At 44.6% G+C, this 288358-nt stretch overlaps 1 protein-coding gene across 1 annotated transcript; it reads left to right on the top strand.

Annotated features, from left to right (window-relative positions):
* Nucleotides 1-117841: 117841 nt before the first annotated feature.
* LOC115479202 (alpha-1,4-N-acetylglucosaminyltransferase-like) lies at nt 117842-255546 on the top strand. The gene is made up of 3 exons (XM_030217021.1): nt 117842-117875; nt 216806-217217; nt 253613-255546. Exons 2-3 carry the CDS (start codon nt 216825-216827, stop codon nt 254204-254206), a joined length of 987 nt encoding a protein of 328 aa, XP_030072881.1. The 5' UTR covers nt 117842-117875; nt 216806-216824; the 3' UTR covers nt 254207-255546.
* The last annotated feature ends 32812 nt before the right edge of the window (nt 255547-288358 follow it).

The raw sequence follows: 288358 nt of genomic DNA, 5'->3' as shown, positions 1-288358 counted from the left end.
ATGTCAGATGTTCCTCTAGTGGGGGGGTGAGTTGCCAGGGAGACTGCTGAGTGAACTGAAGACGAAAGAAGGGAAGTCTGGGAAAGAAAAACGTATGGTGTGTCTGTGTAAAGTAAGAGGAATAAAAGTATATTTTATGAGTCTAAAGTGAAATGTGACATTGAAAAAGGGTACTTTGATATTGAAAGTGAGTGAAGGTGAGCCTTGGTACTGATTTGAGCTTAAAAGTGAGTACGTAAATAAACAGACTGCCTTTCTCATGGTTGTATTGCTGAATACATGTGGGGAAAACTGGTGTGATTCAGGTGAGTGAGAGCTGTACTAATAGAAAGCTGTGAGAAATTTTAAACCAAATTTAGTTTGGTTTGGAGTGAAACAGAGGTATGTCCCTGCATGCAGTGAATGGAATGGTTAGGTTCTAAGGGAATTTAAGGTCATGGAAGGTGGAATGAGAGTCTGTATGCAAAGGTACTGAGAGGACACATGGCTGCCTACCCTGGTAAGAGTGGGAGGGACTGTGCTTAGTGTCTCTGTGGAAGGTGTGTTTTGTTCTCATGTTCTGATTTCAGAACAAGGTTTGTCAGGTGGCAGATTAAGCCCTGCTTTTGTATGAGAGTGCTGTATTCTCCAGATTGATCTGATAGCTCTGCAGGGAAATGTTATGTTTTTATGTGAAGTCTGTGAGATGGAATGTTGTATTACTATTTGAATATGGAATGGGTTACTGTGTGAGATCCCTGAATGGAGTGTAAAAGCTTCTGGTCGCCTTATAGAATAGGGAATTAACAGTGAGAAATAGGTTTTGAAGTGAGTACTCCTTTAACTTATTTTATTTCAATTAGAGAGTGTGGCCACAGTATTGAGAACTGATTAATTGTCACCAGAGTGGAGTCCGTTACTGAACAAGCCAAGGGACTTTTAAGGTTTTGCATCTGGTTATTTTCCTTATAAGTGAGGTTTAGGGAGAAGAGATTGAAATTATCCTTGTCAGGATGTCCGGCTGAGCTCCAACGCAAGAAAGACCTCACCTAAATAAATTCAACCTTTGCTAAGTGACATTGCAAAGGGTGTTGAAGGACATATATATTTTTTGGTTTACAACATTTTAAGGGAAAACTAAAGAACAGAAGAACATCTAATATAAAAAAAAAAATCCATGTTTTCCTGATTTGCCTAAGTGTTCTGGGTTCAAGTGAGATCCTTACACAAACATCCATAATACCCATAAAGACTCAAATTCTGATATCAATAGCAAGGAAAGAGTATTAAAACAAATATCTGATTTTGATAAAAAGACAATTGAAGTATTTATCTGAAAAGGACCTTTTCTGCCTTTTTAGGTGATTTTGTTGAAAGAAACAGAAAACGTTAAGGGTATACTGGCAGTTCTACATTTGAATGTTGAATATGTTATTGCAGTTCTATTAAGCCACACACTAATGGTGAATTTGAGTTTATTTGAATGAAAATTTGCTTGCATTTGTATTCAATAAAGAAAAAGATAATTTGCATATCTGAAAGTTTGGTCCTTCCATTTCAGGAACAAATCCTAAATTTAGATTCTTTTCCTCCTTTATTCTTTGAGAGTAAAGGACAAGGTTAGTTTATTTGTTCCACTCCCTTGGCTGTGAGTGTGTGTTCCCTGGATATTCGCCACGACTACAACAATCAGGTATCTGGGAGCACATCACTACAGTCCAGCCGAGAGGGGTGATATCAGATTTTGGCGTAGTCGGCTAGGATTTTTCCTGATTTGGGGGTACCTGTTGGATAATGTTTGGGGTTTATTGAAGTGAACTTTAGTCCTGCAGGTCTGGTACAAGCGGCGGAAGATTTGGAAGAATTCTGCCATTGGTAAAGTTGAAAAAAAAATATTTTTTTTGCAGTGGTTGTGTATTATTTTGGGTAAGTGTTCTGGGCTTTTGTTCTCCTGGACATCTCTGTTTCTGAGGCAACCCCAGTCTTCATAGAAGAAAGAAGATGGAGGGTGAAGGAAGTCATGCTGTTCCCCAAATTTTGACACATACAGTGGTTATCCCGCAAAATCGAACAGTACCGGATTTCTATGGGTTCCCACGAGGTCCTGAAGATTTAAAAGTTGAAGACTGGATAGACAAAATGAAGTCTACGTTGAGGGTTTTACGCGTCCCTGTAGAAGACCAAGTGGAAGTGATCAGGGATCATTTACGAGGAATTGCCCTGGATTCGGTCAAATACTCTCTCCCAGGAGATTGTTCAGTGGAAGACATCTATGACTTGTTGAGACAAGTATACGGAGACAAAATGGCATTGGGTCTCAGGATTCAGGAGTTTTATAACTATAGGCAAGGGGAGAAAGAGACCATTCGTGTTTTCGCCTATAAACTGCAAGAGAAATTGGAGGCAATTAAGAAGAGAGACCGTAGAAGAGTGGGTAATTCTGAGGAAATGTTGAAAGAACAATTATTATTAGTTTATGTGATGAAGTGCTTAAGAGAGAAGTGTACAAGAGGAATGAAGATAATCCCGTCGGTTCATTTTCAGAGTTGATGCAGTCTGCAATCCGGTGGGCGGGCAAAGAAAGAGGACTTGTACCTTGGGAGTCCTCTCCCAAAAGAATTTTACAGAGAACCAGAGAGGAGACAGGGGATTGTCCCCGGTCTGAGGAATCTGTTACAGTAGCAATGATGCAACAGATGACGAACATGTTTTCTAGAATGTGTGAAAGACAAGAAGAAGAGTGGAGTCGTCAAAGGAGAGAGAGAGATAATATGAGATATTCTGGCTCTAGAGGTGGAGGTTCAGGAAACAATCAAAATTGGAGGCCTTCCCGAACCAATTCAGGGGAATTAATTTGCTTCAGGTGCCAAGAACCAGGGCACATGGCACGTAATTGCTTAAGTGAGAGGATAAATCGGACATATCCTGTGGTAGACAGGGCCAATGCAGAAGGTCCAAGTACCAGTGGAGCTTGTATGAAGAGTGGGAATGATAGAGGTGAAATGTCTGGACTTCAGAAGAAAAGTGATCCCAAATCTATTGTTCGCATACAGAAACACATTTGTAGCGAAGAGAAGAAAGAAGAGAAACTATTTGGAGAAAGTGCTATAGGATCCAGTCCATTGTTAAAAGTGAAAATTGATGGTATTGAAACACTGTGCACTGTGGATACAGGTTCTAGCGTGTCTACAATTTTGGCTAGCTTTTTCTATAAAAATTTCGCCAATACCGAGTGTTTGCAAGATGCAAGTCAACTGACTTTAGTGGCAGTAAATGGCACAGACCTTCCTGTCTTGGGATATATCGATGCAGATGTGCAGTGCCTGGGACAGCTAGTGCCTGAGAGATGTATTTTTGTGGTCAAAGATAACTTCTGTGATGGACAGGTGGAGAGTAACGCCATTCAAGGAATAGTTGGAATGAATGCAACATCTGGAGGGCCTGTTCAAAGATCTTTCCTGTTTCACTTTGGAACCAGTGAGAATTGCAAATATATTATCAAAAATTTCACAGAAGCAGATCCCGGAAACCCGAGGGTCTGAGGGGTTGGTGAAGCTACAAGGGAATGTGGGTCAGATAATTCCGGCCATGTCTGAAAGAATTCTGGTGGGGAAAATGCCAGCAAGTAAGGAAAACGTCAGGTGTACTACTGATTTCAGCATCTAGAAAAATCAACTTACCAGACAAAGTGATGGTCGCTAACACATTGGTTAAACCCAATCGGGGTACTGTGTGGATGAGAATGATTAACATGGGAGTGAAAGATATTATGATCCTGGGAAGAACACAGATTGCAGAAGTGCATAAACCGGAATTGATTATCTCTGAAATAGACTCTGAACCATCTGAGCTAATGGCGGGCAACTGGGAAAGAAAAATACCAGATGTAAAGGTGGAATGGGATAAACTACTACCATCACAAGCTGAAAAATTAAAAGAACTTTTGAATAAACATTGAACTGTATTTTCCAGCAGTGATTCAGACATTGGCTTCTCAAATGTGGTGTCACATAGAATCAATACCGGGAATGCTACTCCAATCAAGCAACCATTCAGGAGAGTTTCTCCCCATATATTTGAACAATTCAAATCACATGTATTTGATCTTGTGCATCAAGGAATTCTACAGCAAAGTCACAGTCCATGGGCATCCCCTGCGGTGGTGATTAAAAAGAAGGATGGAAGTCTCCGTTTCTGTGGTGATTATCGGAAATTAAACTCTGTCACCATAAGAGATGCGTATCCATTACCACTGATAGATGAATCGTTAGATGCATTGGGAGCTTCCCAATGGTTTTCTTCACTGGATATGACATCTGGATATTTCCAAATGGGGATGTGTCCAAATGACAGGGAAAAGACTGCGGTAACTACACCTTTTGGGCTGTTTGAGTGGACCCATATGCTGTTTTAGTTTTTGGTTTACAACATTTTAAGGGAAAACTAAAGAACAGAACAACATCAAATATTTAAAAAATCCATGTTTTCCTGACTTGCCTAAGTGTTCTGGGTTCAAGTGAGATCCTTGCACAAACATCCTTAATACCCATAAAGACTCAAATTCTGACATCAATAGCAAGGAAAGAGTATTAAAACAAATATCTGATTTTGATAAAAAGACAATTGAAATATTTATCTGAAAAGGTCCTTTTCTGCCTTTTTAGGTGATTTTGTTGAAAGAAACAGAAAAAGTTAAGGGTATACTGGTAGTTCTACATTTGAATATTGAATATGTTATTGCAGTTCTATTAAGCCACACACTAATGGTGAATTTGAGTTTATTTGAATGAAAATTTGCTTGCATTTGTATTCAATAAAGAAAAAGATAATTTGCATATCTGAAAGTTTGGTCCTTCCATTTCAGGAACAAATCCTAAATTTAGATTCTTTTCCTCTTTTATTCTTTGAGAGTAAAGGACGAGGTTAGTTTATTTGTTCCACTCCTTCGGCTGTGAGTGTGTGTTCCCTGGATATTCGCCATGACTACAACAATCAGGTATCTGGGAGCACATCACTACAGTCCAGCTGAGAGGGGTGGTATCACTACACATAAACTAAACAGAATCAGGCAAGGAACTAGAACAGGAATCAAACTAGGCTGAAGTGCAACAAGCATCAACATACCAGGGCCTTAGGCGATGCAAAGGCAAAGCAGAAAGGTTTCAAAATGGCTAATAAGCCCAGCAGCAGCTGAGTCTCAAGCTGCAGCAATCACCAGGCAACTAAGGGTACTGTGCAGGTTCAACAAAACAAGCAGGTCTGGCAGTCTGGAAGATCCAGACCGGACTGGGCTGAAATCTGGAATGGGTGACAGCACACAGACAATCTAATGCAGCCAGCACACAGAGACAGAACTAACTCACAAAGAACAGACAGAAGCCAGCTCAGAAGCTGACCACAGGAAATAAGGTGAGTCTGAGAGGGGTCACGGCCACAGACGTGACACATACTTTCACAATTTAGGCATGCACATTTACACCAGCTCTGTGGGAGGTGTAAGTGTTCTCATCTAAAATACACTCACACATTTGACGTGTTATACTAGTATTCTATTAAGAAAATTAGGCCCAGGGGGAGCACTGGTGAGCCTCGAGAATCATGGCAGCCTAAGTCCTCGTCTCTCTCCCTCACAACAACAGAATCCTGAGTTTACCTCCATTTAAGTTCAATTTTCTATCCTTTCTTTTTGGATTCCTGTAAACTACTTTGTGACACATGGCGGGTTGTCACTCTAAAATTGATCCAAGTGCCATACCTCTCCCAGCATCGAAAAGACAAAAACAGGACCCTCGTTCACCAATCAAAAAGGCATCGGTTAACGACTCAGAAATATTGTTGCACACTATTATGGGCGAACTGCTGTCTGTAAAAGGTCTCTTACAAGATACTCAAAATTTGCTCTCTGATATTAAAGAGGAAATCTCAGAGATTAAATCTCATCTCGCCACAACTGACAATCGCACGGCGGTTCTGGAACTTAAAACAGAAGTGCATAATAACTTACTTTTAAACCTGCAAAAAACCCCAAAAGAAATCAATGCTCTAAAATTGATCTGGAAGATTTGGGTAACAGATATAGAAGAAATAATATCCACATAATCGGTCTGACAGAGGGAACGGAAGGCTTAAACCCTTGTGAATTTTTGTCATAATTCCTACCGAAACTGCTTGATCTTAACCCAGACCAACAAATCGAAATTGAACGAGTGCACAGAACACCTTCCTTTAAACCAGTGAATCAGAAATTCCCAAGACCTATGGTAATCAACCTTTTACGTTACTTAGTAGCTCTATCCATACTTCAAAAAGCTAAATTGAAATCTCCTCTAGTCTATGACTACTACTACTACTACTACTACTACTATTTAGCATTTCTATAGCGCTACAAGGCATACGCAGCGCTGCACAAACATAGAAGAAAGACAGTCCCTGCTCAAAGAGCTTACAATCTAATAGACAAAGAAAATAAATAAAGTAAGCAAATCAAATCAATTAATGTGAACGGGAAGGAAGAGAGGAGGGTAGGTGGAGGCGAGTGGTTACAAGTGGTTACGAGTCAAAATCAATGTTAAAGAGGTGGGCTTTCAGGCTACATTTAAAGGTGGCCAAGGATGGGGCAAGACGTAGGGGCTCAGGAAGTTTATTCCAGGCGTAGGGTGCAGCGAGACAGAAGGCGCGAAGTCTGGAGTTGGCAGTAGTGGAGAAGGGAACAGATAAGAAGAATTTATCCATGGAGTGGAGTGCACGGGAAGGGGTGTAGGGAAGGACGAGTGTGGAGAGATACTGGGGAGCAGCAGAGTGAGTACATTTATAGGTTAGTAGAAGAAGTTTGAACAGGATGCGAAAACGGATAGGGAGCCAGTGAAGGGTCTTGAGGAGAGGGGTAGTATGAGTAAAGCGACCCTGGCGGAAGATGAGACTGGCAGCAGAGTTTTGAACTGACTGGTGAGGGGAGAGGTGACTAAGTGGGAGGCCAGCAAGAAGCAGATTGCAGTAGTCTAAACGAGAGGTGACAAGGGTGTGGATGAGGGTTTTGGTAGAGTGCTCGGAAAGAAAGGGGCGGATTTTACGGATGTTGTAAAGAAAGAAACGACAGGTCTTGGCAATCTGCTGGATATGAGCAGAGAAGGAGAGAGAAGAGTCAAAGATGACCCCAAGGTTTCAAGCTGAGGAGACAGGGAGAATGAGAGAGCCATCAACAGAAATAGAAAATGGGGGAAGCGGGGAGGTGGGTTTGGGGGGGAAAATGAGAAGCTCGGTTTTGGTCATATTTAATTTCAGGTGGCGCTGAGACATCCAGACAGCAATGTCAGACAAGCACGCTGAAACTTTGGTTTGGATGCAAGGTGAGATATCAGGGGTAGAAAGGTAGATTTGGGAGTCCTCAGCATAGAGATGGTAGGAAAAGCCATGGGATGAGATTAATGAACCAAGGGAAGAAGTGTAGATAGAAAAGAGGAGGGGACCAACAACAGAACCCTGAGGTACGCCGACAGGCAGAGGGATAGAAGTAGAAGAGGATCCACCAGAGTGAACACTAAAGGTGCGGAGGGAGAGGTAGGAAGAGAACCAGGAAAGGACAGAGCCCTGGAATCCAAGTGAGGACAGGGTATCGAGAAGTATGCTGTGATCGACAGTGTCAAAAGCAGCGGAAAGATCAAGAAGAATGAGGATGGAATATTGACCTGTGGATTTAGCCAGTAATAGGTCATTGGAGACTTTAGTAAGCGCAGTTTCGGTTGAGTGGAGAGGGCGAAAACCAGATTGTAGTGGGTCAAGAATAGCATGTGAGGAGAGAAAATCAAGGCAGTGGCGGTGAACAGCACGCTCAAGTAATTTAGAGAGAAAAGGAAGGAGGGAGATGGGTCGGTAATTAGAGGGACAAGTAGGGTCGAGTGAAGTCTTCTTAAGGAGAGGTGTGACCACAGCATGTTTAAAGGCAGCAGGGACAGTCGCAGTGGAAAGTGAGAGGTTGAGAATGTGACAGATAAAAGGAATAAGAGCAGGAGATATGGCGTTAAGAAGGTGGGTGGGAATGGATCAGAGGAACAGGTGGTACATTTTGAGGAAGAAAGGAGAAGTGTAGTTTCCTCAATAGTAACTTCAGGAAAGGAGGAAAGGGAATGAGGGGAAGGAGAGAGAGGGGAACGGACTAGTGGAGGGAGAGGTGGTGAGGTAAAGAAAGCAAGGTTTATCTTTTGAACCTTGTTGTGAAAGAATTCAGCAAGGGTCTGAGGAGATAATGAAGGGGGAGTTGGGGGAGGGGGCACCTTGAGGAGAGAGTTCAATGTGGTGAAGAGAAGTCAAGGATTAGAGCCAAGAGAGTTGGTCAGTTGGATATAATAATCCTGTTTGGCACGTAAAAGAGCAGATTGGAAGGAGGTCAGCATAAACTTAAAGTGTAAGAAATCAGCAAGGGCCCGAGATTTCCGCCAGAGGCGTTCGGCAGAGCGGGTACAGGAACGTAGGTAGCGGATATTAGAAGTTAGCCAAGGTTGGGGTTTTGTACGCCTTACAGGGCGGGTCATCAAAGGTGCAAATGTGTCTAAGGCAGAGGATAGAGTATTGTTGTAAGAAGAAACAGCCTCATTGACAGACGTGGATGGTGCCACAGTAGAGAGGAGGTTTGAAACATGGAAGGATAGAGATGAAGGGTCAATATCGTGAAGATTCCTAGATAAATTAGATAAGATAGGACGGGACTGGGAGGGAGGAGATTTAAGTGTGAAAGTTATAAGATGGTGATCAGAGGAGGGAAGATCAGAGGCAAGGAAACTAGAGGGTGAACAGTTGGAGGAGAAGATGAGATCAAGACAGTGACCATTTTGATGAGTGGGGGAGGTGGAGCATAGTTGGAGATTAAAGGAGGACGTTAAAGCGAATAACTTGGAAATATAAGAGTTGGAAGGATCATTAGCAGGAATATTAAAGTCATCAGGGATGAGAGAGGGGGAGGAAGGATCATGGAAGAAGGCAAGCCAGGCGTCAAAGTCACTGAGAAAGGATGAAAGGGACTTATCAGGGGGACGATAAATGACCGCTATTCGAAGAGGCAGAGGAGAGAAAAGGCGGATAGAGTGGACTTCAAAGGAGGAAAAACAGTGAGATTGAGGTGGAAGAAGGGGTTGAAATCTGGAGGAGGGAGAGAGAAGTAGTCCAACACCGCCCCCACGGCCAGCAGGGCGAGGAGTATGTGAAAATAGATAACCGCCATGGCACAGGGCTGCAACTGAAGCAGAGTCATCAGGGCAGAGCCAGGTTTCTGTTATGGCGAGCAGATGGAGGTGACGCGAGATAAAGAGGTCCTGGATATAGGCGAGTTTGTTACAGATAGAGCGGGCATTCCATAGGGCGCAAGAGAAGGGCAGAGAAGAGGAGGGGAGTAGAGAAATAGAGATGAGGTTAGAGAGGTCGCGGTGAGATCTGTAGAGTTGGGATAATAGTTGGAGAGGGGGGCCAGGATTGGGATTGATGTCACCGGCTGAGAGTAAGAGAAGGAGTAAAAGAGAGCGGAGGAGAGTAGGAGATGTGTGGCCACAAAGGCGTTGAAGGCGAGAGGTATTTAGGTGGAATGGGGAAGGCAAAATGGATGGAAGAAAGAGGCGGAGATTAAAAGCCAAGAGGGAGGAAGAGGGTAGGAGAGAAGGTGAGGTGATGAAGTCGATGGATGGGCAGTGAGTTCCTGTAGCGAGGTAGGGGGTGAGGGAAAAGATTAGGAAGGGACAGGGCTAGGAAGAGAATGTGAATAGGGGCCATAAATGACTGAGGTACTTTAGCAACTGGGAAGAAGATTAGATGTAAAGAGAAAAATGCCCTGCGCACAGTTAGGCGCGCGGCACCTAGAGCAGAGGCCCTGAGTGGATCGGAGTGGACCTGGGTGTCACCCCGGAGAAGGCTGTAAGGATATGCAGATGAGCTGCAAGTCCTCCACAGCACCTGAAAGGCAGCCGGTGTTAGAGCTGGGCACCTCTCAGCTGAGGAAAGGCTTACCAGGGGTTAGGCCGAAGCCAGCATTCCTCCCCCTGAGGGTCGCCTGATCCTAGCCAAAAAGCACCTGGAAACTCTGTGCACTTGGAGCGAAGGCCCTGGGAAGATCGGGGTGGAACTGGAGTCACCCTGGATACAGCTGTGAGGAAATGCAGAAGGGCTGCAAGTCCTCCACAGCACCTGGTGGGAGCGCTGGGCACCTAGAGCGGAGGGCCCTGAGTGGATCGGAGTGGACCTGGGTGTCACCCCGGAGAAGGCTGTAAGGATATGCAGATGAGTTGCAAGTCCTCCACAGCACCTGAAAGGCAGCCGGTGGTAGAGCTGGGCACCCTTTTGAGCTTCCCTCCTTACCCTTTTGGTGCTGTTAGGAGCACTTCTGCATTGTCTTGTGTCTTACCTGTATGCCTTGTTCTTGTCTGGGTGCTTGTGGGCACTCTTGTTTTGAACCTTAACCCTGTTTCTGTCAAGCTTGTTCTGTATCTTATTCCCTGTCTGAGAATCCCGAATCCTCAGTAGTCCCGAACCCTGTGTTAGTCAAGCTTGTTTAGTATCCTGTGTCCGATGTGAGAATCCTGTTGGTCTAGTCTGCCTGCAAGCTAGGTCCAGTAAGTCCTGCCGGCCGCCTGCACCTGGGGGCTCAACCCCTGGGGAATGGTGGTCAAGCGCAGGTGAAGACCGGTTGCTCTGTCCTGCTTATTCCCTGCTTGCCTACTGCTGTAGTTCCAGTCCTGTGGTTCCAGTTCGGTTGTTCCAGCTTTGCCTGTCTACAGCTTCTCCTGCCTTGCTTGTTACCCAGTCCTGGTTGAGGGTCTTGCCTACTGCTGCCGCTTGTCAGCAGCGGTCCAAGGGCTCACGTGGTGCCAGTGTCCGAGAGCCTGAGACCGTGACATTTCCCCATAAACTCAAACCTGGACTGAGAGAAGAAGGGTCTTTGGGGAGGAGGTACTGTCATGACTGCAGCCAAGTCTCATGCCCCAACTCACCTCCTATCCTCAGGGGGCATTAGGGTCAGGCTCCGCAGCTTTCCCCAGGACCCCGAACTGTCTCCCCAATGTGGCAGGCTGCGCATGCTGCTGCTCCAGGGCACTTCGCCAGTTATGTGGGCTTCTACTCTGGTGACAGCCATCATTGGCTCTCCTAGACACGCATGTGCACTGAGGGCCAAAGATTTAAAGGGTCAGAAGTGGGAAAATCACCTGGCTGCCCGATGATAACATCACCTACTGGGGCCCTTATAGGGGTTCTTGGGTAGAGGGTTAAAGCCAGGTCCTATTTATAAGTGTGCAGTGGGAGTTCATGAGTTGGTTGTGGATTGCATGCATGATGGGGTTCCTGGGGGGACTGGGCTCCAGAGACCTGTAGACTTCTAATAGTGTATACTGTATATTCATTATCTCATCAGTGTGTGCTCTGCCCGCTGCTTTGAAGTTTGTCTCATGGAATGTGGAGGGTATAACTACCCGGTGAAATGAACTAATACTTGCTACCATATACCGGTTGGGGGCAGATGTGGCCTGCCTGCAGGAGACCTGACTCACCGATGCTGAACATGTAAAACTTTGGTGTTGATGGGTTGGTGAGGTCTTTATGTCTTTTATGGGGTGGCCTGGTGGTGTGGCGGTGTTGATTCACAAATCCTTGGTGTGCTCAGCCTCTGTGTTGACTAGTGATATTCAGCGACGCTATTTACTGCTTTGTTTGCAGCTCCAGGGTCAGGAGGTCACTGGGTTGCTGGGGATTTTAACTTGGTGGCTGATCCCGTAGTTGACTGCTCAACACTGTTGAGTGGCCCTTTGGGGAGGAGGCGAAAGGGGCTGGCTACTTTTTGTTGAGCATTGGATTTGAAGGACCCTTGGCAGCTGCTTCATTCTGATACCCGAGATTACACTCATCTGTCTTGTGCCCATGACTCTTTCTCCCGAATTGACTATATCCTCCTGTCAGCCCCCTATTTTTGTTCAGTGCTTACAGTGGATATTTGGGTCACGTGCCAGTTATGTTGGAAATGGAGGTGGAACGCTTTTATTAGGGTGCGAGAGCTTGGAAATTTCCATTATATTTTTTGCATGATCGGGAGTTCCAATCTTATCTTCAGACTCGCTGGGAGGAATTTTGTCAAAACAATGCTCAACATAAGGATAATTCAGTTTTGTTTTGGGAAACAGCTAAGGAAGGCGCTGTTGCGAGGGGATCTTATAGTCTTCACCAGCACTTGATATAGACGTATTTCCATATCATCACCCTTAAGAGTGCCTTGGGGTGCACCCAGAGAGCTTATGTGCGCACTCCCACAGCAGCCCATAAGAAGACCCTACTTAGCCACTCAGACCTCGCCTAACTCCCTGTCATATTCCCAAACACAGATGCTGTTACTCGGGGGCAAGTATTGCTTTTATCTCTTTGGCAACATACCTCAGACACTTTTGACCAGGCTACTCAAGATTTAGAGGGGCAGGTGTCTGGTGCTTGCATCGACACGGGTGGATGGTATGCGTGCTTCCCAGGTGAAAGATATTGCTAGCACCTTTGTGGATTATTTTCTTAATATATATAAAGCAGATGTGAAGTTTTCCCCTGAACAGTTCAAGGAGTATTTAGCACATTCTGGATTGCCGTGTTTCTCAGCGGCTGTGCTGGTTCACCTTAATTTTCTCTAAAGAACTCCAGGTTGCGATTGTGCATCTGCGAAATGGGACTGCCCTGGGTGGCAATGATTTTTCTTCTGAGTTTTATAACATGATGGAAGTAGGTCTCATTGCCCTGTTATTGTCACATTTTCATACAGTGGTGGTCTCCAGAGAGCTACTGCACCATGCAAATACAATGTTGATCACACTGCTTTTGAAGACGGGTAAGCCTCCGGATGACCCGGGCTCGTATCATCCTATTTCATTAATCAATGTGGATGTTAAGTTGTTGTCACACATCCCGATGGATCAACTTTCAGGATTTTTGACCACAGTGGTTGCAGATGATCAGACTGAATTTGTGGCAGGCCATCAGTCCGTGTATAATATCCGTAAAGTGTTAGCGTTGGCTCATTGCCTCCATCATCAGATTCATGCTTTTTGTCAGCCTAGATGAGACTAAATCATTTGACTGGGTTAGTTGGCCTTTTCTTTTTCACAAGCTGGAGTATGTTGGGATCTCTGGCTAGTATCTGCAGGCAGTACAAGCTCTGTACAAATCCTTGTGCTTCCTTGTTGATCAATGGAGTTCGGATACCAACTTTTTCTATTGAGCAGGACATGAGAAAGAGTTGTCCCCAGAACCTATACTTTGTACTGTGCATGCTAGTACAGAGGTGGGGGGTTAGTCTTTGAGATCACCATTTTGAAGACCCTGGCTTTTGTCAATTATTTATTACCCATTCTTACTGATCCTCAGCAGTCATTAGTGGTGATCAAACTGATGGAAGAATATGGCTTTTTATCTGGTTTCAAATTGAACCTTGACAAGTCCTTTACATCAGTGGAATAGCCAGACAGCCAATTTTGGGTGGGCCTGAACCCAAAGTGGTTGGGCACAAAATTTTCTCTCTGCCCCGCCCCTTCCTCCACTTCTCCCCCAGCACCTCCCAACTCAAAATAGAAACAGAAACACTTTAGCTCATGAGGAAAGTGACATCCGCTATTCACATTTCTCAAGCTATCATATTTCAGTTAAGATTAAAAATAAAATGCCTTTTCTACCTTTGTTGTCTGGTCATTTTCTTTTTCTATCATGTTGATCCAGTTTCTCTTTTGAACTTTCCAATCTTTCTGCTATTTCTCCTTCAAGCAGCTGCTGTCCATTTGTCTTTTTCTCCTCTCTTGTTCCATTCCCTCACTTCACTTGCCTCTGACATATTGACCTTTCCATTTTAGCTCTTTCCTCTCTTTTTTTTCTTTTCTTTTCTCTGTCCACCCAAATTTTATCCTAACCCCTTTTCCTTTGTTTTACTTTTCAGATACCTGTCAGATTTCCATTTCCTTTTCACACACTAGTTCTCCTATTCCCCATCTCTCTACTTCCCCAGCCATCCATTCCATCTTCAATCTATTCCCCATTACCATATTTCTTTCCCCTGTAATCACCATCCTCCTCGTGTTTATTTCCTTGCCACCCCCTTGGACTCTCCCACATGGTTCCACCTTTCCCAGTGTCTCTCTCCCTCCAACCTTCTAGCTCAGCATCTGCTCCCTCTCTTCTCCCCACCCTTCACCCCCTCCCAGCATCTTCCTGTCACTTCTCTCTTTCGTCTTGCCCCCCTCTCCTGTGATCCAGTGTGGCCAGGATTTCCCCCACTCCTTCCCTCATGCCCAGCACACCCTCTCTGTGACCTGTCCCTCCCCATGGCAAGGATCTCTTCCATTCCTTCCCTCATACCCAGCACCCCCTCTCTGTGACCTCCCCTCCCTGTGGCCAGAATTCTACCCCCTCCCCACGAGCATGCCCTCTCTCTGTCCAGTCTCTCCCTGTGTGTAGATTAGAATCCTCTCTCATTCCTTTCTTCATGTCTAACATTCCTTCTCTATAAGCTTTTTCTCCCCCCCCCCCCCCCAATCTAGCATCTCCTCTTTCTTTCTCTCCACCCTCCGATGTCTTTATTCCCCAACTCTGGTGCCCTTACATGATCTAGGTCATATTTTCTGCCTGCCAAGCCATCCCCCTCCCTCCTCCCCCCTCTCTCCCTTCAGCTCTCTTAATCTTATGATCTTCCTGTTCACTCACTGCAGCAGCTCCTTTCCCCTGCAACCCTGCTGGACCCGACCTTCATTGGTGCTTGCCTCCGGATCACCCGAAGATTCGTGGGGAGATGTCATCCATTCCTCAGACTGCAGCGCGGGACCAGCCACATGCTGTGTCGGAAACAGGACGTTTGTGTCTTAAGGGGCGGGACTCGGAGTCGGAACGCTGCGCAGAGCTGTTAGCGGGCATGTGGCTGGTCCCGTGCTGCAGTTTGAGGAATGGATGACATCTCCCCAGCTGGATCTTCGGATGCTGCTGATTCGTTGCCTGCTGTGCTGACGTGACGTGTGCAGCTGGGAGGATAACTTCGCTGCTGAAGCTGCAACAGGAGGAGGGACTGATAGTGGCTGGTTTTGTTTTCTACTGGGTGGGCCTGAGATGAAAATGGATGGGCCCAGGCCCACCCATGGCTACGCCCCTGCTTTACATTGCCAGCACTTCCCTCTGTTCGATTGGGTTGGCAGGGCCACTTTACACTACAGTGGGCAGAGGGCAATATCAAATATTTGAGAGTACATATTCTAGTGGATTTGTTGCAATTCTATTCTCTTAGTTTGGGTTCCCTGTTGGCAGACACTAGGACCAAGCTCCAGGCGTGGCAGGCCTATCCTTTGTCCCTCTTGGCGAGAATTAGTTTATTTAACATGTTTCTTGTGCCTTGTTGTACCTTTTTCAAATGTTACCTTTGTACTTGAGAACTAAGGAAGAGGGACTGTTGAATTCTGCCGTACAACGTTATCTTTGGAGGGGAAAGCATCCCAGGTTGCCTCTCCGGAATGCTCTCCTGCCTTGGGAGCGGGGTAGTCTGGGTCTTCTCAGTCTGCAATATATAACCATCAGTTGCGAAATGCAGCACATTAATGACTGATTCCAGAAGACTGAGTATTTCACCTGTATCTTGTTGGAGACTTTGCAGCTGGGGACTGTTCATAGTAGCTTCTGTCTCCATGCACTGACCAACCAGCTCCCTCGTTTACCCAGGGATTATGTGCACTGTCGCCCTCTTCGGACTACCTGGCGTTGGCTCTGTAAATTTCTTGGTGACAACCCACAGATCACTCTGCTGCTGCCTTTGTGCCATAATCTGCCCACCCCCCCAAACCAAGCTCCTCCCCCCCCCTTTGTGTTATAATCCAATGTTTCCACCCAGCATGGATTCACCATTTTTTGATTGATGGGAGTTGAAAGGGATACAATTTTTTTACATCAGGTATTGCAAGAAGAGACACTTTACAAAATGAGTATCATTTGTCTGGCAGGGATGTTTTCCCTTATTTACAGCTCCAGGACTATGTGGTGACTCTGGATAAGTCTTATCTGATGGAAGCTATCTACGAATCTCTGAACTCAAACTTAAAGATACTGCTACTCCCCTAGACTTTGGAAAATTGAAGTGTTCCTCTGTATGAGGGGTGTCTGCTGGATGGGATCTGAGGGATGTGGGCCTCTACGGACCATGTTCTCTTTTGGGAAATATGCTATAAAATCAACATGAGGATCTATTATTCTCCTCAGAGAGCATACAAATGAAAATTTGTCCTGTAGCATCTTGTCCCCAGTGTAGGCATGTGGAAGCCTCTTTGGGCCATATGTTGTGGAGATGCCTAGGGATCAAGGTTTTGTGTCAGGGCGTCCTTGAGACTTTTCATTCCCTGTGGGCTTTTCAAGTACCAGCAGAGTTGAGCATCTTTTTCGGTGTAGCACTGGAGGTAGCCCCTCATTGGATGGGTGCCCTTTGCTTTCTTAAATGGTCCATGCTGATGGTATCACAAGTGATCATGATTCATCGACTAGTAACTGATCTGCCCATGCAGTAATACTGGATAACAGCCATGATTCGTGTTCTTACTATGGAATGCCAGCAAATCACGACTTGGGCATTCTCAGCTGGTTGACAGTTTCAGGTATCATAACATAAGAATAGCCATACTGGGTCAGACCAATGGTCCATCTAGCCCAGTATCCTGCTTCCAATAGTGGCCAATCCAGATCACAAGTACTTGGCAGATATACAATTAGTAGCAACATTCCATGATACCAGTACTGGGGCAAGCAGTGGCTTCCCCCATGTCCATCTCAATAACAGACTATGGACTTTTCCTCCAGGAGCTTGTCCAAACCTTTTTTAAACCCAGATAAGCTAACCGCTGTTACCACATCCTCCAGCATTGAGTTCCAGAACTTAACTATTCTTTGAGTGAAAAAATATTTCTTGCTATTTGTTTTAAGAGTATTTCCATGCAATTTCATGGAGTGTCCCCTGATCTTTGTACTTTTTGAAAGAGTGAAAAATTGATTCACTTTTACCCATTCTACACCACTCAAGATTTTATAGACCTCAATCACATCCACCCTCAGCCATCTCTTTTCCAAGCTGAAGAGCACTAACCTCTTTAACCTTCCTCATATGGAGAAGTTCCATCCTCTCTATCATTTTGGTCACTCTTCTTTGAACCTTTTCTAATTCCACTATATCTTTTTTGAGATACGATGACCAGAATTGAATACAATACTCAAGGTGAGTCGCACTATGAAGGGGGAAGGGAAATGAGACTTGATATACCGCCTTTCTGAGGTTTTTTTGCAACTACATTCAAAGCAGTTTACATATATTCAGGTACTTATATTGTACCAGGGGCAATGGAGGGTTAAGTGACTTGCCCAGAGTCACAAGGAGCTGCAGTGGGAATCAAACTAAGTTCCCCAGGATCAAAGTCCACTGCACTAACCACTAGGCTACTCCTGAAAAGATACAGAGGCATTATAATATTCTTGGTCTTATTTTGCATCCCCTTCCTAATAATTCCTAGCATCCTGTTTGCTTTTTTGACCGCCGCCACCACACACTGGGCAGAAGATTTCAGAATACTGTCTACAATGACACCTAGATCTTTTTCTTGGGTGCTGACTCTTAAGGCTGACCTTAGCATCAGGTAATTATGATTCAGATTATTCTTCCCAATGTGCATTGTTCAGGGTCCAAGGCAGGCAGAACCTTCGGGGACCCAAGGCTGCATACCTGAAATAAATTGAGTCTGAAAAGTAGTAGTAAATCAAATTAAGCTGGCTTTATTTAATCTTACAGAAGAGAATAAGAGAAAGGGTAAAAAGTCTAAAGAAGGAAATATAATCTTCAGTTCTTAAGGGAGCATCGCACATCACAAGCATTCACAACCAGGAAGCCAGGCAGTAATGCTTAATTTCTGTTACTGCGCAGTTACATGTAGACTAAATTTTTGTTTCCGCATACATGCATCCTTTACAAACTGTTTCCTCAAAACTTGTCTAAGCCAGTCTGTATCAGTGCCTTTACATTTCTTTTCTTAAGCTTAAAGCTTGTGATTCTACTGTCACAGGAAACACTAAACCACAAACCAGCCCTGCCGCTGGTTTATGTGCCCACTCCCTTTTCTTAAACATCCTCAATGTCTTCCCCCTTGATAATTGTTTACAATTATCACAAAGGTTCAATGGAGTGTTGTCTTAGCTCTCCAGTTGTTGGCTATCTTAGGTTGCAAACATTCCAGGACACTTCAGCAGGATGGAAATCCTGAGCCTGTCTTACCCGTCATGGCCATATGACCTCATGAGTGCTAATGGGCGGTCTCAGTGTCCTGTAAAGTGAGTAGCTTCTCACGGAGGTTCATCACAGTCACATTCGTCTGGGTGTTACCAGAAACAAGTCTGGCTAATCTTGGTGGCACAATCTCTACAGAAAGGAATAGGCAGGGTAAGAGACAACAGACAAGCTGGAGCACAACTATGAATGCTATAGCAAATGACAACAAACCTTAAGTCCTGTGCTGAGGTTACCAAACCAAAATGTAAACATATTCCACCAATTACTGACTTGGATCCCACCCTGGAAATCTTCAACCTTGAGCTTGGTGAGACCCATAATTTTAGAAATTGCATTTCTTACTATATGAGAGTGGTTAACTACTATGAAACAACATTCAGAACTATTTAAAACAATACACAGTCCTTCTTGTGAGGCAAAAATGTAATCTAAACCCATTCTGTTGTACCTGCTATCATTTGTAAACTCATCTGTTTGTTTCTGCACAGCTTTAAAAGCAGTATTAATCTCTATAGACATAACATGTAGTAAAGACTGTAATCTTCTGATAGACATTCCTAACTCAGCAGTGACGGCAGGGGTCTAAAAAATGGGGATAAAGGATGTCCAATGTAGATGGGGTATTAAAAAAATAAATAAATAAAATGCTGGGTGTCCCCTGTAAAGGAACCATCCTGGGTCTGCTAGGGCTGCCCCGGGGTCTGCTGGCACTTTGGGGGTTTTTACATGCAAATGGTGTGAAATGGTGCCCGTTTACGGTTAAAAAAAAATTAGAACAAGGATTGGATTCAGGAAAATGTGACCTGGATGGTGGCACAATTTTTATTGAAGTGTAATGTAATTTACCTTGTATTTTGTATGGAAATCCATTTTCTCCATACACTTTAATGGGAAAATCTGATTTCAAAATGGAGTTTGTGAAAAGTTTACAAACTGTAATAGTTGGTTAACCTTCCACAAGTTAGCGTCTGATTGGTGCTGCTAGGTCAGATGGCCTAGTTGCAGTCCTGTTGCTAGGGGGAGGCAGAGCTGGATACAACTAGAGGAACTGAAGACACAGGAGAGGACAGACCTGTGTGTGGAAGATGCTGTGCCTGTGTGTATGTATGTAAGAGTTGATTTATACAGGAGAGAGAGCTTAAATAAAGAGTTGTCTGATACAAGGAGAGGAACTGAAGAAGCTGAAGGAGCCAGACCTGTGTGTGAGTTGCTCTGCCACTGTGTGTGTGTGTAAAATTGATATGTATAGAGAGAGAACTTAAGTAAAGGGGTGCTTGATGAAAGCAGATGAACTAAAGACACAGGAGGAGACAGATCAGTGAAAAAGGTTCTGCCTGTGTAATAGGGAACCAGAGCTTAACCAGAGCAGCTGGTGATTTAGAGACAGTGGAATTTTGTGGAGCAGACCTGGTGATGACAGGCCTGTGTGGAGAGTGCTCTACCCGTCTGTGTGTAACTAAGTGTGTTCAGGAGAGGCAGCCTGAATGAAACATAATTTGGTTGAATCAGAGTATCTGGTGATAGAGAGAGAGAGAGTAATCTGGTGGGACAGAAGCATTCTGAGTGTGTGCACATGTGTTGACCTGTCAAGGGGTTATACAAAAAAAAAAAGGAAAAAAGCTTGCCTGATTTTAAAACCAGCTACAAAATGTTTGTTGGTGACTAGTGAATGTGACTGGTAACTGTGATTGTGTAAAAGCTGGAGTGCTTTATTTATTTGTCAAGGAGCAAAGCTGTAACCACGGTACACTGGTTTGCAGTGAAGATGTGCTAACTTGAGTTTAGAGGGAATTGTTTTCCTTTACTGGGCCACTATTGAAAAAGGCACTAGTGTGGGGAAATTGTGTAATGTGAGAGTGAGATTGAATTCCCTTTCTGTACTGTTTTGTAAAAGGTGTGACTGGTTATAAAGGGTGATCAACCAGTATAAACAGAAGTGTTCCTCATTAGGCAGGGAAAAGTAACAAGGCAGGTCCTGCAGTAGGGAACATTAATTATCTGTTGATTTAATCTAGATAGGTTGGCTACAGTTTTTGGAAATAACAAAAATCCTTACAAAATTCCCCCAAGATAGGGAGACAGGGTTTCAATTTCTTTTGGTTAACTAGAGTACAGGTACATTGGCTGTTGGGCAACGCAGAAGGATCAACGCAGGAGCAACACGTGCACCAACTACCACGAAAGACCAAAGTTACCATCCTACAAGAAAAGTCTACAGAGCAGCTAAGTGTTCCAGCCACCATCTCTTTCAGTAATTTAAGGGACTATGTATAAATATGGGTACTTACCTGATTGCTGAGAGTAGTCCATAAACCGTCTGAGTCACTTTAAGTAGAAATTTGGATTCTGACACAAAGAATCAATTCCCTTACTTAAGTGTATGAAAACTGGTGAAGGTTTGGGTAAAGAGAGGAAAAATTGATTAATGTACTTATCTGATGTGTTAAGTTGTGGTTTGAATAGAAATTGATCGCTTCACAGCGTATGTTTTCCTGAAATTATACAATCAATACAGCAGGATGTAAATGCTGGGACTTGGCCATTTTCAATTGAGCAGTGCTTTGCAGTTGGGTGACCTTCCCCTGACGAAGCCCCATCTGGCGAAACGGGACCATTGGGGAGGCCCTTAGTTCAAGCTGCAATAAGCTAAGTAGCTTTGCTCTCCGTTATGGCTATTTTTTGTATTATATTTATACACTAACAGTGTGCGTGAACACCTAGGGAGAAGGTTGGTAGGGACCTATGATTGAAAGGCGGTGACTAAATAAGTAATCTTATTAGTTAAGATTAAGATTAAGCTGTCACCAGTCTGAGGTCCTCTCCTTCTTCCATTATTAATTCATTTTCTTGCAATTGTACAAATTGTTCTGCTATTTTTGTTGGAATCTTGTCAAATTGAGCAGAGCTCTTTTCCCAATGGTTTGTGTTACTTTTGCATTTGTATCCCACATTTTCCCACCTATTTGCAGGCTCAATGTGGCTTACAATTTTCTGTCATAACTTATGTCATTTCAGAATACATATACAATTGGTAATATATGTAGAACATGAATTCTAAATGAACAGTCAAGTAAAAAAGGGAAAATATACAATTGGTATCACATATTGAACATGGATTGCATATTAAAATTAAACAATACAATATAGGGAGAACATAATCTGAATGTTAATTAAATGATGGTGAATTACAGTTCCAATTTTACCCCCCCCCCCAGCACCGCTGACCCCCCCCCCCCCCCACACTATTTTTAACCCCCTTTTGGAATTTTTGACACCCCCCCGGCGCCAACTCTTTCGACCCTCTCTTCCCACCGCCGCCAACCCTCCGCCACTGCCATCAGGTACCTTTGCTGGCGGGAGGGGTTCCCCAACCCCCTCCAGCCGAAGTCCTCTTCTCAGGTGCGGCCGCATTGCTGATCCAAAAGGGCAGGCTTCTGTTTCTGTGAGTCTGTGGCGGCAGCAGGGGAGGGTTTGCGGCGGGAGGGGGAGTCGAGGGGGTTGGCGGGGGGGCCAGGGCCAAATCTACGGGGGCCCATGCCGCCGTGGCCCCACATAGCTATGCCCCTGGTTATGAAGGGACATTCCTCCCGCTCGCTTGAAAAAGTAATAATCAAAGGCTGAGCCATAATGGCTGGCAGAATATAGCCAGGGGTAAATGAAATTGCTGTGCGGGAAAAAACATGCAGCTTTGAGGGAACAGTTTACAGAGGTGCAACAAGTGGACTCAGTGATGGTGGGCTGGAGACCATTATATACAGCTAGACCTTCAGGTGTCCAGGTAGTGTACTACCTGGACAAGGTACCAGGAGTACCAGTTCTTAATGTGGCTCTTTTGGTCCTAGACCAAACAGACTTGAGCGATCGAAGGCAAAAGATGCTAGAAAATACTCGTAAAGATAATCTTCATTTATAGTCTCTTGGCAAGGGTACAGAGAGGCAGGTATATGATTGAACTTCCGAGACCCATTTGGGTAGGTGTTATTACAAATTTCAGGCACTATAGTACCTTTGGATACCCACCAAGATCCATTGGATAATTTAGTGTAATTACAAGGAAGAACACGAGCAGGGACATCAGTTACTGACGTGGGGTGTGGTGTACATATTAGACAGGAAATAGCTTGTAAAGATTTAGCAATTTCCAGGACAGTCTAAGACCACTGGTTAGGTGAATGAAAGGCAGGAATAGGTGCAGGCAGGATAAAAAGGGGTGCAGAACTTAAAAACAGGTGAAGGATGAAAATCAACATAGTTCAATCAAACTACAGGAATAGCAATATGAAACCAAGGCAATAAAGTTCAGTAAAAGCAATCAAGAGTTCAATCTCTGGAATTAAAGACTGTACCAGGGCAAATCGATTGGAGGCCGGTCTCCAGACGGCCCTCTGGATATGTCTAGGATGTACCTTCCCAAAATTATGGGTTTTGAGTCTTGTCATTCAAAAGTTATGTACTTCAAATCAATTAAGGGGTCAAGCAAATGTCCTTCAGATGAACAAAAGAATCGTCTCCTTCTAGTTGGACGGCTGTGGGGGTAACAGTCTTCACAGTGTATAGTCCAACATACACTGGGTCCTTCCAAGTCTTATGGGTGAAGTTCTTCCGGTAGCCCTTGTTTCCGGGTAAAATGCTGGAGGGTGGAGCTTCTACCAATGGAGATGATTTTGTTTGTAAGGCAGAAACATGGGTGATAACGTTTTGCATGACAGTGACAAAAGTTCTTTAAGAGGTGGAAGATTGCCAAATGGCATTCCAATGATTTAGTTTTATTTTTCTTATTACATTTCAGGGATTTCAATAGGTTATTCATATGGCTGGCTTGGAAGCTTCCCTCATCTGGCCAGGACAAGAAAGCAACTCCTGCAGCCTATTTAACTCATTTCCAGTTTGTATCTATAATCTCCTTTTTACTAAGGGGAAAGACTTTACACACCTCCTGAACGGGGCATAAAGTGGACATCATGTCTACCCTGCAGTAATAGACAATCAGTCAACTAAAGGCAATATGTGTCTTTTGTGAGTGCACTCCCTGGGAAATTCTAAAAGGAATTGCCGCTGAGGGAGATATTAGGACTAACGGACATGCATTAGTCCATCTCCCAGGGTCATCAAGGAAGAGATACCAGCCTTCCACCAGGTCTCTGAGATGTCTATTATATCTACCTCTTCATTTATTGCTATATACTCAAACTATCCCATCTTACTTTTTAGGCTTCTAGCATTTGTATATAGTTACATCAAATTATGTTTTTTCCTAGAATCTACAAGCTGCTTTGAAGTTGATGGGGATAATTTCCATCATTTACTCTGCTCTCCCATTAAACACTCCTGGCTTTCTTTCACCATTATTGAAACCTCTCTATTGGGATTCCCTAAATGTCCTGTTTCAATAGTATCCTTCAAGGATACTCCAAGCAAACCGTGTGCTCCTGAGTAACTGTTTGCTCCCCCCCCCCCCCCCCCCCCCAATTTTAACTTTAGGCAAACTTGGAGCATTTTTGGCTCACCCTCACTCCATCTGTACAAAGTCAAGTTTTTACTGATAACAATTTTGTTTTAAGGAGGACACCTCCTGATGAGTGACAGTTTATTTTCTTTTGATCTGTCCTAGGGGGGACTTGGGGGGGGTTTGGGTGGTGTATATTGGTTTAGCTTAACACTCTAGTGTTTTGTCTAAGCACTCAATAATACTGTGTTCTTGTTAGAGATGTTTGCTGTTATTTGAACATTTGTCTTCTATGTGGAGTTTGCAGTTGGTCTGCACTCAATAAAAATTATTTAAATATAAAATTACTCCCTAAATATGAATACAGCTGTAAAAAGGGGCTCTATGTTCAAATTTCAAGTTTATTTAATATTTACTATCCCGCCCTACAGGAAGGCTTTCAGGGAACAGCTAATCTAATCAATTCCTTTAAAGTTCTTTTTTATAGAACTGATGTACTGCCAGGCAAGAAGTTTGAAATGGGCCCACAATCTTCAGTGTTTACAGACAATACACAACACTTAAGTTAGACTGATTTTTTCTTTACATAAATATGACAGGATTTCTACACTTTATGTGGACCTTCATTGGCTTCCTATGCAGGGCAGGATTCTGTTTAAATTTTCTTGTATATTATTTCATGTTCTTCAAGGTAATTGTCCTGAATATTTGTTGTTCCATTGCAAATTTTCAAGGTCTTTTAGAAGTAGAAGAACTTTAAACTGTTCTCCTTTTGCATTACCTTCAGTTAGAGTGGTTAAGAGGTCTAGGATTTGCAATATGCTTTTTGCCTATTGAGCACCTAAAATATGGCAATTAAATTATGTACATTTTAGAAAGATGCTCAAAACTGTCCTTTTTCAGGAATGTCTTACAGGTTTGTCTCTTACATTCTTTTTTATTTTATCAGGACTGTTGTTCTAATCTAATTGTGAACCGCTTCAAAATGATAAGGTAGCAGTATAAAAAATTATAACCTGTAACCTGTGTGTGGTTGCCACCGTGTGACAGTGTTGTCATCATGAGGCAGACAAGTGGCAGCCATATCATGCCTTGTAATATCAATGCCATGAAGCGCTAAAGCTATACACATTTTCTCTATGACAACCTGTCTTCCTTCTCCCAGCATGCACTCTCCATGCTTGCATACTGTGGGAAAAAGAGGGGAGAACAGTGTGTGAAGCTTTTCAATTAATATGTCTCATATCTTTGGGAAAGGTGAAAGATGTTTATAGAGGACAGAGGAAGGAGGATAAATATAATGATGGAGAGACTGAAGGCTGAAGAGAGAGGTTGAATTCATGAGTCAGTATGGGGCCTCTAGCATCTACTCACAGTCCTTTTGTGTCTTGATACTTCATGAATTACATTATCATTTTTGTTGTTCCTTTGAAATACATCACAACCTATATAAAATCAATATAAAATAAAGAGTAAATAAGATTGCAATTGATACTTATTCATATGAATCTCTTTTCACAGGTACACCCATGACTTTGTGGCCTGTAACCAGTTATGAAGCTACAAATACTATTCTGATAGCATCCTCAGTCTAGATGGATTTATTGGGTAACTCTCCCCCACACATGAATCATTTAAGTCAGTAAGTCTTTCTCACACCTTATGAGAAGGGGTTGTGTCTTTATGGAGCTGATGTTATGTGCTGTGTTGTGTTATCATGGCATCCATGGCAGGAAGTGAATCTGTAGCCAGGACTTGCCCTCTAGGGGATGAAATATCTTCTCAAACCGAGGATGTGTCTCCAGGGGCTTTTGCCCAGGAAGGAAGAGTTAGGGCAGCCATTGTAGTTGGAGATTTGATCATTAGGCATGAAGATAGCTGGGTGGCTGGTGGACGTGAGGATCGCGTGGTCACTTGCCTGCCTGATGCGAAGGTGACGGACTTCATGTGGGACCTAGATAAGATTTTAGACAGTGCTGGGGAGGAGTCTGTTGTCTTGGTACATGTGGGTACCAATGACATAGGAAAATGTGGGAGGGAGGTTCTGGAAGTCAAATTAGGCTCTTAGGTAGAACATTCAAATCGAAAACCTCCAGGGTAGCATTTTCAGAAGTGCTCCCCATTCCTCTTGCAGGACCCAAGAGACAGGCAGAGCTCCAGAGTCTCAATGCGTGGATGAGACAATGGAAGGCAGGAGGGTTTTAGATTTGTTAGGAACTGGGCAACATTCTGGGGAAGGGAGAGGTGGCTGTTCTGGAAAGATGGGCTGTACCTTAACCAGGATAGAACCTGGCTGCTGGCATCAATATTTAAAAAGGAGATAGAGCAGTTTTTAAACTAGAAACTGGGAGAAGGCTGACAATCACTCAAAAGTGCATAGTTTAGAATAAGGTATCTTTAAAAGATATCACCAAAACAGGGAAGATAGGGCATCCCAATAGCAAAGTTGCAATAGAGACCATAGTAGACCAGGGGTCTTTAAATAAAGAGTAAACAGATTTTCAAGATTGCATGTTATCACTGTCAACTGCTCAACAAGTTGTAAACAAGAACAACAAACATTGTTTGAAATGTCTGTATGCACATTCCAGAAGCCTAAGAGATAAAATGGGAGAATTAGGCTACATTGCATTAAATGAAAAGATAGATATAATAGGTATCTCTGAGACCTATTGAAAGAAAGATAACCAAAGGGATACTGTCATACCAGGGTACAGATTATAGCGCAGTGATAGGGTGGATCGAATTTGTAGGGGGATAGCAGTCACCAAACGATCTTGGCGGCCTTGTGGACTAGTGCCCATCTCCCACCGGGATCGCAGAGATCATAAGATACTCCCCACAACATTGGACAGCTCTGGAAATGAGCGCTGGAATGATCGGAACAATCAAAACCAGGCGGGCCAACGATCCACTAAGAGGACAACCACCAGCCGAGCCAAGCCGAGATACCCGCAATCACCAAACGGTCTGAGCGGCCTCGGGTCCTTGTACCCATCGCCCACCGGGATTGCAGAGGTCACAGAATACTCCTCACAGCAGCGGGAAGAAAAAGACGGGAGATGCACAGGCGCAAGGAGAGAAGTGGAGACCAGCGCCACAACTGCCGCGAACAGAGAGGAACAATTTCACCTACCTGAGGGAATCAACCGAGACGCCTGAAAGAGACTCGACCGCCAGCCTCCCTCCGACACAACGAGGGTCGCCAAGGCCTCCCCACATCTTTTAGCCGGCGCAGCATTAGACAACTGCACCGACTCCTAGACCCAGCGGACACGCTGCCCAGTTTCGCCGGACAACGTTGGAGCTCGGAAGTGGAAACGCTGACGGGCCTCCCACGGTGACCAGGGAAAAGAGCAGCACAGGTTGAGGGCCACACATCTGGACCCAGAGAGAAGACACTGGACGAAGAAAGGAACAAAGCATAAGCACTGACACGTGAGCAATGCCAAATTTGTATAACTTGACTTGTACACTGATGAAAATCCTCCTTTAAATGCTTTGGCTGCTCTGATGCTCTGAAGGCATCAAATATAGCATGTTGAGAGACTTCCTTTAAATGATCTAGATGTCATAATTGTTGTAAACGCTATAAAAACTTCCTTTATTAGCTTAAATGCATTATATGCTTCAAAGTTGAAAGAATTCATTTGAATATATTGCTCTAGCCAACAATCTATGTAACTGAGTATGATAATATCCTAAATCAATGTATTACTGCTTTATTTACTGTCCTAATCCTCCAATGCCTCTTAAAATAACACTCTAACCATTATTCTACTTAATTAATTAGGATAACACCTTAAAGCATCAGTATCATGGAAATATTTGATAATCGAACCCTCTAATGCTCTGAATGCTGAACATTACCCACACACGCCGCCTCTACAATCTACATAAACTAACACTGATATGAACCCCAACAAAATACTACTAACTATCTTTGGTCTCTCCCTAATTTACTACGCACCCACATTCCCTAGAATGGTCAACAATATTCCTACAATACACAAAGCACGCGCACAACCCACACACAATATGCTTACCCAAAGGCACGAAAAACCTACCACCCACGAACACTACCAATAGAAAGGAAAGGACCTAAAAAATTCACAAACCAAGAAGATAGACAACTGATAGAAATCATCATTACCTCGAACCCAACTGAACCCCACCAACTAATACAAATAGGATACATGAATGCCAGATCGGCAGTTAATAAAACAACGATAATAACTGACTGGATCACAACCGACCATCTCGATTTACTACTTATTAGCGAAACTTGGATCCATGACTCCAAAGATCCTATAATCTTAGAACTCTGTCCTCCAGGATACAAAATCACCCACTGGACTAGAAATGGAAAAAGAGGAGGAGGCATAGCTATCATTTACAAGTCTCAATTCACAATCACAATAGCAGAATCCATTCTTCCCCATCTCGAAATAGCATCAGTCAGAATCAACCACCCAACCCTACACGACAACCTAAACCTAATCCTATTTTACAGACCCCCAAGCAATTGGCAAGACTCCCAAACGCACTTTATGGACTTCATATCGAACACTTACATTTCCACCCAGAACCTTCTCATAGCAGGAGATATCAACCTTCACCTTGAAGATATTAACCTAAGCAACGTATGCGAATGTAAAGACTTCCTCCAACTATTGGAACTCCACTGGCCAAACATGCAACCCACCCACTAAAAAGGACATACACTAGACATCATTACCCACAAATTATTATTATTATTATTATTATTACATTTGTATCCCACATTATCCCACCTTTTTGCAGGCTCAATGTGGCTTACAATTCATCATGGATGCTGGAATTAGAGAAGAATGTACATTTGGTTTTACAGCAAGTTTTGGGTACATGATGGTGAAATACATAATATTGGGAATAGAAAAGAGTATACATTTGTTTTAGCAGAAGTTTTGGTTACATGATGGTGTTAGAGCCAAAGGCATTAGGTACAAGAAGGTGTGAAAGCAAAAGACATTAAAGAACATTCCTGGATGTCTTGAAGAAAGTAGAGTTACGCATGTTGTTCTTTATGATATATTTTGCTGAAGAGATAAGTTTTCAGGAGTTTGCGGAAAGTGGTCACTTCGTAGACCAATTTCAGGTTACGTGGCAGCGAGTTCCAGAGCTGTGTGCTTGTATAGGAAAAGGTTGATGAATGCTTTGATTTGTATGTCAAGCCTTTGCATTTGGGAGGATGAAGATTGAGGAATGTGCGGGAGGATTTTTTTGCATTTCTGGGTGGTAGTTCTATTAGATCCGACATGTAGGCTGGGGTATCACCATGGATGATTTTATGGACCAAGGTACAGAGTTTGAACGTGATGCGTTCTTTGAGTGGGAGCCAGTGTAGTTTTTCGCGGAGGGGTGTTGCGCTTTTGTATTTTGGTTTGCCGAATATAAGTCTGGCTGCCGTGTTCTGGGCTGTCTGGAGTTTTTTGAGTATTTGTTCTTTACAACCGGTGTAGAGTGAATTACAATAGTCCAGATGACTAAGTACCAGTGATTGTACCAGGTATCGGAAGACATTCCTTGGGAAAAATGGTCTGACTCATTTTAGTTTCCACATTGAGTGGAACATCTTTTTAGTTATGTTTTTTGCATGGTTCTCAAGTGTTAGGTGTCGGTCAATGGTGACTCCAAGGATTTTTAGGGTGTCTGAGACTGGTAGACTTAGATTAGGTGTGTTGATGGTGGTGAATTCCTTCTTGTTGTATTGCGAGGTGAGTACTAGACATTGGTTTTTTTCGGCATTTAGTTTCAGTCGAAATGCATCTGCCCAAGAGTTCATGATATGTAGGCTTTGGTTGATTTCATCGGAAATTTCTCTTAGATCGTGTTTGAATGGGATAAAGATTGTTACATCATCAGCATATATGTATTGGTTTAGATTCTGATTCGATAATAGCTTATCACAAAAACTCAGGAAGAACAAATCCACAAACCAAGCTAAACCTTAAACTCACTATATTAAACTTGGGTTCAAACTGATAATAGCTTAGCCAAGGGTGTCGTCATTAGGTTGAATATGGTCGGTGAGAGGGGGGATCCCTATGGAACTCCGCATTCAGGTGTCCATGTGGCTGATGTTGTCAAGTTTGATGTCACTTGATATGAGTGGGTGGTTAGGAAACCCTTGAACCATCTGAGAATGTTACCTCCGATTCCGAAGTATTCTAGGATGTGTAATAAAATTCCATGGTCGACCATGTCGAATGCGCTTGACATGTCGAATTGTAGCAGTAGTATGTTGTTGCCGTTTGCTATCAATTGTTTGAGTTTGGACATGAGCGTGACTAGTACAGTTTCCGTGCTGTGATTAGATCGAAATCCTGACTGGGAATCATGCAGTACCGAGAACTTGTTTAGATACTCTGTGAGTTGTTTGGTCACCATGCCTTCTGTTATTTTGGTGAATAGGGGAATGGATGCTACTGGTTTATAGTTCGTTAGTATTTTTCTTTGCATCCTTGGGTATGGGGGTGAGTAGAATATTACCTTTCTCCTTTGGGAAGAGTCCATTTTGTAGCATGAAATTCATATGGTTAGTTAGGTCCATTATAAATTGTTGGGGGGCCGACTTCAGGAGGTTGTTTGGGCATATATCTAATTTACAGCGAGATTTGGCGAGTCTTTTAAGTGTCTGTGAGATAAGATCTTCTGGTAGTATGGTGAATTCAGTCCAGATCCTGTCTTTTGGGTGGATTCCGGGTTCTGGGTCTAGGCATTCTAGGAGTGTAGTATATTCGATTGGGCTGGCTGGTATTTTGAGTCGTAGTTTTATGATTTTCTTGTTGAAGTATCTCGCCAAGTCGTCGGCTCCTGGAGTGTCTTTGCTTTTGTTGGTGACTGGGGTTGTATCTAGTAGTTTGTTCACGAGTTGGAAGAGTTTGTGTGTGTCTTTGTAATTTGGCCCGACTTCAGTTTTGTAGTATTGTCTTTTGGTTTGTCTTATGGCATATTTGTATTTCCTTCGGAGTAGTTTCCATGCGTTTAGAGAGGGGTCATCTTTTTTTTTTGTTCCACGTACGTTCCAGTTTCCTAACTTGTGTTTTGAGTTTTTTCAGTTCTTCATTGAACCATGGTATTGAGTTTTTCCTGTGCGAGGTTCTGGTTTGAATTGGGGCAATGTTGTCTAGTATCAGTTTGCATCTATTATCCCAATTAGAGAGGAATTGGATTGTGTCTGTCTTTGTTGTCCATCCGTCTGTGTAGATCTGTTGCCAAAATTCAGTTGGGTCTAGTAGTAGTAGTAGATTTTTCCTCTTGTGGTGTAAGTTTTTAGTAATTGTTTGTTAGGTAGGTCTTTCCTTCTCCATTGGAGGGTAATGTTTGCTATGTAATGGTCTGACCATGATACAGATGACCAATTAGTATTAGTTAACATAAAGTTTGCGTTGTGATCAAATTTGTGTGTTATAATGTCTAGTGTGTGTCCTTTTTTGTGTGTCGGTTGCGTATTTGGTTCTTGTAGGTCCCAGAGCTGTAGGAATTCTTTGCAGTCTTGGGTGCTTGTTGCACTGAGATCTTCCAGGTGTAAGTTGATATCTCCTAATACGATAAGGTTAGAGGAAGAGATACAGGTGTTCGAGATAAAGTCCATGAGGTGGGTTTGGCTATCTCGCCAGTTTCCTGGAGGTCTGTAGAGTATAACTGCGTTAAGGTGTTCCTGTAAGTTTGGGTGACTTATTCTTATGGAAGCAATTTCAAGTTGTGGCAGTATGGATTCCGCTGTGTTTGTGATGTTGAATTCAGATTTGTATATTATGGCTATTCCTCCTCCTCTTTTTCCGTTTCTTGTCCAGTGTGTAATTCTGTATCCTCGTGGACATAGTTCTAAGATTATAGGGTCTTGAAGGTTATGGACCCAGGTTTCAGTGATAAATAGGAGGTCGAGATTGTCTGCAGTAATCCAGTCTGTTATGGTTTCTGTTTTGGTTACTACTGATCTAGCGTTTACGTATCCCATTTGGATTGAATGGTAGGGTTCGATTCGGGGCGTTGATGTCTTAATTTGTATTAGCTGTCTGCTTTTCTGATGTCTAGTTTTGTTATGTCCTTTCTTCCCTTTCTGGTGGTTGTTTCCGTATGTATTTGTTTTTCCTTTTAGTTGTTTGTTATTCTTTTGTTCTGGTGAGTTATACGTAGATTGTATATGGGGTGCTTATGTTGTGGGCAGGTTGGTGTGTGTGTTTGGAATGGTCCATACGTAATGTATTAGGGGGAGTAAGTAAATTATCATGATTAGTATGTTGGTGTTCATTTTGGCTGTTATTCTGGGTCCGTAGTATGTATTTCAATTTATGTAGCAGGTGATAATTCAATTTATGTAACAGGCGATAGTTCAATTTGTGTGGTGGGTGATAGTTTGTATCTCTTTATGTTGTTATTGAATGTTTGGTGGGTCGTTTATAGAACATTTAAAAGGTCTGATTTCAAGAATGTTAGGACGTTGGCAGATGGAGAGGTTTTGGCGTGTGTTTCATGGTAGCGGAACAGTCAATACGTTTATATTGGCATTACATGTTTAAATGGAGTAAAACATTTGTAAAGCAATACACTCGGCAACAATTGTAAGCAGGCACTAAAAGCAATGCACTTAGAAGCAATTATAAGCGGGCATTAAAAGCAATGCACTTAGGATCAGTTATAAGCAAGCACCAGAAGCATTCTTATTACAGTGATTTTAGCAAGCATGGCAGCCATGTATTTAGAGTGTCTATGCATGCAATTTGTCATAGGAGTTCTTGCTATAACGTTGTAGCAGATAAACAAGCAAAAGAGTTAAACTGTGCAGGCATGCAATTATCACCGGAGTTCCTTGCTACAGTGTTGGCAGCAGACAGACAAGCAAAGAGTTAACCTTTGTGGGCTTTCTCGTCCTGCCTGGTGTTGTGTTGGTTGATCGTAAGTCGGGTCAGTCCAGGGTTTCGATGAGGTCGCTGCTGTTCCACTCGTGTATGGCCTGACGCTCCACCGGCTCCCTGCCCCGATCAACGGCACTTTCGGAGATTATGTCCGGAGGGGGTTCTCTGCGTTCTCGGATGGCTTGGGGAACCGGCACATACATGTACATGTTCTCCACCTCGTCACTCGGTCTGGGCCGCGCTCAACTCTCCCCTCTGCCAGTTCTAGTTTTCAGGTCGGCAATCCGGTCGGTAGCGACAGAGATCTGCTCGATAGGGTGACCCAGCGCCTCGGCTTCGCTCCGCTTGGCTCCTGGTCTCTCTCCGCTTCTCTCCTTGCAGTGGTCGCGTGGCAGGAAGGAGCCTAGGCATTGTTTTAGGGCCGTGTCTCGGCTATCGCCGCTCAATTTCACGCCTTCTGTTGGATTGTCGGCTGGGTCCCGATCCAGCCTCGGCTGTTTCTCGAATTGCCTCTTGTTATCAGTGTCCTGGTTGGAAAGAGTTGGATGGGTAGGCGTCTGTACAAAGGTTGATTACCCGGGCTCAGCTAGATGGTCAGATGGCTGGATGGTGACCTTGTGGGAGAGGCCTTGTACGCAGCCTCAGTTCGTGGATTCCAGCGCGTCTCAGTTGCGGTCTCGGTTCCTGGCCTTCTCCCCCGGTGATCTTCGTTCCCCGCTCCCTGGTGAATGTAATCCTTCGAGAGGAGGTCTTCCACCTCCTCTTATGTGGCAGGCCACTGAGATCGTGACCTCCTGGCGGCTTAGGCTCTCGGTATCGGCTCTCTTCCCAGCGATTCTCACTTGGTGCTCGGTCTCGGCCCTCCTCCTCCCCGGTGACCTTCGCTCAACGCTCTCCGGGTGTGTGATTCTTTCATGGGGAGGTATTCCACCTCCTCGTATGCAGTGGGTCGCTCAGATCACGATCTTCGACAGATCCCAGCAATCTTCAGCAGAGCTCTCCACTCAGCGTCCGATCAGGTCGCCATCTTGAACCAAATATCACACTAATAGACACAAAATGGATAGCCAGACCATGGTCCAACCACTATAGTGCAAACATTTCCCTCCACTGGAAAACAAAAAAGACACAACAAAAACAACAAACATATACTATGAGAGGCAAAATAGACCCACTAACATTCTGGCAACAATTCTATGCTGACAAATGGACAATACCTATAGATTCACCCCAATTTCTCCAAGATTGGGATAACAGATGCAGAACAACACTAGACAATATAGCACCACTTCAAACCAGAACCTCACATAGAAAAAACTCAATACCATAGTTTAACGAAGAACTGAAAGAACTAAAAACACAGGTCAGAAGACTAGAAAGAGCATGGAGCAAGAAGAAAAAAAGACAAAAACACACACAAAGACTGGAAACAACTACAAAGAAAATACAAATACACTATCAGACACACCAAAAGGACCTATTACAAAACCAAAATAGGACCAAATTACAAGGATACACACAAACTCTTCTTACTCGTAAACAATCTTCTAAACACTACCAAGGTCACCTCCAACAACTCAGATACCCCATCAGCAACCAACCTTGCAAATTACTTCAATAAAAAAATCATAAAGCTCCGACTCATGATACCCACCAACACAACGGATTACACAAATCTCCTGGAATGTCTAGACCCAAAACCCGGAGAATGCCCAGCAGACCGATCATGGACCAACTTTGACAAGCTCTCAGTAAATGAAATCTCACATTGGCTCGGAAAATACGCCAAATCACAATGCAAATTAGACATCTGCCCTAATAGTCTAATAAGATCCGCACCTAAACAATTCAAAACAGACCTCACGAACCACATAAACTAAAGGCTTCAAAATGGATAAAGGAAACATCCTACTCACTCCACTACCGAAAGATGCTAAAAAAAAGCACAATGGACCTAACCAACTATCGACCAGTAGCACCTATTCCACTCATGACCAAATTCATGGAAGGCGCAGTGACGAAACAACTCACTGAATACCTATACAAACACTCAATTCTGCACGAGTCTCAATCGGGATTCCGGTCGAATCACAGCACCGAAACTGTACTAGTGTCCGCAATGAACTCATTCAAACAGGCAATTGCGACTGGTAACAACATCCTCCTCCTGCAAATCGACATGTCCAGTGCCTTTGACATGGTTAATCATGATATACTAACACACATGCTAGAATACTTCGGAGTAGGAGGCACGGTTCTCTAATGGTTCAAAGGATTCCTGACCACAAGATCATACCAAGTAACAACGAATGCGGAAAGATCACCCCCATGGATACCAGAGTGTGGAGTCCCCCAGGGATCCCCTCTCTCACCAACACTATTCAACCTAATGATGATACCTCTAGCCAAACTACTAGCCAATCAAAACCTCAACCCCCACATTTATGCAGATGATGTCACAATCTACATCCCATTCAAACATGATCTAAATGAAATCACCAACGAGATCAACCAAAGCCTACAAATAATGCACACTTGGGCAGATGCATTCCAACTGAAGCTTAATGCAGAAAAAACACAATGTCTTGTTTTCACCTCACAACATAACACAAGAAACTTCTCCACTATAATCACACCATACTGCTTCCTTCCCGCCTCACAAAACTTGAAAATTCTTGGAGTCATCATTGATCGAAACCTCACTCTTGATACCCACGTGAAAAACACGACAAAAAAGATGTTCTACACCATGTGGAAACTCAAAAGAGTAAAACCTTACTTCCCGAGATACGTCTTCCGTACCCTGGTACAGTCAATGGTAATAAGTCATCTGGACTACTGCAATGCACTATATGCCGGGTGCAAAGAACAAACAATCAAAAAACTCCAAACTGCGCAAAATACAGCCGCCAGACTCATATTTGGAAAAACTAAATATGAAAGTGCAAAACCCTTAAGAGAGAAACTTCACTGGCTCCCACTTAGGGAACGCATTGCGTTCAAGATCTTCACGATTGTACACAAAATCATTCACGCAGACACCTCAATCTACATGCTAAGCCTCGTGGACTTACCTCCCAGGAACGCCACAAGATCATCCCGCAAATTTCTCAACCTGCACTACCCCAGTTGCAAAGGACTTAAATACAAGCTGATGCATGCAACTACCTTCTTGCACATGAGCACGCAGTAATGGAATGCACTACCTACAGACTTGAAAGCAATCAGCGAGACAACTGTCTTTCGAAAATCTCTGAAGACATTCTTCTTCAACAAGGCCTACAATGAGAACCAATAGCCTCACTAAGAGGGGCATAATCGAACGGAATCGCCTATCTCCATGGGCGTTTATCTCCGAGAACGGGTCCGTGAAGGGGCGGGCCGAACCGCATTTTCGAAAAAATGGACGTTTTTGAGCTGGGCGTTTTTAGTTTCCATTATCGCTAAAAAAAACAAACACCCAGCTCAAAAACATCCATTTTTTCGAAAATACGGTTCAGCCCGCCCCTTCACGGACCCGTTACCGACGTCAGACAGGGGCGGGCCCAGGAGGAGAGAGACGCGCGACCGAAGCTGTGCGAAGACAGGCATCAGCTTTTCTTCTTGCCCGTGCAGCGCCTTCGGACAGAGGAGAGAGGTGCTGCACGGGCCCGGTAACAGGGAGGGGGGCCCGGTGGAGGGGGGGAATGGCGGCGATGACCCCAAGAGGGGGCGGGGCACAGGGCGGAGGATGTTGGGAGGCGGAGCTGAGGGGAGACAGAGTAGTGAGGAAGGGAGGGGGGCCGGGGCTGTGCGAAAACAGGGTTGAAAGATCTTGCAAAGAGTGGCATGAAGTTCTGGGGACCATTTCTTCCTCCTGCCCCTGGATTTATTGCCATGAAAATAAAACCTGAAAATCAATTTTTTCAGGGAGAGCTGAATTCTTCAATAATGTCTTGGCATTCAACTCGTGCCCCAGCCCACCTTCTAAGTTTATGTTCTCTGTTGCTGATCGAGAGACAGATGATGAAGCCTTTATTTTTTCTCCTTCTAAGCAACGTGTGTTTTGTTTGCAGTCTGAGGACGGGGATGCATGCCTAGAAAAAAAATATTTTTGAACTCCTTGGGGCTTGTAGAGGCTTCTGTTTATGGATTGTGCCTTTCAGTTTCCTTTTGACCAATCACAGCGCTATTAGCTCTGCTAATGCGCTGGGATTGGCTCACAGTTTGTTTGTTTTTTCACTTTACTATTTTTCCTGGCACAGAGCTGTCCTAACGAGAGGTCCAGACTCTCGTTAGATTTCCTGCCTTTTTCCTGCGTAAAGGCATTCGGAAAAGGTTAGTGCATCTCGTTTCAATGGGGTTTTCACACTAATTGCTCATCTCCATTCCGTTTTCGTTAGCTGCTGGCTTCCTCGGTAAAAGCACTTTGATGCATGCAACGGATCAAATTTTCCTCGTCGGAGGGTCATTAAAGGCTCATTAAGCTTTAGTGCATCTGCCTCCTAGTCCTCAGTGGAATGCATGATCTGGTGCAGGAGGTAATGATGCTGGGGCCACTTGATAATAGTGATCATAACATGATCAGATTTGATGTAATCTCTGGAGTAAGTATACACAGGATATCCAATACATTAGCATTTACCTTTCATAAAGAAGACTAAAATGAGAATGGTAAAAAAAAAAAAAAACTTAGAGAAGCAGCTGCAAAAATGTACATCAGGCATGGATGCTATTCAAAAATATCATCCTGAAAGCCCAGACCAGATATATTCCATGTATTAAAAAAGGAAGAAGGAAGGCCAGATGACAGCCAGCATGGTTAAAAAGTGAGATGAAGGAAGCTATTAGAGATAAAAGAAAATCCTTCAGAAAATGGAAGAAGGATCTGATTGAAAATAATATGAAAAAGCATAAGGAATGCCAAGTCAAATGCAAAGCGCTAATAAGGAAGGCAAAGAGAGACTTTGAAAAAAAGATTGCGTTGGAGGCAAAAACACATCGTAAAATTTTTTTAGGTATATTAAAAGCAAGAAGCCAGCAAAAGAATCGGTTGGACCGCTAGATGACCGAGGAGCAGGGCCAGTCTTAGCAAGTGCGGGGCCCTGTGCAGACCAATTTGGTGGGGCCCCATCCTAGCCCGCCATAGCCCCGCCCCCGCTCCACCCCATTGATGATTAAATTTTTAGAACATTTTTTATTTATGAAATTTCAAATAAAGACAAATGAAGCTAAATTTGTACAGAAAAACTGATTGAAATAATAAGTACAATGCTATCATGAAACCCCCACTCCCCAGAAATTATTCAGTTCAAGTCCACTACAATTAGTAGTTCCAATTCTCATAACCCTGGGGGGTCAGAGGTGCAGACACACAATCTCTCCATTGCAAAACACTATACACAAACTTGTGCAAAAACACACTCATAACCTTACCAAACCATAACAGCACTAATTCCAAGGACAGGACGAGCTACAACCTTATGCGTGGAAAGGCAGAACTGTAATTACACCAGGCTCTAAAACACCATTACACTACCGCGTGAAAAAAACAAAACAAAAAGGGCTGCAAATACTACACGCTAGCAGGATAGTGCACCTTGATCACACATGAAAAACACATGACACAACAGATATGAAGGCAAAATACTGAACTGGAGTTACCTCAAGAAATCACTCAGCATGCAGCAATACTAGAAAAATTGAAACTTACATGCAAAATATCACGGATGCACATTTCCAAAAGCTGACATATTCCAATTAATAAATTCTGAATAAAATACTTTTTCTACCTTTGTTGTCTGATCATTTAGTTTTTCTATTCGCTTTGGTCCCAGTGTCTTCTGTTATGCAGTGTCTTCTTTCCATTTGATATTTTTTCTCTCACCATGTCCACCATCCTCCAGTGTCCTGTCTACCATTCTCCCTTCCCCTCCATCCATGTGCATCTTCTTCCTTTGTCTTTCCTTCCCTCCATTCCATATCCAGCAATTCTCCTCTCTCCCCTGCCCTCCCCTCCTCTCCTTGGACCCTGCCCTCCCATCCATGTCCAGCAATTTTCCTCTCTCCCTGGGCCCTGCCCTCCCATCCCATCCATGTCCATCGATGCTCCTCTTCCCTTCCCTCCTCCATCTATCCAAATCCAGCAATTTTCCTCCCTCCCCTCCATGTCCAGCAATTAATCCTCTCTCCCTGGGCTCTGCCCTCCCATCCATGTCCATCGATGCTCCTCTCTCCCCTTCCTTCCCGCTCCCATGTCCACCTGCCCCCCTCCATGCCTTCACCCATTTTCTCTCATGTATCCCCTGTGCCTTCACACATTCTCTATTTCTCTCTCATGTGCCCTCTGTGCCTTCACCCAATCTGTCTCTCTCATGTGTCCCCTTGCCATGCCTTCATCCATTCTCTCTCTTATGTGGCCCCCCTGTGTCTTCACCCATTCTCTCTCATGTAAACTCCCCACCCCCCAGTGCCTTCACCCATTCTTTTTAATATGCCGTGCCTTGTCTTGCCTCCCCTCCCACAGTTCTCTCTTAATGGCATCCCCCACCCACCCACTTGGTCTGGCATCTCTCCCTTTCCTCCCAGACTGCCAGCAACTCTCTATCCCTTCCCCTCTTCTCTTTTTTTAAAGTTACATTTGTACCCCATGCTTTCCCACTCATGGCAGGCTCAGATCTTCAAGTATTTAAATTTACCTTGGTTGCAGGCAGCGTCAGTGAAACGCTGTCTGGCGCCCCACCAGCCTTCCCTTCGCTCGTTCGTTCTCTCAGTGCCCCGCCTTCTTCTGACGTCATTTCCTTGGGGGCGGGACACTGAGAGGGAACAAATAAGCGAAGGGAAGGCTGGTGGGATGTCAGACAGCGTTTTCACTGATGCTGCCTGCAACCAAGGTAAATTTAAATACCGCCGGGAATCTGGAGCGAAGGAGGCTGACCGAGGAACGCCGTGCGGGGCCCCCTTAAGCGCGAGGCCCTATGCGGCCGCCTCGGTCGCCTCGGCCTAAGACCGGCCCTGCTGAGGAGTAAAAGGGGCACTCAGGAAAGTCAAAGCCATAGTGGAGAGATTAAATGAATTCTTTGCTTCAGTCTTCACTGAGGAAGATTTGGGAGAGATACCGGTGCCAGAAATGGTATTCAAAGCTGACAAGTCAGGGAAACTGAATTAAATCTCTATAAACCTAGAGGATATAATGGGGCAATTTGACAAACTGAAGAGTAGCAAATCTCCTGGACTGGATGGTATTCATCCCAGAGTACTGATAGAATTGAAAAATGAACTTGCAGAACTACTGTTAGTAATATGCAATTTATCTTTAAAATCAAGCATGGTATCAGAAGATTGGAGGGTGGCCAATGTAACGCTGATTTTTCAAAAAGGTTCCAGAGGAGATCCGGGATATTATAAGAAATTAAAAAATAGTCCCTGCTTCACACATCTTACAGTCTATTCAAAAGAAGTGAACAGAATAAATAAGATATTAGGAAGTTTCAACTTTATATAGAGTACTAACTGTGTAAAAGCATGCATTTTTGTATCAATACACATACTTTTTCACACTTTTCTGGTAGGCATGCACATGGGTAGAGTTTGGGCAGAGCTTGGGTGGTATACACAAGTATGTGCATAGATTATAAAATGCTATAATTTACGTACAAACTTGCAAAATATAGGCACAGATATTTATTCCAGTTCTAGGGCTAGTGTAAATATTTGTCTGTAATGTAGGCAGGACTTAGGCAATTTACTTTAGCATTTTATAAAAATAAATAAGTGCTTACTTTCCCTTACAAAATAGTACTATGCAGGCTCCTCTGTAGGCACCTACTCATGGCACCCTGTTATCATATTACTCTCCATGTGACTAGTACTGTCTGAGATCCATGCAGACAGAGCTGTCAGGGTGCCTAAGCTTTAACAAGGAGATTTTAAGCCACACCCCAGCTCCACCCCACTCTGCCCAGCCATGCCCCCCAGACCCACGTACTCCACCTCCTGGCTCTAGTCTCTGACAAACCTCAGCCACAGCACCAAGCTACCACCACCTTGGGCAGTAGGTGAAGTCTTAATAAAATGTCATCTCCTGCTACTGCAGGACCAGTCTTGCAATAAGAGCTGTGAAATTTTGCAGTTCATGTTGTGAGACTGGTCCCATGGCAGCAAGAGATGACTTCTTATTAACACATCTCCTGCTGCCGATGGAAGGGAAGGCTGCTCAGCGGGAGTGTGGGAGACTTGGCAGGTGTGTGCAGTGTCAGGGAGCAGAAACAGTCCGCTGTTAAAGCACAGGTGCTTTTTTAGCTGTAAGCTAAATTTAAGTATCTAAAAAGTAGAAAGGTACAGGGGGAAAGTCAGATTGAAAGAATGAAGTTAAGCAAACAGCACTAATTTCCATCAACAGGTGTTTAACTTAAATGTCTAATATTAAGCACATCTATTGACAGCCTAATTTTAGTAACCTCAGGTATAAGCACCTACATTTAAGGTTAGATGCTTATTTTCAGCTCTCAAGTTCAACTTAGGACTCTAAATTTTAGCACTCTATTGGGCTCATTTTCAAAAGAGAAGGGCGTCCAAAAAGCAACACAAAAGGCACATGGGCATCCCTGTGAAAGAAGGTCGTCCAAATCCAATAATAATAACAATAATAACAGACTGGATCATGTCAGAAAACCTCGATTTACTTTTCATAAATGAAACCTGGATCCATGATCAAAAGGACCCTATAATCCTAGACCTATGCCCTCCAGGTTACAAAATCACTCACTGGACCAGAAAGGAAAAGAGAGGCGGAGGCATAGCACTAATCAATAGATCTCACTTCACCACCGAAACCATTGCCAAGTCCATAACATCCCAACTTGAAATTGCCTCAATCAGAATCCACCACAAAACCCTGCTTGATCACCTAAACTGTGTCTTGTTTTATAGACCACCAGGTAATTAGAATGAAAGCCAGCCAGACTTCATGGACTTCATATCAAATACTTGTGTAACCAACTCCAATATACTATTATTAGGAGACATTAACCTTCACCTAGAAGACCCAAACTCCACCAACGCACGAGAATGCAAGGAATTCCTCCATTTATGGGACCTTAAATGGCCACACATGCAAGGAACCCATGTCAAAAGGCACACACTCGACCTCATCTTATACAAACTGGCCACAGACCAGAACCTAACAATAACAGAAATCAAATAGACAGAAACACCATGGTCAGAGCACTACATGCTAAATCTATCCCTACAATGGCAGAAAAAGGGTTCATACCGTATACAAGAACACACAACCTACAGCACAAGAGGCCAAATAGACTCGGAAACATTCTGCCAACAGGTGTACAATAATGAATGGACAGCACAAACAGACTTTCCTGCTTATAATCGAAAGAGAAAAACACGTATATTGCGACCCAAATCGGGAGATGGGCGTCTTTCTCCCGTGGGCGTCCAAATCGGTATAATCGAAAGCAGATTTTGGGCGTTTCCAACTGCAATCCATCGCGGAAATGGGTAAAGTTGATGGGGGCGTGTCGGAGGTGTGGTGAAGGCAGAACTGGGGCATGGTTATCGGCCGAGGAGAGATGGGCGTCTTTAGCTGATAATCAAAAAAAAGGCGTTTTTACAGCGATTTTGGGTCACTTTTTTTGGACCCTTTTTTTTCACGAATAAGTCCCAAAAAAGTGCCCCAACTGCCCAGATGACCACTGGAGGGAATCGGGGATGACCTCCCTGGACTCCCCCAGTGGTCACTAACCTTCTCCCACCAAAAAAAAAAACACTTTAAAAACTTTTTTTCCAGCCTCTATGCCAGCCTCAAATGCCGTACCCACCACCATGACAGCAGAATGTGTTCTATCCTGTGACAGCCTTTCCCTGGTTCTGATGTGGCTCTCGGGTGAGTGTGACACCTTTTCTGTTATGTGGGTGTAGGGTATTGGGCTCCGTGATTCCACTAGCTTGTGGCAAATGCTCACGATGTTGGTAGTTGGTAGGCTCTACTCCCATGGTGCTTTTCCCCCTGCCTACTGGGTCAGAGTGTGCCCTGTTTTGTTTCCGGTAGTCCATGAGGTAGTGGCCATTTTTGTAAGCCAGTTTTAGATCCCTTTCACATGGTAGCCATGTTACAGAACTTAGTTCTTACCTTGAATGTGGCTGAAAGAGGGCATTGTACAGCATTCTGCCAGGGAGACTCGTTGTCAGTGGGGCACAATCTCTGATCTGCAGTTAACTGTGTGTAAGCGTGCTTATTCCAATAAAGGACGTTTTCGTAGAGATTAGTCTTCAGGTGTCAACTGGTGTGCCAAGGTTATATAGCAGCAACCAGTCCTAGAGGCCTGCGTGTATGCAGGTCCCTGGAGCACTTTTAGTGGGTACCGCAGTGCACTTCAGCCAGGTGGACCCAGGCCCATCCCTCCCTACCTGTAACACTTGTGCTGGTAAATGGGAGGTCTCCAAAATCCACTGTACCCACATGTAGGTGCCCCTTCACCCCTAAGAACTATGGTAGTGTTGTACATTTGTGGGTAGTGGGTTTTGGGGGAGGGGGGTTGGGTGCTCAGCACCCATGGTATGGGAGCTATGCATGTGGGAACTTTTTCTGAAGTCCACCGCACTGACCTCTGGGGTGCCCAGTTGGTGTCCTGGCATATCAGGAGGGCCAGTGTACTATGAATCCTGGCCCCTCCCATGACCAAATGGCTCGGATTAGGACGCCTATCTCCATGGGTGTCTATGTCCAAAAACGGGTACGTAAAGAGGCGGGACAGACCGTATTTTCAAAAAAATGGACGTTTTTGAGCTGGGCGTTTTTAGTTTCCATTATCGCTAAAAAAAACAAACACCCAGCTGAAAAACGTCCATTTTTTCGAAAATACGGTCTGTCCTGCCTCTTTACGTACCCGTTTTTGGACATAGATGCCCATGGAGATAGGCGTTCGCGTTTGATTATGCCCCTCCACATATACTACCTCTCATTCTGGGACAAAAGATGCAGAAGCATATTAGACAAAATAGCACCCTTACTAACAAGTACCTCATGCAGGCACAGCTCGATACCATGGTACAACAAAGAACTGAAAAAATTAAAAACACAATCAAGGAAACTCGAACGAGCATGGAAAAAAACAAAAGACGCACACACACTCAACGCATGGAAACAAATACAAAGAAAATACATATACGCAATAAGACAAGCCAAAAGGTCATACTACAAAACCCAAATTGGGCCAGACTACAAAGACACAAAGAAATTATACCAACTCATGAACAAACTACTAGACATCACCTTGGTCACCACAACCAACACAGACATCCCATCTGCAGACAAACTTGCTAAATACTTCAATGAAAAAATTGTAAACCTACGCAACACGCTACCTCAGAACATCACCGATATCGAAAACTTCATCGATGGTCTAGATCCAACCCTTGGTGAATACCCAGCAGACTGAATCTGGTCTAACTTCTTTCTCCTCAGTGCTGAAACGGTCACCAAGGCGATTAATAGGTTCTCCAATACTCACTGTAAATTGGATACCTGCCCCAGCTACCTAATAAAATCCACTCCCCACTGCTTCATAGCAGACCTCACATCGCACTTAAACTACATGCTTCAATAAGGTATCTTCCCTAAGGAAAATGGCAACATCCTACTCACCCCAATACCAAAAGATACCAAGAAAAAAAACAAACGATATCACTAACTACCGCCCAGTAGCATCTATCCCACTGGTAGTCAAACTGATGGAAAGCATGGTAACCAAACAACTCAATGATTATATAAACAAATTCTCCATACTACATGAATCACAATCAGGATTTCGCCCCATCCATAGCACTGAAATAGTACTAATTACTCTCTTAGCCAAATTTAAACAGGAAATAGCAACAGGTAAAAGCATACTTCTCCAATTCGACATGTCTAGTGCGTTCGACATGATAAACCATAAAATACTACTAAGACTCCTAGATTACTTTGGGATTGGCGGAAGAGTACTCAGTTGGATCAAGGGTTTCCTAACCAATAGAACATATCAAGTGAAATCAAACTCAAACATATCATCACCATGGAAGTCAGACTGTGGAGTTCTTCAAGGATCACCACTATCACCAATCCTTCTCAACCTAATGATGACCCCACTAGCCAAGTCCTTATCCAACCAAGGCCTTAACCCTTTCACTTGCAGATGATGTCACAATATACATCCCTTACAAACATTATCTAACAGAAATCACCAATGAAATCAAACTCAGCTTGAACATCATGAACTCATGGGCGAATGCATTTCAACTAAAACTCAACACAGAAAAAACACACTGTCTTATCCTCTCATCCCAATACAACACGAACAAACCCACTAACATAAACATCCCAGATTACACCCTCCCTATCTCAGACAGCCTGAAAATTCTCAGCGTTACAATCGACAGTAACCTCACGCTAGAGAGCCAAGTGAAATCTACGACAAAGAAAATGTTCCACTCAATGTGGAAACTCAAGAGTATCATTAACCACTGTGGCTGTCCTCACTGACTGAAGGTGTTCTTTGAACAATTTTGGTGGGGTTTTACACTATTCGCCTTGGATGCCATAATATGCTCTATTCATCTTTACTGCATATCTAATGGGTGTGGTTTGAACCACATCATTGTTCGTGGGTGTCTGAACATAATCTTGAACATAATCTATCTGTTGGTTACTGCATGATTATCACCGCTATAAGTTCTCTACAACCCAGTACTTTATTCAAACAAGCCTTTTCATATATTTTATAAATATATATTTTTATATATCTTTTCATTAAAAATCACTGTTGGGTAAGGCTGATTTTTAGGTCTCTTTGAGCTTGGCAGGAAATATATGTCTCACATCGCTATTACTGAAATATAGAACTAATTTAATGCTGTACGTTTGTTTTATCCATCTAATGCTCTTTCTCTGCATTTTTAGACGTTTTTCTTTGAAGTCTGTCAGAAGTGCGTCCAAATCTCAAGGGGGCGTATCAGAGGCACGTTCAGTGTGGGACTTGGGCATTCCTGAGACTTAGACATTTTTCAGCCATAATGGAAGAAAAGAAAAATGTCCAGGACTAAGACTAAGACGTTTTGAGCTAGACCTGTTTTTATAATGAATAAGACACAAAACGTTGCCCTAAATAACCAGATGACCACTAGAGGGAATCAGAGATGACCTCCCCTTATTCCCCCAACGGTCACTAACCTCCTCCCATTCCCTAAAAATGTGATGAAAAACATTACTTGCCAGTCTCTGTGCCAGCCTCAGGTGTTATACTCAGGTCCATTAGAACAGCATGCAGGTCCCTGGAGTAGTCTAGTAGTGGGTGCTGTACACTGCAGACAGGTGCACCCAGGCTTCTACCTCCCGCTACCTGTTACACTTGTGGAGGAAACTGTGAGCCCTCCAAAACTCACCAGAAACCCACTGTACCCACATATAGGTGCCCCCTTCTCCCATAAGGGCTATGGTAGTGGTGTACAGTTGGGGGTAGTAGGTTTTGGGGGCCTCATCAGACAAGGTAAGGAAGTAATGGTCAGATGTGTACCTGGGAGCATTTTATGAAGTCCACTGCAGTGCCCCCTAGGATGCCCTATTGCTTTCCTGGGATGTCAGGGGGACCAATGTAGTAAAAATGCTGGCTCCTCCTACATCCCAATGGCTTGAATTTGTGCATTTTTCACTGGGTCTTTTTTTTTTTTTTTTCAAAAATGGACCATAAAATAAAATGTCCAAATCACAAAACTTCTATTTTTGAAAACAAAAGATAGACACTTTTCTTTTTTGAAAATGACCTTCTTTGCTATTCAGATTTTTTTTTTCTTAATCTGTTTATTGACGTAAATTCAGTAAATACAGACATAATACTGCAACAGGAATACAATACAGATATAACAAACAGCTTCCAACCTTTCTTCTGCCGTCAATGAGTTTTTCTTTTATCCCCAATCAACCCGTCCCCTCCCCCCCACCCCTTTTCTTTTTTTTCCAACTTTATTTATTGTTTCATACTTTAACATTAACCGCCCAGGCATCTCTGCCCCGAGTGTCTAATTTAACATTAAAAACCTTTTGCTCACATACCTTTTTAAAACTTATAACACAACACAACCTGTGTCTCCCTCTCCTTTCATTCCCCTATCCCCCCTCTTCCTCCCCCACCCTCCTGTGGCGGCCATAGTACCTCCCTTTTCTGCTCATATGATTCCCATATTTTCTGAAACAATTGAATATGACCCTTCCTCAGGGCTGTCAATTTAGACATTTGATATATATGATCTACTTTGTGCCCCACCCGTTGCATAGATGGTATCTCTAACTGTTTCCAGGCCCGGGCCAGCGCCAATTTGGCTGCCACAAAAACTTGGATAGCTAATTTATGCTCCTGTATCCGGCACTCTTTAGGTCGCACATGCAGTAAGCAGTACTCTGCTTGGCGGGGGTATCTCCCCTTACCTATCCTATTGACCACCTCCAACACCCGAGCCCAGAAAGATTGCACCTTTGGGCACTCCCACCATATATGCATGAATGTTCCTCGTTCACCACACCCTCTCCAACAGTCTGCTGAGACCCCGGTATAGATCTTATGTAGCATCTCTGGTGTGTAATACCACCAATACAGAATTTTATATCCATTTTCAACCAATGGCTAGGTGACTGATGGCTTCAATAGGAACCTATAACTGTTCACCCACCACTCAGTCGTAAAGTTTTTCTGGAGTGCATTTTCCCATCTGCCAATATATAAGCCCTGCGGGGTGTTTAGCAACAGCAATGCCCTATATATTCTTGTTATACTCCCCTTGCCACCACCCTCTCTCAGTGCTCTTTCCAATCCCGTTTCAGCCAGTTCCAGCTCCTCCCTTGCCCTCCGCTGGATAAAGTTCCTCAAACAGTGATAGTAGACAAGGTCCCTATCTTCAAGATCATATTCCTCCTGCAGTTCCTCAAATCCCTTTACCTTCCCATCATCCCACAGCTGTCCTAACATATATAGTCCCTTATAAGCCCAGTTCTGATAGGTTTTTTCCCCTTCACCCAGTGGAAATCTCGGGGCACCACATATGGCCATCTGCAAAAAATATTGTCTCTCCGGGAAGACCTTTTTGCTTATTTGAAGCCAGGTGTATAGCAAATCGTTTATCCCTACCGGGAGTTTCCTTGCTGTGGCCAATGCAACCTCCCTCGGTCCCCACAGTATATTGCCCAAAAAGTGAGTGCCCATCCACGCCCTCTCCCAGTGCAGTCACTTCTTCGAGCCTCGGGACGTCCATTCGGCCAGCACCCTTAATTGGGCCGCCTGATAGTATAGATAAAAATTAGGGACTCCCATTCCTCCCTCAGCTGGTGTTTGGTGCATTATCCCCCTACGCACCCTCGGTGGCCTCTTCCTCCATATGTATGCAAACATTTTCCGATTTAGTTGCTGAAAAAATGCCCATGGAATCAGCACCGACAGAACAAAAAATAAATACAGCAGTTTTGGCAATAACATCATTTTTATCGCGTTAATTCTCCCCGTCCAGGACACATTTAAACCCTCCCATTGATCTAATTCCTCAAAGAGCTCTTTAACCTTCTTAGGATAATTAGCTTTAAATAAATTCTCCACCCTAGGGGTAACTTGCACACCTAGGTATCTTATAGATTTCGATGCCCAAACAAACGGGTATGCTTCCTGTATCTCTCTGACCTCTTGAGGGGGCACCGTAAGATTAAGTATCTCCGATTTTGATGTATTGATTTTAAAGCCTGACATGTGCCCATATTGGAGCATCACCTCCATGACCTGTCGCAGGGACTGATTTGGGTGGGCCAACGTCATCAGGATATCGTCGGCAAAGAGTATAATCTTATGGTCTCGTTTCCCTCTAATCACTCCCCGAACGCCCTCATGCTCTCTGATCTACTTAGCTAACAGTTCTATAGACAGTGCAAACAGCAGGGGGGAGAGAGTACAGCCCTGCCTCGTGCCCCTGTGAAGTTCCAATGGTCTGGACTGTGTGTCATTTATTTTTAAGGTTGCTAGGGGATTAATATACAGCAAGTGAAGCCACATTAAAAATCTAGCCCCGATTCCTATCTGCCTCAAAATTAGGAACAGAAAGGTCCAGTTTACTCGGTCAAACACTTTTTCTGCATCCACCGAAAACAAGAGTACGGGGTTAGCCTCATCTCTGGCTTGTTGGATCACATGGAGCAGGCTCCTGATGTTATCACACCCTTGACAGCCCTCTATGAACCCCGCCTGATCTTCATGTATTAACCTCGGCATCACCCCCCGCAGTCTGCACGCTAGTATTTTAGTGAAGATCTTATAATTGGTGTTTAGTAGTGATATCGGCTATAGGAGCCGCACTGCAGCTGATCCTTACCTGGCTTCAATATCAGAACTACCTCCACTAGTCTCCACGAATACGGCATTTCCCTCACTTCAACAAAGGAGGAGATCACCTTCAGCAATATAGGTGCTAGCCATTTTCCAAACAGTTTATAGAACCTTGCTGGGAATCCATCCGGGCCCAGGGGTTTATTATTGGGGAGGTTGGCAATTGCTCGTTCTACATCTTCCAATGTTATCTCCGCTGATAATTTCTCCATATCCTCCCCTGTTACCCCAGACAGATCTATTCCCTTCAGATAGCTCTCCATTTCCTCCGGGGTTGTGGCCTGCTCCCCCTGGTATAGTTGATTATAGAATTCCCAAAAGGCTTCTTGTATTTTGTCTGTTTTGGTAATTTGCTCCCCCACGTTATTCTTTATGGCAGTTATATAGTTATGCTGTGCTCGTTTTTTAAGCTTATGCGCCAAACTCCTGCTAGCTTTAATACCAAATTCAAAGTGCTCTTGTTGTGCATGCTGCAGCTGAATCGCTATCTCTGTCATCTGCATCTCATTAAGTTGCCCCCTAACCTGGTGTATTTCCTCCTCGTTTTTGCTGTCGGATGGATCCGCTTTATGTTCTCTTTCCAACTCTGCCAGTTGGTTCCTAAGTGTGGCTTCCCTATCTTTCTTTATCCTATTTAGATGGGCCTGGAGTGCAATAAGCTGTCCCCTCACCACCACTTTTAAGCCCTCCCACAGGCTAGCTGACTGAACCTCGTCCGTGTCATTAATTTTGATGTATTCTTCTATGCATTTTTCAATCTCTTTTACATTCTGGGGTTCTAATAGTATAGCTTCATTAATTCGCCAACATCGTCGCCCTTTATTTTCCCCCTCTATGGACATCTCCATAACCACCATAGAATGATCCGTCCATGGACAAGGTTCAATCTTTACCGCATTCACCCTGCCCCGTATAGCTCCATCCCCCAGCCAGTAATCAATTCTCGAGTAAGATTTGTATTTAGGTGAGAAGTGTGTAAAGTCCTTCTCAGTCTCATGTATCTCCCTCCATATGTCCACTAGCCCCCATCGTGCCATCCAACCCCTCATCGTATTTCTATTCCTCTGGGCATATCCCACATTGCCTCCTGAGTTATCCACACGGGGATCCAATGTGAGATTAAAATCTCCCCCTATCAGTAGGTGGCCCTTTGCTTTATTTTGTATAACCTTTTCCAATCTCTCTATGAACATCTTCTGCCCTTCGTTGGGCGCATATACACACATCAGAGTATATTGTACATTATATAGTGATGCCAACAGCATCATATATCTACCCTCAGGGTCTCTTACAGAGTCATGTATAATCCAGGGACGCGCATCTGACAACGCTATAAGCACCCCCTTTTTTTTCTTATCATCTCTACTGGAAACACAATGCACTGTGTGAAAGTGCTTATGTCATATCAGATGTCTTCGCTTCAAATGCGTCTCCTGGATAAACATTACATTTACCTTTAAGCGTACCATTTCTCTAAACATCTGGTTACGTTTTTGGGGCGAATTAAGACCTCGCATATTAAAGGTCACACATTTAAGAGCCATCATAACATCTTATATTACACCCGCTTACCAAGCCACCACTCGGTGTAGAGGACTTTCTTCTCCCCCCCCCCCCCCCCTTCCTTTCCCTACTAACCTCCCCCCTTCCCCTGCTATTCAGATTTTGGACGTTTTTTTGCAAAATGTCCAAAGTCGGACTTTAGATATCATATCGAAAATGCCCTTCTAAGTACTCTAAAGAATGTGGTGATTCATCTGCTGGAAGGTGTGGGGATTAGGGAGCATGCAACACCATTATACAAACAGTTCATACATAAGAACATAAGAGTAGCCATACTGGGCAGACCAATGATCCATCTAGCCCAGTATTCTGTTTTCCAAACAGTGGCCAAGCCAGGTCACAAATACCTAGCAGAAACTCAAATCATGGCAACACTCCATACTACAAATCCCAGGGCAAGCAGTTGCTTCTCATGTCTGTCTCAGTAGCAGACTATGGACTTTTCCTCCAGAAATTTGTCCAAACCTTTTTTAAACCCAGATACACTAACCACTGTTACCACATCCTCCGGCAAAGAGTTCCAGAGCTTATCTATTCGTTGAGTGAAAAAATATTTCCTCCTATTTGTTTTAAAATTATTTCCATATAACTTCTTCGAGTATCCCCTAGTCTTTGTACTTTTGGATTGAGTAAAAAATTGATTTACTTCTACTACACCACTTAGGATTTTGTAGACCTCAATCATATCTCCCCTCATCCATTTCTTTTCCAAGCTCTTTAGCCTTTCCTCATATGAGAGGAGTTCCATCCCCTTTATCATTTTGGTCGCTCCCCGTCCCCATGTGCTCTGTCTCTGTTCCTGTCCCCATGATCTTTGTCCCCGTCTCTGTGAGTTCTGTCCCTGTCCCTGACCTGTTCCCTTGAACACTGTCCCCATTCCAGTCTCCATCGCCGCAAGCTCTGACTCCATCTGCTAATAGGAACTTTGTAAGTCACGTGCTCCAAATATGAGCCCCATAGTTTTGTATATTTCAAACTACAAATGTTCTTTTGCCTTACAATAGAACTGCCTTAAAATGCATGTGTACGTTTGTATTGATACTTTTGAGAGGGGGCAATAACTAAAGCAAAACTATTGAGGTTGATTACTGTCAGATGGGAGGTGGTTTCTTTATGAATATTAGTAGTCACAGTGTTCCTTTTAGCAGACACAAGTTTCACCTGAAATCACCTCTAATGCTGCAAAGAGTACAGCTGGTAATCAAAGTAATGTATACATTGTTCTGTGTACCAAATAGGGAACAAGCTTTAGGGAACAAGTCAGGCTTATATAGGAGATGTAGTGTCACACTTCATGCTGAAACATATAGGAAGTTGCAGTAGAGACAGCAGGACGCAGCAGAAGGAAAGACTTGGAGTCAGCCTGTGACTGTGAATCGCTGCAGGAAAATGTAAGTCTTTCCCAGGATGGGTGCTACCATTCTCTCTTGAGTCTAGGAACTTGCAGTCATTTCCTTCATACTGCATCAACATGGATTGGGTACTATTTAACTTCAGTCATTTTACTGTATGTTTTCTTTATCTGTTGTGGTCTTTTGGGATTCGCACGACATACTAGTTGCTGCCACACTGTCAGCCTCCCCAGTTGGTACTCAGCATCTGCCACTGCATGTGATCCTTCGATCTGAGCGGTAAGCAATCAGGGGGGAAAAAAAGGGATTCAGAAAATTTTTTAATAAAAACAATAGATCAGGGAAAACACCGGGAGCTTCCATGGGGCCAGTCACACTTGCATGGGGGTCATCACATGACTCACTGATGTACACTTCAATCAAAATTCAAATTGGGTCAAGCTTGGTGGTGGAAAGTCATCTAAATATTTTGCCAGCACAAATAGAGAACCAAGACTGTCTATGAGAGGCCTTCTAGCAATCTGTTACCTTAGATAAAGACCGCCACCTATAAACCTGCTCTCTTGGGGAGGGACTGGGATACATGGAAAACTGGGAACATATTGTAGTAAATATTCACCTCTAAATATTATGCCTGGATATTCAATACCAGGCCATACCAAGGCACTGACTTTCAATATTCAGGTTTGTGCAGCCGGCTATCCCTTATCTTGTTAAGTGTGATATTCAGCAGTTAACTACCTTAGTGAAACTGAACAAAGATAGGAATGTGTTTTATATGATCTGATTTGTCCGGTTAACTTAGGGCTATGTTTACTAAAGCTTAGCACATGCTAAGTGCAGTGCAGCTCATTTTATTCCTACAGGCCATACAGGGCTTAAGACACTAAGCTTTAGCAAGCATGGCCTGAATATCGGCACTTAACTGCATAAGTGCCGACTCCATCCCTGAGCCACCCACAAAATCACTGACTATGGCTTTAGCAATTAGTGCTGATATTCAGTGGCACTGACCAGTTAAGTACCGCTGAATATCAGCAGATAGCCCTGCACAAGTTAAATCACTTTGAATATTGACCCCTTTTTTTTTCAGAAAAGGGACAATATTCAAAATCTGTTTGTCTGGGTAAATATGAATTTACCAGAGTAAAAGGGCTACCTGAAAACCTCCCACCCTTATCCTCACTGAAAGTATACATACTGTATATATATTTTTTAGCCAGGTGAATGGGAAGCATTCCCAAGGATGCATTTTGAGTGGAATTGGGAAAAGTAGTCAAATTTAGCCTACACAAATATCAAGGGCAAAGTCCTCTGGCCAGGTGTACCAATAGACAGTTTTTAAAGGGAAACAGCATAGGAACTTTCCTTTCAAAAATGTGTAGAAAGTCCGCAGGTGCTAGCTACCCATGGACTTTGCACCTCTGTGAGATGTTCTGCAAATTACCTCCTACACGCCTTTGAGTATGTTTGGGTGGTATTTTTATTTATTTATTTATTTTACAGTGCTTATATCCCACAATTTCCCACCTCTGGCAGGCTCAATGTGGCTTACAACATTGGAACAACAAAATAGACAGGGTACATTAAATGGAAAGGGGTAAGCAGGGCAGAGAGGTAAGGGTATATGAATGGGTCAGTCCATAATAGCAGTGTCAGTCCATACTGGCGGCGTCCTGAGATTAATGAGGGTGGACAGGATCTTTGGGGTAGGCTTGATCAAATAAGCTGGTCTTAAGCAACTTCCTAAAAGTGAGATGATCCTGAGCCATTTTCATTGATTTCGGTAGAGGATTCCACAAGCGAGTACTGACGTAGGTAAAGGTGGAAGCATACATGGTCTTATACTTCAGCCTAGAACACACAGGGTAATGGAGGGTTAAGTATGAATGGGCAATCCTGAGAGTTTCTTGGTGGTAGGTGGACAAGGGCGTTCATGTATGCTGGGGCTGCGCCATGAAGAATCTTGTGGACTTGGGCACAGATTTTAAAAGTTATACGCTCTCGTACAGGAAGCCAATGTAAATTCTCATGAAGTGGACTGGAACTGGTGAACTTTGACACTCCATAGATGAGTCGTGCTGCTGTGTTTCTGACGGTTTGTAGTTTCTTTAAGAGTACACCAGTGCACCCTGTATAGATGCCATTGCAGTAATCTAGCCGGCTCAGGACGAAGGATCAGACTAGATCACAAAAAATTCCTCTTGGGAAATATGGTTTCACTCGCTTTAGCTTCCAGAGAGAGAGGAGAATGCCTTCTTGGTGGTTGAGAGGGTATGATCCAGCAGCGTTAGGTTCCGGTCTACTATAACACCTAGTATACGAAGGTTTTCAGAGATGGGCAAGGTAAAGCCTGGCACGGATAAGTTGGTGGGTTTGTACTTATTAAAGGGAGAGGCAAGAATGAGGCAGTGAGTTTTTTCAGTGTTAAGTTTTAACTTGAATGCGTTGGCCCACGCAAACATGGTATTGATTCCAGGGCTGATGTCATCAGCAATTTCTGCAACGCTCGTACGAAATGGGATATAGATGGTGACATCGTCTGCATAGATAAATGGGTGAAGGCCAAGTTTTGAAAGGGCAGTAGCCAGGGGAATTAGCATTACATTGAATAGGGTTGGAGAGAGCAGTGAGCCTAGGGGTACTCTACAAATCTGATGCCACGGAGAGGATAACTGTGAGCCAGACTTCACCTGGTAGGTCCTGGTGGTTAGGAAGCTGGCCAGCCAGGCTAAGACATTCCCACCGACACCAAAGTGATCGAGAAGTCTCAGCAGGATTGCATGGTCTACCATGTCAATAGCACTTGATAAGTCAAATTTTGTTTTACCGAATATGAGTCTAGCTGCAGTGTTCTGAGCTGTCTGAAGTTTTTTGATTATTTGCTCTTTGCAGCCAGCATAGAGTGCATTGCACTAATCTAGATGACTGAGTACCATTGACTGTACCAGGTTGCAGAAGACGGTTCTTGAGAAGAAAGGTCTTACTCTTTTTAGTTTCCACATTGAATGGAACATCTTCTTGGTTGTGTTTTTCGCGTGACTCTCAAGTGTTAGGTGTTGATCGATGGTAACTCCAAGAATTTTTAGGGTATCCGAAATTGGAAGATTCAGTTTTGGTGTGTCAATGGTGGTGAATTTATTCGTGTTGTATTGCGAGGTGAGTATTAGGCATTGGGTTTTTTCTGCATTGAGTTTCAACTTGAATGCGTCCGCCCATGTGTGCATGATGTCTAGGCTTTGGTTGATGTCATTGGAAATTTCCTTTAGATCTTGTTTAAATGGAATGTAGATCATTACATCGTCTGCATATATGTATGGGTTAAGGTTTTGGTTTGATAGTAGTTTCACCAAAGGTATCATCATTAAGTTGAATAGAGTCGGTGAGAGGGGGGATCCTTGTGGTACTCCACATTGTATTGACAACAGCAAATAGGGCTTGAATTCTTTGGACTCAAATGTAGACATCTGTAGGGCAATAAGAAAATAAAAAGTGGTAAATGGAAAAAGGCTTGCATTTATTTAATTATTGCACTTGTATCCCACATTTTCCCACCTATTTGCAGGCTCAATGTGGCCTACAGAGACCTGTTATAGCAACGCCATATCAGGTTAGAGAAAACAATTGGTGTTACAAAGAGGTAAAGAAATAGAGGAGGATTTGGACAAGTCGTTATTGAAAAATACATTCTGCGCCATTTTGGTTAGGTGTTGTGTTTTGTTGTTAGTTAAGGGTTCTCATAGTAGGCTTTATTAAAGAGGTAGGTCTTCAGGGATTTGCTGAAGTCAGTCAATTCTTTGATTGTTCTTAGGTGATTTGGAAGAGAGTTCCACTTCTGCGTGCTTATATAAGAAAAGCTGGACGCGTGTGTTAGTTTGTATTTTAGTCCTTTGCAGCTAGGGAAGTGTAGGTTAAGAAAGGTGCGGGAAGATCTCTTAGCATTTCTGGGTGGCAGGTCTACGAGGTCTAGCATGTAGGTCGGGGCCTCTCTGTAAATGATTTTATGAACAATTGTGCAGATTTTGAATGTGACACAACAAAGCGACTAAAAATATCTTAATTTTTAATGCATATAATATAAAATAGTCCATATATAATTGTGACATAAGACACTCAGCTATTGCATAAAAGACTTGACACAGCACTGCGTTTTGGCCCAGAAAGGCCTGCCTAAGGAGTCTACAAAAGAAGAAATTTTGATAAACCACGTGATCAAACTGAAAATAATCAAATCAAAATAAGATAATACATATAATACATCAGTGTGTGTACATGTATATCTTAAAATCTCTATAAAACATTAACATACAAAATATAAAATATAAAAGCAAAACAAAAATAGGGTGACATTCAAATGATATAGAAGGGCATTTTCGAAAGGTCGTCAAAGTCTGAATTTGGACATCCTCACGAAGTCGTCCAAAATTAGGAAAGTATAATCGAAAAATAGTATGGACGTCCTTAGACATTCCAAAATCGCAGCACGAAATGTCCAAATCAGGGACATCCAAAGTATGGTAAAAAAGGACGTGCTTTTCTCAGAACTGTAGAAGGACATCCATCTTACAGAACCGCTGTCCTTCGGCAGTTCTCCAAGAAACACGTCCTTTTACTATACTTTGCACTATGAATGCTGCTTAATATTTCACGTACCTGGATGTTCCGCAATTACATTCATTGTACTTGTGGAACATCCAGGTACTAGAAATATAAGCAGCATTCATATTTGATTGTATACAAGAAGAGGTTCACACACTTGATAATGATCCATATAAGGAAGGCTCCACACGTATGAACACGTATTCATCCATATAAGGCCCCGCACGTGTGATGATAGTCCATGCACGTTGGTCATCCACATGCGGACCCATCATATATGGGCCAGGACGTCCACGTGCTGACCCGTCCATATGTGGGACGGTCATCCATATATGGAACAGTGCATGTAAGGATGTCCATCACGCATGGACGTCCATATAAGGCGATGCACATTTTCCAACAGTTATTCAGTGAGATGGTGCTCCGACCAGAACCAAATTTCAGCATCGCTGAGAGCCTGCTTCTGGTGCAGCTGTGTCTGTGGCACCGTCGCACTTTGTTTATGCACCACCACCACCTGCTCCCCAGGACTGTCTCTATTCAAGCCTGGACTCAAATAAGAGACAGGTTGGAAAGGTAACTGTTTGTTTCCCTCCCCCCCCACTAGTCCTGGTGTATAATATTGTTATAGGGTCCCAGGCCTGACTTTGGTTCAGGATCCAAAATGAGATAAAAACTTACAGGCTTGTGTCTCTGACTTGAACTCTAGTTTTGAAACACTGCAGAACAAACAGAGAATCAGAAGGGTGGGGGTCTAACTGACAGGGTAACATTGTTTAGCAATCTGGTGGTAACAGTTGCTTTTGAAAACTAGTTCAAAATGGCTCCTCAGGAAGATGTAGCAATATGGTGAGTCAGTTACTGGTGAACAACGGCCAGGTGCAAGGGAATTGCAAAAGTTTGTGGTTAAAGCTAAGATTGGGAGCTACTCATTAGCATAGCCAATCAGTGTTGACCATGACATTAACTAGATCCAATCAGATGTGCTTACTGTCATATTACCTGTATCCTGAATGAACCTATAAAAGTTAGTGTACTTCCTGCTTCAAGCTAGAGAGGGGCGGCCACTGCTCTCTCTCTCTAGGGGAAACCAATGTAGCACAATAGAATTGGCAAATTACCTAATTGCTTTCCCATGTATACCTCCGATTGGTAAAAGAAATCATAAAAGACTAAGACCCAGATAGCACCTGTTTGCAGCTGGGATACTGTATTCCTACAACCACATGTATATTCTTTGGTATCTCAGAAGTAATGGTGATTTCATGTGGAAATATACTGGAATAAGCTTTGGTAAGTAATAATGAACTTCTAATCTCTATATCTAAACTATCCCTCCTTCTCCTTTATTATCTGCTATCTACACCCTGATTTGGTTGCGAACAGATACACTATTCTATCCAGTGATGGAGTCAGATGTAATGGTAAACAGCCTTCTCAATGTTCTGTCTGGGATGGGACAGCTAGACTGTCCTATCGGGCAGAACAATAGGTTTGGGGGAACTCTGAACCCCTAAAATAATTCATTGGTGACGCCCTCACGCTGGTTTGAACACATCTGCTGAATTTTTGTCAAAGAGGGGTTCATATCTTCGTTGACTAAAATTCAGTCTCTTTTTCTCCTCTAACTCATTTTTTTTTCTCTACTTCTCTCTGCATGCAGCCTCTATTTCACATTCCCTTTCCAAAACTTATCTCATTCCCCTTCTTGGGCTTATTAACGTCTCACTGCAACTGTCCGTATGTTCTCATTATTTTACTTTTCTCTTAGTTCTGGATCACACCCACCTGCTGGTTCCTACTCCTCTCGCAAGATAACAGTGTCCTCTTAAAGTTAAACTGTTACTAAAATTGCATTTTGCTGCTTTATAGAGAATTGAGTATTGTGTTTCATTAATAACATTCCTGTTGGTAAAAGTGAAAACAGCCACCACACATCTTTCCTGGTAACTAAATCTAGTATACTGTCCCTTTGGCTTTATATATATCATTTTCTGCTAGTAAGTACCTTGATGAAGACACTCTAATGTGCTGGAACTGGTGCCTAGCAAATCTTTAATCTTCTAACCTTCCTCTATAATCACTCCTAAACTTCCATCCTTTTCTGAGGTTGGTAACCACTTGTTGTTCAGGCATATTTTCAAGGGCAGGTCTTCATGTCAGCAAGTCTTGCTGAACTCCCCGAAATTTAAGCTTTTCCAGCTATCATTCTAAGCCTTCCTTCTCCATAAAAGGAAGCATTTCTGGTATACAAAGCCTGCCCCGGCTTCTCCCCGTACCAACTTCTGGCAATTGTACTGCATAACCATGTTTTGGTGGTCCTCTGCCAACTTCTAACTCCTGACTGGCTAACTATGCCAAAACTGCTGTTCATTTTTATGCTAAATATCTTTCTGTTTTGTCCTCTTGTTTGCTTGTCTCTGCTGCCCTCTTGTGGCTTATCTTTACTAAACACCAATTTGTTTTGTTTTTTTTATTTTTCAACTGCGCATTTCTGAACTCTCCTCTCACAGTACCCCCTCCTCCTGCTCAAGACTCTAAGTTTCTTTGTTTTCACGTTATAACTTTGCTTTTAATGTTTTGCAAAGCTGCCTCCGGCTTTCACCTGTCTTACAAGCCCTGGGGACTTTCCCTCCACTACTGACTTGTTCAAACTGACAGCTGTTTTGGGGGCTTCCCGAGCTCTGAACTGCTTTGCTATTTTAATTTATCTCTCTCTCTTTCTTTACTTATGTGTCAGTGATTTAACTTCTTTTGCTCTGCCACCTTGAGAGTTTTCAGCTGACCTTGAGCTGGCAATGCAAAATTAAAATTTTACCGTTCATTTCTATGCTCTGTACCTTTTCTATTTCAATATTTTCATCTTTGATAAGTTAGCTCAATTGGATTCACTGATACCTGTGTGACGGTTTACATCCACACACGGGTCTTATACCATGTGTGGGTGACAGTGACTAAATACTTAGGGATTTGATTTTAGGCCCTTTATAGGGTTTACCGCTAATGAGGTATTTTGTTTGACGTGTCAATTTGATTCTGGACCTTGCTAAATTAGGCTTCACCTCCTCTGTTTTAAGAGTTTATGGCCTCTTTAACCAAATTGTCATATTGTAGTTTTAATTACTAGGGTTGGCCCCTGGGTTAGTTCAGTGGGACCTATGTTCGTGCTGCATTACAGGAGACATCCTGGCAGACACTTTCATAAACCACATGTGATTGGGGCTCTTATACAGTTGAAGGTCCACATGGATATTATAACCATTGCGGAACCCATTGGCTTGTCGGTCCCCTATTAAGATATCCATTCCGCTGGATTTCTTAGTACTTTGATCGGTATATGCGACCCCGATTGCAGGCTCACCAGTGGGAAGAGCGTAAGAAACTCCTGGGAGTCAGTGGGAAGAGTGTAAAACTCCTGACTCGTGAGGCATATCCTGGGGAGTGGTATCTGTTTTATTTACTCTTGATGTAGTTGGTAAATCAACTAAATCAAGTTGGAAGAGCAGATACTCCTGACTTTATTTTTAGAGAGATACCCAACTTTTAGAGACAAACCCTTAAGTGTAGTAGCTTTTTTATTTTGCGGTTGAAGCATTCACGCTGCTGCTCTGGTGCGTGTAAGCTCCAGCCATCTGGCCGTATCTTTCCTTGACTTTCTGCGCTGGAATTAGTCACTTCAAGAAACGTAAGTATATCTTTATTTCTTTGCATGTTTTATTGTTAGAGTTGTGTAGTCTTATCTCCATGCTAAAGCATTTTAGAAGTATTTTAAGTTTAGTCATTGTTTAACTGTTACACCACTTGTAAACACTATAGTGGCACTGCTGTTTTAGAAACGGGTTCTAGATCAGTCTAGAACTTGGTTCTAGATTCAGCTTTGACTTGCTTTAGATTAAGTTATAGGTTAAATTCCCACACGCCCAACCCATTTCACTGCCCAGAACTAGTCCCCTTTACGTTGAGCACTATGTCCACTCCCACTCCCTTGGACAAAGTTTTAAACTTCTTTCCCTCAAAAGGAAAAAAGAACTCATATGATTGTTTTGATATTTATGCAGTAGACTTTATGCCTATGACTGATTTGGGTAACGTTTAGGTATATTAATAAATTTTAAATGAACCGCTCCCTGTATGTGACAGGTTGCTTGAACTGAGAGAGGCATGCCCTGCCCTCTTCAGGGTTAGCTCTGAATTGCATACCACTGCCCTATAAGCATTTCCTCCATAAGCCACCACAGTCATAAAAAGTTAGAATACATTTTGAAGGGATAAATTCTGCTTTTCTGCTCCCTAGTCATGCTACAAGTTGCTATAGGTTTTAATTACCTCTAATTTAAATGTTTTATTTTACTAAATTTAAGATTAAATTTTGTCCTACGTGCACAGCAACAGCTCTGCATTTGTGGGACAATTAGTTTGTGTGTGTGTGTGTGTGTGTGTGTGTTATTCCAGATATTTACTATGAAATCATTCCCTTATTTTTATACTACTGCTTTAAACTCCTCGAGACTTCTTATCAGTTGCAAAGATAATGCGTCTAACAGAGCAAATAGTTTTTCTGGACTAACTGTGTTATTTCATTCAAGTAATGCATTACTACGTACTGATATGTTTGTTTACCGTTTTGAACTAAAAAGGTTCTGTGTCTTTATCCTATTTAGATGGCATTTAGATGGCATTAGCAGCAGTATTTGATTTGTGACCTAGTTTAAAATAGCTAGCTCTGATATTCACTTCCTGGTTCTTTATAAAGAGGGACCATAAAACTTTTTTTCTCTGACTATAAGGAAGTGGAGGAGTGGCCTAGTGGTTAGGGTGGTGGACCTTGGTCCTGAGGAACTGAGTTTGATTCCCACTTCAGGCACAGTCAGCTCCTTGTGACTCTGGGCAAGTCACTTAACCCTCCATTGTCCCATGTAAGCCACATTGAGCCTGCCATGAGTGGGAAAGTGCGGGATACAATTGCAATAAAAATAAAAGCTGCAAAGAAAATCTCCTTCATGCTGGCCACAGAGGGGGATTTTCTAAGCTTCTTCTGGGTCCTATAGTTTCATTTTGTACTATAGAGGGGGAAACATTTTATCAGATTTTTAAACAATGAGTGAGTTAAACCTTAAGGACTTAAAAGGTTAACTTCCTACATGTGCTGCCTTTCTTTGCTAAGATTTAGCTGTTTTTGTTTTCCACTTCACGTCTTGACCTTAGCTGCTGCTTGCATATTTCCTTCCTCGCTTTATTGAGATTTATAGTTTTTAAAGCTCTGTTTTATTGGTATGGCTTCATACAGTGAGTTCAATACCTTTTTCTGTTCTGGGACAATTCTGGTTGGCTATCTTCCTCATTTCTTTCTATGATGCACTTTGAAATCTATATCTATTTCTGACTTAAAATTTTTGTTACTTTGGGCTACACAAAAGATTTTACAACCCTTTTAAACATTTAAATCTTATTCAGGGACTGTTTCAGCTATATTTTAGATAGGGAGTGATCATAGATTTTTAACATTTATATCGCAAATTTCTCACACCCGTTTCACTGACAGAAAGAGCCAGTGACAGCCTTGCCGTTTCTTGTTTTTTAAATTAATTTCAGCTAAATTGAGCAAATTGTGGAGGAGTGGCCTAGTGGTTAGAGTGGTGGACTTTGATCCTGAGGAACAGAGTTCAATTTCCACTTCAGGCACAGGCAGCTCCTTGTGACTCTGGGCAAGTCACTTAACCCTCCATTGTCCCATGTAAGCCACATTGAGCCTGCCATGAGTGGGAAAGCGTGGGGTACAAATGTAACAAAAAAAAATACATGACTCAAACCATAGAGTACATAGACACTCTTAGATTTCAATTTTATACATACTTAATTAATGCTTGTTTGACATTTCCTGTTATCTTTGCTGGTAAATTTAATTTTCTGGTTAAGTTGAAAAAAATCCCTTTAATTCTGCTTGTATGTGTGCAGCTTTTTTTTAATCTACAGGAAACAGATGTTTCTAAATTTTTCCCCTAACTAAAATTTGGCTATTAATATAAAATGAGTGGCTTTTTATCTGTGACGCAGTCTAATTTTACTTCCGGTTTCTACGTTTTTTTTTTGCAAATGCTAAAACTGTGCTGTTTATAATCACTAAATATACTGTATTGAGTGATTGATTTATTAGGTTTTATGCTATCCCTCTGGGGCTTTTAAGTAAAGAATGACACCTCTTATTTAAGATGAGTTTGAAACCTCGTATGTTATTCATTGTTGAAATTAAAGATTTATTACCCCTAATATATTTACTTCTGAAACTATAAAGCTGAGACCAGGAACTATAGCTGTTCTTGGAGATAAGCTTTTTAAAAAGATCAACTTTTTCAAATTATTTATAAACCTATCACACAATAAATTCTAACTTCCCCTTTTCTGTCTGTACTTCTAAAGCACATAATCAAGCATTATCTTTTTCTTTCTTTCCTAATCATTTCTATACATTACAATAAGGTTGGTTGATTTATTTATTTCTATAGCCACTAATTAAACTTACAAAAAGTTCTAATATGAATTTAAACTTACAGTTTTTGTTTTTGATCTGCAGTACTGTGTTACAGGCATTCTGACAGTGGCATAAGCCTCAGATCAAACACAGGAAACTACATTACTTCATTGTTTCCTCAGGAGTGATTGACGAAAATTAACCTTTGTAGTTTCTTTCCCTGAAGCTAACTTCTATTGTATCTTAAGTTCAATAGACTTCACATGATATAGGAATCTATTACATGCTTCAGATTTTTGATAACTATATAGATGGGCTTTTGGATTGTTGTTCTTTTTAATTGCTTACTTGTTTTGTGCAAGAATCTTACTTTTTGTCCTATAACTGCTTGATTCATGTTTCATTATGTTCCTGGTTACCCTTGCCCTGCTTTCTACCCCACCCCTTCACACTCCCCTTACCCATCCCCCTTACACACCCCCTTCCATGGCCCAATCCTTGCCTTCTAACACACCCCTTCCACACCTCCTGACATGCCCCTCGACACACACCCTGCCACAACCCCCTCTGAAACTCCACCCCTGACACTCCCCTTTACCCTCCCCCTTCTGAAACCCCCTCCCTTTTCTGACACCACTCCCCCTTCCCTTACCCCTCTCCTTGATGTCCCTCCACCCCCTGAACCACCCATTTCTGATTTTTCTTCTACCTTGGTTTCCTCAGTGACTCTAGCAGAACTTAAACAGTGGAAGCTTGTCCCATTAATCCTGCTGGTATCTGGACACACTCTAATGGTCAATTGTGTGCCTCGCAGTACATTTTATCCCTTTTACTACATGCTTTGCATTATTCTTTACATTTAAATGCTAATACTATATATGATCAGCTTTCTTCTAAACTGTGGGCTTCTCAGCTATTACAGCAATGTAAAACTGTGGTTCAGAATTGTTATAAATGTTTTCTTTACACTCCTAAGCGGGGACCCGCTATTCCTCCTGGCCACTTGCCCATTGTGCAAGGACCTGGCCAGCACTGGCATGTGGACTTCACAGATATGCAAACACCTGTAAGAGGTAAACGGTACTTGCTTGTCTGTGCCAATGCTTTCTTAAAATGGATAGAAGCATTCCCATGCACAGGAGAAACTGCACAAGTGATGGCAATTTCTCTCTGCAATGAAATTATTCCCAGATTTGCTATTCCAGGCAAAATTACTACTGATAATGGAACATATACAAATCCCAATTCTTTAGACAAAACAGTCAGGTAGCTGCATTAACTGTACCTACAAATAACATACTTTTCCAGATGCAGTAACCTTCCTGGATTTATAACTCAACAGAACAGATGGTAACAATAGTAATCATAATATGTACTGCATATGCAATATTCTAAATTTTTCTGTTCACTATTTTTTGGGTAAATGAAATTTGCTCCCTTTCTGATTCTGTTTAGCAGTCATTATGTGACCCCTCAGTTTACCTCCCTATGAAAGTCATTTGGAACCTGAAAAACCACCTGCAACATATCTTTATAATATGTTCACTAACAAGAGAATTTCTTTGTCTACTGCTGTTGCAGATTAGTTTGATGGTCCTACACATACTGAGCTTGGAAATGTTCCGCCAGTACGCTGAATCCTAGACAACGATATCAAGAGTGAAGATGTGCTTTAAATTCCAGAATCCTATCCTAAGAATAGGCTACCAGAGTAAACCCATATCCTGGTTCTAACTGTATTCTGTTTTCTACTCTGTCTGTGGTAGCATTACTTGTCCACCAGTTCAATCCATTTTGTAAGTCCTGCAGGCCGCTAGAATCTAAGGGCTCAACCTTTAGGGAAAGGTAGTCAACGCAGCTGAAGTCTACTATTTCAATGCCTCGATTCCACTCTAGTACCCTTGCTACAAGTGACTTTTGGCAAGAGAAAGCCCGGGGACGTCAACTCCTCCAATGAGAATTTACGGTCCCAATGCTATCCTTTATTTAGGCCCTCTTTGACTGCTCTTGAATATTCCATTGTTTTGAATATTTTTGCAGATTCATCTTTTCCTGAACCTGCATGCCATTTCCCATGTGTTACCATCTGTACACTCTACTGCGACTGTGTGCCTACACTGCCTTCCTAATACCAAAGAGTGACACTGTCTTCTGGAGATACATCAATCACATGGACCTTTCTACATAATAATTATAATAATTATTAACTTTAATTTCTCTGCACATTAATTTTGCACTTTTACTGTGACCTTTTCTTTTGTATCCTGTGCTCTCTCAGGACCATTTAAAATTAGAAATAACATTTCTGTCTTGCTTCATTCAGATTATGCAAGCCAGAAGTGGGGATATTCTGCAAACCCCAATTCCTTGAACATAAAAGACTTAGCCCATAGAACTTATACTCTTTTTAAAGTTGAAGCTATGACCTCCACTACAGCCAAGTTTGAGAACCATACATCTTGGGTTCACCTGAAAGATATTACAGTCTTCAGTAAAGTCCAGGATTTAGAATCACAACTGGAGACATCTGAGAACGAGAACCTCCAGCATAATACAGCCAAGCAAATCAGGAGATAATTAATTTGAGATTCACAATTGCTATTTATGGACATTATGGACTCATATTTTGTTTTATTTTTAGTTTAGCATTAATTCTGTTTACATTGGAAAGGTTCTATTCTATTTTATTTTCCTATTACTCCATTTTTAGCTAATTCATGTTGCTAATGACACAGTTTCCATTGTAAATGGACGTTCATAACCGAATCTTTATTGTTTTTAGATTTAATTTTCAGTGTGCTTTCATTTTAGTCTTAATTTTGCTTATACAAGGGTAACACCAAACCCTAATACTGACCAAGATATTACAATGTATGTGTAAACCCCTGTTTAGGTATCATTCAGCCATATAATTATTTAGCTATTGTATAACCAATCTTAGCATATTCAACAATAGAATGACCTTTCCTAGTATAATTGTCCTAGGTTCCCTTCCTGTGGAGTTCATAATTATAAAGATATATGGGAATTACCCATAGAGACTGTTGCTACCATTTTGCTGTATGATGCAAACCCTAATGGTTACTTCAGTCTATTTTTCAATTACACCATTGACAATTCTAAACACAAAGATCCCCCTTCCTGGTGCCTCTCATATTTGCTATCCGCTTCTTAGTGCTCATGATTGGATGGCCATGACGGGTAAAGTAAGGCCCAGGAATTCCAATCTGCTTAGGGATCCTGGATACCTGCAACATAAGACAGCCTACAATCAGAGAACTAATCATATGTTTGTTGAGCTCATGAAAACAAAGAGTTGGCTCAAGATTTTGATGTGATAGCGAACACCTAAGTGCAGGACTAGTTCGCTGGCAAGGAGCACTGACCTTGACCACATTTTGTGAAGGTCTTGGTTACACAGACCTTCAAGTGGGGATATGTATAATATTGTTATAGGGTCCCAGGCCTAACTTTGGTTCAGGATCCAAAATGAGATAAAAACTTACAGGCCTGTGTCTCTGACTTGAACTCCAGTTCTGAAACACTGCAGAACAAACAGAGAATCAGAAGGGTGGGGGTCTAACTGACAGGGTGACATTGTTTAGCAATCTGGTGGTAACAGTTGCTTTTGAAAACTAGTACAAAATGGCTCCTCAGGAAGATGTAGCAATATGGTGAGTCAGTTACTGGTGAACAACGGCCAGGTGCAAGGGAATTGCAAATGTTTGTGGTTAAAGCTAAGATTGGGAGCTACTCATTAGCATAGCCAATCAGTGTTGACCATGACATTAACTAGATCCAATCAGATGTGCTTACTGTCATATTACCTGTATCCTGAATGAACCTATAAAAGTTAGTGTACTTCCTGCTTCAAGCTAGAGAGGGGCAGCCACTGCTCGCTCTCTCCAGGGGAAACCAATGTAGCACAATAAATTTGGCAAATTACCTAATTGCTTTCCCATGTATACCTTCGATTGGTAAAAGAAATCATAAAAGACTAAGACCCAGATAGCACCTGTTTGCAGCTGGGCTACTGTATTCCTACAACCACTTGTATATTCTTTGGTGTCTCAGAAGTAAAGGTGATTTCATGTTGAAATATCCTGTAATAAGCTTTGGTAAGTTATAATAAACTTCTAATCTCTATATCTAAACTATCCCTCCTTCTCCTTTATTATCTGCTATCTACACCCTGATTTGGTTGGGAACAGATACACTATTCTATCCAGTGATGGAGTCAGATGTAATGGTAAACAGCCTTCTCAATGTTCTGTTTGGGAATGGACAGCTAGACTGTCCTATCAGGCAGAACAATAGGTTTGGGGGAACTCTTTGGTGTCTCAGAAGTAAAGGTGATTTCATGTTGAAATATCCTGTAATAAGCTTTGGTAAGTTATAATAAACTTCTAATCTCTATATCTAAACTATCCCTCCTTCTCCTTTATTATCTGCTATCTACACCCTGATTTGGTTGCGAACAGATACACTATTCTATCCAGTGATGGAGTCAGATGTAATGGTAAACAGCCTTCTCAATGTTCTGTTTGGGAATGGACAGCTAGACTGTCCTATCAGGCAGAACAATAGGTTTGGGGGAACTCTGAACCCCTAAAATAATTCAGGTCCCCCTCTTGTAGCTACACATATTAGATCTCCCTCAGCAATGTAAGCACTAACTGTAGTCTGCATTCAAGGGTAATCAGTGACTGTGGAGTACCTCAAGGATCACCACTCTCACCGCTCCTTTTCAACCTAATGATGATCCTACTAGCCAAATCCTTATCCAACCAAGGTCTTAACCTTTACATATACGCAGACAATGTCACATTATACATCCCTTACAGACATGACCTTACAGAAATCATACTCAGCTTGAACATCATGAACTCATGGGCGAACGCATTCCAACTAAAATTAAACACTGAAAAAACACACTGTCTAATCCTCTCATACCAGTATAACATGAACATACCCTCCAACATAACCACCCCAAATTACACCCTCCCTATCTCAGATAGCCTGAAAATACTCAGAGTTACAATCGATCAAAATCTCACACTTGAAAGCCAAGCGAAAGCTACAACAAAGAAAATGTTCCAATCTATGTGGAAACTCAAAAGAGTGAAACCATTCTTCCCGAGGGAAATATTTTGCAAATTGGTACAATCAATGGTACTAAGCCACCTAGACTACTGCAATGGAATTTATGCGGGATACAAGGAACAAATCATAAAGAAACTCCAAACTGCCCAAAACACAGCAGCCAGACTCATATATGGAAAAACAAGATTCGAAAGTGCAAAACCCCTATGAGAAAAACTACACTGGCTCCCAATCAAAGAACATATTGCGTACAAAATTTGCACCCTCGTTCACAAAATCATCAACGCTGAAGCCCCAGGTTACATGTCAGACCTCATAGACCTCCCAATCAGAAACACATCAAGATCAACATGAACATACCTAAACCTCCACTACCCAAGCTGCAAGGGACTCAACAAATCAACCTATGCATCCGGCTTCTCCTATATAAGCACACAATTATGGAACGCACTACCAAACGCCGTGAAAACAACATATGACCACCTAAACTTCCGGAAATTACTAAAAACTTACCTTTTCAATAAGGCATACCCGAACAACCCAACTTAAAAGCCTCAACTCTGCATCACAACAAAACCATAATTCGTTTGGACGTAAACTACCTCTTCCTCCTTATGATTCCTAAATCTGACTGTGACGCACGAACTTTACTCTACCACAACTTCACCTTGTATTTGTTCATACCGATATTGGCGACCGTCTCTACAGTACTATGTAAGCCACATTGAGCCTGCAAATAGGTGGGAAAATGTGGGATACAAGTGTTACAAATAAATAAAAATAAATATCTGCATATGCACATTCAATGAACTAGAAAGGAAAACCACAACTGGGGCATTCGGCACCAACTCGCACACCCACTCTCCTTCTGCAAACCAATAAGACCTATAAGCCACTTCTTTTGAGCGAATTTGGAATTTATTAAGGCCACAGCCAGGCACTTTAAACATTTTATTTCACAAAATGCCACACAGTGTCCCGCCCTCACGGAAACAGGAAATGCATCATTGCAGAAGGCAGGACACTGTGTGAGGGAAGGGAGAAGCTGGAGGCGAGCCCGCAGTGCTTTCTTCTTTACTGCCGTCGCTGCCACTGAAAATAAAAAGGTTAAACGTGCCGGGGGGGGGGGGGGGGGGAAGGAATGGAGAGGAGGGCTGTCGGGGAGCTGAGGGAGGGCAGGGAAAATCGCTGGACATGGAGGGTAGGGCAGGGGGAGAGAAGAGATCGCTGGACATGGAGAGGGGAGGACAGGGGGAGAGAAGAGATCGCTGGGCAGGGGGAGAGAAGAGATCGCTGGACATGGAGAGGAGTGGAGGGCAGGAGGAGAGAAGAGATCGCTGGATGATGAGAGGAGGGGAGGGCAGGGGGAGGGAAGAGATCTCTGGACATGGAGAGGAAAGGAGGGCAGGGGAGAGAGGAGAATTGCTGGACATGGATGGATGAATGGGGGCAGGGGAGAGAGGAATTTTGCTGGATATGAGTGGATGGAGGAGAGGGCAGGGGAGGGGAGAATGGAAAGTTGCTGGACTACTGCAACTTACTCCTCACCGGCCTCCCACTTAGCCACCTATCCCCCCTTTAATCTGTTCAGAACTCTGCTGCACGTCTTATATTCCGCCAGAACCGTTATACTCATATCACCCTTCTCCTCAGGTCACTTCACTGGCTTCCAATCAGATACCGCATTCAGTTCAAGCTTCTCCTTCTTACCTACAAATGCACTCAGTCTGCTGCCCCTCACTACCTTTCTACCCTCATCTCCCCTTATGTTCCTGCCCGAAACCTCCGTTCACAGGACAAATCCCTCCTCTCATTACCCTTCTCCACCACCGCCAACGCCAGGCTCTGCTCATTCTGCCTCGCCTCACCCTATGCTTGGAACAACCTTCCCAAGCCCTTACGCCAAGCCCCCTCCCTGCCCATCTTCAAGTCTCTGCTTAAAGCCCCCTCCCTGCCCATCTTCAAGTCTCTGCTTAAAGCCCACCTCTTCAATGCTGCGTTCGGCACCTAACTCTTTCAGGAAATCCAGACTGCCCCAATCTGACTGCCCCTATCAGACTGACTGCTCACGTGTCCTTTAGATTGTAAGCTCTTTGAGCAGGGACTGTCCTTCTATGTTAAATTGTACAGCGCTGCGTAACCCTAGTAGCGCTTTAGAAATGTTAAGTAGTAGTAGTAGTGAGTGGGGGCGGGGAGAGAAGAATTTTGCTGGATATGGGTGGATGGAGGAGATTGCAGGAGAGAATTGAGAGTTGCTGGACATGGATGGATGAATTGGGGCAGGGCAGTGAGGAATTTTGTTGGATATGGGTGGATGGAGGAGAGAAACTCCTACTAATAATCAATATTGGAGCTATAGGCAGTCAAATCTATCAACAATCATATAATCATAGACTCCTACATGAAAATAAGTAGCGTCAAATATGAATTTAATATATAGGGGAAAAGCCTCAATCCCGGCGTGGGCTCCTTGTGTTGTGAAACAACATAAGGGAGCGCCGCCCGATCATCACTGGCTCAAAACCCCTATTGAAGTAACCCACTTTTATTATCCAATTTTAAAGAAATCTCAATTTAATGGGTACTTAGCTTGCTGCTGAAAAAATTCTAAGCAGTCAAACGGAATACAGTCATCTGAACCCAGTCCACGGCCCGACTCAGCCCAAGTTTCGCTTTCTTCTTCAGGGTCCGCGGGTCAATCAACTGTATTTCAATCGGCAATCTTGAAGAGAGCGAAAAGCCGATTGAAATACAGTTGATTGACCCGCGGACCCTGAAAAAGAAAGCGAAACTTGGGCTGAGTCGGGCCGTGGACTGGGTTCAGATGACTGTATTCCGTTTGACTGCTTAGAATTTTTTCAGCAGCAAGCTAAGTACCCATTAAATTGAGATTTCTTTAAAATTGGATAATAAAAGTGGGTTACTTCAATAGGGGTTTTTGAGCCAGTGATGATCGGGCGGCGCTCCCTTACGTTGTTTCACAACACAAGGAGCCCACGCCGGGATTGAGGCTTTTCCCCTATATATTAAATTCATATTTGACGCTACTTATTTTCATGTAGGAGTCTATGATTATATGATTGTGGATGGAGGAGAGGGCAGGGGAGAATGGAGAGTTGCTGAACATGAATGGATGGAGGGAGGGAAGTCAGGAAGGAGATGCACATGGATGGAGGGGAGGGAAGAGAGGAGAAATGCTGGACATGGATGGAGGGGAGGGAAGACAGATGAAGTAGAGGCATGGATGGATGGAGGGGTGGGGAGTGATGAGAAATGCTAGATATGGGTGGAGGGGAAACTGCTGAATTTAAGGGCTGGATCGGAACACTTTGAGGGCCGGTACTGAAACTCGAGGAAGGATAGGGACAGGGCTACAGATGGTAGACAGGATGCATAAGGACACAGGAGGATGGTGGACATGGTGAGTGAAAAAATATCAAATGGAAAGAAGACACTGCTTAAAACAGAAGACACTGGGACCAAAGCAAATAGAAAAACCATATGCTCAGAGAACAACGGTAGAAAAAAGTATTTTATTCAGAATGTATTAATTGGAATGTCAGCTTTTGGAAATTTGCATCTGTGATATTTTGCATGTAAGTTTCAATTTTTCTAGTATTGCTGCATGCCGAGTCTAACTTCTTGAAGTAACTTTCCAGTTCAGTATTTTGTCTTCATATTTTTTTATTTCTAGTTCTTTGTGTCATATCTGTTGTCATGTGTTTTTCATGTGTGATCAAGGTGCAGTATTCTGCTAGTGTGTAGTATTTGCAGCCCTTTTTGTTTTTTTTTTCATTAGGTAGTGTACTGGTGTTTTAGAGCCCGGTGTAATTACAGTGCTGCCTTTCCACGCATAAGGTTGTAGTTCGTCATGCCCTTGGAATTAGTTCTGTTATGGTTTGGTAAGGTTTGCACAAGTTTGTGTATAGTGTTTTGCACTGGAGAGATTATGTGTTGGCCTTACTGAGATGGCACCAAAACATCAGAAAGGGTATAGAGCCTAAATCATGACACACTACCTCTTGAAGGATCTACATACAATAGAGTTTATGCATTTCTAAGGTCTACACTGGCATGGTATTTATTTATTTATTTATTTATTGCATTTGTATCCCACATTTTTCCACCTTTTTGCAGGCTCAATGTGGCTTACAATACATCATAAATGGTGAAGATATAATGGAAAGATAGACATTTAGTTTACAGAAGAATCATGGTAACATGATAATGGTATAAAAGGATAGTAGTATAACAAGCAGATATCATAAGGCAGTTCTGAATATCTGTGGAAGAGTTATGTATGTTTACATTTATTGATCTTTGTGGTATGCTTTTTTAAAGAGATGGGTCTTCAGTAGTTTTCGGAAGTTGGTTAGTTCATAAGTCGTTCTTTGGTTGCATGGCAGTGCGTTCCATAGCTGTGTACTCAAGTAGGTGAAATTCTACGCATGCATTAATTTGTATTTTAGGCCTTTGCAGTTTGGGAAGTGCAGGATGATCTTTTAGCATTCCTGGGTGGTAAGTCTATCTAGTCTGACATGTAGGATGGTGCTTCTCCGTGAATAATTTTGTAAACTAGGAAGCAAACTTTGAACGTGATGCGTTCTTTAAGTGGGAGCCAGTGTAGCTTTTCTCATAAGGGTTTAGCACTTTCATATTTTGTTTTGCCGAATATGAGTCTGGCTGCGGTGTTCTGGGCTGTCTGAAGTTTTTTGATTATTTGCTCTTTGCAACCGGCGTAGAGTGTGTTGCAGTAGTCCAGATGGCTAAGCACCATTGACTGTACCAGGTTGCGGAAAACAGTCCTTGGAAAGAAAGGTCTTATTCTTTTTAATTTCCACATTGAGTGGAACATCTTCTTGGTTGTGTTTTTTGCATGGCTCTCAAGTGTTAGGTGTCGATCGATGGTAACTTCAAGAACTTTTAGGGTATCCGAAATTGGAAGGTTCAGATTTGGTGTGTTAATGGTGGTAAATTTGTTCGTGTTATATTGAGAGGTGAGTACTAGGCATTGGGTTTTTTCTGCATTAAGTTTCAGCTTAAATGCGTCCGCCCATGAATGCATGATATGGAGGCTTTGGTTAATGTCATTTGAAATTTCCTTTAAATCTTGTTTGAATGGGATGTAGATTGTTACATCGTCTGCGTATATGTATGGGTTGAGGTTTTGGTTTGATAGTAGTTTGGCCAAGGGTGTCAACATTAAGTTGAATAGAGTTGGTGAGAGGGGGGATCCCTGTGGGACTCCGCATTCAGGTGTCCATGTGGCTGAAGTAGTCGAGTTAGATGTCACTTGGTATGATCGTGTGGTTAGGAAACCCTTAAACCAATTGAGAACGTTACCTCCAATTCCGAAGTACTCGAGGATGTGTAGTAGTATTCCATGATCAACCATGTCGAAAGCGCTTGACATGTCAAATTGTAGGAGTAGTATGTTTTTTCCAGTTGCAATCGTTTGTTTGAATTTAGTCATGAGTGTAACTAATACTGTTTCAGTGCTATGGGTTAGACCTAAATCCTGACTGGGAGTCGTGGAGTATTGAGAATTTATTTAGATAGTTTATGAGTTGTTTGGTCACCATTCCTTCCGTTAGTTTGGTTAATAAGGGAATAGATGCTACTGGTCTGTAGTTGGTTAGTTCGTTGGCGTTTTTCTTTGCGTCTTTGGGTATGGGGGTGAGTAGAATGTTTCCTTTCTCCTTTGGGAAAATTCCGTTTTGTAACATGTAATTCAGGTATTTCGTTATGTCTGTTATAAATTGTTGGGGAGCAGATGTCATAAGGTTGTTTGGACATATGTCTAGTTTGCAATGAGATTTGGCAAATCTTTTGAGCGTTTGAGAGATGATATCCTCTGATAGTGTCTCGAAGTTGGTCCAGGTTCTGCTGGACATATGCTAGAGTCTGGGTCTAGGCAGTCAAGGAGTTCAGCATAGTCGATGTTATTGGCAGTGGGAGCCGTAGTTGTACGATTTTCTCATTGAAGTATTTCACGAGATTGTTTGCTCCTGGTGCAACTTTACTGTTGGTTGTGATTGGTGTAATATCTATTAGTTTATTCACGAGTTGGAAGAGTTTATGTGTGTCCTTGTAGTTTGGTCCAATTACAGATTTGTAATATAGTCGTTTAGTTTGTCTTATGGTATATTTGTATTTCCTTTGGAGTTGTTTCCAGGCGTTAAGTGTGGGGTCGTCTTTCTTTTTATTCCATGCACTTTCTAACCTTCTAACTTGTGTTTTAAGTTTTTTCAGTTCTTCATTGAACCATGGTGTTGAATTCTTTCTGTTTCTTTTGTCTGTCCTTTCTGAGCTAACTCTCTCTCTCTCTATGCTGGCAGCTTTCAGCAGCATGACTCTAATTGTTTCACTTTAGTACAGCTGTGTGTGTGGACTGAGTTAGCTCTACCTCTCTTTGGGTGTACTGGCTTCAAGTGCTTCACGGTGCTGCATTGGTGTGGGCTGGGCCTCTCTGGGTTTCAGGGTGCTGTCTGCCTGGGTCTAGGGAGTGTGACATCATCAGAGAGGGCCTTGGTAAGGAAGTGGTGTTCTTCCCTTCAGGGTCTTTGCAACGTTTGCTTTTGCTACTTGCTTTAGGTCCAGGTTAGTGTTAGTGCAGTGTGCATTTGTGACTGTGTGTTTAGCTTTCCTGCTTTTCCCTTGTGGTTCCCCTGCTTTTCCCTCTTGGTGCTTTGGAAGCATTGCTGTGTGTAGGGCTTTGGAAGCTCTGTTCCTGATAGAAGTACTTCAAGGTTTGGTGTTGTTAGGAACACTGCAGATTTTGCTGTTAGAAGTACTTCTGGTGTTTGTGCTATTAGGAGCATTGCAGTCTTTGCTGTTTGTGTTTGGTGCTTTGGAAGCACTTTTGGCTTACGTGTTAGCTTCCCTGTTTTTCCCTTGTGGCTCCCCTGTCTTCCCTTTTAGTGCTAGGAGCTCTTCTGGTTGTTTGGTGCGTGGGGGCACCTTAGTTAGTTTAGAGTTGTAGAGCTGCTGTAACTTGGTGTTTTGGAAGCACCTTTATTAGCTTATGTGTTTAGTTTTCCTGCCTTTCCCTTGTAACTCCCCTGCTTTTCCTTTTGGTGCTGTGAGAAGCACTCCTGTTAGGTCAGTGCCTAGGGGCACTCCCGTTAGTATAGGGCTTAGGAAGGCCTTTTGTTAGTTTACTGTTAGGAACACTCCTGTTGGTTTAGGGCTTGGGAGCACTTAGGTCAGTTTAGGATTTAGGAGTACTTCTGTTTCCAGTCCTGGTCCCTGTGTTATCCGGTATCTGGTAAGTCCTGCCAGCCACTCGAACCCAAGGGCTCAACCCTTGGGGGGCAGTGGCTAAGTGCAGGTGAAGCTGTTCGGACCAGTCCAATGTGTTCCAGTCCGGTGTGTGCCAGTCCAGTGTTCCAGTCCTGTGTCCTCCAGTCTGGGGGATTCCAGTCCGTGTGTTCTGGCTCGCTGAGCGGTGCCTGCAGTCCTGCTGGTTTTGCCTGTTGCTGTCGCTCCTCGTCAGCAGCCCAAGGGCTCATGTTTGCTCCAGAGCCCGGCCCCACGGGCTCTGAACCTGAGAACCTGACAGGAGGAAAGAAGGAAGGAAAGGAGAAAGAGCTGGATTTTTTGGGAATAACCATAATATATATGTTTGAGATATCTCATACATATTCATTATGGTTATTCCCAAAAAAGCGAATTCTTTCTCCCTTCCTTCATTCCTCCATATTAGCATATTCATATATGCCCCCCCCCCAAATTAAACAGTCAAACTACGCCCATGGGTGTGTTGGTATTTTTAGCGCACCTACACTTAGTGCGCAAGCCCATGTAGGCGCCTATAGAGATGTTGTAGGCATGTACATGCTTAATGCGCATTAAAAATGTTAACGTGCCTATAACGCTGCTTAGTAAACATGTGCACAGCTCTATATTCCACAAGGTCTGTCTCTGCCTGAGGAGTTGGAAGCTCACAGATACGACTTTTTCTGCCATTATTTCTGATTATCCCTACCTTAGAGCTGTGGTTTTGGGCAAGTCTCCCCCCAATCCTAGTCTGTCACTGCATTTATATTATACCAAAAAAAAAAAAAGAACCCCTCCCCCCCTGTTTTTATCTGCTCAGCTAAGCTTGTCATCTGATAACTGTGTTTCCTAACTAACTGCTTATTGGCTATTTCTAATTGATATCTGTAATGTAAGTACTAGATTTTAAAACTGCTTATTGGCTATTTGTATTTGATATCTGATTATCTGAGAACTAGATTTAAAAACTGCTTTAAATCTGTATTAGATCTTTTTTTTTTATGTTTCCATAATGTGTGGAGCCCCCCTCTCCTACCTGGTTTTGTTGTAAGCAATTTGTAAAGCATAGGTGTGGATAAGCTTCTACTAGTGAGAGTGGAAGATTCCACAAGGTCTATCTCTGCCTGAGGAGTTGGAAGCTCACAGATAAGACTTTTTCTGCCATTATTTCTGATTATCCCTACCTTAGAGATGTGGTTTTGGGCATTTCTGGTGCATTTCAAAACAGCTCTAGAGATAGGTTACAGAAAACACATTCCACAGGTCTTAAGCTTAAGCCTGACCACCCTGCCCCTCAACCCACCCACCCCAAGACTGACACTTCCTAAATAGCTTTCCTAATTACACTACTTATCACAAATTAACTCCACCCTAATTACAGCGGTCTCTGAAAAGTAAACCCTTCATTATCACAGTAATTCCCAGTCTTCTGCTCAGCATCACGGGCTTACTGCTCTAGATAAAAAAAGACTCTGTTAACATATCCATTGGTTGCTATTCTCATTATATATCGCATAGGATACCATTTTACCTTCTCTTCCTTAAACTTGTCCATCAAGCTTCTCTCACTGTTGGCAATACCATATTGGCAGGATAAAAAAAAATCATTATTAATCAGCTATACCCATAGATCTACCCTCTTTCCTTTCCTGCCTAGCTCTGATAGAGGATAGGGAAGGGAGAAGGGCCGCGATTGACTGGCAAAAGTACATATGAGAATGGAGTGGATATAGCACCGTTCACGGAAGAAAGTGTGTATGAACAACTTGAAAATCTAAAGGTGGACAAAGCTGTGGGACCGGACGGGATCCACCCCAGGATATTGAGGGAGCTCAGAGAGGTTCTGGCGAGTCCTCTTAAGGATTTGTTTAATACATCCTTGGAGACAGAGGTTCCGTGGGATTGGAGAACGGCGGATGTGGTCCCTCTTCACAAAAGTGGTGATAGGGAAGAAGCTGGAAACTACAGGCCGGTTATTGGAAAAGTAATGGAAGCGATGCTGAAAGAAAGGATAGTGAATTTCCTGGAAGTCAATAAGTTGCAAGATCCAAGACAACATGGTTTTGCCAAAGGTAAATCGTGCCAAACCAATCTCATTGAATTCTTTAACTGGGTGACCGGAGAATTGAATCAGGGACGTGCTATAGACGTAATCTACTTAGATTTCAGCAAAGCTTTTGACACGGTTCCCCACAGGAGGCTCTTGAATAAGCTTGACAGGCTGAAGATAGGACCTGACGTGGTGAACTGGATTTGGAACTGGTTGACAGACAGACACCAGAGGGTGGTGGTTAATGGAATTCGCTCGGATGAGGGAAACATGAGTAGTGGAGTGCCTCAGGAATCAGTGCTGGGGCCGATTCTGTTCAATATATTTGTGAGTGACATTGCCGAAGGGTTAGAAGGTAAAGTTTGCCTTTTTGCAGATGATACTAAGATTTGTAACAGAGTGGATACCCAGGAGGGAGTGGAAAACATGAAAAAGGATCTGCGGAAGCTAGAAGAATGGTCTAACGTTTGACAATTAAAATTCAATGCGAAGAAATGCAACGTGATGCATTTAGGGAGTAGAAATCCACAGGAGACATATGTGTTAGGCAGTGAGAGTCTGATATGTACAGACGGGGAGAGGGATTTTGGGGTGATAGTATCCGAGGATCTGAAGGTGACGAAACAGTGTGACAAGGCGGTGGCCGTAGCTAGAAGGTTGCTAGGCTGTATAGAGAGAGGTGTGACCAGCAAGAGAAAGGAAGTTTTAATGCCCCTGTATAAGTCGTTGGTGAGGCCCCAGGTTCCAATCTAATTCATGTGTAATATGGGATAAAATGCCATAAATAAGTAAATAAATATAAACTTTTAACGTTCAGCACCTGATTCTCAAAGTGGACATATTCCAAACATTATAATGAAAATAAAAAAACATTTTCTACTTTTGTTGTCTGGTGACTTTGTTTCTCTGATCATGCTGGCCCAGTATCTGATTCTGCTGCTCTCTATCTGTTCCCTTGACTCCGTTTCCAGGGCTTCCTTTCCATTTTTTTGTTACATTTGTACCCCGTGCTTTCCCACTCATGGCAGGCTCAATGCGGCAGGTGATGGAGGGTTAAGTGACTTGCCTAGAGTCACAAGGAGTTGCCTGTGCTGGGAATCGAACCCAGTTCCACAGTTCCCCAGGACCAAAGTCCACCACCCTAACCACTAGGCCACTCCTCCATTTATTTCTTTTCTTTCCTCCTTTCTTCTTCATTTCTGGTCCTCCGCAGACTTGACTGTACAGTGGATCCAGCTTCTGCCTATTTTCTCCATCCATGTGCAGTTTCTCTTCTCACTTCCTTTTCCCTCATCTAATCTCCTTCCTCTATGTTCCCTCCATGTCCAGCATTTCTTCTCTCTCCCTTCCCTTCCCTCCATCCATGTCCAGAATTTCTCTTGCCCTCCCCTCCATCCATGTCCTGAAACTCTCCTCTCTCCCCTGCCCCTCTCTATTCATCCATACCCAGCAATTCTCTTCTCTCCCCTGCCCCTCTCTACCCATCCATGCCCAGCAATTCTCTCCCCTGCCCCCCTCTACCCATGCATGCCCAGCAATTCTCTCCCCTGCCCCCTCTACCCATCCATGCCCAATAATTCTCTCCCCTGCCCCCTCTACCCAGGCCGTGCCTAGGGTCTCTGGTGCCCCCCTGCAGATTATCAGTTGGCGCCCCCCCCCCCCCCCCCCCCCGTGTAGCACAAGATGGCAAGGCTTACAAGACTTTCTTGTGAAATACTTGATCGCAAATATTTTTTTATGATTTTTAACCATGAAAATGATCGCTCACCACTTGCCACACTGACAGGAATTGTCAGCAATATTCTTAGAAAACAAATTGCTATACATTGCAAAATAAGATAGCAGATGTAAATCCTCAAAGTGGACATATTCCAAACACTAAAATGAAAATAAAATTATTTTTTTCTACCTTTGTTGTCTGGTGACTTTGCTTTTCTATCCATATTGGTCCGAGTCTCTGATTCTGCTGCTCTCTATCTGTTCTCTTAACTCCGTTTCCAGGGCTTCCTTTCCATTTATTTCTTTACTTTCCTCCTTTCTTCTTCATTTCTTGCCCTACATCCATAAGTAAAAGCTGTGTCCTCCTCTGTGGAATTGACTGGAGGAGGTATAACGTGGATCCAGCTTTTGCCTATTTTCTCCATCCATGTGCAGTTTTTCTCCTCTCTTCCCTTTCCCTCATTTCCATCCATGTGCATCTTCTTCTTTTTTTCTTTCCTCACCTCCATCCATGTCCAGCACTTCTCCTCTCTCATCCCCTCAATCCATGTTCAGCATTTCTCCTCTCTTGTCCCTCCCCTGTATCCATATAAAGCAATAATTCTCTCTCGCCTCTCCTCCATCCAAGACCAGCATTCTCCTCTCTCCCCGCCAACTCCTCCATCCATCCATGTCCAGAGAATCTCTATCCCCTGCCTTCCCCTCTCATCCATGTCCAGCGATTCTCCTCTCTCCCCTGCCCTCCCCTCTCATCCATGTCCAGCGATTCTCCTCTCTCCCCTGCCCTCACCTCACATCCATGTCCAACGATTCTCCTCTCTCCCCTGCCCTTCATGTCCAGCGAATCTCTCTTCACTGACCTCCCCTCCATGTCCAGTATGTCTCCTCTGCCCCCTGCCCTCCCCTCTCATCCATGTCCAGCAATTCTCTCTTCCCTGCCCTCCTCTCCCCTCCCCTCCATGTCCAGCATGGAGAGGAGAGGGGAGGGCAGGGGAGGGAGGTGACATGCTGGACATGGAGGGGAGGGCAGGGGAAGGGAGAGAGAATTGCTGGACATGGAAGGGAGGGCAGGGGAGAGAGGAGAATCGCGACTTCGGGTAAAAGATTTTGGAGCGCGAGAGCAGGAACAGAAGGGAGTGGGCAAGTGAGCCAGACCTCAGGAAAAAGGTGCCGGTACGCTGTACCGGCTCGTACTGGTGCGTACCGGCACAAAAAAAGCACTGTATGTATGCCTCATTGATAAGTCTCTGACTCTAAAGTTTAGCAATTTCATTAAAGCAAAATGTATTTTCACATATCACAGACTCTTCCTATCAAAAGGAGAATGTTTTATATAAAAACAAACACAAAAAAAGCACTGACTCTAAAGACTAGCAATTTCATTAAAGCAAAATGTATTTTCACATATCACAAACTCTTCCTATCCAAGCAGAATGTTTATGTTTATTTATTTATTTATTTATTGCATTTGTATCCCACATTTTCCCACCTCTTTGCAGGCTCAATGTGGCTTACAATACATCATGAATGGTGGAGATATATAAGAAATAAACATTTAGTAATTACACACAAAACATTTAGTAATTACACACAAAAAAGCAATCAGATTTTCACTTACCAGTTCTTCAACACAGCTAAACGTCCTCTTTGAACCTACTGTTTGAACCATCAGCCAATGAAATGACTTTTAGCTGTAGATATCTCAGGTTACCTGATAATTATGCACACATCATTGCAGTCATGCCCTCCTCTCAGTGTACATGCTCAGAAAAAAAAACTTTGAACCACTTACAGATTTTAACAAACAATTACACTATTTATTTTTTATTTCTCCCCAGTCTCACTTGCATACCTCCCTCCAAAGCTGTTCTCTTTAATTTGAATGTTGTTCAAGCTCACCCTGAATGAGGAGTTCTTCCCACACCAAAGACATATATAGCACTGGTTGTACTCTTTGAAGCAGCTTTAGCAGAGCGTGTCTGCCTCAGTTAGCACTGCTGGGCTGCCTTCACTTCCTGATGCGGAGAGAGAAGGGCAGGGGGGAGAGGAGAATCACAACTTCAGATTTTGCAAGTGAGCGGACCTGGGAGGTGCCCTCCAGAGGTCGGCGCCCCCCTGCGGTGCTTACCCCGCTTACTGTGTTGGCACGGCCCTGCCTCTACCCATCCACGCCCAGCAATTCTCTCCCCTGCCCCCTTCTACCCATGCATGCCCAGCAATTCTCTCCCCTGCCCCCTCTACCCATCCATGTCCAGCAATTCTCTCTTGTATTTGAAATATGGAGGGTGTATCCTGGGGTGTTAATGTTTGTGGGTTTCTATGCGTTGTATTGGGATGAAATGATGAGACAGTGTATTTTTTCTGTGTTGAGTTTTAGTTGGAATGTGTTTGCCCATGAGTGCATGATGTTTAAACTGAGCTTGATTTTATTGGTGATTTCTGCTAAATCATGTTTTTAGGGGATGTATAGTGTGACGTCATCAGTGTAAATGAATGGATTAAGGCCATTTGTAGATAAGGCTTTGGCTAGTGGGACCATCATGAGGTTGAAAAGGATCGGTGATAGTGGGGATCCTTGTGGTACTCCGCAGTCTGGTTTCCAGGGTTATGATATGTTGGTGCTTGATTTCACTTGGTATGTTCTGGTGGTTAGAAAGCCCTTAATCCAGTTGAGAGTGTTACCACCAATTCCGAAATAGTCTAGGAGTCTTAGCAAGATATTATGGTTAACCATGTCGAATGCGCTGGACATGTCAAATTGAAGGAGGAGAATTCTTTTGCCTGTAGCTATCTCCTGTTTGAATTTGGATAGGAGAGTGAGTAGTACTGTTTCAGTGCTATGTTGTGGTCGGAATCCTGATTGTGACTCATGTAGTAAAGTGAATTTGTTTATGTAGTCGTTGATTTGTTTGGTTACCAGTCCTTCCATGAGTTTGACTACTATTGGGATGGATGCTACTGGGCGGTAGTTGGTGATGTCGTTTGTTTTTTTCTTGGTGTCTTTTGGTATTGGGGTGAGTAGAATGTTGCCTTTTTCTTTAGGGAAAATACCCCAATGAAGCATGAAATTTAGATGGGATGTGAGATCTGTTATGAAGCGGTGGGGTGCATTAGGTATCTGGGGCAGATGTCCAATTGACAATGGCTTTTGGAGTATTTTTTGATCGCCTGAGTAACTATGTCGGCACTGAGGACAGCGAAGTTTGTCCATAATCGGTCCACCGGGTATTCGCCAGGGGTGGGATCCAGCCCATTTATGAAGTTTTCTATGTCCATGTTGTCCAGAGGTAGGGTTTTGCGTAGATTAATAATTTTTTTGTTGAAATATTTAGCAAGATTGTCTACAGATGGGATGTCGGTGTTGGTTGTGGTGACCGGTGTTGTGTCTAGTAATTTATTCACGAGATATTATAGTTTCTTCATGTTGTTGTAGTCTGGCCCGATTTTGTTTTTGTAATATGACCTTTTGGTCTGTCTTATTGCATATTTGTATTTCCTTTGTATCTTTTTCCATGCTTTGAGTGTGTATTCGTCTTTTATTTTTTCCATTCATGTTCTAGCCATGCTTTAAGCCATGGAGGGGCATAATCGAACGGGGCGCCCAAGTTTTCATGAGGGCGTCCTCGCAGGACGGCCCCGCGAAGGGGCGGGGAAACCCGTATTATCGAAACAAGATGGGTGTCCATCTTTTGTTTCGATAATACGGTCGGGGACGCCCAAATTTCAACATTTAGGTCGACCTTAGAGATGGTCGACCTAAATGTTGAGATGGTCGACCTTAGAGATGGTCGTCCCCGGTTTTCAGCCATAATGGAAACCGAGGACGCCCATCTCAAAAATGACCAAATCCGAGCCCTTTGGTCATGGGAGGAGCCAGAATTCATAGTGCACTGGTCCCCCTCACATGCCAGGACACCAACCGGGCACCCTAGGGGGCACTGCAGTGGACTTCAGAAATTGCTCCCAGGTGCATAGCTCCCTTACCTTGGGTGCTGAGCCCCCCAAAACCCATTCCCCACAACTGTACACCACTACCATAGCCCTTTGGGGTGAAGGGGGGCACCTACATGTGGGTACAGTGGGTTTCAGGTGGGTTTTGGAGGGCTCACATTTACCACCACAAGTGTAACAGGTGAGGGGGGGATGGGCCTGGATCCGCCTGTCTGAATTGCACTGCACCCATTAAAGCTGCTCCAGGGACCTGCATACTGCTGTCATGGAGCTGGATATGACATTTTAGGCTGGCAAAAAAATTTTTAAGTTTTTTTTTTAGGGTGGGAGGGGGTTGGTGACCACTGGGGGAGTAAGGGGAGGTAATCCATGATTCCCTCCGATGGTTATTGGGTCAGTTCGGGCTAGAGAGTTGCACGGGGACATAAATCTTACCCATCCCCCCCGTCCCCGCTGGAATCTTACCCATCCCCGTAAAAGTTTAACCCATCCCAACCCGTCCCCACCCGTCCCCGCAAGAATTTAATGGTACATAAAAGAAAATTCCAGTCAGCTCCCTCAGTCTCTCTGTGGATTTGAGCCACAGCACTGTAGGCAAGGAAGGAACGGAAGTTGGAACACTCTGGTGCGCACATGTAAGACTTGTCTCCGATTTACTTGCACTGTGTGCTGAGAGGTCGCCACATGCACGTGCCAGTAGGTCAGGTGACATCTGATTCTTGTACCTGTGTCAGAGCTGAGGTCTGTGCACCAGCCTGGTAGCAAAGAGGATTAATAGTAACATAGTAAGTGACAGCAAATAGACCTGAACGGTCCATCCACTCTGCCAATAGTCACACTCATGATCAATTCATCATTAAATCAACGAGTGTGATATTATGTACTTGATTATGGTCTTTCTTTCGTGTTTCTGGAACAAAGACCACAGAAGTCTATCTGGCCCTATCCTTATGTTCCAACTACTGGAGTTGCTGTTGAAGCTCACTCCAGTCTATTCGTCTTCTCATTTGTGGGACACAGACCGTAAAAGTCTGTCCAGCACTATCCTCATGTTCCAGCCACTGAAGTTACTGTCTAAGCCCTTTCCAGCCCATCCTAAACCAGATTGCCATGTATGAGCCACAGACCATACAAGCCTGCAGGTATCAGCCCTAGTTCATCACAGCCAGAGCCGCCATCTAAGCGTCACTTGACACATCCACACACATGCAGCCATTTAAGGTTAGGTTTTATATAACTTCCATTTTCTAATTAGAGATCCTCTGTGTTGATCCCACGCCTTTTTGAATTCCGTCATCATCTGTGACTCTACCACCTCCTTAATGGAAGACTTTCCACATTTGTGCTGTTAAAGCAAGGAAGAAGAAGAGGAGGAGAAGACAGCACTCAAAGAAATTGGTATTCGGTAGATGAGAGGCTGGTGCAGGTGCAGCTTACACTTCTACGAGAAGACCGCAGAACTGCTTCCATCCCCACGGGAACCCCGCAGGAACTGCCTCGGTCCCCATGGGAACCCCGCAGAGCTGCTTCCATCCCCACGGGAACCCCACAGGAACTGCCTCCGTCCCCGCGGGAATCCCACGGATTCCGCAGGATTCCTGCGAACCCCGTTCCCGTGCAGCTCTCTAATTCGGGCACAATTTTGAGGCTTGGTCGCAAGAAAAAATGGACCAAGGAAAGTTGGCCAAGTGCTCGTCAGGGACGTCCTTCATTTTTCCATTATCGGCCGAGGACGCCCATCTCTTAATCACGCCCCAGTCCCGCCTTCGCTACGGTGCCGACACGCCCCCATGAACTTTGGTCGTCCCTGCGACAGAAAGCAGTTGAGGATGCACAAAATCGGCTTTCGATTATGCAGATTTGGGCGACCCTGAGAGAAGGACGCCCATCTCCCGATTTGTATCGGAAGATGGGCGCCCTTGTCTTTCGAAAATAAGCCTGATTGCGTATTGATTTCCTGACGCAGCTTTATGGGAAGATGTACTAAGATATCAAATATGTACTGCTTATCTGAAGATTGAATACCATCTTTGTCTATTGTTTGCTATGCAGAGAGGGAAAAGCAAGGTGCAGTGCCCCGTAGGGTGCACGGAGCCAAAAATAACAGGGCGCCGTGCCCCGACGGGCATGCACTCCGGGTCAGCCGGGAGCGAGCGAGGCGGAGGAAGGGGCAGGACCCTGACGCCCATGGCTCCCCGCTGGCCATAGGAGGGGCTACCCCAAAAAGGGGTTAAAAGCCCCGGAAGAGGGCAGGAACGGCCTCTTCGGTGGCCAGGGCAGCGGATGGAGCGATCCATTACCTGGACGGCGACCACGTGCGTCCCCACCGCCGAATTCCAGTCCCGGAGCTTTAGGAGGTTAGTACGGGCTAGGGGCGCGAGCGAGGCGGTGTTGCATGCGCCGGGCCACGCCGTATTGCCGCATTGTAATGTCCCGCCCCCCCCCCCCCCCCCCCCCGAGAAAGAGTCATTTGAGCCCAATCCGCGGCTCTCTGGAGCCGAAAAGTAAAGGGTACAGCGCAGGACTTACTTTTAAAGTTTCTGTGTGCAATCCGTAATCTATGCAGGCCGCATGTTATGCTTCCTCGTGCAGGCAGGCGCGCTCAGAGGGAGGCGGGCACTCCAGATAAATGTATATGTTTATGCTTTAGCTCCCTTCCTTCCCTTTTCTCCATTTTCCCAGCTTTAGCGCGTGGCTTTGCGGTTTAAGTTTCCTGCATGTCTGGCTCACGTGTATTTCGTCTGTTTTACGAGACCACGCGGCCTGCGATAAAAAAAAAACAAAAAAACAACTTTGTATGGATATGTAGACCTAGAGACAGGACCTCCTAGCTTGCAATGGCCGAGATAGTAATATCACGAATGGCCAGCAGAGGGCAGCGTGGTACCTTAAACAGACATACAATATCTCCTAGCCAGGAGCCTCTAAAAGCGGAGACCAGGTAAATGGTGCTGCAAGTAAATTGTGCTGCACACAGCAAGGCAGGACTCAGACATTACTAATAGAGAGCAGAGGAGTAGCCTGGTTGTAAATGCAGCAGGCTGTGATACGGGGGATGTGGGTTCAATTCCCCCTACTGCTGCTTAAAAAAAAAACCAAAAAACCACAGGTCCAGCAGTAAAAAATGAATACATAAATAAATAAAGCCAAGTTTTCGTCTAGATCAGTACAGCGCATCCTTGACGGACTTGCGCTAACTGGTGAACTTATACAGCACAGGTAAAGTAACAATTACCATAAGGGGTGAGATTCAAAAAAAAAAAAAATTTTTTTTTATGTATGACGGATCCTAACAGTTATCTTTTAAGTCCCATAGATCCTCGTCTATCGACATAGCACCATCCCCACCATCGCGCAGTATGGAGACGACAGCGGAGGCAGAAGTCGCTACCGACTGCCCCACCTGGGAGAGGGGAGAGGAAGAGGAACTCAGCACACCTCAAGAGCAAGAAGGAGAGACAGCTGCATACGAGAACGACCCAAGCGAAACGGCAGGGAAGAAGGCCACGACAAGCGGGGCGAGCAAAGGAAAGAGCCAAAGAAGGCAAGCAGGCACAAGAGCCGAGGGGCAGCCCGCCCCCACAGAAGCGGCATCAACTTTGCGGAAGAAAAGAAGCAAGAAGACGACCGCAGCGGGTCCCCCGCAGCAATTGAGTGGTACGGCCAGCAGTCTGGAAACCTTCCATTCCCAGCAGATACCGGGCTTCGCAAGCGCTTGGCTCCACCCGACGACTGGCTCGGGATGGACGCCACCATATGCAGCAATACAGGGCGCAACACCACAGAGCGCGGACAGCGCGGGGACAGTGGCAGGACACGGCCAGCAACCAGGCACGCCAGCGTGGCCCTATGGCATGGGCTGGGGATACCAGCAGCATCCTCCCTACTTCGGGCCCTGGCCGGGATTTGGCCCCCCCCATGCCATACATTGCAATCGCCAATAGATGCAAGTCATGCAGCACCTGCGCCGGCCCCGAGCACCCCAAGACCCAGTTGCGGGTGCTCCACACCAAATCCCCCCAGGCTGGAACCTAATCACACGGACAGAGCACCGCTGCTGGAACCCGCAGGTACGTCCAGCGGAGTGCAGGGACCTGAGAAGGTAAATGCTAATACGAATGTGGGGGAGGGAATGGGTAGGACCGAGGAGAGCAGTGCGGAGAGCGCGGGAGATAAGGGCACACACACTGAGCGAGAAGGAAACAGCGGGGGGCAAAAGACAACAATCAAAGAGACAGGGCCCCTACCAGGCAAGAAGAAAACAAAGAAACAGAAAAAGAAAGGAAAGAAAAAATGCAGGCACAGCAGCTCAGACAGTGAGAGCAGCTCAGATTCCTCGTCCTCATCCTCCTCCTCCTCTTCGGAGGAGGACGATGAAACACGGAGCGCCGAAGGAGCGGCAGCAGTCAATAAGGACGACCGCCCCACTCCACTAGTCGCTCTGCCTCACATATGGAGATTAGTACCTAAATCCACCAGGAAAAAGATAAAGAATAGGAAATACTTTGACATATTTCAAGTACTTGAAGGAAAGAAACGGCACAAGAAGAGAAAGAAGGACGCTAAGGATAACACACACACACAGGATAAAGGCACACAGAAATCAATAGTTAACTGGCTGTGGGCCTTCCTCAGGGTAATAGATGTAGCAGGACACGCCGATCCCACCCAGTACAGCCCAATGCTAGCATACGCCCACAACATAGTGCAGGCATACAAAGATTATGAGGGACACAGATGGTTAAAATATGATGAAGACTACAGAGATAGGATGGACGATTGCCCCACCGTGGGGTGGGGGTGGATGAACGTAGATCTGTGGTTACACAGCATGGCAAACAGGGGGCCAGTAGCCAGCGCGCAAGGCAGACCCTTTCGGGCATGGGGACCAAGCAGCGCGGGGAGAGCCTTGGGGAATCAAGACGGGGCCTGTTGGCGATTCAACCGGGCAGCATGCACTCAGCCTAACTGCAGATACAGGCACGTCTGCACAGCGTGTGGAGCCCCTCACCCCACCATCAAATGCATCAAAAAACCACCAGATAGAACAGCTACACAACCATAACTTAGTACACAGGGCCATGGCATCCTCCCCGGTCAACCTACCTGCTATGCGGCCATGGTTGGCCCGATACACAAAAAAGGATGCAGGTTTAATTGAAGACGGCTTTGCACACGGTTTTAGAATTCCCTATCAGGGCGCACCGGCAAGACGAGCGGTTAGGAACTCCCCATCGGTGGTGCGGCTTTACCATGAGGCGAAGACGCGCATCGATAAGGAGGTGAGCTTAGGGAGGGTGGTGGGCCCCTTCCAATGCATGCCTTTCGAACGCTTCATAGTATCCCCACTGGCAATTATCCCAAAAAAGGAACCACAGCACTGTAGGCAAGGAAGGAACGGAAGTTGGAACACTCTGGTGCGCACATGTAAGACTTGTCTCCGATTTACTTGCACTGTGTGCTGAGGTCGCTACATGCACGTGCCAGTAGGTCAGGTGACATCTGATTCTTGTGCCTGTGTCAGAGCTGAGGTCTGTGCACCAGCCTGGTAGCAAAGAGGATTAATAGTAACATAGTAAGTGACAGCAAATAGACCTGAACGGTCCATCCACTCTGCCAATAGTCACACTCATGATCAATTCATCATTAAATCAACGAGTGTGATATTATGTACTTGATTATGGTCTTTCTTTCGTGTTTCTGGAACAAAGACCACAGAAGTCTATCTGGCCCTATCCTTATGTTCCAACTACTGGAGTTGCTGTTGAAGCTCACTCCAGTCTATTCGTCTTCTCATTTGTGGGACACAGACCGTAAAAGTCTGTCCAGCACTATCCTCATGTTCCAGCCACTGAAGTTACTGTCTAAGCCCTTTCCAGCCCATCCTAAACCAGATTGCCATGTATGAGCCACAGACCATACAAGCCTGCAGGTATCAGCCCTAGTTCATCACAGCCAGAGCCGCCATCTAAGCGTCACTTGACACATCCACACACATGCAGCCATTTAAGGTTAGGTTTTATATAACTTCCATTTTCTAATTAGAGATCCTCTGTGTTGATCCCACGCCTTTTTGAATTCCGTCATCATCTGTGACTCTACCACCTCCTTAATGGAAGACTTTCCACATTTGTGCTGTTAAAGCAAGGAAGAAGAAGAGGAGGAGAAGACAGCACTCAAAGAAATTGGTATTCGGTAGATGAGAGGCTGGTGCAGGTGCAGCTTACACTTCTACGAGAAGACCGCAGAACTGCTTCCATCCCCACGGGAACCCCGCAGGAACTGCCTCGGTCCCCATGGGAACCCCGCAGAGCTGCTTCCATCCCCACGGGAACCCCACAGGAACTGCCTCCGTCCCCGCGGGAATCCCACGGGTTCCGCAGGATTCCTGCGAACCCCGTTCCCGTGCAGCTCTCTAGTTCGGGCACAATTTTGAGGCTTGGTTGCAAGAAAAAATGGACCAAGGAAAGTTGGCCAAGTGCTCGTCAGGGACGACCCTGAGAGAAGGACGCCCATCTCCCGATTTGTATCGGAAGATGGGCGCCCTTGTCTTTCGAAAATAAGCCTGATTGCGTATTGATTTCCTGACGCAGCTTTATGGGAAGATGTACTAAGATATCAAACATGTACTGCTTATCTGAAGATTGAATACCATCTTTGTCTATTGTTTGCTATGCAGAGAGGGAATGAGTGAGGTTTACAGCCATGGACAGCTTGAACAACCTTGGGAGGCAACATTGTATCTGTGCCAATTAGAACCAGTTCCATGCTGGACACAGGAGAAACATCTGGACCACTGACAATTATGAACTGATTTCAGACCCTTGATCAGGGCATAGAGGATCCAGAGTCACAGCTAGTCGGAAAACCTGTTCCTGTTTTGTTTGTCAGACAGGGAGAGGCACAGTTGCAAGAAGGAATTAGTGGATTTGCAGCTGTCTGACACCAGACTTGTGACACATCAGGATAACTAAGCTCCCGGCCACTCTGTAAAGACTGTCTGAGCAGTAACAGAGAAGACACAAGAAGGGATTATATGTACTGCTGGCACAAGAAGAAGACATTTATGGTTTTGCCTCTGACACCCATACTCCAGAAAAGTTGGACACTCTTGATTGAGAAGAGAGCGAGGTTATTACATTCCTGAACAACTTGCTTAGGCAGTCTTAGCTCACTGATCTGAAACCAGCTAGTGCCAAGGGAAGAGAGATCCACCTAACCTGAGAAAGGGGATACTCAGAAACCCACTAGGTGAGTAAGGATCACTCACATGGTTTGGGAATGTAGATAATGATCTTTGCCAGGAAATAGGATACGTTGGCTAACTGATGTGGGGTATATAATTACATCTGCTGGTATTTTGTTATATTACTTCTAGGAATTATCTGATTGATAATTCAGTCAGAAATTAGTGAACTGTGACAGTTCATATCTATATTTTGATATTGTTGCCAAACAGAAGTTTTGTTTGTATGTTAGCTTTATTTTGTGATAATCCTATTTATTTACAATAAAACAGATTTATTTTATATCTATTTCAGAGTTTGTATTAGTTTGGATGTTACCTGACACCTGCAAGGAATTTTCTTTTATAACACACCCCAGACATTCTTTGTGTGTTAATTGCTCCTTAGGGGAATTACACTCTGCATTTGTGGTACTACAGTTTCTTTTTTTCCAGTAGTTTCTTTTATGCACATATATAATAACAGAAAAATAGAAAGAAATTCTTGCCCCTTTCTATTTCTGGTGCTGAACATTGCAACTTTTGTCACTACCTTCCCTTCCTGCTCTGCTCTCTATTGTTGCTTGACCTGCTCTCTTGGTTCAGTGCCACTGTCCTGCAGTATTGTTGCAAGCTCTCTGGTGTGATCAGCTGCTCATCTTGTTTCCTCTGGCGTGTTTTGTTCCTTATGGAAAGAGTGCTTATAATTGTTTTGCTTAATGTTTGAATTCCTGGTTGAGGAGGTGGCTAGGAGCCTACAAAACTGAGTTCAACTAGGATAACTAATCTTTTTCACCTCTCCTACTTAAGGGGCCCTTTTGCTAAGCAGCAATAGGACTAACGCACAGGTAGCGTGAGCCAAATAGGCACTATCACTGGGGTAGTGTGGGCACCCGGTGGTAATTCCGAATTTGGCATGCACTGTTTCTCACTGTAGAAAATCAGTTTCTGTTTTCTGCTTCAGGTGGTGTTCTTGGCGGTAATCAGCAGTGCGGTCACATTGCTGTGAGCTGCCTGATTACCGCATGAGTAGCGCGTGAGCCCTTACCGCTAAGTAAATAGGTGGTGGTAAGAGCTCAGGCAGTAAATAGCCACACACTACTTAAAATTTTAGCACATGGCTGTTTACTGCCCCATTTAAAAAAATGGCCAAGCACGTGCCAATTTCACATACACCACTAGCACAGGCCACTTTTTACCGCAGCTTAGTAAACGGGCCCCTAAATGACTAATGCAAAAAATTCCTACTTGGAGTTGTGCATTTGTTAGTCCACATTTGGAACCATTTATTTTTTTAATTACATTTGTACCCTGTACTTTCCCACTCATGGCAGGCTCAATGCAGCTTACATATTGTATACAGGTACTTATTTGTACCTGGGGCAATAGAGGGTTAAGTGACTTGCCCAGAGTCACAAGGCGCTGCCTGTGCCTGAAGTGGGAATTTAACTCAGTTCCTCAGGACTAAAGTCCACCACTCTAACCACTAGGCCACTCCTCAACCCTCAATAAGAGGTCCTTTTACTAAGCTGCGATAGAAAGTGACCTTAGTGAGCCTTTACACAGGTCTATCCCATACACTAAGGCCATTTTTATCACAGCCAGAAAATGTCCAATTTTTCATTTTCCCAATAAACGGCCATGCGCTAATGTTGCCATTAGCATGCGGCCATTAACAAAAAATAGCACGTGAGCCCTTACGGCCACTCATTTTATGGCCGCTGTCGGAGTCAGAGTGCTGGGCTTGATGGACCTTTGGTCTTTTCCCAGCGTCGCAGTGCTTATGTACTTATGAGCTATGGGCTCATGCTCTAATTCCATGTGGTACTGTGGCTGAAGTAACTGATTCATACTGTCATGCCCACTCTCTACTCTCCAGACACCCTCTACCCAACAAGAAAAATTCAGGAAGCTTTTTTAGCACATGGTTTGCGCACACACATTGGGATTTTACCATAGGACGCATCTGCGCATCCTGTGGTAAGCCCTATTAAAAGGACCCTAAATGTACTTCAACTGCCATTGTTGTGAAAGGGATCTCTCACGAAGGTGAGGATAGCACCAAAGGTCCTAAACAAAAGAAAAAAGAGTGACACTGATATTTTAAAAATAGTGAAGACTGTGCACAGATGGAGACATGGGTCTATTTAAATAAAACATCTATAATGGTGATCCCCACCAATAACGTATCTACAGTTCAGTAAATGAAAAATCAAAACACAAACGGTAGCAGTTACTCAATCCACAAGATATAGTTTTAAAGTCCTGCACACCTCTGGTAGTCTTCCTTCTCCTCTTTGGGGTCCCAGGCTGGGCAATTTATTTTCTTGGCTTCTCTCAATGTAAGTTCTGAAACAAAGTTGCAAAATTCCACAACTTCAAATAATCTGGTACCTCAATCAGGCACCACCAGTATATGTGCACCAGATAATAATTCAAAATCCTAAACCATGCTTAACCTCCAAAATATAAAAGTGTACCACATATCTCCTCAGTAGGGATAAAGCTGAGAGAATATTTGCTCTCTCTCCCAAGAAGGCAAAGAGTAAAATAATTTAGAGAAATATGAGGGAGGAGATGAGGGGTGCATCACAACACAGCACAGATCTGTGAAAATGGGATACAAGTCCCACTCTCAGACCTTGGATTTTCTTCTTCCTTCCAGGCATCTTGAACCCTAAGCACTTCTCCTAGGGCTCCTGGGCTCCTCTGGTATTGGACACTACAGGTTGTTATCCCCAGTCCCAATTTCCTTGGATCTTAAGCTTCCTCTCTTGTTTAAGCTTGTAGCTTGATTAATCCTAGCCAGTTTAGGTGATTGCATCAGTCCCAGCTGGAGATCTAGGTGGCCAGCAAAAAAGGAATTCAGGCTGTGTCTGAGCCTCTTTTCAGCTCTTATGGCCTCTCCCAATTCCCCGGATTCCTTTGGAGAAAAGAAGATGCCTAGTCCTTATATGCAATGCTATTAATTCTCCCTTCCAAAATCATAGGAGATATCGACTGATTAGTGAAAGGCAGACTGGTCCCTTCTCTACTACTACTACTATTTAGCATTTCTATAGCGCTACAAGGCATACCCAGCGCTGCACAAACATAGAAGAAAGACAGTCCCTGCTCAAAGAGCTTACAATCTAATAGACAAAAAATAAATAAAGTAAGCAAATCAAATCAATTAATGTGAACGGGAAGGAAGAGAGGAGGGTAGGTGGAGGCGAGTGGTTACAAGTGGTTACGAGTCAAAATCAATGTTAAAGAGGTGGGCTTTCAGTCTACATTTAAAGGTGGCCAAGGATGGGGCAAGACGTAGGGGCTCAGGAAGTTTATTCCAGGCGTAGGGTGCAGCGAGACAGAAGGCGCGAAGTCTGGAGTTGGCAGTAGTGGAGAAGGGAACAGATAAGAAGGATTTATCCATGGAGCGGAGTGCACGGGAAGGGGTGTAGGGATGGACGAGTGTGGAGAGATACTGGGGAGCAGCAGAGTGAATACATTTATAGGTTAGTAGAAGAAGTTTGAACAGGATGCGAAAACGGATAGGGAGCCAGTGAAGGGTCTTGAGGAGAGGGGTAGTATGAGTAAAGCGACCCTGGCGGAAGATGAGACGGGCAGCAGAGTTTTGAACCGACTGGAGAGGGGAGAGGTGACTAAGTGGGAGGCCAGCAAGAAGCAGATTGCAGTAGTCTAAACGAGAGGTGACAAGGGTGTGGATGAGGGTTTTGGTAGAGTGCTCGGAAAGAAAGGGGCGGATTTTACGGATGTTGTAAAGAAAGAAACGACAGGTCTTGGCAATCTGCTGGATATGAGTAGAGAAGAAGAGAGAAGAGTCAAAGATGACCCCAAGGTTTCGAGCTGAGGAGACAGGGAGAATGAGAGAGCCATCAACAGAAATAGAAAATGGGGGGAGCGGGGAGGTGGGTTTGGGGGGGAAAATGAGAAGCTCGGTTTTGGTCATATTTAATTTCAGGTGGCGTTGAGACATCCAGGCAGCAATGTCAGACAAGCACGCTGAAACTTTGGTTTGGATGCAAGGTGAGATATCAGGGGTAGAAAGGTAGATTTGGGAGTCATCAGCATAGAGATGGTAGGAAAAGCCATGGGATGAGATTAATGAACCAAGGGAAGAAGTGTAGATAGAAAAGAGGAGGGGACCAAGAACAGAACCCTGAGGTATGCCGACAGGCAGAGGGATAGAAGTAGAAGAGGATCCACCAGAGTGAACACTAAAGGTGCGGAGGGAGAGGTAGGAAGAGAACCAGGAAAGGACAGAGCCCTGGAATCCAAGTGAGGACAGGGTATTGAGAAGTATGCTGTGATCGACAGTGTCAAAAGCAGCGGAAAGATCAAGAAGAATGAGGATGGAATATTGACCTCTGGATTTAGCCAGTAATAGGTCATTGGAGACTTTAGTAAGCGCAGTTTCGGTTGAGTGGAGAGGGCGAAAACCAGATTGTAATGGGTCAAGAATAGCATGTGAGGAGAGAAAATCAAGGCAGCGGCGGTGAACAGCACGCTCAAGTAATTTGGAGAGAAAAGGAAGGAGGGAGATGGGTCGGTAATTAGAGGGACAAGTAGGGTCAAGTGAAGGCTTCTTAAGGAGAGGTGTGACCACAGCATGTTTAAAGGCAGCAGGGACAGTCGCAGTGGAAAGTGAGAGGTTGAGAATGTGACAGATAAAAGGAATAAGAGTAGGAGAGATGGCATTAAGAAGGTGGGTGGGAATGGGATCAGAGGAACAGGTGGTACATTTTGAGGAAGAAAGGAGAAGTGTAGTTTCCTCAATAGTAACTTCAGGAAAGGAGGAAAGGGAATGAGGGGAAGGAGAGAGAGGGGAACGGACTAGTGGAGGGAGAGCTGGTGAGGTAGAGAAAGCAAGGTTTATCTTTTGAACCTTGTTGTGAAAGAATTCAGCAAGGGTCTGAGGAGATAATGATTAGGAGCAGGAACTCCAGAATGTTCCCCCATGTAGATACAGTGGATATGTGTGATCCTGATGCCAGTGTACCCTTTAGTAATCAGGGGGTATCTCCTATGATTTTTCATAGGTCTGTGCTATGCTGAGGTGTTAAGTTAAAAAGTGGTTTGCAAAAGACCTTATATCAAAGACACTGATTGTAACTATGCTTTGATTTATATTTAGAGAAATGTTTTTTATGCTACCTCATGCTGACGTTACCAGGGAGGTTCCCGGCATGAAGCTTTTGCTGTTCCCTTCTCTGTTCTCTGATGTCAATGCCTCTATGCAATATTGTTTACATATTACCCAAGTGACCCACTATTCTGATTCTAGCAAAGATGCTGTCAGTTTACATCCTCTGCTATTAGTGTCTTTATATGTAGATGTAAGTTTTCTTCCTTGGCCTCCTTTGCTTGTTTCTTGTTGCCTTGGGCCTTCATTGAACTATTGCTAGTATGAATCCTTTCTGTGGTGTATTTAGTCTTCTTCCTTCCACAATACATAGATAAACTTATTGCTGTATCTCCTAGCCCCCATTTATCAAGTGCTCACCAGAATAACATTTTCTAAGAGCACAGGTTTTCTGTACCCAAGGAAAGTTTGAGTACTGATGGCATGTAAAATACTGACCTGCTAGTTGAACCTCAATGGGAAAAATGTTGTAGATAATCTCCTCCCCACCCCCCCAATACCCTAACTTTTCATCCTTATTACCTTGGAATCTTCCTGTCAATGTTGGTGCCACTAAACCCCTCTCCCAGTGCCTTGAGTTCTTCACAACACTGTTTCTTTATTAATTTCACATTACAATCCTATTGTCCAATAAGTTGTGCCTGGGACTATTCAATAGTGGCTCATTTGTGGCAGCTGGAGAACATTACTGATGAAAGTTTAGGCTTCATGTCAATCTTCCTTTCCAAGAAGTAACCCTAAGCCTTTTTATGAGATCTTTCTGGCAATATATAATAGAAAGTACATTTTTGCTTTCAAATTCTCCCAGTCAAACCTGTCTATAGAGTCACTCCCTATGAGTCTATTTGAGGTTCATAAAGTAGTATCTATGAACCCTCACATGGACTCATTTTCCTATACAGCTCTGACCCAAATCTAACATTTTTGGTGCTTCTTTACCCTACACTCAGAGGATTTGGGGGTTCTTTCAGCCTATGTTTGTGCTGATTTGCCCCTGTCTTTGCACATTGGAGTCTCCATACAAATGCTGGTGTTCCTTTATCCCTCTCCTGATGCCTTGGCATATCTTGGCCAATGTTAGTGCTACTTTACCCCTCTTCAGTGTTTTGGGGTCTGTAAATGTTGGTGCTACTTTGCATCTGTCCTGGCACCTGAGTCTTTGCCCATCTAACAAGGGTTTGGAGTCTTCAAGCCATTAGTATCCTTTACCCCTCTAGTGTCATGGGATCTTAATGTCACTTTTGATACCTTGAAATCCTGTTTTTTGTGTGGCAGATACCTTCCAGCAAGTTTGGGTGCAGTATTGCTTATCCCATGGACTTTAATTGACCCAAATGATCCAAATCATCTTGATAATTCAGAACCTGAAAATGAACTAAACAAGTAGCATAGTAGCATAGTAAATGACAGCAGATAAAGACCTGAATGAGTTTGATTTGTCCCTGCCTTTTCCAGGGCACAGACCATAAAAATCTGCCCAGCACTGTTCCTGTACTAAAAGTTCTGAAACTAACGTCACATCCCCTTAAAATTTACATATCTATTCAGCCACAACCGTAGAAGTCTGCCCAGCATTGGTTTTACTCTCTAATTACCAGCGTCACCACCCAATCTCCGCTAAGATTCCATAGTTCCATTCCTGCTAAACAGAATTCCTTTTTTGTTTATCCCACACATGTTTGAATTCCATTACCGTTTTCCTCTCCACCACCTCCCGCGGGAGGGCATTCCACATATCTACCACCCTTTCCATGAAAAAATACTTTCTGACATTACTCCTGAGTCTGCCCCCCTTCAACCTCAATTCATGTACTCTAGTTCTACCACCTTTCCGTCTCCGGAAAAGGTTTGTTTGCGGATTAATACCTTTTAAATATTTGAACGTCTGTATCATGTCACCCCTATTTCTCCTTTCCTCCAAGGTATACATGTTCAGGTCGGCAAGTCTCTCCTCGTACGGTTTGCAACGCAACTCCCATACCACTTTTGTAGCTTTTCTTTGCACCGCTTCCAGTCTTTTTACATCTTTAGCAAGATACGGCCTCCAATACTGAACATAATACTCCAAGTGGGGCCTCACCAATGACTTGCGGAGGGGCATCAACACCTCTTTTCTTCTGTTGGTTATACCCCTCTCTATGAAGTCTAGCATCCTTCTGGCCACAGTCTTGTCACATTGTTAAGTAATTAAACCAACATGAACCAAACCAAACATTTTTGCTGTGCACAGTCCTAGAAGCCTTCAGTTTGAAGGGACCCATGAAGTAGCCCAAACTATATTACCAACAGCACCTATACACAGATAATGTAAAAGTAGACTTTATCTTTTGTGCACATACTTTTTACATATGTATACCCCTTCCCAATTTTATAATGGTCATTTCAACATACAAAATATATTTTACAAGCAGAAAATGTTTTCTATAATTACCTTCACAATTGATAATATTCCTAGGGTCTCAAAATAAGTTTTACTAACCTATAAAATAGTGAAATAGCAACATTTCTAGTGATTGAAACTAAAATTGTTTTGAAAAACATGAGCAGTTATGTGGTGGGTGACGGCAACATCAACCACAAAATTTCCTTTTATATAGATATATTCATGGTGTATGTACAAAGATTTTGGCCATTTTTTTAATAGCCAAAGTTATATGTGCAGAAGAAAGGAGTGATTTAGAGTGGACCAAGGGCAGGCTAAAAACTAAAAGACCCTTTTAATAAGCTGTGTACGTGCACCAATTTTGAACTACCGCCCGGCTACCACGAGGCCCGGATTGTAATTTCAATTTTTATGCACATCCACTAGGCATGGCGGAAAATTTCCAGCGTGCGGCGCTAATCGGGCGGTATTCAGCATTGTGCACACATAGGCCTTTACCACCTGGTTAATGCATGAGACTTTACTGCTAGGTCAATGAGTGGCGGTAAGGTCTCAGGCCCAAAATGGACGCATGCCAATTTTTATTTTGCTACACGTCCATTTTCGCCCCCCAAAAGGCCTTTTTTGCAGGCGCGCTGAAAAATGGACCTGTGTGCGTCTACAGTGCAGGCCATTTTTCAGTGCACCTTAATAAAAGGACCCCTAAGGAACTCAATATTCAGCCCACAATACCGCTTGTAAGGCACTCATAGCTGCGGGCTGAAGTAACCCCAGATATTCAATGCTGGGCCATGTGTGGCTTCTGGCATTCAATATCCAGGTTTTTCTTGAAATCCTGAAGTAAAACGGGCACTGGTCAATATTCAAAACAGTGCCAAATTAACACAGTGGATAAAGTTAGGATAGCTGTTTTGAATGTTGTTGAATGTCAGCGGCTGTCCAGTTCAGTCGGGTTAAACTGGGCAGGAGCCTCTCCTGCCTGGTTAAACTCTTTTAAATATTGACCCCTATATGTTTAGCAACAAAATTCAGAAACTGAACATATAAGTGATGATTAGTAAGTAGCAGGTATAAAGGGCAATTTTAAAACTAGCTGCATAAGTGGATGCAACCTGTATGCATGTAAATAATGGCAGATGTCAAAGAGAAGGTGCATGTATATTTCCCCTCTACAATTGCTGTTTACATGTGTATTTAGCAGTGGCAGGTACATGTGGGAAAAACGTGGGGTATAAATGTACGAAATAAATAAATAAATAAATAAATATATGTACATGTCGAGCGCATTCGACATGGTAAATCACAACATACTACTAAGAATACTAGGCCACTTCGGGATTGAAGGAAACGTACTTAACTGGATCAAAGGCTTTCTAACCACCAGAACTTATCAAGTAAAATCAAAGTCAAACATATCACCACTGTGGAAAGCAGTCTGCGGAGTACCTCAAGGATCACTATTATCACCAATACTCTTCAACATGATGATGATTCCACTGGCACAGTCCTTATCCAACTGAGGCCTTAACCCATTCATTTACGCAGATGATGTTACAATATACATCCCCTTCAGACATGATCTGACAGAAATAACCAACAAAATCAACGATAGTCTGAGCATCCTGGACTCCTGGGCAAATTCATTCCAACTGAAACTGAACACCAAAAAAACATATTGCCTCATCCTCTCCTCTCCATATAACAAATACAAAACCCACAACCATACATACTCCAGGACATACCCTCCCTACATCGAACAGTTTGAAAATATTCGGTGTCACACTCGATCGCAACCTTACCCTCGAGAGCCAAGAAAACTCTGTACCAAAGAAAATGTTCTATTCAATGTGGAAGCTCAAACGATTAAAACCTTTCTTCCCAAGAGCAACTTTTCGATACCTAATACAATCAATGGTCCTAAGCCATGCAGATTATTGCAACGGAATCTACACAGGCTGCAAAGAACAACTCATAAAAAAAACTCCAGACTGCCCAAAATACAGCAGCCAGGCTGATATTCAGCAAAACACGCTTCGAAAGTGCCAAACCCCTCCGAGAAAAGTTGCATTGGCTCCCAATCAAAGAACGGATCATCTTCAAAATCTGCACCTTAGTCCACGAAATCATGTACAGCGTAGTCCCAGGATACATGACAGACCTTATAGACTTACCAATAAGAAACAAAGTCAGATTGTCAAGATCCTACCTAAACCTACACTACCCAAATTGCAAAGGACTGAAATACAAAACAACTTACGTAGCTGGCTTCTCCTACACAAGCGCACAACTATGGAATGGGCTCCCAAAAGCTGTGAAAACAATCCACGACCACTTGAACTTCAGGAAATCACTAAAACCTACCTCTTCAAAAAGTCCTACCCCAACGACCCCAAGCAACCCTCTTCATCTACCAACACAGCTTGACTATGATCGAACAGGACATCACGCAATCTTCATCCATTCCGACCCTCCACTTATACCTCATATGATCACTATACAACTTTGTATTTGTTATCCACCGACTGGGCAAACTCCTTTGACGGTACTATGTAAGCCACATTGAGCCTGCAAATAGGTGGGAAAATGTGGGGTACAAATGCAACAAATAAAATATATATATATATATATATATATATATATATATATATATATATATATATATATATATATATATATATTTGTGCCTGAGTAAATGTACCTGTGGATATGCCTGGATTTATATGTATATAAGTAAATTCTAAAGTTCACCTAATTCTGCTCTAATGATTGCCCATTTAAACACATTTAAAAGTATGCATAGGATCGCTACCTATACATACTTCTATATGTACATCCAGTGGTGTGCTGGTAAATTTTTAACAACAGGCTCTCTCCCCAGTCCACCTCTGCACCCCTCCCCCCCCCCCCCCCCCCCGTCTCTGCACCCCCTTCTTCTCTGTGCCCTTGTTTCTGCTTCCCCCGTCTCTGTGCCCCCCAAATTGCAGAGCTGGCTATGCCTGGGGAGAGAGCCTGGGGGGGTGGGCAATAAATTACTCTCTCCAAGAAAAAAAAATTAAATGCTCCCGGGTTCCAATCTAATTCATGTTTAATGTGGGATAAAATGCCATAAATAAGTAAATAAATAGATAGAAACTCTGAACGTTGAGCACCTGATTCTCATAACATAATGTCTGTTTTAGAAGCCCTTTACCAGGAGAAAAAGAAATGTCTGCACCAATATAACAGGGTTAGGGTGTCCCTATAACCAGTCCCTCCAAATGACACACCAATTACGATATATAACAAAACTAGCCGTTGAGCCCGTAAAAACGGGCTAGTATAGGAAAGAGGGGGTTGAAAGCCCCTTCCCATCGCCGCTGCAAGCCCCCCCCCCCCGCCGCCGAGCTCGCCCCTTCCCGAATCGCCGCCACCCCTCCACCCGGCCGGGCCCTCGCTCCACTATTGAAACATAGAGGGAACACAGCACACAGCTGTGCTCTGCTGAGCTGCCGTCGGCCTTCCTTCTTCTCTGCCTGAGTCCCGCCCTCATGTGATGTAACGTCGTCGAGGGCGGGACACAGGCAGAGAAGAAGAAGGAAGGACGGCAGCTCAGCAGAGCACAGCTGTGTGCTGCGTTCCCTCGCTGTTTCAATAGCGGAGCGAGGGCCCGGCCGGGTGGAGGGTGGGTGGCGGCGGCGACTCCGGGTGGGGGGAGCGTTAGCGACGGCGATTTCATCTCTCGCAAATGCGCAGTAGAGACCCTCTCTGTTCCGCCCCATCATCACGTATTGACGCGGGGGCAGGGCAGAGAGGGTCTCTACTGCGCATTTGCGAGTGAGTACGACACTCGCCATTTATATATGTTTGATACTACTCTACCTATGAAAAGTTATTCCCTTATTACACTTCCTCTGTGTATGCACAAGCCGGCATGTTTGAAAATTCAACTTTTTTTTTAACAGTATCCGGTCCACGGTCCACACCCCCACCTCACCTCACCTCACCTAGGCTATTCGAGACCTTCTCCATGCTCCCCCAGTGAAAAGTTATTCCGTTATTATGCTTCCTCTGTACACATCCATATGTACAAGCCGGCATGTTTGAAAATACTTTTTGAGTATCCTCCCTACGGTCCCCACCCCACCTACTCCAGGCCTCCTCCCTAGTCCCCCAAGCCGCAGGGTCCCAGCACATACCTAAAGGCAGCCATTCTGGTGGTCTAATGGATTCTTCAAGGCCCGGGCAAGAAAGATCCCCAGTCTTTCCTGCCCACTGCTGGTGCTGACCCTCCGCTGCCGCATCGTCTTTAAAATGGCTGCCAAGACTTACAAGGGTGGCCTTGTGAGAATCCAGGTCTCGCGAAGCCGCCCCTGGAAGTCTCGGCAGCCATTTTTAAAGAGTGATGCGGCAGTGGAGGATCAGCGCTGGGAGCGGGCAGGAAAAACTGGGGATCTTTCCTGCCCAGGCCCCAAAGAATACATTAGACCACCAGGGTGGCTGCCTTAAAGGCTTTAGGTATGTGCTGGGACCCTGGCTCGGGGGGGGGGGGGGGGGGGGGGGGAGGAGAGGCGATGCAAACCGGCTTGCCCTGCCTCAACAACCGGCTTGCAAGATGTCAGAAAAATTAACAACCGTCTTGCGAACAGATCTAGCACATTATTTCAGAAATGGCTCTTTCCACATCCAAACCCAGTTTGGCAGATGAAAAGCCTTTCTACAATAACATCTATAACTTCTAAAAGTATAACTGTAAAGGGCCGGTCTTAGGCAGAGGCGACAGGGGCAGTCGCACAGGGCCTTGCGCTCCCAGCCCTTTGGTGGCCGTAGCATCTCCCTCCCGCACCCTGCTTCAGCCATTGTGCTGTCTCCTGTTCTCAATATATCCGCCTTGGTCAGCTCTCTCCTACTCCCTTTCGGCTCCTTGTAGCGCTGCCTTCTTCAATTCAGGCTGCTGGCAGTGTCAGTGAGGTAACCACACTGCTTTTGGCGGCTCGGAAGCTTTCTCTCTGCTGCAATTTCCTGTTCCACATAGGCGGGATGCTCAGAGGGAGAGCTTCCAGGGCTGCCAAAGACAATGTGCCTATCTCACTGATGCTGCCGGCGGCCCGGAAAATTGAAGAATGCAGTGGTGCTGCGAGCTGGAACTAAGGGAGCGGGTAGAAGAGAGCTGAAGGCAGTTAGATTGAGATGGCTGCTGAAGCCCATCAGGTTGGTCTCCCTTTCCCTCTTTTCCATGCACCCCTCATCCCCTTACCCAAACAAAGCAAACAAATCTATGAGCTGCTCTATCCATGTTGTCGTTCTTTATTGTTGGTAGCATTTTTATTGGACCTCACTTATTTTCAAAGATGCCAGCTTGTGTAGTAGACAGATGTATTGGTTTCTTCTAATTAGTTCAGCGCTGCGTGTGTCTAGTAGTGCTTTAGAAATGATAAGTAGTAGTAGTAGTAAATTGTAATCATTGTGTCATTTGGAGGGACTGGTTATAGGGACTCACTCAGTGTTGTGCTGGTAAATATTTAACAATAGGCTCTCTCCCCGGTCCACCTCTGCGCCCCCCCATCCACCTCTGCGCTCCCCCCCAAATTGAAGAGCTGGCTATAGCCAAGAAGAGAGCCTGAGAGGGGGGAGGGCAATGCATTACTCTCTCCAGGAAAAAAAAATTAAATGCTCCCAGGTTCCAATCTTTCATGTTTAATGTGGGATAAAAGCCCTTTACCAGGAAAAAAAAAAGAAATCTCTGCAGTATACCCAAAATGACACAAACCAAATTAGCATACAGACCAGGAATTAGGAGAACAGACAGTCTTACCAACTCTGAAAAACAATGTGTTATCAAAATCTCAGAAACTAACAAACAGATCCCTATTCAGACACATGCAGAACAGATAGCCCCTCTTCAAATTCTTCAAAAAATAACCTGAAATCCTAAGAAGTTAGACTCTGCATGCAGCACAATACCAGAAAAAAAAACCCCCAGAAAGAAACACATTGCTATACATTGCAAAATATGATAGCAGATGTAAATTCTCAAAGTGGACATATTCCAAACACTATAATGAAAATAAAATGATTTTTTCTACCTTTGTTGTCTGGTGACTTTGTTTTTCTGATCATGCTAGCCCAGTATCTGATTCTGCTGCTGTTTATCTGTCCTCTTAATTCCATTTCCAGGGCTTCCTTTCCATTTATTTCTTTACTTTCCTCCTTTCTTCTTCATTTATTGCCCTACATCCATAAGTAAAAGCTGGGTCCTCCGCAGTCTTGACTGTCCAGTGGATCCAACTTCTGCCTATTTTCTCCATCCATGTGCAGTTTTTCTCCTCTCTTCCTTTTCCCTAATCTCATCTCCTTCCTCTCTCTTCCCTTCCCTCCATCCATGTCCAGCATTTCTTCTCTCTCCCTTCCCTCTCCTCCATCCATGTCCAGCATTTCCCTCTCCCCCTCCATCCATGTCCAGCATTTCTCCTCTCTCCCCTCCATTCATGTTCATCTCACTTCCTCTCTCTTCCCTTCCCTCCATCTATGTCCAGCATTTCTTCTCTCTCCCTTCCCCTCCATCCATGTGCTTCTCCTTCCTGTCTTCCCTCCATCCATGTCCAGAATTTCTCCTCTCTCCCCTCCATCCATGTCCTGAAACTCTCCTCTCTCCCCTGCCCTTCCCTTCCCTCCATCCATCCATATCCAGCAACCCTCCTCTCTCCCCTGCCCTCCCCTCCATATATCCATGTCCAGCAACTCTCCTCTCCCCTGCCCTCCATCCATCTATCCATCCATATCCAGCAATTCTCCTCTCTCCCCTGCCCCCTTCCATCCATCCATATCCAGCAATTCTCCTCTCTCCCCTGGCCCCCTCCATCCATCCATACCCAGCAATTCTCTCCTCCCCTCCATGTCCAGCAATTTCTCCTCTCTCTCTGGGCCCTGCCCTCCCCTCCCCTCCATGTCCAGCGATTTCTCCTTTCTCCCCTGCCCTCCCCTTCATGTCCAGCGATTCTCCTTTGCCCCTATTATCCGCTCCCATCCATGTCCAGCGATTCTCCTCTCTCCTCTGCTTTCCTGCTCCCATGTCCACCTGCCCGCCATCTTCTCCCCCCAACATATCCCTTTTTGTTCCTGCCACCCTGTGGGGTTTAAATCTTTTATTTACCTCCGTCGCAGCGACAGCAGTGAAAGCCCTGCCCGTCTCTGGCCTTCCCTTCGTTCCCTCTCAGTGTCCCGCCCTCGTGGAAAGAGGAAATGACATCAGAAGAAGGCGGGACACTGAGAAGGAACGAAGGGAAGGCTAGAGATGGGCAGGGCTTTCACTGCGGCCGCTGCAACAAAGGTAAATAAAAGGTTTAAAACCCCCAGGGCGGTGCAGGCACAGGCAAATGAGGGCTGTGGAAGGTGAGGCAAGCGGCGGTAAGCATGGCTTGTGGCGCCCTCCTGCCATACTTACCTCGCTTGCCGCCAGGTTGCGCCAGTCCTGGAGAGCCAGTTTGCCGTGCCAGAACAATCGGCTCGCACACCACAGGACTCACTCTATTCTGATGTTTTCACCTAGTAAAGGGCCACCAAAACAGACATTATGAGTATCAGGTGCTTAACAATTAGCCTTACTATTTACAAGTACAGTTTTAAAAAATTAGTAATTAGGTTGAGACCTGGGAGCATTTAACATCTTTTTTTTCTCCTGTGCTTACATCAAAAGAAAAAGATGGCATGTGAGAACTTGCTGTTTTTGCTTTGTGGAATTCAGTGGTATATTATAAAAATGCTCTTGCCTTTTTTATTACTGCTATTTCACAGAGAGATATTGAATAATGAGGGAAGGGTTTCCTTAATGCAGGACTGTCCAAAGTCAGTCTAAATGTGCCAACATTGTCCAGTTCATCACACTATTTGCCGCAAGTTCATACAACGTTAATTATGTTCAGTGGAAAATACATCTGTTGGCTCAGTCTGCTTGCTATGTGAATATTCAATCACTGTTTCATTATTGCTACCAAGTATTACATATTAAGGGGATTTGTTTTAATTCATTTATCCAGTCTTTTACATGCACATGGTTTTGCTTTTAAAACTCAAAGGGTTCATAGCATTGTGCTTATTTGAAATAGTTTTTCTGTACAAGTTTATCTATGCAAGTTTTGTTTGATTTATCTTTATTTGAAATAAAAAAAAATTAAAACACATCTTGTCAACAAGGGGCGGAGCTAGGTGGGAGCCGGGCTAGGTGGGGACAGGGGACCCCACTGAACTGGTCTGCACAGGGTCCCACAATTGCTAAGACTGGCCCTGTAACTGTATACTTAATGCTATACATAGATATTTAAAGCAGTACTTATATGCATATATGTACTGAAAATATGTATTAGTTTAAACTGCTAATAAACATTTAGCAGATATAAAGGGAGGAAGTTATCAATGTGGGCTGCTGTTAAGTCTGGTTATTTTACCACAAGCTGGGGTTTTTTTTTTCTTACATTTGTACCCTGTGCTTTCCCACTCATAGCAAGTTCAATGCGGCTTACATATTATATACAGGTACTTATTTGTACCTGGGGCAATGGAGGATTAAGTGACTTGCCCAGAGTCACAAGGAGCTGCCTGTGCCTGCAGTGGGAATTGAACCCAGTTCCCCAGGACCAAAGTCCACCACTCTAACCACTAGGCCACTCCTCCACTACACACAGTGTCCCATTTTACGCAATGAAACTCTGTGGTAAAATAATCCGACTTAACAGCAGCTCACATTGATAATTTCTCCCATAGTTGCTGTGAATATTAACTTGCTGAAGTCTCAGCAGTATTCATCATTGTTATCTCATCTATTAACTTGTGTTCCATTGGGATCTGATGACTCATTCATTACCACTTTTGAAAATTTGGTAGATAGTGATATGGAAAAAGATTGAATCTAAAACACATAAATATTTTGTGATCCTGTCTTACCATGAAAGATAGTAAGATTGTTATAAAACCCTCCAATTGGGTTAGGAGGGAAAAGTATAGAGGTGATCAATCACTAAAAATATGATTCTGAATGTTCTTACTTTTATGATTCAAAGTAAAATATTAGGATTGAGGTAAAAGTTTGACTATCAAAGAATATTGATTTTCTATATGAAAAAGACCCTAAGATACCTATATTCTATACCATAGGCGGTTGGTGGCCCAACTGTTTGGGGAGGCTAAAGGGGGCGGGGTTAGGGGGTGGGGCCAGGGGTGGAGCTTAAATCCATAATTGTCTGATAACACACAGAAAAAATAAATAAAAATAAAAGTCACAATTAATACCTTTTATTAAATTTAGATATTAGATATGTATCATATGTCAAAGAATAAAGTGGTTGCTCAAAGCATATACTAACCACAATCGCTCAACTACAAAACACTATGCACAACTTTGTGCAAAAACACACTCAGAACCATACTGTACCATAAATATTACACTAGGCAGAACCTAATACACCAATATACCACCCATACGGAAAATGCAGACCGTCAACAATATGAAACAAGGATCATAATATCACAATTCTCATGTAGATCCACAAAACATCCTAATTCATGTTTAATGTGGGATAAAATGCCATACATAAGTAAATAAATATATACATTTAATGTTGAGCACCTGATTCTAAAAATGGACATATTCCAAACACTATAATGAAAATAAAATGATCTTTTCTACCTTTGTTGTCTGGTGACTTTGTTTTTCTGATCATGCTGGCCCAGTATCCGATTCTGCTGCTATCTGTCCTCTTAACTCCGTTTCCAGGGCTTCCTTTCCATTTATTTCTTTACTTTCTGCCTTTCTTCTTCATTTCTTGCCCTCGCTCCCCTGCCCCCCCCCCTCCAGCCATCCATACCCACCCATTGATTCTCTCCTCTCCCCTGTCCCCCCTCCAACCATCCACACCCACCCACCCATTGATTCTCTCCTCTCCTCTCTGTTCCCGGGCAGATTTTCTAACAGGAGCTGCTCATCCAATCAGAGAGCTCTATATTGAATGCAGATTAACATACAGACATTCTAATGGGAATTTTTAGTCAAAAGCACTAGCTAAACCCTTCGTTTTTGGATCAAAGTTCACATATTTGATCAGAGCCATGCCCTAACATTAAGGCTGTAAACATTTCCAACAATCTTTACCCATAAATATGCAAATGAGAACCTCCCCAAAATGGACTAATTTGCATATGGCTTGAGCAAATTTGAGTACATAGCATACCAATCCCACTTCCTAGCACCTAAATTCTGCAATTAGATTTAATGCAACTACTTTTAAAACTTATTTTAGCACTTTTAAAATTTCAGGGGTCAGTGCAAGTCTCTTTGGTATGAAGTGCTCATGTGCAGGAATTCATCCTAGTTAAATATCTTCCTGGCAACCCAGGACACCTCCAGCCAACCCCCCTCCTCTCCCAGCAGTAAGGTAATCAAATTACAACTGGTTACACAAGGCTAGAGAAGTCTTTCACTGCAGCTGCTGTTCGCAGGAGAACTACTACTACTACTATTTAGCATTTCTATAGAAACAGCTGATCCATCCTGCTGTGGCTGGGGAGGCATAGCTTCCCCAAGCCTCTTATACTGAGCACCTATGTTCTATACATTGCCAAAACTTCATAGTAACGTAACTTCTTTGCGGAGTATATTTTCATCCTAGAGCAGTATTCTTCAATGCAAAGCCCGCGATTTAATAGTGACCAAGTCTTTCTATTTTTTTTTTTGTTACAAAATGCACCAAATGTTCGGTATCTCTCTCTTGCTCACCTTCCGTATTCCAGCATTGCTTATTCTGGCCCTCCCTCCCTGAGTTTGGCATCGCTCCCCCCTGCCTGCCTCCCTCCTGCCCACCCAATGGTCTTACAAACTTGATCTTATTTCTGGCAGTGATTCAGCCAGGCACTCTCCAGCCAGCCCCAAGGGCTTTCCCTCTGTGTGTCCTTCCCATGTGGCAACAGGATGTTGCTGCAGAGGGAAGGCCCTTGGGGTTGACCAGAAAGAGTCTGGCTGAATTGCTGCTGTGAAAAGGATCAAGTTTGTAAGACTGTTAGGTGAGAGGGAGATAGACAGACAGGCAGGAATGCCAGGAAGGAAATGGAGGGTGGGGAAAGAGAAAGATCAGATCAGACTGGACCAGGTAGAAGAAGGGGGAGGGAAAGATGCCTAACTCGGGGAGGGATTGGCAAGCCAGAGTGAGTGATGCTACACTGTGGCCGGGGGGGGGGGGGGGTGTCTGCTTACTAGTATGAAGAAGGAAAGATAGAGGGTTGAACCTGGACATGGAGAGGAAAGGAGACACATCAAAGAGGTGCTGGGTGGGGAGAAAGCATAGGGACAGGGACACAGGGGAGCATTGCTGGACATGGGGACCAGATAAGGATACAGAGGAGTGATGCTGGATGGAAGGGAAGCAAAGAGAGAGGGAGGAGATGGTGCATATGGATGAAGGTGAAGGAAAAAGAAGAGAGAGGGAGCAGATGGATGGAGGGAAGTGGAAGGAAAGGGAAAGGGAGGAGATGGTGTACATGGATAGATGGGAAGAGTAGAGATGGAAAGTAGATTTGAAAAGGAGGCAGAAAATGCAAGAAAGCTGAATGTGAAACATCAGTGTCACAGATGGATGTAGGGCTGAACGTGAAGAAGGAGAGAAAAGAAACAGCAAATACTACTACTACTACTACTTAACATTTCTAAAGCGCTATTAGGGTTACGCAGCGCTGTACAATTTAACATAAAAGGACAGGCCCTGCTCAAAGAGCTTACAATCTAAAGGACAAGTGAGTAGACGATACGATGGGGGCAGTCAATTTGGGGCAGTCCGGATATCCTGAAGGTAAGAGTTAGGTGCCGAAGGCAGCATTGAAGAGGTGGGATTTAAGCAGAAACTTGAAGATGGGCAGGGAGGGGGCTTGACGTAGGGGCTCAGGAAGGTTGTTCCAGGCATAGGGTGAGGCGAGGCAGAATGGGCGGAGCCTGGAGTTGGCAGTGGTGGAGAAGGGTACTGAGAGGAGGGATTTGTCCTGTGAACGGAGGTTTCGGGTGGGAACATAAGGGGAGATGAGGGTAGAGAGGTAGTGAGGGGCAGCAGATTGAGTACATTTGTAGGTAAGAAGGAGGAGCTTGAACTGAATGCGGTATCGGATTGGAAGCCAGTGAAGTGACCTGAGAAGAGGGGTGATATGAATATATCGGTTCTGGCGGAATATAAGACGTGCAGCAGAGTTCTGAACAGATTGAAGGGGGGATAGATGGCTAAGTGGGAGTCCGGTGAGGAGTAAGTTGCAGTAGTCAAGTCGGGAGGTAATGAGAGCGTGGACGAGAGTTCGGATGGTGTGTTCAGAGAGGAAAGGGCGAATTTTGCTGATGTTGAAGAGGAAGAAGCGACAGGTCTTGGCTATCTGCTGGATGTGTGCCGAGAAGGAGAGGGAGGAGTCGAAGACGACTCCGAGGTTGCTGGCAGATGAGACGGGGAGGATGAGGGTGTTATCCACTGAGATAGAAAGTGGAGGAAGAGGAGAAGTGGGTTTTGGTGGAAAGACGATGAGCTCAGTCTTGGACATGTTCAGTTTCAGGTGGCGGTTGGACATCCATGTAGCAATGTTGGTTAAGCAGGCTGATACCTTTGCCTGGGTCTCCGCGGTGATGTCTGGTGTGGAGAGATACAGCTAGGTGTCGTCCGCATAGAGATGATACTGGAAGCTATGAGATGAGATGAGGGAGCCCAGGGAAGAGGTGTAGATTGAGAAGAGAAGGGGTCCAAGGACAGATCCCTGGGGAACACCAACAGATAGCGGGATGGGGGTGGAGGAGGATCCATGGGAGTGAACTCTGAAGGTGTGGTGGGAGAGATAGGAGGAGAACCAGGAGAGGACAGAGCCCTGGAACCCGATTGAGGACAGTGTGGCAAGGAGTAGATCATGATTGACAGTGTCAAAAGCGGCGGATAGATCGAGGAGGATGAGGATGGAGTAGTGGCCTCTGGATTTGGCAAGGAACAGGTCATTACAGACTTTAGAGAGTGCTGTTTCTGTCGAGTGTAGAGGGCGAAAACCGGATTGAAGTGGATCAAGGATGGCATGAGAGGAGAGAAAATCAAGGCAGCAGCTGTGAACGGCACACTCAAGTATTTTGGAGAGGAAGGGTAGGAGGGAAATGGGGCGGTAGTTGGAGGGACAGGTAGGGTCAAGTGATGGTTTTTTGAGGAGAGGTGTGACTACGGCGTGCTTGAAGGTGTCAGGGACAGTTGCAGTGGAGAGAGAGAGGTTGAGGATATGACAGATGGAGGGGGTATGAGAGATGGTGTTAAGTAAGTTGGTGGGGATGGGATCAGAGGAACAGGTGGTACTTTTCGAGCAGGAAAGAAGGCGAGCGGTTTCCTCCTCGGTGATGTCTGGAAAGGAGGAGAAAGAGGCCTGGGTTGGTTGGTCGAGGGTTGAAGGGTGAAAAGGAGGAGATGGTTTGGTAGTGAACTCAAGGTTGATCTTCTGCACCTTGTCGTGGAAGTAATCGGCCAGTGATTGAGGGGAGAGTGAGGGGGGGGGTAGGAGCGGAGGGCACTTTGAGGAGGGAGTTAAGGATGGCGAAGAGACGGCGGGGGTTGGAGCTGAGAGAATTGGTCAATTGGGTGTAATAGTCCTGTTTGGCAAGGAATAGGGAGGAGTGGAGGGAGGATAGCATGAATTTGTAGTGAAGGAAATCTGAATGGGTGCGAGATTTCCTCCAGAGGCGTTCGGCAGATCGGGTGCAGGAACGAAGGTAGAGGATGCAAGGGGTCAGCCAAGGCTGGGGATTAGTACGCTTTGTGGGTGGATGGAGCGAGGGTGTCCAGAGCAGAGGAGAGAGTGGCATTGTATGCGGAGACAGCATTGTCGACAGACTCGGAGGACAAGATGGAGGGGAGGAGATTGGAGATACAAGAGGATAAGGTGGGAGGGTCAATAGCCTGGAGATTCCTGGAGGTAGTGGTTAGAGTTGGACGGGGCTGAGGTGGGGTGTGAAGAAGTGTGAAGGTGATTAGGTGATGATCCGAGATAGGAAGAGCTGAAGTGTGGAAATTGGAGGGAGAGCCGGAGGAGGAGAGGACGAGGTCTAGACAGTGGCCGTCTCGGTGAGTCGAGGCGGTGGAGCATAGCTGGAGGTTGAAGGAGGATGGACAAGGAGGCCCTGAAAACAGAGTTAAGAGCATATGCAAAGGGATGTGCAACCAGAGACTGGGAAAAAAATGATCACAAAAATAAAATCACTTGTTATTATATGAAATGTCATTTTGATTTCTTTAAGAATTTATTTCCTTGTTTGATCATCTCTTTCTTCTTGATGTGGGCTAAGTGCTTATTGTAATTCTTATTTTTTAAATTTTAAATTAAAAAAAGAAAAAGAAAATCAACCAAAGGTAGGAAAAAATGACTTTATTTTCAATGTAGCAATTGAAATATATCAGTTTTGAGAATTTACATCTGCTGCAGTTGTATTTTGCACTTTTAGGAAGAAATGCATTTCTTTCTATTTCTCTTGTGCTGCACTGCATGCACAGCTTGACATCTTAGGGTTTCATTTTTCTACATTAATATTTTTAGGGGCCCTGTTTACTAAGCCACTCTGAAGGTGTGCTAACTTTTTAGCATGAGCTAAAAATTACTACTACTTACAGCATGCTAACGCTAAAGACACCCATAGGAATATATGGGTGTCTTTAGCATTAGTGCGTGCTCATTTTTAGCTCATACTAAAAGGTTAGCGCGCCTACAGTAAACAGGGCTGTTAGTTTGTGGTCATGTATTTGAAGAGGGGCTGTGACCGAGGCCAGTTCTGGTAAGAATGGATGTTGAGAAGCATTGTTCGTGTCATGGCCCCAAGCAGGAAGATATTTGTTGGCTCTTGTTTCAGCCCTTTTGGACCCAAAATGGCCCCGACTTAAAAATGATCAAAGACGGCAGATCGAGATCAAAATGGCGTCCGTGAGAGGGAGCGTTGTCTGAATGCTCCTGGAACCCAGCCGATTTACCCAGCGTTTGATTTCTTGTTCTCCTTCAATATGGTGAAAAGAAAAGGAAAAATGGGAGTTAAAGCCACATCTAACCCCGCGAATACCTTAATGCCGAGTCAACCGACTTTGGAAGCTTACGGGATTCAGACTCGTGGAAGTCAGACTCCTGCCCAGGTTGGATCCTCAGTACAGCTCGAGGATCTTGGCGTGGAGGCGGAGGCGTTGACGCTGAGTTCGCCTATCCAGACTGCCCCTCCGAGACCGGGTGGAGTTACGGAGCTGGCTGGAGAGCCTCGATTGGGATTTTCTGAGGCAGATAGCGGCCCAGTCGGGTTTTCGACGCCGGAGGACATGACAGCACAACGGAGGGAGAGAGATGATGATTCTCTCCCCTCTTTTTCCCTGGCGTCTCCCCCAACGGAAATTGGAGTAAAGGTGAAGCCGGCAGCCGTGACTGTTGAGGCTCTCTGGGAGGTAATTCAAACTATGAATACATCGCTACTCCAGTTATCTTCCTCGTTTAAATCTGAAGTGCAAGAATTAAAACAACACCAACAGACCTTGGAGACAAAGGTTCAAGCACAGGAAGAAAAAAGTGAGTCTAACTTGTGTGAGATAAAAAAAATTACAATTAGCTATCGGTAATATTGGTATAGAACGGGACACAAAGGAAGATTGAATACTTAGATAACCAACTAAGGCGTAACAACCTAAGGATTTTAAATTTTCCAAAGGTGCCTATGATATCTCCAGTGGAAATGCTGAAAAAATATTTCTCTGACGTTTTAAAAATTCCTAAAGAACTTTTGCCACCTATAATAAAAGCATACTACATTACCGGTGCTAAAAAATCATCAGTGGAGACACCAGAACTGAATTTGACTCAAGTACTTGAAACATCTCTTGAACTTGTCACTGAACGCACGACACTTCTTGTGTCCTTCGCCTTTGAGACTGATCGTAACAATATTTTGAGATTGTACTTCAGATCTATTTCAGCCCAATTTTATGGGTCAAAGATACAAATCTTTCCTGATATTAGTAAAGTAACTCAAAAAAGGAGATGAGAGTTTTTGGGTCTTCGGCCCCGAATCCTCTCATTAGGGGGTACTTTTAAACTTAAATTTTCATGTAGATGTCTTATCTCCTTAAATGAGACTTATTATGTGTTCTTTGACCCAGATAAACTGCGGCAACTGATTACAGCTAGAGAAAGTGGTGGTACGGTAGTTTTGATTGCCCCAGAGACAAGCTGAAACCGCTGGCAGGGGTCTGCTTCTTACCCTCTCAATTTAGTTTGTTTAGAGATTACTCTCGTTCATTACCTTATATTATTTGCTTTGTATCTTGATCATAGTTAGTGGACTAAGTACTAAACAAATTGCTTACTCCTTGTTTATTTGAAGGAAGAGGGTATGTTTTCTTATGCAATTTCCTGTATTGCCTACATTTATGTTAAATGAATATATTATTTTGAAACTATAAATAAAGTAAATTAAAAAAAAATGATCAAAGACCATTACCACAGAGGATATAGCTGGCTAGATCCTAGCCATCTTGGTTTTCTTAAAAAATTGCCTTTTGTGTGATCAATTTCTAAAACATCAAGCTAATCTGTTATCTACTACTACTACTATTTAGCATTTCTATGGCGCTACAAGGCATACGCAGCGCTGCACAAACATAGAAGAAAGACAGTCCCTGCTCAAAGAGCTTACAATCTAATAGACAAAAAATAAATAAAGTAAGCAAATCAAATCAATTAATGTGAACGGGAAGGAAGAGAGGAGGGTAGGTGGAGGCGAGTGGTTACAAGTGGTTACGAGTCAAAAGCAATGTTAAAGAGGTGGGCTTTCAGTCTAGATTTAAAGGTGGCCAAGGATGGGGCAAGACGTAGGGGCTCAGGAAGTTTATTCCAGGCGTAGGGTGCAGCGAGACAGAAGGCGCGAAGTCTGGAGTTGGCAGTAGTGGAGAAGGGAACAAATAAGAAGGATTTATCCATGGAGCGGAGTGCACGGGAAGGGGTGTAGGGATGGACGAGTGTGGAGAGATACTGGGGAGCAACAGAATGAGTACATTTATAGGTTAGTAGAAGAAGTTTGAACAGGATGCGAAAACGGATAGGGAGCCAGTGAAGGGTCTTGAGGAGAGGGGTAGTATGACTAAACCACCACCTGAAGATGAACATGTCCAAAACCGAGCTCCTCGTCTTTCCACCTAAACCCACTTCTCCTCTTCCTCCACTCTCTATCTCAGTTGATAACACCCTCATTCTCCCCATCCCATCTGCCCGCAACCTCGGAGTCATCTTCGACTCCTCCCTCTCCTTCTCTGCGCATATCCAACAGACTGCCAAAACCTGTCGCTTCTTCCTCTTCAACATCAGCAAAATTCGCCCTTTCCTTTCTGAGCACACCACACGAACTCTCGTCCACGCTCTCATTACCTCTCGCCTTGACTACTGCAACTTACTCTTCACCGGCCTCCCACTTAGCCATTTATCCCCCCTTCAATCCGTTCAGAACGCTGCCACACGTCTTATATTCCGTCAGAACCAATATACTCATATCACCCCTCTCCTCAAGTCACTTCACTGGCTCCCGATCAGATACCGCATACAATTCAAGCTTCTACTCCTTACCTACAAATGCACCCAGTCTGCAGCTCCTCACTACCTCTCTACCCTCATCTCCCCCTATGTTCCCACCCGTAACCTCCGCTCACAGGACAAATCCCTCCTCTCCGTACCCTTCTCCACCACTGCCAACTCCAGGCTCCGCTCATTCTGCCTTGCCTCACCCTATGCCTGGAACAATCTTCCTCAACCCCTACGCCAAGCCCCCTCCCTACCCATCTTCAAATCTCTGCTTAAAACTCACCTCTTCAATGCTGCTTTCGGCACCTAACCTTTCGAGAAATATAGTAAGCCCTATCAGATCGACTCTACACTTGTCTTTCAGATTGTACACTTGTCTCTAGATTGTACACCTGTCTTTTAGATTTTAAGCTCCTTGAGCAGGGACTGTCCTTCCATGTTAAATTGTACAGCGCTGCGTAACCCTAGTAGCGCTTTAGAAATGTTAAGTAGTAGTAGTAAAGCGACCCTGGCGGAAGATGAGACGGGCAGCAGAGTTTTGAACCGACTGGAGAGGGGAGAGGTGACTAAGTGGGAGGCCAGCAAGAAGCAGATTGCAGTAGTCTAAACGAGAGGTGACAAGGGTGTGGATGAGGGTTTTGGTAGAGTGCTCGGAAAGAAAGGGGCGGATTTTACGGATGTTGTAAAGAAAGAAACGACAGGTCTTGGCAATCTGCTGGATATGAGCAGAGAAGGAGAGAGAAGAGTCAAAGATGACCCCAAGGTTTCGAGCTGAGGAGACAGGGAGAATGAGAGAGCCATCAACAGAAATAGAAAATGGGGGGAGCGGGGAGGTGGGTTTGGGGGGGAAAATGAGAAGCTCGGTTTTGGTCATATTTAATTTCAGGTGGCGTTGAGACATCCAGACAGCAATGTCAGACAAGTACTGTTTCAAAATTAAATTTTTTCCTACATTTATTTTTAGCAACTCTGTTGTTCTGTAGGTGGTACACTTTCGGGCTCATTTTCGAAAGAGAAGGATGCCCATCTTTCGACACAAATCGGAGTATGGACGTCCTTCTCACAGGGTCGCCCAAATCGGTATAATCGAAAGCTGATTTTGGACGTCCCCAACTGCTTTCCGTCACAGGGATGGCCAAAGTTCAAGGGGGCATAGCGAAGGCGGGACTTGGGCATGCCTTACACTAGGACATCCTCGACCCATCATGGAAAAAAAAAGGGCGTCCCTGAGGAGCACTTGGACGACTTTACCTGGTCATGTTTTTCTTATGACCAAAGCACAAAAAGGTGCCTGACATGACCAGATGACCACCGGATAGAATCGGGGATGACCTCCCCTTACTCCCCCAGTGGTTACTAACCCCCTCCCACCCTCAAAAAATATCTTTAAAAATATTTTTTGTCATCCTATGATGTCATACTCGGGTCCATGACATCAGTATGCAGGTCTCTGGAGCAGTTTTAGTGGGTGCAGTGCACTTCAGACAGGCGGACCCATGCCCATCCCCACTACCTGTTACATTTTTGGAGGAAACAGCGAGCCCTCCAAAACCCACCACAAACCACATCTAGGTGCCCCCCTTCACCTGTAAGGGCTATAGTAGTGGTGTACATTTGGGGGTAGTGGGTTTTAGGGGGCTCAGCACACAAGGTGAGGGAGCTATGTACCTGGGAGCAATTTATGAAGTCCACTGCAGTGCCCCCTAGGGTGCCTGGTTGGTGTCCTGGCATGTCAGGGGGACCAGTGCACTACAAATGCCGGCTCCTCCCATGACCAAAGGGCTTGCATTTGGTCGTTTCTGAGATGGACGTCCTTGGTTTCCATTATCGCCGAAAATCAGAAATGACCAAGTCTAGGGACGACGATCTCTAAGGACGACCAAAATTTCAAGATTTGGACGTCCCTGACCATATTATCAAAACAAAAGATGGACGTCCATCTTGTTTCGATAATATGGGTTTCCCCGCCCCTCCATCGGGACATTTTGCGAGGATGTCCTCAACAAAACTTGGATATCCCTTTTGATTATGCCCCTCTACATCTTCCATGTGTAATTATATATAGTAATATTACATGGTTTTGTTGTAATTGATGGACTCTTTTGTTTGATTCAGTTAGTAGCATTTATTATTTCAGTAGCCAAGTAATCTGTAGGTCTGTAAAATACAAATGTTTCCATTCTTTTGAACTTCATGGGAAAAAAGGGCAATACCTGGGAAAAGTATTTGTGACTAAGTTTAAACTTGTTAGGTGGAATGCATGCATTGCAGTTGCCATGATAGGAATGTAACAATTAAATATAATTCCAGAGTCATTTTCAAAGATTAGTCACACAAACTAGGTCAACACTTTGAGAAGCAGTCAGACAGGTTTGGATGAGTTGAATAAACCTAAAACTACAATCAAAATCTGGACCCGAGCTAGCTCTAGATCAGAAAAAGGTTTCACATGGACAAATGACAGCCAGTAAGTAATATTATTCTGGAGGGGATTCCCAGGGGTCTAGGAGTCCTGTTATTAAATTATTTGATGGTAACAAAGAATACATCTCTGATTAGCTAATAAAACATAAGACATAAGCATCGCCATGCTGGGACAGACCAAGGGACAATCAAGCCCAGCACCCTGTCTCCGACAGCGGCCAAAAGAACAAGCATTTCGTCCTGCCCATCCCAGAAATAGTGGATTATTCCTATGTCCATTCAATAACATTCTATGTCCTTTTCCTCCAGGAAGCCGTCTAACCTTTTTTTAAAACTCCGCTAAGCCAACCGCCCCAACCACCTTATCCGGCAATGAATTGCAGAGTCTAACCACGCGTTGAGTGAAGAAAAACTTCCTCCGATTCGTTTTAAATTTACTACACTGCAGCTTCATCGCATACCCCCGTGTCCTAGTATTTTTGGAAAGCGTAAACAGACATAAGTACATAAGTAATGCCACACTGGGAAATGACCAAGGGTCCATCGAGCCCAGCATCCTGTCCACGACAGCGGCCAATCCAGGCCAAGGGCACCTGGCAAGCTTCCCAAATGTACAAACATTCTATACATGTTATTCCTGGAATTGTGGATTTTTCCCAAGTCCATTTAGTAGTGGTGTATGGACTTGTCCTTTAGGAAACCGTCTAACCCCTTTTTAAACTCTGTCAAGCTAACCGCCTTCACCACGTTCTCCGGCTACGAATTCCAGAGTTTAATTATGCGATGGGTGAAGAAAATGTTTCTCCGATTTGTTTTAAATTTACTACACTGTAGTTTCATCGCATGCCCCCTAGTCCTAGTAATTTTGGAAAGCATGAATAGACACTTCACATCCACCTGTTCCACTCCACTCATTATCTTATAGACCTCTATCATATCTCCCCTCAGCCGTCTTTCCTCATAGGGAAGTCGTCCCATCCCCTGAATCACCTTTGTTGCCCTTCTCTGTACCTTTTCCATTTCCACTATATCTTTTTTGAGGTGCGGCGACCAGGATTGAACACAATACTCGAGGTGCGGTCGCACCATGGAGCAATACAATGGCATAATAATATCCTCATTTTTGTTTTCCATCCCTTTCCTAATAATACCCAACATTCTATTTGCTTTCCTAGCCACAGCAGCACATTGAGCAGAAGATTTCAACATATCATCAATGATGACACCTAGATCCCTTTCTCGGTCCGTGACTCCTAACACGAAACCTTGCATGACGTAATTATATTTTGTGTTCCTCTTTCCCACATGCATCACTTTGCACTTGCTCACATTAAACGTCATCTGCCATCTAGATGCCCAGTCTCCCAGTCTCATAAGGTCCTCTTGTAATTTTTCACAATTCTCCCACGACTTTATGACTTTGAATAACTTTGTGTCATCAGCAAATTTAATTACTTCACTAGTTACTCCCATCTCTAGGTCATTTATAAATATGTTAGAAAGCATCGGTCCCAGCACAGATCCCTTGGGAACCCCACTAACTACCCTTCTCCATTGAGAATACTGACCATTTAACCAGTGCTTTTTTTGTAGAAAAAAAGGTGCCGGTACTCATTATGGGCAGGGTCACCACATATGGCTCCACCCCTATGATATGGATATAACAAAAGAGAGGGAACGAAGTACAAACTAAAGTCCAAACAAAAAAAACAGCACCACGGGCCTTTAAAAATGGAACACAGTTCTTTAATGAATGAGCCTTGACAAAAAGACCCGACACGGGCCGTGTTTCGGTGACTAGCACCTGCGTCAGGGGTCCCCACGTCTCATGTAGTAAAAGCTACAAAGCACCAAGGCACTTTCACTTTCTGTATCCAAATGGATGATAGCCACACCCACATTAGCCACACCCCTTATACCAGCTATGGCGCATATAAACAGACATCATTGAAAATATTATACTAGTATAGGAGAACAAAATAGAGTGATTTTTTTCATTATAAATAATTTCTGTAAGCTGTTACAGCTCCAGTACACCCAGTGGAAAATAAGACAGCAGATATACATTCTCAAATTGGACATATTTCAAACACTAAAATTAAAATAAAATGATTTTTTCTACCTTTGTTGTCTGGTGACTTTGTTTTTCTTTCCATATTGGTCCCAGTCTCTGATTCTGCTGCTCTCTATCTGTTCCCTTAACTCAGTTTCCAGGGCTTCCTTTCCATTTATTTCTTTACTTTCCGCCTTTTTTCTTCATTTCTTGTCCTACATCCATAAGTAAAAGCTGTCCACTGGATCCAGCTTCTGCCTATTTTCTTCATCCATGTGCAGTTTTTCTCCTCTCTTCCTTTTCCCTCATCTCATCTCATTCCTCACTCTTCCCTCCCCACCATCCATGTCTAGCAATTCTTCTCTCTCCCTTCCCTCTCCTCCATCCATGTCCTGCAACTCTCTTCTCTCCCCTGCCCCCCCCAGCCATCCATACCCACCCAGCAATTCCCTTGGCTCCCCTGCCCCCCTCCAGGCATCCATACCCACCCAGCGATCCCCTTGGTTCCCCTGCCCCCCTCCAGGCATCCATCCCCTCTCTCCCTGAGCCCTGCCCTCCCATGCTCCTCTGTCCCCTGCCCCCTCTATTCATCCCTATCCAGCAATTCCTCTCTCTCCCTGAGCCCTGCCCTCCCATCCATGCTCCTCTGTCCCCTGCCCCCTCCATTCATCCCCATCCAGTAATTCCCCTCTCTCCCTGAGCCCTGCCATCCATGTCCAGATGGTCCTCTCTCCCTTGCCCTCCCGCTTCCATGTCCAACTACCTGCCCGCCCTGGCACCCTCTTCTCCCCACAAGGATCCTTTTTCTTTTATTTTAAATTTACCTGACCGCATGGGCAGCAGCGTCACTGAAAGTGCTCCCCTCCCGAGTCCCGACGTCTCTAGCAGAAGCTTCCTGATTCATTCATTCTCAGTGTCTCGCCTTCTGATGTGATTGTTAAACTGATTGAAGGGCCTGAACAAGGAAAACGTTTACCACATTGTAACACAGTTTACACAAAAAATATTGTATATAAAGAAATCTTACACATGTAAACAACAATTATATTCAGAATACAACCGTGGAAACATTAATGGCAGGAACTCATTACATTGCTAGCACCTGTTTCATTGCGTTAAGAAATGGGCCTTTTTTTACTAGTAAGTACATAAGTATTGCCATACTGCAACAGACCAAAGGTCCATCAAGCCCTGTATCTTGTTTCCAACAGTGGCCAATCCAGGTCACAAATACCTGGCAAGATCCCTAAAAAGCTCAATACATTTTATGATGCTTATCCCAGAACTAAGCAGTGAATTTTCCCAAGTCAATTTAATAATGGTCTATGGACTTTTCCTTTAGGAAGCAGTCCAGACCCTTTTTAAGCTAATCGCCTTTACCACATTCTCTGGCAACGAATTCCAGAGTTCAATTACACAGTGAGTGAAGAAAAATGTTCTCAGATTCGTATTAAATTTGCTACTTTGTAGCTTCATCAAATGCCCCCTAGTCCCTAATCTTCTAGGTGACTTATAGGCTGTTTGTTACCCTCTTGCCTCTGGTATCTTCTAAAGTTACAAAACAATAGATATGCAGGTTTAGAAAGTAATCACATGCAATTGAGACTCTGAGGTGCCCTTTTACTAAGCTGCGATAAAAGGGGCCCTGTTCTAATGGCAGTGGCCATTTTTGTGTGCACTGGGGCCCTTTTTACTGCAGCAGGTAAAAAGGCTAAAAAAGGAAATGGGCAGGCGGTAAGACTGCAGTTACAGCATAGCCATGCGGGGAGGGGAGGGAACACTTACCACCAACCATTGAGGTCGCAGTAAGGGCTCCCACGCTAACCTGGCAGTAACCGGGCAGTGCACAGTGCTGCCTGATTACTGCTGGGTAACTCCTGCAGTAAAAAATAGGGACCTATTTTCCCTAGTGCTGGAAATGGGGCACGCTGGGGTGGAACTATGGTGGGCTTACCGCTGCTTAGTAAAAGAGTTCCTGAATGAGCACAGATATTGTGTCTCAGGGGCTCTACCTCTCCTTCCCTCTACCTTTCCTGTCCTCATCTCTTTTCTAAACAAACAAACAGTGTCAAGTAGACTTTGCTTTCCAGATATGAAAGAGACAACTGGTGAAGTTTAAATGAAGGTTTATTGATGGAAGACTCGACACAGTGCTGTGTTTCAGACACAGGCCTGCCTCAGGAGTCTAACCAAAAGGTCTTTTATAAGGTACATGAATGGCATGTGCAATTCATGTACCAGTATTTATGTTTATCTTTATATTCAGAATGTTTTCATTAATGACACACGTAGATGCAAACACATTGTATTCACTGATTATCGCTAGAAGGTACACCATTAATTCTTTTCACAGATTTGTTTCTTTTTCTAGAAACACACAAGTCTTTTTCAACCATTGGTTTATTCACGCAAATTATATGTACTGTTTTTCTTTTTCTTCATAAAGTTTCTGGTATCTCCAATGCCTCAGCACTATTTCTTCATCACAGTTTACAGGCACTCTGTTCTTTCTTTAGGTAGCTTTGGGGTTTCACCATTTCAATATTTAATAGTGGTTGGGATTTATATATAACAATAAACACAGTGGAGCTCTAATACTAGCTCCCATAGCTTATAGTTACTCTTGTTTGAAGATTTATTTTTAGTTGTCCCTGGCACCCTCTCCAGATACGTACCGCTGTATATCCTCCTAAAGGAAGTTCATAGATGCACGTGAATTTTTTGGCTTCACCAGAATTTTTCATCAGTTCCAACACTTTCTACTTTTTACTTTCTTTTTAACCATTTGTATTAATAGTATAGTTTTTTTTTCTTTTTTTAATGTTTAATAGCTGTTGGGATTCACACAAACCAATAAACACAGTGGAGCTCTAATACTAGTCAATCTCCCTTAAAAAAATAAAAAATTATTGTTACACAATATGTTGTTAATCTGATAGTGAGCCCTTATGCCTAGGCCGAGGCTTAGGAAGGACCTTGGCCAAGGCCTAGGAGAGACCAAACAGGCGCTAAGCAATACCACGAGGCACAAAGCCCCGCACACTCAGGACAATCAACAAGCACCACCAGAAAAGGGAGATAGACCACTCAGGCAGGCTGCAAGGCTGATCTGGTACCCACTCATACAGAGTCCAAGCATACGGGCCTCACGGCTGAACTGGAACCAAATCATACACTAGGGAAGGGAAAAGAACAACGAGGGGGTTCCCGAAGGGACTGGAGCTCAAGCAACGCACACAGCGCTAGCCAGAGACAAAAAGGGAAGGGCGACAGACAAAACTGGCGGATGCAGCCTATGACCAGAGGGAAAGAATACAAACAAAGGCCACACACAAACTCAGGTAGCGGAGGGCAAAGCCCACAGGGAAAAAGGGAAAGCCGGGAGCAGAATGAAACACTATAGACATGGACTCTACAAGAGCGTAGCTCCACAGGAATGGCTAAACAGGGAAAAACAGGCTGAATGAAAAGGCTGCTTTCAAATAAGGAAAGGAAAGAAGGAGGCACACAAGAGTACAGAATGAGATAAGGCAGACATCAGAGAAAGGCTGCCTAACAGAGGCAGCGCTCACAGAAGGCAAATAGCTGTCTGTTCGTCTGTCCAATTTAGATTGTAAGCTCTGTTGAGCAGGGACTGTCTTTTCATGTTAATTTGTACAGCGCTGCGTAAGTCTAGTAGCACTATAGAAATGTTTAATAGTAGTAATAGTAGTAGTAATAACACTGAGTAAAGGGAAACTTAAGGAAACAAGCAGGAATGAGCTTATCACGGACAGAAAGGCTGCTTAACAGAAGCAGGACTCACAGAAGGAAAGTATCAAGCTCTGCACATAAAGGGTTAACACTGAATACAAGAAAACTAAACAAACAAAGCAGGAACGAGCTTACCACTGACAAAACAACACCAGAGTCAGGCATGGAGAAACGAGGCAGAAGACAGAGCCAGGTGCAGTGCAGTGAAGCAATCAAGGACACGCTGGTAACAACCAGCACACACAGAAACCACAAGCAACGAGAAGAGCAAGCAAACTCCAAAGAATACACACTGTGCCACAAGCACAGACTGAGTGAGAGAACCAGGCTCAGCTGACAGGAATTAACGCTAGAGCGTACACTGTAGGGAGAGGTAAGTTTAAATAGTTCTGACTCTGACTTCTGACGTCTGCTGCTTCAGACGTCGGCTCAATCCCTGACAGGTCAATCAGATGCGAGTCCCAGTCTCAGTAGAATCATAACACTATGATTTCTTTTTCCTCCATGTATTCAGCAGCAACTTGAACTGATTATCACCTTAATAATTCTTTACACATCTGTGTGTAAGATTTTTTGAATTTGGCATTATCTTACTATATTTATTTATTTTATTTGTAGCATTTGTATCCCACATTTTCCTACCAATTTGCAGGCTCAATGTGGCTTACATTTGCCATAGTGGCGGTTGCCAGATCTGGTTAACAGAATTACAAATGGTATTGCTTTAAGGTGCATACATACATGGTAAAGAAGAATACATTATGGTATTGTATATAGGTTCCTGAGTGATAAATTGGAATGTAACATATGTTAGATCATCAATTATAGAGAAATCGTTTTCGACATAAGGAGTAAAGTGGTATTGCATTAAAGTGCATACATACATGGTCAAGAAGAATACGTTATGGTATTTCATATAAGTTCCTGAGTAATAGATTGGATTGTAACCTCTGTTAAGTAATCCGTTATAAAGAAATCATTTTCGACATTAGGGTTAAAGTGGTAGTGCTTGTTCATTAATAACAATGAGGTTAGTCAGTCAAGTGATATGAGTTCGGTTCTGTCTAGTTCATGATCAGTCTTATTATTTAGTAATTAGGATGGTTATTTATGGTATGCCTTCTTGAACAGGTCTGTTTTAAGTAGCCTTCGGAAGATAAGTCTTGCGTTGTTTTTATGGCCTTCGGTAGTGAGTTCCATAGTTGCATGCAAATGTAGGAGAAACTGGGTGCGTACATGGATTTGTATTTTAGTCCTTTACAGTTGGGGTAGTGGAGATTGAGGAATGTGCGAGCTGATCTTTTTGCGTTCCTAGTAGGTAGGTCTATAAGGTCTGACATGTAGGTCGGGGCTTCCCCGTGTATAATTTTGTGGACCAGGGTGCACACTTTGAACACAATTTGTTATTTTAATGGGAGCCAATGTAGTTTTTCTTTTAGGGGTTTGGCGCTTTCGTATTTCGCTTTCCCAAATATGAGTCTGGCTGCTGTGTTTTGAGCGGTTTGAAGCTTCTTAATGATTTGTTCTTTGCATCCGGCATAGATGGCATTACAGTAGTCTAGGTGGCCTAGCACCATTGATTGTACCAGGCTGCGGAATACTTCCCTTGGGAAGAAAGGTTTGATCCTTTTAAGTTTCCACATTGCGTGGAACATTTTCTTTGTTGTATTTTTCGCATGGTCTTCGAGTGTGAGATTTTGGTCAATTGTGACTCCCAGAATTTTCAGACTGTCAGAGACCGGAAGGGTGTAATCTGGGGACAGCAGCCAATCCAGGCCAAGGGCACCTGGCAAGCTTCCCAAACGTACAAACATTCTATACATGTTATTCCTGGAATTGTGGATTTTTCCCAAGTCCATTTAGTAGCGGTTTATGGACTTGTCCTTTAGGAAACCGGCCAACCCCTTTTTAAACTCTGTTAAGCTAACCGCCTTCACCACGTTCTCCGGCAACGAATTCCAGAGTTTAATTATACGTTGGGTGAAGAAAATTTTTCTCCGATTTGCTTTAAATTTACTACACTGTAGTTTCATCACATGCCCCCTAGTCCTAGTATTTTTGGAAAGCGTGAACAGACGCTTCGCATCCACCTGTTCCACTCCACTCATTATTTTATATACCGCTATCATGTCTCCCCTCAGCCATCTCTTCTCCAAGCTGAATAGCCCTAACCTCCTTAATCTTTCTTCATAGGGAAGTCGTCCCATCCCCGTTATCATTTTAGTCGCTCTTCTCTGCACCTTTTCCAATTCTACTATATCTTTCTTGAGATGCGGCAACCAGAATTGAACACAATACTCTAGGTGCGGTCGCACCATGGAGCGATACAACGGCATTATAACATCCTCACACCTGTTTTCCATACCTTTCCTAATAATACCCAACATTCTATTCGCTTTCCTAGCCGCAGCAGCACACTGAGCAGAAGGTTTCAGCGTATTATCGATGACGACACCCAGATCCCTTTCTTGGTCCGTAACTCCCAACGTGGAACCTTGCATGACGTAGCTATAATTCGGGTTCTTTTTTCCCACATGCATCACCTTGCACTTGCTCACATTAAATGTCATCTGCCATTTAGCCGCCCAGTCTTCCAGTCTCGTAAGGTCCTCTTGTAATTTTTCACAATCCTGTCGAGATTTAACAACTTTGAATAACTTTGTGTCATCAGCAAATTTAATTACCTCGCTAGTTACTCCCATCTCTAAATCATTTATAAATATATTAAAAAGCAGCGGTCCTAGCACAGACCCCTGAGGAACCCCACTAACTACCCTTCTCCATTGTGAATACTGCCCATTTAACCCCACTCTCTGTTTCCTATCCTTCAACCAGTTTTTAATCCACAATAGGACATTTCCTCCTATCCCATGACCCTCCAATTTCCTCTGTAGCCTTTCATGAGGTACCTTGTCAAACGCCTTTTGGAAATCCAGATACACAATATCAACCGGTTCCCCTTTGTCCACATGTTTGTTTACTCCTTCAAAGAATTGAAGTAAATTGATCAGGCAAGATTTCCCCACACAAAAGCCGTGCTGACTCGGTCTCAGTAATCCATGTCCTCGGATGTGCTCTGTAATTTTGTTTTTAATAATAGCCTTTACCATTTTCCCCGGCACAGACGTCAGACTCACCGGTCTATAATTTCCCGGATCTCCCCTGGAGCCTTTTTAAAAAATCGGTGTTACATTGGCCACCCTCCAATCTTCCGGTACCACGCTCGATTTTAAGGATAAGTTGCATATCACTAGCAGTAGCTCCGCAAGCTCATTTTTCAGTTCTATCAGTACTCTAGGATGAATACCATCTGGTCCAGGAGATTTGCTACTGTTCAGTTTGCTGAACTGCCCCATTACATCCTCCAGGTTTACCGTGAAGTCAGTAAGTTTCTCCGACTCGTCCGACACCAATATCCCAACCCAAATCTTCCTCGGTGAAGACCGAAGCAAAGAATTCATTCAGTCTCTCCGCTACGTCTTTGTCTTCCTTGATCGCCCCTTTTACCCCTCGGTCATCCAGCGGCCCAACCGATTCTTTTGCCGGCTTTTAATATACCAAAAAAAATTTTTTTTCTATGTTTTTTTGCCTCTAATGCTATCTTTTTTTCGTAATCCCCCTTGGCCTTCTTTATCTGCGCCTTGCATTTGCATTGACACTCCTTATGCTGCTTCTTGTTATTTTCAGATGGTTCCTTCTTCCATTTTCTGAAGGTGTTTCTTTTAGCCCTAATAGCTTCCTTCACCTCACTTTTCAACCAGGCCGGCTGTCTTTTGGACTTCCGTCTTTCTTTTCTAATTCGCGGAATATGTATGGCCTGGGCCTCCAGGATGGTATTTTTGAACAGCGTCCACGCCTGTTGTACAGTTTTTACTCTCTCAGTTGCCCCCCTAAGTTTTTTTTTTAACCGTTCTTCTCATTTTATCATAGTCTCCTTTTTTAAAGTTAAACGCTAACGTATTTGACTTTCTGTGTACAGTTACTTCAAGGTCGATATCAAAACTGATCATATTATGATCACTGTTATCAAGCGGCCCCAGTACCATAACGTCCCTCACCAGATCATGTGCTCCACTAAGGACCAAGTCTAGAAGTTTTCCTTCTCTCGTCGGCTCCTGCACCAGCTGCTCCATAAAGCTGTCCTTGATTTCATCAAGGAATTGTACCTCTGTAGCGTGTCCCGATGTTACATTTACCCAGTCTATATTTGGATAATTGAAGTCACCTATTATTATCACATTGCCCATTTTGTTCGCGTCTCTGATTTCTTTTATCATTTCTGCGTCTACCTGCTCGTCCTGGCGAGGCGGGCGGTAGTACACTCCTATCACCGTTTTTTTCCCTTTTATACATGGAATTTCAACCCACAATGATTCAAAGGTGTGACTTGTGTGCTGCTGAATTTGTAATCTATCTGAGTCAAGGCTCTCGTTAATATACAATGCTACCCCTCCACCAGTCCGGTTCACCTTATCACTACGATATACTTTGTACCCCGGTATGACAGTGTCCCACTGGTTATCCTCCTTCCACCAGGTCTCAGTAATGCCTATTATATCCAATTTTTCATTTAGTGCAATATATTCCAACTCTCCCATCTTATTTCTTAGACTCCTAGCATTTGCATATAGACATTTCAGAGTATGTTTGTTGTTCCTATTTGCATGATGCTTAGTACCTGACACTATTGATTTGCCATCTTTTGTCTGATCTTTAGTTGTATTTAAGGGCACCTGGCCTACCACGGTCTGTTGTGCAACCTCACTATCCAGAAACCCTATCTTCCCTGTTTGTGAGGTATCTTTGCAAGATACCTTTTCCCGAACCATGCGCTTTTGAGCGACTGTCGGCCTTCCCCCCATTTCTAGTTTAAAAGCTACTCTATCTCCTTTGTAAATGCCGACGCCAGCAGCCTGGTCTCACCCTGGTTAAGGTGGAGCCCATCCTTTCAGAATAGGCTCCCCCTTCCCCAGAATGTTGCCCAGTTCCTAACAAATCTAAAACCCTCCTCCCTGCACCATCGTCTCATCCACGCATTGAGACTCCGCAGCTCTGCCTGTCTCTTGGGCCCTGCGCGTGGAACAGGTAGCATTTCAGAAAATGCTACCCTAGAGGATCTGGATTTGAGCTTTCTACCTAAGAGCCTAAATTTGGCTTCCAGAACCTCTCTCCCACATTTTCCTATGTCATTGATACCCACATGTACCAAGACAGCGGACTCCTCCCCAGCACTATCTAGAATCCTATCTAGGTGACGTGTGAGGTCCGCCACCTTCGCACCAGACAGGCAAGTCACCAGGCGATCCTCACGTCCACCAGCCACCCAGCTATCTATATGCCTAATGATCAAATCACCAACTACAACAGCTGTCCTAATCTTTCCCTCCCGGGCAGCACTTGGAGACATATCCTTGGTGCGAGAGGATAGTACATCCCCTGGTGGGCAGGTCCTGGCTACAGGACTTCCTACTTCACCAGGGTGATGTTCTCCTTCTAGGAGACCTCCCTCCTCCAAGGTAGCACAAGGGCTACTAGACTGGAGGTTTGACTTCTCTACAACATCCCTGTAGGTCTCCTCTATGTACCTCTCTGTCTCCCTCAGCTCCACCAAGTCTGCTACTCTAGCCTCAAGAGAACGGACACGTTCTCTAAGAGCTAGGAGCTCTTTGCATCGGGCGCAAACATATGACATCTCACCAACTGGGAGATAATCATACATGTGACACTCAATGCAAAAGACTGGATAGCACCCCTCTCGCTGCTGGACTGCTGACTCCATCTTAGTGTTTTTTGACTTTTTCAATAATTTAAGACTTGCTACAGTATTAAGGATATTAGTCTAATATAAAAGTGTCTTTTACTTTATATAGTATATTGAATGATTTATTTAGTAATTCCTTCTTAGATGGTAATGAAATGTATTTAAAACTCTGTAAGAACACTCCTTGCTTGTTACCCTAATTACAATAACTGACTATAAATGAGGAGTTGTCCTAGGGGTGGGTGGGGGGGAATACTAAATTAGATCCTGCAGTGACTGTTAGATTCTATCTGTTAATGCTGTGGTCCAAAGCTTTTAAAACTAAGTGGAAAAGACTATGGAGATTAGCCGTTAAAATTTGCTTTTTAATTTTGCCTAACACTAACCTAAAATTCCTCCTTTAAACCCCAATCTTTAAGTTTCCAAAGCACAAGCAAAGTAGTGTTCACTTACCAGAGAAATGTCCTCTTCTCTCAGAACTTCTCAGAAAGAAAGTTCAGTGGGACCTTTCCTCTTTATATACTTTTGAATCTAAGGGGCCTCTTTTGAACAGGCTCTTTTAGCTGATTCAGCAACCTATGCAAGTATTCTACTTCCCCCACACCTTAATTATCACTTAATTGAGGTCACTGGATGAGCTAACTCTCCAGTAGCCAAGGAAAGGAAAATAACTGCTATTTAGAACAAAGGAGTTCTTGGCTGTTTAGTTCCTACCTCTAGAAAAGGTTTCAGTTTAAAACTATGGGGAAAATGCCATTTCTAGAGAAAATTTCAGTGTAAAACTATGGGGAAAGGGTTTATACACTATGGCAACTAGTTAATGATGCTTGCTTTTCTCTCTCTCTCTCTCTCTCTCTCTCTTTTTATTCCCCCCTTAATACTAAACTAGGTCCTGCTTGCTTTTCCCTCTCTCTCTCTCTCTCTTTTTATTCGCCCTTAATACTAAATTAGATCCTGCAGTGGCTGTTAGATTCTATCTGTTAATGCTGTGGTCCAAAGCTTTTAAAACTAAGTGGAAAAGACTATGGAGATTAGCTGTTAAAATTTGCTTTTTAATTTTGCCTAACACTAACCTACAATTCCTCCTTTAAACCCCAATCTTTAAGTTCCCAAAGTACAAGCAAAGTAGCGTTCACTTACCAGAGAAATGTCCTCTTCTCTCAGAACTTCTGAGAAAAATAAATAAACTCAAATAGAAATTTATTTTAAACAAAAAAGGAAAAATGATAAAACACCCTCAGAATGCAAGCCCAAATATAGGGAAAGAAGCATTTAAGAAACCAAGGAACATTAAAAAAAAAAAGATAATCAGTGAAATAAAGATAGTAGGCCCATTAAAACAAGCCTAACAACCAGCTGAACAAAATTAGCAAAACCCCTACCGTAGTCAAGTTGTACTAAGCAACCTTGACTCTTTAGCCTCTAGAAAATTCTTGAGATGCTCTATCCCCTAAAAAAGAATATAGCATGATCCAAAGATGCAATACATTTTACAGGAAATTGAAGGAACAGAGTCTCCTCAAAAGTCAAGAAACACTGTTTCAAGTCCAAGAAACCCCTATGCTTAATTTCATGGCTCTTGAAATATCCAGATAGATTCTGACTGTGATTATAAAACAGAGTCCTTGTGCCAAAAAGAAGAAAAGACATAAAAGCCTAATCTCTATTTGGTTTAAGTAAAAATACAACCAATAGAGTGTCTCTCATAACTATATCAGTCGATATTCCAAACTGCAGTCAGCTGCAAACTATCCATTGTCAGATCCTTTTATCTCAGTGGGGCTCTCCTTCCCATATTAAGTAAATAATATGACTTAATATAGGAGAAAAAGCTTCAGTTAGATAATTCTAATTTCAAGGGAAGACGTGTGACCTGGTAAGCACCGCACTGTCTCGGTAAGGTGTCATGACAGTACTCCCCCCCCCCCCCCCCACTAAGCCCCTCCTCCGCCTCCTAGGGCTCAGAGGGGTAGCAGGAATGAAATTTATGAATCAGGGCAGGAGCATGGATGTGCACAGCAGGTTTCCAAGAGTTATCTTCCGGGCCAAAGCCTTTCCAAGAGTGTAAGTAATACAGGAGACTCTACTTTGTACTCTGGATCTGGATCGAGAACGGGGGTGAGTGCATCAGCCCGCTCTGGGTGCCACCTGGAGGAGACGATGGGTTTCAGGAGTAACACTTGAAAGGCATTGTATATCTTCATGGGAAGATGGCAGGTGGAAGCAGTAAGTCACCTTTCCAAGACGTTCCCTCACACAGAAAGGTCCAATAAATCGTGGACCAAATTTTGGGGATGACAGTCAGAGTCACAGATACTTGGTACTGAGCCAAACTTTCTGACCATGATGTAACACATGTGCTCTGCTCCTTAAACAATCAGAGTGGTGCTTGTAGGCCGGAGAGATCTGCTGTAATTGTCGTCGTACCTGCTCCCAGATGTCCCAAATGTCATTAACTGCTTGTTGTGCTGCCAGCATGCCAGAGGTCTCTGGGACTAGTATGTGCAGGTGTGGATGGCAGCCATACATAGCATAGAATGTAGACATCTGAGAGTAGTCATGGGTGTTGTTGTATGTAAACTCAGCCCAAGGAAGCAAAGAGGACCAATTATCATGTTGAGAGTTGACATACATACGAAGAAAGTTTTTTTGTCTGATTAACTCACTTCATCTGTCCATTAGTTTGTGGATGATAGGCAGAGAAGAATTCTAATTGAACTCCTAAAAAGGCAGAAAGTTAACGCCAGAATTGAGATGTGAACAGAGCTCCTCAATCGCTTTGGGAAGGTAGTCCATGTAGGTGAAAAATATGCTGGAAGAAGCTGTGGACCAGGGTGGCAGCCGATGGGAGGCTGGGCATAGGTGTAAAGTGGGCCATTTTAGTGAAGCCCATTAGAGGTGGGAAGATCTGTGATGAAGTCCATGGATATTTCATCCCAAGGTTCTTTAGGGATGGACAAGGGTTGTAACAGGCCCCAAGGGTGAATGTGCTGAACCATGTGCTGGACACAATTAGTACAGGTGAGAACAAAGTGCCAAATATCTTGAACTATCCAGGGCCAACAATAATTGTGGGAGATCAGGCTTATAGTCTTTTGGATCCTAGGGTGTCCCACTAATCAAGAAGAATAGGCCCAGTGTAAGAACTCTCAATGTGTCCAGAAGGGCACTAATGTTCTTCCCGGAGAGGAAGCAAGGTCCATGATCACCAAGACCTTAGCAGGATCCAGAATGAACTGTGGTTCATCTTGTTGTTCGGCCTGTTCAAATGACCTAGTCAAGGCTTTGGCCCAAATATTTTATTTATTTATTGCATTTGTATCCCACATTTTCCCACCTCTTTGCAGGTTTAATGTGGCTTACAATACATCAGTGGATACTAGAAATGAGAAGAGGATGTACATTTGGTTTTACAGAAGGATTTTGGGTTACATGATCATGAAACATAAGATTGTGGTATTGCAGAACACATTAACAAACATTAGGAATATAGATAGTGGTATAGCAGAAGACATTGTAAGACATTAGACGCGTTAAGGAGTTTCTGGGTATGTTTAGAAATTTTTACATGTTTTGATATTGTGGTATATCTTTTCAAAGAGATGAGTCTTTAGTATTCTCAGCAGGGTGAAAGATTAGGCGAAAATCTAATCGTGCAAAAAACAGCAGCCATCTGGCCTGTCGGGGGTTTAAACGTGTAGCCTTTTGCAGATAAAGGAGATTTTTATGATCTGAGATGATGGTGAAAGGGTGAAATGCTCCCTTCATGAGGTTCCTCCATTCTTCTATGGCAAACTTCAAGGCTAGGAGTTCCCAATCCCCAATCATACAATTATGTTTCATGGGTGTAAATTTGTTAGAGAAGAAAAAACATGGACTCAATTGTACTCCCAAGGAAGCTTGAGACAGAACTGCCCCTTCTCCTACTGAAGAGACGTCTATCTTGATGACAAATGGGCATGTAGGTTTGGGCTGTTGCAGAACTGGAGTTGAGTGGAAGGCATCCTTTAGCTGCTTAAAGGCTCAGCAGGCCTCCAGTGGCCAGGTCTTGGGATCGCCCCCCTTTTTAGTGAGAGCAATAAGGGGCACAGTGAGTACAGAATAGTGGTCAATAAACTGCATGTAATAATTTGCAAAACAGTGAAAGCATTGTAGGGCTCACAGTCTAGAAGGTTGTGGCCATTCCTGGATGGCCTGGAGTTTGTAATCCTGAAGCTGATATAAGGTACCCTAAAAAGGGTATGGTTGTCTGATACATAGTAACATAGTAGATGACGGCAGAAAAAGACCTGCATGATCCATCCAGTCTGCCCAACAAGATAACTCATATTTGCTGCTTTTTGTGTATACCCTACTTTGATTTGTACCTGTGCTCTTCAGGGCACTATCCCCGCCTCCCAACCACCAGCCCCTCCTCCCAACCACCGGTTCTGGTACAGACCGTATAAGTCTGCCCAGCACTATCCTCACCTCCCAACCACCAGCCCTGCCTCCCAACCACCGGCTCTGGCACAGACCATACAAGTCTGTCCAGCACTATCCCCGCCTCCCAACCACCAGTCCCGCTGCCCACCACCGGCTCTGGCACAGACCGTATAAGTCTGCCCAGCACTATCCCTGCCTCCCAACCACCAGCCCCACCTCCCGATCTTGACTAAGCTCATGAGGATCCATTCCTTCTGCACAGGATTCCTTTATGCTTATCCCACGCATGTTTGAATTCCGTTACCGTTTTCATTTCCACCACCTCCCGCGGGAGGGCATTCCAGCCTAGACTTGGTGAGAGAAGGACGTGTGCTTGAAGGCTCGGTCTCTAGAGAGCAGGAAGGGTGCTGGGCTGGCTCCTTCCCCAGGTGGGCAGAGAGGCCCGGGGAAGAGTTTCCCAGGAAAGGCCCAGGACATGGGGCCTCTGGGCCCTACGGACCAGAAGGCCCGGAAGGGTTGTGTGCAGCTCAGTCCAGCCTCGGGGAGCAGAGAAAGGAGCCCTGTGGACCGCAGGGCTCAGCGTCTCCGAGATGAAGAGGTAACAGGTACCTCCTCCATGACCCAGCGGTTTCCGGAAAGGGAGCCTGAAGAACATGGAGGGGGGAAGTGGATAGGGAGGGCCTCGGGCCTCCAGACGGTGGAAGGAGAGGAGCCGATGGTGGTACACCAGGAGCTTCAGCCGGGTCCGGGCGTACAGGACTATGATAGTGATTGGTCGGAGGAGGAGGAGGATGAGGATGAAGACAGGGAGGATGGTGCACGGTCGGTGAGTGAAGGACCGGGGCACTTGGCTGAAGAAGTGGTACAAAGGGTGCGAATGATTAAAGCCCTGGAGAAAGACATAGAGGAGCAGGGGAAACGGCTGAAGATGGCAAAAGCCATGACTAGGCTGGCCCCGGGAGATAAACAGGACATTTACAAGAAAGAAGAAGCTCGTTTGTTAAAGCAGCTTCAACACAAAGAAAAGACTTTGGTTTCATTAAAGAAGAATACTGATAATCCCTTAAGGGAACTTTACATAAACCAGGAGAGAATGGCACAAGGCACAGCAAAATCTCAGAGTCAGGTTTCCCCAGTATATACAGCAGAACTTTTTCAACAACAACAGTGTGTGAGTGAGGACTTGCCAGCTACAAACACTGGACATACACTGCAATTTATGAAGGGCTTAGCAAGTCAAACAGATTCTGGTGCACTTACTGTGATGGCTGCTTCTGGTAATGAGAGGGGAGGAGGCAGCAGGGAGTCCCTAGTATCTCTGGAGCCTACAAGGACAGAGAAAGAGCTTCAAAAGGCTCCTACACATTTGCAGGCTATGGAAACCAGAGATAGAGACTTTTTCATACAAGAGCTCCAGACAAGTGTTCCTAGTCTTACAGAAAGAAGGTTTCCTGAAGAAGGCAGGACAGGAGAAGGTACAAAGGACAGTTTTACTCTGGTTGAAGGTGCATTTGTGGAAGAACTGTTGCCAGCAGAAGAGCTCTGCTTGCAAACACAGCTGCACTCTACAGGCTCCCTGAGTGCAGGAACGGTTGCTAAATTACAAGGAGTAGCTGCAGCTGGGCAAGCAGGCTCTGGCGAATCCTGCCTTCCAGAGCTGGAAAGACAGGAGGTTTCTGCCAATCAGGAGGAAGCAAGGGGAAATTCCTCTCATAACACAGAGACTGGTCTCGCGCGGGACCCTTCTGAGCAGAATGCAACAGCCAGCCAGCTGGGAGCAGAGGAGCCTGAGCAGCAGGATATTCAGAGGGAGCAGCAGTGCAAGGTTTCTTCTGAACAGATAAGCAGGGATCTCCCCTGTGGACAAAATCTGGAGAACAGTGACAGTCTAGTAAATGGTTTCAGTTTGGACTTGGGGGGGGAAGGCTGCTTTGGATGGGGTGGATGAGCAGGGTGGGGGATTGGTAAGAGAAGAGGGACAGAATGGGTGTACTTTTGAAGCTATGGAGGTGGCAGTCTGTGATCAGAGGAGGGGGGAGGAAGGGAGGGGGGTGGTGCCAGGGCAGGCTGCAGAAGGTAGAGGGGGTGGGGGCATGGGGACAGCTCAGAAGGGGCAGTTGAAGAAGGGCATGGGTTTGGATGGTCGGGACGGTTCCAGGTCAGGGAAGAGCGGGGGGGGGGAGGGGAAGATGTCGGTATCTTTTGCGGCTGTGGTGAGGGGGGAAGGAGAGCAGGGGAGGGGGAGGGTTAGGTTTTGCGGGTAGGGGGGGAGACGGGTTTGGAGGAGGAGGGAGGGGGCAGGGGCAGATCCCCAAACGCCGAAATGTCATTCAGCTTAAATGGGTGGGGGAGGGGGGTATGCCATCCCGGGATAAGGTTTTGCAGTTGGTACTAGGGCTAGGGTTTATTCCAGAAGATTTATATGCTTGCATCCACCCGCTAACATTCCGGAATATGATGTTAGTTTTTTGACTCAAAGGGGGATGGAGGTGTTTGGGAAAAGTATGAAGAAGTTCGAGGGAGGGGGGAATGGAGAAATTATAGGGTGATTCCGATAAGCAGACCTGATCTGGTGCAGGTGACCCTTTTAGTCCGGAATGAATCCATCTCAGCGGTGGACCTGGCCTTCTGGGTTCAGCGGTATGCTGAATTGAGAACTCCACTAACCAAGCTCCCGGATCCAAGTAGAGTATGGGCAGGGGGGTGGGGGGCTTTAGTTAGGCTTAAACAGGTGGGTCAGGTGGTCCAGCATATTCCCTCGGCAGCTTTTATCAGGAGAGATAGGATCCTGTGCTTCTATAAAGGACAGCCAAGACAATGTTTTAGATGTGGGTCTTTCCGCCACTTTAGCATGTCCTGCCCGGTACAGCAGTGTGCAAAGTGTGGGTCTAAGGATCACCTTTCGGAAGAATGTTCCTCTATCCGGTGCAATCTTTGTGGGGATCTGGGGCATGCCTTTCGGAATTGCCCGAGGGCTTTTCATAATGAGGGGGAAGAGGGTGGGGGACGGGGGAGTTTGGTCCAGGAGAGGGGGGTGGGGGGAGGGCGGTTTCAGGGTCAGGGCCCGGAGGTACAGGGAGTAGGGAAGCTGCAGAAAGGGAGGAGGGAGGAAGAGGTTTCAGGGGTACGGGGGGAGGAACAGGTGAGGGAACGGGGGGAGGGAGAAGGGGGTTGGGTTCAAGTTCGTAAGAAACAAAGGGGGGCTGAGGGGAAGGGTAGGGAGGAGTTGGGTGGCTCGGGGTTTGGATCACAGGAGTGTAGGGTGGAGAACCGTTTTCAGATTCTGGAAGAGGAAGGTAGGGAGGAGGAGATCGAGGAAGGTGGGGGAGGGGAGGGAGAGGGAGTCCTGGGGGGGGGGATGAAGGGAAGAGGAAATTTGAGGTGGAACAGGGAGAGGGTGGTAGGTATAAGAAGAAGGGGTGGAAGGTCCGGATGGTAGGGGTTGGGAACGAAGGAGGAGGGGGGGGGGTTGGAAGTAGAGGGAGTGGAGAAGAAGGGGACAGGAGAAGGAGAAGGGATTAAGAGGCGGTCTCATAGGATCAGATCTAGACAGGAACAGGGTAAAAGGGGTGATGGGAATGAGGTAAGGGGGGTGGGGGGGGGCCAGGGGAGCAGCTCAGAGTTAGAGAGCAAGTAGGGGAGGGGGGGTGGGGGCCTTCTTTTGTGAGAGGGGAGATGGTGGTCTGGATGACTCTAAGAAGAAGAAGGGGAGGAAGAAAGGCAGGGGGGAGGGGGAAGGGAAGGATAAGGGTTTTAAACTTGGTGTTCGGGATTGGGCGGAGGAAGGAAGGGATTCTGCAGAAGGGGTGCAGGGCGTTGGTAGTGGGGTGCTGCAGAGGGCAGATATGCAGGAAGGAGGTGAGCAGAGGATACCTTCTACTCAATGATGGTAATGGCAGGAATTGTTTTTTTTGTTTGCCACATTGAATGTGGCGAGTGTGGCTTCCCAGAGGGCGCAATGTTTGGCCTTTGATGGCCTCTCTAAGATACAGGCAGACTGTATTCTGCTTCAGGAAACACGGCTACAAACGCTAGAAGCGATTAGGCGGGCACAACGGGCCTGGAGATGGGGACCTTCGGTTTGGGGTTTGGCAGGAGAAAGGTATGGGGGGGTAGGGATCTTATTCAAAATACATAATGTAGATATTCAAAAAGTGATAGAGTTAGGTATAGGGAGGTGTTTGGTGTTAGATGTGTTGTGGCACGGGGTGGCGTTGCGGATTATTAATATTTACGGGCCTCAAAGTAAGAAGGAACGTTCCTCATTGTTTGGAAAAGTTAAACCTTATCTCTATACAGCACGTCAGGTGGTTTGGGGGGGGGGGGATTTTAATACTATTTTAAGGAGGCAGGATAGTGGGGGGAGGACAGCGCAGGTGAGGTATGATGGGGTACGTTTGGCAGGGATAATGAAAGGGGCAGGGCTGGTTGATGTGCACATAGAACATTCCCCTGAGGTACAGGGTTTCACATTTTCACGGGGTCAGTGTAAGAGTAGGATAGATAGATTTTTGGTTCGGGAAGGGGCATGCGGGCAGGGCCCCAGATTAGTGGACGTAGACTTCTCGGACCATAAGCTGGTGTTAATTGAGGTAGGAGGTTGGGCGGGGCATAGGCCAGGAAGGGGTTTATGGCGGCTCAACCTTAAATGGGTAGCAGATATGAGAATGCAGGAGGAGTATCGGGCCTTCCTGGAGGATCAGCTCTCCATCCAGGGTATTTTTCCCTCTATTGGAGAATGGTGGGAGGTAGTCAAAAAGCGCACGAGGAGATTTTTTACCCAACAGGCAAGAAGGGAAGGACGGGAAAGGACGAGGTTAGGAACGGCACTTAAGAAACGCAGGGATTATTTACTCTCCACAGGGGGTAGGCGGGAGGATATCCTGGAACTGCAAGCGCAGTTAGAGAAGGTCCAATACGATAGATATGCCTCCTTGCTTTATGAACGTGATTTCGGGAAATTGATTAGTCCTGATCCGTTTGTCTGCTGTAAGGAGCGGAGGGAGCGTAGGGTAGTGGGAGGGTTAAGGGACACAAGGGGGGTAGTGCAGGTTTCGAAGGAGGGGATTTTGAAGGTAGTAGGAGAACATTTTGCACGTTTTTTTTCAGGAGGACACTTGGATAAGGAGGTGATGGGACACTATATCGACGGGACACCAGGGGTGGGAAAGGGAGGGCCCCATCTCCAGGCCCTGTCACGTCCCTGGACACTGGGGGAAGTGGAGGAGGCCATCGGGGCCTTACGGAAAAGAACGGCTCCAGGGCCAGATGGCCTGACAGCTGAATATTACCAAACTTTTAAGGTCCATCTGGCTCCAATTCTGTTGCAGGTCTGGGAAGCCGCACGACAGCAGGGGATTCTGCCCCAATCTCTGACAGAGGCAGCATTAGTTTTGCTTAGTAAAGGGAAAGATCCTGGGTCCCTGTTGAACTGGCGTCCTATCGCCTTGTTGAATGGGGACAGGAAAATTTTTGCACACATGCTCTTAAAAAGGATGAAGTCAGTGGTCCAGGAAGTGGTGGCAGTTTCACAGCAGTGTGGGGTTAAGGGGAGGGGGGTCTTGGAGGCGGCTGCATGGGTTAGGGAGTGTCTAGAGCACAGCCGGGGGGAGGGGAACGGGAGGTTGGTGGTGGCTTTAGACCAAGATAAAGCTTTTGATAGGGTACAGTGGTTTTTTCTTTGGAGGTTGTTAGAGCATTATGGATTTCCAAGGGATTGGGTGGCACAGTTACAGTTACTTTACACCGGGGCCAGTTGTTTTCCTCTGGTAAATGGTTGGAAAGGGAAGAGTTTTGGGGTCACAGCAGGGGTTCGGCAAGGATGTCCCCTAAGTCCTCTGTTATACACCTTCGCAATAGATCCCTTTGTTAGGCGTTTAGAGCAGGGAGGGAGAGAGGGATTTCGGGGGGTGGAGGTGAGTACAGGGTGTCATTTGAGGGTGGTAGCTTACGCAGATGACATCACAGTGTGGGTGGCGGATCCAAGGGAGGGGGAGAAGTTGCAGGAGTTGATTTCCAGTTACTCACGGGCCTCGGGGTTACTGATTAATTTCCAGAAAAGTCAGAGTTTATGGGTGGGTCCACCAGGGCTGGCATTTGCTTTGGGAGGGGGGTTTCCGGCCGCAATTGCCAGAATGAGAGTGTTAGGGGTTTATTTTGATCAAGGAGATTATGCATCTTTTAACTGGCAGCGGTGCATCCAGGCAGCTACAGTCAAGGTTGACAGATGGAAAGGCTGGAGGATGACAATGTCTGACCGGGTTCAGCTGATTAAGAGGCACCTGGTGCCCATGTTCCTGTTTCTCAGTTATATTTGTTTGGTGCCAGCACACTGTTATACTACCCTGTATAGTGTGTTTTTCCAACTACTGTGGGGGAATCGGCTGAACCCGGTTAAACGGAACATTACATACTTACCCCGGAAGGATGGCGGGGTGGGAATGGTGAACCCAATGTTATTTTTCAGCTCCCTGTTCCTCCAGTTTAATTTGGGACGGGCAGTGGGTAGGGACCCGCCAGGGTGGGCACAAAGTGTCTTGTTATGGTGGGAAAGATTTTGGATTCCATGGCGGATGGGGGGAAGGGTGGCGGCTTTAAAGAAGGGGGCACCCATGCAGGTAGGGTACTATTGGATGTTGGTTCGGTTGGTAAGAGTTTGGGGGATCACGGTGGAGGAAATTAAGGCAGGGAGCAGGGAGGTATGGGTGGAAAGGGTGCGGGCCCAGGCCTTTTCAGCACCCCTGACACTCCGAGATGCACCTGGGTCGGTGCTGCAGCAGGGCTTGCTATTGGTTACATCGAGGCGGATTCCGCCTAAGTACAGGGACATTGCTTGGCTGTCCTTTCATGGGAAATTGTATGTGAGAGGAAATCTCAACTATAGGACTATGCAGGATCGGGATTGTCCAAGGGGGGAATGTGTGGGTACGGAAGAAACAATGGACCATTTTTTGCGGGATTGCCCCTTTTCAAGGACCGTGGGGGATAGAGTGGCATCGCTTTTGCACATTTCTAGCTTCCGGTCGTACTCATATGCTGATTGGGTCTATGGGCGGCAGCAGCGAAGTGGGGGTTTGGATCCGGTGACGGAGTTTATCATTTCGGTAATACTCAGGTTTTACCTTTGGATGGCTCGGTGTGGGGTGTCCCTGCACCAGGACTACAGGTCAGCTGAACAGGTTAGTTGGGACATAATTAGGGGAGTTCAGGAGGTGGCTAAATGGGAACGGGTGACGGAAGGGTTACAGAAGGCAAATGTGTGGTGGAAACATGTTCATTTGAAACCTCCATAGGGGAGGTTTGGTATAGGGTGGGGGTTTTTAAGGTGGGGGGGGGGTTAGTTGGCTTTGTATAGGTGTTTAGGGTCTAGGAGATATGTGGGAGTTTTTTATTGCTTGTACATACTTTTGTTGAAGTATTGTTTTGCGTTTCTTTTAATAAAAGAGTTCTCCAAGCATCCACTACTCTCTCTGTGAAAAAATACTTCCTGACATTTTTCTTGAGTCTGCCCCCCTTCAAACTCATTTCATGTCCTCTCGTTCTACCACCTTACCATCTCCGGAAAAGGTTCATTAGCGGATTAATACCTTTCAAATATTTGAACGTCTGTATCATATCACCCCTGTTTCTCCTTTCCTCCAGAGTATACATGTTTAGTTCAGCAAGCCTCTCCTCATAGTCTTGTAACGCAAATCCCATGCCATTCTCGTAGCTTTTCTTTGCACTGCTTCAATTCTTTTTACATCCTTAACAAGATACGGCCTCCAAAACTGAACACAATACTCCAGGTGGGGCCTCACCAACGACTTATACAAGGGCATCAACACCCCCTTTTCTTCTGCTGGTCACACCTCTCTCTATTCAGCCTAACAACCTTCTAGCTACGGCCACCGCCTTGTCACACTGTTTCGTCGCCTTCAAATCCTCAGATACTATCACCCCAAGATCCCTCTCTCCGCCCGTACCTATCAGACTCTCCCCGTCTAACACATATGTCTCCCGTGGATTTCTATTCCCTAAGTGCATCACTTTGCATTTCTTCGCATTGAATTTTAATTGCCAAACCTTAGACCATTCTTCTAGCTTCCTCAGATCCTTTTTCATGTTTTCCACTCCCTCCCGGGTGTCCACTCTGTTACAGATCTTAGTATCATCCGCAAATAGGCAAACTTTACCTTCTAAGCCTTCGGCAATGTCACTCACAAATATATTGAACAGAATCGGCCCCAGCACCGATCCCTGAGGCACTCCACTACTCACCTTTCCTTCCTCTGAGCGAATTCCATTCACCACCACCCTCTGGCGTCTGTCCGTCAACCAGTTCCTAATCCAGTTCACCACTTCGGGTCCTATCTTCAGCCCCTCCAGTTTATTTAAGAGCCTCCTGTGGGGAACCGTGTCAAAAGCTTTGCTGAAATCTAAGTAGATTACGTCCATAGCTCGTCCCTGATTCAATTCTGCTGTCACCCAATCAAAGAACTCAATGAGATTCGTTTGGCACGATTTCCCTTTGGTAAAACCATGTTGTCTCGGATCTTGCAACTTATTGGCTTCCAGAAAATTCACTATCCTTTCCTTCAGCATCGCTTCCATTACTTTTCCAATAACCAAAGTGAGGCTTACCGGCCTGTAGTTTCCAGCTTCTTCCCTATCACCACTTTTGTGAAGAGGGACCACCTCCGCCATTCTCCAATCCCTCGGAACCTTTCCCGTCTACAAGGATATATTAAACAAATCTTTAAGAGGACCCGCCAAAACCTCTCTGAGCTCTCTCAATATCCTGGGGTGGATCCCGTCCGGTCCCATGGCTTTGTCCACCTTTAGCTTTTCAAGTTGTTGATACACACTTTCTTCCGTGAACAGTGCTCTATCCACTTCATTCTCAATTGTATTATTTCCAGTCCATCGCCGTCCTTCTCCAGGATTTTTCTCTGTGAAAACAGAACAAAAGTATCTATTTAGCAAATTTGCTTTTTCTTCATCATTTTCCACATAGCGGTTCGCAGTATCTTTTAGTCTCACAATTCCTTTTTTAGTCATTCTCCTTTCACTAATATACCTGAAGAAATTTTTGTCACCCCTCCTTACATTTCTAGCCATTTGTTCTTCCGCTTTTGCCAGTCGTATCTCTCTCTTGGCTTCTTTCATTTTCATCTGGTAATCCTCCATGTGTTCCTTTTCTTGAGTTTTTCTGTATTTCTTGAACACCAACTCTTTAGCCTTTATTTTCTCAACCACTTGCTTGGAGAACCATATCGGTTTCCTTTTTCCTCTTGCTTTTATTTACTTTCCTTACATAAAGGTTCTTGGCCCTATTTATAGCTTCTTTCAGCCTGGACCACTGTCCTTCCACTTCTCGTATTTCCTCCCAGCCCATCATCTCCTTCCTCAGGTATTCCCCATTTTACTAAAGTCAGCACGCTTGAAATCCAGGACTTTGAGTTTTGAGTGGCCGCTCTCCACTTTAGCTATTATATCAAACCAAACCGTTTGATGGTCACTGCTGCCCAGGTGGGCACCCACTCGGATATTTGACACGCTATCCCCATTTGTGAGCACCAGATCCAGTGTCGCTCCCTCCCTCGTGGGTTCCGTCACCATTTGAGCAAAACACTTTGGAAAGCATCCACGATCCCTCTACTTCTTTCCGATTCCGCAGATGGAACCTTCCAATCTACATCCGGCAGATTGAAATCTCCCAGCAACAGCACCTCTCTCTTGCTTCCCAACTTTTGAATATCTGCGATCAGGTCTTTATCTAATTCCTCCAATTGTGTCGGAGGTCTGTAGACAACACCCATGTGGACAGAGGTTCTATCATCTCTTTTTAAGGTGATCCATATCGCTTCTTCCTTTCCCCAGGTCCCTGTCATTTCAGTCGCAGTGATATCATTCCTCACATACAGAGCTACTCCGCCACCTTTACGACCCTCTCTATCCTTCCTAAATAGATTATAGCCTGGTATGTTTGCATCCCATTCATGGGAACCATTTAGCCACGTCTCTGTGATTGCAACAACATCCAAGTCTGCCTCCAACATCAGGGCCTGAAGGTCATGAACTTTATTGCTTAGACTGCGAGCATTTGTGGTCATCGCTTTCCATCTACATTTCCTGGTATGCGTTTCAACAATAGTGATTTGGGGGTTTCTTTTCTCTTTGGGTACCTTCATATCTTTTTGTTCCACTTTTATTATTTTTTCTTTGGCTTCCGTTCTGTTTTCAAGAACATCACAGTGCTGTAATGGAGTAAAAGAATTTTGATGAAAAGCGCAGTTCTCTAATTTGGCATACAGATTGTTGTCCCTCAATCATTGGAGAACAACTCTGATATATTTTTGGATGTTCTGATATTTAGGAAGAGAAAATGAGAATATCGTCTAAGTACACAATAACCATCGAGTATAGCAGATCTCTTAAGATGTCAATCACCAAACGCTGGAATACGGCAGGGGCATTATGTAATCCAAAGGGAATGACTAAATATTCATAATGCCTGCCATGGGTATTAAATGCCATCTTCCACTCATCCCCCTTCTTAATCCAAACCAGATTATAAGCTCCCCACAGATCTAGTTTAGTAAAAACGACAGCCCCTTGCAGCCAATCAAAAAGTTCTTGAATGAGCGGCAGTGGATAGTGATTCTTTATCGTGATGTCATTTAAGCCTCTGTAGTCTATGTAGTAGCGAAGACCTCCATCCTTCTAACTGACAAAGAAAAAGCCAGCCCCAGCCGAAGAAGTGGAGGGTTGGATGAATCCTTTCTCTAGGTTTTCTTCGATGTATTCTGGTCAGAAGAGGTTATAAACCCATCCTTAAGGGGGTATCTTCCCTGGTAACAATTCGATGGTGCAGTCAAAGTCTCTGTGTGGTGGGAGAACCTCCACTTGTTTTTTGCTAAAAAGATCTGCGAAGTCCCAATGTATAGCCAGCAGTCCGGGAAGATCAGGGCCTTGGCTGGATGGTTGGCTGGATGTTGCCATCCTTATCGGGTTAGCCTGCGGAAACCCAGGCCAAAGTATCGGCCTGCTTATCCGACATTGCTGCCTGGATGTCCAACCGCCACCTGAAACTGAACATGGCCAAGACCGAGCTCATTGTCTTTCCACCCAAACCCACTTCTCCTCTCCCTCCACTCTCTATTTCAGTTGATAACACCCTCATCCTCCCCGTCTCATCTGCCCGCAACCTCGGAGTCATCTTCGACTCCTCCCTCTCCTTCTCTGCCCATATCCAGCAGACAGCCAAGACCTGTCGCTTCTTTCTCTATAACATCAGCAAAATTCACCCTTTCCTCTCTGAGCACACCACCCGAACTCTCATCCAGTCTCTCATTACCTCTCGCCTTGACTACTGCAACCTACTCCTCACTGGCCTCGCACTTAACCATCTATCCCCCCTTCAATCCGTTCAGAACTCTGCTGTGCGTCTTATCTTCCGCCTAGACCGATATGCTCATATTGATGGGGAGAAATGAAAAAATAGACTTTTACTTCAGCAGATTTAGCCCATACGCAGCAGAGCTTTAGAAGTGTTAACTCCCATTGTTTTGTTCTCTCTCTCTCTCTCTCTTTCACACAGACTCTTGAATAAAAGATTCAATTACTCTCTCTTCTTTAACTTCCAAACAAAAATGAGGTTTACTTACAGTTTCTTCAGATAACTATTTACATCATACTTGCAGTAGACATGGTAAAACTACTGAATACAAAATTCTGTCAGTTGGTTATCATACAGCTTAAAGAGAGATTGCTAACACCATCTTATGCTGACACAGACTGACTCACTCACTGAGCAACTAGAGTGACTCAGACACACCCACAAGACATTACACTATATCCAATGACATCATAGCTCATAGAATTGTTGACAGTTAATGCATGCAGCATTTGTCTTTCACATATTCCTACATACCCCTTCACATGCATTATTGTCCAACAATTCAATTCTTATATATTTATTTATGTTTCAATCGTTTTTATTGCAAATTTCAATAAACAGTGTACAGGTGTGCAATGATCTTTGCAGGATTAACAGCTAAATCAACACTATTACAACGATGCACTCCAATGTATCTATCTAACAGTTCTTCTATCTCTTCCCAGCTTCCCCCCCTTCAAAACTCCCCCCCACCTTCCCCTCCCTCCCCCCCCCCCCCCCCAGTTCCTCAATGATCTACTATCAGTCTACAGGTATTCAGGGTCTCTCATTTTTGCATCTACACAGTCTCTCAATTTAGAATTTTGCTCTTTGCACTTGGTTGTAGGGTATTCCAAAATTCCGCCCAGGTGGTTTCCAGCTTTTTGCCCTCCACCGAGGAAATGTCTGTAATTCCACATCGTTCTAGTTTTAGCAGTTCAATCATATTTGTCCTCCAAGCTCCCAGCGTGGGCCCCTCCTTCGCTCTCCAATTGAGCAGGATTATCTTCTTGCCGATTAGCACTGCCCTGTGCAGAAAGGAGGTAAGTCCTGGTGGGGCCTGTCCCGTGTAGCAGTATTTTCCAAAGAGTAATAAAGGCTGCCTCTGTATTGTGTTGCATCTCCAGTATTGTTTGACGGCCGCTAACAGCTGGGACCAAAAACGCACCACCCGAGGGCAAGACCAGAACATATGTCCTAGTCCCACCAATGCCTGGGCACAATGAGGGCATGCACCTGTGCCACCATATCCGGCCTTAAATGCCCTAGCTGGTGGGATATAAAGTCGTAATGCAAATTTATATTGTATTTCCCAATATCTGGCATATATTGAGGTGCGTAATGCCAATTGTAAAAAGTTCTGCAATACCTCTTCCGACACGTCCGCGTTCAGATCTATTGCCCATTTCTGTGCTCTGCCTCTGTAGTCAATGTCCTCCGTGGAGTCCTGTAGATATCTGTGATGGAATCGCAGGGGCACTTTGTTTTGGGCCCCCAGTGTCAATGCTGTGTTTAAAGTGTCCTGTACATCCTCGCTTAAGTTGGTCCAGCCCAGTTCAGATAAATAGTGTTGTATCTGCAAATGCGCAAACTGATCAGTCTCTGGTAAGTTGAATTCTGTTTGCAGTTCCCGGAATGGTCGCGCTCTGCCCTCCTCTGTCAACAGCTGGTACAGATACTGAATTCCCTTTTTCCTCCATCTGGCAAACATCGCTGAGGTTGTGCCCTCTGTAAAATCTGGGTTATGAAGCAGAGGCAAAAAGGGGGTCGCAGACCACTCGAACCAGTGTCTCCTGCACAGCCATCTCCATGCCGCCCTTGCTGATTGGACGAATGGATTGTTTCTTAAGTTGGGTTTGACTCTGCTGCTGCCCGTTGCATGTAGCCACCACCCTAAATGTATTGTGGGTGAGAGGGCCTGTTCTATTTGTGTGCTTGAAAACTCTCCATGTCCTGTTAGCCAATCTCTAATGTGTCTCATCGAGCATGCTATGGTCAAGTATCTTATGTTGAGTAGGCCCATCCCCCCATGCAGTCTCGGCTTCTGAATGACACTCAACGGGAGCCGAGGCTTCCGCCCTCTCCATAAAAATGTCTGAATCGATTTATTAAGGGCCTTTTCCTCTCTCTGTCTTAAATATAATGGGAGCATCTGAAAGAGGTATAACCATTTAGGGGCTATCATCATGTTAACTAATCCTATGCGTCCTGATAAGGAAAGTGGGCATGTATTCCACAGGTTTAACATGCGTCTGGTCTCTTGTAGGACTGGAAGCACATTCTTATCGTATAGGAGCCCCATATCAGCAGGTACTATTACCCCCAGATACTTAATCTGATCCTCTGCCCATTGCAGAGGAAACGTTTCTCCCCATTCATGCCTCAGTTTCTGCTCTAGGGGCAGTGCCAAAGATTTTGTCAGATTCAGCCGGAAGCCCGAGAGCCTGCCATAACTGTGTACAGTGTCTAGGAGGTGTTTTAATGATGTTCGGGGAGTGCTCAACAGCAACAGCAGGTCATCCGCGTATGCCAACACCTTTATCTCATACTGTCCTATTTTGACCCCCTGTATACCCTCATGTAGTCGGATCTTGTTCAGCAAAGGTTCTAGGGTCAACAGGAAAAGTAACGGGGATAGCGGGCAACCTTGACGTGTTCCTTTCTCAATGTCAAATCCCTCTGTTCGGATTCCATTAACTAGTAGCATGGCCCGGGGGTCAGTGTATAGTGTTGTTACGGCCTGTAGTAGCCATCCCGTGATGCCTATCCATTTTAATGTCTCAAACAGAAAGGGCCATAACACCCGGTCGAATGCCCGCTCTGCATCAAGGCTCACCGCCAAGTTTTGAGAATGTGTGTTAGGAGCTACTAGTGTGGCTAATATGAATTTTCGCACATTCAGAACTGATTGGCGCCCCCTAACGAATCCAGCCTGATCTTCTTTAACCAATTGTGGAAGAAGAGGTGCCAGCCGGTCTGCTAATATCCTTGACAATAGTTTGGCTTCCACATTGATCAGGGAGATTGGTCTATATGAGCTAGGTTGTAATGAGTCTCTCCCTTTTTTTGGAATTAAGCTTATCAGGGCCGTATTAGCATGCAAGGGGAATCGCCCATTATCCACTACTTCGTTAAGATATTCCGTCAGGGGCCCCAGTATTTTTTGTTTAAGCATCTTATAGAATTCACTAGATAGTCCATCGGGCCCTGGTGCTGAGTGCGTTTTTAATGCTCCTATAGCCTTCTGGAGCTCTTTTGCTCCAATCGGTTTGTTAAGTTGATCGAGGTGTTCTGGAGATATTTTCCCCATGTTAGCGTTATCGAGGTATGTTCTGATGGCTTCTTGAATGCCTCCCGTCTCTTTCTCCCCCTTATATAAAGTAGCAAAATGCTGTTGGAAAATTTGGGCTATCTCATCTGGTTTAGTGATGATCTCTCCCCTTTGTCCACGTACCGCTGCGATGTAGTGGGTCTTTCGTGTGCCCTTAACTAGTCTCGCAAGCATCCCCCCTGCCTTATCTCCATATTTAAACAATCTATATTTTCTGAACAGCATTGAGCGTGCCGTTCGTTCCTGGAGTAAGCTGTTTAATGCCACCCTCGTAGATGTAAGGAGCTCATAGGTGTTTTGCGAGGGGTGTCTGGCATACTGCTTTCTTGTTTCCCTTAGCTGCCTCTCCAGAGCTACTATGCCTTGGGCCATTCGCTTATTTCGTTTGCTCACATACGCTATGACCTGTCCCCGCAAAACCGCCTTGGCTGCAGACCAATACAAAATGGGATCTTCTACATGTGCCTGATTATGTGTGTGAAATTCTTCCCATTGCTGATGTAAATGTTCTGCAAATTCTTTCGATGCGTATAAGTATGCCGGGAATCTCCACCCCGGGGACTGCCGAAAATATGCCTCTCCTTCCAAGTCAACCCATATCAAGGCATGGTCAGAGATTTCTTCGGGGCCTATGACCGCCTCTGTTACTTTCTGAAATATGTCGGGGGATGTTAGTATATAATCCAGGCGAGACTGGGTGCGGTGTGCCCGGGAGGTATGAGTGTAGTCTTTCTCCTCACCGTGTAATATCCTCCATGGATCTAGCAAGCCTGTTTTCTGACAGAACGAATCTAAAAGGGAAGTGTCTAGTGTGGCTCCAGCACTCGGTTTCCTCGTCCTGTCTAGAAGGGGGTCTAGCACTTGGTTCATGTCCCCGGCAACCACCACAGGGAGGCCTGCATGTGTGTGGCAATGTGTTAGTAGCTGCGCATAGAAACGTTTGGCAGATGTGTTGGGGCCATATGCTGAGATCAGAAGCATTTGTTTCCCTTGCAGGTTAAGCTGTATTCCCACTATTCTTCCCTCCCCATCTTTGAATAGCATTTTCGCAGTTCCTTTCAAAGTTTTGTGTAATAGGATAGCCGTCCCACCCCTTCTTCCTGTTGCCGGGGAATAGAATACCTCTCCCACCCATCCTCTTTTCAATTTTTCGCACTCTTCTTTTGAGAGCCTAGTCTCCTGTAGGCAAGCTATACCCGCCCCGTGTCTTTTAAGAGCCGATAGTATCTTGGTTCGTTTGGTGGGAGATGTGATGCCACCCACATTCCAAGATACTAGCCTTGTCTTATCCACCCCACCCGTGAGTTTCCGCTATTGCCGATGCAAACATGTTGACCTGTGGCTCCCGGGCTCCCAGCCTGGCCCCGAAGACCTTTCTCTTCCATTTCTGTGTGTGTTCCACCCTACCTTTAAAGCTCTTCTGTTGTTTCTTGAGACTGCGTTGTATAGATTCTTTCCTCCCCTGAGAATACCTTGCAGCGTTAGTTTTAACTATTATTGAATCCCTCCTACCCACCTTGCCCTCCCCCCGTATTCTGCCCAAACTATCCACTTTCCCCAACTTCTTGACAGCAAATCTGTAGGAGCCCCTGCTATGCCCGAGACCCCCCCACCAGACCTGATGTGTTTGCGCCCTAGTCTATGTTATGTGTTATGTGCCCAACAGCAGCTTTCTTATCATATCTCACCAGCTGAAATCTCCAGTCATTCTCCTGATTGTCCTTCCTCCAACTGTTGTCTGTTCTGTTCTAGATTGTATATATGATCTTTGGCAGCCGCCTCCGAATCAAATGATTTCCATTTTCCATTTTGTCGAATCTTTAATACCGCAGGGTATATCAGCATGAATTGGATCTGTAGCTCCTGTAGCCGTCGACATAGTGGTGTGAATTTCTTTCTGCGATCTTGTAGGGACACTGAATAGTCTTGGAAGATTCTTACAATTTTCCCTTCAAATTTGGTATCGTCTCGTTTCAAGCGATATCCCCTCAAAATCTCCAGCTTGTGCAGGTAGTTATGAACTTTTAAGATAACTGCACGTGGAGTCTGGCGGCCATCTTGAAAACGGCCTATTCGGTGCACTCTTTCTAGACATAACGCTCCAGCGTGATCGGACAACGCAAATTCATCCGTCAGCCATTTTTCAACCACTGTTGCTAGCACTGAGTCTTTTACTGATTCTGGGATGCCGATCAAGCGTAGGTTGCTCCGTCTGCCCCTGTTTTCTAGGTCGTCTACTTTCTGCTGCAGCGTTTCCACCGTCGCTTTAGTGATTTGCTGTTGGCTATGTAGGGGGGCCTGCGCGTCTTCTATGTCTGACACTCGCCGCTCGAGTTCTCCAATGCGCTTCGTTGCGTCCTCCAGGCGGGAATCATACTGTTCTAGCTGCGCCGAGATTTTTGCTAGACGCGGTTCCAGCGCTTGTGTCACCGCGGCAGTCAATTGTGCTAGCTGAGATGCGGTGAAGTTCTGTTCGCCTTGTGGCGGGGCCTTCTCTTCGGCGTGGTCCGCCGCCTTAGCCCTGTCCTTCGCCGCTTTTGCGCCGCGTGCCGGCATCGCTTTTGTTCCAGTTTCCACAAATTTATCCATCAGCTGTGTTGTTGATCTTCCGCTGTTGTTGCAGCGATTAGCGTGGGCTTTTTGTGATTTTTAAGGTGAGATCTGGCAGCGGGGCCTCGGAGAGCAAAGACACACGTCTTCCTCTCTCACCGCATCACGTGACTCCCCATGATAACACTTTTATCTCCTCCTAACTCTTCCCAACATGTCACTCATCATCTTTCCTCACTATCTTGCTGCATTTTATTTCCTCATATATATTTATTTATATACATACAGTCCTAGCTTTTCTCGTAGATTTTCAAAATTTCTTACAGCTAGCGGTTTCGTCAAGACATCAGCAATCATTTGGTCAGTTTGTTTATATTGCAAACTTATTACTCCTTGCCTTGACAATTCTCTGACATTATGGAATTTTGTTGCAATATGTTTTGTTCTAGACTGTACCCTGTCATTTATTGACAACCTTATACAGCTTTGATTGTCTTCAAAAATCTGTATCGGTCTCTGCTGTTCTATACCAAAATCTGTACACAGTTTTTCTATCCACATTAGTTCACGACATGCTTCAGACACAGCAACATATTCTGCTTCTGTGGATGATAAACTTACAATGGTTTGTTTATGACTTGCCCATGAAATAGATGTTTTTCCATACATAAACACATACCCACTTGTGGATTTGTAATCTGAATGATCTCCAGCCCAATCAGAATCACAGTAACAAATCAATTTCTGATTACTATTTACCGGAATCACCAATTTACAGTCAATTGTACCTTTCAAATATCTTACCACTCTTTTTACAGCAGTCCAGTCAGTCTTAGTAGGCTTGTTCACTCTTCTACTTAAAATTCCTACAGCATTAGCTATATCAACTCTGTAAGTGGTAGTTAGATACAAAAGTTTTCCTATTGCAGATCTGTATAGAATGTTATCTGGTAATGGTTCCCTTTCAGTTTCATCCCTCTGAAAATCTGTGGTCATAGGTGAACCTACTGAGTGTGCTTCCTGCATACCCATACTTTCAATAAGATCATTAATCTTTTGTTTCTGACTTATTAAATAAGAACCATCTTTCTGTTTTTCAATATTCATACCTAAATAGTATGACACATTTCCAAGTTCAGTTATTTCAACATTCTGATTTAAACACTTTACAATGTCTTTATACTCTTTTTCACTTTCACTTGCTATAAGCAAATCATCTACAAATGCTGAAATGTACACACAATGACCTTCCTTTTGTCTAGTATACAAGCATTTATCTGCTTCTCCTTGCTTAAAATCTAAATCAGTTAACATTTCATGCATTTTCTCATTCCAGCATTTTGCACTTTGCTTTAAACCATATAAACCTTTGTTCAGTTTACACACTAAATGACTGTTATTTGTATCTATGAAACCTTCTGGTTGTTTCATATACAAGTCTTCAGATATAGCTCCATGAAGAAATGCTGTTTTAACATCTATGTGTTTCACTTGCATTTTCTTTGATGCAGCTATGCTTAGGAGAGTTCTGATTGTTGTGTGTTTCACTACTGGTGCAAATACTTCATCATAATCTTCACCATTTTGAAGATAACCTTTTGCTACCAGTCTGGCTTTATATCTTTCTACTTGTCCTTGTGCATTTCTTTTCAACTTAAATACCCACTTGCATCCTATGGCCTTTTTGCCATGGGGTAATTCAGTTAAGTTCCATGTTTTGTTTTTATGCAACGCATCGATTTCATCTTGTGCAGCTTTTTTCCATTCTTCTGCTTCTTTTTCAGACATTTGATCAATTTCATCCCAAGTTAAAGGTTCTTGTGCATCATCAGAAGTTGTTAAATAAGATAGTCTTTGGGGTGGATTACCTCGATTTTCTCTGGATGAGCGTCTGACATTTTGTTGGTCTGACCTCTCCGTGTCATCTGAGATCGAGATTCTATCTCCAATCATTTCCCCTTCATCAGTGGTAGTGTCTTCAGTATAAACACTTTCTGTATCTATTTCATTTTCCTGTTCCTCATTAGAATCAGAAAAATTATTATCAGACAATTCTGGTATGTTAGTGTTTATAATCACCGGGATATTGATTATTGGTTTCTTTTCATATTCTGGATGATAAGGTTCATTTGGAATTTTCCAGTCTTTATCAATTTTTTTATTTTCATCAAAATATGTGATGTGTTTTACACCAACAAATCCAGAGTTTAGATTCAGAATTCTATAACCTTTGTGACCTGAATCATAGCCCACTAGAATTCCTTTTTCTGTTGTGGAATCCAGCTTATGTCTCTTCTGTTTCGGCACATGAGCATATGCTGTACTTCCAAATATTCTTATATGTGACAGATTTGGTTTTTTACTATGCCACATTTCATGTGGGGTGCGATCAGTCCCTTTTGTAGGTAGTCTGTTCTGTAGGTATACTGCTGTGAGAATTGCTTCTCCCCATAATCTCTTTGGAAGATTACTATCAGATAGCATACATCTTGTCATTTCTACAAGCGATCTGAACTTTCTTTCAGCTACAGAATTTTGTTCTGGTGTATATGCAACTGTCTTTATGTGCTGAATACCTTCTTGTTCTAGAAATGTTTGTATGGTATGTGAAGTAAACTCACCACCGTTGTCAGTCTGTAGAATCTTTGGTTTTTTATCAAATTTATTGCTTACCAAGGCTATAAACTTCTTTAACATATCTGCAACTTGATTCTTTTCTTTTAATAGATAGGCCATACAGTATCTAGAGAAATCATCCACAAATATTAATGCATATTTGTTATTCCCTAGTGATGGAATATTAAATGGTCCACATAAGTCACTATGTATCAAGTCCAGTATTTTACTACTTCTTTTTCCTTTATATGATGGAAATGAGGGTCTTACCCCCTTTTGAGTAATACAATCTATGCATTTTTCCATCTTACCATTACTGGCACTTATTTTTATGCCTGTTGCAAGTTGCTTACTTTGCAGCTCCAAGATCACCTTTGGATCTCTGTGTCCCATTCGACGATGCCAGGTCTCAAGATTACATTCTGTATTCTTCTTTGTTTTTATAAGATGTGATGATTCACCTGTAATGTTTAACTTATAGACATTGTTATTCATATAACCTTCAGCATAAATTTCATTACCATCAGAAATTGTACATTTACTATTTTCAAAATGAATTGAAAAACCTTTCTTGTCTAATGCTGATACACTGAGCATATTACAAACTGCTCGTGGAACATATAAGACATCTTTTACAAGAGTTTTTTTGACTCCATCTGATACTATGCATTTTAAATGTCCATTTCCTTTTGCTTTGATCATTGTTGAGCCAGCATTTGCTGTGTGAAGACTACCATCTTCTGGTCTCATATCTGTGAAAAATTCTTTATTATTGGTTATATGTTTTGTGCTGCCAGAATCTAATATCCAACTATTTTTATCTGAAGTGTTCTTCATTATATTAAAAGATTTTTCTGTCATTATACAGCTCTTATTCTTACTGTTGTCATGGTCATAATTTTTTCTTTGACCATGCTTATTCTCCATTGGCTTAAATGAGCTAGAAGCGGTGTGGTTTTTCTTGTTACAGTATTTTGATACATGTCCCTCTTTACCACATGAATAGCAAATCAGCTTGTTTCTGGGCAGGCTTTTTTCATTATAGCTCCGCCTCCTACTATGCATCGCTGAGAAAAATGTTTCATTCTGGTTAATCTCTCTTGGTGAACAGATCTCCTCTGTTATAATACATTCTTGTCTAAGCTTAGAGACAGCCTGTTCAAAAGATTGTCCCTCAATTGCTTCATTCACTGTCCTGAATACTTCAAAACTTTTAGACAGAGATGTAAACATAAAAGCTCTCTTTAAAGCATTGCAGATAGGTATACCCGATAATTCTAGCTTCTTAAATAATGACATTAAATGTGTTATATGATCATTACATTTTTTCTTGTCATTCAACTTCAATTGAATTATTTCTGATAACCATATAGGCTGTTGTTTTGTATATGAAGTACCATACATGGTTATCAATTTTTGCAATATTTCTTTTGAGGTGTCTGTTCCATCAATCAATATTGCCTGTTTCTCTGTCAGAGCTTCATATAGCATACTTCTGATATAACAGTCTGCAGTATTCCATTCTTCAAAATTGTCAGCATTTCTTACTTGATCCAAACATATATTTCGCTTCTTTGCTTCAATAATACATTTAAATCTCATCTCCCACTGAATATAGTTATATTCATTCAGTTGGGGCACTTTGAGAGAACATAGTAATGGTGCAGCTGCCATCTTGTCTTTTGTGTGGAGAGATAAAAAAAATTTTTTCTTAATGTTTTCTTTTTTTTTTATTTTAGTGGTCTGGGCCCATAACCCAATATGATGGGGAGAAATGAAAAAATAGACTTTTACTTCAGCAGATTTAGCCCAAACGCAGCAGAGCTTTAGAAGTGTTAACTCCCATTGTTTTGTTCTCTCTCTCTCTCTCTTTCACACAGACTCTTGAATAAAAGATTCAATTACTCTCTCTTCTTTAACTTCCAAACAAAAATGATGTTTACTTACAGTTTCTTCAGATAACTATTTACATCATACTTGCAGTAGACATGGTAAAACTACTGAATACAAAATTCTGTCAGTTGGTTATCATACAGCTTAAAGACAGATTGCTAACACCATCTTATGCTGACACAGACTGACTCACTCACTGAGCAACTAGAGTGACTCAGACACACCCACAAGACATTACACTATATCCAATGACATCATAGCTCATAGAATTGTTGACAGTTAATGCATGCAGCACTTGTCTTTCACATATTCCTACACATATCACCCCTCACCTCAAGTCACTTCACTGGCTTCCGATCAGGTACCGCATACAGTTCAAGCTTCTCCTACTTAGGGTTACCATATGGCTCCAGAAAAAGGAGGACGGATTGAGCCAGCCGGGTTTTACTTCCATTGCTTTTGAAAAGCAATGGAAGTAAAACCCGGCTGGCTCAATTACTTCCATTGAAAGCAATGGACGTAAAACCCGGCTGGCTCAATCCGTCCTCCTTTTTCTGGAGCCATATGGTAACCCTACTCCTACTAACCTACAAATGCACTCAATCTGCAGCCCCTCACTACCACTCTACCCTCATCTCCCCTTACGCTCCTACCCGTAACCTCCGCTCACAGGACAAATCCCTCCTCTCAGTACCCTTCTCCACCAACGCCAACTCCAGGCTCTGCCCTTTCTGCCTCGCCTCACCCTATGCTTGGAACAAACTCTCTGAGCCCATACGCCAAGCCCCCTCCCTACTCATCTTCAAATCCTTGCTCAAAGCCCACCTCTTCAATGTCGCTTTCGGCACCTAACCATTGTACCTCTATCCAGGAAATCTAGACTGCCTCAATCTTGATTGACTGCACTTTTTGTCCTTTAGATTGTAAGCTCCTTTGAGCAGGGACTGTCCTTCTTTGTTAATTGTACAGCGCTGCGCAACCCTGGTAGCGCTTTAGAAATGTTAAATAGTAGTAGTAGTAGTTAAGCAGGTGTGAAAGCAGGACAGACCCCAGGATGCAATACTATTAGTGCTCCAGTCAATACAAAGGGAATGGCATCATAGCCATTGAAGTCCTAGGACTACTGGATGAATGGATCTAGAGAGAAAATAGAACTGCAGAACCTCGTGGTGCAAGATCCCCACCTGTAGGGAAAAAAGAGCGGAGGCAGCATTGATTAGACCTAGTAACAGGTTCCTGTGAATAGAGGAGACACATAAGGCTTTAGCCAGATGTTAGGTTGGTATGTGGTACTGCTGGATTAGTCTTTCATCAATGAAGTTCCCAGCAGCCCCTGAGTCAATCAGGGCTAGAACTTCAACTAGGCAGGAATTCCATTGCAGAAACACTGGAAAAACACAAAGAAGGAGTGGGGAAACAGGAAGTAGGCCTAGTGTCATTTCCCCTGAAGACCCCAGGCCTGCTTGTTTCTCAGCTTCTGAGGGCACTTGTTAGTGAAATGCCCTGGCTCTCCACAATATATGCAAAGGTTATTACATCTTCTGTGAGTCTTTTCCTTCTCAGAAAGCCAATAACGACCAACTAGCATGGGCTCCTTGACCCTTTTGCTTGCTGAATCTAGAGACCCAGAAGGAATCAGGGGTCATTGGAAGCAGAATGCCATGTGTGGAGGTCTATGGGATGATGCCTGTTCCTGGGTTTGTTCTTGAAAATGTACATCAATCCGGATGCAGATTACAATAAGCTCATTCAAGCTGATCTGCATCTCCCGATCCGCGAGTTCAACCTTAATTCTCTCTGACAGCCCCTGCCAAAATATAGCCACCAGAGCCTATTGGTTCCATTGAAGCTCTGAGGCCAAAATATGGAACCGGATGGCACAGGCTTAGACAGTGAAGGAACCTTGCTGCAGTTGGAGAATCTCACTAGCTACTGAAGAGAGTCGTCCAGGCTCATCAAAGACCAGATGGAAATGCCTCAGGAAAGCTTGTAGATCCAAGAGGATCAGGTCTTGTTGTTCCCAAAGTGGGGAGGCTGAAGCAAATTCTTGTCTGGATACAAGGGGTATGATCATGGGCGTAGTTTGGGGTGGGCAAGGGGGGCATTGCTGATGGGGAAAAATGAAAAATAGACTTTTACTTCAGCAGATTTAGCCCATACGCAGCAGAGCTTTAGAAGTGTTAACTCCCATTGTTTTGTTCTCTCTCTCTCTCTCTCTTTCACACAGACTCTTGAATAAAAGATTCAATTACTCTCTCTTCTTTAACTTCCAAACAAAATGATGTTTACTTACAGTTTCTTCAGATAACTATTTACATCATACTTGCAGTAGACATGGTAAAACTACTGAATACAAAATTCTGTCAGTTGGTTATCATACAGCTTGAAGAGAGATTGCTAACACCATCTTATGCTGACACAGACTGACTCACTCTCAGAGCAACTAGAGTGACTCAGACACACCCACAAGACATTACACTATATCCAATGACATCATAGCTCATAGAATTGTTGACAGTTAATGCAAGCAGCACTTGTCTTTCACATATTCCTACAATTGCCCCCCCCCCCCCAATGCAGGGCCGGCGCAATGCTGCAGGCAGCTCTCAGATGGTTCCTCCTTCCTGCCCTCAGCTCCCCGACCGACAGCCCTCTTCTCCATTCCCCCCCCCCCCCCCCAGCATTTAAAGCTTTCATTTTCAGTCGCAGCGACGGCAGTGAAGAAGACAGCACAGCGAGCTCACCTCCAGCTTCTCCCTTCCCTCACTCAGTGTCCCGCCTTCCTGCAATGATGTATTTCCTGTTTCTGTGAGGGCGGGACTGTGAGGGAAGGGAAAGGCTGGAGGCAAGCCTGCTGTGCTGTATTCTTCATTGCCGTCGCTGTGAAAGAAAATAAAAGGTTTAAACACGCGGGGGGGGGGGGGGGGGGAAGGGCAGGAAGGAATGGAGAGGAGGGCTGTCGGGGAGCTGAGGGAGGGCAGGGAGAATCGCTGGACATGGATGGGAGGGGAGGGCAGGGGGAGAGAAGAGAATTGATGGATGGATGGAGTGGGCAGGCGGAGAGAGGAAATTTTCTGGATATGGATGGATGGAGGAGAGGGCAGGGGAGACTGGAGAGTTGTTGGACATGGATGGATGGAGAGGAGGGCATGGGAGAGAAGAGAAATCACTGGACATGGAGAGGAGGGCAGGGAGAGAGAATTGCTGGAGTTGGATGGATGGAAGGGGCAGGGGAGAGAGGAAATTTGATGGATATGGGTGGATGGAGGAGAGTGCAGGGGAGAATGAAGAGCTGCTGGACATGGTTGGATGGAAGGGGAAGTGAGGGGAGAGAGGAGAATTGCTGGACATGGATGGATGGAGGGGGCAGGGGAAAAGGTAAAATTATGTATCATACCTGATAATTTTCTTTCCATTAATCATAGCTGATCAATCCATAGACTGGTGGGTTGTGTCCATCTACCAGCAGGTGGAGATAGAGAGCAATCCTTTTGCCTCCCTATATGTGGTCATGTGCTGCCGGAAACTCCTCAGTATGTCGATATCAAAGCTCCATCCGCAGGACTCAGCACTTAGAGAATTACACCCACAAAGGGACACTCTGCCCAGCTCACCACCGCCGAAACGGGGGAGGGGAATTAACCCAGCTCATCCCCACACAAGTGGGGGAGGGGAATCCGTCCAGCTCATCCCCGCGGAGCGGGGGAGGGACACCACACCCGCCGATGCGGGGGGATCTGGCTTATCCTGCAACTGCAACCGCGGGAGGAGCTGACTGACCCTAACACCGCCGAAGTGGGAGGGGTACAAAGCTGCCCTACAGCCGCACGAAGCGGGAGGGAGTGCCGGCAGAATTTAAATCTCAATCCAGCCCCGTAAAACGGAGGGGAGAGGAATGCAGCAGCTCACTGTAACACAAACTCGTCTCAACTCTTGAAGAATCCAAGTGAAAAAATAACTTGAACACGAAGTCTTCCAGAATAGGAACTGAAGACTAAACTTGAATCTGAAATGCAACCAGAATATAAACAGTACAGATATCTGGGAGGGACTATGGATTGATCAGCTATGATTAATGGAAAGAAAATTATCAGGTATGATACATAATTTTACCTTCCATATCATCAAGCTGATCAATCCATAGACTGGTGGGATGTACCGAAGCAGTACTCACCCAGGGCGGGACATAGAAATCCCTGACCGCAACACTGAAGCTCCAAACCGGGCCTCCGCCCGAGCAGCCACCGTCAAGCGGTAATGCTTGGAGAATGTATGGGCCGAAGCCCAAGTGGCCGCCTTGCATATCTCTTCCAAGGAGACGGAACCGGCCTCTGCCATCGAGGCCGCCTGAGCTCTTGTGGAGTGAGCCTTCAGCTGGATAGGCGGCACCTTTCCCGCGGCCACATAAGCCGCTGCAATGGCTTCCTTGACCCATCTTGCCACTGTAGGCTTAGTAGCCTGCAGACCCCTACGAGGACCTGCAAACAGGACAAACAGATGATCCGATTTCCGGAAATCATTGGTCACTTCCAAGTATCTGATGATGACTCGTCTCACATCCAGACATCTGAGAGCAGAGTATTCCTCTGGGTAGTCCTCCCTACGAAAGGAAGGGAGACAGAGCTGCTGATTCACATGGAAGCGAGAAACAATCTTGGGCAGGAAGGAAGGCACTGTGCGAATAGTCACTCCTGCTTCAGTGAACTGCAGAAAAGGCTCTCGACATGAGAGCGCCTGGAGCTCGGAAACTCTTCTGGCTGAAGTGATAGCCACCAAAAAGACTGCTTTCAACGTCAGGTCTTTCAGAGATGCCCTCGACAAGGGTTCAAAAGGCGGCTTCTGCAATGCTCTTAGCACCAGATTGAGATTCCATGCAGGCACCACAGAGTGCAGAGGAGGGCGCAGGTGATTAACTCCCTTAAGAAAGCGCACCACATCTGGCTGTGAAGCCAGGGAAACACCCTTCAGGCGGCCCCTGAAGCAAGTCAGAGCCGCTACCTGGACTTTAAGGGAACTGAGCGACAGGCCTTTCTCCAGACCTTCTTGCAGGAACGCCAACACTGAAGAAATTGGAGCAGTGAAGGGAGAAAGTGAGCCTGCTTCACACCACACTGCAAAGGTACGCCAAACCCTGGCGTAAGCAGTAGAAGTAGAGCGCTTCCTCGCTCTCAGCATAGTGGCGATGACCTTGTCTGAGAAGCCCTTCTTTCTCAGACGCTGCCGCTCAATAGCCAGGCCGTAAGACCAAAGGGGGAGGGATCCTCCATCACCACGGGACCCTGATGTAACAGGCCCTGCTCCACAGGCAGTCGCAGAGGATCGTCGACTGAGAGCCTGATCAAGTCCGCATACCAGGGACGTCTGGGCCAGTCCGGACCCACCAGGATTATCCGGCCCGGATGCTTTGCCACCCGGTCTAGCACCCTGCCCAACATGGGCCAGGGCGGGAACACATAGAGAAGCTCTTGTGTCGGCCACTGTTGGAGAAGAGCATCTACCCCCAGGGATCGAGGGTCCCGTCCTCTGCTGAAAAAGCGCGGCACTTGGCAATTGGCCGATGACGCCATCAGATCTAGGCTCGGCTGGCCCCAGCGCTTCGTGATGTCCAAGAACGCCTGAGCAGATAGCTGCCACTCTCCGGGCTCCAAGGTATGGCGACTGAGAAAGTCCGCCTTGACATTCATGACTCCGGCAATGTGGGCCGCTGACAGCTGTTCCAGGTTCGCTTCCGCCCACTGGCATAGATTCATGGCCTCCTTGGCTAGAGGGGCGCTCTTGGTACCTCCCTGGCGGTTGACATAGGCCACAGCAGTGGCAATGTCCGACAGGACCCGTACTGGCTTCAACGCCAGTACCGGGATGAACTCCAAAAGCGCCAACCGAATGGCTCTGAGTTCCAGGAGGTTGATAGACCACTTTGCCTCTGCAGGAGACCAGAGCCCCTGCGCTGTCCTTCCCAAGCAGTGGGCTCCCCAGCCCGTCAAAGAGGCGTCCGTCGTGACGACAATCCACTCTGGGGTCACCAGAGGCATTCCTGCAGACAACTTGTCTGTCTGCAGCCACCAGCTCAGCGCCTTGCGCACTGCTGGGTCCAAGGGAAGGCGCACAGCATAATCCTCCGACATCGGAGTCCAGCGCTGCAACAGAGAGTGTTGTAGTGGTCTCATATGAGCCCTGGCCCAGGGCACTACTTCCATCGTGGCCGTCATAGAGCCCAACAGCTGCACATAGTCCCAAGCCCGAAGAGGAGAGGCTACTCGGAACTGGTCCACCTGAGCCTGAAGTTTGACAATCCGATTGTCTGGCAGGAACACTCTGCCCACTTGGGTGTCGAATCGAACTCCCAGATACTCCAGGGACTGAGTCGGGCGCAGCTGGCTCTTCTCCCAGTTGATGATCCACCCCAGGGAGCTCAAAAGAGCAACCACCCGGTTCACAGCTTTGCCGCACTCTGCATAAGAGGGGGCTCGGATCAACCAGTCGTCCAGATAAGGATGGACTTGTACTCCTTCCTTTCGCAGGAAGGCCGCGATGACCACCATTACTTTGGAAAAGGTCCGCGGAGCAGTAGCTAACCCGAACGGGAGGGCTCTGAACTGGAAGTGTCGTCCCAGGACTGCAAAACGCAGGAAGCGTTGATGAGGAGGCCAGATGGGAATATGCAGGTACGCTTCCTTGATGTCCAAGGAAGCCAAGAACTCTCCTGCCTTCACTGCCGCTATAACAGAGCGGAGAGTCTCCATGCGAAAGTGCCGCACTTTCAAGGCCCGATTGACCCCTTTGAGGTCGAGGATAGGCCGGACAGAACCTCCTTTCTTTGGTACCACAAAGTAAATGGAGTAACGTCCCTTGCCAATCTGATTTTCTGGCACCGGAACGACCGCACCCAGGCGGATCAGGTTGTCCAAGGTCTGCTGCACTGCCACAGCTTTGACCGGAGACTTGCAGGGAGAGAGTACAAACCCGTCTCTTAAGGGTCGGCAGAACTCTAGCTTGTAGCCGTCTCTGATGACTTCCAGCACCCAAGCGTCTGAAGTTATTGTGGTCCACTCGCCCAGAAACGAGGACAGCCGTCCTCCAATCTGCACTGGGGCGTGGACCAAGGCCCCGTCATTGGGTACGAGACCCTGGGGGAGGACCGGAGGGAGCACCTCCAGGACGGCGGTCTCTGCGAAAGGAATGCTGCTTGGGGGAGAAAGTCCTCTTGAAGGAAGAGGGGGCAGAGGAGCCCGACCTGCCCTGGCGGTACCGACGGGCTTCCTGAAACCGTCCTCTGGAGGTACCGGAACGAGTACTAGCCCGAGCCCTGACCTCTGGTAACTTCTTGCCCTTAGACGTGCCGAGATCGGTCACGATTTTGTCCAGCTCGACCCCAAAGAGCAGCTTGCCTTTAAAAGGCAATCTAGCCAGGCGGGATTTAGAGGCGTGGTCAGCAGACCAATGTTTCCGCCAAAGCCACCGCCGCGCAGAGACTGTCTGAGCCATGCCTTTAGCTGAGGCTCTCAAGACATCATACAGCAAGTCTGCCAAATAGGCTAAGCCCGATTCCAGGGCCGGCCAATCAGCCCTCAAGGAATGATCCGAGGGGGAAGCCCGCTGCACCATAGTCAGGCACGCCCTGGCCACATAGGAACCGCAAACCGAGGCCTGCAAACTTAAAGCAGTCGCCTCAAAGGACGACCTTAAGGCCGCCTCCAATCTTCTGTCTTGGGCGTCCTTTAGGGCCGTGCCACCTTCCACCGGCAAAGCCGTTTTCTTAGTCACCGCAGTGATTAAAGAATCCACGGTAGGCCACAGTTAGGCCTCACGTTCACTTTCAGGCAAAGGATAGAGGCGGGACATAGCCCTAGCCACTTTGAGGCTCGCTTCCGGGACATCCCATTGAGCCGAAATTAAGGTGTGCATGGCATCATGCACGTGGAAGGTTCTAGGCGGGCGTTTCGTCCCCAGCATAATGGCAGAGCCAACAGGGGCTGAGGGAGAGACGTCCTCCGGAGAGGAAATCTTCAAAATGCCCATGGCCTGCACTAACAGGTTGGGCAAATCCTCTGAGCTAAAAAGCCGCGCTGCAGAGGGGTCATCCGCTCCAACCGAGCGGGGATCCGTCTCCTCCAAGGAATCCGCAAAGGACCGTTGGGAGAACTCAGATACGCTGCCCTCATCTACATCGGAGGAGACAAGGTCCTCCAAGGCCTGGGAATCAACCCGAGGGCGTTTACCTCCGGGGACCTCAACCTCTTTACCAAACGAGGGAGCAGGGGCAGCGTTTTGCATAAGGAAGGCCTGATGCAGCAGCAAAACAAACTCGGGGGAGAAACCCCCCAGACTGTGCACTTCCGCAGCCTGGGCTACAGCCCTAGACGCACCCTCAACCGGCGCTCGCAAGAGCGGGGGAGAGACATGCTGCGCATCCAAAATGGTGTCCGGCGCGACACTCCGCGCAGGAGCCGCACGGGAAAAACGGCGCTTAAGTTTAGCCGCTTTGGTGCCGTCGCCCAAATTAAGGGCGTCCATGGCATTAATGTCTCCCTCAAGGGCGGCCCACGAAGAAGCCGTCCGAGCCGCGTGGCCGGCCAAGATGGCGGAGGCGAGCAGCGGGGGATGGGCGTTTATGGCGGGAAAAACCGCCACGCCGGAGGAAGGACCGGGACACTCATCGGTCACGAAACTGTCACCCAACAAGGGCGAATCAGACTTTAAGACCCCCGCATCCCCTCTGGAAGCGCACACGCGATCCGGGGAGCGACTCTTTGCGCCCTCGCCCTCCGACGCCATATGCCACGTGGAGATCAATCGGGGAACCCCCTGCTCGCTATAAAAAGGTAAAATTACCTGCTTTCCGCTCCGAGCTGTAACGACCTGGTGTCCCAGTGAGTAGCTGCAATAAACGTTTAAATAAACGTCGAAATAAACGCCTTTAAGGACGTTCAAAAATTTTTTTTTTTTTTTTTAACGGAGCCAGCGGGAGGGGTTGAAAAGGAGGGACCTGGCGCCACCAGGTTTGCACTTGCTCAAGAAGAGCCCTCAACCCCAGGCACTCAACAAAACCTAAAAATTAGGCTTGGAGGCCTAGCCAGAGCTGCTGCTGTGTGTGACCACCACCTGCTGAGATAGAGAACATACTGAGGAGTTTCCGGCAGCACATGACCACATATAGGGAGGCAAAAGGATTGCTCTCTATCTCCACCTGCTGGTAGATGGACACAACCCACCAGTCTATGGATTGATCAGCTTGATGATATGGAATGGAGAGTTGCTGGACATGGATGGATGGAGGGGAGGGCAGCGGAGAGAGGAGAATTGCTGGACATGGATGGATGAATGGAGGGGACAGTGGAGAGAGGAAATTTGCTGGATATGGGTGGATGGCGGAGAGGGCAGGGGAGAATGGGAAGTTGCTGGACATGGATTGATGGAGGGGAAGGCATGGAAGAGAAGAGAAATCACTGGACATGGAGAGGAGGGCAGGGAGAGAGGAGAATTGCTTGACATGGATGGATGGAGGGGGCAGGGGAGAGAGGAAATTTGCTGGATATGGGTGGATGGAGGGGGAGGGCAGGGGAGAGAGGAGAATTGCTGGACATGGATGGATGGAGGGGGCAGGGGAGAATGGAGAGTTGCTGGACATGGATGGATGGAGGGGAGGGCAGGGGAGAGAGGAGAATTGCTGGATATGGGTGGATAGAGGAGAGGGCAGGGGAGAATGGAAAGTTGCTGGACATGGATTGATGGAGGGGAGGGAAGTCAGGAAGGAGATGCACATGGATGGAGGGGAGGGAAAGGAGAAATGCTGGACATGGATGGAGTGGAGCGCAGGGAAGAGGAGAAATGTTGGACAAGAATGGAGGGGAGGAAAGACAAAGGTAGGAGATGCACACAGATGGAGGGGAAGGGAGAGAGGAGAAATGCTGGACATGGATGGAGGGGAGGGGAGTGAGGAGAAATGCTGGATATGGATGGAGGGTAAACTGCTGAATTTAAGGGCTAGATCAGAACACTTTGAGGGCAGATGCTGAAACTGGAGGAACGATAGGGACAGGACACATAAGGACACAGGAAGGATGGTGGACATGGTGAGAGAAAAAATATGAAATGGAAAGAAGACTCTGCATAAAACAGAAAACACTGGGACCAAAGCGATAGAAAAACTAAATGATCAGACAACAAAGGTAGAAAAAAGTATTTTATTCAAAATTTATTAATTGGAATATGTCAGCTTTTGGAAATGTGCATCTGTGATATTTTGCATGAAAGTTTCAATTTTCCTAGTATTGCTGCATGCTGAGTCTGACTTCTTGAGGTAACTTTCCAGTTCAGTATTTTGCCTTCATATTTTTTTTATTTCTAGTTCCTTGTGTCATATCTGTTGTGTAATGTGTTTTTCATGTGTGATCAAGGTGCAGTATTCTGCTAGCATGTAGTATTTGCAGCCCTTTTTGTTTTGTTTTGCTTTTCACTAAGTAAGTGTACTGGTGTTTTAGAGCCCGGTTTAATTACAGTGCTACCTTTGCTCATCCTGTCCTTGGAATTAGTGCTGTTATGGTTTGGTAAGGTTATGAGTGTGTTTTTGCACAAGTTTGTGTATAGTGTTTTGCAGTGGAGAGATTGTGTGTTGGCCTTACTGAGGTGGCACCAAAACATTAGAAAGGGTGTAGAGCCTAAATCAGTGATGGCGAACCTATGGCACGCATGCCAGAGAGGGCACGAGCCCTCTCCTTTGGCACGCGCGCCGTCGCTGGTCTGCCCACTCTTCCTCCCTCCGAGCACCATGCCGGCCTCCCTCCCTCCCACCAAGCACCAGGCCGCCTGCCCTCCCTCCCTCTTCCAACCAAGCAAGCACCAGGCCGCCTGCCCTCCCTCCCTCCCAGCAACAGGGCCCCCCTCCTTCAAAATTTAAAAGGCATACCTCGGGGGTTAAGGCGGCATCGGCAGCGGAAAGTGTGTTCTTTGCTCGGCGCGCCTTCGGCCTTCCCTTCTGTCTCTCAAGCTCTGGTCCCGCCCTCGCTGGACCAGAGCTTGAGAGACAGAAGGGAAGGCCGTAGGCGCGCCGAGCAAAGGACATGCTTTTTGCTGCCGACACCGCCTTAACCCCGAGGTACGCCTTTTAAATTTCAGAGGAGGGGGGGCCCTGGTGCTGGGAGGGAGGGCGGGTGGCCTGATGCTTGGTTGGTTGGAGGGAGGGAGGGAGGCCTGGTGCTGGGTGCTGCTGGGTGCGAGGGAGGCCTGGTGCTGGGTGCTGGGTGGGAGGGAGGCCTGATGATAGGTGCTGCTGGGAGGGAGGGAGGCCTGATGCTGGGTGCTGCTGGGTGCTGGGTGGGAGGGAGGGAGGCCTGGTGCTCAGTGGGAGGGAGGCCAGCCTGGTGCTGGGAGGGAGGGCAGGGGGGCTGAAGGGGAGAGGAGGGTGGCTAGACATTTGTGGCTGGAGGGGAGAGGAGGGTTGCTGGACATGGATGGAGGGCAAGAAATGAAGAAGAAAGGCGGAAAGTAAAGAAATAAATGGAAAGGAGGCCCTGGAAACGGAGTTAAGAGAACAGATAGAGAGCAGCAGAATCAGAGACTAGGACCAATATGGATAGAAAAACAAAATCACCAGACAACAAAGGTAGAAAAAATCATTTTATTTTCATTTTAGTGTTTGGAATATGTCCAATTTGAGAATTTACATCTGCTGTCTTATTTTGCACTGGGTATACTGGCGCTGTAACAGCTTACAGAAATGATTTATAATGAAAAAAATCATGTTATTTTTTTCTCCTATACTAGTATAATATTTTCAATGATGTCTGTTTATATGCGCCATGGCTGGTGTAAGGGGTGTGGCTATCATGGGGGTGGAGTCATAAGTGGTGACCCCGCCCATAAAGAGTACCGGCACTATGGGATAAATAATTAGATTTTGGGTTGCTGTTTGGGCACTCGGTCTCTGAAAGGTTCGCCATCACTGGCCTAAATCATGACACACTACCTCTTGAATGATCTACATATAAAGCTTATGCATTTCTAAGGTCTACACTGGCATGGTATGGGAAAGGGGGTGGGGAAATACTACTAGAGAGGAAGAGGGAGTTCTGGATAAGGAGGAAGGAAGGAAGGAAGGGAGAAAGAGCTTTGGTGGGGAATTACCATAATATATATGATATGCTAATATGCCCCGTCCCATCTTTTGCCCCCCCCCCCCCCGAATGAAACAGTCAAACTACGCCCATGGGTATGATCAGGGCCGTGCCGATGCGGTAAGCGAGGTAAGCGCCGCAGGGGGGTGCCCACCTCTGGAGGGCGCCGCCGTGGTGCTTACCCTTGCCCCGCCGAGGACTTTAAATCTTTTGGCACCAGAGAGGGGGGTGCCGCCGCTCCCGCTGCTCTTCATCCTGGCACCCCCCCCCTCCCGCACCAGCCCTTTAAATTTATTTGCCGAGCGAGCGCAGCACCTCATGTGCAAGTAAAAGAAGCGGATCCGATCATCTCATTGGGCCTTCCCTCACTGTCCCGCCCTCCTCTGACGCAACTTCCTATTTCCTCTAGGGCGGGACAGTGAAGGAAGGCCCAATGAGATGATCGGATTCGCTTCTTTTACTTGCACACGAGGTGCTGCACTCGCTATCGCGTCGGCAATTTCTTTTTAAAGACGGGTGGCAGGGAGAAGACGAGGCAGGGTGAGGGTGGGGGACAGATGTGGTGACCGTGAAGGTGGGGGGGGGGGACTCGGATGGGCAGAAGGGACTGGGTGGGAGACAGATGGGGTGAGGGTGGGGGGCACTTGGATAGCAGAAGGGACTGGGTGGGAGACAGATGGGAGAAGGGGCATGGAGCTGGAACTGGGGTCTGAAAAGTGAGCAGGAGGGAGAATGGGGTCATGCCTGGGGCAGGGGTGGATGGGAGAATCAATGGATCTGGAACTAGGGGCAGCCGCAGGTGGGAACTGGGAGCCGAAAAGAGGGGGCAGTGAGAGAGGGGGGATAGATCCTGGATGGAATGGGGAGTGAGAGGGAGGGCAGGCCCTGAATGGATGGGAGGGCAGAGAGGCATGGATGGGAGGGCAGGGCCCAGGGAGAGGACAAATTGCTGGAAATGGAGGGGAGGGGAGAGAGGAGGCAAGGATTGCTGGCTATGGATGGAGGAGGGAAGGGCAGAGAGGGACAAGGATGGACATGGGGGCCCAGGGAGAGGACAAATTGCTGGAAATGGAGGGGAGGGGAGAGAGGAGGATTGCTGGCTATGGATGGAGGAGCGAAGGGCAGAGAGGGACAAGAATGGACATGGATGGGAGGGCAGGACCCAGGGAGAGAGGAGAAATTGCTGGAAATGGATATAGAGCAAGAAATGAAGAAGAAAGGAGAAAAGTAAAGAAATAAATGGAAAGGAAGCCCTGGAAACGGAGTTAAGAGGACAGATAGCAGCAGAATCAGATACTGTGCCAGCATGATCAGAAAAAGAAAGTCACCAGACAAGAAAGGTAGAAAAAAATAATTTTATTTTCATTTTAGTGTTTGGAATATGTCCACTTTGAGAATTTACATCTGCTATCTTATTTTGCAATGTATAGCAATTTGTTTCTAAGAATATTGCTGACAATTCCTTTCAGTGTGGCAAGTGGTGAGCGATCATTTTCATGGGGGGGGGCGGTGATCATTTTCACGGGGGGGGGGGGGGGTGCTAACTGATAGTCTGCAGGGGGGCGCCAGAGACCCTAGGCACGGCCCTGGGTATGATATATGTAACCTTGATTCTGTCTGAAGGAAAGTTGGTCAGCTGCAGTTTGAAATGCATGAAGCACTGATTCAGGAATTCCCGACAAGCTTTTGGCATTCCATCAAACCGAGGAGGTTTGGGAACCTGGAGTGAAATTGCTGCAACTGAGGAGAATGTGGACCCAGAGGATACTGGGACTGATCACGGGATGGAGTGTAGAACAGTGAGCTGTGAGCAAACGTCCTGAATGACCCATGAGAGATGCTGCATGTGGCTTTGTTGCTGTTGAAGGGCCTGAGCCAGGTCTGGAATCGTAGGCTTGTCAGATGAGCTCATAGCCTCAGCAATCTTGTCACACCCCTTGAATATTGTATTCAATTCTGGTCACCGCATCTCAAAAAAAATATAGTAGAATTAGAAAAGGTACAGAGAAGGGCGACAAAAATGATAAAGGGGATGGGTCGACTTTTCTATGAGGAAAGGCTAGAACAGCTAGGTCTCTTCAGCCTGGAGAAAAGACAGCTGAGGGGAGACATGATAGAGGTCTATAAAATAATGAGTGGAGTGGAACGGGTAGATGTTTACTCTTGTTTACTCTATCCAAAAATACTAGGACTAGGGGACATGCAATGAAACTAGAAAGTAGTAAATTTAAAACAAATCAGAGAAAATATTTCTTCACTCAATGTATAATTAAACTCTGGAATTTATTGCCAGAGAATGTAGTAAAAGCGGGTAGCTTAGCGAGGTTTAAAAAAGTTTTGGATGACTTCCTAAAGGAAAGTCCATAGACCACTGTTAAAATGGGGAAAATCCACTGTTTATTTCTAGAATAAGCAGCATAAAATATATTGTACTGTTTTGGGATCTTGCCAGGTACTTGTGACCTGGATTGGCCACTGTTGGAAACAGGATGCTGGGCATGATGAACCTTCGGTCTGTCCCAGTACGGCAATACTTATGTACTTATTGTTGTGAGTCCTTATGCTGTCTCCAAAGCTGGAGGTAGGTGGTCAACAAGCCTGAGGAAGCTTCACTTGGACCAACCACCATTCCCTGAGACTTGAGCCCTCAGGTTCAGGAGGTCAGCAGGACTTGGGAAGAGGCTCAGAGGAGTACTGGACAGGCAGAGGGCCCAGTGGAGACAGAATCTAGCCAGTGGTCAGAACCAGCAAAGAGCAGATCAGGTCAGCATCAGAATTCATGCAATGGTCAGGGCAGGCAGCAAGCAGGTCAGCATAAGAATCCAGGCAATGGTCAGGGCAGACAGCGAGCAGGTCAGCGTCAGAATCCAGGCAAAACAAGTGTGACAGACCTATTGCTGAGGCCCCGAGGAGAGCATGGGGGCTGAAGATAAAGGGAGCTGAGCATCTGACATCTGCCCCAGCATCACTCCATGCCCCTGCAGTGAGCCGGAAGTATGAGTGCAACCTGGTAAGAGCCACACTGTCCAGATAGAGCAGCAAGCCGGAAGTATGTGCACCTCGGCACGGGAAGGCACATGACCTGGTAAACGCCATGGATGTGCGCCATGTGCCATTTCAGGAATGCCAAATTATAGTACAGAGGAGAGGGCCTCACTCCAAAGACAAGCTGAGGCTTTTAAACTTTACTATAATCCACTTTTTGGCACCACTGGAACTTTTTAAAATGTATTTGAAGGAGATATTGCAATTACTTTTAAAAATTTGGTAATGGGGATCACGTGACGCCATGGCGGAGAGCAGACGCATTTGAAGAGCTCTCCGAACCCGATCCTCCCTCCCCAATATAACGGGCCGATAGCGGACTCATAACGCCCAACAAACGGCACCGGAGCACAGGCTGGACCTCAGCAAGGGGTTACCGGATGGTGGGAACAGGGAATGGCAGCGAAAACCACCCAAAAGGAAAAGCTGCGGCAAAAACAAACGGAGCCCAAAATGGCGTCCCCGCCAAGTGCGCCCGGCACCACTGTATCATCAGCGTGGGTGTCGGAGATAACTACGGAGATGTCCGCTGTTATGTAGGAGCTACTAGAAAGACGATTCGCTCCCATTGACGCCAAACTAGAAAAATTGCAGACAAGCATGGAGGACTTGGCGAGAGAGTGCCTGGCCTGCCAAACCCGAACAGGCGTGGTGGAGGACAAGCTGCAGGAAGTGGAGGCCGAGCAAAAAACAGCTAAAAAACAAATCGAGGCCCTAGAGCAAAAGGTAGAAGAACTGGAGAATCGCTCCAGACGCAACAATCTGCGTCTGGTGGGGCTTCCGGAGGCCATGGGAGGCAAAGATTTAATTGAGGAGCTAGAACGCTGGCTCACAGCAAGAGTGGACTTCCCTGCATGCCTGGGACCATTGAGAGTGGAGAGAGCTCACCGTCTTGGCCCCCGCACAGACAACAGCAATAAACCCCGAGTGCTCATTATGAAGATACTGAACTTTCACCATAAGCAGTACATCTTACAAGCTTCCAGGAAGGACAATGTATTGCTTTATGAGCAAAAAAGAATCTTATGTTCTCAGGACTATTCAGCTGGAGTGGCGGGGAGGCGACGTGCCTTCTTCCCGATATGCACGTCACTGTTCAATCAGAAGATCAGATTCAATCTGCTATACCCAGCCCAATTGAAGATCGCATACAGGGGAACAACACATATGTTTGACGCGGTGGAGGAGGCGAAAAACTTTGTGGCCAGGATTACAACAGAAGGAGCAGGAAACAATGGGAGAGACGCCCCGAAATGAATCGAAGGAGAGATCAAGGCATCGTTTTGTTTCCAGACCAGAGGGAGGCCTTCTCGGACCGCATGGATTTCAGTGGTTACAGTTATAACCGGTTAGGCCGGAGCACACATGGACCGAACAGTTGAGGCTAATCACAGGTCCCCAGATGGTTCGGGACCTTGATGGCTAAGAATGTTTGTTTAGGTTGAATAGAAAAGGAGGGCCCTGAGCAGCTGGAGAGGTTTATACCTGCTTGTTATAAACTCCGGGGACTGGCCCAGGAAGGGTTGGACAACTCTGGAATACAAATACGGACAGTTGGGTGGTGGGATGCCCATGTTCGGAGGTTGGAACTGAAAAGAACAAAACTCGGGGAGCCTCTCCAAAAACCAGAATCAGGTTAACTGTATATAAGTTTTTCTTGCTGTGTAACACCTTATGAGAGGGGGTATGGATGGAAGGGTGGAATGGATGTGTTTGAGAGGAATATAAAGCCTGTTGGAGAATGACTGTTGGGGGGGAAAGAGTGTATGGAACAGACAGGCCATATGGATCAGATGTAGTTGGCTGCAGTAGTGCAGCATGAAGGGGAGGGAGGACGGGAGGTGGTAAAAGTGATCCGTTCCCATGTTGGGAGACAGAATACAGGGGAGAAGGGGCAGGAGGGAGGGGAGGAGAGAGGGAGGGGTGGGAGGGAGCGGGGAATGGGGGATGGGGGAGGGGATAAAATGGAACAAGGCCAATTATTGTGTTGGGGTGGGGAATGACAAGTAGGACAGAGTCAGGAAGGATGTTTAAGGTGGGTATGGGGGGGGGGGGGGTACAGGCTGGGGTGCCGCCCTGAGAAAGAAACATGAATTGAGAGAAATTCAACAGAGAACAAGACTGCCTGTAGATCATGGTTAGACTTGTCACCTGGAATGTGGGTGGGATCAGCTCACCAATAAAGAGAACAAAAATATTACAACACCTACATAGAAACAAAGTAGACATTGCCCTACTGCAAGAAACGCATCTTAGCCAAGAGGAACATGCAAAGCTTAAAACGTGGTGGGTGAAGGAATGTGTCTCAGCGGGAGTGCAGGGGAAAAAAGGTGGGGTGGCGGTGTTAATTCGTAAGGGGCTGCCAGTAGTGGTACACCCCCTAGCGGCAGACACTAAGGGACGGTATGTTTTGGTGGAGCTGGAAATTGTGGGCCAAAAACTGTTAATATGCAATTTACATGCCCCCAACCAGTATGATAAGCAATTCTATAACCATTTGCTACAACGCCTGCTCTCATACCAGGGGGAACAAGTGCTGGTGGGGGGAGATTTTAACACGGTATGGGAGGCCTCGGTGGTGTAGGTTGTAAATAGATAATACTTAGGATAATAATTACCCACTGATTACTTATTCCAAGGTTCCTAGCTCAGCCTAGGGGTATATTATACAGGAACCTTGGTGCTGGCACCCTGCCAGTGTTTTGTTCCCCGCCAAAGAACAGAAGCCACGTCACAGATGATATTATTATTATTTATTATAGGTAGAAAAATAGAAACACTCTGCAATAGCTTATATGCAATATAATATCTCTTACTGATATGCACACTAACAAAATATATTGTCTAACTACACTTTGATTATCCTGAGACTACGTACAGTGATGATTGGAACAGTACAAATGATATCCTAATGATCCTTATGAAAACTTATCACATCTTATGCAAAATACACATTAGCAGCTTTCCCTGACCAAGAGCTGACATAAACCAGTCGTACTTAGATAAAACCACTGCCTAACCCCAGACTAGGAAATATATCACTGTGATCTCACCACACTGTCCTGATGACGGCTGCAGATGAGACCGGAGCTGATTTTCCCAAAGACGCTTTCTCAGCTGTCTGTGTCTTAGATGTAGTGCAGGTCTTTCTCAGCAAGCAAGCAGGTTTCCGTCTCTCCGTTGGTTTTCAGAGCCAATATCTCTGCCACAGGTATTTGCACCAGTTATGCAGGTCACAAGGTTGGTATCATACAGTCTCTTGCTCACCCTGAGCCTTGCTGGGTTTCTCAGGTCCTTACTAGGTACTCCTCCTGCAGGGTCTCTGACTAACTAACTTCTCCCACTCTTCCCGCGTTCTTCCAGACCTCCCGGTCAGGTGATAGCCCGGACAAATTATAATCACGTACAGTCCAGTGCATGGGCAAGAAGAGTTCTTTGTTTTGTGACCTTGGAGATGGTAACTTCTGGTGCCATGAGTATGACTCCCTTCCCAGCTTCTCAGAGATAGAAGGGGTATGGTTGGAACACAGAATGTCCTTGGCTTCAGCAAGCCTGTCAGTGATTTTCTACAAGCTGAAGCTGGATCATGCTGACACAGAGATGTGCAGGTCAGAGGGTTGCAGTAGCCATCTTATTGTGCATAGGCTTGTATAGGCCAAGACCAGCTTATGTAAGATCACAGGGAAATACCCCTAGAGTGGACAGCTCACAGGGCAGGAGGAGCGACTCGGCAGCATCTAATAAGGGCCTGAAAAGAATGGGACAGATGTTAGAGCTCATAGATGTATGGAGGGTGTTACACCCCACTGAGAGGGATTACACCCACCATGCGCGGGCACATGCTTCCCAAGCAAGAATAGACTACATACTCATACCAGAAACCGTGCTTGGAAAGGTAAAGGACTCACATATAGGGCCTTACACGATCTTGGACCACGCTTGGGTAAGTGTTGAATGGGAATGGGGAGAGTGGAAACCCAAGAGAAACTCTTGGCAGTTCCCGTTGGAACTTGCTGGGGATGAGATATTTAAAGCCAAACTAAAGGAACGCTGGGAGAACTATGCAACACTGAATCAACAACATATAGAGAACCCCCTTTTATTTTGGGAAGCAGCGAAGGCAGTGTTGCGTGGTGAAATAATCAGTTACCACCACCATTTCAGGTCAGCTCGCAAGGGAGCAAGAGACAGGCCCTGCAAGTGAGGGGGGAACAAGGGAGAAGGGAACGCAAAGCGGAGAAGATATGTGAGGCTTTTGCCAAATTTTATAGTAACCTCTATTCGAAACCGGGGGATCAAGGACTGCCGGAGTCTATATAGTTAGATAATTTGGACATACCGGCCCTTAGCCAACGGGACAAGGATAAATTAAACTTACCAATTACGGTGGAAGAGGTACTATTGGGTATAAAACAAGGGAAGCTACTAAAGGCGCCCGGCCCAGATGGCTTGCGCATAGAATTTTACAAAATACTAGGTGAACAAGTTGCCCCGACGCTAACTAACTATTACAACAAAATAGTAGAAATGGAACAACTCCCAGAGGGTCTGTCCCTGGCACGAATAGTGGTGCTCCCAAAACCAGGTAGGGACCTGCAAAAGGTGGAGTCCTATCGTCCAATTTCCCTACTAAATGTGGAAGTTAAACTACTTGCAAAAATAATGGCCAACCGCATGAAAAAGGTCCTACCAAAATTAATACATGAAGCTCAAACCGGATTCGTAGAAGGGAGGGTAATAGCCAAGAATCTAAGGAAAATCATAGTGGCTTTAGAGAGGAGGAAGAACAAAGATATGCCATCCCTCCTGATTAGTTTCGAAGCCGAAAAGGCGTTCGATAAAGTGCACTGGACATTCTTGTTCTCCACACTAAACAAGTATGGATTTGGGGGCCGGTTTATATCAGCTGTAAGGGGCCCTCTATCATAAGCCTAAAGCGAAGATATGGGTCAACGGGACGGAATCGGAGGAGTTTCTGATACACAGGGGAACCAGACAGGGATGTCCCTTATCCCCCATTATTATTTGTCTTGTCACTTGACCCGCTGATTCAGAACATCATAGCTAGCCCGATGATAAAAGGCGTGCATCTCGGTCAGGCCGAATTCAAAATAGCAGCCTTTGCAGATTACCTCTTGGTACTGATCACAGATCCCCAGAAATCGTTTTCGGTGTTAATGGAGATCCTGAAAGAATATGGAGATTATGCAGGGTTAAGCCTGAATCTGACTAAATCAGAAGCACTGGCCTCATCTGAGGCAGTGAGAGCTTTATGGGACCAGGATTTCCCTTTGAGCTGGGCAGAGGGATCATTTAAGTATTTAGGGATCCAATTGACCACGGATTTAGAGAAGATACATGATTTAAACATAAGTATCTTACTAGAGGGGACAAGACGACAACTGGATAGCTGGGAGGGCCTACCGATATCCTTGAACGGCAGGATAAACTTAATACGAATGGTGATATTCCCAAAGTGGTTATACCTCCTGCAGACGCTGCCCCTGCACCTGAAAAATAAAGACCTAGTGAAAATTAACAGAATACTCAGCAGGTTTTGTTGGGCGAAAAAGAAACCTCAAATACAGGCCAAAATGATGAGGGGAGGATGGAATAGAGGGGGCCTGGGACTACCAGACTTAGCTATATATAATCAAGCATGCTTGCTCAGACACATAGGGGACTGGGTAGGCCAATCAAATACATTTACACCTTTGGAAATGGAACGGGAATACTTTGCCCCATATGATGTTATTACACTACTGCATTTGGAACAGGGACAGATCCCGGCACCATTCAAGCACTGCCACTTGCTGCAACCTATGCGCAAAGCATGGAAGTCTTTGGCCAGGACGATGGGGGGAATTGCCAGAAACATCAGAACTCTTAACCTTTAGAGGGAACCCGAGTTTTGAACCTGGGCTAACTAACCAGGCCTTCCTTAGGTGGGTGGCACAGGGAATCACAAAGGTGGAACACTTGCTTAGTAGGGAAGGGGATATCATAAAATTTGAGGACTTGCAGAGTAAGATAGGAAATGCGTGGGGAGATTATTTTGCATATGTCCAAGCTAAACATTACATTTTGAGCCTTAATCAAACCACCCTACGAGCAAAACTTGGCGGTCAGTTACAAACCTTCTTCCAGGCTCTGGAGGGGGTAGGAACGACAGTGTCGACTATAAGCCGTGCATTGATGAAACATGCCCCCACCAAAGACCTAGGCTATATCAAATATAAGTGGTGGGAACAAGACTCGGGGGGAAATTTGGAGGGGTGGGATGTCGGGGCTACATTGAGACACATTCCGAAACTCACCATAGACGAGAGGCTAAGAGAGAGCGGATATAGGGTGACAATGCGGACATATATTTCAGAGCAACAATGGGGACACATGAATATCACTAGAGATGCGAAATGTGTTAAATGTGGATATGAAGCTCATACACTATTTCATGCCTTTTGGGACTGCCTGAGCATCTGTGCATTCTGGAGGCAAATTCAACGGTTCCTGACCAAAACTGTACAGGTACCAGCAAGGGGGATGTGGGAACACTAAGTGCTGGACAAGCAGTCCGCGTTTCATACACAGGCGAAAGGACCCAGGCTATGGTACCGTAAGGTCTGTCTGATAGCTCGCAAGACCATTCTACAAAAATGGATATCCCCAGACCTGCCTGCATACTGGCACTGGCAGAACCAAATACATGAAATGGCAACCTGGAAAGCTAAAGAGGCGAAGGGCAGCCCGAAACGAAAAAATATTTTCATGCAAATATGGGGTCAATATATACAAGGGCTTAGTCCACGAGGTAGAAGCTTATTGCTTAATCAACTATGATCTGTTCCCGGACACCCCAACCAAAGGACATGTCTTGGCCCTGATGTGGATAGGGAAAAAAGGAGGGGGGAGGGTGGGGGTTTTACGGCAATATGGAATATATGAATAGGAGGGGGGATGAGGGATAGTATGGGGAGACAGCATGGGAAGGTCTAGCGGAGGGGATGAGAAGGGAGGAAGGGGGAAGGGAGGAGGATGGGGAAAGAGATCAGGAATACAGAGAGAGTGTACGTTGACAGCTGGGGACACAATTCATGTACTAATGCTGCAGAATGTACCGTAATGTTGACGTAAAAGACCTGGTGGAAATGTAGGTCAAAGATAACAATAAAGAATGAACCGAGGTGTGGGAGCCACAAGAGCAAGGGCTCCTGCCAGTGGCGTAGCTAGGGTAGTTGACACCCAGGGCCGGTCATTTTTTAACACCCCCCCCCCCCCCGAAATCCAGTACTAGGCATACCGAGAATACAAAACACTCAGGACCTATAGAGCAATTCTACCATACCATAAGCAGTAATTTGTACGAGTCACACAAGGAAAAGGAAAGCATCTTAAACACTACAGTGAGCACTAGAACATCAATTCACCTATTGTAAAACGAAAACAGACAGATTAGTACAGATTGTCTATCCTGCACTGTCAATGCCAACCGAAAGCCATGTCTTTTTCACAAATAGATACACCCTAATCCACTATAGAATAAGTAATCATAAACTTTCTATTTAGACAAAAATTAAACTGAACCTCCGATGCCAGACTCTGCATACAATGCAACATCACAGAAACAGAAAATGTCCTCTAGTACTGTGCAAAATATAAAGACAGCAGATGTAAATTTGAAAAAACTAACAAATACCAATCACCACTTTACAAATTAACAAATAGAAATAAAACAAATAATATCATTTTACTGGACTAATACATTTAGCTTTCAGAGGCCAAAACCTCCTTCCTCAGGTCAATTCAGTATAGTACTGTTACAGTGTCCTATCCTGACCTGAGGAAGGGGGTTTTGTTCTCCGAAAGTAAAATGTATTAAAATTAGACCAATAAAAAGATTACCTTATTTACATGTTCTATTATAAACATTTATTAACACAGCTACAATACTACTTTATCCTAAAGCAAAAAAATAAAAATATATATTTACAGTTCGTTGTCTCTGATTTCTGCTTTCCTCATCTTTTCACTGTCTTCCTTCTATCCAGCATCTGTCTTCGCTCTCTCTCTGCCATCCAGTGTCTGCCCTCTCTCTCTCTCTCTGCCTCTTCCATCCACTGTCTGCCCTCTCTCCCTTCCATCCACTTCTGCCCCTTCCATGCACCATCTGCCCCAGTCTGCCATCTCTCTCTCCCCCTTCCATCAACATCTGGCCTCTATCTCTGCCCCTTCCATCAACCATTTGCCCCAGTCTGCCCTCTTTCTCTCTCCCCTTCCACCCACCATTTGCCCTTTCTCTCTGCCCCTTCAATCCGTCTGCCCTCCCTCTCCCATCCGTCCAGGGTCTGCCCTCCCTCACGTGCCCCCTTCCATCCAGGATCTGTCCCCTCTCTGCCCCCTCTTTTCAGCCCCCAGTTCCAGTCCCCTTCATCCACCACATGCCTTGCATCCCCCCCTTTCAGCCCCAGACTCATTCTCCCACCTGCCCCAGGCATGGACCCATTTTCCCTCCTGCCCCCTTGTCAGACCCCAGTTCCAGCTTCAGACCCCTTCTCCCATCTGAGCACTCCCCTCCCCCCCAATCCCCTTCTCCCCTCTCTGAGCACTGTATAATTATGGTACAGCCAGAGACCCCCCCACCGGAATGGTGGCGGGCCCAGTCACAGAGCTCAGGCTATTACAGACCTTGGCCGAGTCAGAAATCTGATGGCTGACACAACTGGGAGCTTACTGGAAAAGTATGGCCTACTTTGTAGCCCAGATTGAGGCCTAAATAAGCTAAATTAGGAAAAGTTAATAGATATGGAAACAAAATGGAGGATTTCAACACAAAATGGAAGCCGTATCTGTTACAAAGTGGAATTTTCTCTAATGTAGTTAGAAAAACAAGTTGAGAAATGAGTGAGTCATGCCAGGTGCAAAGAAAATAGGGAACTAGCTGTTCAAGAGAGGAGGGAGACTTTCCTGTGAGCAGGATTGTGGTCAGCTGGTGTGAGAAAGGAAAGGCGTAGCAAGATAGAAGCTACTCATTAGCATGAGCCAATCAGTGACAACCTTGACATTAGCATAGACCCAATCAGATATATCTACTGTCATATTACCCATATCCTGAGGGCACCTATAAAAATCAGGGTTTTTCCTGGTTTAAGCTAGAGAGAGAAAAGGGTTGGCACTCTCTCTCCAAGGGAAACCAATGTGTCCAGCAGAATTGACAAATTACCTAATTGCTTTCCCTTGTAAAACCTCTAATTGGTAAAAGAAATTATAAAACATTAGCAAATAATTAACACCTGTTTGCAGCTTATCATATTCCTATAATTAATTGATTGTACGTGCCTGTTGTCAATCACTGATTTGACTTATACCTTGGCAAATAAACTCCTCATTCCAAATGATGATTTGTGTGCTTCACTTAATGTTCAAAGGCTGTAAGTATAAATGCTTTTGCTATGTCAGGCTATCTTTCGCGGCATTGTATAACTTGTAACCTAAATCCAGTTTGTCATAAGGCTGGTATCTATTCCTTGCCAGTGCTGAGAGGCGGACTAATGCGGGTCCCTTAGACCTAACGTCTCTCTCAGTGGCAATTCCTCTTAGAACTTTATAACTCCTTGATTACCCCAGTACTAGTGCTATTTAGAGATGGAGTCAGATATAAGGTCACTCCAGCCTTCCTGGGGGGGCTCGGGACCCCTGAATTCTCTACATTGGTGACCCCGACGTGATTTGAACAAGCCACCAGAATTTTTGTCAAAGTGGGGGTTACTTATAGCTCTTGACTAAAATTCTGTTGTTTTATCTTCCAATTGAATCCCCACTGAGCCCCCACCTCCTTTCCTGCCTCTACACTTCTGCTTCTCTCTTTTTCTCTGTAACACAGACTTTAGATCTCGTACGGAGAGAGTGTCCCTTCCCTGCCCTCCGAGAGATCTGGGTTTATTTCCTCTGTGCTGTACTTAAACCTCCGAGAGGTACTTAACCTCTACCTTTCATGCTCTCTGATTCGGTTTCTGGCCAATATTGATTGCTCCCCATCCCTGTTAGAAACTGTCCTGATGTGTCTTTGTGAAAGATTTATAGTTTAAATCTTACAATGCTCTGCCGGCTTTCTAGCTCTACGTTGACATCTCCTGCTTCACATTTAAAACTGCGTAGTAAGTCTTGCCACCTTATTTTTCTCTTACTGCCAGACTCTATGGGCACTTTCCCCCCCCCCCCCCCCCCCTTTTTTCCTTCCTGTCATACAGCTTTATACGTGATAAACCACATTTATTTCTATGCCTGCCTGTTTTGGAAACCCCCATCTGAAACTTTCATGATATTATAAATCTCCACTTGAGAAGTCCCGGTCTGTATTCCGTCTTTGTTCCCCGTAGCCACTTTAGCTGCTCTTCCAGGTTGAATTTTCGCTGCATGGCATAATTTTTTTTTTTTTTTTTTTTTTTAATTTTTATTTATTGAATTTCAAATTTTACAAATGAATATCAATTTGTAAGGTAATACAGAGAAACAGTTACAAGGCAATTACAAAATAAAAGATATGCATATCTAATCGTAATATTTCTTACTCTTCCTTAGACCACAACAATTATTTGGGGGGAGTGGATTTAGAAAACAAAAAGGAGAATTCAATAAGGAAAATCAAGTTTTAAACCACAATTGGCATAGTCCTATGTTTTATCCCGTCATATTCTATTCGCTGATTCAGTTGTTCCAGTCTGGCGGCTAGTTGGAATCTTAGAGTCCAGAAATACCTTCAGCTGACTTGGCTCGAAAAAGACATATTTAACACCTAATAAACGTATCACACATTTACAGGGATAAACCAATGTAAAAATTGCACCCAAAGTTTTTACATCTTCTCTCAGGATCAAAAATTGTTTTCTTCTTTGCTGGGTCACCTTTGTAACATCAGGGTATACCCATATTTTTTGACCACAAAAGAGTGCTGTGGAGTTTTTGAAATATAATTTCATAATCATATTTAAGTCCTGCTCAAATACAAAGGATACTATCAGAGTCCCCCGGTTAGTTATTTCAACCATAGAGTCTTCTAATAATGCAGTTAAATTCTGTAAGTCAATATCATTTCTCTGAGGGGCTATGTTCACCATATTTACTGATTGAGAAGCCTCTCCCCGCTTCTGAGTAGCTGGAAGGTAATACACTTTATTGCAAGGGGGAATATCTTTAGGAGAGAGCTTCAAAATCTCTTGTAGATATTTTTTGAAGAAATCATAAGATGAAAGTGCAGGTGATATTGGAAAATTCAATAGTCTGAGTGTAAGACGTCGATTAAAGTTCTCAATTTGCTCTATTTTGCGAGATGTTAGCATTTTATCTTTAACCAAGGTGTCCACAGTCAGTTTCACTGTATTTACCTCATCTTTTACCTGAGATACTTGATTTGTTACTTCTGATTTTGTTTTTTCAAAAACTTCCGACATTGTAGACAGTTTACTCACTATTGTAGAAATTTCTTTAGTCGATCTAGCCAACTCAGCCGTTAGTCCCTGGACCGCTTGCCAAATAGCCGTCAGGGTAACTTCCTGTGGGGAGCCTTGCTCCTGAATGTTTCCTTCTGCTTGTCCAGGGGGGGAACCGCCGATCGGGCTCAAACTTTCGGCGTCTTGCGTCTCAGCTTGGCCTGCTAACCCCACCCTGGAACTTGCAGGACACGGAGGTCGCGTCAGCTCAGGCGGCGATAGCGTGGTATCCGGCCCCAGAATAGACGTCGCTCCTTCGGCGTCACTCAACGCGGGACTCGCCAAACCATATTCCACCGGGAAGCTTGTCATGTAGCGGTCTAGGGTCTGCTGTGTCGGAGACGAAGTAAAGGCTATCGGCGGTTGCCTTTTAATCGCCGCTTTCCGCTTAGTATGAGGCATTTCAACACAGGAAAAACAAGAATAAGGTATTTCCAGCAGATTCCCGAGACGCTCACGCAGCAAGCTAGGACGCCATCTTGCCACACCGCCCCACTCATGGCATAATTTTTGGCTGAATTTATAAACTGCTGTTTTATTTTTGCTTTCTAAAACTGTTTCTGAGACTTTCAGAATTAAGATGCTATATTTGGCAATCTAATCTGTTGCCCGGTTTCGTTAAAACTCAGAGATAGGTTTTTTTTGTTTTTATGCTGCAAGAGACAGCTTGGTAGATCTTATCGTGTTCCACAATGTGGTTATAAAGTTTTAAAAGTTTGCTTCTTTCCCCTTAAAAGAGGAGTTCTCGATACTAAATCTTATCTCTATTTCTACTGCGACATTTTTTTCACTTCCCCTTTTCTCGCTTGGGCGGTGCCCACTTCCTTCCTCTTCTCTGCACTTTCTCCCTCTCGTATCTACTAATCTCAAACTTTGGAATCTATCATTAAATCCCTTTTCTAATAATCTTCTTTAAAAACGTCTTGATTTGCCTCCGTTGGTTACTACAACAACACTTTCCTTTCCTTTTGGCTATGTTCCCTGCTCTAGCCTGTCACTCCGTTACATTTGCACCTTTCTCTTATACACACGCTATTTCTCTGCTATACCATCTTGTCATTTATTTCTCTGACTATAAATATTCCCTGTGACAGGTCTGTTGCCAGTTTTAAGTATTGTCAGCTCGTGTCTCTATTCTGCAAGTACATCTTATGCCTTGTGTGCTTGTTGTCCGTTTATGCACTGTAAACTTTTTGTGCCTCTACTTTTGACAGACTGCCACTATCTTCCGCTTTGATAATACTTTTTCTTTTCTCATTCACCCTCCTACTATGGGCGTTGCCAGAGGCGTAGCCACTGGTGACACTCCACACCTTGGGTTACACCCTCCTGCCCTCCTCTTGCTTATTCTATTAAATTTTTTTTTCTCCTTTCCAAACTGTTTCTCTTCTCTATTACTTGTGTGTATTCAGTTTAATGGGTAATTAATGGGACAGTGCTACCAAATAGTTAGTGTTACCATTTAATTGTGTGGCCCTCCATAGATTATTATTATAGTACTTAGATTTGATACTTCACAATGTAATATTTTAACTGTAATTGTGTGAGCAACTTTTGGGATTAGAACAAACATATGCAGCATTTGTTTGTCTTGATGGGGTAATTGAAGAACCAATCTGCAATGTTGTTTTACGATACTTTAGAAGCAATTTAAGTATCTTTTGCTCTTGTTAATGAGGTATTTTTGACTCCGGGACTTAGTTTATAGCATTTGGTTCTGTTCGGCATGATTAACCTGCATTCATTTCCTGTAGAACTCTTTGTCCGTAACTTTACAGGATGCAAGTTGCTTTGTAAACCACTAATTTGCTGGTCGTGAGAAGCTGGGGTTTTCATTTTAGTTACGCCTGTGATACTGAGTTTGCGTTCTATACATAAATGGTGTAAGGCATCGTTGTCTGTTCAATCATAAATACAGCTTTGTGCCAGGGTAACCTACTTCTATGGTATACTTCTCTGCATGCATTTGGCTATGCATATTTAATAGAAATATATTCCTCCCAAATACTTATTCTTTGATGACCCTCTTTATACGTGCACTTTCCTGCAGAAACAGTTGTGCTTGAATGCTTTCTACTTTCACTTTCATGATTGCAGCGCTGGCTCGTTGCTTTCTTAAGGATAGACTCAGTTTCTGTATTATAATCTTAACCCTTCCAGAACACTAATTTACAACCTGGTTTTATTTTATTAATTCTGTTCATTTATTCTTTATTTTCTCCGATGTAGGGGAAATTACTTACCTGCTTGCTTATTGGTTCCTAATGCTTGTCTATCAATCTGTAAGTCCCACCTCCCTCCCTCTTTAGTGCATGTCATTTTTTTTGTGCAGACTTTTTTTTTGTATTATGTTATAATTACAGCGCTTGTCTCGTTCGCTCTGTGGCAGAAGCTGCACAACTTTTTACTTGTTTATTTCTAACTAAAACTGTCTTTTTCACTCCTGACATAACTGAACGAATGAATTTGTACTGTTCGCTCTTGCATTATAGGTTTCCTTACTGTCAGCTGTTCCGTTTCAATGTTTTTAAAAAAAAGTTTCCTGCTTGTGGTTTATTTAATGAAAAATATATTGTCGTGGAATGATGAACGTGGCATTTTTCATGTTTTCGTTCTGGCCAATATATTACAACTAATGGCTCTTTTATGGTTGTACCTTCCCCCATGGGCTTACCTGTGTTTAGTGTTACAAATATTTCTTTCATTCTCTCCTTTTTTATTTATTTAATTCTCTTCTATTTTCCCACCTTTGAACTATGCTTCAGGGGTTCTTCCCTGGGATATGCTATACATATATTATTTTCTTATTTAACAGTGTTACGCTATATCCATTGGCTTTGATATCGATGCCTGGAGCTTACACCCATCTGAGGGTCACTGACCTTCCCATGGATGACGGTATCGCAATTACTAGATTTTGAGCAGAATTCCATTCCATTTTCGGAGTGGCCTGCATCCACTATTTCGGACTATTGCCCACGTAGGGGTTACTTGTGCAGATGACCGCGGGAGCAATAAAGAGACGTCTAGCGCCTTTCGTTGCGATTGTGTATAGGTTGACTAGGGCCTTTCCATATTTTTGGACGGTTAGGTAATGTGGGATGCTGCCTAACCATAAATTCTTTTTAGGACGGTTAGGTTATGTGGGATGCTGCCTAGCCACGGTTAGGTTATGTGAGACGCTGCCCAGCCATGAAATTTTTGCATGCTTTGTAGTTGAGTGGGATGCCGCCAAAGCTTTAAAGGTCCATTGGGGTGGATAGTCGCGCGAGATACCCTAATCAGCGGAAATCCATTGGACCGCTGCTTTTCAACTCATGAGACCTTGTTCGCTGGTTTTTTGGGTTCTTTTTGGGAGTGTTTGCAATGTCCCTTTTTGGGGGCTCTATCATGGGTTGATACTCATGGCTGATAACCGGGACAGTTGTTGGCAGACAGATAATCCGGGATGGCTCCTGTCTTTAGAAGCACACTCTGGGGAGTAGTTGTTGTTAATTTGGGGTAGAGTAGTATAAATATATAATAGCTGACACTAGGTATTTCTTCACTTATACACTGACTCTCTAGACAAATTTCTGTTTGCTGTTTTTGTCTTGCTTTCTCCTAATGTCACTTGCGGTCAAAGCGTGGAGCTTTCCGCCAATTAGTACTTTTTATTTTGGGTCCCTTTGTTGGAGTACATTAGCAGATGCGTGAGTATGATTGTGTTATGTCTCTGCATGTTTTACTATCAGGATAATCATTGCATGTTTTTGTAAACTGTTAGCACATTATCATTTCTAGGTCTCCCTGCAATCTGTGAAGCTGCCTTTTGAACCACTGACCTTGTACCAGGTTCTAGGTCTGGTCAATATATATATATATTATTACTCTAATTCATTTTTCTATAGCAAATTACAGGTCTGAAGCTTATTTGTAGACCACTTGCTCACTAGGTCCGGTTATTATACATATTGGGTGATGTTGTTCACTACCCATTATATCATATCTTCCTCTCTGCACCCAACACCAGATACTGGTGATCTGACATCTATTCAGATCTCTGGTAAGGACTTTCTGAAACAAAACCTTTCTATTTTGCGGTTGACCTCCCTATGCCACCGAGAGTTCGGAAGGGCGTAGTGATCCCGCCAACTGTCCTCTTTCTTAATTGATTTTCTGCGCTGGAGATTACATTGCATGAATCGTGAGTATATTTTCATTTATTGTATGTGTTGCTATTGAACTTGCCTTTGTAAACTCTCATGGCCTGTTGGATTAGCTCTAATTTAAATGTTTTATTTTACCAAATTTAGGATTAAGATTTTGTCCTCAATACACAGGGACACCTCTGTATGTGGGACAATAACTTTGTATGTGTATGAGTGTGGTTTTCCTTTTCTATACTGTCTGTGTGCTATGACTTGTAATTGGCTACTGGAATATTTATTTTTATATTTTTTGTTTTGAAACCCTAAACAATTCCTTAACCGTGCACAATTCCAATGATTGGTTTTGAACTACATTTAGAAATATCTTGCTTCATCTTCTAAGCTTTAAGTTTTCTACGTATCAGGATTAGGTTACTATTTAAATTTTATGTCTATATGTTCCTGTGTGTCCTGTGGTAAATAGCATAAACTTAACCAGCTAGTTATTAAGGAATCATTTCTTTAGTTTTAAATTAGTGCTTTAAGGTTACCCCGTGAGATTGCCTATCAACTGCAGTGGTAGTAAATCTCAAAGGAGTGTTTTTTTTTTTTCTCTTCCAGGATTGTATATTATTTCACTTAAGCAATGTTTGTGACATGATATTAAATAGATTGTAGTTATTTACTTCCGGTAAATTGCTTTCACTAGAAATGCAAGCACTTTTTAGTTACAGTAGCTATAAACAGATTAAAGGTTTTCGATAATTTATCTTTGTTGGCTCCGGTACTCACATCCGGATTCTACATCTGGATAAGACAGATATACCGGACATGATACTTATTCAGTTATCATATGACAGACTTTTTAGTAAAAGAGATCCACTTACAGTTTTAATTTTATAGGTGTACGTCCGTGTATGTGTTCTTTGAAAATTGCATAATTATTCCAGATATTTACTATAAAAGGTTCTATATTATATGTCATCTAAAACACTGTTTCTTTGTGACGTTGTTTAAAATAACTAGTGCTAATGTTCACTTCCTAGCTCTTTATTGGGGATGTGTTCCGTAATAATGAATTAACTGTTTAAATTTTCCTTTTCACGTCTTATCTACTACTTTCAAACTTCCTTCCCTGCCTCTTGAAGATTTATAGTTTCAAGATATATTATTGTATAGAGTTCCAGCATTTTTGGTTCTCAAACCCCAAATGGCGCAGTTAAATTTCATTTCCGGATTCCATAATACTACAGTGCCTGCTTTATAATCTATGCAATAGAGTTTAGAGATTAACCCTTGCATAACATAACTAACTGGTAAATCAGAACTAAAGAAATTCAGGTTGCTATTATTTCAGAGCTATGTTCAGATAAGACTAGCTAAAATTGAGAACAGTACCTCTGGAAGCAGATAAAGTAATAACCTTCTTTTCCTCCTTTTCCTCTCCTGAAGTATTAATTCTATGAAGACCAATTCCACCAGCATGAAGTTTTAATACAAAAACTTAAACTTACAGTTTTTGTCTGATGTATAGTCATATTTTCAGTCACCATAATATCCAATGCTTGCAGTGAGCAATAAACTCAAATTAGACACAGGAAGCACAGTTATTTCGTGATTTCCTTAGGACCGATTGACAGAGAGTAACCCTTGTAGTTCTTATTTTCTCTTAGGTTCATTTTTACAAAAGCTTTGAACTCAGTATATGATACAGGAATTCATTACGTGTTTCTAATTTTTAATAACTAGATGGGTTTTTCTATGATTCTGTGTTATCCTTGCTACTCTTTGTTTAGAATTCAATTTACAATGTAGGCTTACAAGCTGTTCCATTTATCATACTGGTCTATATGAACATATCCTACTGGTCAATCTATGCATTCATTGCATTAATAAAATTGTTATTATATCCTTGAATTTTTGAATTTCACTAAAATGTTTTAAGAAATGCTCCTATTTGTCTCCTGCTTATAAAGCGGCTCCTCCTCTGTATTTAAAATATACTCCAAATTATAATTAGATTTCTGGGAATATATAAGCTTATTTTTAGCTATCCCTCTGAATGTGAATCTTGATATGCTGTCATAATTTAGGGCCCAAATTGTGAAAGCATAGAAAGGATCAGTTTAGAATTTAATATAATTTTCATTTTCCAAATTGGCTCTGAACTATTACAGAGGACTATAGGTTATTGTCCTTCTCATTTGACCTATTTAAACCATGTAAAGGTCACGTGAGGAGGCTTCATAGAAATATATAGTTTTTACATTTCTGATATTGGCTTTTCTCTATCTCTCTAAATATCATATTAAAAGCTGCATTTTCCTGGAGCAGACTCTGACCACAATGTTTCCTCAGACTCTGCTGACTTCCTGTGCCAGCAACATCTAATCTACAGAGAAAAAATTGTTTTCTACTTGTAACTTGTGATTTTATCCACCTACTGGTGTCCCAAGGAACTAACAATGCATTCCTTGACTTTTCTTTCTGATGGTCCTGTGCTGAGATTTGACTATAGGTTGAATGAAGACTGCTAATCCAATTTCTGATCTACCGCCTCTATTCCAGTTTGGTACTTCTGCTACAATTGACCTCTGGCAAGAAAAAGAAGTGCCAACTTTTCCAATGAGAATTTTCTTTAGTCCAAATTATGTCATTAATTTAGACCTTCTTGGTTATTAAATATTTTTGCAGGCTCCTCTTTTCCAGAACCTACATGGCACTTTACGTATGAGCTCTCTGTTACAACAGACGGCGACCGTGATTTCAGAAGATACTTCCATCACCTGGACTAATTATGAGTTTTAAATTTCTGCACATTAGTCTTCTGCTTTGACTATGACTATTTCCTAAGCTACCCTTCTTTCTGAATAATCTAACTCGTAAGTCCTGCTGGCCTCCTGCAGCTGAGGGCCCAACCCTTGGTGAATGGTGTTCATCGCAGGTGAAGATTCCATACCTACTACCTACTGGCGATAGATTGCAATGCATTGCCCGTGCCTTTTGACTATTTTTGTGCACCATATTCCTGACCCTTCATACATCAATAACTTGAACAATCAACATCATCTCTAAATTTTAATTTTTATTGTTTTTTTTGTACTCTTTTCTTTTGTTCCATATACTTAACCATTGTTATTTGATCATCTCTTCGTAATAATTACCAATCTGTCTTGCACATTACGCAAGCCAGAAGTGGGGATATATTATGCAAATCCCGATTCCTAGTATTAAGAGGGTTAAAGTTGAAGCTCTGACCTCTACCAATCAGGAGATATAATTTCATATATACTATTGCTATTTATGTAAATTGGCTTTTCATTATTGAACCCTTATGGTTTCCCTTTTGCTTTTGCACTTAATTAGCACTGTTTTTTCCATGTTTACATTGTCTTTCATGTCTCTTGACATCTATATATTATTTTTGCTTATTCAATTCACACTGATTATGCCCACCAAGATATAGCAATGTATCATTCAGGCATACAGTCATTTTGCTTATTCCTTTGCCAGCCTCTGACTCTTGATGGACTGATTATGATGGTGCATGCCTAGAATAAAGACATGGAAAGATCCAAGTTTGTACACCACAAGTACGTCTTCAAGATCTATCCAGGCCCAAATGATGTTAGATCCCCCAAGGTTGTGGCAATAATCTTTACACCTTGCAAACTACTGGACCACAAGTCTTGGGTTTATGTGAAAGATATACGGGTTTACTCAGCCGCAGAACCAGATGTTACCAGCCTAACCATCTCAAGACCGGCCATTTCCTTCAGCAGGCCAGCCTGAAAATCCAGCCCTGTTAGATCTTCCAGATCTCCGTCCAGATTCTTCAGCGCTTCCACCGCCTCAACCATGATCGATGAAAGAGAATTCAGAACCAACTGATACTTAATTACAGATTTACTGTTGCTGTTTATGGACATTATAGACTCATATTTTGTTTTATTTCCAGTTTATTATGAATGGACAGTCAGAATTGGACTATAATTGTCTTTATTTTCTCTTGTTGTATTGGTTTTGAAACTCTTTTCTGCCATTTCTGTTTATGTAATTTAAATTGAAGTTGATATTGCTCAGATACAAGGGTAACATCACACCCTAATACTGGCTAAGATATCATAATGTAGGTGTAAACCCTGTTAGTATCAACCAGTTATGCAATTGTTTAACTTTGGTGTAGATTTACTTAAGCTGCATGTCTTTCTGTAGGTTTGACTAAGCTCCAAGTGGGGTAACGGATATATAAAATGCTTCCCATACTTCCAGGTCATTATGCATATGTCAAGATCCATGCATGACCTTTGTTAATATAAATTTTCCTAGGATTGGCCATTTTTGTTGTATGAGGTAACCTCATACTTGCTATCCACTTTTTAGTGCTCATGATTGGATGCCAATGATGAGTAATAGTAAGGTCCAGGAATTCCGACCTGTTTAGGGATTCTGAATACCTACAACCTAAAACAGCCTGCAATCAGAGTACTAACCATATATTTGTTGAGCCCATAACAATGCTCAATCAAAACCACTGTTCCTTCCCAAGACCACTGAGATAGATACATTAGATTATCTCGCCATGCACTATGCAACAGATACAATAGAAGCCATAGAAAGACCTGAAAGTGTTTATTAGTATGATCCACCTGAAATTGCTATTACCCACATACCTATACTTCATGAGATTTTGTAGATGAATTCATGGATTTGTCCCATTCATGAAACATGTCTCACTACAGGTTTGAGTAAGTCTCAAGAGAGAAGCATCAGGATTAAGGCCCAAGGGGTTGGGTAATATAAAGGGAATTCCATATGCCCAAATAATATATCACCTGAGAATGAAGTTTCCTATCTTGCACCATACCTTCTATCAATTTGTAAGACCAAAACTCGCCCCCTCGTTTGATAGCTTGCCGCCTTCTGGAATGGATGATGACAAGCTTGACGAGCTATGTGTCACCCCTCCCCAGCGGGGGTGACAAGTGGGGAATGTATAATTATGGTACAGCCAGAGACCCCCCCACCGGAATGGTGGCGGGCCCAGTCACAGAGCTCAGGCTATTACAGACCTTGGCCGAGTCAGAAATCTGATGGCTGACACAACTGGGAGCTTACTGGAAAAGTATGGCCTACTTTGTAGCCCAGATTGAGGCCTAAATAAGCTAAATTAGGAAAAGTTAATAGATATGGAAACAAAATGGAGGATTTCAACACAAAATGGAAGCCGTATCTGTTACAAAGTGGAATTGTCTCTAATGTAGTTAGAAAAACAAGTTGAGAAATGAGTGAGTCATGCCAGGTGCAAAGAAAATAGGGAACTAGCTGTTCAAGAGAGGAGGGAGACTTTCCTGTGAGCAGGATTGTGGTCAGCTGGTGTGAGAAAGGAAAGGCGTAGCAAGATAGAAGCTACTCATTAGCATGAGCCAATCAGTGACAACCTTGACATTAGCATAGACCCAATCAGATATATCTACTGTCATATTACCCATATCCTGAGGGCACCTATAAAAATCAGGGTTTTTCCTGGTTTAAGCTAGAGAGAGAAAAGGGTTGGCACTCTCTCTCCAAGGGAAACCAATGTGTCCAGCAGAATTGACAAATTACCTAATTGCTTTCCCTTGTAAAACCTCTAATTGGTAAAAGAAATTATAAAACATTAGCAAATAATTAACACCTGTTTGCAGCTTATCATATTCCTATAATTAATTGATTGTACGTGCCTGTTGTCAATCACTGATTTGACTGATACCTTGGCAAATAAACTCCTCATTCCAAATGATGATTTGTGTGCTTCACATAATGTTCAAAGGCTGTAAGTATAAATGCTTTTGCTATGTCAGGCTATCTTTCACGGCATTGTATAACTTGTAACCTAAATCCAGTTTGTCATAAGGCTGGTATCTATTCCTTGCCAGTGCTGAGAGGCGGACTAATGCGGGTCCCTTAGACCTAACGTCTCTCTCAGTGGCAATTCCTCTTAGAACTTTATAACTCCTTGATTACCCCAGTACTAGTGCTATTTAGAGATGGAGTCAGATATAAGGTCACTCCAGCCTTCCTGGGGGGGGCTCTGGACCCCTGAATTCTCTACAGCACCCATCTGAGCTCTCCACCCTCCCTAATCCCCTTTAAGCTCCCCTCTGAGCTCCCCCAACCCTCCCCAATCCCCTTCTCCCCTCCTTGATGCTCTCCCACCCTCCCTAATCCCCTTTAAGCACCCCTCTGAGCTCCCCCACCCCTCCCCAATCCCCTCCCCTCTCTGAGCTCCCCACCCTCCCTAATCCCCTTTAAGCACCCCTCTGAGCTCCCCCACCCTTCCCCAATCCCCTTCTCCCCTCTCTGAGCTCCCCCACCCTCCCTAATCCCCTTTAAGCACCCCTCTGAGCTCCCCCACCCTTCCCCAATCCCCTTCTCCCCTCTCTGAGCTCCCCCACCCTCCCTAATCCCCTTTAAGCACCCCTCTGAGGTCCCCCACCCCTCCCCAATTCCCTTCTCCCCTCCTTGATGCTCTCCCACCCTCCCTAATCTCCTTTAAGCACCCCTCTGAGTGCCCCCACCCCTCCCCAATCCCCTTCTCCCCTCTGAGTCCCCCCCCCCGACCCGACAGCTGAGATCCGTTCTCCTGCTGCTCCTACCCTGTCCTGCTTTAAAAAAAAATTTTCGAAGCGCCGGAAAGTGGCAGGCAGCACTGCTCGCGTCTGCCCTGCTAGTAAAGAAGATCTCAGTGACGTCGTCGCCCTTCCTACATTGAGTCCCGCCCCCCTCTGAGGCAACTTCCTATTACCGCGAGGGCGGGCGGGAATCAGTGTGGGAAGGACGACGACGTCAGCGAGATCTTCTTTCTCCAAAGACAAGCAGGCTGATATTCTCACAAGTGGGTGACGCCACGTCGGCCCCGGAGGATTTTAAAGCAAAATCTAAAAATCTCTTCTACAGCGTTCCGTCGCGTGAGCGATCGCACTGCGCATGTGCGCACACCTCTTCCCGCTCGCTGCACGGACACGCCCCTCAGTTTTTCTTTTTCCGCGTCTGAGGAGACACGGAGTTCGTTAGTGCTTCGTGTTTTCTTCAGGTCCTCGGAGTAAAATCTCTTTTTTTTTTTTTTTTTTTTTTTTTACCCTTTTGGGTGTTCTTTATTTTTTTCATTTGTACTCTTTCATGGCAGGCTCATTGTGGCTTATATTTACAGGTACTTTTTGTACCTGGGGCAAGGAAAAGTTAAGTAATTGCCAGAGTCACAAGGGGCTGTGCCTGAAAGGAAAACAAAGCATATAAGCTTCTCTTTTTCTTTTTTCTTATAAAAGTGCTGGTATATTGTTATCTGTGGGCTCTCTCTCGCCAGCAAACTAAACAAGCCCACATTTTTAGGTCCATTTATTAAAACTTTACAAATGGCTCTCCAGAGCTGTGAGAGCCTGCTTCAGCACACCACTGTCCTTAAGTCCCACAAGTGGTGAAGGTGTATGTCTCAGGAAAAAAAACAGGAACCTAAGCAGGTGCATCCCTGGTCAGCCACTGAATGGGCAACCTGGTGACACAAAATCAGTGGTGTAACCTTTGAAGTGAGTCTCCACCCGCCTCGGCGCCTCCTGCTCTGCAGGTCATTCGGGCGCATCGGAGGATGTGTCTTGGGCCAGATCATCTCCCTGTGAAGCGCAAGTAGTGTCTCAAAGACGAGACGTATTCTACTTTGCCAGGGATGCCCAAAGGAGATCATTCTGGAGTCCGACAGAGACCGATGCACGCTGGGTATACAGTAGTTATGCATCGAGTAGGTCTCCACCTGCCTCGGCGCCTCCTGCTTGGCAGGTCATTCAGGCGCATCAGCGGGTGTCGGTACCATCGGTGCCCAGAGCTTTGCTCCCTCTGTTATGGAGGTATCCGGGCTTCAGACATCAGTCGGTGCCGAGAGCGTTGCTCCCTCTGTTATGGAGGTATCCTGGCATTGGACGTCGATACACTGGTACCAGGTATCAACAGTGCCATCGGTACCGGGTATCATCGGTGCCGTGGATACCATCGGTACAGGGTGTCATAGGTACCGTCGGTACCGAGTATCTTCGGTACCATGGGTACCGTCGGTACCGAGTATCATCGGTACCATGGGTGCCGTCGGTACCGAGTACCATCGGTGCCATGGGTACCGTCGGTGCCGAATATCAAAAGGAGGTATCCTGGCATTGGACGTCGATACACCGGTACCAGGTATCAACAGTGCCATCGGTACCGGGTATCATCGGTGCCGTGGATACCATCGGCGTTGGTACCGAGTATCTTCGGTACCATGGGTACCATCGGTACCGATTATCATCGGTACCATGGGTGCCGTCGGTACCGAGTACCATCGGTGCCATGGGTACCGTCGGTGCCGAATATTATCGGTGCGTCAGTACCTAGGAGTATCGGTACCAGGAGCACCATCGGCACCAGGTATCGTGGGCACCATCGACCATCGGTACCAGGTATCATCGCCCATCGGTACCGAGTGCCATGGGTACCATCGGTATCGGGTATCGTCGGTACCATGGATACCATGGGTATCAGGTATCATGGATACCGTCGGTACATGAGTACCATCGATACCAGATATCATGACCAGGTACCATCAGTGCCATGGGTGCCATTGGTACCGGGGTGTCATGAGTACCGTCGGTACCATGTGTACCATCGGTACTGTCGGTGCTGTTGGTGCCGGATATCATGGGTACCATCGGTACCACATGTCATGGGTACCATCGGTACCAGGTATCATGGGTACCATCGGTACCAGGTATCATGGGTACCATCGATACCAGATATCATGACTATCATCGGTACCAAGTACCATGGGTACCATTGGTACCGGGGGTCATCGGTACCATCTGTATCATCGGTGCCGTCGATGCCATGGGTTCTATCGGTACCATCGGTCACATCTCTGTTATGGAAGTCATCTGGCAGTCTGGTTTCGATTCCCTTACATTTCCAGATTTTGTCCTTGGCTTCGGGACCATGGATACCATTGGATGCCATGGGCGCTACCGCCTCCTGCGGCATCTGGCTTTTCACCTGGTCTCCTTCACCGATGCTGCCTCTGGTAGGGGTGTTCGCGGCCTACTAGGGCAACTTCTCGACCCCGTCGTAGACCTTACCGCGCCTCCATATCGGACGCGTTTGGATCTGAGCTGCTTGGTTTGAGTGGTTAGCTCAGTTCAATGATGGTTCATCTGATGAACATGAAGGTCATGGGGTTTTCTCTGTTGAGAATCCTCTAGATCTTCTATCTGTCTTGACTTTACAGTGGAGATTGTGAATCAGCCCAATGCCCAGATGCTCGAGGTCCTGGACTACCATCTTCTCCTGAGTCTTCTGCCACTCAGAACAGATAGGAGTTCTAAGAACTTGCTTCGGCGCCCCTGGGGCCAGAGCATACATCCTTAGCCTCTTTTGGAGAATGGCGTACCAGGCTGGCATGATCGCGTCCACAATTAAGTCCTGCCAGATCTTTACGAGCATTCCCACCGAAGTAGGCTAAACCTTTTCACCAAGTGGTCAGGTAGCACACGGTGTGTTGCAGGTTCCTGTCCAAGGGCATTTTCGACACTTGTAATGTAACACCTAGATTTCTGCTCTAGGTACAGTGATGCGCAGACTCTCATGACTGTCTGCCTCTCACCTGGAGGAAGAGACTCAGCAGAAAATTGTAGATATGCTGTGCATACACTTCCTCATCTCGGAAGTTCTTTAGAGAGAAGAGTAGTTTTCCTTGTGCCTTAAGGGGTCGTACCTATACTCCTACTTCTCATCAGCCGGTTCAGGCTATGCCTCAGCACGCTCGTTCTAGTCAGCGGCGTGCACCTAATCAGGCCCCTGCAGCTATTCCGCAGGAACCAGAGAGGGGTTTTTGACTGGCTCCAATTCAGCATAGCCACTAAAAAAAAAAAATGTCCGTACCGGCCAACCTGCCTGTCGGGGGGGAAGTTTAAATTTTCTCCACCAAAGGTGACTTCTTTTATCCTCCAACCGGTGGGTTTTTTCAAATAGTCCGGTTAGGATACATTCTCAATCGGGAATCAAACCCTCCACATTGTTCATTGGGAGCTTAATCCTTTAGCTTCCATCAAAAGTGAGTGCTTGCAGAGGAACTCTCCGCCTTTCTCAGCGCCAATGCAGTCGAGCCCGTTCCACCAGGGCAAGAAGGGTTGAGATTCTATTCCAGGTCCTTCCTTGTGGGTTGCGTTCCATCATAGACATAAGGGGCATAAACAGATTTTGGTTCAGGATGCTTTCCCTGGGCATCCTTCTTCCCATACTTCAGGAAAACGATTGGATATGCTCTCTGGACTTACAGGATACTTATATTCTCTTTGCATCCAGAGCTTGTTTTTCCTAGTGCCTAGCTGTTGTTGCAGCGTATCTTCATGGACTGGGAGTGCATGTGTTCCCTTAACACGATGATTGCCCGTCTCAACAGATTACAGCACAGTAAATATTGAGACTTCTAGACACATGGCTTCCACAGTTCACGTAACTCCCATGGCACTTTTCCACATGACATCCGCTCAGTGCATCCTAGCTTCCCAGAGATATCAAGTTTAGGGTATCTAGAGGATGTGACCCAACTGTTCGCCAGTCTTCTGAATTCCCCTCAGAGGTGGTTAATTCTCTCCATTTTGATTCTGAGGCGTCCCGTCCAACTTACTCAGTCAAAAGCTGCTGACGAAGGTTGCATCCCTCCTGGCTATCCAACCAAATTATTTTAATTCAACCAAACAATCGGGTTGTGATGTACTCGATAACAAAGGAGTACTGGATCTTGCCCTCTGAGTCAGGATGCCATGCGGATGTAGCGGTGGGCCCGCCAACGCGGCATGTTTTCTCCAAGCCACTCATCTAGTTGGCGTAAACAGCAGTCTGGCCGACAGGCTGAGCAGGATAATGCTACAGTCATGGTTGTTGAGCATGCCTATAGTTCGAAACATCTTCCGGAAGTGAGATACCCACTCAGTGGATCTTTTTGCTACTTAGTCCAATCACAAAGTCCCTCAGTTCTGTTCCAGGCTGCAGGTTCACGGCAGGCTACCATCGGATGCCTTTCTCCTTCTTTGGGGGACAGGTTTTCTATATGCGTATCCTCCCATACATCTGGTGGGAAAGACTTTGCTGATTCTCAAGCAAGATTGTGGAGCCATGATTCTGATTGCTCCTTTCTAGCTGCGTCAGATAGGATTCCCTCTTCTTCTGGAGTTGGAATGTTTTCCAGCTCTCATTACGCAGAACGAGGGGGCACTTCTACATCCCAACCTCCAATCTCTTACTCACACGGTCTGGATGTTGAGAGTGTGGGTTTCGTTGAGTCTTCCAGAGAGTGTCTCCCGACTCTTGCTTGCTTCCAGAAAAGATCTCACAAAGAGGTGTTATTCTTTTTCATGGAAGAGATTTGCCATCTGGTGTGACAGCAAGGCCCTAGATCCTGCCTCTTGTCTTATACAGACCTTGCTTCAGTTCTTTCTACACCTGTCTGAGACTGGTCTCAAGACCAACTCTGTCAGTATTCATCTTCGTGCAATAAGAGCTTATCATCAACGTGTAAAAGGTCAGCCTTTAGCTGTCCACTTCATGAGAGGTTTATTTCTCCCCCAATATTGAGAGAATTCCTTGTATGTGTCTAGGGGGGATTATTTCTGTTGGGTTTAGCACCCCCAATAATTTTGACAGTTGGCTCTTTTGCTTCGGTCAGAGCCCCTATCACTCCTTATCCAGTATCTTGGGGTCTCAATGTCGTTTTCATCCAGCTGCTGCAAGCTCAATTTGGGCCACTAGATTCCTGCCATCTGAAGTATTGGACCTGGAAGGTCGTTTTCCTTAGCGGCTGTTCCTTCAACTCGTAAGGTCGGTGAGCTTCAGACTCTAGTAGCTCAAGCGCCTTACCTTACTTCTCATCTAACAGAGTAGTTCTCCGCATGCAGACAAAGTTCTTACTGGCGCTGGTATCAGAGTACCAGCTGATCCAGTCAATTGTTTTGCCAACATTCTTTCTCCCTCATCTTACAAGCCCTGGCGAAAGCAAGCTGCGTTGCGTGGAGCAGACGAGCTCTCTCGGACGGTCCGCCCAGTTGTTTATTTCTTTTAATGCCAGTTGCTGTCGGAAACCGCATCATTTCTTCTTGGCTAGCAGATTGCATCTCCTTCATTCTTGTCCAAGCTGGACTGACTCTGGAGGGCCATGTCACGGCTCACAAAATTAGAGCCATGGCTGAGTCGGTGGCTCATCTAAGATCAGTCACTATTGAAGAGATCTGCAAAGCTGCAGCGTGGTCATCAGTCCATACATTCACATCTCACTACTGCCTTCAGCAGGATAGCCGACGCGTCAGTCGGTTTGGGCAGTCGGGGCTGCAGAACTTCTTTGGGGTCTAGAATCCAACTCCAACCCTCCTAGGCCCACTTTTGTTCTGTTCCAGGCTACACTCATTTAGATGTTTCTTCTTTCAGGTCAATTTTTATTCTGGCCTCGCCGTTGCGAGACTCAATTGACCACTGTTTGTTGTGTTGTGTAAGCCTGGAAGCTAGGGATACTCCACTTGTGAGAATATCAGCCTGCTTGTCTTTGGAGAAAGGGTAGTTACTTACCTGTAACAGGTGTTCTCCGAAGACAGCAGGCTGCATATTCTCACAAACCCTCCCACCTCCCCTTTTGGAGTTGTCTCCTCCATCTTTTGGATTTAACTGAGGGGCGTGTCCGCGCAGCGAGCGGGAAGAGGTGTGCGCACATGCGCAGTGCGATCGCTCGCGCGACGGAACGCCGTAGAAGAGATTTTTAGATTTTGCTTTAAAATCCTCCGGGGCCGACGTGGCGTCACCCACTTGTGAGAATATGCAGCCTGCTGTCTTCGGAGAACACCTGTTACAGGTAAGTAACTACCCTTTACTAGCAGCAGGTCAGACGCGAGGCGCGCCGCGCTGCCTGCCACTCTCCGGCGCTTCGAAAAAAAATTTTTAAGGCGGAGCAGCGGGAGCGGAGCACCCCCCCCACCCGATGACATCCGGGGCGGACCGCCCCCACCGCCCCGCCCTTGCTACGCCACTGGCTCCTGCCCAGGACAGTAGGAGGCCACCGAGTCAACAGAAGATGTGAAAGCGGATAGGCCCGGACCAAGACGAGGGTTCGGAAAGCTGTCCGATGCCCGGAGAAGCCTGCTGACAAAAGCTATAGTCGGCTAGCCCGTCTAACCCATAACCGGAAGGCAAGGGGGGAGGGGGTAAAAAGGGAGGGAGGGGGGGGGAAAGGGGGGAGAAGAAGAGGTGGGGAGAAAACATGAAAAATTTGTTGATGATAGTTTTTTACTCAATCTACACCAATGTAGACTGAGTGAAAAACCAAGCAATAAAGTTCATGACCTTCAAGCCCTGATGTTGGAGGCAGACTTAGACATTGTTGCAATCATGGAGACGTGGCTAAATGGTTCCCATGAATGGGATGCAAACATAGCAGGCTATAATCTATTTAGGAAGGATAGAGAGGGTTGTAAAGGTGGAGGAGTAGCTCTATATGTGAAATATGATATCACGGCGACCAAAATGACAGGGACCTGGGGAAAGGAAGAAGCGATATGGATCACCTTAAAAAGAGAGGATAGAACCTCTGTCCACGTGGGTGTTGTCCACAGACCTCCGACACAATTGGAGGAATTAGATAAAGACCTGATCGCAGATATTCAAAAGATGGGAAACAAGAGAGAGGTGCTGTTGCTGGGAGATTTCAATCTGCCGGATGTAGATTGGAAAGTTCCGTCTGCGGAATCGGAAAGAAGTAGAGGGATCGTGGATGCTTTCCAAAGTGTTTTGCTCAGACAAATGGTGACAGAACCCACAAGGGAGGGAGCGACGCTGAATCTGGTTCTCACAAATGGGGATAGCGTGTCAAATATCCGAGTGGGTGCCCACCTGGGCAGCAGTCACCATCAAACAGTTTGGTTTGATATAACAGCTAAAGTGGAGAGCAGCCACTCAAAACTCAAAGTCCTGGATTTCAAGCATGCTGACTTTAGTAAAATGGGGGAATACCTGAGGAAAGAGATGATGGGCTGGGAGGAAGTACAAGAAGTGGAAGGACAGTGGTCCAAGATGAAAGAAGCTATAAATAGAGCCACGAACCTTTATGTAAGGAAAGTAAATAAAAGCAAGAGAAAAAGGAAACCGATATGGTTCTCCAAGCAAGTGGTTGAGAAAATAAAGGAACACAGGGAGGAATACCGGATGAAACTGAAAGAAGCCAAGAGAGAGATACGTCTGGCGAAAGCGCAAGCAGAAAAACAAATGGCTAGAAATGTAAGGAGGGGTGACAAAAATTTCTTCAGGTATATTAGTGAAAGGAGAATGACTACAAAGGGAATTGTGAGACTAAAAAATACTGCGAACCGCTATGTGGAAAATGATGAAGAAAAAGCAAATTTGCTAAATAGATACTTTTGTTCTGTTTTCACAGAAGAAAATCCTGGAGAAGGACCGCGATGGGCTGGAAAAAGTACAAATTAGAATGAAGTGGATAGAGCACTGTTCACGGAAGAGAGTGTGTATCAACAACTTGAAAAGCTAAAGGTGGACAAAGCCATGGGACCGGACGGGATCCACCCCAGGATATTGAGGGAGCTCAAAGAGGTTTTGGCGGGTCCTCTTAAAGATTTGTTTAATATATCCTTGCAGACGGGAGAGGTTCTGAGGGATTGGAAAACGGCGGATGTGGTCCCTCTTCACAAAAGTGGTGATAGGGAAGAAGCTGGAAACTACAGACCGGTAAGCCTCACTTCAGTTATTGGAAAAGTAATGGAAGCGATGCTGAAGGAAAGGATAGTGAATTTCCTGGAAGCCAATAAGTTGCAAGATCCAAGACAACATGGTTTTACCAAAGGGAAATCGTGCCAAACTAATCTCATTGACTTCTTTGATTGGGTGACAGGAGAATTGAATCAGGGATGAGCTATGGACGTAATCTACTTAGATTTCTGCAAAGCTTTTGACACGGTTCCCCACAGGAGGCTCATAAACAAACTCAATGGGCTGAAGATAGGACCCGAAGTGGTGAACTGGATCAGGAACTGGTTGACGGACAAACGTCAGAGGGTGGTGGTGAATGGAATTCGCTCATAGGAGGGAAAGGTGAGTAGTGGAGTGCCTCAGGGATCGTTGCTGGGGCCGATTCTGTTCAATATATTTGTGAGTGACATTGCCGAAGAGTTAGAAGGTAAAGTTTGCCTATTTGGTAAAGTTTGCCAATGTCACTGATTGGCTCATGCTAATGAGTAGCTTCTATCTTACTAACATGGTTTTGTCTTTAGCTCGCTTGACCACAAATCTTAAGCAAGACCCTGCATCCAGCTACACCTTTCCTTTCTCACACCATGGCTGACCACAATCCTGCTCACAGGAAAGTCTCATTTCTCAACTTGTTTTTCTAACTTACATTAGAGAAAATTCCACTTTGCAACAGATACGGCTTCCATTTTGTGCTGAAATCCTCCATTTTGTTTCCATATCTATTGACCTAACTTTTCCTAATTTAGCTTATTTAGGCCTCAATCTGGGCTACAAACTAGGCCATACTTTTCCAGTAAGCTCCCAGTTATGTCAGCCATCAGATTTCTGACTCAGCCAAGGTCTGTAATGGCCTGAGCTCTATGACTGGGCCCTCCACCATTCCAGTGGGGGGGTCTCTGGCTGTACCATAATTATACATTCCCCACTTGTCACCCCCTCTGGGGAGGGGTGACACAAAGCTCATCAAGCTTGTCATCATCCATTCCAGAAGGTGGCAAGCTATCAAACGAGGGGGCGAGTTTTGGTCTTACAAATTGCTAGAAGGTATGGTGCAAGATAGGAAACTTCATTCTCAGGTGATATATTTTTGGGCATATGGAATTCCCTTTATATTACCCAACCCCTTGGGCCTTAATCCTGATGTCATCTCTCTTGAGACTTACTCAAACCTGTAGTGAGAAAGGTTTTATGAATGGGACAAATCCATGAGTTCATCTACAAAATCTCATGAAGTATAGGTATGTGGGTAATAGCAATTTCAGGTGGATCATGCTAATAAATACTTTCAGGTCTTTCTATGGCTTCTATTGTATCTGTTGCATAGTGCATGGGGAGATAATCTAATGTATCTATCTCAGTGGTCTTGGGAAGGAATAGTGGTTTTGATTAAGCATTGTTATGGGCGCAACAAATATATGGTTAGTACTCTGATTGCAGGCTGTTGTAGGTATTCAGAATCCTTAAACACGTCAGAATTCCTGGACCTTACTATTACTCATCATTGGCATCCAATCATGAGCACTAAAAAGTGGATAGCAAGTATGAGGTTGCCTCATACAGCAAAAATGGTCAATCCTAGGAAAATTTATATTAACAAAGGTCATGCATGGATCTTGACATATGCATAATGACCTGGAAGTATGGGAAGCATTTTATATATCCGTTACCCCACTTGGAGCTTAGTCAAACCTACAGAAAGACATGCAGCTTAAGTAAGCCTACACCAAAGTTAAACAAATGCATAACTGGTTGATACTAACAGGGTTTACACCTACATTATGATATCTTAGCCAGTATTAGGGTTTGATGTTACCCCTGTGTCTGAGCAATATCAACTTCAATTTAAATTACATAAATAGAAATGGCAGAAAAGAGTTTCAAAACCAATACAACAAGAGAAAATAAAGACAATTATAGTCCAATTCTGACTGTCCATTCATAATAGAGAGTCATTAGCTAGAAAGGGAATAACAAAAAAACAAAATAAAATTGAACTTTTCAATCAGGATTATTGCTAAACTGGAAATAAAACAAAATATGAGTCTATAATGTCCATAAACAGCAACAGTAAATCTCTAATTAAGTATCAGTTGGTTCTGAATTCTCTTTCATCGATCATGGTTGAGGCGGTGGAAGCGCTGAAGAATCTGGATGGAGATCTGGAAGATCTAACAGGGCTGGATTTTCACAGTGACTTGGGCAAGGAATCAGTAGAAGTGACAGTCTTAATACTAGGAATTGGGATTTGCAGAATGTATCCCCACTTCTGGCTTGCATAATGTGCAAGACAGATTGGTAATTACTACTAAGAGATGATCAAATAACAATAGTTAAGTATATGGAACAAAAGAAAAGGGTACCAAAAAAAATCCACAATAAAAATTAAAATTAGAGATGTTGATTGTTCAAGTTATTGATGTATGGAGGGTCAGGAATATGGTGCACAAAAATAGTCAAAAGGCACGGGCAATGCATTGCAATCTATCGCCAGTAGGTATGGAATCTTCACCTGCGATGATTACCATTCACCAAGGGTTGGGCCCTCCTGCAGGAGGCCAGCAGGACTTACGAGTTAGATGATTCAGAAAGAAGGGTAGCTTAGGAAATAGTCATAGTCAAAGCAGAAGACTAATGTGCAGAAATTTAAAACTCATAACTAGTCCAGGTGATGGAAGTATCTTCTGGAATCACGATCACTGTCTGTTGTAATAGAGAGCTCATACGTAAAGTGCCATGTAGGTTCTGGAAAAGATGAGCAGCCTGCAAAAATATTTAATACAATAGAATATTTAAGAGCATAACCAAGAAGGTCTAAATTAATGACATCATCTGGACAAAAGAAAATTCTCATTGGAGGAGGTGGCGCTTCTTTTTCATGCCAGAGGTCAGTGACAGCAGAAGTACCAAACTGGAATAGAGGCGGTAGATCAGAAATTGGATTAGCAGTCTTCAGTCAACCTAGAGTACTTAATAAATAGAGATGAGATACGAGTAATACCTAGTAGTTAAATCTTAGCACAGGATCATTAGAAAGAAAAGTCAAAGAATGCATTGTTAGTTCCTTGGGGCACCAGTAGGTGGAGCATAGTCTCAATATATAAAATCACAAGTTACAAGTAGGAAAAAAATTTTTTTCTCTGTAGATTAGATGCTGCTGGCACAGGAAGTCAGCAGAGTCTGAGGAAACATTGTGGTCAGAGTCTGCTCCAGGAATATACAGCCTTTAATATGATATTTAGAGAAATAGAAAAAAGCCAATATCAGAAAAGAAAGATGTAAAAACTATATATTTCTATGAGGCCTCCTCACGTGACCTTTACAAGGTTTAAATAGGTCAAATGAGAAGGACAATAACCTATACTCCTCTGTAATAGTTCAGAGCCAATTTGGAAAATGAAATTTATATTAAATTCTAAACTGATCATTTCTATGCTTTCACAATTTGGGCCCTAAATTATGACAGCATATCAAGATTCACATTCAGAGGGATAGCTAAAAATAAGCTTATATATTCCCAGGAATCAATTTACAATTTAGAGTATATTTTAAATACAGAGGAGGAGCCGCTTTATAAGCAGGAGACAAGTAGGAGCATTTCTTAAAACATTTTAGTAAAATTCAAAAATCAAGGATATAATCACAAATCTTATTAAGTCAATAAATGCACACAATGGACCATTAGGATATGTTCATATAGACCAGTATGATAAATGGAACAGCTTGTAAGCCTACATTGTAAATTGAATTCTAAACAAAGAGTAGCAAGGATAACACAGAATCATAGAATAACCCATCTAGTTATTAAAAATCTGAAACACGTAATGAATTCCTGTATCATATACTGAGTTCAAAGCTTTTGTAAAAATGAACTTAAGAGAATATAAGAACTACAAGGGTTAATCTCTGTCATTCGGTCCTAAGGAATTCACGAAATAACAGTGCTTCCTGTGTCTAATTTGAGTTTACTGCTCACTGCAAGCATTGGATATTATGGTGACTGAAAATAGGACTATACATCAAAATAAAAACTGTAAGTTTAAGTTTTCGTATTAACACTTCATGCTGGTGTAATTAGTTTTCATAGAATTAATACTTCAGGAGAGGAAAAGGAGGAAAAGAAGGTTATTACTTTATCTGCTTCCAGAGGTACGGTTCTCAATAAAAAGGAAATTGGCAATTGTAGCTAGTCTTATCTGAACATAGCTCTGAAATAATAGCAACCTGAATTTCTTTAGTTCTGATTTACCAGTTAGTTATGTTATGCAAGGGTTAATCTCTGAACCCTATTGCATAGATAATAAGGCAGGCACTGTAGTATTATGGAATCCAGAAATGAAATTTAACTGCGCCATTTGGGGTTTGAGAACCAAAAATGCTGGAACTCTATACAATAATATATCTTAAAACTATAAATCTTTAAGAGGCAGGGAAGGAAGTTTGAAAGTAGTAGATAAGACATGAAAAGGAAAATTAAAACAGTTAATTCATTATTACGGAACACATCCCCAATAAAGAGCCAGGAAGTGGACATCAGCACTAGTTATTTTAAACAACGTCACAAATAAACAGTGTTTTAGATGGCATATAATATAGAACCTTTTATAGTAAATATCTGGAATAATTATGCAATTTTCAAAGAACACATACCTGGACGCACACCTATAAAATTAAAACTGTAAGTGGATCTCTTTTACTAAGAAGCCTGTCATATGATACCTGAATAAGAATGACAAGTATGTCCGGTATATCTGTCTTATCCAGATTTAGAATCCGGATGCGAGTGCCGGAGCTAACAAAGATAAATTATCAAAAACCCTTAATCTATTTATAGCTACTATAACTAAAAAGTGCTTGCACTTCTAGTGAAAGCAATTTACCGGAAATCAAAAACCATCAGGTATTTAACATCACGTCACAAATCAAACAAACATTGCTTAAATGAAATAATATACAATCCTGGAAAAAAAAACACTCCTTTGAGATTTACTACCACTGCAGTTGATAGGCAATCTCGCAGGGTAACTTTAGAGCACTAATTTAAAAATAAAGAAATGATTCCTTAATAACTAGCTGGTTAAGTTTATGCTATTTACCACAGGACACAGAGGAACATATAGACATAAAATTAAAACAGTAACCTAACTCTGATAAGTAGAAAACTTAAAGCTCAGAAGAGGAAGCAAGATATTTCTAAATGTAGTTCAAAACCAATCATTGGAATTGTGCACGGTTAAGGAATTGTTTAGGGTTTCAAAACAAAAAAACATAAAAATAAATATTCCAGTAGCCAATCACAAGTCACAGCACACAGACAGAATAGAAAAGGAAAACCACACTCATACACATACACAGTTATTGTCCCACATACAGAGGTGTCCCTGTGTATTGAGGACAAAATCTTAATCCTAAATTTGATAAAATAAAACATTTAAATTAGTGCTAATCCAACAGGCTATGAAAGTATATAACGGCAAGCTTAATAGTAACACATGCAATAAATGAAAATATACTCACGATTCGTGCAATGTACTCTCCAGCGCAGAAAATCAATTGAGAAAGAGGACAGTTGGCGGGATCACTACGCACTTCCGAACTCTCGGTGGCGTAGGGAGGTCAACCGCAAAATAGAAAGGTCTGTTTCAGAAAGTCCTTACCAGAGATCTGAATAGATGTCAGATCACCAGTATCTGGTGTTGGGTGCGGAAAGGAAGATATGATATAATGGGTAGTGAACAACATCACCCAATATGTATAATAACGGGACCTAGTGAGCAAGTGGTCTACAAATAAGCTTCAGACCTGTAACATGCTATAGAACAATGATCTAAAGTAATAATATATATATTGACCTGACCTAGAACCTGGTACAAGGTCAGTGGTCCAAAAGGCAGCTTCAGAGATAGCAGGGAGACCTAGAAATGATAATGTGCTAACAGGTTACAAAAACATGCAATGATTATCCTGATAGTAAAACATGCAGAGACATAACACAATCATACTCACGCATCTGCTAATGTGCTCCTACAAAGGGACCCAAAATAAAAATTACCAATTGGCGGAAAGCTCCACGCTTTAACCGCTAGTGACATTAAAAGGGAGAGAGACAAAAACAGCAAACAGGGATGTACCCAAAGAGTGGGTGAATAAGTGAATAAATACCTAGTGTCAGCTAACGTATGTATCCTACTCTACCAATTCAATAAATACTACTCCCCAGAGTGTGCTTCTAAAGGCAGGAACGAACCCTGTTTCTACTGCCTGCCAAGAACCGTCCCGGTTACTATTGGCCATGGGCTCCAACCCATGATAGAGCCCCCAAAAAGGGGCAGTGTCACTACTCCCAAAAGAACCCAAAAAACCAGCGAATAAGGTCTCATGAGTCGAAGAGCAGCGGTCCAATGGGTTTCCGCTGATTAGGAAGCGTCCCGGTTACAACTAACCACCCCAATGGGCCTCCAAAGCTTTGGAAGCGTCCCGGTTACAACAAAGCATTCAAAAATTTATGGCTAGGAAGCGTCCCACATTGCAACTAACCGTCCTAAAAAAAATTTATGGTTAGGAAGCGTCCCACATTGCAACTAACCGTCCAAAAATATTGAAAGGCCCTAGTCAACTAGTCCAAAATTGCAACTTAAGGATTTTAGACGTCTCTTTATATCCCCAGCGCGCATCTGTACTAGGTAACTCCTATGTGGGCAATAATCCAAAATAGTGGAAGCAGGCCACTCCGAAAATGGAATGGAAATTCTGCTCAAAATCTAGCAATTGAGATACCGTCATCTATCGAAGGGTCTCCGACCCTCAGATGGGTGTAAGCCCCAGGCATCGATATCAAAGCCAATGGTTATAGCGTGACACTGGTAGAAAAGAAGATAATAAAGGTATAGCATATCCCAGGGAAGAGCCCCTGAAACATACTTCAGAGGTGGTAAAATAAAAGAGGATAAAAAAGAAAGAAATATTTTAAAGCAAAACTAAACACATGTAAGCTCATGGGGGAAGGTACAACCATAAAGGAGCCATTAGTTGGAACACATTAGCCAGAACAAAAAAAAATGTGAAAAATTCCACGTTCATCATTCACTAGACAATATATTTTTCACTCAACAAACCACGAGAAGGAAACTCAAAAGCATTAGAACGGAACAGCTGACAGTAAGGAAGCCTGCAATGCAAGGGCAAACAGTACAAATAAATTCATTCATGCAGTTATACCTGTAGTAAAAGAAGAAAACTATTTAGGATAAATAAGGAAAGAAAAAAGTTTTGCAGCTTGGCAACAAATCTAAATACAATAGTGAGTATTGCTATTCTATCATTGAAGTCTCAAAGAGAAATGATCACACAGATATGGGGAGGGAACCGCCCAAGCGAGAAAAGGGGAAGTGAAAAAAAAAAATATGACGCAGTAAGAAAAACCTTGTAGCAACAGAGAAAGTGTTCTCAGGAAGTATCAAAAAAAAAGGACTACGCAGGAGAAATAGAGATAAGATTTAGTATCGAGAACTCCTCTATTAAGGGAAAAGAAGCAAACTTTTAAAACTTTATAACCACATTGTGGAACACGATAAGATCTACCAGGCTGTTCCTTGCAGCATAAAAAAAAAATCTGTCTCTGAGTTTTAACGAGTTTTACCGAAACCGGGCAACAGATTAGATTGCCAAATATAGCATCTTAATTCTGAAAGTCTCAGAAACAGTTTTAGAAAGAGACTAGAAAGCAAAAATAAAACAGCAGTTTATAAATTCAGCCAAAAATTATGCTAGTAAGGGCAACAATCAATTGGAAGATAAAACAACAGAATTTTAGTCAAGAGCTATAAGTAACCCCCACTTTGACAAAAATTCTGGTGGCATGTTTAAATCTAACGCTGGGTCACCAATGTTGTAAATTGAGGGGTTCAGAGACCCCCAAGAAGGCTGGAGTGACCTTAAATCTGACTCCATCTCTAAATAGCACTAGTAATGGGGTAATCAAGGAGTTGTGAAGTTCTAAAAGGAATTGCCACTAAGAGAGAAAAGATACCAGCCTTATGACAAACTGGATTTAGGCTACAGGTTATACAATGCAGCGAAAGATAGCCTGATACAGCAAAAGCATTTATACTTACAGCCTTTCATCATTAAGTGAAGCCCACAAATCATCATTTGGAATGAGGAGTTTATTTGCCAAGGTATGAGTCAAATCAGTGATTGACAACAGGCACGTACAATCAATTAATTATAGGAATATAATAATCCAGCTGCAAACAGGTGTTAATTAGTTCCTAATCTTTTATAATTTCTTTTACCAATTAAAGGTTTTACAAGGGAAAGCAATTAGGTAATTTGTCAATTCTGCTGGTCACATTGGTTTCCCTTGGAGAGAGAGAGTGCCAACCCTTCTCTCTAGCTTAAACCAGGAAATACCCTGATTTTTATAGGTGCCCTCAGGATATGGATAATATGACAGTAGATAAACCTGATTGGATCTATGCTAATGTCATGGTTGTCACTGATTGGCTTATGCTAATGAGTAGCTTCTATCTTACTAACATGGTTTTGTCTTTAGCTCGCTTGACCACAAATCTTAAGCAAGACCCTGCATCCAGCTACACCTTTCCTTTCTCACACCATGGCTGACCACAATCCTGCTCACAGGAAAGTCTCATTTCTCAACTTGTTTTTCTAACTTACATTAGAGAAAATTCCACTTTGCAACAGATACGGCTTCCATTTTGTGCTGAAATCCTCCATTTTGTTTACATATCTATTGACCTAACTTTTCCTAATTTAGCTTATTTAGGCCTCAATCCGGGCTACAAACTAGGCCATACTTTTCCAGTAAGCTCCCAGTTATGTCAGTCATCAGATTTCTGACTCAGCCAAGGTCTGTAATGGTCTGAGCTCTATGACTGGGCCCTCCACCATTCCAGTGGGGGGGGGGTCTCTGGCTGTACCATAATTATACACAGGTCTACTAGAAACCTGCATGGAATAAAGTTCTTAAGATTGAAGTTGCTGGTGGACATTTATTTCTTGACTGTACCGGGAGCTGGTGGCTGGAGGAGATTGTTCTGTCCTTGGCTGCAACTAGAGGTACCTGGTTACAATAGAAGCAGGTAACAAACTATTATTTCATATGGAACTGTGGGCATAAGGGAGAGAGGGAGGGTACTGCAGGAAGCTTTGCAACAGAAGTGTATTATGGTGTTTCAGTAGGTGGTTGTCTCCCCAGCTTGTTCTCATTTTTTTCCCTGAGGAAGGGGGAGCTGTTTTGGACAGTAAGAAAGCAAGCTTGTGTTGTGATTAAAGCCCTATTATGGACAGAAGTCAAGTGGATTTTTTCTTTTTCTTTAAGACTTTGGTTTGTTTGCCAAGGCATTAAAAGGGGGTGATATTTCCTGGAGGAGTAGCCTAGTGGTTAGTGCAGCGGACTTTGATCCTGGGGAACTGGATTTGATTCCCACTGCAGCTCCTTGTGACTGTGGGCAAGTCACTTAACCCTCCATTGCCCCAGGTACAAAATAAGTACTTGTATATATGTAAACCGCTTTGAATGTAGTTGCAAAATACCACAGAAAGGCAGTATATCAAGTCTCATTTCCCTTTCCCTTTCTTCCTGAGTGTGTATATACAAATCCAGTTGGAACATAGACGGTATAGGCGAGTTCCTACTGGACAGTTCCCACGTACCAATTCCACCCCCCCCCCCCCCCCCCCCCCCCGAGACAATTCCTACCAAGGACTTTTCCTCTCTGGTCATTTCCCAGCCTTCCTAGCCTTTTTTTTTTTTACCGACTGTAGCTTCTTTCTTGTTTCGGGTCCCATAAGTCCTGGTGTTTTTTTTTTTTATGGATCTGGAACAAGGAGGTTAGAGCAGCATACAGATGTATACAGAGGACATTTAATAATGGAATAACCTTTCACTACGCCCCTACTCAGGAAATCTAGACTGCCCCAACTTGATATTTCGTCCTTGAGATTGTAAGCTCCTTTGAGCAGGGAGCGTCCTTTGTTAATTTGTACAGTGCTGCGTAACCCTAGTAGCACTCTAGAAATGTTAAGTAGTAGAGTAGTAATTGTTATAAATCATAATCAATATGTCATTTTGAGGGACTGAATTAAGTTGAAATCTAGTTTGGTGGGGCGGTGGGGGCGGTCCGCCCCGGGTGCACGCTGCTGGAGGGGTGCAAAGAGCAGCCGCGCGCCTGTTGGCTCCGCTGGTTCCCTGCTCCCTCTGCCCCTGAAAAGGTTATTTCCTGTTCTGGGGCAGAGGGAGCAGGGAGCCAGCAGAGCCGAGAGCCGTGTGGCAGCTCCCAGCAGCTAAGAATGCATCCGGGGGGGGGGGGGGGTTGATGTGCCGGGGGGTGTCATTGCGCCAGGGGGGGTGTCGTGCGGCACCCGGGGGGGGGGGCGCATCGGCGATCCGCCCCAGGTGGCAGTCGACCTAAAAGTGTCACTGGTTTGGTGGTATAGGGGCATTGCCCTCCCCCCCCCCCCCCATGAACTGCAGTTTGTATTTATCTATTTGTTTATTTAGTTACTTATTTATGATATTTAGATCGCGGATTAAACATGAATTAGGTTGAAACCAGTGGCGTACCTAGGGTATTTGACACTCAGAGCTGAGCATTTTTTAACACCTCCTCCCCCCTCCAAAATCCAGTACTATGCATATTGAGAATACAAAACACAACAAGTTTCACTCAGGACCTACAGAGCAATTCTACCATAGCTTAAGCAGTAACTTCTACGAGCCACACAAGGGTGTACCTAGGAAAAGGCAGAATCTTAAACATTGCAGTGAGCGGTAGAACATTAATACAGTGCAATCCGCTTAAGTGCAGGGGTCTGGGACCAAAGAAATACATGCAGTTAACCGGAGCATGCACTTAACCGTTGTGACCCAAAGAAGCTTGACATCTGATAAACACATATACAGTACTGTTTATTATATGTACAGTATACAGTCTCCGTTAACTGACGTTAGGCTTACTTGAAGTAATCAGTCATAGTACACTCTTGTGTCTGTGAGTTCCATAGACTACGTCTGCCAGACGGTAAAAACTGTCATAGCACTGACATCCAGTGCCTCCAGATAGGCCCACACGGTGTTGAGACTCTCCAGCGCTCTTGCAAAAGTGACAGGTTGTTGAATTTCGTCAGCATGTGCCTCGCTGCTCATTTCATCAGCTGTTTCATCATCAGCCGTTGCCTGCGTGTAGGCATCTGGACATCAGTGTATGATGTAATTTGTTTGTTGTGTATTGAAGGTTCCACTGTAAGATATTAAGTTTATTGACTACACACTGATGATTGTAAGCTACTTAGAACTTGTCAGTGAAGTGGGCTATAAATGCCAAATTAAATTAAATTAACTGGCTTTAATTAGAATTTATGCGCATAAATTTCTAAGCGTATTCTATAAAGTGATGAGCGTAAATTCTAAGATGCAGATCTGAAAAGGAGTGGCCATGGGAGGGGCATGGGCGGGTCATGGGTATTCCTAGCATTTACATGCCGTATTATAGAATATTCCTGTTCCACGCATAACTTAGATGTCAGCATTTATAGCAGGTTTTAGTTGGTGTAAATGGCTACGACTATAGTCACAGGAAATGGGTGCTGTGTGTGTTCTATAAACTACACCTAATTTTAGGTGTATTCTATAAACTGTGCCTAACTTTAGACATCGTTTATAGAATACGCCTAGGTGTATTTTTTTGGTGCTGATTTTTTAGGCGTCATAAATAGAATCTAGCCCTATATGTATAAAGTTATAAGCATTTTTAGTGGAACAAAGTGTCTAAATACCAGTAGTGAAAATTCAGAGTTAACATGTATTAACTCTTTCAAATGTATGTTTATTTAGGCATCATCACATAGCCATATAAGAATGGAGTGCCATTTATAGTATAAATAATAGATTTACACATGTAATTCAGCATGCATATATAAGTAGCCATTTTAAGAAAAGTCACCACTACATGTATATTCCACAGAATACAGAGATTTCAAAGAGGCATGCTCTGGGAATGAATTGGGTGGTCTTTCAAAGTGAATTTATATTCCAAATTTTAGCATGGAAATGCATCTATAGCCAAGAAAAATCCCTTTAGATGTTTACACCACATTCAAGTCACATATAGCTGTTAGCTAACTTCTTATTTGGACCTGGATTCCAGATGAGAGCTAAATAAAGAAATTGTGCTTAACTTTCAGGTATTCAAAATCACCTTGAAATGCCAAAATGTTTGAGTTTCAGAACACTGCCCCTCAGTTCTCTGCAGATGTCCAGTTTTACAAAATCTGCAGTTACATGTATATGTAGCAAAATTCAGATATTTGATGGTGGATTGCAAAATAACTTGTGTTATCAGTAGTCCAGCAATCTAGTCTCAATCACGTTTGTGTAGGTTTTTTAATGGAGGAAAAAGACTTCAGAAGCTCAACCAGCTGACTTCGCCTGGTTGATACCAAATTATCCTAAGTTCAAGGAACCTCCTTGTATTTAAAAGGATATATGGATAAGCTCTTCATTAGTCTTAAAAAAACCTCCCATGTAGCAAAATGTAAGTAGTGCCCAAATTATAACATTTTTTGCACGTTTTATAAAATAGCTTCTTCTGATTTGCTGCTCTGTTTGCATTTTAGGAAAGGTTCTGTATTCACTGAGCCTTTTCTAAAATACAAGGATTTGTTTTTAATATACAAACGAAAACATCCAATTTACAACTTAGACTTGGTCTACAAAAGTCTCCTCATAACTTATTTGTCTAGCAGTATTTTTCCCACCTTCATTCCTTAACATAACACTTTCCTTTTCAGACACATAGCTTTGACTATTTAGCAATCTGTGGCCAAAATTATGGAGGTCATTTTTACCATCCTTGCAGGGCATTTCCATGTGTAAATAGCTACATAGATGTGTAAATTGCAATTTCTGGATGCTCCTATTTACATAAGTAGATGCAAGGCATGCAAAAACTTAAAGGGAGTGTGTTTTAGGTGTGGTTAGTGAAAGTAAAAAATGATACATGTATTTCCCATTTTACAATGAGAATACATGTATAATTCAAAATATTTCCCCATGAGCTTGTGCACCTTCTCCAAGGCATGCGCCTATATATAAAGTTTTAATTGTGTCCAGGGTTTGAAATGACTGATTATAGAGGTAGTTGTGCTTTGTTCTCTCCTCCCTCCATCCCCAATACTTTTATGCAAAATTTTAGCATTTGGGGCTTTGCTCCCTAATTGGCTGTACTTATAAGTATCTGAAATATGGCTCATATATATATAGTTGCCAATACTTCTACATGGATATAGTGAATATCTCACTTCTATATGTGGAGGCAGATTTTAGATAGGATGTGGAGAGGGAAAGTCATACATCTGAGCCAGGATATGTGGAATTCTCACATTATTTTACAAAATGCTCACCCCTGATAGTCCACCAATGGTCCCCCTGCAACAGTAAGCATCTCCCCAACCATAGCACCCCTCAGTAGTAAACCCCTCATTGCTGACTCACACACTTGACACCCTCACCATGTTAGTAACATAGTAACATAGTAGATGACGGCAGAAAAAGACCTGCATCTAGTCTGCCCACGATAAACTCATATGTGTATACCTTACCTTGATTTGTACCTGTCTTTTTCAGGGCACAGACCATATAAGTCTGTCCAGCAGTATTTCCCGCCTCCCAACCACCAGTCCCGCCTCCCATCACCGGCTCCGGCACAGACCCCGTATAAGTCTGCCCTCCCCTATCCTAGCCTCTCAACCACCAACCCCTCTTCCCCCCGCCACCCAATTTCAGCTAAGCTTCTGTGGATCCATTCCTTCTGCACAGGATTCCTTTATGCCTATCCCACGCCTGTTTGAATTCCGTTACCGTTTTCATCTCCACCACCTCCCGCGGGAGGGCATTCCAAGCGTTCACCACCCTCTCTGTGAAGAAATACTTCCTGACATCTTTCCTGAGTCTGCCCCCCTTCAATCTCATTTCATGTCCTCTCGTTCTACTGCCTTCCCATCTCCGGAAAAGATTTGTTTGCGGATTAATACCTTTCAAATATTTGAACGTCTGTATCATATCACCCCTGTTCCTCCTTTCCTCCAGAGTATACATGTTCAGGTCAGCAAGTCTCTCTTCATACGTCTTGGAACGCAACTCAAATATTTGAACATCTGTATCATATCACCCCTGTTCCTCCTTTCCTCCAGAGTATACATGTTCAGGTCAGCAAGTCTCTCTTCATACGTCTTGGAACGCAACTCCCATTCCCCTCAAGGAATACCTCCTCAAGGCTGGTCGCTCCAGTTCTACCCCATGAGTAGGATTATGTCCACCAAGTAGTCCCCTCACCCCAACCCCCCCCCCCCCCCCCCACATACATACAGTCCATACCTCCTTAGGAAAGCCCCTCCCTGATCCTGGCCTTACTGGGGGTCCATAGAGCTCCCACCTTGATGCTCTTCCAGGTTGAAAATGCCTGTCAAGACCTCTAGTGGTAATTCCTTGATGTTACCACTAGAGTTCAGGCTTCCATATATCTGTAAAATGCTTAGATCCCAGGAACCCCCTGGTGAGGACAGAGTTGGCATTGGGGGGTGGGGTGGAGGAAGAGGAGAAACCTGCCAAGAGGCTTGGGCATTTGGCCCACAGAAAGGTGGTTGCTTCTGGAGAGGGAATGACATGGTGAACACATGCCCGCAGAGGGACAGAGGGGGCATGCCTTGAAGAGAGAACCCTTGGGAGAGGATCTACCAGCAGGAGGGTGTCAGGTGTGTGAGCCAGCAGGAAGGTTGCTATTGGGGTGTGCTATGGGTGGGGTTGGTGCTTGTAGTCGTGGGCTGTCAAGTGTTGAGTCTAGGGGTGGCTAGAGATTGCCACAAAGAACGTTACTGGTGTAGGAGGGTGGTGCCGCTGCAGGGGAGGGGCATGGGAACTGAATGGCAGAGGGGTTGATTGTAGGGACCATGGACAGTGGGAGGAGGGTGCTTGGGAGACCAGATTAAGAAATTTATGGTTGCTCTTACAGCAAGCACTTAGATGTGCCTTGGAGCAGGTATAATTTCCAACATCTTGGTTTCTCAACACAGGTGTGGCTTCCTTATGTGAAATAGTACATAAATCATATACGTAAAAATGCCTATAAAAAATAAACATCAACAAAACAAATAATATAAAATAATATCCCCAAAATAGGAGCCAACTTGGCCTACTCACTTAAACAACCTGTTATAAAATTACCCTTCACATGTATAACCACTACAAATTTTGAAAAAAGTCATTATGGAGTTAGTGTCTGTGCTAGCTGGATAAGTCAATATTAGCCTGTGTATATTTTTCTAACCCAACAACATCAGTTTACTTCTAACTAGATTGTCTCCAGTAGCACCAATGAATGTATTTCTCCAGGAGCATTAAACAACTTTATACCATATAGTACTGTTCACAGCTTTATGACATCTGTGCTGCATAGTACAACATTTCAAGGATATTCAAACTTCCTTAGTTTAGTGCTATTTTATTCTTCATTTGGACTTTAATGTGTATTGAAGAGTTTGCTTCATTGTTTGCATTGATGTTTCTCTTTTCCTCTCTCCAGGCTAAGAAGGCGCCCAACAATGAGAACAAAATTCCGATACATGTTTTTTATTTTGCTGAATGTTGTCCTGGCCTGTATTACAGTAATATTCATTCTCAAAAGCACACCACAGTTATTGGTGGGGCTTCCCCCAGAACATTTCCCTTCTAATGTTGGCATTTTCCTTGCTGAAACTACAAAGACTTTGGAGCCCTCATTCCTCACTCTTTGTGCTGTGGAGTCAGCAGCACGCATGTACCCGGACAGACCTGTTTTCTTCTACATGAATGGACTGAGTAAGCATATGATACTTGGTGAGAACTCAAAGCACAGGGCTCTTCCTATGTTATCAAAAATTCCCAATGTCCATCTCCAGCCACTGGACTTTGAAGAAATGCTGAAAGATCTTCCTCTCAACTACTGGTACCAAAAGGCATGTCTTCTTGACTTTTTCTTCATTTCCGTCAGTCTTCAGTGACCATTCTCCTCCTCTCCCAATTAACTTTCAGCTTTCAGGCTCATAGGCCACAATCTTCTTTTATTTCTTTAACTAGTAAAACAGACCCGTTTCTGACACAAATGAAATGGGCGCTAGCAAGGTTTTCCTCAGAGTGTGTATGTTTGAGAGAGTATGTGTGAGATTGACTGTGTGAGAGAGAGAGAAAGTGAATATGCGAGTGTGTGTGTATGACAGAGAGAGAGTGAGACTGCTGGGTGTGAGTGTGTCTCCTTTGTCCCCCCTCCAGCCACCCAGCGATTCTCCTGTCTCCCCTGCTCCCCCTCCAGCCACCCAGCGATTCTACTTTTTCCCTTGCCCCCCTCCAGTCACCCACCGATGCTCTTCTCTCCCCTGCCCCCACTCCAGCCACCCACTGAGTCTCCTCTGTCCCCTGCCCCCTCCAGCCACCCAGCGAGTCTCCTCTGTTCCCTGCCCTCCCTCCAGCCACCCAGCGATTCTCCTGTGTCTCCTGCCCCCCCTCCAGCCACCCAGCGATTCTCTTCTCTCCCCTGCCCCCCTCCAGCCACCCAGATTCTCCTTTCCTCTGCCCCCCTCCAGCCACCCAGCAATTCTCCTGTGTCCCCTGCCCCCCTCCAGCCACCAAGCAATTCTCCTCTCTCCCCTGCCGCCCTCCAGCAACCCAGCGATTGTCCTCCCCTGCCCCCCCACCAGCCACTCCTCCACTTTAATCAGCATATATTAAATTCCCCCATGTGCTGCAGAAAAGCACCAAGCACATCCTATAAAATAAAACGCACCTCCAACGTTCTGAAGTCGAGAAAGTGAAGCTAAAAGTTCCGGAACATTGCAAGAATGCTTCAAGGCTTGAAGGCTTCACTTTCTCAGCTTCAGAACGTTGGAGGTGTGTTTTATTATATAGGATAAATACATATATAAAATGAGGTTTACTGTTTAGTTTATATACCACTAATATAAGGATATTAGTTTACTTTGAGATATATTTTCAAAGCACTTAGACTTTTAAAGTTACGTGGAGAGGCATTTTCGATATGATGTCTAAGCTCGACTTTGGACATTTTGCAAAAAAACATCCAAAATCTGAATAGCAAAAATGGTCATTTTCAAAAAAGAAAAATCTCTATCTTTTGTTTTTGAAAATAGAATGTTTTGTGATTTGGACGTTTTATTTTGTGGTCCAAGTGCAAAACGCACAAAATCAAGTCATTGGGATGTAGAAGGAGCTAGCATTTTTAGTACACTGGTTCCCCTGACATAACAGGAAAGCAATAGGGCACAATAGGGGACACTGAAGTGGACTTCATAAAATACTCCCAGGTATACATCTGACCATTGCTCCCTTACCTTGTCTGCTGAGCCCCCCAATACCCACTACCCCCAACTGTACACCACTACCATAGCCCTTACAGGTGAAGGGGGCACCTATATGTGGGTACAATGGGTTTCTGGTGAGTTTTGGAGGGCTCTCAGTTTCCTCCACAAGTGTAACAGGTGGGGGGAGGTAGAAGCCTGGGTCCACCTGTCTGTAGTGCACTGCACCCACCACTAGACTACTCCAGGGACGTCCATACTGTTCTAATAGACCTGAGTATAACATCTGAGGCTGGCAAGTAATATTTTTGGAGGGTGATAGGAGGTTAGTGACCACTGGGGGGATAAGGGGAGGTCATCCTTGATCTCCTCCAGTGGTCATCTGGTTATATAGGGCACCTTTTTGTGCCTTATTCGTTATAAAAACAGGTCTAGTTCAAAATGTCTTAGTTTTAGTCCTGGACAGTTTTGTTTTCTTCCATTATGGCTGAAAAACGTCTAAGTCTCAGGAACGCCGAAGTCCCTCCCTGAACACACCCCCTGATATGCCCCCTTGAGATTTGGATGCACTTCTGACGGACTTCAAAGAAAAACATCTAAAAATAGGTTTTGAAAATACAGATTTGGACATTTTTCTGTTTTGAAAATGAGCCCAATAATAAACCTATGGAACTTTGTAAATCTAAGTGCTTTGAAAATAAGCCCCTTTATCTCTCTTCCTTTACAAAACTTGTTTATCACCTTAATCTAGGCTTTTATTTTTATCTCCACTTCAAAACTGGGAAACAAGTTATACTTTATGCAGACAGACTCTATATAGATCTGGCCCTACAGAAATTGTTAGTGTTACCAGGGCTGTGGAGTCAGTACAAAAATCCTTCGACTCCGACTCTGACTCCTCAGTTTATGGTACCTCCGACTCTGACTCCGACTCCTCAGTTTTTAATATGTATTTTTTTTGCATGTTGACTGAAAGAGTGCAGCATGCAAGGCTGCATGTTAATGTTTGGGTTTAAAATCTATGTCATTGTGACTTTTTATTTTATTTATTAAAGAAACTATAAATATTCATTAATCCTAAAGTTTAAACAAAAAAACACACATAAAAAACAAGGTTATGTTTATTGTTTTTTTATCAAGTATAAAGTCATCTTAGCATTAGCAAGTATAAAAATCTGGAACAACCACATCCTTTGGAAATTCTAGAACGACATCCTTTGGAAATTAGAACAAAATCAAAGTTAACCTACATAAACCAAAAACATTTGGAAAACCTAAAACAACTTATATATTATTTAAACTTGGCATATATAGCTGTAGAATAGCTGTTAAACATAATCCAAAATTAACTAATATATTGTTCTTAGAAACAGAATTGCTTCTGCCAGATCCTCCTTCATAGAAGCCCTTAAATCTGATTTGATTATTTTCAGTGCTGAAAGTCTTGCAACACTGACTTGGGTGGGTGGCATTGCTGTTACGGTTCTAGCTGCATCACTGACAATCTCTGGATAAACAATGATGGCTTCTTCTATAGTCAGTTTTGATGAGCGGTCAAACTTTTCCACTTCTTTTAAGCCTTTAAAAAACTCTTGCATGAATTTCTTTATATGGACATTTACAGGTTGCTTTTCCATGCTTAACCGACATCGCTTTGCTTTTGAAGCTTCCATTTTGTCCAAATAGGCTTGAAAATTCTCTTCTTCATTTGAAGAGGATGAACCTGAGTTACCATTACCACCAGTATTTATAGCTTTAGCTTCATCCAGTGGTTTATGAGTTTCAGGTAGCAACCCTTTCATGCGAACTGCTATGTCATAGAGTGCCTGTTTTCCTGTAGCAATTTGGTCACTGCTCAACAAAATTCGGCTCATTGGATTAACATAAATAGCAGCTAAGAGAATTTGATTATCCAGCAACAGCTCCTCTCTTTTCCTCATTGAAGATACAATGCCATCAGCAATTAACCCCCCCCCCCCCCCACTTTTGTTAAGGATATATATCAAGCCCTTCCATTCCAAAAAGAATTTACCTGGTGTTAAATCTTCATATTGCAGCTTCTTGGTAACAGCAAAAGGGTAAGAAAGTAGCCTTTCTAATTCTGTAACTTGAGCCCACTGGTTTTCTTTTAATGAAACATTTACATTGTCCTGTTCTTCAAGAAAGTCTTTTAGTTCAAGCAAACGCTTTATCATCAAGTAAGTGCTTCCCCAGCGCGTTGCTTGATCCAAAATGGCTCCTTTTCCAGCACGTCTCTTCAGAATAGCATCTGTTTTAGGGATCCTGGCTGCAACAGCTACTTGCCTCAACTTGCTAATTAGTGTAGCTGCATGACAATCCTTCAATCCATCTCTTATTGTTAGTTGCAGAGTATGAACAGCACAACGCATATGTTGAATGGTAATAAGCTTAGATGCTTCTTCAGCAATATCATCCAAACTTTCACAGCTTTCTTGAATTGCAGAACTGTCATCTTCTGATATTTGTATGCTGCTTTCTTCATCAACTTCCTTCATTTTTTCAATTGTGCTTAACATATTTGAAGCATTATCAGTTACAATACATAGAATGTGTTCCTTTTTAATTTCAAAATCTTCTAAAACACCTTCCACTAACTTCTGCAGATACTCACTGGTATGATGTGCCTGAGTGTCCTTTACTCCTAATGTCCGGGTTATTGTTTTTTTTGTTTTCATCAGCAAATCTAACATTAATTGCAAAATAATTGACTCTGTGACGTGTGCATGCATCCATTTTAATAAAGACAAAACGTCCCTTCAGACTTTTTCTTAGTTCTTCCTTCTTACATTTGGCCTCTTCAAGTATAAGTTTCCTTATACTTTCTTGTTCCAGAGAAACTCCAAGCTTTTTAGCCATTTCTCCATTTAAGCCTAAAAGGGCTGGTTGTGGAAAAAAAAGATAGTGGTATACTATTCTTTACTGCCATTTCAATGATGTGGTTTTTGAAATTTTCTGGTGTCATAGTTATAGTAACTTTGTCAGCTGTAAAAAATCTTGATAGTTGTGTCTGGCCTCCAGTAGATTTCTGATCTTTTATTGACCCTGAAGTAGATGGAATGTTTTCATTGCTATCTTTCTCATTCACAGCTTCTAACACTTTAGGATGGAAACGCTGCAAGTGTCTTTTTAAATTTGATGCTCTTGTAGGTGCATTTTTTTCATAACCACTGAAACTGCTAATTTTTGCATCACATGCTTTTTTACCATCATCATCTTCTATAATACATTGACATACATAATGTTTCCCATCTGTTGATATTGTAAAGTGTTCATAAACAGCAGACTTTGCCATGTTTCCTGACATTCTTTTTGCCATTGTGAATGGTGTGCCACTTCCACTAAAATATAAAGCTCTTCTTGCAGAGAGAGAGGAAATTGGGTGGAGTCTCTCTGCTGCCTTATCTGTGTGTGCTGAATGATCTTCTCTTGGAGCTTAAGTTCACTGTGGGATCAGAGAGGAGGTGCTCTACAGCAGGTCAGTAAATGCAAAGGGAGACTGAGCAGAGGGAAGCTCTCCAGCAAAATAGTTCAGCTGGACTTCACACTAGTGAAACAACTAGGTACTAAGCTTTATTCACAGCAGAGAAGTACTTTATTCAAATGTATGAGGAGTCGGAGTCGGTACATTTTGCCGACTCCAACTCCGACTCAATGTACCCAAAATTGCTGCTGACTCCGACTCCACAGCCCTGGTTACCACCCCTCTTGGCTGGACTGTAGTGATGTGCTCCCAGATACCTGATGTTTGTAGTCGTGGCGAATATCCAGGGAACACACACTCACAGCCGAGGGAGTGGAACAAATAAACTAACCTCGTCCTTTACTCTCAAAGAATAAAGGAGGAAAAGAAGCTAAATTTAGGATTTGTTCCTGAACTGGAAGAACCACACCTTCAGATTTGCAAATTATCTTTTTCTTTATTGAATACAAATGCAAACAAATTTTCATTCAAATAAACTCAGATTCACAATTAGTGTGTGGCTTAATAGAACTGCAATAACATATTCAACATTCAAATGTAGAACTACATGTACACCCTTAACTTTTTCTGTTTCTTTCAACAAAATCACCTAAAAAGGCAGAAAAGAACCTTTTCAGATAAATATTTAAATTGTCTTCTATCAAAATCAGATATTTGTTGTTATTCTTTCCTTGCTATTGATGTCAGAATTTGAGTCTTTGTGGGTATTATGGATGTTTGTGCAAGGATCTCACTTGAACCCAGAACACTTAGGCAAGTCAGGAAAACATGGATTTTTAAATATTTGATGTTGTTCTGTTCTTGAGTTTTCCCTTACAACGTTGTAGACCAAAAAAAAACTAAATGTCTTTCAACACCCTCTGCAAATGTCACTTAGCTGTGGTTGAATTTATTTAGATGAGGTCTTTCTTGCGTTGGAGCTCATCCGGAACCCTTCAGAGGATAATTCACCGAGCTCTTCTCCCTAAACCTCACTTATAAAGAAAATAACTGGGTGCAAAACCTTAAAACTCCCTGCTTGTTCAGGAACTGACTCCACTCTGGTGACAATTAATCAGTTCTCAATACTGTGGCCACACTCTCTAATTGAAATAAAATAAGTTAAAGGTTTTCTCACTACAAAACCTATTTCTCACTATTGATTCCCTATTCTAAAATGATCCAGCAGGCTTCAGCACTGCATTCAGAACCATCACACAGTAACACATTCCATATTCAAATAGTAATACAACATTTCATCTCACAGACTTCACATAAAAACATAATATTTCCCTGCATAGCTATCAGATCTATCTGAAAATACAGCACACCTTTCCCCACAGACACAGCCTAATAGCTTCTTTCTTCAAATCACAGATTCACCGTCAATCTCCCCTCTGTCCCACTTTAAAACTCTTTCACACTATTTCCTGACATCCTTATAGGCTTTCTCATTTAGTACAATTCCCAACACAAAGCACAGTCTCCCTCACTCTTACCACAGGGTAGGCACCCATGTGTCCTCTTAGTACCTTAGCATACAGACTCTCATTCCACAAATTGTAACTCTTTTTATCTTTTGGAACCCAGTTCTATCTCTGAAACACCCTTCACACTCACCTCAGCTCATTTTCAATATCAAAGTACCCTTTTTCAATGTCACATTTTTCACTTTAAACTCATAAAATATACTTTTATTTCTTACATTTCACACACTCAGCATATGTTTCTTTCCCAGTCATTCCCTGCTCTAGTCTTCAGTTCACTCAGTAGTCTCCCTGGCAACTCACCCCCCCCCCCCCTAGTGGAACATCTGACATCACTAACCAATCAGCTTGTCAGCAAAAGACTGTTTTTTTTTCCTTTTATCTGTTTAGAATCTTGGCTGTCCCTTCCCCCCATAAAAGTTACTGCAAAACTTCCTATATAGAGCATTTTAAAGTCAAATTTTAACCTGAAACAGCAAGGAACATTTTAAAGTACAATCCCCACTTAATCATGGGTTATTTCTTGAAAAATAAAACCATATTTAAGAAACATCTCACACTTTCTTCACCTAACTCCATCTGGGAAGAAAGCATAAGAAAAATAGAGGTTTAAAACCAGTGACTGTCTGCCTTTCCTGTACAACCACATTTGCAAGGAGCAACTAAGTGAGAAGTACCCTCCTATTGTTCTTCAAGCACCTTTCCCCATCTCCAGAGCAATATCCCCCTCCCCTCTGCATCCAGCCAGAGCCAGTAATTCGAGCCCTAAAGTTTCTCAGGACAAGAAGGGTGAGAAGCAATTAGTTGCTAAGAGACAGATCAAAGCAATACCCTGACTTGAGCATCTCCACCCCCCCCCTCGGCAACTCTGTTCATTAATTGTAACTGAAATTGGATACAGTCCTGGTGTGAACAGCTCAAGAAAAAGATCTCCCTCTTTTAAGTCAGTGAACAGAGGGAAGCAAGTTTAAAGAAGCAAGCAGGCACAGCTTCACTCAGAGTGAACCCCCACATATCTAGCCCCCTCCTACACAAAAAAACTGATCTCTCATTTAACCAAAGAAAACAAACAAGCGCAGGATGATGGCAGACCTCAATGCTTCACAGACTACACCAGATGCGGCAGCCCTTGACCCAGACACACAAGGGCGGCCAGAGAGACAGGCAGATACAGCAGACCTCCTTCCTCCTCAGGCCCAACAGGAAGCCAAGAGCAAAAGAATCCGCAAGCTGACCCACAAATCTCTGGAAATTTACCAAGCGAAGCAGGAAAAGTACAGTATGAAGCTAAATCAGCTTTGGGAAGAGGTGAAGGAAGGCATACTAGGAGCCTCGAAGACGGCAGGAGGCGATGGTGCCCATCAGTCATCAATGGAGATCAGTTATGCACTCTACCAGAAAAAGACAGAAAAGTACTACCAGTTCTTAGTCGAAGCAAATACAGAGCAGAGCCTGAAGGAAAAGGAGCTCCAAGAATCCATAGACCAGAAGCGTAGAGCGGAAGTAACAAGAGCCATAAAGGAAACAGCGAATGCAAGCATAGATATACGAGACAACGCCTCCCTGTGCTCCCACTCTTCGAAGCACACATCCAAGAGCTCAAGATCCTCCAGGTCACATGCATTAACCTGCTCCAACCTGTCGGCAGCTAGCTCAGCGGCTCGTCAGGCACGGGTTGCAGCAGTGATGGCCAAGTCTCGCTGTCACCACCTTGAACAAGAGATCGCCCTAATGCTAGAACTGGCTGACCTAGAGGCGGAAGATACCCGCAGGAGGGCCGAGGCGACACGCGAGAGGGCCGCAATGGCGGCTGAGGTTGCAAGAAGAAGGGCCAAGCTGAATATTAGACTGGAGGCACTCCAGCAAGACAGGGAAATCATTAGGTTGGAAGCGAAAGCCAGTGCCTTCGGAGAAGCGGTAGAATTGAGTGACGCGGCGGAGCGACTCAGCCACCTTTCCGCTGAAGACCCTGCTCAAAGAACTAAAGCTTATGTGATAGCACACACCCCAGCATCTAGCAGAGCAGCGATACATTCAGAGCCAGAGGAGCCCTCCGATCCTGAAGAACCAAACTTACCCTCAGCACTGGGGATGCGAACCCAAGAAAGAAAGCCCGAGGTGCAACACATCACGGAAGCTGACTCTCAGCACACCGATGCACATGTATGTATAAGCTCTGATGCACCACCACCGCCTCCAGGGGCATCATTTCAACACCCCGTAGGCAATCAAGAAACAACAAGGCGGTCGCATCCCACGTATAGCCCTACAGAGGGCCAGACCAGTCCACCTGCAGCGGTCACCACTGCTCAACCCAAAACCTCAACAGGAGACAAGCTAGTAAGATATCTGGTGTGCAAGGATCTGGGGGGCTCGGGACTTACCCAGTTCGGCGGCCGCCCCGAACGTTACTGGGCATGGAAGTCAGACTTCAAGGACGCCATCGCGAACATGAGGCTCACTCCCAAGCAAGAGATGAACATGATGCTACACTGGCTGGGGAAGGAGACAGCCATACGCGTAGAAGAGTTGAAGCACTCCTATCTGAGCGACCCGTCTAAAGGGTTAGAAGAGGTGGGAAAGGCTCGAGGAGTACTAAGGGAGCCCGGAAGCCATAGAGAATTCATTGTTCAACAAGTTGGATAGATTCCCAATGATATCCATTAGAGACCACTACAAGTTGCAAGAACTGGGAAACCTCCTTCACAAGCTGGAAGCAGTCAAGGCCGAGGACAGATTTCCAAACCTCAGCCAGCTAGACACGCCTCGAGGCACCAAGAGCATCTTAGGGAAGTTACCATACGACATAAGGGAGAAGTGGTCAGTAGCCGGCACACGATACAAGGCAGAGAATCAAGGGAAGTATCCTCCCTTCAGTATCTTTACAAGTTTCATAAGGGACATAGCCAAAAGGAGAAACGACCCCGGTTCATAGTAGAACCATCTGAATCGGGCCCGTCCTGGGAAGGGAAACCGGACAGAACATACAGGAAACCCATTTCTGTGCATAAGACGAAAGTATCATCCTCAACGCCTGACCCTCCTCCCAATACGGAGAATGCAGAGGTCCCCAACGAGCAGTGCCCGATACACAAGGCGCCCCATCCGCTCAGAGAGTGTCGGTGGTTCTTGAGGGTGCCTTTGAAGGAGAGCATGGAGCTGCTTACGAGGTACAGATTCTGCTACAGGTGCTGTTCTTCCTCAGACCATCTCGCCAGAGACTGCAGAGCCCCTGTCCGGTGCGCGGAGTGCGGCAGTAACCGACATATCTGTGCTCTACACCCCAGCGGAGCAAAGCCTTGTATCAACCCCGAAACAGATCATGGCGGGGAGACGGAAGAAAGGGAGGCGACAACGCTCCAAGTCACGCCGAAGTGTACGAGGGTGTGTGGGAAGACCCGTGAAGGGAAGTCTTGCACCAAGATATGCCTAGCCAAGGTGTATCCCGAAGGGTGACCCGAGGAAGCAGTAAAAATGTACGCCATCATAGACGAACAGAGCAACCGGTCCCTTGCAAGATCAGAGTTTTTCGACCTGTTCAAGCTCCATCAAGCCTGTTCCTCTTATAGCATTAGGACATGTACAGGAATCATGCAAATGTCTGGAAGAGTGGCGAGCGGCTACGTGATAGAGGCAATAGATGGAAGCACCAAGTCACGGTTGCCCACGCTGATCGAATGTGACCAGATATCAAATGACAAGGATGAAATTCCAACACCAGAGGCGGCATGGGACCACCCCCATCTAAGACCCATAGCCAACCAGCTCAGGCCTGTGAATACAGACGCTGAAATCTTACTTTTGCTGGGCCAAGACGCACCAGAACTCTTGTGCATCCATGAATCATGCAGGGGCCCGCGTGATGCTCCCTATGCGCAACGTCTCGACTTGGGTTGGACAATTGTGGGCAACGTCTGCCTCGATCGAACAAAGCCAAACATCAAGGTGCTCGCAACCAATGGCCTAGAAGGCGGGCGCGCTTCCTTATTTGAACCACGCACCAAGCACCTGACCACCAAAGAGGCCCCCGCTCACAAGGAATGGAACAGTGACTCAACACTCTACCGAACCACCTCCACAGCAGATTTGAGTAAATACTTGGGAAGCTCGGTGTTCCACACCACTGAAGATGATGACAAACCGGCCTTCTCTATAGAAGATAAAGAGTTCCTGAACATCATGAAAAAAGAATTTAGGAAAGACGAGGCGAACAGCTGGGTGGCACCCCTCCCGTTTCGAAAGCCCAGGTCTCGGCTCCCGAACAACAGAAGTTATGCACTTTCTCGACTTGCTTCACTGCAGAAAACTATGAGAAGGAAACCAGAGATGAGAAAGCATTTCGTAACCTTCATGCAAGAACGCTCATCGCAGAGTCTGAGCCTTCACACAAGGCGAAGGAAAAAGAGATCCGAGCAAGAACGCTCACCGCAAAGTCTGAGCATTTACACAGGGTGTGGGCAAAAGAGAACGGAGCAGTCGCTCTCAAGCAGGATATCAGCTGAACTCCCTGGGTCTAAACCAGAGGGAGCTGGACAGCCACACTCCGCATCAGGCGTCGGAAAGGCGCAAGCCAACCAACCGGCAGTGACGTCAGCTGCTCGACTTGAAGCCACAGCAAGAGATAAACCAGCAGAGTATCTGACCAGCAAAGATCTGGGAAGCGCAGAGTTTACCCAGTCCAATGACCGCCCTGAGCACCACAGGATGGGGAAATCCGATTCCGAGGATGCCATAGCAGGTATAAAGCTTACTCCTAAGCAAGAGAAGTACACGATGCTGCATGGGCTGAGAAAGAAAACAGCCGCATGCGTAGAAGAATTGAATCCAGATCATCCCACCAAAGACGGCAAAGTACCTATCAAGGGTACAGAACATGGCAACGACCAGAGCGTCTATGCAGTACACCCAGATGATGCAGAACTGAACTCTAAACCCAAGTCGAATCATGGCGGGGAGACGGAGGAGGAAAAGGCACCAACATTCCAAGCCACTCCGAGATGCACGAAGGTGTGTGAAGGAAACCGCGAAGGGAGATGCCGCACCAAGACATGCTTGACCGAAGTGCACCTTGAAGGACGACGTGGCAAAGCAGCCAAAATGTATGTCGTCATAGATGAGCAGAGCAACAGGCCTCTCGCAAGATCAGAGCGCCATGACCTGTTCGACATCCACCAAAACTACGCCCCAGACAGCATCAAAACTTGTGCAAAGGCAGTACAGACTGCAAGGCAAGCAGCAAGCGGTGACGCGATAGAGGATATGAATGGCGACACCATGCCACGGTCACCCACAAGGGCTGAACGTGAACAGATACCAGATGACAAGGGTGAGATTCCCACGCTACAGGCTGCCCGGAATCACCCTTACCTGAGACCCACAACTGACCAGATTGCCTACTTGAATCCAGATGCTGAGATCTCGTTCTTGCCGGACAGAGATGTACCAGAATCCCTGGACATCCGTGAATCATGCAAGAGCCCATGCAGTGCTCCCTGTGCACACCCACCCAACTTGGGTTGGACAACAGTAGGCGATGCCTGCCTCAAGTGAACAAGAAAGTCAAATGTCAAGGTACTTCACACCAATGTCCTAGACAGCGGGCACTCTTCCTTGTTCGAGCCATGTACCAACCATCTAACCACCAAAGAAGCTCCCGCCCAGAAGAAACAGAGCATTGTCCCAACGCTCTACAAAACAGTCTCTCAAGCAGACCTAGGAGAACACCTGGGAAGCTCAGTGTTCCAGAACACCAAATGGAGACGAACCAGCCTTCTCCATAAAAGATAAAAAGTTCCTGAGCATGATGAACAAAGAGTTCAGTAAAGATGAGTCATTCTCTTCAGTAGACCATGCCAGAGACCTGAAAGATCTAGACTTGGGTGTGGACACACCTTTGTTTCAACGCCGCCTTGGCCTAAGCTGGGAATTCACCCTTTGGGTCTCCACCCAGCTGCAACAGCGCACCCAACGAAGCATCCTGTTTACAGTGAATGGCCCGTATGATCCACCACCAAGATTTCGCTTCCTGGACCACCCGAAGAAGCACAAGCACAGAGAGTCGCCATCCTCCCATGAAGACCAAAGACTCTCTCTCTCTTTTGTGTTGTCTAGAGTTGTTGTTGGCTGTCTCTCGTTTCAGCTCCTGTGTGATGAAGAAGATGACCCTACAGCCAGTGTCGCAACTGTGGTCGTGATCCCTCTCTGACTCACCCTTTGTCCCGAGGCTCCCGTTCCTGTCAAGTTTGTTCCAGCATCCTGAATCCTGTTCCCATCCAGCTTGTTCGAGTATTCTGAATCTGGTTCCAGCATCCCACCATCCTGAATCCTGTTCCTGCTAAGCCAAGTCTGTCCCAGCATCTGGTTCCAGCCAAGCCAAGCTTGTTAGTCCAGTCCTGCTTGGGAGGCCTGCATCCTGCTGCCATTCGATGACAATAAGCCAAGGACTCACGTTGTTCCAGAGTTCGCGACTTTTTGTTTAAAGCCTGGGGTCGTGACAGCTGACAGACAACCTGAATACAGACAATGGACTTTGCATGCTATTAGTTTGATAACGTGCGATAATAATAATAGTGGTATCTCCGATACCAGATGGGGAGTGTTCTGTCCCCTGACAGCCTGGTACTAGTTATAGTGTGACCCTTAAATGTGTTAATGCCTTCACTGCTATTCTTACTTCTAAAGATCTTGACTGCTGCAGTCTTCACTGCTAAGATATGTGTGTGAGCAATGCATTGTGTGTAATGTAGTTCACAGACAACGCAACCCCACTTGCCTGTCTGTATAAGATCTGTTACTACTGGTTGTGATGCTGCTTAGATCACTCCTCTGTCTCAGCCAAGCTTGGCTTCTTTGTTTACGTGCCAGCACTTCCTGGCCATTCTTACTATCTCTGTCTTGAGAGGTCAGCCAGGTATGACCTTTTCCTCCAATCAGGGGCTGCCTCCTAGAGCCGACCTTGCCACTCAAGGGCAGGCTTTGTCCCTATTGGCCTTTCTACTCTTTCCTTTCTAAATCTGTATGAGCTCCTGGCTCCGCCCCCTCTGCCCATGAGGAGGACAGTATTCCATCTTGCTCCAGGACAAAGCAATGATCCTGTTGTAGCTCTGGAAAAGCACTAGTCTTTTCACCCTGAAAATACCCTCCTAAAAGAGGGTACAGCACTCTCAAACACCTAACTCCGAGCTGCCTCTATCTGTGGAACTACTTTTCTTATCTCTGCAATGAGCTGATCCTGGTTAAACTTCTACCTTCTCTCCACTGATACAGCTCACAAACTACAGGGTTCCTTTGTGCTTATGAACATCTAACTGTGAGTAATCATCTATGGTATTCAATAAAGGAACTTCAGAAAAGAACAAGAGATTTAGGTATGTTGATGTGCTAGGGGTTTATACTTCAAGATATTGAGACTTATAGCTAAATAACTCTTAAGAAACAGCTATACAAGTCTCGAGAGACTTGACAACATGCTTCCTGTAACTTAATAGAACAGATGAAGATAAAAATAGGGTTGGGACTTTTGTAGGTCTGTTTCTCTTTCTATCCACAGGTACACAAAGCTCCTACAGTTGAAGTATGGCTAAAAACACATCATGTCCTTAAAACTGCTGCTCCCATTACATCTTCTGTCTCTATCCAAGGAGAAGGGCTGGTTTCAGGTGCAAGGTGTATGCACATTGAATCCCTCATGAAAGAAGTACAAGAACTAAGAGGAGGTAGCAAAACTAATAAGCAACTATGACCAGAAATGCATCTTGAGGCATCAGGGATCTCCAACAAAGGGGAAGGAATTGTTGTGTTGAAAGAGGACAGCTGGACACAGATCACAAGATCCTACAAAATCAACCCCCACACCCCAATTCCGTCTCCTTTTGAACTGAAGAACTGGAGATAAAAGAACTAATAATATCTCAAGACCAGAAGGAAAAAAAGCTAAAAAATCTCACAGTTGCTGGATCAGTGCCCACTAAGAAGCAAAAGATAGTGGTGGTTGGTGGTTCTCTTCTGAGGGCTATAGAAGCATCTATCTGCTGATCAGACCTGATATCCAGGGAGGTGTGCTGTCTGCCTGGTGCTAAGATTCGAGATGTAGCAGAAAGTTTGCTGAGACTAATCAAGACTACTGACAATTATCCTATGCTGTTCATCCATGTTGGCACAAATGATACTGCTAATTATCCCACTGAATGTATCAAAAGTGATTTCATGGCTCTGGGACAGGCAATGTTCTCATCAATCCTTCCTGTTGAGGGAAAAGGCCAAATGAAGGAAGCTCACATCTTGGAGCTGAATGCATGGCTGTGTGGATTGTGTCAACATGAGCACTTTGGTTTCCTAGATCATGGGATGATTTTCCAAGAGTTACTGAGCAGAGATGGTGTCCATCTATCAAAGGAGGGATAAAATGTGTTCTGTAACAACAGACTGGCTAACATAATAACGAGGGCTTTAAACTAAATTTACTGGGGATGGGTGAAAAAAGCTCCAAAATCATTAATAACCTTCAGGAATGTAAGACATCAAATACCTTTATAGAAAAGGAAAACAAAGGGTAATATCTGGAGAGCTTTGTGCACTAATGCCTGTAGTATAGGAAACAAATTTCTAGATCTAGAGGCTATAATGGTAGAAGCCGACTTGGATTTAGTGGCAGCAATAGAGATGTGGTTCACGGAGAACCATGACTGGGATATAGCTATATCTGACTATAATCTATTCAGGAGGGTCAGGGTAGGAAAAAAGGGTACAGGAGTGGCATTATATGCTAATATTAAGTGACAAAATTGCAGGACATGTGGGGTAAGAAAGAAACACTGTTGGTTAAACTGGTAAGAGGCAATGGAAAATGTATTTCCATTGGTGTGATACACAGGCCTCCTTCACAGTCAAAAGAAATGGACAGAGATTTAATTAAAGACATTCACAAGACATCTGCGAAAGGGGGAGTACTACTGATAGGTGATTTTAATATACTGAATGTTGATTGGGGCATCCCTGCAGCAGGGTCATCTAGAAGCAAGGGAATCTGAGATTCGCTACAGGAAGAACTGTTCCAGCAGTTGATAATGGAACCCACATGAGATGGATCTATTCTAGACCTGGTGCTTACAAATGGTAAGAACGTTTCTGATATTTAGTTGGTGATCATTTGGCATTTAGTGATCACTGAATGGTGTGGTTCAATATTAAGACACAGGAGGAGAGGGCTTATTCAAGATTGAAGGTTTTAGACTTCAAAAGAACTAACTTTGGCAAGATGGGGAAATGCCTCAATGAGGAGTTAGTTGGATGGGAACAGCTGAAGGAAGCAGAACAGCAGTGGTTAAAAATGAAAGGAGCTATTTTAAAGGTGACAGACCTTTATGTTAGAAAAGTATATAACAGTAAGAGGAAAAGAAGGCCATTCTGGTTCTCAAATATAGCAGCTGAAAAGGTAAGGGAAAAAAGGTTAGCCTTCATAAATTACAAGACATCGCAGAAAGAGGAAGACAGGCAAAAATATCTGAAAAAGCTAAGAAAAGATGAAAAAAGCTGTCAGGAAAGCAAAGATGCAAATGGAAGAAAATATATCCAATATGGTAAAATTTGGGGACAAGACATTTTCTAGATATGTAAGTGATAGGAGGAAGTACAAAAATGGCATTATGAGGCTTAAGGGTAAAGGGGAGGAATATGTAGAAACTGATAAGGATAAAGCTGAACTACTTAACAATTACTTCTGTTCTGTTTTCATGGATGAAGGCTGGGAGTAGGTCTGCAGAAAACAAATGCTAATGTGAAGGAATGTATGGTGGACCAGAACCGATTCTCAGAAGATTGTGTTTGTGAGGAGTTAGCTAAACTAAAAATAGACAAAACAAAGAGGCCTGATCAAATACATCTGAGGATACAAACTCAGAGACATTCTAGTGGCTCTATTGTCTAACCTTTTCAATACTTCTTTAGAGTCAGGAATAGTCCCGGAGTACTGGAGAAGGGAGGATGTGATCCCTCTGCAGAAGAGTGGAAGTAAGGAGGAGGTTGGGAATTACAGATCTGTTAGTTTGACCTTAGTGGTGAGTAGAATAATGGAAATGCTCCTAAAGCAGAGGATTGTAAAGTTTCTAGAATCAAATGGACTGCAGGATCCGAGGCAGCCTGGATCCTATCAGTGGAATGCCGCAGGGATCTGTCCTTGATCCGGCTCTTTTTTGTGGGTGGTATTACAGAAGTATTGTCTGGTAAGGTTTGTCTCATTGTGGATGATACCAAATTCTATAATAGGGTACACACCCCAGAGGGTATAGACAGCAGGAGGAGGGATCTAGCAAAGCTTGAAGAATGAAGATTTAATGATAAAAAATGCAGGGTGATGCACTTAGGCTGCATAAATCTAAAGGAACAGTATAATATAGAGGGTGAAGTATTTCTGTGTACAAAAGAAGACCGAGTCTTGGGGATGATTGTATCTGATTATCTTAAGGTAGTGAAACAGGTAGAAAAGGTGATGGTCAAAGCCAGAAGGATGCTCGGTTGCATAGGGAGAGGAATGGCCAGCAGGAAAAAAAGAGATGATAGTGCCCTTGTATATGTCTCTGGTGAGGCCCCATTTAGAATGTCGGTGCAATTCTGGAGACCACACCTTCAAAAAGGTATAAACAGGATGGAGTCAGTCCAGAGGGCGACTACAAAACTGGTCAGTGGTCTCTGTCATAAAGTGTATGGGGACAGACTTATAGACCTCAAGATGTATACGCTGGAAGAAAGGCGGGAGAGAAGTTATATGATAATGATGTTTAAGTATCTCAGTGGTATTAATGAACAGGAGGTGAGCCTTTTTCAAATGAAGGAAAACTCCAGAATGAGAGGGCATAAGATGAAGTTAAGAGGTTATAGGCTCAGGAGTAATCTAAGGAAATACTTTTTTACGGAAAGGGTGGTGGATGCATGGAATAGGTGGAGGCAAGGACTGTATCTGAATTCAAGAAAACATGGGACAGGCATGTGAGATCGCTTAGGGAGAGGAGGAGATAGTGAGTGCTGTGAATGGGCAGACTGGATGTGCCTTTATCAGCCTTTATCTGTGGCCACGTTTCTCTGTTTCTATAATCTCTGAGATTTTAGCAATTAAACTCAAAGGGAGGACAATTTTCAAAAGCCATTTCTGTGTGTAAAAAGTTTTTTTTGAAAATTGCCTCCCCCAAAAGCGCTTAAGGTACTTATTTTAGAAACACTATTCATCAATTACACAAATCTGTGGATATACATGTCTAAAAGTCTAAAACACACCACTCAAGGCTTCTCTTAAATACACAATCACTTAAACACCCAGACAGTGGTGTACCAAGGGGGGGGGGGCAGTCCGCCCCAGATGCACGCCGCTGGGGGGGTGCCGCGCGCCTGTCGGCTCCACTTGATCCGTGCTCCCTCTGCCCCAGAACAGGTTACTTCCTGTTCCGGGCAGGGGCGTATCTGGAATCCGGCGGTAGGGGGGGCCAGAGCCAGAGAGGGGGGGCACATTTTTGCCTGCCTCTCTCCCCCCCCCCCACCGCCGCCTCTCTCCACCCCCTCCCCGCCGTCAACCCTCCCCCGTTGCTTACTTTTGCTGGCATGGGGCCCCAACCCCCGCCAGCCGAGGTCCCGACCCGCAATCTCCATATTTCGTCCCACCCAGAAGCAGAGTCCATCAGCTCCGGACCCCAAACAGTTTGCCTCCGCCGATCGCGATTCCGACTCCATCCCTCTCTTCCTCCCTCCCTCGGCGCTGCAGTAATGTACCTAGGATCCCGGCAGCATTAGCATTGTATCCACGCTGCCTTCGCACTGGGGCAGTGCGAAGGCAGCGTGGATACAACGCTAATGCTGCCGGGATGGATCCCAGGTACATTACTGCAGTGCTGAGGGAGGGAGGAAGAGAGGGGTAGAGTCAAAATCGCGCGATTCTGGACCTCGCGGGCGGCGCCTTCGCACTGCCCCGGAAGCCTTCTCTTAAAGAGATGGCTTCCGGGGCAGTGCGAAGGCAGCGTGGATACTTAGCTAATGCTGCCGGCCCGGGATCCCAGGTAGAAGCGCCGGACGGAGGAAGAGAGGGGTGGACGGTCACGGACTCGGCGATCCTGGACCTCGTGGGCGGGTGGGGCGTTACTTGATCTGGGAGAAGTGGGGCACAGCAGAGGGAGGGATGGTGAACAGAGTGAGGGGGAAGGAGCAGGAGATGATTGGGAGGGGTGGTGAGCAGAGGGAAGGATGAGACTGGCTATAGAAATGCTAAGTAGTAGTAGTAGTAGACTGGGAGGGGTGATAAGTAGAGGGTGGATAGGACTGGGAGAAATGGGGCACAGCAGAGGGAAGGAGCAGGAGATGGATGGGAGGACAGGGCCCAGGGAGAGAGGAGAAATTGCTGGACATGGAGGGAAGGGTAGGGGAGAGAGAATTGCTGGGAATGGATGAATGGAGGGGGGCAGGGGAGAGAAGAGAATTGCTGGGTATGGAGGGGGGCAGGGGAGAGAAGAGAATTGCTGGGTATGGATGGATGGAGGGGATGGGAGAGAAGAGAATTGCTGGGTATGGATGGAGGGGAGAGGAGAGTTGCTGGACATGGGTGGATGGAGCGGAGGGAAGAGGAGAGAGGAAGGTTGCTGGACATGGGTGGATGGAGGGAAGGGCGGGAGAGAGGAGGGTTGCTGGACATGGATGGAGGGAAGGGCGGGAGAGAGGAGGGTTGCTGGACATGGATGGAGGATATGGAAGGAGATAAGATGAGGGAAAAGGAAGAGGAGAAAATCTGCACAAGGATGAAGAAAATAGGCAGAAGCTGGATCCACTGGACAGTCAAGTCTGCGGAGGACCCAGCTTTTACTTATGGATATAGAGCAAGAAATGAAGAAGAAAGGAGGAAAGTAAAGAAATAAATGGAAAGGAAGCCCTGGAAATGAAGTTAAGAGGACAGATAGCAGCAGAATCGGATACTGGGCCAGCACGATCAGAAAAACAAAGTCACCAGACAACAAAGGTAGAAAAAAATCATTTTATTTTCATTATAGTGTTTGGAATATGTCAACATTAAAAGTTTATATTTATTTACTTATTTATGGCATTTTATCCCACATTAAACATGAATTAGATTGGAACCTGGGATCATTTAATGTTTTTTTTTTTCCTGGAGAGAGTAATGCATTGCCTCCCCTCCCCCAGGCTCTCTCCCCGGCTATAGCCAGCTCTGCAATTTTGAGGGGAGGTGGACGGGGGTGGACGGGAGGGGGGGGGCGCAGAGGTGGACCGGGGAGAGAGCCTGTTGTTAAACATTTACCAGCACACCACTGTCTAGTGCCCACCCTTCCAACCTGTTGGCCCACCCAAAAATTGACTTCTGCCTACGCCACTGATTGAGGGTATGGATAAGGGGTTTGGTAGTGTGTTCAGAAACAAAGGGACAAATTTTGGTGATGTTATAGAGAAAGAAACAACAGTTTTTTGCAGTCTGTTGGATATGTGCAATGAAAGAGAGAGAGGAGTCAAAGATGATCCCAAGATTACAAACTGACAAAACATGGAGGATGAGAGACATATCTGCACTGGGATTTATACCTCCTACCTAGGACATCTAGATTTCAGAAAAATGCCTCTACTGAAGCAAAGCTGCACTGGAAGATATTAGAAGAGGTTGCCCTAGATATTAAATAGTGAGCCATGTCCAGGTACCAGCACTGAATATCCTGCTCTCACCGGACACGTGCTGGCCAGAAATAGTTTTTCCGGTCCCAGCCAATAATCAGCTGGGACCTGCATGAGGATTTTTCATGCTCCCTCCTTCTCTCCAATGAATACAGTCCCCCCTCCCACTCCCACCAACTCCAAAGGATCTCCCTATATGCCTGAAACCATCCCTTACCCCTCACCCTGCAAAATGCCCCCTCAACCATCCCCCATGTTCCAAAAGGCCCTCCCCTGACCTACCATGCCTGGTGCTCTAGACGTCTTCAGGGTAGGAGTGAACCCCACTTGTTCCTGCCCTTAGTGGCTCCAGATTAAATATGACTGCCATGAACTCTAGGAGAAGTCTTGCAATACTCCACTAAGGGTCAGCCTCTAGTAGTAGTACCATGAGACTAATGCTAGAGATCTCAGTAGCCATTTTTACTCCAGATCTGCTAGGGGCAGGAGTGAGTGGTGTTTGCTCCTGCCCTAGTGACCACTAAACCACCAAGCTTAGCATAGGAGGCCCAGGGAGGGGGCCCTTTTGGGCCTTTTGTAGGGGGAGTGGGAGGGAGGATCAGAATTTATGAAGGGGGTTTGGGAAGGCGGGAAGATCAGATGTAGGCCAGTACCTGGAAGTTATGAGGATGCCGGCTAATATTTAGTGCCGGCACCCACATAGCTAACTGGGCAAAGTTATGACTGCTATGTATGCAGCTTGGACTGCCTGTTAGTTATGTGGGCACCAACACTGAACACTGCCAGCACCTACATAACTCCTGGCAACTCCCCAACTCTAACCCTGGACCCCCCCCTCCCCCCCCCCCCCCCCCCACACACACAAACACACATTTTTCTGCTTCTCCTGCCCTCTTATACCACGCTGAATATCAACACTCATACATTTAGTTTAGGCCTTATGAGCTAAGCTCTACAGTCCTGCTTTAGTCTCAGAATCTTGCTGTGATCTGAAGGAAGTCATTTTCTCTGCTATTGGCTCAAATAGTGCACTGCAGATTATAAGTTCTTTAGTCAAGCTTCTTTATCTCCTTTGTAATTTGTTATATGCTGCCTATAGGCCTGATTTTGTAATATTTAATACCCTATATAGACACATCAGGAGAGATGTTCTGTCACCAACAGAGTGTCTTACAATGTTCTAACATGCAGTTAAACCAGTATTTAACACCACTAGATAGACTCAAACTCTTCGTCCAATTTTTCTTTAATGCAGTTAATCAAAAACAAGAAAAAACAAAACTTGCCATTGAGATGTACTGGAATAAGAGCTGCTGCCAGGTGTGCGGATGTTATAATGCCGTTGTATCGCTCCATGGTGCGACCGCACCTGGAGTATTGTGTTCAGTACTGGTCTCCGTATCTCAAAAAAGATGTAGTAGAATTGGAAAAGGTACAGCGAAGGGCGACGAAAATGATAGTGGGGATGGGACGACTTTCCTATGAAGAGAGGCTGAGAAGGCTAGGGCTTTTCAGCTTGGAGAAGAGACGGCTGAGGGGAGATATGATAGAAGTGTATAAAATAATGAGTGGAATGGATCGGGTGGATGTGAAGCGACTGTTCACGCTATCCAAAAATACTAGGACTAGAGGGCATGAGTTGAAGCTACAGTGTGGTAAATTTAAAACGAATCGGAGAAAATTTTTCTTCACCCAACGTGTAATTAGACTCTGGAATTCGTTGCCGGAGAACGTGGTACGAGCGGTTAGCTTGACGGAGTTTAAAAAGGGGTTAGATAGATTCCTAAAGGACAAGTCCATAGACCGCTATTAAATGGACTTGGAAAAATTCCGCATTTTTAGGTATAACTTGTCTGGAATGTTTTTACGTTTGGGGAGCGTGCCAGGTGCCCTTGACCTGGATTGGCCACTGTCGGTGACAGGATGCTGGGCTAGATGGACCTTTGGTCTTTCCCAGTATGGCACTACTTATGTACTTATGTACTTATGCCTTATGCAAACTAAGAGTCTATTCTTAACCAGCCCTTTCCAGGCAAGAGAGACTGGGAAATCAGCTACACACTTGTAAATAAGTATTGTATGGTAAACATTCAGGGCCAGATGCACTAAACCTAACGAGCCAATAATGAGGAAGTAGTAAACCCTGGCATGCACTAAAAGCCATTTTACGACGGCGGTAGCAGCTAACGAAAATGGAGTGCTGATGAGCAAATTGTGTAGTAACCCTATTGTAATGAGATGCACTAAGCTTTTCCGATTGCCTTAATGCTGGAAACTCTAACGAGAGGTCTGTACCTCTTGTTGAGGCTGCGTGGGATGGAAAACTGATTAAAAAACCCGCTATAAAAGTCATTCCCCCCCCCCCCCCCCGCCGCAATAATAAAAACAAAAGTGCAGTTGAGGCCGGCCATCGAAAAAAAGCCGTCCATTTTTGCCGCCATTCACCTCTGCGTTAATAAAAACAAAAGTGCAGTTGAGGCCGACCATCGAAAAAAGTCGTCCATTTTTGCCGCCATTCACCTCCGCATTAATAAAAACAAAAGTGCAGTTGAGGCCGACCATCGAAAAAAGCCGTCCGTTTTCGCCGTCATTCACCTCCCAAATAATAAAAAACGTCTTTTTTGGCCGTGCTTCACTCAGCTGAGAGACCTGGAAGTCTCTGAGCCAATTACAGCGCTGTGATTGGCTCAGAGACTTCCAGGTCTCTCACCTGAGTGAAGCACGGTCAAAATAGACATTTTTTATTATTGAGGGGGTGAATGACGGCGAAAACAGACGGCTTTTTTCGATGGCCGACCTCAACTGCACTTTTGTTTTTATTCTTGCAGTGGGGGGTGAGCGGTGCGGCGTCTTCGGGCAGCACAGGGAGGCGTATTTGGCATGCGCAGAGCAGCCAGCATAACGCTTTGCTGCTCTGCGCATGCTTGACCGGCCGATTCTCCGACTGTTTTAAGAAGGAATAGAGAATGCAAGTGAGCTACAATGAGTAGCTCATTTGCATTCCCTTTCCTTGATGCATAGCCGTTCCCTACCGATTCGCTATGGAATTCGGTACGGAACGGCTCTAACGACGACTTTAGTGCATCTTGGCCTCAGTGGCTTCACAAGGACTAGGAAAGCTGAGAAGTCAGAACACATCATAAGCAGCTTCTGCTCAGGAAAACATGCTCCTTTTTTCTAAGACATAATGGAAAGGTAGAACAGAGTCCTCATCTAGCATGCTTGCTTGGAGACAAGGCAAGTCAATAAAGAAAGCCCTTTAGACAATGGAATCAGATCATTTGTGCTTAGAAATGGCCAATTACCTAAGAACTATAAAACTAGAAGAACTTGTAGTCCATGCAAATGGGGGCAGAATAGTAAAAGGATCTTAGTAAATCAGACCCTAAGTTTGAAATGCATTATAAAGAAAGAAGAATCATGAACAGTGTCACAAATGTGTCAATGAGAAGGGTGCTACCACATGGCTATCTGAGCTTGCAATTTTCAGATGCCATTTCAACTGATGTTTTGTTGGGACCACCAAATGAAGGCTTAGTATCTGTCAACAGTTTTTTTGTAGCCCTACCAAATGATTCCAACACCATAACAACTTCTGCCAGCAAGGAGTCATCAGTTGTGCATAATTTGGTCAGGAACTGCTTGTTTGCACCTGGTTCAATGGGAATTGCATGCAACTCCTACATATTCTCCTCCGTAGATTTCAATGTCAGTAGAATGCTGTTCCACTGAGTTGACATGCACTGCTTGAGCATTTTCTTCAGTGAATGGTTGATTTTCATTTGCTTAGAGAGGGTAACCACCTCCTTGTATAATGATATAAGCTCACTTACCTGAATGGGGAGGTCATTCGGATCAACTTCAGTTTTTGATGACTACAGTCCATGAGAGAGTGCAAGATTGAAATTATGACCTGTGCAATCTATCTCATAAGAAATGTAAGCAACACTTTGGTCTTGAAAAAGACCTTTGTTATGAAAAACTCTGCCGATTCTTGTTTGTGTAAAGATGGCGTGGCATATGAGATAGATTTCTTACCATTGGATATTTTCAAGTGAAGGATTTTCCATAAAGACTCTTAAAGTAGACCTTTGGCTGAAACACAGTGCTCTATCAAGTCTCCAAGCAATAAACCTCTTTCAAGCTTTTGAAGTTTCCTCATCTGTTCCTGGATCACGTGATCTATTTCCCACTGTTTGCGTGTTTCACCTATCTTCAAGCCACAACTAATCTACATAGACCCCAACATCCCTGCTGCTCCCTCATCAAAAAACAAGGCTGCCCAGAGATTATTTAGGCCTACCTGACCCACTCATTCTCCTCTGCAAGCAGAAGAGCTTCTTTAGCTCCTCCTGTCTTGCCCATTATTGTCAAAATCATTACAGCTCCATGCTTCCTCATGCTTTGTCCACATATAAGTCAGAATGTGAAGCAGGCACCTATTGCACAAGACAGCAGCAGGAGGTAAGTACCTCTCCTCCTGACAAGAGGGAGAGGTAGTTCAGTGAGGCTTGGCCCTAGGGAGGTTTGAGGGGTAGGTCACTGTTAAAGACAACCCAAACTTAGATTATGAACCTTAGGCAGATAGGCAGGGCAAAGTTAGAAACAGATGCAAAAGTTACAGTATATCTATTCAACATTCGCTTCCAGGCAAAAATCATTTTTTAAAAAGCATTGCCAAATACTGCAGGATAGAATCAAGATAAAGATAGCACTGCCACCCATCTGAGGTCATCCTGGAGGATGGTGTTCCTCTCTGAAGTTTCAAAGACTTGTGTATGGGGGGGGGATATGGAGGCAGGGGGCTCCCCATTAAACTCAATAATATGGCCACACACTAATATATTGTTAGGACTTAAAGGAATTCCTACTGCCTCTGTAGCAGCAGCATAATTGTCTGTCTTATCCACCCTTTCCAATGATCCTGCATATAATATTAAAAACTATTTTAAAAAATAGAAAATAGCCTAAATCTATTTTATTAGTGTTGCCACCTCACCTTGGTCAACCAAATATACTTGTTTCATCCTCCTCCTCCCCCTTGTTGCACGCAGGGCATTATAATTGTAATTTTCTTAGGGCAATCAATGAGACAATCAAACATATACATTCATATATGCAGTGATGAAAAACCACAACTAGATCAACTCAACCTGTTTGACTGACCTGGAGGAGGTGGCAATCCTATCTTTCATCTGCCTGTCCCTTATCATCTTGAAGCTGGCCGACCCTAGTCTGTGGCTGTCTCATCTTCTCTTGAATGTCAGGCTTCTTCCCTGGAAGCACTGGGTTTGTGAGCCCTTGGACCACTACCGTGGAGTGGCAGTGGCAGGCAAGGTCACCTTCAAAGCAGAGACGAGGCAAGGCTGGACTGGAACCCCAGACTGGAGTTCTGCACTAGAATACACAGGACTGGAATGCACCGGACGGGTGCGCACTGGACTGGTATACACTGGAGTGGAGCCCACTGGACTGGAACACACGGGACCAGAACCCGCTGGACAGGAACACACTGGACCTAGGCTTCACCTACGCTTAGCCACCGTTCCCCGAGGGTTGAGCCCTCAGGTTCGGGCAGCCGGCAGGGCTTACAGGAAAACCGGAACTAGCAAGCAGGAACAACAGGAATCAGGATACAGAAGTGCCCCCAGGCACCTAGGCGAAAGCAAGGCAGACAGGCAGGGAATGTCCGGGTTCCAGCAATAGTCAGGTCTGGCCACAGGCAGAGAATATCTGGGTTCAGGCAGTAGTCGGGTCAGGCAGCAGGTAGCAAGTATTGGGGTTCAGGCAGTAGTCGGGTCAGGCAGCAGGCAGCAAGTATCGGGGTACAGGCAGCAGGCAGAGAGTAGTCAGATACAGGCAAAGGTCAGGTCAAGTAGCAAGACTAAGGCTGGAGCTCCAGTAGCAAGGAGTACTGGCAGCGGACAGGACTAGGGCTGAAGCTCCAGAAGCAAAGGAAAACACACACAGGAAAACCAGAAAGCTAAACACAAGAAAACTAGTAAAGCTGTACACAAGCTAACAAGAAAGCTATGCCCAAGCTAACTGGTCACAAGCTAGAAACTCAAACTAAGCAAAACACAGGAGAACTAATAAAGCTGTACAGAAGCTAACAAGCAAAGCTAAGCCCAAGCTAACTAGTCACACGCTAGGAACTCACACAACACAACACACAGGAGAACTAGTAAAGCTGTACACAAGCCAACAAGAAAAGCTATGCCCAAGCTACTAGTAACAAGCTAGAAACTCACACTGAACTGGACAAGGTAGCAGTGCACAGAGCACTCTAACATACCAGGGACCTTAGACGATGCAAAGGCTGCAGTCTCTAAGTGATTAATAAAGCCCTTCAACACCTGAGGAGCAGCTGCAGCCATCAGTAAGCAACTACGGAGGCTGTCCAGGCACAAACAAGAGAGACAAGTCTGGCAGCCTGGAAGAACCGGACCGGACTGGGCTAAAGTCTGGAACGGGTAGGAACAGCAAGACAAACTATGGCAGCCACTGGCTCTGGCCACCAGCGGGTGAGAGGGGCACAAACCAAGGAGCAGGCAGAGCGCACACAGAACACAGAGAGACTTGGAATACCTAGGTGCAGCACAGAGGAGCAAACAGAGCCAGGCTGGAGACAGAGGTAGAGCTAACTCAGGCAGCACCCCCAGGTGCAGTAGAGTGGAGTAATTAGAGCCATGCTGGAAGCAGCCAGCACACAGAAGGAAAACTATTCCAGAAAGGATAGGCAGAAGCCAGCTTAGAAGCTGACCCCCAGAAATAAGGTAAGTCTGAGGGTGGTCACGGCTACAGACGTGACATTGAAGCCCTAGTCTGTAGCCATCTATCACCCTCTCCCAGGATCTGCCCAGCTTTTTACACTGTAAGCTGTTCAGATGGGGACTTACCATACCTGAAAACTTATTAGCATTGTAAGGCTCTACATATCTCCAGCAACACCATAAAAATGATAGTTATTAAGTCTCTCTATCATCATCTGTTAGCTTTTGTCATCCAGTGGAAAGAGAAAAATTAGAAGCTTTTGCCTTCTTTATAACTTTATACATCTAGAAAGAAGGTTTCTAATGAGCTGCACTGGGACAAAATATTATCTTGGGAGTCCAAAAATCTTTCTCTGTCCCTTATAGATAATTGGGCTAAGGTCAGCTTTGAAGTGTTAGATGAATTAGCTCCTTTAGAAACTAAGACAAAGCCCCAAAAGAAATCAGATCCCTGGTTTGAGGATATGTTACTTCAACAAAAGCACTTGTGTAGATGTCTAGAAATGGCAGAAAGATTGTTGGCCCAAGTGCAATTCTGATTGGAGATGTGAAATAGCTAACTATAAGATCTTAATAAGGGAGAAAAAGAAAATCTATTACTCCAAGGAATCTGGGGCTAATATATTAGATTCTAAAAAGTTGTTTAATTTGGTTAATGTGTTTCTCAATTTCATCAATATTTGAGCAAAGAACCAGCAGTAACTGAGCATTATCGAGCATATAATGAAGAAATACCAGTTGATAGAACTTGGCAAGACTTTGCTTTTTCATCTATGGAAGAAGTTAGTACAGCTTTCAAAAAATATAGTTCCACTTTTTGTGCTTTGGATAACTGTCCTACTAACATGTGAAGGCTGCCTTTTATTTATTTATTCTTTTGCTGAGTCTGAATACCTGGATTTCAGATTTGTTAAATCATAGAGTTTTCCTTCTTCAAGAGGGTGAAATCATTCTAATGCCTATCCTAAAAAATCCTAAATTGGGGTTACATGAAGTTTCGAATTATAGGCCAGTGGCTTCCATACTGTTATTTTTATATTACATATATTTATATTTTATGTTATAATAATATTAACCTCTCTCACAAAATGTTAATATATCAACCTAACCTTTTATTGTACTTCTGTATTATGTACTAGACTTCTACAAATCTAAATTTTGTAACCGCCTTTTTAACAATATGTATGCCACATTGAACCTGCCATACGGTGGGAAAATTGAAGGGGAGAAATGAAAAAATAGACTTTTACTTCAGCAGATTTAGCCCATACGCAGCAGAGCTTTAGAAGTGTTAACTCCCTTTGTTTTGTTCTCTCTCTCTCTCTCTCTCTCTTTCACACAGACTCTTGAATAAAAGATTCAATTACTCTCTCTTCTTTGACTTCCAAACAAAAATGATGTTTACTTACAGTTTCTTCAGATAACTATTTACATCATACTTGCAGTAGACATGGTAAAACTACTGAATACAAAATTCTGTCAGTTGGTTATCATACAGCTTGAAGAGAGATTGCTAACACCATCTTATGCTGACACAGACTGACTCACTCACAGAGCAACTAGAGTGACTCAGACACACCCACAAGACATTACACTATATCCAATGACATCATAGCTCATAGAATTGTTGACAGTTAATGCATGCAGCACTTGTCTTTCACATATTCCTACATACCCCTTCACATGCATTATTGTCCAACAATTCAATTCTTATATATTTATTTATATACATACAGTCCTAGCTTTTCTCGTAGATTTTCAAAATTTCTTACAGCTAGCGGTTTCGTCAAGATATCAGCAATCATTTGGTCAGTTTGTTTATATTGCAAACTTATTACTCCTTGCCTTGACAATTCTCTGACATTATGGAATTTTGTTGCAATATGTTTTGTTCTAGACTGTACCCTGTCATTTATTGACAACCTTATACAGCTTTGATTGTCTTCAAAAATCTGTATCGGTCTCTGCTGTTCTATACCAAAATCTGTACACAGTTTTTCTATCCACATTAGTTCACGACATGCTTCAGACACAGCAACATATTCTGCTTCTGTGGATGATAAACTTACAATGGTTTGTTTATGACTTGCCCATGAAATAGATGTTTTTCCATACATAAACACATACCCACTTGTGGATTTGTAATCTGAATGATCTCCAGCCCAATCAGAATCACAGTAACAAATCAATTTCTGATTACTATTTACCGGAATCACCAATTTACAGTCAATTGTACCTTTCAAATATCTTACCACTCTTTTTACAGCAGTCCATTCAGTCTTAGTAGGCTTGTTCACTCTTCTACTTAAAATTCCTACAGCATTAGCTATATCAACTCTGTAAGTGGTAGTTAGATACAAAAGTTTTCCTATTGCAGATCTGTATAGAATGTTATCTGGTAATGGTTCCCTTTCAGTTTCATCCCTCTGAAAATCTGTAGTCATAGGTGAACCTACTGAGTGTGCTTCCTGCATACCCATACTTTCAATAAGATCATTAATCTTTTGTTTCTGACTTATTAAATAAGAACCATCTTTCTGTTTTTCAATATTCATACCTAAATAGTATGACACATTTCCAAGTTCAGTTATTTCAACATTCTGATTTAAACACTTTACAATGTCTTTATACTCTTTTTCACTTTCACTTGCTATAAGCAAATCATCTACAAATGCTAAAATGTACACACAATGACCTTCCTTTTGTCTAGTATACAAGCATTTATCTGCTTCTCCTTGCTTAAAATCTAAATCAGTTAACATTTCATGCATTTTCTCATTCCAGCATTATGCACTTTGCTTTAAACCATATAAACCTTTGTTCAGTTTACACACTAAATGACTGTTATTTGTATCTATGAAACCTTCTGGTTGTTTCATATACAAGTCTTCAGATATATCTCCATGAAGAATTGCTGTTTTAACATCTATGTGTTTCACTTGCATTTTCTTTGATGCAGCTATGCTTAGGAGAGTTCTGATTGTTGTGTGTTTCACTACTGGTGCAAATACTTCATCATAATCTTCACCATATTTTTGAAGATAACCTTTTGCTACCAGTCTGGCTTTATATCTTTCTACTTGTCCTTGTGCATTTCTTTTCAACTTAAATACCCACTTGCATCCTATGGCCTTTTTGCCATGGGGTAATTCAGTTAAGTTCCATGTTTTGTTTTTATGCAACGCATCGATTTAATCTTGTGCAGCTTTTTTCCATTCTTCTGCTTCTTTTTCAGACATTTGATCAATTTCATCCCAAGTTAAAGGTTCTTGTGCATCATCAGACGTTGTTAAATAAGATAGTCTTTGGGGTGGATTACCTCGATTTTCTCTGGATGAGCGTCTGACATTTTGTTGGTCTGACCTCTCCGTGTCATCTGAGATCGAGATTCTATCTCCAATCATTTCCCCTTCATCAGTGGTAGTGTCTTCAGTATAAACACTTTCTGTATCTACTTCATTTTCCTGTTCCTCATTAGAATCAGAAAAATTATTATCAGACAATTCTGGTATGTTAGTGTTTATAATCACCGGGATATTGATTATTGGTTTCTTTCATATTCTGGATGATAAGGTTCATTTTGAATTTTCCAGTCTTTATCAATTTTTTTATTTTCATCAAAATATGTGATGTGTTTTACACCAACAAATCCAGAGTTTAGATTCAGAATTCTATAACCTTTGTGACCTGAATCATAGCCCACTAGAATTCCTTTTTCTGTTGTGGAATCCAGCTTATGTCTCTTCTGTTTCGGCACATGAGCATATGCTGTACTTCCAAATATTCTTATATGTGACAGATTTGGTTTTTTACTATGCCACATTTCATGTGGGGTGCGATCAGTCCCTTTTGTAGGTAGTCTGTTCTGTAGGTATACTGCTGTGAGAATTGCTTCTCCCCATAATCTCTTTGGAAGATTACTATCAGATAGCATACATCTTGTCATTTCTACAAGCGATCTGAACTTTCTTTCAGCTACAGAATTTTGTTCTGGTGTATATGCAACTGTCTTTATGTGCTGAATACCTTCTTGTTCTAGAAATGTTTGTATGGTATGTGAAGTAAACTCACCACCGTTGTCAGTCTGTAGAATCTTTGGTTTTTTATCAAATTTATTGCTTACCAAGGCTATAAACTTCTTTAACATATCAGCAACTTGATTCTTTTCTTTTAATAGATAGGCCATACAGTATCTAGAGAAATCATCCACAAATATTAATGCATATTTGTTATTCCCTAGTGATGGAATATTAAATGGTCCACATAAGTCACTATGTATCAAGTCCAGTATTTTACTACTTCTTTTTCCTTTATATGATGGAAATGAGGGTCTTACCCCCTTTTGAGTAATACAATCTATGCATTTTTCCATCTTACCATTACTGGCACTTATTTTTATGCCTGTTGCAAGTTGCTTACTTTGCAGCTCCAAGATCACCTTTGGATCTCTGTGTCCCATTCGACGATGCCAGGTCTCAAGATTACATTCTGTATTCTTCTTTGTTTTTATAAGATGTGATGATTCACCTGTAATGTTTAACTTATAGGCATTGTTATTCATATAACCTTCAGCATAAATTTCATTACCATCAGAAATTGTACATTTACTATTTTCAAAATGAATTGAAAAACCTTTCTTGTCTAATGCTGATACACTGAGCATATTACAAACTGCTCATGGAACATATAAGACATCTTTTACAAGAGTTTTTTTTACTCCATCTGATACTATGCATTTTAAATGTCCATTTCCTTTTGCTTTGATCATTGTTGAGCCAGCATTTACTGTGTGAAGACTACCATCTTCTGGTCTCATATCTGTGAAAAATTCTTTATTATTGGTTATATGTTTTGTGCTGCCAGAATCTAATATCCAACTATTTTTATCTGAAGTGTTCTTCATTATATTAAAAGATTTTTCTGTCATTATACAGCTCTTATTCTTACTGTTGTCATGGTCATAATTTTTTCTTTGACCATGCTTATTCTCCATTGGCTTAAATGAGCTAGAAGGGGTGTGATTTTTCTTGTTACAGTATTTTGATACATGTCCCTCTTTACCACATGAATAGCAAATCAGCTTGTTTCTGGGCAGGCTTTTTTCATTATAGCTCCGCCTCCTACTATGCATCGCTGAGAAAAATGTTTCATTCTGGTTAATCTCTCTTGGTGAACAGATCTCCTCTGTTATAATACATTCTTGTCTAAGCTTAGAGACAGCCTGTTCAAAAGATTGTCCCTCAATTGCTTCATTCACTGTCCTGAATACTTCAAAACTTTTAGACAGAGATGTAAACATAAAAGCTCTCTTTAAAGCATCGCAGATAGGTATACCCGATAATTCTAGCTTCTTAAATAATGACATTAAATGTGTTATATGATCATTACACTTTTTCTTGTCATTCAACTTCAATTGAATTATTTCTGATAACCATATAGGCTGTTGTTTTGTATACGAAGTACCATACATGGTTTTCAATTTTTGCAATATTTCTTTTGAGGTGTCTCCATCAATCAATATTGCCTGTTTCTCTGTCAGAGCTTCATATAGCATACTTCTGACATAACAGTCTGCAGTATTCCATTCTTCAAAATTGTCAGCATTTCTTACTTGATCCAAACATATATTTCGCTTCTTTGCTTCAATAATACATTTAAATCTCATCTCCCACTGAATATAGTTATATTCATTCAGTTGGGGCACTTTGAGAGAACATAGTAATGGTGCAGCTGCCATCTTGTCTTTTGTGTGGAGAGATAAAAAAAATTTTTCTTAATGTTTTCTTTTTTTTTTATTTTAGTGGTCTGGGCCCATAACCCAATATGATGGGGAGAAATGAAAAAATAGACTTTTACTTCAGCAGATTTAGCCCATACGCAGCAGAGCTTTAGAAGTGTTAACTCCCATTGTTTTGTTCTCTCTCTCTCTCTCTTTCACACAGACTCTTGAATAAAAGATTCAATTACTCTCTCTTCTTTAACTTCCAAACAAAAATGATGTTTACTTACAGTTTCTTCAGATAACTATTTACATCATACTTGCAGTAGACATGGTAAAACTACTGAATACAAAATTCTGTCAGTTGGTTATCATACAGCTTGAAGAGAGATTGCTAACACCATCTTATGCTGACACAGACTGACTCACTCACAGAGCAACTAGAGTGACTCAGACACACCCACAACACATTACACTATATCCAATGACATCATAGCTCATAGAATTGTTGACAGTTAATGCATGCAGCACTTGTCTTTCACATATTCCTACAAAAATGTGGGATACAAATGCAACAAATAAATAAATAAATAAATTTACTAAAATTATGGAGGGCATAGCTTAGTGACTACTCAATTACATTCATACTTTGTGAAATTTGATTTGTTGCATTATTGCCAATCAGGATTCTGTAGACAGTTCAGTACTGAAACTGTGATGGGCATGTTATAGGATGAAGGAAGTTCTGTATTGAGTTGAGGGCACAGGGCAATTATATTACAATTTGATTTGTCCTGTGCCTTCGACTTGGTTGACCATGAGGCATATTTTCAAAGCACTTAGCCTTCCAAAGTTCCATAGGTTTCTATGGAACTTTGGAAGGCTAAGTGCTTTGAAAATATGCCTCTATGATATATTGCTTTCTATTCTTAGTTCCTTCAGAATCTTAGCTAATACCCTATGCAGTCTATTAAAATGTTCTATTATGTATTGTGTTGACATTTTAAGTAGTATAGTATGCTATACGTTTTATTGTTATTTGAATATTTTTACTGCTGTAATTGCCTATTGCTCATGTTTGATTTATTCTTACTGTACACCGGCTTGAGTCAATTCTTTCAAAAAGGTGGTAGGGTCTTAAACTGGTTTAAAAGTTTCTCAACGTCTCATTCCTATAGTGTCAGGTTCAAAGACACCCAATCTTCCTTTTGGAGGTCAGATTGTGGAGTTCTGCAGGGGTTCCCTCTATACCCATAATTGTGTTACGGTCGTGACTATATTCCATGCTGGACTTGCTTTGGGGTTCCTCCTGCCAAGCCAAGTCGGTTTGTAAATCCTGAAGCCTGTGAGAAAATCCTGAAATCCGTTCCAGGCTAGTCCATTCCGGGATCCTGCTCCAGCCAAGCCATGCTCTGCTGTTGCTGCTGCCAAGCCCCACCCTTACTGATGACCTCATCGGTAGTGCCTTCATTAAGCATCTGGGACCTTTCAGGCCTTGCCTTTGCATCAGAGGTCGTCTGATGAGCTTCTCGTGTTGTTGCAGTGCTACCCTGTTACTTCTTATCCTGCCTTTGACCCTGCTCGGTTCCTGGTATATGCTACTGTTCGCTGCCTGCCTTTGACCCTGTCTGGTTTCTGGAGTATTCTACTGTCTGCTGCCTGCCCAAGACTCTGCTAGTTCCTGGTTTATTCTTCTGTCTGCTGCCTGCCCAAGACCCTGCTTGACTCCTGATTTGCTATTGATTGCCGCCAGCCTATAGTCTCTGTTTGGTTCCTGGTTTCCCTGCTGCCTTGCTGCTTGTTTGGGTGGTTCTCCTGCCGCTGCCGGTTATCAGTAGCGGCCCAAGGGCTCACAAACCCAGGTTCTGCCTTGAAAGCCCGACAAATTGTTTAATGTTCTGATAAGTTCTCTGGGTTTCTTTTTAAATGATGCTGGGTATAAAATATTCAGTTGTGCTAATGATATTATAGTATTTCTACCAATGCTTCAGTCTGTAGATAGAATATCAAAACAGATCTCAGATTGTATAACTTCATTGGAATCTTGGATTACTTCTCATCATTTAAAACTGAACACAGACAACCCCTGTTTACAAAGCCATGTGGCACTACCAACACATTGTATTCAAACTGAATGGGCTGTGTCGGCATTACCACATTGGCAGCCACTAGCACGTTTTTCTAAACAGAGGCCTTAATTTTTAATGATAGGGCAGACTACAGATATATGGAATGATAACATACTAAAGTTTAGTAATCCATATTTTAAATTCAGATCTAATTTGAAGATCTTAGGGGTATTAATATCAAATACACTGTCACCTGAGCTTCAAATAAATGCATTAGTTAGAAAAACTTTCCATCTAATGAAAAACTGCAGAAAATTAGAAATATATTAGAGCCTACTGCTTTCAAGTTAGTGGTTCAAAGTTTAATATTAGGACCATTAGACTACTGTAATATATTCAGGTTGCCCAAAGTTCCTTCTAAAAAAATTGCAGACAATTCAGAATATGGCAGCTAGGTTAATTTTCTAAGCACATCTCATTGAGCAAGTGACTCCCCTAGTTGGTAAAATTATATTGGTTGCCTGTGGAGGCGCATGTTCAATTCAAGTTGTGTGTTATAGTGTATAATATCTTATATGATAACCCTCCATCATATATTGGTTTCCCTAATTTTAACAGGATAGGTTTTTCTAGAAACCCTCTTTTACTTCAGTATTCAAGGGCTAACAATGTTCATTTGAAATTGCTTTTCTCTTTACTTTTGCCTCTTTGGCTGCTCATGTATAGAATCCCTTACCGATTCAGTTCAGGACACTGACTGGTTACTTATTATTTAGAAAATTCGTAAAGACTTTCCTATTTAAGAAATTTTGGGGATGCTAATGAGTTTTTAGGAATTAATATTAATTTTATTGTAATTCTCCATGACCTGCAATGGATCTCTTGTAATCTGCATAGAACTTTGAGGTGGTTGTGGACTATAAGATTAACTTTAAAGTAAAGTAAAAGTAAAACATCCTAGCCTGTAAACTCTTTGGGACAAGGACTTAATCTCACCACCAAACATTTCTTCCTTTCTTTTTCAACCCCCGCTCCCCCCCCCCCCCCACCTCCCACTCCAACATTGGCCTGCATCTCCCTCCTGCCCAAGATCTCCCATCCTCCAACTAATTGATCTTTAATACTCATTGATCACAACTTCCCTTTCCAGTAGTGGTTCTCAGGTCAGCCAAACACTTCCTTAGTCCCTCTTTCAAGGACTCTGCCTCAGCCCAGATAGACCCAAGCTCCTCAAACAGCAGCACCATCAGCAGCAGCTTCAGAACAACCTGCTCTTATGTGGCAGTGGCTTCCCCTTTTCAGCAGCTAGTTGGCATCCAGAAGCTGCAATATGCAGGCCCCAGGAACATAGCTGAAAACTTTTCAGTTATGGTCACCCTGAGATTTGGTGTGGAGAGGTGACCCACACACTTTTTCTCCCTGTATGTGGAGGAGGAGAGATCTCTGAATTTAAAGTAATATAATTTGTGGGGTGAGGAGTAGATAAGGGAGAGGGGAGATGAGGGGAAAGGAGATGGGAGGGGCAGGCAGGCAGCATGGAGAATTTTTGTTTTTAGTTTTGCCACAGTGCAAGTGCAACTGCAATTTTGTCTGGAAAAAAATGGTATGGAATCTATTTAAACTCCATTCTCAATTAAATATGATGTGGGAATTAAATTATAAATATTATCAAATCTTTTTGAAAATCGGCATTCTTGCATACATATTGTAATATACTTTATTAAACAATTTATTATGTTTAATCCATATTTATTAGAAAGTAAATGCATTTATTATATTGTATTTATATTTATTTAGTTGGATTTCATTCATATATTTTTTTAGTAATAACATTATTTTTGGTTCTCTATCCTGCAGATCAATATGTCTACAGAATGCTTATGGACTCTTATTAGCTCTCATGCTTTCAGGTTGGCTTTGATTTGGCGGTATGGTGGCATCTACTTTGACACCAATGTCATTTCTTTAAAACCTATCCCAGACAAGGAATTTGTGGTGTGTGCTTATAATCTGACTCATATCAGTAACAGGATATTTGGCTTCCCTCAAAATCACCAGTTTCTGTGGGACTGCATGGAAAACTTTGTGAAGAGCTACAAGGGGGCAGCATGGGGGAGTAAAGATCCCCAACTGATCACAAGGGTGCTGAAGAACTGGTGTGAGCTACCAAAGCTGAAAAATCAGGAGGACTCCAAGTGCCAGAATATTTCCTATCTACACCCAATAAGGTTCTTCCCAATTCCTTCTGGAAAACAGGAAAAATATTTCCAAACTTGGGACTCAAAAAACACTTTTGAAAATTCTTATGGCCTATATTTTTTTAATCACATGAGCCATAGGCATAAGCAGGTGGTTGTGGGAAATAACTCTCTAGGAGAACACCTGTACATCCAGTATTGTCCTAATACCTATGAAATCTTAGTGCAAAATAAGTGCAGATCTCTGCAATAAAGGTACATGATAGAGTGGGCTTTTATGTATTGGGATGGGACAACCTAAGGCTCACCTTTGTCACCACTGCTTTTTAATTTCTTTATGGCCTCATTGGGAAATATCAACCTGAATTCTGAAGAATTATTAATGTCTTATGCAGATGACATACTGATGCTGTTGTGTCCCCTGATCTGAATGATACTCTTAAAAGAATAGCTTTCTGTGTAAATAAGATTCAAACGTGGGCCTTGAATAATAAACCAAAACTTAATTCCAACAAGACTAAAGTCCTTTGGTTTAAAAATCCTGGGATTATTACTCCTAATGTGATTGAACTATCTTTCAGTAAGAGTTGAAGATAGGTCTAGGGTCCTAGGTAATGTTTTGGATACCTCTCTAATGTTTGAACCACAGGTGAACCAAGTCTGCAAGAATGTTTGCTTTTTGGGGTTTTTTTTTAAAGTTGTGTCAGCTGAGGGTCAGATCTTACTTTGCTCAGCTTTTACATTGTTAGTTCAGATGTTGATTTTGTCATCTTGTTGATTATTGTACTGTGCTATACTTTGACCTTTTGGTTAAATTTTTGAATGTAAACCGCTTTGATTTGTGTGCAAGGAAGGCGGTATATTAAACTTTAATAAATGATAAATTGCTGAAGAAACTTCAACTAAGTCAAAATACATCAGTTAGACTGATTTATGGGTTTAAAAAACTTGAAAGCGCCTTTCCAATATTGTGAGGCTTCATTGGTTTTCAGTTCAAGAAATAATTTTATTTAAGGTAGCCTGTTTAACATTCCAAGCCATTTATGGAACAGGGTCTGAATTAGTGACAAACTTAGTAAGCAACCCTCTTTTTAGATTTTCTTCTCATCTACAAAATCAACTTGCTCTCCGTTATTTAGTTGTTAAAGGAGTACAGTTTTCTAGGTTAGTAAATTCTCTTTTTTCTTGTTTAGCCATTTCTTTTTGAAACTCTTTTCCTTCAAGTACTAGAACAGAGTTAAGTTATTATGGGTTTTGAAGAAAACTCAAAACTTTTTTATTTGATAACTGATCATTTTTTATAGTTTTTAAGATGCTTATTTTGTTATGCTGTATTCATTTTGGCTTGTATGCTAATTTGAATTTTTATGTTGTAAACTGCTCTGAACCCACTTTGGGAATTTAGTGGTATGTAAGCAGTTTGAGTAACAAGGAGAATAAGGAGAAGCTGTTTGTAATTTCATCACTTGATTGGAGGAGAGGAGAAAACTATGGTAAATAGTTGGCCATCTGTATTGAAATGGTTGAAGCTGCACCCTCATCATTTAAAGGACAATAAAGGTTCTGGTTTTCAGCAAAAAAAATTCCCCAAAACTTGTGTAGTCTCCATCATTGTGTGAAGTGTGAAAGTCTAGCGCATAGCTTTCTCAGCCTCATAGGTATATCATAGTCCCGCCCTGGTCCTAACAAATAAATAATGCACCCCTGTTGTCCACCTGTCCTGGACATAAACTAGACGGCCACCTAGATCATCTCAAAGTGGGGGTTAGAAGAGCTATTGTTATGTTTGTAATGTTTTATAGCACTATTATATAAATTACTAGTAAAAAAGGCCCGTTTCTGACACAAATGAAACGGGCGCTAGCAAGGTTTTCCTCGGAGTGTGTATGTTTGGGAGAGTGTATGTGAGAGTGACTGTGTGTGAGAGAGAGAGTGAAAGTGTGAGTGTGTGTGTGTGAGAGAGAGTGAGTCTGGGTGTGAGTGTGTCTGTCAGAGTGTGTGTGTGAGAATGAGAGTGTGTGCAAGTGCGTATGTGAGACACAGTGTGAGAGAGAGTGTGTGTGTGCGCGAGAGAGTGTGTGTGAGACACAGATTCTTTGTGAGAGTGAGTGTATGAGACCAAGCGAGTGTGTGAGTGACTGTGTGACACATAGAGAGTGAATGTGATACAGTGTGAGACAGAGTGTGTGAGAGTGAGAGTCAGAAAGACATTGTATGTGAGAGAGAGTGTGTGTGTGACAGAGATACTTCCCTTCCTCTCTCTCTCTCTCTGGTGTCAGCCCCCCCCCCCCCTCTCTGTTGTCTGAGATTCCCGCCACTGCACCCAAGCAATTGGTGTGCTGGAGGAGGGGGAGAGAGAGAGAGTGTGTGTGTTGGGGGTGGGGTGGGGGATGTGTTGGGGGGGGGGTTCAGTTTGGAAGAAGAGGGGTGCGGGGGGTTCAGGAAGCGCTACCAGATGTGAGTGAGAGAGTGAGTGTGTGTGTGTGTGGGGGGGGGGGGGGGGGGTTCAGGAAGCGATGCCAGATGACAGAGTGTGTGAGTGGGGGGGGGGGAGGGCAGGGGGTTCATGAAGAGCTGCCAGATGAGAGAGAGAGAGAGTGAGTGAGTGTGTGTGTGTGTATGGGGTTTCAGGAAGCGCTGCCAGATGAGAGAGTGAGTGTGTGTGTGTGTATGGGGTTTCAGGAAGCGCTGCCAGATGAGAGAGAGTGAGTGTGTGTGTGTGGGGGGGGGGGGGGTTTCAGGAAGTGCTGCCAGTTGAGAGAGAGAGTGAGTGAGTGAGTGTGTGTGTGTATGGGGTTTCATGAAGTGCTGCCAGATGAGAGAGAGGGTGTGTGTGTTGTGTGGGTATGTTGGGGGGGGTTCAGCTTGGAAGAAGAGGGGTGTGGGGGTTCTGGAAGTACTGCCAGATGAGTGAGTGAGTGTGTGTGGGGGGGGGGGGGCGGTTTATTAAGCATTGCCAGATGAGAGTGAGTGTATGTGTTTGGGGCGTGGGTTCAGGAAGCACTGGCAGAAGAGTGAGAGTGTGTGTGTGGGGGGGGGGAGGGTTCAGGAAGCGGGGCCAAATGAGAGTGAGTAAGTGTGTGTGTGGGGGGGGGGGGGGGTCAGGAATGGCTGCCAGATTAGTGAGTGAGTGTGGGGGGGGGGGGCAGGGGTTTCAGGAAGCGCTGCCAGATGAGAGAGAGTGAGTGTGTGTGTACGGGGTTTCAGGAAGCGCTGACAGATGAGAAAGAGAGAGAGAGTGTGTGTGGGGGGGGAGGGGGGTTCAGGAAGCGCTGCCAGATGAGAGTGTGTGTGTGTGTGTTGGAGGGGTGTGTGGGGGGTGTGTGTGTGTTGGGGGTTTCAGCTTGGAAGAAGAGGGATGTGTGGTGCTCCCAGATGAGTGAGTGAGTGTGTGTGTGTGGGGGGGGGGGCATTTTATCAAGCGTTTCCACATGAGAGTGTGTGTGTGGGGGAGGGTTCAGGAAGCGCTGCCAGATGAGAGTGTGTGTGTGTGTGGGGGGGGGGGGGGGGGTCAGGAAGCGCTGCCATATGAGAGACTGAGTGAGTGTGTGTGTGTGTGTGTGTGTGGTGGGGGGGGGGTTGCCAGATGAGTGAGTGAGTGTGTGTGTGGGGGGCAGGGATTTCAGGAAGCGCTGCCAGATGAGAGAGTGTGTGTGTGTTGGGGGGGGCGTTGAGGAACTGTGGCCAAATGAGAGTGAGTGTGTGTGTGTGTGTGGGGGGGGGGGGGGTCAGTAACCACTGCCAGATGAGTGTGGGGGGGGGGGCAGGGGTTTCCAGAAGCGCTGGCAGATGTGAGAGAGTGTGTGTGTGTGTGGGGGGGGGGGGGGTTCAGGAAGCGCTGCCAGATGAGAGAGTGAGTGAGTGTGTGTGTGGTATAGTTCAGTTTTGTGGGGGGGGGGGGGGGGGGGGTCCTGCTTTGAAGAAGAAGGAAGGAATGAAGCGCCTCCTCAGCGCGATGCCCCCCCCCCGCCGCCATCCCACCCACCGCGATGCACCCACCCGCCTCCATCCCACCCACCGTCGCATAGTTTTGCTGGTGGGTGACCCAAAATCCCGCCAGCAGAAGTCCTGTGTTGTCTGTTGAGTCTCACTCCAGCGATCTTCGGCATTGCTAGCCTGTGCAGGGCGGGGTTCTGTGCGTCTGACGTCCTGCACGTGCAGGATGTCAGACGCACAGAAGCCCTGCCTGCACAGGCTAGCAGCAATGCTGAAGATTGCTGGAGTGAGACTCAGCAGACAACACAGGACTTCTGCTGGCGGGGTTTCGGGTCCCCCGCCGGCAAAGCAACGCGACGGTGGGTGGCTTGGGGGGGGTGTTTTGGGGGGGGTGTTGCACCTCCTGCATTCTGTGGGTGGGGCTTCTTTTGAACTGCAGCTTTGGGGGGTGCGGTGCGGGGGGGGGGTTGGACTTGCAGCATTCTGTGGGCGGGGCTTCTACTCCGGAGCTTTGGTGGGTGGCTTGGGGGGGGGGGGTTGGACGTCGAACACTGGTGTCCGGAGTCATTTGGACTCCGGAGCTTTGGAGGTGGTTTCCCTCCAGATTTTTTCCGCGGGTGGGTCAGGAGGTTGGTAGGCTGCGTTTCCTAGGCAGGGGGAGGAGTAGGGAAACACGCGGAGCATGTTTCCCTACTCCTCCACCTGCTTGGTTGCGATCCCTTCCTTTAGTTACTGTTCTGAAGACAATGTTCTGACGTTTGATGCGTGGGCGGGGCACGGGTCAGTGGAGTGGCTTCACAACCATGAATCCACGAACCCTTCAGGGAGTGATTGAGTGACTTCAGAACGTTGTCTTCAGAACGTTGAGGGTGAGTTTTATTATAGTAGATACCTAAATTGTTAAGATTAAGCTGTCAGATCTGAAGAAGGTATTGCCTTCAAAGCTAATCAAAAAATATGTTAAATTAATTCAATAAAAAAGGTATCATCTTATTTTCTTTGTTTTGTTTTATCTCTGTTACCTAAAGATTATTTAAATTCCTAATCCAATTATAGGATTTTGTCAGTAGAGGCAGTCCTTTCCTTTTTATAGAAATTGTCCACAAGTTGGTCTATGTTTAGTGATTACAATAAGTCAATGATGGACAATGATACACTCCAAATTAATCACAAATGAATGTGACAATGAGTTATAGTAACAACAGTATCTCAGCTTTTGTACAGAATAATCTTGATTAACTTAACAGAGTAGTAGTTAAACATTAAACACCTTGCTGGGCAGACAGGATCTTCATTTACTTTGTTACTATATCATATTATATTGGGATAATTATATAAAGCAGGCACGACATTTACACACCAGTTATGTGTATAAGTGTTTACAGTGCTTTTTTTGTAGAAAATGTTATGATTCTGCCGGTTTGGCTGAGGGGGAGGGGGGGACGTCTCTTCTGATTGGCTGCCAGGGGTTGTGCTGACGTCAGGGGATAGTACTTTAGCCTGCAGCTGAAGAGTTTCTCTGCTTTTGCGTTACTGACTTGGTGGTAACAGGAAAGCCTGATAGGTTTCTCTCAGAACGTGCTCTAGGTTCTGACAGGGATCTGTGTTGATTTAGAGTATTCTTTCCCTTCCCTCTGGGTTAGCTGCTGCTGTGTGTGTGTGTGTGCTCGTAGCTCTGCAATCAGGGTCAGCTGCTCGTTTGTTTAGTGGGGGCTGGGCATTGCTCAGCCTCAGGGGGGGGGGGGGGGCTCTGGGCTGAGTGAGAGCGTTCTCCTTTGTTTGTTTGTTTTAAGGATTTCTCTTCCCAGTGTCCTGGCCTGCTGGCTCAGTGAGTTTAACCCTTTGTGTACTGTGTGTATTGTATTCCTGCCTCTGCCAGTGTGTTTGTTGGATGGGCCCCACTCCCTCTCGGGAGGGGAAGCATTCTCTCTGATTGTTTGTTGATTTATGGCACTCTCTCTCTCTGCTGGCTCTACAAGCTTAACCCTTTGTGTTCTGTGTGCCTCTGTCTGCAGTGGGTTTGAGGCAAAGGCTTTTTGCCTTCCTTTTGTGTCTGGTTCCTCTGGCTTCTGCCTGGGGCTCCTACCCTGGTGGGGGGGGGGGGTTGCTGTGTTAGTTCCCCTGTCCTGCGCTAGTCCCCTGGGTGGGCGTGGCCCGCTCTGGTCCTTTGTTTCCCCCTCTGCCCTATTGCTGGTGTTCAGCGCGTGTCTGGTGTCTTGGGGCCCTCTGGGATCTTTCACCCCTCCCTGTGTGTGATTGGGTTTCAGTTCAGCTGTGAGGCTCGCACGAGTGGCTCTGTGTGCGTGGGTTCCGGTTCGGCCGCGAGGCCCGCCTGTATGCCTATTTCCCTTCTTCCTGAGGGACTGTGGGGAGGGGTAGCTTAGAGGGTATTGTGTGGCTGGGGTGTGCGGTGGTGGGTCGGTCTCCCCTTGGCCTGGGTCGGCGCCCTGCTGGCCTCGGCCAGGGCCCAAGGGCTCACGACCAACCCAACGGATTACAGAAAAAAGGTGCCGGTACTCATTATGGGCGGGGTCACTATATATGGCTCCACCCCTATGATAGCCACACCCACGTAAGCCACACCCCTTATATCAGCTATGGCACATATAAACAGACATCATTGAAAATATTATACTAATATAGGAGAACAAAATAACGTGATTTTTTTCATTATAAATAATTTCTGTAAGCTGTTACAGCTCCAGTATGCCCAGTGCAAAATAAGACAGCAGATGTAAGTTCTCAAATTGGATATATTTCAAACACTAAAATGAAAATAAAATGATTTTTTTCTACCTTTGTTGTCTGGTGACTTTGTTTTTCTTTCCATATTGGTCCCAGTCTCTGATTCTGCTGTTTTTTATCTGTTCCCTTAACTCCGTTTCCAGTTCTTCCTTTCCATTTATTTCTTTACTTTCCGCCTTTCTTCTTCATTTCTTGTCCTACATCCGTAAGTAAAAGCTGTCCACTGGATCCAGCTTCTGCCTATTTTCTTCATCCATGTGCAGTTTTTCTCTTCCTTTTCCCTCATCTCATTCCTCACTCTTCCCTCCCCACCATCCATGTCCAGCATTTCTTCTCTCTCCCTTCCCTCTCCTCCATCCATGTGCTGCAACTCTCTTCTCTCCCCTGCCCCCCCTCCAGCCATCCATACCCACCCAGCGATTCCCTTGGCTCCCCTGCCCCCCCCTTCAGACATCCATACCCACCCAGCGATTCCCTTTGCTCCCCTGCCCCCCCAGCCATCCATACCCATACAGCGATTCCCTTGGCTCCCCTGCCCCCTCCAGGCATCCATACCCACCCAGCAATTCCCTTCGCTCCCCTGCCCCCTCTTCAGGCATCCATACCCACCCAGTGATTCTCCTCGCTCCCCTGCCCCCCCTCCAGGCATCCATACCCACCCAGCAATTCCCTTCTCTCCCCTACCCCCCCTGCAGGCATCCATACTCACCCAGCAATTCCCTTCACTCCCCTGCCCCCCTCCAGCCATCCATACCCACCCAGCAATTCCCTTCGCTCCCCTGCCCCCCTCCAGGCATCCATACCCACCCAGCGATTCCCTTCTCTCCCCTGCCCCCCCCTCCAGGCATCCATACCCACCCAGCGATTCCCTTCGCTCCCCTGCCGCCCTTCCAGGCATCCATACCCACCCAGCGATTCCCTTCGCTCCCCTGCCACCCCTCCAGGCATTCATACCCACCCAGCGATTCCCTTCTCTCCCCTGCCCCCCCTCCAGGCATCCATACCCACCCAGTGATTCCCTTCTCTCCCCTGCCCCCCTCCAGCCATCCATACCCACCCAGCGATTCCCTTCTCTCCCCTGCCTTCCTCCAGCCATCCATACCCACTCAGTGATTCCCTTGGCTCCCCTGCCCCCCTCCAGGCATCCATACCCACCCAGCAATTCACATCGCTCCCCTGCCCCCCCTCCAGGCATTCATACCTACCCAGCGATTCTCTTCTCTCCCCTGCCCCGCCTCCAGGCATTCATACCCACCCAGCGAAGTCCCCTGCCTCCGTCGCAGCAGCTGCAGTGAAAGGCCGTCTCTAGCCTTCCCTTCGTTTCCAGTCAGTGTCCCGCCTTTGCGGAAAGAGGAAATGACATCAGAAGAAGGCGGGACACTGACTAGAAATGAAGGGAAGGCTAGAGACGGCCTTTCACTGCGGCTGCTGCGGAGGTAAATGATCATCGACAATTTAAACCCCCCCCCCCCCCCCCAGAGCGCGGGAGATGAGGTAAGCATGGCTTGTGGCACCCTCCTGCCATGCTTACCTCACTTACCGCCGGCTCGCCTGCCACAATAACCGGCTCGCAAGAGCTTGCGAGCCGGCTTCAGCACACCACGCCCCTGGGGGACTGAGAGGAAGTGCAGGGCAAAATAAAGGTGCTGGTACGCCGTACCATTGTGTACCAGCACAAAAAAGCACTGAGTATTTAGAATATTAGCAAATACATGCATATTTATTTATTTAGTTATTAGGATTTATTTACTGTCTTTTTTATGAAATTCACTCAAGGTGCTATGCATGCCAGATATATGCCTAAGCGCTATTCCATAACTATACACATATCTCCAATAGTGCATACGGGTAGAGTCTGGGTGGGATTGCAAAATTACATGCAGGGCCGTGCCACCGCGCCATGCTTGCCTCGCCCTCCCACTCCCATGTCCCAACTGCCCGCCCTCTTCTCCCCCCAACAAAATCTCTTTTAAATTTACCTCCGTCCGGCTGGCAGGGCAGCGAACGGCGCAGCGTCAGTGAAGGAGGCGGCGCTCCCGACGTCTCTACTAGTCTTCCCTTCGCTCAATGTCCCGCCTTCTTCTGACATCAAGGAAATGACGTCAGAAGAAGGCGGGACATTGAGCGAAGAGAAGACTAGTAGAGACGTCGGGAGCGCCACCTCCTTCACTGACGCTGCGCCGTTCGCTGCCCTGCCAGCCGGACGGAGGTAAATTTAAAAGAGATTTTGTTGGGGGGAGAAGAGGGCGGGCAGTTGGGACATGGGAGCGGGAGGGCAGGGGAGAGAGGACAGCGATCATCTTCATGGGGGGGGGGGGCGCGCGCTCCAACCGCTTGTCTGCGGGGGGCGGCACCCGATCCCCTGCGGGGGGGGCACCACCCGATCCCTTGCAGGGGGGGCGCCACAGACCCTTGGCAGGGCCCTGATTACATGCATAACATATGCACATGCATTTCTAGAATATAAGTGCACACACTTATGCCAGCTCTGAGTTGCCCAAATCCGCATAATCAAAAGCCGATTTTGGGCATCCTCAACTGTTTTCCGTTGCGGGGACGACCAAAGTACACAGGGGCATATCGGCACCATAGCAAAGGTGGGACTGGGGCGTGATTAAGAGATGGGTGTCCTCGGCGAATAATGGAAAAAAGAAGGGCGTCCCTGACGAGCACTTGTCCGACTTTACTTGGTCCATTTTTTCTTGCGGCCAAGCCTCAAAAACGTGCCCGAACTGACCAGATGACCACCATAGGGAATTGGGGATGACCTCCCCTTACTCCCTCAGTGGTCACTAATCCCCTCCCACCCTAAAAAAAAACTTAAATCTTTTTTTCCAGCTTCTATGCCAGCCTCAAATGTCATACCCAGCTTCATGATAGCAGTATGCAGGTCCCTGGAGCAGTTTTAGTGGGTGCAGTGCACTTCAGACAGGCAGACCCAGGCCCATCCCCTCCCCCTACCTGTTACACTTGTGGTGGTAAATGTGAGCCCTCCAAAACCCACCTGAAACCCACTGTACCCACATGTAGGTGCCCCCCTTCACCCCTTAGGGCTATGGTAGTGGTATACAGTTGTGGGGAGTGGGTTTTGGGGGGCTCAGCACACAAGGTAAGGGAGCTATACACCTGGGAAGAATTTCTGAAGTACACTGCAGTGCCCCCTAGGGTGCCTGGTTGGTGTCCTGGCATGTGAGGGGGACCAGTGCACTGCGAATTCTGGCTCCTCACACAACAGGGCTTGGATTTGGTCGTTTTGAGATAGGCATCCTCGGTTTTCATTATGGCCGAAAACCGGGGACGACCATCTCTAAGGTCGACCTAAATGTTGAGATATGGGCGTCCCCGACCGTATTATCGAAACGAAAGATGGATGCCCATCTTGTTTTGATAATATGGGTTTCCCTGCCCCTTTGTGGGGCCGTCCTGCGAGGACGCCCTCATGAAAACTTGGGCGCCCCGTTCGATTATGCCCCTCCAAGTCACCAGGCGATCCTCACGTCCACCAGCCGCCCAGCTATTTATATGCCTAATGATCGAATCACCAACTACAACAGCTGTCCTAATCCTAACCCTTCCCTCCTGGGCAGCACTTGGAGACATATCCTTAGTGCGAGAGGATAGTACATCCCCTGGTGGGCATGCCTTGGCAACAGGAGTACTTCCTACTTCACCAGGGTGATGTTCTCCTTCTGGGAGACCTCCCTCCTCCAAGGTAGCACAGAGGCTATCAGACTGGAGGTGGGACTTCTCTACAACATCCCTGTAGGCAGGGGTGTGCTGGTAAATTTTTAACATCGGGCGCTCTCTCCGGGCATAGCCGACCCTGACATTTGGGGGGGGGGGGCGGGGGGAATACATGCCTCTCTCTCCTCTCCCTTGTGCAGGCACATTAGGCATACCTTTGCCGAGCCCCACCAGCCAATAAATAGACTGGCGCCATTCTCTGCTGCTTGTTTCTGGCTCTGAGCAGCATGATGGAACCTTCTTGCGCTTGCATGAAAAGTCCCAGCCTGATGCTCAGAGTCAGAAACAAGGAGCAGGGAGCAGCAGCAGTCTATTTACTTGGCTGGTGGGGCCAGCATCACTGCCAGCAAAGTAAAAGAGAATTCAGGAGGGGGCCCAAGCTCACATTTTGGGAGTCAGTTGTTAAAGTAGCCATGGGGAGGCCTACTTTAACAACCGGCTCCCAAAATTCTTAAACATTTAACAAACGGCTCTCGCGAGCCCGTGAGAGCCCGCTCCAGCACACCACTGCCTGTAGGTCTCCTCTATATACCTCTCTGTCTCCCTTAGCTCCACCAAATCTGCTACTCTAGCCTCAAGAGAACGGACACATTCTCTCAGAGATAGGAGCTCTTTGCATCGGGCACACACATATGACATCTCACCAACTGGGAGATAATCATACATGTGACACTCAGTGCAAAAGACTGGATAGCAGCCCTCTCGCTGCTGGACTGCTGACTCCATCTTAGTATTTTCTTAGTTTTTCAATAATTTAAAACTTGCTACAGTATTAAGGATATTAGCCTAATATAAAAATGTCTTTTAGTTTATGTGGAGGGGCATAATCGAACGGAAACACCTATCTCCATGGGCGTTTATCTCCGAGAACGGGTCCGTGAAGGGGCGGGCCGAACCGTATTTTCGAAAAAATGGACGTTTTTGAGCTGGGCATTTGGGGTTTTTTTTAGCGATAATGGAAACTAAAAATGCCCAGCTCAAAAACGTCCTAATCTGAGCCATTTGGTCGTGGGAGGGGCCAGGATTCGTAGTACACTCGACCCCCTGATATGCCAGGACACCAACTGGGCACCCTAGGTCAGTGCGGTGGACTTCAGAGAAAGATCCCACATGCATAGCTCCCTTACCACGGGTGCTGAGCTCCTAACCCTCCTCCCCCAACACCCACTACCCACAAATGTACAACACTACCATAGCTCTTAGGGGTGAAGGGGGCACCTACATGTGGGTACAGTGGGTTTTGGAGGCCTCCCATTTACCAGCACAAGTGTTGCAGGTGGGGGGGAGATGGGCCTGGGTCCACCTGGCTGAAGTGCACTGCAGTACCCACTAAAAGCGCTCCAGGGACCTGCATACATACAGGCCTCTAGGACTGGTTGCTGCTATATAACATTGGCACACCAGTTGACACCTGAAGACTAATCTCTCCAAAAACGCCCTTTATTGGAATAACCGCCTTTACTCACAGTTAACTGCAAATCAGAGGTTGTGCCCCACTGGCAACGAGTCTCCCCTGGTACTGAGATTAGCAGTAGGTCAGAGCTGGCAGAATGCTGTACAATGCCCTCTTTCAGACACATTCAAGGTAAGAACTAAGTTGTCTAACGTGGCTAACACAGGAAAGGGAACTAAAACTGGCTTACAAAAATGGCCACTACCGCATGGACTACAACAGGAAACACAACAGGGCACACTCTGGTGTGCTGGAGCAGGCTCTCACAGGCTCGCAAGAGTCGGTTGTTAAGTTTTTAAGAATTTTGGGAGCTGGTTGTTAAAGTAGGACCCTCCATGGCTACTTTAACAACTGACTCCCAAAATGTGGGCTTGGGCCCCCTGCTGAATTCTCTTTTACTTTGCTGGTGGGGATGCTGAGCCCTGCCAGCCAAGTAAATAGATTGCTGCTGCTCCCAGCTCCTTGTTTCCAGCTCTGAGCAGCAGGCTAGGACTTCTCCAGCATGTGTGAGAAGTTTCAGCATGCTGCTCAGAGCAAGACGTTGGGAGTGGTGGCAGTCCATTTATTGGTTGCCAGCAAACGTATGCCTAGCGTGCCCCCACGAAGGGAGGGAGGAGAGAGAGGCAAGTGTTGCTCCCTCCCACCCCCACCCGGCCACCCTTCCAACTGCAGAGCTGGCTACATCCGGAGAAAGAGCCTGTTGTTAAAAATTTACCAGCACACCCCTGTGTAGAGCCTTAGAATCAAACATGAAAAAAAAACAAGGATGACAAAGAAAACCTTCCATGACCACATAGAAGGGATTCTCTGTAGCAGTCCTGTGCCCTTGTGTTTTCTCATTTACTATAGAGCACTGCAATTTTAGTAATCCAAGCAGTCAGAGCAAAGCATAGTTAGGAACAAAACCTAAAGATATAGGCTTAAATTTCCACATGGTATATAGAATTACATGCGTACCGAGGCCCCCTTTTACCGCAGCTGGTAAAAGGGAAGTCTCGCTTTCCTACAGGAAATGGCCAGGCAGCAAGTAAAGCACTTGCCAAGTGGCCATTTCGGGGGGGGGGGGGGGGGGGAGCCCCTTACTGCCACCCATTGAGTTGGCGGTTAAGGGCTCCCATGTTAACCCGGCGGTAACCAGGCAGCACGTGGATCTGCCCGATTATCAGTGGGTGCACTCCGGCGCTACAAAAATAAATACATTTTTGTAGCGCCAGAAATGACGGCACGTTAGGGATGGGAAATACCACTGGGCTGCTGTGGTAGCCCGGTGGTACTTCCTGTATAGCGAGTGGTAAGCCCGCGTTGGACTTACCGCCGCTTAGTAAAAAGAGCCCTTGTTGAATTGCTAAATCGCTGAAGGAATAATATTTAAGATTGAAAAATGGACATTGAAATGAATACTGATATGGAATACTGATATGGAAATGAATATGAGTAATTTATTAAGAAAAAGAAAAAAATGTTTTATAAAAGCCAGGACCAATGAGGAAATGTGATGAGGTAGCCTAAGTATGTTTTGTACACATACAGATGAAATACTAAAGATAAAGTCCACCTTCTGATGGTCCATAAAAACTATTGAAGGGTGCTTTTTTTTTTTTTTTTAGTAAAGGACTGATACCACAGACACTTTTTACCACAGCTTAGCAAAAGAGCCCCAAAGTGTGCGGGTACACTGTTTCGGGGTAGGATACATGATTTTGGAAATAGGGCATGTTCTTGCAAAAAAAGTGTGCACGATTGATGGAAACAGGGAAGAAACCAAAATTTGGGAGGTGCTTTTTCCCCCCGTCATTCAGGTTAGAAATGACATGAAAAAACACGGAAAATGCTGTTATTATAGCCTATATCATTTCAAATGAATGCATAGCCCTAATTGCAAGTTAGAAGGATTTATTTTTTCCAGGATCAATACAGGTATTAGAATTGGGCTCCTCAACTACCAGGCAGCATATGTTTTCAATGACACCAGTTACAAGTGCATGTTGTACACTGTTAAATGAAAGCCGTCTCGTAATTTATACACCATGAAGAAGAAAGGACTTGTAAAACCGCTGACAGTATTGATGAACAGCTTGAAACTCTGTGCTGTGTACGAGAAGAAAGGCACAGATTAACAGTTCTAGGCTAGGTCATAAGTACTTTAGGCAGAAGGCTTGCAAAACATTAATTATAGATAGGAAATATAAAACATCCAGACATATCACAAAAGCACAGAGCCTTGCGTTATATTATAATTTGAGTTCTGCTATTGTGCATCCATAAATTGGAAAGCGGTACAAGAACAGGATCATGGCACTGAAACCACAGTGGGAAACAAAAAGCAGGGAGGAGAATCCTCACGCAAATCAAAAGCAATGAACACAAAAAGTGAGGACGAATTGAGGAGGAAATCCAAAAAACTTTATTAGTAATAAAATGACGGCCCGACACAGCCGTGTTTCTGCATCAAAGCGTCTCGACGGCAATACACAGCTGAGTTCTCCATTCTTGTGTTCTAAGGAAGTCCTAAAGCCATATTTTCCTTGGTGACAACCTAAAAAGATTTGTTTGACCCCTGATGCAGGCTTTGATGCCAAAACATGGCCGTGTCGGGTCATCATTTTATTACCAATAAAGTTTTTTGGATTTCCTCCTCAATTCGCCTCACTTTTTGTGCTCAGTGAAACCACAGTTACAGCCAGTGGCGTAGCAAGGGCAGGGTGGTGGAGACGGTCCGCCCCGGGTGTCAGCGGGTGGGGGGGTACTCCATCGAGAGACGACAGCTCTCGTCTCCTGCCACCACCATGCCTTTTTTTAATAATCCATGCAGTGATGCAGGCAACGCCTCGCGTCTGCCCTGCGTGTGCTGTGAAGGAGAAAATCGCCTCGCTGGCATCAGGCCTTCCCTCGCTCTGTCCCGCCCTCTTCTGAGGTAACTTCCTATTTCCTCGAGGGCGGGACACAGTGAGAGAAGGCCTGAAGCCAGCAACGTGATTTTCTCTTTTCACAGCACACGCAGGGCAGACGCGAAGCGCTGCCTGCGTTGCTGCAAGGATTTAAAAAAAGGCAGGGTGGTGGCAGGAGAAGAGGGCTTTGTTGGCTCTCATTGGGGGGGGGCTCAGATGGGAGAGGGGGAGCTCAGAGGGGAGAAGGGGATTGGGGAGGGTGGGAGAGCTTAGATGGGTGCTCAGAGAGGAGAAGGGGATTGGGGAGGGGGGAGCTCAGAGGGGTGCTCAGAGGGGAGAAGGGAATTGGGGAGGGGTGGGGGAGCTCAGAGTGGTGCTCAGAGGGGAGAAGGGGATTGGGGAGGGGTGGGGGAACTCAGAGGGGAGAAGAGGGGTGGGGGTGCTCAGAGGGGAGAAGGGGACTGGGGAGGGGGGTGCTCAGATGGGAGAAGGGGTCTGAAGCTGGAACTGGGGTCTAACAAGGGGGCAGGACAGAAAATGGGTCCATGCCTGGGGCAGGTGGGAGAATGGGGTCTGGGGCTGAAAAGGGGGGATGCAAGGCATGTGGTGGATGAAGGGGGTTGGAACTGGGGGCTGAAAAGAGGGGGAAGAGAGAGAGGGGACAGACCCTGGATGGAAGGGGGGAGCATGAGGGAGAGCAGACCCTGGATGGATGGGAGAGGGAGGGCAGATGGATTGAAGGAGCAGAGAGAAAGGGCAGATGGTGGATGGAAGGGGCAGAGATAGAAGGCAGATGTGGATGGAAGGGAGAGAGAGAGGGCAGATGTTGATGGAAGGAGGAGAGAGATGGCAGACTGGGGCAGATGGTGGATGGAAGGGACAGAAATAGAGGGCAGATGTGGATGGAAAGGAGAGAGAGGGCAGACAGTGGATGGAAGGCGCAGACAGAGAGGGCAGACAGTGGATGGAAGGGACATTAGAGAGGGCAGACATTGGATGGCAGAGAGAGAGCGAAGACAGATGCTGGATGGAAGGAAGACAGTGAAAAGAAGATGAGGAAAGCAGAAACCAAAGACAACAAACTGTAAATAAAATATATATTTTTATTTTTTTGCTTTAGGATATAGTATTGTAGCTGTGTTAATAAATGTTTATAAATAGAACATGTAAATAAGGTAATCTTTTATTGGACTAATTTTAATACATTCTGACTTAACTTTCAGAGAACAAAACCCCCTTCCTCAGGTCAGGATAGGATACTGTAACAGTACTATACTGAATTGACCTGAGGAAGGAGATTTTGGCCTCTGGAAGCTAAATGTATTAGTCCAATAAAATGGTATTATTTTATTTTCTGTATTTGTTTTATTTCTATTTGTTAATTTGTGAAGTGGTGATTGGTATTTGTTAGTTTTTTCAAATTTACATCTGCTGTCTTTATATTTTGCACAGTACTAGGGGGCATTTTCTGTTTCTGTGGTGTTGCATTGTATGCAGAGTCTGGCATCGGGGGTTCAGTTTAAATTTTGTCTAAATAGAAAGTTTATGATTACTTATTCTATAGTGGATTAGGGTGTATCTGTGTTTGTGAAAAAGACATGGCTTTCGGTTGGCATTGACTGTGCAGGATCGACGATCTGTACTAATCTGTTTTCGTTTTACAATAGGTGAATTGATGGTCTAGTGCTCACTGTAGTGTTTAAGATGCTTTCCTTTTCCTTGTGTGACTCCTACAAATTACTGCTTATGGTATGGTAGAATTGCTCTATAGGTCCTGAGTGTTTTGTATTCTCGATATGCCTAGTACTGGATTTGGGGGGGGGGGGGGTTAAAAAATGACCGGCCCTGGGTGTCAACTACCCTAGCTACGCCACTGCTTTTACTTATGGATGTAAGGCAAGAAATGAAGAAGAAAGGAGGAAAGTAAAGAAATAAATGGAAAGGAAGCCCTGGAAACGGAGTTAAGAGAACAGATAGAGAGCAGCAGAATCAGAGACTCGGACCAATATTGATAGAAAAACAGTCACCAGACAACAAAGGTAGAAAAAATCATTTTATTTTCATTTTAGTGTTTGGAATATGTCCACTTTGAGAATTTACATCTGCTATCTTGTTTTGCAATGTATAGCAATTTGTTTTCTAAGAATATTGCTGACAATTCCTGTCAGTGTGGCAAGTGGTGAGCGATCATTTTCACGGTTAAAAATCATAAAAAATGATTTGCGATCAAGTATTTCGCAAGAAAGGTTTGTAAGCCTTGCCATCTTGTGCCGCACGAGGGCGGGGGGGGGCGCCAACTGATAGTCTGCAGGTGGGCACCAGAGACCCTAGGCACGGCCCTGCATCAGAAACCAGCTTTCTACAAAGGAAAACTACTGCTTGGCATAGCTGTGATGACTTCATCCAAGGACATGTTGTTTAGTGCAAACTAGCCTCCAGCTATCTCCTGGGAAAGTGGTGGAGCGTACCTAACAGAGACAGAGTCTCTGGGAGTATTTGTGAACCAAGAGGGAGTTTGTTACCATCAGACTTGTGACAGATAAGAGTTTCTTTGCTGCAATCATAAGGCCTGTCATTATCATCACCATGAATTCTGCTAGACAGAAGTACACAGTTTGTGATTGGTCCATATGTGTCACCTGGATGGAGAGGTATGCCATTGTTGGAAAAAAAGGAGAAAGAAAGAAAAGAAGAACAGAAAAAGATTGCCTGGTGTATACATCTTTCTCAGAGGAGCTAGAAATACTGATCTGCCAAGCACCTATACTACACAAATTGACATGAACTGAATCCTGTACTGAGAACTGCACAATACAGTTCAAAACAGGGGCGTAGCCAGAGAACAGATTTTGGGTGGGCCTAGGCAAGAATTGGGTGGGCATCATGTGTTCTCCCCCCCCCCCCCCCCCCCCAAAAAAAAAAAAAAACATTATCTCAGCTGGTGGGAAAACGCTTCTTTCCACCTTAGCAGCAGGCATGCACTGAAAACTGAGTATGCGTAGGTGCCGGTATTGTGGAGAGTAGCATTTTCGTTACCATCAGGGGGAAATCTTCAGCTGGCGGAGCTTGGGATTCCCACCAGTTACCACTAAACATGTGCTACTGTTGGGTGCGCCTGAGCCATAAAAGGGTGGGCCCTGGCCCACCCAAGCCCACCTGTGGCTACACCACTGGTTCAAAAGCAGCTCTTTGGCTTTCCATGACTTGAGTAACCGGCCTGAGAGCAGGGACTTTGGACTATTCCTGATCTTTTACAGCTAGCAGGTAATCTGCTGGAGCCTAGAGGAGAAGCCAGTTCATCACCCTTTGGACTCTGAATTTACGGGACCTCAAAGGGTGAGCTTGCAGGATTTTCCTCCTATAGCAGGGTATAGTTATTCTTGGTTTGCCTGTGAAGGACTGGTTTCTCCCAGAATTTGTGTTCAGTAGCTTAAATCTGCTTCTAATGTTGGTAATCTTTTCTTAGGATATTGTAGTTGTGTAATTACTTACATATAAGATATTGTAGTTGTGTAATTACTTATATATATTCATATATCTATTGGTGTAATAATCATTATTTTGTAGTGCACAAGTATATTTTTGTAACTTGCTTTGCATTTTGCCATATTGTTATTTTTACATCTATAATAAATAATATATTTCCATTTTTGGCATTATTCCTTTCATTGGGAGTCAGTCTTACATGAACCTATGGGACAAATAAGAGATACTGTCATGTTCCTAGTAAATGAGTCCAGAACAATTGCTATTTGGTAATTTTCTGCCCACCTAAGTACTTCTACAAGGGCAGGAGCAAAGCCTACTCACTTCTGCCCCTTGTGGCTGCCTGCAGAAAATGGCTGCCGTGACCTCTCACGGCAGCTTCATGTTAGTAACAAGTACCATGAGAGAGGTCATGGCAGCCATTTTCTGTAGGCAGCTGCAAGGGGCAGTAGCAACTAGGCTTTGTTCCTGCCCCCACTGCCCCCACTGGACCACCAAGGATAGAAGGTAGGCCCAGGGGGCCTTTCTAGACAGGGGGAGTTGGGGTTTGGGGGGACATTTGGACATTGAAATTGGGGGGATGTTGATTGTCGCATGCTGAGAGGAGGGGGAAAGAAAGCAAGGGGCTGTTTTGAGGAGCAAGATGGGGCTCCTAGAGCTACAGACTGCTTTTCCATGATTATGCAGGTCCAAGCCCATATTCAGTTGGGACCAGCAAAACTGTCTCATGCGTTCCCCAACTGAATATCGACTGGGACCCGCATAAGCTCCAGCTCCTACCACTGGGCAAATTAGCCACAGATATTCAGTGCTGGGGCCCACACGTGGTCCAATACTGAATATCCTAGGTTAATTAGCCAGCCACAGTTCACATTTTAAAAAATGCTGACCTCTGACCTCTTCCGGTGGAGCCGGGCGGCAAATTGGCAGCGCTGCCGTGAGCTCCGTCGCGCCACAAATGAAGCCCCGAATTTGACGGACCAGACCCGCTCCAGCGACCCACCACAGGCTGGCGGAAGGCAAGGGTATAAGTAACGCGCGAGGGGCAGAGCCCTGAGGTCGATGGCAGCAGCGAGGAACTTAAAAAAAAAAAAACGGCGTGACCCATAGCGCAAAATGGCGGCTTAAGGCGGGAAACAGAAGCGGCAGCGGCGGCAACGGGCAGACTGGAGAGCTGCTTAGCAGGCAATCAGCCGGGAGAGGGTGAAGCAGAATGAGGAGGAATTGAGCCCAGGGGTGCACGATAGGAGAGAAGAAGAGCAAATTAAAAGATCGCCACAATCCACTTAGAGCCAGCAAAGAGGAGACTCCAGGAGCAGTAGCAAACAGCTACCAGGCAGATACTGCTTTAAGACACATCAAGGCCGCGATTTCCCGAGCTAAAAGGCTGTTAAAGTGGATGGCACCTCAAAGAGAGCGGTTTTCCTGAGTGTCAGCACAGTAGGGAGTGGTGCAGGTAACAAACGCCCAGAGAACAGTGGAAGCCTCTTTCTGGTACTCAAGGTTTGCTGAGGCTTTGGCCTCTTGGTACAAGAACAGATTTCAGGGAAGCCATACATAACTACGAACTGTACCAAGAATTTATGTGGGCTGAGACTTTCCAGATACTTTGATTAGTATTTACAATTGCACCCGCAGCCTGGGCGAGAAGTGGCGGAGGATGTCCCCAGTTTTTGCATGGAGCAATATCTGAAGCCTATGCCCTCTGGAACCACGCGCAGGGGAACGAAGTTTGATAAGGAAAAAACATCTCCACCTAAATCCAGTCACAAAATGGCGGATCAGAAACAAACAGGTGTAGGAGAATTTACAGAGAAGCAACTCGCCCAGATTACTGCGGCGGTGAGCGCGGCCCTCAGCCCAAGATTTGATTTACTGGCGGGGCAGATGAAAAACATGGAGTCCTCAATGGCAGACACAGAGAAGAGAGTGGATGATGCTGAAAACCGGATCTCAGCAGTAGAGGATTCAGGATCACAGCACTTACAGGAAATAGCGCGTTTACAGGAGCAGCTTAAGTTGCAGCAGGACAAATTAGAAGATATGGAAAACCGGGCACGCAGGTGCAACCTGAGACTTGTTGGACTGCCAGAGAAAATTCCGGAGAAGTCACTGGGCCTCTTCTAGAAAAGTGGCTGAAAAAAGAACTGGCTTTATCTGATAGTTACGGAGAACTGTGCATAGAGAGAGCACACAGACTTGGACGCTGGCAGCAGAGTATGCAACGCCCCAGAATTGTCATCATTAAAGTGCACAATTATTTGCACAAAGAAGAGATCATCTGAGGCTTCAGAATAAAGCGAGATTCCCTTACATATGAGGGGTCCTCGATAAAAATTTTTCAAGACTACTCGGCAGGAGTTCAAGAGCAAAGGAGGCGATTCCATCCAATATGTGCAGCGTTAGCCAATAAAAATAAGAGATTTATGCTAATATATCCAACCACTTTGAAGATACAGCATGGGAACCAGTGGCATTCTTTTCAGAAGGTCCAAGATGCGCAACAGTTCGTGGATGCAGAATTGAAAGACCCAGATCCCTGAGAACAAATGTGGTCCAGAGGAACAAGTGCCATAGCAGTGAACCTCCTTGAGAGGAGGTTTAAGGACTGGTAAATGCAAATGTAGTAGCAATGTCTAAGATTTAATGTTACTGTTTAGGTTAAAAGTTGCACTGTTTGAGACATTTTGGGTTAAAATGTTAGATTGATTCAATGCTGCATGAGATGTAAGTGTGATCCAGAAATCAGAATCTATCTTGCACAATAGAATAAACGCAAGAGGGGGGAGGAATAGGAGTAGAACAAAGGGGGGAATGGTCACGTTAGGGGGCTTCAAGTAGGTGATAGAAGTCAATAAGTGTTAGGGTCACGGCGGGAAGGGCGGGGGGAGGGGGGAGGGCATGACGAGACAGCAGAAGGGAAACAGTGCACAGGGACACCACAGAGGGCAACCAGAGGAGAAGAGAGGACTTTTTCAAGTAAGAAACGCACTAGACGGGAGAGACACAAACAGGAACTTACTTAATCCACATTTAGTGAAGGCCGATGCTGGAGTTGAAGTGATAATGCGGCGGCTGGGAAAGGGCTGGGACCCAGCAGCCGAACGATATAAAATAACCAGGAGTAGATGCCATATTATTATCTGTACCACATTGTAAATTAATAACATGGAATGTGGGGGTATCACATCCCCATGCAAGAGAAAAAAGATTTTAAAACATTTAAAACATTTAAATGCTGATGTTGTGTGTATGCAGGAAACAAAGCTATCAGATTTGGAACATGAAAAACTCCAACAAAGTTGGGTCGGGCAGGTGCTCTATGCTTCAGCGGAAGGGAGGAAGGGTGGGGTAGCGATATGTTTCCATAAACGTTTAGCCTATTCAGTAAAAAAGGAATTACAAGATCCTGCAGGACGGTATCTCTTGGTTAAACTATGGCTACAAGGGAGGGAATTATATATATTAAACATATATGCCCCTACGCCACTGGAGAGGTCATTCTTCCCTAACTTATTGAAGCAAATGACACCATATCAAGGTAAAGATCTGATTGTAGTGGGAGATATGAACTGCGTGATGGACCCCGGGTTAGACTGCACAGGGGTAAGAGGACACGCTCACGCAGGACACAAGGTAGGGAAAATGTTGAAGGAATTTGGGCACTCTCTCTCTGTGATAGATGTCTGGAGGAATTTACACCCAGAGACCAGGGAGTACTCGCACAGATCGAGGGCCCATGGAACATGGGGAAGGATAGACTATATATTTATATCAGAGGCACTGTTTCCTCATGTCGTCAACTCCAAAATGGAGGAGATATTAATTTCTGACCATAGTCCCGTCTGGATCGAACTAGATAACCCCTGTAGTTCTGTGACGTCCAGACGTTGGAGATTCCCGAGTTATTTAGCAAATGATAAATCATTTCAGAAATTTTTAAAGGCACGATGGGAGGAGTATGCACATTTCAATAAAACCCACCAATCTAACCCCCAATTATTTTGGTGCACAGGAAAGGCCGTTTTGCGGAGAGATTTGATTGCATACGTTGCGGCTAGACGGAAGAGGTCTGCGCGTAGTTTAGTTAGTTTAAACAAGCAACTGGCGAGGGCAAGACGCCGACATCTGGCGCAGCCAACAGAAGTTAATAAAGACAGATACTTAGCCATACAAGCCTCCATCAATTCAATGTTACACGAGAATTTACTTAGAAATCAGACCTTTCAAAAATATAAGTTTAATAGATTTGGCAACAGGGCAGGAGGTCTCCTAGCAAGGATGGTTAAGAGGAGGGGTGGTAACCGGGCGATCCCAGTAATTCGGGATAGTAAGGGGAATATAACTAATAAGTTAGATGAAATACTGAGAACCCTACAAGAGCATTTTATGCACCTATATAAGAAGGACCAATCAGGGGGGAGACGGGAAATAGCAGAGTTCTTGCGGAAGGCCGGTATGCCACAGTTTGGAGAGGAAGAGATAGCTATGCTAGACTCCCCGATACAGCCAAAGGAGTTGCAAACCGCGATTAAGGGGTTAAAGTCCTATTCAGCACCTGGGGTAGACGGATATTCAGGAGAGTTCTATAAAATCATGCAACACTCCCTGATAGGCCCTCTATTTGCATATCATCAAGCGGTTATTTTGGATGGGAAGTTCCCACTGCATGAGAACACTGCGTGTATATCCCTATTGTTAAAACCTGGGAAAGCAGCAGAAGAGCCGGAGTCATACAGACCTATATCATTAATCAATGTAGACATTAAGTTATTGGCAAAGATTCTGGCTGAGCGTTTTAAAAAGCACCTCCCCAACATCGTTGGGCCAGCACAGGTAGGGTTTATACCAGGGAGACAGTCAGTGTTGCATGTAAGGAGAGCTCTATTGTCTATGGCCCAGTGTAGATATCAGAAAATCCCTGGGCTAGTAGTCAGCTTAGATGCTGCTAAGGCATTCGATAGGGTTAGTTGGGACTTCCTGTTTGAATTACTGGAGTGGATGAAATTGCCCACTGGGATTATGCGAGCAGTACAGGCCCTTTACACTGATATGAATGCACAGGTAGTGGTTAACGGCGGGACAACGGCAAGATTTTCTGTGGGAAGAGGGACACGTCAGGGTTGTCCCCTCTCACCATTGCTATTCGATCTGACACTGGAACCGCTGCTTAGGCTACTAAATTTGGAAACTGGGATAAGCAGAGTGCGCTTGGGAGATCAAGAGGTGAAAGTCCTAGCATACGCGGATGACATCCTTATCTTGCTTACTGACCCCCAGCACTCATTAAAAACCGCGTTGGAGGTGATTCGGGAATATGGCAATTTGTCAGGGTTCTCCCTGAACTATGATAAATCGGGAGCAATGCCCCTTGACGAAACTGTTAAAGCAAAATGGCAGGGGGAATTCCCCATCACATGGGTAGGCTCTAAATTGAAGTATCTAGGGGTGATGATTTCTAATAACAATGTTTCGTTGTACAGGGATAATGTTGACCCCCTCATGGATATGACTAAATGTAAATTGACCATGTGGCAAGAGTTAGCACTTACAATTTGGGGACGAATTGCACTTTTCAACATGATGATAGCTCCCAAATGGCTCTATATATTTCAGCAACTACCCCTCTTTTTAAAATCTAAAGACGACAAAAAACTCATTAAAATAATACAGGGGTACTTGTGGCAAGGGAAAAAACCTAGATTAACATATGAGCAACTCACAACTCCACGGAATGCGGGAGGAATGGGTCTTTTGAATATTAAGTTCCTGACGGTTGCCTGTTCTATGAGACACATAAATGACTGGTACCGGGGGACTTCGGATTTTTCTGTGACATCTGTGCAGATTTCCAGGATCCCCGGGATACATTTCAGTTCATTGCTGCATACCGGGGTTGCTTTGTCTGCGGATGCATTTAAAATGCATCCGCTGTTGTGAGCTCTCAGGGAGATCTGGAGGTGGATATGTAGGAGACGCCACTTCTCGGCCCGGGTATCCCCTTGGCTGTCGATCCGTAATAATCCAGCTTTTCCACCAGGTCAAGGGGGTGGAATATTTAGCAAATGGGAAAAACAGGGAATGGTGTACTTAGCACATATTGTGACAGAAGAAGGGAAAATGTATTCCTACCTTGAGCTTCAACAAAAGTATAAGATTTCGGGGAACAATCACTTTGCATACTACCAATTAAAACACTACTTGGCCTCTTTAGATTGGACAGATTTAACGGAGGATGTGGTGGAAGTCCTGTCAGAGGATTTCACCCTAGGAGCCCAGCTTTCTGTTCCTTTAAAGTTTCATCATCAGCAGCTTAAAGATTCAACGGCAGAGCTGGATTACACAGGGCTGGCACGGAGGTGATCACGGGATTTAGAATGTGAGATTTCTCCCGAAGTCTGTAAAACGTACCTGCAATCTTTGTACAGACAAAGGTTGTCAATACCGCAGAGAGAGAGGTTATATAAGTGGCTCCTAAGAACCCATATATCTCCGAGTAGAGCATTTAAGGCTGGATTTGCGGAAAATGGGAATTGTCCAAAATGTAAACACGAAATGGCCTCACTGGGACATATGTTCTGGAGCTGCAAACATGCAGAAAGGTTTTGGCAACGTTGGGGCAAGAGGTAGATCGGATTTGGCAATGCACCTTTATTAGAGATCCACAAATACTATTTAATAACTTTAGATACACAGCAGCACCTCCTGAGGGGCTCAAGGCGTTTTTACGCATGGGAGTGTACTATGGCATTAATTCAATTTTGCAGTTTTGGAGAGACAAGGAAGAGCCTCCCCTACAGGTGTGGCGGGGTCAAATGCTTAAGCAAATGCGAGTTGACCGGTGTGGAGTCCGAGAGATAGATAGTATACCGGGCCAGAGGTTCAGGGCGCAGTGGGAACCAATGTGGGAGACCTTGACACCTAGAGGGAGGAGTTATTTATTAAACTTTTAGAACTGCTAATGCATTACATTGAACATGTGGTTTTAGGGGAGGAGAGGGCAGAATATGAGATTAATGTGAAACTCCATTTAATGCAGACAGCGATAGGTACTTAGCTTCTTAAAGCAGGCTACCAGATTAACAAAGAGGGGCCGGGAAAGACATATGTGACAAGAAGGCCTTCCCATACTTTAAATGATGGGTGGGTACATTTGGATACACACGCACTGGTTTAGAGAACATAAAGGCCTTAGGCTCTGTAGTTTAAACCTGTTTCTCTCGGATATAAGGTAAAGAAAAGGGAAGGGGTTGGGACGGACGAAGGGAAGGGGAGGGGGGATTTGACAAGAATATAACTGGAGTAGGTAGGAGGATTGCACAGGAATACAACACTTGCCCAGAACCTTTGTAGTTGTAAATGCTGAGTTAAGTGCGGAATGGAGGAGACCTATCAGAGGTCAGGCTCTTTATTTATACCAAACAGTTGATGTCAGTAGAAATGTATGACAGAATGCGTCTATGCATATACCAATTTAAAAATTCCTGATCAAGTTGGCAAGGGCGGGGGGTGGGGGGGGTGGGAAAGGATGTAAGGAGTAATAGACAATATAAAAGATAGGATCACTATTCAGGTAGCACTCAGCTAGTTGGAAGTTGAATGGATGTAATTTACAATTGTTGAATAGTTTCATGTTATGTAACTAAAGGATTGTTGATCCCCTAATGATAGAAGAATGGAGTAATTTTCCTAGAGAGGGAAGGGTATTGGAGGGCTAGATGGGAAAGGAAAAAGGGGGCATATGATGACTACTGTACTAGCCAATCTCTGTTTAGTTTGTTAAATGCTATGCTATTTGATTTATGTACAACGTATTAGTTGCCTGTCTATCTGATCTTGTCATCAATAAAAAAACTATTAAATCTAAAAAAATGCTGACCTCCGTGGGTTGCATATTGAGCGGTACCTGTTTAAGCAAGCTTTTCCAGAAGTTGAGATGGTGTGGATTTTCCTAAGTGATTCTAGGCTAATTTATTTAAGCAAGTCTTCTGCAGAATTTAAAACAGTGGAGGTTTATATATATATATTGTAAGGAGTTACAGAGAAGACTGCCTCAAGGAAAGTGAAAGCAGTTCCGGTGGGAGATTAAAAGACATTTGCAAATGCGCCCTCTAGTGGCCAAGAGACCGATTAGAATAAGGGATAAGCCTAGGAACCACGATTCCCACAATGCATTTGACCCAATACAGGACTCACAGGAAGTGAAGGGGGAGGAGCAGGATTGGGAGATGGATTCTAATCAGGGCGATGAGGAGTAGCTGGAGGAACCCTGTGAGGAGATAGAAGAGATGGAATGGGATAAAAGGGAGGATATAGAGGAGAGTGAAGAGGAGAGTATGGAGGTGGCTGCATTTACACAGACTGCTGGTGCTAAGGTGAGGGGTTTCTTGGCCAAGGTATTTCCTCAACTGTCTGGGATAGGAAAGACAGAATTGAATCAGCTGGGAAGAAACCTGTGGCAGCAAGCAATTCAAAAGGTTAAGGGTGCTAGAAGCTAAATACTGTGTGTTGTCAGGAACTGATTATTAACAGGCTGATTAGTGACCAACTAGGAAGAAGAGAAAGATGGTGTTAGAGAACATTGGACTATGTTCAGCAAACTGACAGGAAAAGCTCTGTCTGGCATTGTGAACGTGGAAATGGTCAAAGAGTTTATGATGATACAGTTCAGTGGCATTCCTAGCCTGGATGGCACCCGGGGCGGATCGCCGATGCGCCCTCCCCCCCCCGGCGAAATGACCGCCCCAAGGTGCACGCCGCTGGGGGGGGGGGGTACCGTGGTGCACGCCTGTCGGCTCCGAAAAGTTCGCTAACTTCGCTCGTTCGCTGCAGCTCCCTCTGCCCCGGAACAGGAAGTAACCTGTTCCAGGGCAGAGGGAGCTGCAGCGAACGAGCGAAGATAGCGAACTCGGAGCCAGGCACGTGCCGCAGCACCCCCTAGTGGCGTGCACCCGGGGCGGACCGCCCCCACCGCCCCTGATACAGTTTATTGTGCTGCTGAAGTTACTACAACTGAATGGATGTGAATAAAAGTGAACCCTTTATTATAAGACTGTTGGAGTTTCTGTCCGTTTGTTGGGGAGTTTCTGTCCGTTTGTTGGGGTTATCACTGAATGGTGAACAGTTGCTCACGGAAGCAGTGGCCGGAGGGGCAGAGAACTAGAATTAACCGGTGCTGTGAGGGAGGAAGGCCAACATTAAAGTACATCAGCTAAGCAGGGTTGACCTGGGCTAAAGAGCAGAAGGGGATCTGCTGACATAAGTGGTGGCAGTGGTGGGATCTTTGTGAAGTCCCGCTGGAAAAGTGTGAACTCTCTGAGCTCTGGTATGCATATACCAAACTCGGGGAAGGATTGTGAGTTACGTAAAGGGTCCGGTGGTGTGAAAATTTGGAAAGAACAGCACTTGGGTCTTGTTCTCTCTGTTTTCTAGGTCATTAGTCACCCAAGATGATGGATCCTAAGGAATTGATGAGGTTTCTGGAGGACTGCTTGGCAGCGTCACGGGTGCAGCAGCAGCCCCTGTTTGACTTAGTGCAAGAGATGTTGCGTACAGGAGTGGCATCCAGGAGAGGAGGACCGGTAACAGAGGAAGCTGGACACAGTGTACCCCGGGTACTTGGTGAACCAGGAACAGTGAACTGGCTGCCCTGGGGTAAGCTGGCACCAGGAGATGACATCGAGGACTATTTGGGTACCTTTGAGAGGGTGGCAGTAGCAGAGGGTTGGCCCTCGGAACAGTGGACTATCCATCTGGCTCCAGCATTATCAGGAGAGGCCTTAGCTGCTTTCAGGAGTTTATCCCCTGCGGAGGTTGCGGACTATGCGCGTTTGAAAGGCGCTATTCTGGACAGGTATGGAGTGAGTAAGCACACCTATCGTAGGAGGTTCAGGAACTGGAGGTGAACAGAGGGGGACACTCCAAGAGCCCTCGCACAGAAACTAATGGACCTGGCGAACAAATGGCTGGAGCCTGACAAGAGGTCAGTGTTACAAGTTATGCAAGAACTGGTCCTAGAACAATTTTTGGAAGCCTTACCTGAAGTAATAAAAATAGACCTGATAAGGAGAGGGTGTGCATAGGTGCCCGGTATAAGAGGCTTGGGGAGGCTAAGCCTCCCCAGCCGCAGCAGGACGGATCAGCTGTTTCTTTCTCTCCGACTCCGAGAGTAGACCAGTCCTGACTCTTCTTTGCAGATAGTGCTGCTGCCGGCTCGCCATCACGCTGAGCGCCATGCCCAGCCCTAGTTCCGCCCGCTACTCGGTCTCTCACCGTCACCGCGCGCCACGTCCCAGGCTCCTCCTCCTCCTCTTTTTGCCTCCACTCCACACCGCCGGCGCCGATCCGCCTTAAACCGGCTTAGTTCGATTCAGGCTCGCAACGTCACCGATCGCATCATCATGATGTGCTTCTTGCCTCACAGGCTCAGCCAGTCAGAATCAGCCTTCCCTAGAGAGCTCCCATCCCGTCACTTCCTGTTCCGGATAGGCAGGAACGCGCGGGAGGGGCCGTCATCACCATGACTGAAGGCTGGTTAAGAGTGTCTGAGGTGTTCCCAGACCCAGAAATTGTGGCACACAGCGCAGCGCACGTTGGATTTCAGGAGGAGAGAGGTAGGTGCTGCTGACTTGGAAGGTTTTATGTTTAAATCGTTTTTATTCAAGAGATAAGTATGAACATTATTTGTAATACAGTTACAATTCTTTTCTGTTTAACCCATTAAACCGAACCCCCCTATTCTTAATCTTCCCCCTTCCCCCCCCCCCCCCCAAGTTGACTGTGAAGGTTTTAAGTCAAAATAAAAAAATAAATATTTTGTTTCATGCAGATCTCTTTTGTTTAAACATAATGGGCTATAAGCCCCTAATGCTTATCTAATATCTACATTTAATAAAAGGTGTTAATTGTAACTTTTATTTTTACTTATTTTTTTCTGTGTGAAGCAATTATGGATGTAAGCCCCACCCCTAATCCCACCCCCTTTAGCCTCCCCAAACAGTTGGGCCATCAACCGCCTATGAGGGTGTGATACATTGGAAGCAGTAATAAAGGGTATGGAATGTTACCTAGAGTCTCAGCGCTCTGGGGGGAACAGAGAGGTTGGTCAGGAGGGGAGAAATAAACCTCTTAGGGGTTTTCAGGGACACAAGGAAGCTGGGAGCGGTGAAGTAAGACAATGTTACCGGTGTGGGCAGCAGGGACATCTGCGAAGGGACTGCAGGGCCAAGTTGGGGTTGATTTCACGTTCTAACCTGCATCCTGAGCCCCATTTCACTCAGTGGGTGGAGATTGGAGGTATTCCCGTGGAGGGGCTCTTGGATTCGGGGGCAGATCAAACTATGTGTTCGCAATCCCTGTGGGACCGAATTGAGGAAAAGATAAAAGGAGGGAGTAGGCTAGTCTCAATACAGTGCATACATGGTGCCACTTCTCGATACCCAATGCGCCTAGTAGAAATTAAGGATCCAACTGGTATTCAAGAAATATGGGTGGCCGTACTTCCGCGGCTTCCCCAGGACTTAATTCTGGGGAGGGACTGGGGTCCTTTTGCACAGTATTTAAGGAGTAAGGAAGGTTGGGTCACTACCAGAGCACAGGAACAACAGGCAGGGGGATCAGAGGTGGTCTTGCCACATGTTTTTCCGTTCCACCTAGATCTCTTTGGGGCTCCGGGAAAAACCAGCAAAAAGGGTCCTGTCAGAAAAAGAGAGCCCAGTTACAGAGGAGGGAGGATCTGAATAGGCAGGAGGAGTTCCCGGAGGATGCGTCCGGGGTACTAGAGAGGTTCCCTCATTTTGCTAGGGAGCAGGGAGCGGATGATACCCTAAATTATGCCTGGGAGCAAGCAGGACAGGAGGGTGAAAATACTTTTCCTCATTTAATAGTGGATAAAGGGTTATTGTTTCTGGTGACTCTCTTAGGGCCAGAGCGTAGAGTTCAAAAGCAATTAGTAATCCCTTGTGGGTTTTGGGAGCTGATTATGAGGCTAGCCCATGATCACCCCTTGGGAGGCCACAAAGGGGCACAGAATACTCTTACGCATGTCTTATATCGTTTTTACTGGCCTGGGCTATATAAGGAGGTAGAGCAGTTTTGTAACTCCTGTGCTCAATGCCAAAAGGTGTCCGAACATAGCCCGGAGAGAGCACCCTTATGTCCTCTTCCTCGTATAGGATCCCCTATAGCTCATCTGGCTATGGACATGATTGCCCCAATACTTAAATCTAAAAGGGGTTTTTCCTATATCTTGGTGGTAGTGGATATGGCCACTCGATATCCATGGGTGGTGCACCTCAGCAAAAATGATTGCTTCTCATCTGATCCGTTTCTTTTGTGAGGTGGGGTTTGTTTGTGCTTTTTCGTGCTGCCTCCAGAGTCTCTAATCACGGTCAGCACTACTTACACAATACAATTCCTCTCAATCGATATCTTAAGAGAACCAGACAACTGGTAGCACTATTTTAGACTGTAACCAAGACAAAAAGAGATCAAGGAAGCGCTTCCTGGGGTTAACACAGGTTTATTTAATTATCCAGAGATTAGAATAAAAAAATAAGAAAATATTCACGTATAGTCTAGAATATGACAGAAATGAGAACATATATAGAAATGGAAATGGCACTGGAAAGTGGGAGCAGGACATTCTTTCAGACTCCCTGGCTTGGGAGCCAAAAGAGATGTACACTGCCCAACCTCCTATCTGGCAGAGAAATATTATATAGGGTTTCTTTTCCCTTACAAGACAAAAAGGGAGCACAAGGGGGAGGGGTTGTCACACCCCCCTTAATTAGCATACCATAGTCAGGCAGGATCTCCTGACAATAAAGACATATATAGCATCTGTTTCTATTTCCTTTTGAAGATGCATTTGGTCTGCTGTCCACGTGTCTTGGACATACCTTTCTTAAACCTTTAATTTAATATCTCCCCTATTCTAAAAGAGGAGACAAAAGTTTACTGCTTCCAGTTGCTATAGAGGTGTTAGGTTTCTCTTGTCAATTTATGGCATGTTGCTGCCTGTCATAAAACCACTACCACTTGGTTCCACAGTGTTTGTTTCTCAGAGAGAGACACAGTGTTTGATCTCTTCTGCAAGGTGTTTACCTGCTATGTCTCCACATAGTTGAAAAGAAGGTAATTCTCTCCTGGATTGAAGAAGCCTTACTTCCAAGGGGCATGGGAAAAGAATTCTGTCACCTGAATTTCCCTGAGACCAGTCACACTTAATGGGTGAGATTGGGGGCAATTCAGCTTTACAATTCACCTGGCTTGGCAAGAGGGGGGAGGTAAAGTGTAATTGCTATTCCAGCAAGCTCTATTTCTCATGATTTGGAAGGAGAGAAGCCTTCATTCCTCTCTGTCCAATATGAGAAAATTAATTCTGTATATTAAATATTTGGAGGCCTTCCACCTCCTACAACAACTCCCCCCCCCCCCCCCCCCCCCCTCTGCAATAATAATTACTGCCTCAGCTTCAGTGACCAGGCGCAAAGGGGAACTTTCAGGAAGCAGAGCCCATGTCTGTAGTTAGTGTAAAAAAAATAGGCACTTCAAAGAAAGAGAGACACCTGTCACTACAAGTGAAAATTAATTAAACACCTGTAGAAGGAGAAGGACTCAGTGTATCTGGGTCTGTAGTCAGTGTAGTGGTATAGGAACCTCTGGAAGCATAATTTGCAGACATGAACAGAATTCTGGGTGGAATGCATACTTTTCTCAAGCAGGGAGTAATGCATCCTAACAAACAGCAAGATATAATTACAACAATAATGCACAATAAACCAATAAAGAGAGATCTTAAATGGGAACCTAAACTAGAGAACCATGAGGTGAAAGTATCCCAACCGGACATGTCCAATAGACCTTTGTAATTGTATCTTTCCATTAGGAGGCCAGGCCTGGTGAGCCCAAGAACCACAAACCTAATTAGTGTCCCACTAAAAATACAGTAACATGGTAGATGACGGCATAGAAAGACCTGCTATGTGTTACTCTGTGTGCATACCTGACCTTGATTTGTATCTGCCACTTTCAGGGCACAGTCTGTAGAAGTCTGCCCAACACTAGCCCCGCCTCCCAACCTCTCTACCACCTATCTGGGGTTCATAACCTAGCATGTGCATTAGCTACATAGACAATGCAACAGATGTACATTCATTCTAGAATCTACAAAAAGTGTAAGGATTGTTGGAGGAGGTATAGGGCAGGCCTCCAATTATTTGACCATAGAAAAGCCAGGATTACCAGTGCGGACATAGTGCATATTAGAGGCTGCCAAGCAGGCAGTGAGGGGGCCTAGGTAACTGGAAAAGAAAGCAGAGTAATTAAAAGATGGCTGGGACTGAGCCATTGTTGGTAAGCAGAAAAGGAAAAAAAAAAAGCAAAAGAGAACAAATTAAAGGAAAGATCAGAACTGAGCATGTTCATATACAGAACCACTATGGCATGACAGAGTGTAAGTAGGGAAAACATCTTTAGAGAGAAAACAATTAAATTATCAGTAATGGACTAGGAGACAGGGGGATGGCCAAGTTAGAACTAGGCACAAAGGGTGCACAGCCCACACAATCAGAGAGATGTGGAGGACTGGCCAGGCATGGGATCTACAGGTCAATTTTTTTAAATGTATGGCACCGAAAAGAATAGCAGAATGAAAAGATAAGGGTGAGAATACATGGCAGGGATAGAGTATAATTTGCATTTTTTTTTTTTTTTTTTTTACTTTAAAGGTAATTCAAAAACAAACATAACCTTCCCAGAAAACAAAATGCAAAACCAGTGAGTGTTCAGAAATTTAAATGTATCATGAGGGACTATGCAAGGGGGGTCCACACAGAACTATCTTGTCTGCCTGTATTACTTAAATTGTAAGCTCTATTGTGCAGGGACCTGTCTCTTTGTGTCAGGTGTTCAGCGCTGCATGTGTCTGATAGCGCTATACAAATACTAGTAAATAAATGAAACACAGGGCAACAGAGGCACAAAGAGGAATGTAGCTACCAGAAAATAAAACTTCAACTGCTTCACAAAATACTGTAGCTTAAGAAATACAACATCAGGCAAAATAGTACTGAGAAGGGAAGGTGCAGTGGTCATTTAAATGAGTCCATTAAGTCCACAAAAAGCAAATAACATTCTGCAGCAGTAGTGTATAGATGTTCAAAGCGTAAGATCAGTCTGGTGCAGGCAGTGCAGCATGGAAAGGTGGTAGCAAGCATCAGAGTTCTGCTTCTGGACAACAGAAGGTGTGGACTTGCAGACTTTCAGTGGACTCTTAGACTAGTTCATAGGCAGGATCGGTGGTTTCTCAGGTGGACCCGATCCGCAAGTTGGTAGGGACAAATTGGCACCAATGGCAATTCTGTCTCTGGGTATTATTGAGAAATAAAGAGACATCATCAGTATTCTGGGAGACAGATAGAAAAAAATGGGGCAAAGATACTATCCAGGTAAAAGGTAGTATCAGATATAGGTATACTTCAGAGAGGGAGAGACCCTTACAGTGCAGAGCGCGGGAAAGGAAACTTTACAGCCTGCCTGTGTTCACTGAAACTGTTGATTAGTGACAGAACACAAATAGTTAATGTGTTTAGTATGGCATTCAGAAGAGAACACTCTTGTTAAATTTCACACACAACCAATATGTATCCAGGAGAGAAACTACTTCTACATACTGATTGTACTATCCACAAAATTTAAAAAAATCAGGAATGGTCACTTATACTGAATGTATCTGATGGGTCCCACAAAACACACACAAACAAACAAAAGACAAAGTTTGAAGAGGCCATATATGAGTTCTGTCTTTTCGGATTCAGTAGTGTAGTGGACTTAATCTGCAAATAAACACAGTATTATACACAATAAAATTATGTATGGTATCCAGGTGGATACCAAAACAGTTTCTGTGAGCTCATATGTGCACAAATGAATAAAAGCATAGCATAGCCATTCCAGAAATAAAAAAGGTACAATTTAAATGCTCTTAAATGCTCTTTTAGAGAATCTTTTACCTCTGCAGCTAGTAAGAGAAGCTCTTTGGAGCCAGGGGCGTATCTGCGTGGGGCCTCAGGGGCCTGGGCCCCCGCAGATTTTGCCCTGGCCCCCCCTACCGCCATCAACCCTCCCCCGCTGCCGTTCTTACTTTTGCTGG

Source organism: Microcaecilia unicolor, chromosome 10, assembly GCF_901765095.1.
Source record: "Microcaecilia unicolor chromosome 10, aMicUni1.1, whole genome shotgun sequence".
Taxonomy (NCBI): Eukaryota; Metazoa; Chordata; class Amphibia; order Gymnophiona; family Siphonopidae; genus Microcaecilia; species Microcaecilia unicolor.
This window is presented reverse-complemented; position numbering and strand designations above follow the sequence as displayed.

What these genes read in the sequence shown, in the direction of transcription:
- LOC115479202 (XM_030217021.1), top strand. Translation starts at nt 216,825, where the DNA reads ATGAGAACAAAATTCCGATACATGTTTTTTATTTTGCTGAATGTTGTC. An exon ending in TCAACTACTGGTACCAAAAG is followed by an intron (nt 217,218 to 253,612) that starts GCATGTCTTCTT and finishes TCTATCCTGCAG; the next exon opens with ATCAATATGTCTACAGAATG.